Source organism: Meriones unguiculatus, chromosome 4 (genome assembly GCF_030254825.1).
Source record: "Meriones unguiculatus strain TT.TT164.6M chromosome 4, Bangor_MerUng_6.1, whole genome shotgun sequence".
NCBI lineage: Eukaryota > Metazoa > Chordata > Mammalia > Rodentia > Muridae > Meriones > Meriones unguiculatus.
Genome location: NC_083352.1, coordinates 50,263,599 through 50,551,956, shown reverse-complemented (window position 1 = coordinate 50,551,956; position 288,358 = coordinate 50,263,599). Strand labels below are relative to the sequence as shown.

Here is a 288,358-nt window from a genome sequence, read left to right as displayed (position 1 = left end):
AACCGTGCACATGTGACACACTATACAAGAAAATACTTCCTTCCCGGCCTCATGAAATTACAACACCAACCCTTAAGGAGAAAATGCAAGCTGAAGAAGAAGAAGAAGAAGAAGAAGAAGAAGAAGAAGAAGAAGAAGAAGAAGAAGAAGAAGAAGAAGAAGAAGAAGAAGAAGAAGAAGAAGAAGAAAATTATGTTTCTAAGGATTCAAATTCTTATGTAAATTGTTTTATATTCTTGGTTTTACACAGAGTAAATTCAAACTGGCAAAGCTTTTTAATCTTCAAAGGCAAGGGGAGAGGGCAAGAATACATTTCCACTCTAGCAGAAACAGAGCAGAGTGGGGCACATGTGGCTGAACACAAAAGTGGTTTGGTTTGGTTTGGTTTGGTTTGGTTTGGTTTGGTTTGGTTTGGTTTGGTTTGGTTTGGTTTGGTTTGGTTTGCAGTGAATTCCATAGGTCAGGATAAGATCAGTGTTACTCTGCCTGATCCATCTTTATATTCAGGAAGGGCATTTTCAATTAAAAAGAAAAAAGAGGGTTCAAAAGATAGACTCATGCAAAGCTAGAAACAGTTTTGTGTGTGTGTGTGTGTCTGTGTGTCTGTGTGTCTGTGTGTCTCTTTGTATGTGTCTCACTTTCTCTGAGTGAATCTCTGTTTCTGTCTATGTCTCTGTCTCTCTCTTCCCCTTCCCCTTCCCTCTCCCTCCCTCCTTATTTCCCTCCCTCTCTAGATTTTTCCTCCCAATCTTGTCTCTCTCAAGATACCTGCTTTTCTCATCATTCAGTTGTCACTTATTCATGAGTAACCAAATATTCTCTGTGAGTCTTGGAGCTCAGTGAACTGACTGTCACCTCTCTACCCCTCAGAGTCCCCCTAAGTGTCCGAGATTTATTTCTGTCTCTGCTTTAGTGTCTCAGATTCTGATGCAAATATTGACAAAGTACTTCTTTATGAAACCCAAGGACCCATAGCCTTTATTAATCCCCATCTATTCTTGCAGGCTCAGGAAGCCATTTGCCACAATTTGTCAGCCCAAAAGGAGACTTTTCTAGTCAATGAGTTATAACTATTACCATCTGGGATATCAAGAGCACAGGCCTAGAAACCAAAGCCATGAGTACAAGCCTCGCCTGTCACCCATTTGCTATATAATCTTGTGCAAATCACTTGCTTTCTCGAAGCTGCAGATGCGAATGTAAGTGAATGCACCACACAGCATGGTGGTGAAGCTGAGCTGACAGCGGGTGGAAAGGGATCCAGTGCAGCGTAAAATGGGTGGGAAGGCTGTAATAATTTACCTGCCTTTTGTCAGAGAAGAGTTACTTATCTTAATCTTCAAAGAAGTCTCTTATTTATACAACTTTCCTTTTTTTTAACTTTTTTTGAGGCATGGGGGTAGGGGGGGAATGGAATCGTTTTTGACAAATGATCCGTAACTTTAAAAGTTCATATTTTGAGGCTATACATGATTTTCTAATAACATAACACTTAACTTTAAGTAGCAAGACCTGGTTTCAGTAAAAGACTAGTTGGAGCACAGTATATATGAATCTGAGCTCCCCCCCAGGCAGTCTTTATGCCGTGGGCTCACGGGCTCGTGTTTCTCTTGCATAATGTAAGCCAGCCTTCTGAAATGAGCAGTTCTAGTAAGACCCAGGGCAAGAGAGCGATGCCAAAGCAATCACATTCATAGTGAATTCAGAGGAGAATGTGTACAAGATAGGAGGAAAATCTCTGCGGGCATCATTTTGAGGAAAGGCAATAGTTGCTCTCTGCCAACAGCCATTGGATGCCACCAGCATGGAGCAATTACAGACAGAATGGATCTGCTGAAGCGAAAATGGCGCAGTGGCTGTAAGGCAAAACTTTAAACAGCAAGAAGTCCAGTCAGGAGGGTTAATGCACTAGTGTTGCTTTGTGTTTATAGACTGTAATTTCCAAAAGTGCTTCATTATTTTTCTAAGCCTCAAATCAATTATGGCACAGCGTATGTATATTTCTAGCCTCAAGTCCCTGAATCCCAAAAATAACTGTGTCAGTTTTAATTCGGTTATTGCTTTGTATGTATCTCTCCCATCATGACCCAGCTTGTAGAAAGAGAAGCTGCCAGGAGTTGACCATAAGTTTTACCCCTCCCCCCAGTTCGTTTCAATCCAGTGGGCAATCTGTGTGCTCTCTCCATTCACGCCGTAAAAACTATTCTCTGAAAGGTCACTTATGGCTTCTGAACACGTTTGCACCATCGTTCTGTCCACCTCCTGCAGAATTGGACACTATTGACTTCCCGGTGTCTTCTCCGTGCTCTTCTTCCTGCGCTTCTCTGATTTCCCGCTCATCTTCCCTCACTTTTCTTAACTACTTGCCTTTGCCCTCTTCTAGAAGAGGTCATTCCCTACAATCCATCCAGGCTCTTCTTTGCTTCACACTCTTTGCTTACCTGTAGGCACCTGCCTCACTGGCAGTCTAGTCAGGAAACAGAAATCATGCCAACCAGTATTTGGAACAAGGAAATTTCAGTATTTAACAATGTGCTGTATAGTAAAGGGATCAATTAGGGCTCTTAAAAAGTACAGGAGCATCAACTCAAAAATAAATAAGTAAATAAATACCCTTTAGGTTCTAGGGAATGTGAGCAAGACAGGAATTGAGGAACTTAGGGGGCCTCTCCAGTCATTCCTCCACCGAGACTGACCTTCCCTGAAGTGGATGGCTGCCAGAGACAATGGTGAAGAAGTGTGCAGAGCGTAACGCATAGCAGCTTGCATCTGAGAGACACTTCACTCACTAATATGTGGGCAATCGCACGAAAAACCAGGACACAGAGAGAAACAAGGAAAAGTCTGTCTTCCACCGTTTCCTGAATGTGGCACTATTATTAACAAAGCTCAAAATTGCATCCATTTCCATTAACAACAGTGAAATATCTACAAGGGTCCATCTCAAGAAACACAAAGTAAAATGAGGAGTCTGGACCTGAGAAGGCATATCTTAATGAATAGGCATGGTGGATATTTTTAAACATATGATCTCTTGTCCAAATTTCAAGTTTCTGGGATATAGATCTATGTCACAAAAATGGCACATCTCAAACTCAGCATACCTTTCTCATGATCCATACGCAAATGATTGTTAAGCCCTGTAATTTCAATATAGAAAAAATGTCCCTGAGAGAGGTCTCTTCCTTTGATTCATGTTTTCTTTGGATATACATCCAGCATTGCTGCCAGCACAGCTCAGAGAGTTTTATCAATTAAAACCAGCGCCTGTCTTTACACCTTCACAACTCTCCGTGATTTAACACCTACAAAGTTTCACTCTTGAAACCATCTAATAATCTCCTTTATATCATGCTCAATCCCATTATTGCTGATGCTGCTATGAAAGTTTAACATTTATTGAGCACTTAATACTTAATATGAGCTGGATATACCCATACCATATACATATATACATATACATATACATACCATACATATGTATGTGTGTGTGTGTGTATTCACCTTAATACAACAAATGTATGAAGGATTATTATCTTTGTTTGCAGAAAATTAAGCTGAAAAAGGTAGAGAAACTTGTGTGAGCTCTCAAAGCTAAAAAGTTGTCAAACCACATTCTCACCATGGACCTGCTAGCTAGAGAATTTGTGCTTCTAACTACATCATCATCCCCCCCCAAAAAAAAATAAAATAAAAATAAGGATTAAATTAGTCCCTGAGGTCTGGGACTTGTACACTAAAACTATAAAACACTGCAAAGTGAATTGAGGATCTACATAAATGGAGATACCCCAGTTTTATAGCTCTAGAGAAACAATATAGTTAAGTGTCAATGCTTACTAAAGGGAGTTACAGATTTAATGCAATCTCTATCAAAATTCCAAATGCAGAGGTTTTTGTGTTTTGTTTTTCTCTGTTTATTGGTTGGTTGGTTTTCCCTTTTATTGTTGTTGCTTTGGTTTGGTTTTTTTGAGACAGGGTTTCTCTGTGAAACCTTGGCTGTCCTGGAACTCAGTCTGTAAACCCAGATGGCCTCAAACTCAGAGATCTGCTTGACTCTTGAGCACTGGGATTGAAGGTATGAGCCACCACTGCCTAGTAATTCATACTTTCTTATTTCAAAACTTAACATAAAACACAGTAATTTTTAAATTGTACTTCAGGGATGAGAAAAGACAAGTGGCACAGCAGAATAGACTAGACTCTCAAGAAGTGAACTCTCATGTGAACAAGCGACTGTGTTCAAACACCTGGATATCCATCTTCAAAACTTAATCTTTTGAAGGGCTCGTCACTCATCCACCAGGACGTAGCCTTATTTGAAAAGAATGTTGTTTCGGATGTAATTGGTTATGATGACTTCATGCTTGCCGCTCTAACAGGCCCATATGGTGGCTTACAGCCATCTAAAACTCCAGTTACAGGGGATCTGGTATCCTCTTGTGGCTTCCACGGGCAACAGGTCATACATAATGTACATCCATACACGTGGGCAAAACACATAATAAAATAAAATAAATTTAAGAATAAAGCATAGAGGGAAACTTTATGGCACTTGATTGGCCACAATTTCTTAACTATGACACACCCTCACACTCACAAATACAGGCAGGAAGACCTAGGCATACTGGACTTTATCAAAATCGGAGCTTTCATTTATCAAGCGCACTCTCACTAATGTAAAAGGGTAACTCTCTAAACAGAAAAAAAAATGCAAATCGTATCCAGTATGAGACTGATATCCATAACACAGAAAAATACTCAACAATAAAAATGTAAGCTACTGTATTCAAAAGTGAGCAAAAGACCAGAGCAGTTTATTTTATTTATTTTTTTTTTTAGATTTATTTATTATGTATACACTGTTCTGTCTGTGTGTATACCTGCACGCCAGCAGAGGGCACCAGGTCTCATTATAGATGGTTGTGAGCCACCATGTGGTTGCTGGGAATTTAATTCAGGACCTTTGGAAGAGCAGCCAGTGCTCTTAACATCTGAGCCATCTCTCAGCCCCCCAGAGTGGGTTTTTTATGAAGAAGATTCACAAATAATCATAAAATGGCATTTAAAATCACTAGCCACAAGGCAAATACAAGTCAAAACCACAGTGAGATACTGCCTCATCCCTACTAAGGGCACTTACTGAAGAACCGGTGTTGGCAAGATGTGTGGAAATTGGGAACTGCTGTACGAATACAATACTATTTGTTAGAATATAATATGCAGCCTCTATGGAGAACTGTTCAGCAATCCTTCAAAAAGTAAAGCTCAGATCGGTCACTTGCCATAGAGGTATCGATTCTAGTCCTAAGTGGGTAACCAGAAGAACTCAAAAAGGGGATCTGTATGCTAAGGTTTATTGCAGCATTATTTGCAGGAGCCACGGGGTAGAAAAAAATAAAACTAAAATAATCCATCAAAATATGAATGAACAAAGATGGCATATGTGTGTGTGTAAATATCATTCAGCTCTAAGGAGTAAAGTTTTTGTATGTGCCACAACAGGGCACATATCTACTGTGCTAAGTTAAATAATCCAGGCACAAAAAAACACAGATAGTGTGATCCACTGATATGAAATGCATAGAACACAGAAATTCATATCATCAATGGAACAGACATTAACACGAGCAGAGAACTACAGCTTAATGGTTAATGGTTTCTGTTTTTGAATAATTAGAACACCTTGGTAATACATAATAATGATAATTATGAAGCATTTGAATATATTAATATTGCCAAATCGAACATTTTAAAATACTAAAATGTTAAACTTTGTGTTGTGCATATTTTACTACATTTTTTGAAGCCTGTAAGCAGATACAAGAAACCTGTGAAACGGAGAAGGAGAAGGAAGTAAAAGTACATGCAGCAGCTAGACCTAAAAGTGACAGGCAGGAGTTGACTAGGGGAAAGGGAGGAGAGAGGTGGGCATATATGATATGGTGTTGCCTGAGATCTTGAGCAACTGGAAGTAATATTTCCAATATTAACTGGGACACACACAAAGGGGCCTGTTCAGCTGTAATTGCCTTGTATTTGAAATGCTCAAAGCATAACGCAGATGTGATTTGACTGTACTATCATCCCCATTTCATAAAAAAATAAGTGGCAGCCAACATCCCCTGGCCACTTAGAATGTACAAGACACTTGCCTAAGCATGCGTGTATTCAAACCTTACATGCCCTTTCATACAATTTACTTATTTATTTATCTTTCTTTCATACAATTTTTGTGATGTGACATTTTACTGATTCCTGCCCATTATATCACTTGCCATTCCCTAAAAAGCACATTCCAGTGGACACCAAAAAGGCACCCAAAACAAATCAGGGTGCTCCACCTCCTCCCAACTCAGAGTTGAGTCAAAGGCTTTGAAGGCGAGCAGGAAAGGTGTCCATAGCCACCAAAACAAAAATGTTCACATCCCCCACCTTCTGGCACTGTCTGCACTGAGAATCCAAAACCAGAGTCTTCAGACAAGCACCCCAAGGGGTGGCATCTTGACCACTGTGTCAAAGTTCCCCGATCCCCAAGCCATATGGGAGACTGAAAGAAGACAAGACATTTGTGGTTATTGTGGAACTCCACAAGCACCAAATCAAGCAGCTATGAAGAGAGTCCGAGACACTGATGTGGTCACGGTCAGCCTTGATGGAAAGCAGCAGCTCTGTGTTCGACTGCCTCCTGGTTATGATGCTGTGGAATGGACCAAAAACTGGGACCACGGCCAAGGGCCTCCAGCTGAGTAATTATAAATGAACATTTCCTTTCACCATAAAAACAAAACTTTAAAGTCTGGGGTGGGACTCAAGGATAGGGTATGGGCTGAGCATTTGTGAGGCCCTGGGTTCAAGCACACACACACACACACACACACACACACACACGCACACGCACACGCACACACATACACACACACTCCTTTTACTTTCGATTCTCAATGTTTGTTTTACTTCTGATCCCTATGGCTACGGGCTCCTTCTGTCACCTCACTTCACTCTCTAGATTGAAAACTTTTCGTCCTCTAGAGTTCTTTCCAATGGCATGGGTTCCACTAAGCACGCCAATCTGTCTTCCTCAGAATTGGTCATTTCCTCTTCCATCCTCTTCTAGCATTGCTCTGCTTTGCTTCTCCGTTGTGTTGCTATGATAAAATGTTCTGTCTGGAAGCAACTTGGGGGGAAGGGGGATTCATTTCAGCTTACACTTCCAGGTAACACTCCATTGCTGATGGAAGCCTGGACAGGAACTCAGAGCAGGAACAAAAGCAGAGACCTTGGAGGAGTGCTGCTTTCTGGCCTGCTCTCTGTGTCCTGCTTTCCTCGCTTTCTTATACAGTCCAAGCCTTCTTGCCTGGACATGGTGCCTGCCCCAGTGAGCTGCCTCCTTCCACAGCAATCATCTGTCAAATACGACACTATACGATATAGCCACAGGCTAGTCATATTAATGTAATCCTTCTGCTGAGGTTCCCTCTTCTCAGATGATGTGAGATCATGTCAAGTTGACAATAAAACTAGCCCAGGACAAACATGTTGTCTCCAGAAAAGATGGCTTTAGTGATGGCTAAAGTGGGGCTTTAGTGACCCCAATAGGAATGTTGGTTCCTGGTGAGAAGAACGTTTCTTCTCTTAGTCTTTGGATTTTCATTCATACTTCTTAAAGCATCTTTCATAGAAAAGTACTTCTTGGATATAGGGGTTTTTCTATTTTTTTATTGAAAACTTTTTCATGTGTAGATTTTTTTAAATAAATGGACAAGCTGAACTGTATAATGGAAGTTGTAGAGAAACTCCTTTGTATCTCATAAGCAGAACCTATACCTGCTGTGTCTCTGTTCAATTTTCTCTCCATCCTACACTCCTGTCTTTTCTGTCTAGCTCACAAAAAAAAAAATTACCTTGCTGACTCAGTTAGGGGTACTATTGCTATGGTAGAATATCATGACCAAAAACAAGTTGAGAAGGAAAGGTTTTATTTGGCTTATACTTCCATATCACTATTTATCACAGAAGGGAGTCAGGACAGAAACTCAGACAGGGCCATAACCTGGAGGCAGGAGGTGATGCAGAGGCCATGGAAGAAAGTTGTTCTTCATGGCTTGTTCAGCCTACTTTCCTATAGAACCCAGGACCACCAGCCCAGAAATGTCACCACCCACAATGGGTTGGGCTGTCCCTCATCAATCGCTAATTAAGAAAATGCCTCCCAGCTAGCCAGTATGTTTGCTCCACGAAGAGGAGCATCTTGATACCTTTTGTCGTATTTAAGCTTTTCAGCTAGAAGTGCTGGGAGATCCAGATCTCCCTTGCTTTCATGTGCTCTCCAACATCCTGACTACGCTGTGGGCTGCACTGTGGAGGAGATGGATTCCTTTTCTGTCTTCTCTCTGACCAGTCTCTAGCACAATGCCTGGACACAGCAGACACTTAATAGTTGAGTGAGTGATGAATCTACTACTTCATTTAGAAGGCCCCAAAGCTATTAGGAGTAATTAACAAACCATGGCTAGTGTTTGTTGAGCCTAGCATTTTTGTCTACCTAACATCCAATTGAGTGGCTTATTATCTAGGCAAAAATGAATAAATACATACATACAATTTTAAAATGAGTGATCTGTCAATGACCTTAATGCTTGATACATATTCTATTCCTCCTTTCTAATTCGCTTCTCCCTTCTCTTCTTTTCTCTTTCTCCTTTTCTTCCTCTCTCTCTCTCTCCCTCTCTCCCTTCCTCCTCCTCCATCATAAGGACTCACCATGTCCTCACTATGTAGCCCTGGCTGGCCTCAAATTCACAGAAATCTGTTTGCCTCTGACTCTGGAATTAAAGACACATACCACGGTGCACAGCTCCCTCTTATATCTCTTCTTCTCTTTAGTTTGTGTTGGTTTGGAGACAAGATTTCAGGTATTCAACAATGTTGCTGCAACCCAATAACAAAGCAGCTGAGGACAACCTCACCCTAATTATCTTCCTACTTCTATCCCTAAATGCTGGAATGCAGAGATGCCTCTGGAGTTCTGGATTACAGGCTTTGCTACCATACCTGGTCCCATGATGGAACCTGGGCATTGTGCGTGAGAGGGAATCACTGTACCAACTGAGATCCCTAAAAGCTTCCTGAGCAGAAGAATAAATGTTTGTTGAACTTGAGCCTTCTTGTAAACCTACCAAAAGCCTTTACTCTCTGTCTTTTGCTAACCCTTGCCCAAAAGGATTCTATTTTTGCAATCCTGTGATCCATCATGATTTCCTTCTTCCTGATTTTTTTACCTTCTTCCTGCTCATGCCGAGTCAAGCACTACTTCTCTTTCTAATCCTCCTTAGCCTTCCTCCAGATCCCTTGATGCAATTTAATAATGCCCTGAAGCTGAACATCAAAGGACTGAAGCCTAAAAATGATGTCCTCTATCACAGATTTATGTAATAGTCTGTGTCCTAGATTTGAGGTGTGTGTGTGTGTGTGTGTGTGTGTGTGTGTGTGTAAAATGCCTTACTTTCAGACACAGTGCAGAGCCCAGACCAAATAAAATCATTTGTACATACTATTACCTATAGTCTTTAAACCCTGATTCTGTTTCAATTCATCTTTTTATTTTAATGAAGCTGTGTTTGTGAAGAAAAGAAGAGATTCAGAATACATGCTTCTAGAGATGTGGATATGAATACAAAGGGGAAAGAAGGAAGTGAAAATGGCTGGGTGTTAGTGTTGTCCCAGCTGTCTACCTTGTCCTGTACTGAACTCTGAGCATTTCCTCTCTGGCACAACTTTGTGCTGAAATTTACACAGATGTAGACAATTATGCCTTTGAAACTTGAAATTTGGCTTGCAAAGTGGCTTATTCTGTTGTCTACACAGCTGCCATCTGAGTAAGAACTTAGAAAATTCAAGAGTTTAGAAAATGTTGTCCTCTATCGCTTCCAGAGACCCTTTGGCCTCCTAACATTGGGAAACAAAGTGAGGCTCTCCAGGAGGGTTGGTCCTAGCCACAGGCTGAGGAGGCAGAGCCACCGCTCACATCCCTAGACTGGGATGCTCTCTCCTTTGTCCTTTTCTAAGAGCAGAGACCTACACACGGGCAAGTTTGAATGCCAGCCCTGTGGAACAGCCTCTCCTTCTGTGCCAAGTGGCAACAAATATAAAAAAAGAGCTGCTTCTCCATCGTAAATGTGGATTGAAGCTCCTAGATTACCTTAGAGAGAAGAGCGGAGGCATAAAGATGACGGCAGCGTGTGCATCGAACACTCTAACGAGGCCGTGCTAGGGGATTGTAGGGTCCAGAGGTGTAAAGACAGCCCTTCCCAGAGTGCTATTAGGCGGTTATTCAGGTGACAGACAGCCTCAGAAAAGCGACACACTGGACCCAGAGGAGGAGATAAAGCCCAGGCTTTACAGAGTGAGCCAGGGCCCAGGGCAGTAATAGCTCAACTGACATAGTAGAGATGGCTGAAGCAAGAGGATCATGAGTTCCAGGGTGGTCTGGTATACAAAGCAAATGCCTTCACACACACACACACACACACACACACACACACACACACACACACAACAGTGGTATCGAAACTAACTCTGCGTTTCTATTTTACTAAAAAAGCGCTTGTGTGCTTTTCCACGCACACGGTGTAAAGCACTTTTACAAAAGCCTTTTCTTCTTTCTTGCCCCTCTCCATGTCTGACTTTCCCGCCCTCCTCCAACATCCCAAAGGAATGTTTCCCCTTAGTTCTTGTTTAGGAAAGATGAAGCCAAGTTTTTTTTTTTCTTTTTTTTTTTTTTTTTAAGTGATGATCAGTCATACTCAGATGAGCAGTCAGATTCACGCTTGTGAACTGCTGGATCTCCCCTGCTACCAAGAAGAGGCTGCAATTGACTTGCTAGGGATGGTAGCATGCAATGCCCCTAATTCGAGGTCTAAGCGAGGAGCTGATGGGTTTCAGGAGAGGGAAAGCAAGTGTGCTTGAACATAACCCCTTGCAAGTGGTAGGCCGGTGTTTGTTTTGGAGTTGAGGGATCCATAGTTGTCCCCGGATGCTATGCTGGACAAATCAAATTTTGCTTATTTCGCATACCCGTAACATCGGAGACAGAGAACTTCCCAGAGGTCCCGAAGCCGTTGGCAGACCTCTCGGCTCCTTCTCTGAATGAGAACCGAGCTGCAGTTCTGTCATCTCCTGCAGGACATTCAACCCCCCACTGCTCCCAGAATCCACGAAACCTGAGCTAGCTCCATCTGCATTATCTCCATCCCAGCGTTGATGGCGCCTTTCACAATTCCCCGAGTTTTCACAACCTTTGCTCTGTATTGCTGCCAATACGAGCGGGCCTGGCTGGACATTCTTCTTACTTACCTACTCCTTCCAGGCAAAAGAATCAGCTCAAAAGCTATCAGCTGGGTGCATTCTATTCTTTCCCCATCTTTAAGCATAGCAAGGGATAATAACTCAGGACTAATACAGGAATATGAAGGGCTGAGATAGCAGGGTTTATGGAACACAGGCACTCACATCACAAACTGCATCTAATACCCAGCCCTGTGGCAGGCTGTGCTGCTGATGCCAGCAGAGGATTGGTGGGCCATCCAGGCAGGAGAACACTGCAAAGGACCCGTTCCTGACCAGATGCCACTTCTGCTCTTTCAGTTCTTGATTTTTTTTTTCATTATTAACCTTTTACTTACCCCTAAACTATTTAGTACTAACTTAATCCTCAGGCCTTATAGCTAATCCTCTAGGACCACCTTTAACTCACCACCCAGGAGAAATGCTATCCTGTGACAACAGCCAATTGTAACCAAACTAGAGCCTGAGGTCACTGTAACCTGCCCAGAGTTGTACAATACTAAAGGACCCTTTTCCTTAACGGAGTGTTTCACCCACCGGAGAGTCTGTCCCCATTGGGATGGCAATGACAGAGGTGCTTGAAGTGGAATAACAAATTCCGTGGTAAGCACTTCCTGAACAAGAGAATGCTCTCGTTACAGAGGTCAAGGCTCTGTACCACTCCCTCCGCCAAATTATCAATGACTAATTTGGCTGCAAGGAGCTAGCTGTAATTTTGTCCTTCGACTATGTCGTGTTCTTTCACAAATATGTTATATTTTCATGTCCTCATTTTTTTTTTTTTGGTCGACAAGCCGCATATAAAGTCAAGGTGTTGATTGAGTAAATCAAAGAGGATGAGCTAATGGCGAGACAAAGCTGCATTAAATAAATGCAGGTTTATTGGGAGCAGCAAGGGAGGGGGAAGGGGATGGAGAGCGCAAGCTGAAGTGGAGTAAGGGAGAGACCCTTGGAAAGGTGGAAAGGAGAGAAAGGGTGGAGAAGGGGGATGGAACCAGGAAGTCTGGTTTTATAGTGAAGGGCCTCTGGGAGAGAAGCCCTACCCCTAGGTGGAGGGCATGCTCTGGCAGCCACACCCTGCAGCAGTGACTTTAACATCCCAGCCTTTTGTTGATAACAAATGGATAATGGGCAAAGAATCTTTTCTGGCTACTTCTGGTTAACTTTGGGGGCATTGATTTGGGGGAGTGGGACAAAAAGCTGGAATGTTGCCAAGTCCCAAGAGCAGGCTGTTCTGTTTGCTGTCCAGGATCCCATGAGACCATCTGCAGCTAAGAACTGAGGTCCAGCTGATGCAGTCTGTGAGGTTTAGGGCCGGAGCATCTGAGTTCTGGATGCAGCTCTTGAGGAAATGGGATGCTGGAACATATATGTGTTGGACGCAGAAGATAAAGTCAAGGAGTTTAACTTTTAGGTCCATGGACTTTAAGGCCCACAGTCTTGGTAGCTGGGAGAAGGGGAGTCCCAAAACCAGGGGAGAAATTCCACCATCAGGAACAAAGAAGCTAAGAAAGAGGCTCCAGGGCTTATTTGGAGTGTGACCTGTGGATTCTAATGGATCTCCTGAACCTTTTAAGTTGACAAAAGGAGACAAATCGGCTTGGGAGACAATTTAAAATGTGATTAATGTCAAAGCTCTGAACAGTCTTAATACAATAGGTGCCTTTCTAGTCGTGTCATCAAAAAGATAGACCAAGGAAGCCCCTTATCAGTCTCAGGTGGCCAGGTATGGTGACATGCTTGATGTGTTCTTCTTGGTACAGATTCGAAACGTGGCGGCAAACCTCTGTGTGGATAGCAAGCACGGAGCCACAGGGACCGAGCTGAGGCTGGACATCTGTGTCAAGGATGGTTCCGAGAGGACATGGTCTCATGAACAGGTGAGTCAGAAATCATGGCAGTAGAGGCTGTTTGGGGGGGGGGGGATCTGAGGGGGTTAGTATGGAGGCAAAGAATGAAAGAAGTTTCCCATTGCATTTGGGACTTGGATGAAGTCATGTTCTGTCAACAACCAGGACTGAGTCATTGTCTGCCTCTGCCTCTGCCTCTGCCTCTGATTCTGTTTCTCGTCAGAGGAATTGTGATTGTCAATCGAGATAACGGGTAAAAAAAAAAAAAAAGTATTTCAGCATATAGAACAAGGATTGGTGTGAGAGCTCAGCCACTGAAGTGCTTGCCTTGCACATATCAGAACTTGAGTTTGATCTTCTAAAACCCATATTTTCAAGCTGAGCAAGTTGGTATGTGCTTACAATCCCAGGCCTCGTGAGGCAGAGACAGACAGAGCAATGAGGATCGCTAGCCAACCAGCCTAGCCCACACAGTGAGTTCCAGGCCAGTAAAAGCCCTCCAAAGGAGAGGCAGACAGCAGCTGAGGAATGATACCCAGGTTGTCTTCTGACCTCAACACTAATGTGTGTGCTTGTCAGCGTGCACACACACTCACATTCACCCCTACAAAGGGAAAATTATACCCTTAGTATGAGAGTTGAATATGACATGAAAGCAAAACGGGAGCTATTGCAAGGACAGGGCTGACCATTAATAAGGGGCTAAAGCCACGAGAGAGTGGATAAGTAGGAACTAAGCATGTTCAGAAATAGCATAACGAAGGCCGTTGTTTTGGATGCTAACCTTTATTCGTTTGTATGTGCCGGTGTGTGGGCTGCACATCTGTGCACACGCTCAGAGGCCAGAAAACGGTGCGTTTCCTCCTCCAGCACTCTGCACCTGTTCCTCTGAGGCTCTCTCCCTGGTTCTGGGGTTTGCATTTTCTTCCCAGGCTGGAAGCCAGCAAGCTCTAGCATTCTTCTGTCTCTATCCCACTTCCTCAGGGCTGTGGTCTCAGGCCCAGGCCTGTGCAGGACTCTGCGATCCAAACTCTGGTCCTCACGATGTTTGAGCAATCCAGCTCCTAACCACTGAGACTTCTCTCCAGACCCTTGAGTACTAACCCAAAACACTAATTTTTCCAGAAAGGCGGTAGAAGAATTGAGGGTATGACATAATCTTACTGTCTTACAAACAACAGCAGTTTTTAAAACAATGAGCCTCAAGAGTGTGAAGGAACTTGTCCAACAAAGTCACATAGCTTTTTTTAATTAATTTTTTATCTTTTATATTATTTACAGTTTATTCACTTTGTATCCCAACTATAGCCCCCCTCCCTCATTCTCTGCCTCTTTCATCTCCTCCCATGCCCCTCACCAAGTTCATGGATAGAGGAGGTCCTCCTCCCCTTCCATCTGACCCTAGCTTGTCAGGTCTCATCAGAGCTGGCTGCAATGTCCTCCTCTGTGGCCTGGCAAGCCTCCCCCCCCCCCATCAGGGGAAGGTGGTCAAAGGGCCAGCCACTGAGTAGTGTATGAAAGCAAATGCTGAGACTCATAACCAAGTTTTGGGCAGGATGCAAGGAATCTTAGCAAAGAAGGGGAGATAGTAAGACCTGGAGAGGACAGGAGCTCCACATGGAGAGCAATAGTACCAAAATATCTGGGCACAGGGCTCTTTTCTGGAACTGATACTCCAACCAAGAACCATTCATGGATACAACCTAGAACCCCTGCTCAGATGTAGCCCATGGCAGCTCAGTCTCCAAGTGGGTTCCCTTACTAGGGATTGTCTCTGACATGAATCAGTGGCTAGCTCTTTAATCACACAGTTTTAACAAAAGACTCTGTTTTGTGCTTGAGGCTTCATGAAACCTTAACCTTCCCTGCTGGCTGAGTTTTAAAAGTAGTGCGTGGGCCTCTTGTTACAGTAGTGATTTTAATCATGCACATGAAGGACAGCTGAGGCAGCGGCACCCCAACATACACGTCACAGGCTGCTTTCAGAGGGTGCATTGCTTTGATTGAAAGGCTTTGCAGTACAGCTTCATTGAAGGAAAGTGCGGTTTCTCATCCAACTCAAGACTTGAAAGCCTTTGTAAAAAGGGTCTCTCCTTCAACTGTATTACCCATGAAAGAGAAACAATAGTATTCAGGACTGCAGGCCCCTTTGGTGTTTCCATTTTGAAGAATGAAATAGTTCAATTAGAAAGATATAGGAGGTATATCACGCAGGTTTAATGAGAATCAATAGCTAATGTCAGAGCTACAAGGAAAAACAGCTGACAAGTACAGCTAACACCTTTCTCCATCACACCTCCCTCTGCAGGAGGGGAAATCCCTCCGTCAGGTACCATGCCCTGACAGCGTTTTCAGTTTCTCAGAATGGGCCACGATAGCTGTCTTATAAAAACAACAAAAAGTGAGCAAGCCCTTTCCCTGTTGGCATAACTTCGCTACTCTAGCTATGTTCTTCAAGTGTCTTTCTTGCACTCTGGGCAGAAGTTGGCTCAGGTAGAGCATTCTTGAGCTTTGGAGAGATTCTTTATCTCAAGTGCATATTCCGGACAAAACAGTCCTGACCAAAATGAACAACTGAGCAATGACCCTACCCATCCCGAGGCCCTTAAAGAGCTGCTGAAGTATACTCTCCTCTCCGCATTCTCTCTTCCTGCCCTTCCCATCCTGGGTTACAAGCAAAGCAGCAAGTTCAAAAAACCAGCCGGGGCCTAATCCATCAGATCACCAACACCCTCTAACATTCTCTAACTAGTCATCTGGCCGGTGTATTGCAGAAACACCGAGGGCCATAGAGTCAGACTTCACTTTAAACCAAGCAACCTTGTGAAACTCCTCAACTCTTCTAAGCCAGAGGTTCCTCATCATTAAATAAGCTCAAGAAGCCTATCAGTAGGACTAGCATTTGGAGCGCTTAGAAAGAATAATCACTAAAATTAAAGAGAGAACCTATAACAACAACAACAACAAAACTTTGTCTTTTGAGCTAAATTCACCTCTTCTTTTCAGCCCAAACAGAAAACAAATTTAGATAGCTTATCGGGATACAAGTCTGAATATCTAAACTATGTTTAATATTCCTAAACAAGAAAATTCTATAATGGAGTATGCTCTGACCTGAGATTTTTGTTTGGCAGCTAAAAATGAACACAAACAAACTGAAGGATATTGCATACTTGCATTGATTGTTCATTTACCTCAGGCTAAACTGCAAAAGTCTTACATGTAATGTAAGAAATGGCCACCAGAGGGCAGCACTAGACAAGCTTCTACACAGGCAAGGAGAAAAAAAAAATTCCTGCAGTTACTACAGCTCTTTACAAAGATTTTTTCAGTCTCTGGAGAGCCTAAAGATGGAGCTTCGAGAACATTAAAAGTTGCGGGAAGAAAGACTTGAAACCTGCTTGAAACGTGTCATCGTATACTGACTTGGTACAGGCAAATTCATTTTACAGTGATTAATGTAAGCCGTATTCAATATTTTTTTGTTAAAGAAGACTTGTAAGTTACGATTCAAGTTAAGTTAAATCTTTTACATTTGGATTAAATTTCCTGAATGAGAAGTATATCAGGCCAGGGAAATTATAGACATCCGTTTTAGTTCTAAAGCAGTCAAACTGATGAAATGAACACACAAACTTGCTACAAAGGCGACAAAGCAGCTCACCACCGTTATAAAGAAAACCTTTGGCTGCAAGCTAGTCAGGATGCAAGCTTATCCGGCTTCTGTGAGGGAGGCGGGCACAGGATTCATTCTTCCAGGGTCATCTGCTGAGCTGTTTGATAGCTAACATTGTGTGCTGGCTCCCACTTCCCTCTAGGGATCAAGAAAGGAGAAGAAAAATAGAGCTAAATATGAGTGTGAGAAGGCAACTCCCCAGCCCCAGGCTGAGTATAAGGGGGGGGGGCGGGGATGCGGAAGAGAGGGGGCGTGCTCCGCCTGGCCTAGTTTCTCTCCGCAGGCCGAGCCGCAGGCGCTGGGCTCTTGCAGGGAGGAAGGGAAGCCTGCTGAGGAAGCTGGCAGATTTTCTCCTTTCGAAACCTGGAGGGGGACGTAAGCAAACAGAAATCCACACAGGTCGATAGGTGCGGAGAAAGAACACACGCCTTTCTTTGGGGGGATAAACAATCCTGCTACCGGAACACAGCATTCTGATAAGTACAAACTGCAGGAAGAAACTGCAGATTCCTGCAAACGACATAACAATGAAACAAAATATAACTACCCACAGAGAGGGAAAGAAATGTTCTTCAATTGTCTCATCAGGATGCCAGATTAAGATAAGTGTATTTGCAAGCTCCAATGTAGCGTTTATTTGTGTAATATAATATAATACAAAGCAGACCCCGGCCTTGTTACACACACCACATGCACATGAAAGCAAGAAAACGGGCCATGACTCAAAATCTATATTTTAAAGTATCACTCAAAAGAAGAAAGGGGAGAAATTGGCATCCATTTACTTCTAAACTATTGATTTGAGTCTGAAAGGCAAACAAAAACACGAGAGGCTTTTGTTAAGGAAACCTAGATGCTTCTGGCTAGTGAGAACTGTTCAGGGGTGGGAGGCAGACTGTGAATGTCACGGTAATTTCCAAAATATTTGAGATCCTTTCACGATGTCTGCTTGTTTCTACTCTGGCAAAAATCAGTTTGACGTAACTGTTGGCTAAGATAAATGGCAACTGGGAGCATTTCAAAGACATAAAAGAGAAAAATAGTCATTGAAAGGCACAGAAAAAATAAAGCAGTTGCTATAATTTGAAGATTTATCACCTGGACCCAGGATTACGAGCATCAGGTACAAAATTCCCTTCTAGCAGTCAATCTACAGATAGAAGGAAGATCATTACCCTGTAATAACAAACCTAGGAACAGGAAACAAAAGTTGCCTAAGTTTGCCCAGATATAATTATAACAGTAGATGGAGCCTTAGAGACAAACTTGCTGTCAACTCGCGTGTTCTCTTGAGGTTTAACTGATCCATATGAAAAGGAGGAGAAAATGGAGCAAAAGAAGCCTGGATACTTGAGATGGAAGTCCCATCTCTCAGGGGAAGGTCTGCTCTGGGTGAGGACTACAAACCCTTTCCTCTTTAGGCTTCTGAGGCCCACGCCGTGGAGAATGACATCTTTCTCTAAGAGCACAGCCCCTGGTAAACCAATCATTCTCGCTCTCCGGTACACTATTTGAGTGTGTCAGGAGGGAAGGAGGGTCTTGGGAGAGTTGGGGGAGGGGTGACTATGGTTGAAACACATTTCGTGAAACTGTCAAAGACCTAAGAAGAGGAAGAAGAGGACGAGGAAGAGAAAAAGGAGAAAGAACATGAGAGAGAAGAAGGTGGAAGAATATGAGCCAGAAGCAGGGGCACAAGCAGTGCTCCTCCTCCATCGTCTCTACTTCCGGCTCCCACCTCCGAGCTCCTGCTTAATCCTCCCTTGACAAAGACCTGTGACCTAAGAGCCTAATGAACCCTTTCCTCCCTAAAACCAAACAAGTAAATAAAGGTTTTGAAAAGCCTGGTTGACATCTTTGATGATTACTTGCTGTTTCTATTATTTGCGTTGGGAATCACCCAGGGGACACACCTGAGATTATGGCTCTGTGGCTTTTCCTGAGAAGTTTGCCTGAGAAGGGAAGTCCTGAGAGACAGGCAGTGCGCTCTGGCTGGGCTGACTGGCGTGTGAGGCAGTTAGCCATGCTGCATCTACAGCATGCATCTGCATGCTGTCAGGAAGTGGAAAGAGACAGACACTGACCTCTGCTATCTTCTTCCCTTTTTCCTTTTTATAGCCTAGGTCCCTGGGCCCATACAATGGTAGGACCCACAATTGCTCCTCAGCCCCAGTCCTCAAACCTTCTCTACAATAGTTCTTTCCTCCGACATGAGCCAAAATAAAATCTTCCCTCAAAACAGACAAACAAATAAACAAACCCCAAAAGACATGCATAGAGCAATAAAAACAGAAGAGAAACAGATAAATCAATCAAGACTTCTTGACTCAAACAAGGCAGAGGGGCGCATGCCTATGACCTCAGCACTCAGAAAGCTAAGGCCAGCCTTGGCTATGTAGTCAATCTAAGGCCAGTAGGACTCAGTTTATAAAAAAAAAAAAAAAAAGCCTAGAACTAATTCATTTACCTCATTTACCTTCACAGGTATTTCAAGCTTCTGTTGCAATAACTAGTGCACATTACACATATTGACAGAAATTTTAGCAAGCATCAGTGCTCATCATGAGCGTTTCTGGGTGCTGAAAAAGTCCGTTTTAAAAGAACATAACGTGCCATCAGAGAGCTCACCACCTAGTGAGGGGTATGGAAACACAGTGGACAGTCTTAATGGAGTGAGACAAAAGAAGAGGTGGATGAAGTAATTCAGAAAGGAAGGCTACAACAGTAATAAACACTGCATGGTATTGGCATAGAAACAGAAAGAAGGATCAATGGAACCGAACAGAAGACCCAGAAATAAACCCACACACCTATGAATACTCGATTTTTGACAAAGAAGACAAAACCATTCACTGGAAAAAAGACAGCATCTTCAACAAATGGTGCTGGTCCAACTGGATGTCTACATGCAGAAAAATGAAAATAGATCCATATTTATCACCCTGCACAAAACTTGGACTTTAGTTTTGTGCAGGTGGATCAAAGACCTCATCATAAAACCAGATATTCTAAATAGGTTAGAAGAAAAAGTGGGGAAGAGCCTAGAACTCATTGGTACAGGAGACAACTTCCTGAACAGAACACCAACAGCACAGGCTCTAAGAGCAACAATCAATATATGGGACCTCATGAAACTGAAAAGCTTCTGTAAAGCAAAGGACACTGTCATCAAAACAAAACGACAGCCTACAGATTGGGAAAGAATCTTCACTAACCCTTTATCTGACAGAGGGCTAATATCCAGTATATATAAAGAACTAAAGAAGCTGAAAAGCAGCAAACCAAGTAATCCACTTAAAAAATGGGGAACAGAGCTAAACAGAGAATTCTCGATAGAGGAATATCGAATGGCAGAGAAACACTTAAAGAAATGCTCAACCTCATTAGCCATCAGGGAAATGCAAATCAAAACGACCCTGAGATTTCACCTCACACCCATCAGAATGGCTAAGATGAAAAACTCAAGTGACGACACATGCTGGAGAGGTTGTGGAGAAAGGGGAACCCTCCTTCATTGCTGGTGGGAATGTAAACTGGTACAACCACTTTGGAAGTCAATCTGGCTCTTTCTCAGACAATTAGGAATAGTGCTTCCTCAAGACGCAGCTTTACCACTGCTAGGTATATACCCAAAATTTGCTCAAGTACACAACAAGGACATTTGTTCAACCATGTTTGTAGCAGCTTTATTTGTAATAGCCAGAACCTGGAAACAACCCAGATGTCCCTCAACGGAGGAATGGATACAGAAATTGTGGTATTTTTACACAATGGAATACTACTCAACAATCAAAAACAAAGAAATCATGAAATTTGCAGGCAAATGGTAGGATCTAGAAAAGATCATTCTGAGTGAAATATCCCAGAAGGAGAAAGACAAACAAGGTATATACTCACTTATATAGACCTATAAGATATGATAAACATAATGAAATCTATACACCTAAAGAAGATAAAAAAGAAAGAGGACACAGTGTAAGATGATCAATCCTCACTTAGAAAGACAAATGGGATGTTCATTGGACGTATGACAGTAGTCTACCACAGAAGGCATCTGAAAGACTCTACCTATCAGTGTTTCAAAACCGAAACCAAGACTCATAACCAAAGCTGCAATAGAAGGGGAGTTAGTATGACATGGAAAGGATAGGAGCTCCACAAGGACCAAATATATCTGGGCACACGGGTCTTTTCTGAGACTGACACTCCACCAAGGACCATGTATGGATATAACCTAGAACCTTTACTCAGATGAAGCCTGTGGTAGCTCAGTAACCATTTGGTTTCCCATAATAATGGGAACAGGGACTATTTCTGACAGGAACTCAATGGCAGGCTCTTTGACCTCGCCCCACCCACCCAAGGGAGGAGCAGTCCTGCTAGACCACAGAGGAGGACTTTGCAGCCAGTCCTGAAGATACCTGATAAAACAGGGCCAGATGAAAGGGGAGGAGGTCCTCTCCAATCAGTGGACTTGGAAAGGGGCAGGGAGGAGATGAGAGAGGGAGGGTGGGATTGGGAGGGAATGAGGGAGCGGGATACAGCTGGGATACCGAGTTAATAAAATGTAACTAATAATAAAAAAAATAATTTAAAAAATTTTAAAAAAAAGAAAGAAATGAAGGCTACTGGGCTGACTGGACATCTCCAATGAGGAGTGAAAGCATTGTAGGGTTGTAGGTGGACAGACCTAATTAGACAGGATCCCAGTCAGATTTCTTTGTTGGTTAGGAGGTACAGGAGTGTGGGCAATGAGAACAGTAAGGTTGGGCTGACTGGACATCTCCAATGAGGAGTGAAAGCATTGTAGAGTTGTAGGTGGACAGACCTAATTAGACAGGATCCCAGTCAGATTTCTTTGTTGGTTAGGAGGTACAGGAGTGTGGGCAATGAGAACAGTAAGGTTGGCAGGAGCTAGGGACACAGTTCCCAGACTCTGCTCTATTTGTTTGTTTGTTTGTTTATTTATTTATTGCAAGCACAAGGACCTGGGTTCAAGCCCCAGAATACATTTCAAAACCCAGGTTGGCACACACACTTTTAATCCCAGCACTGGAGAGGTGAACAACACAAGAAATTGCCTAGAGCTCACTGGCCACCAGCCTAGCCTACGTGGCAAGTTCCAGCCAGCAAGGCACCTTGTCTTTAACACAAAAGCGTACAGTGCCTGAAGAGCTACACCTATGGTCTCTACCCATCTTGAACATACACATGCATGCCCATGGGAGAAATGTGGGAAAGGAAGCAGGCTACAGCCATAATCTAGAGAAGGGATGTTGAGAACAATGTGAAGATGGGGAAGGTGAAACTAATTCCAGAGATGCTTATAAAACAAAAGTGACAGAAGATGTGCTACAACAGTGTGTGTGTGTGTGTGTGTGTGTGTGTGTGTGTGTGTGCGCGTACTCATGTGCACACGCTATACTGGGCTTGGTCCCAGGCACCACCAAAGATGAGAGACAGTGGCAAGACTTGACAATTAGATGAGAAAAGTAAAGAAGGCAAAAGGTCAAAGACTTCATGACTGACAAGATGAATGACATTACCACCAACTAAAACAAATACAAGGAGACAGGCTATCCAAGAAATGAGAATCCAGTGAGTGAAGGTTATGTTAAAATGGAGTCATCTGGGAGACACCCAATCAGAAAATCCTGCCAGAGGCTAGATACAACATGGTTGCTGGGTTTTGACCATATTGGTGAAAACTGGTCTGTGAGAATTTAAGACCAACCAGGACAGAGAGAAAACCCTGCGAAGCACCTATGATGAAGAGACAAATGAAAGAGAGCAACAGAAAGATGATCACAACAGAGGAGCACAGTACATAAAAAGCAAGCCACGGGTATAGCACATTCCACTTAGAAGAGAGGTCAAACTCAGGATCATCCCAAATAGGTTCTGTGAGAAGAACCTAAGAGAATTTGGAAATTCCTTAGTCCACAAGCATGTTAAAAAAAATATTCTCTGGAAAAAGAGATTACACAACTGTTGTTCATGACTTCATCACAAAGGCCTAACCTTGGCTAAGAGATGGCTCAACCATTAAGAGCACTGGCTGCTCTTCCAGAGAACCCAGGTTCAATTCCCAGCACCCACATGGCAGCTCACACTGCCTGTAACTCCAGTTCCAAGGAATCTGGCACCCTTCTACAAATATACATGCAGGCAAAACAATAATGTACTTAAAAAGTAAATAGATAGACAGACAGATAGATGATAGATAGACAGACAGACAGACAGACAGACAGATAGATAGATAGATAGATAGATAGATAGATAGATAGATAATTTGTCTAACCTGGCACCTCTTCTTCTTCCGTCTTGGACTGTCTCTTGTCCTGCCTTTCAGGGGAACACAACATAGACACTCACCTTTGCTCAGACAATCTTCTTGCATGTGTTGGATTTAAATAGTTTCTTTTTCTAGTTAAGACCTCTTAACCTAGTCCTTTCTGTTGTTTACAGATTTCCACCTTGTAACTGTTTCCTTAGTCATGTCTAGGCCTGCCCAGATTCTCTAGGGAGGATCTGAAAACCCGAGTGTGTGGGAGACCAGGTCATGTGGTGAGGTGTATTAGGGTTATACAGTTCTGCACTGTGCTTCCTCTCTGCCAAGAAGGCATTGTCCCCGACAGCAGTCTTCACACAGCTGTCTGCCACCTAGAGTCATCCTCTAAGAAATACATAACCTACTGAGCCAGAACTGGAAGAGATCACAAGGCTTCACAAGTCCATCATCTCCTTTAATTAAGGACTTTTTTTCTGATGGACCCTACAAATGTGGTTCACCTCAAGTAACTTAAGAAAAGGCTCTTTCTCAACAGGAATGCCTTCTGTTAGTTTAACATGTTGTAAGGTTGATAGGACATCATAAGTAGCATCTGTAATCTAACAGAGTAAGATGGAAAGCACAGGCGAGGATAGGAAACAACGGATGGCATATTGAAGTATTAATTGGAATCGAAATATCTTTCTCCGCAAACCTTCTGTGTGAGGCTGAGGTCAGGGGTCTCTAAGTGCGAAATGTACTTCTTACTGTGAGTTGCAATCTAAAACTGTCTATATTGTCCCACAGAATTGCTCTTACCTTCCTAGAAAATTAATTTGCCTGTTCTTTACTTCATTGAGCTTGACTTTTTCTTTAAATTGGATTTTTCAAGCTGCGAGCATCAATCCAGCTCAACTTTAAGCCTTGTCCTTTGGCAGTTAATCTGCTCATTAGGCTAACTCTGCAGTCCTTGATCCAGGAACATTTTATCTACATGACAAATGCTAAGAGTTTTATTAAAGGCTTTTCTCCTCCTCCTCTTCCTTCCTTCCACAGCCCCTCCTTCTCCTTCTCATCTCTCATTACTCATCCTTCCCTTTCCAATTCCTCCACCTTCAAAATATCTTTCTCTTTCTGTCCCTTCCACCCTTCCCTTCTTTCCCTCCTTACTCGTTCCTCACTGAAAACTTCTCATTTACGTTTTTACCAGTCTGGGCTCGGGAGCAGCAGTCACAGGAATTGGAAGCATGCCTTTTCAATGCCTCTGTTATGATGAGATCTGCTTCTTCCTTGGACTCACAAAATGGGAGCTCTACGTCACAGTTAAGACATCTTTCCCCACGCCCTGGAATCTTTTCCCTGATTTGAGCTCACTGAAGTCTTTCTGCTACTGATGTTTTTCTAGCTCTTTACTTTCGGGTGGAGAGAAGATATTAGACCCGGTGAGCCTCTGCACACCCGGAAATTCTGCTTTGATGCAATCTCACACAGCAGCCCTGTCACCCTCTACGACTGCCATGGCATGAAAGGGAACCAGCTCTGGGGATACCGGGAGGTAAGAGTCAGATATGCCGATTCTCAAATTGTCATGATTTCAGACTGTCTCAGGAAGTCTGTTAAAACCATGTTGTTTTGATTCAGTGTCACCTGGACATATGTATACACACTCAGCTCACAGAGGTAGAGGACAAAGATGCAGTAAAAGATGCAGTAGAAAGAGTGTGCTTTTGCCTTCACTTGTCGTATATGCCTCTTCCCAAGCAGTGATAACTGAAAGATGACTCCAAATACTAGCACCACAAGGAAGAGGTCTAGACTCAGCTCAACCAACTTGGGAAAAAAATCAGCCACATGTTAATTAAGCAAATATTCTTACGCATAATTCTTAAAAACCCTAACTCGCAACAAACATAGATTAATACATCTATTCATTTTCTGTATACCCCAGAACCTTGCTTGGAAGCTCTATAGTTAAAACAATTGCACTAATACATGCATGCATGCATACATACATACATACATATATACATACATATTTGCATGTGCTCGCACATACACACACACACATATTCATGTAGATGTAATTGTAACAATTGGACAAAAAGTGACCTACCTGTGACTTGGCTGAAAATTTTTCCTAATATATCAAAGAAAAACTTATTTGTAGAGCCTAAAATAAATTAAACTGTAAATTAAACTAAATTAATACTTAATGACTAAAAAATAGTTTTAAAACCAATATACTTAATGATAGAAAATAATTTTACAAATCATGTTTATTAAGTTAATTAAGCAATTATATTATTTTTAGGTATTTTCATTCTGGTTGCCCTTCAGACCCACAAAGCATCCAGGCTTTCCCAACCTCGGAGCTGATGCCTTTTGCTTAACATTTGGCACTCTGGCAAAACCCAAACCTATTCAGGCTATCAGAAAAAAAAAACAAACAAAAAAATGGACCTAATGCTTTAACCAGAAGCATGACTCTCCTGTGACAGAGGCCGGCCAATGTGCCCTTAAGTTACAGAAAGGGCAGGGAAGAGGGATAAATAGAGGGGTAGGCAAAGGCTATGAAGTGGACGTGTCTCCTCATTTTATGAAATCTCCTGTTTCTACCTCTCAAGGTGGGCACCCCAGAACGGCTTCACTCAGAGCAGACCTGGTTGGGCCATTTGTTCCACATGTCAATATCTCCCCCAGATTCATCAGATTTGTGCTACGTTTACAGAAAAAGTCATAAGATATCAATTTAAAATCAAGTCAATTTAAAATCTAAACAGCTAATGAATAGATGGCCTCACACATACAAGGGAAGGGAGTTGCTCCATGGGCAGGCCTAACTGTTTTCTTTATGAAGTGTGTAATTGACTGGTCTTGTCAACCCTCACCGTTCAATACGATTTTGTCCACGTGGAATCAAGTCAGGTAGGCTTTTCTTCTCCAATAATTATGGTCTGACCTTTAGGATGATATTTTCTGTACACGTCAATAAAACACCCGATCTGCCTCGCATGCTGGCAGTCTCTAATGAACAGAACATTTCTCATCAGTGTACATTTATAGAAATGAGAGAGAGACCACTCAATAATATGCAATTAAGCCTCAAAATCGCAGTTGTTTTCATTAGGGAGCTCACAAAAGCTTACAGATGGATAAGACCAACTAATGCATGTGCTCACAGAGCTCCTGGAGAGGAAAAAAAATAGGATAAAACAGGCTTCAGTGATTTCAAAATGCAGCTCATAGGCGCTTTAATGATGCAGACCTTTGTTGTTCCTGAACGGATTGCCGGAAGATAACCGCTAGCTGTGACTGTGCCCCGGATCACTCCTCGGATCAGTGGCAGGGCTCACCTATGAGCCCTGAGTGTTCACGAAGCAAACGAGGCATTTTTCTCAATCAGGAGCACGCAAACAGCTTAAAATGGAAAGTTTCTGAAATATCTCATCTTGGTCGATGACTCAGGCCTATGTAACACACCTGTTTTGGGAAAATCCAAAGGCTGCTCAGCACCTAGAGGAAAAAGATTCCGATAGCTCTCTGGAATGCTGCCTTTCCTTTCAGCTGCACTGCTTGGCCTTGGGCAAATGGGGTGGTCTATCAGCTCACTAACAGGAGGCTGTTGTAGAGTAACCCCTTTTATTACCATATTGTTATTCATGAATTTATTAAATTTGCTATTTATGAATAGTTATAAATCAGCCCCAAAGGTCATCTCCTGAGCTCCTAAGAGGGTCATCAGGACCAACCCCAACTGTTAATGAAGAGGAGGTCTTAAGTAAGTGATTCACACCCATCCGCTGAGTCCCCAGAGCGGCACAGGTGCTATTATAGCATGTACGTAGGAAGATGCTGAGGTAATGCTGGCAGAATTGTGGCCAAGCCAGCATTCAGACTCAGATGAGGCCAGCTTCAAAGCCTCTACTCACTCCGCTGCCGTGCTCTTAAGAAACAAGATCAATATCCCAGCAGAGTTCCCCAGTGTTTGCTGGATTTCCTTCAACTCCGGCTAATCTTCTCCAGCTATGTGGAGACTTCTTGGAAAAAGAAGTTGGCCGGGATCTGCCTCATTCAGACAGGTCAAGACTGTGGTCAGACACCACTTCCTGGCCCATTAGCAACAACTAGCTCTCAGCTATTCTTGGATAGGTCTCTTTGATACCCCGAAGGATAATGGCAACCTTATTTTATGATATTGTAACTGTTTGTACAAATGTGTCCCAGAATAGCAGGTGTCCTTCTTGGTTCTCTTTTGCCACCAGGGGGAACCCTGTTACAAGAGCAGCGACCTCAGTGAAAAAAAATCAATCAACGAGAAACTCTTTTCTTCTGTTCAATCCCCACATCTACTCAGCCACCACCACCTGTTTCGTCCCCTTTGCCCAGACATTGTCCTCAAAACTGGCTTGTATGGGTGCACACACCCACCTTTGCCACTGCTATAGCTTGTGCTCTGGCTGCAACCCTTCCCATATTACCATTGGATCGTTACAATGGCTTCCTAAAGGATCTCCCTTCCGGTTCCACACTTGCCTCTGTTTTATAACGCCACTTGCTTTCCCACTGAGTAAAAGATAAACTCATTTCACCTCTCAATTTTCATCCCAAACCTTCAGAATCTGGTCAACATAAATGTCAGCCTTAGTCTCAGTCAAATTTATTATAGCCTGGCCAGAGTGCTAGTAATAACCTGAAATTCCAATACTCAGGACGAGGCAGAGGCCCTAGGACTCCACCAGAGCACCACCAGTGCCAAGCTAGCCTGGACAGAGTGTCCCAGGCGATACACTGAGAGCCAGGACTGCTCAGGGAGAGCCTGTCTCAAAGCAACAAAGGACAGCTTAAGGTTATTTCACCTTCACTTTCAAATCTGTCTCCCTAGAAAAGGTATAATACTGAACTGATAGACCACCCAAAGTTTGGAGCCGGATTCCTGACTGTAGAACCATCCATCCATGTGGGTGAAAACTGCACTCTGTACATTGAAAACAGCGTTGAAGTGTAATCAGACACTGTACATCCCGAAGCAGTCTCTGCTGTGTAACACTAACTGCTGTTCTCCGAAAGCTATTTCCCACATCCGGCTCCTTTTAGGCAAACATTTTGTTAGATAGCCTATGGTGTATATCTTAAGAGTCCCAAAATGTATAACCAAAATAAAAATTCTGAGCACATGTATTTGAGAGGTGGATGTAAAAACAGAAAAATTTTAAGTATGAGGATGCTCAGGAGTGTGCGTGTGCATGCGTGTGTGTATGTGTATGTGTGTAATACTAAAACTTCCACTATCTCACCAAAGAGCGAAATAGAAGACAAACACTATCACTCTTGTTGCTACCAAAACTTTCTGCCAGCTGGAACACACCTATGATCCTCGCATGAGGCAAAAGCACCAGAATCGCCATAAGATTTTTGTTTGTTTTAATTTGTTTTAGGTTTGGTTTTGTTGTTTTGTTTTGATGTGTGTGTGTGTGTGTGTGTGTGTGTGTGTATGTTTGTGTGTGTGTGTGTGTGTGTAGACCAGGCTGGCCTTGAACTCACAGAGATCCACCTGCCTCTGCCTCCCAAGGGCTGGAACTAAAGGCGTCTGCCACCACCGCCCTGCTAGGATTGCATAAGTTTAAGCTCAGCTTGGTCTACTTAGCAAGTTACAGGCTAGACAACCTAAAACACAGAGAGGACTCTTTGAAAAGGGGAAGATGGGAGTAGAAGGAGGAGGAGGAGGGGAGGGAGGAGGGGGAAGGAGAGACCAGAGAGAGAGAGAAACTTACCCTGAGGGACTGAATATAAAATAAAATGTGGACTGTAATCACCCCTATTCAAACTTGTACAGAATATCTTATTGAGTGTAATTAGATAGACTAAAGAAATTTAAAGGCATCAAGATTAGAGACGAAGAAGATAAATGACTATTCACAGATGATGCATTTGAATATTTTGAAAATCCAAATGACCGGGCAACTAAACTATTGAAATTGAATTAGTACATTTAGCATGGTTTCAACATGATGAGAACAATTGTCTATACTTGAGCAACAAAAACTAGAAAATGAAATTAAAGGGCAGTTCTAAGTAATTAGCATAAAATGCTTAAGATAACTAGTGAATTCAAGGCTGGGGATGGGGAGACATGCAAGGGCACTACAGGGAAAGCTGCAGAACAGGGCTCCGGCTGTCATAGGTGGGAAGGTTCTTGCTTAGCATTTGTGACAGGAAACTCTGGTTTCGAGCTACAGCACAATGTGAGGAGGGGTGGGAGTGGGGGAGAAAAAGAAAACCTATCTCAATAGCCGAGAAAATCTGGAAGCAGAAGTTAATAGAATTTAACATTGCAAAAACATCAGTTATCAAAATGCATTTTATTAAGGTGCTACACTATAACCTAACTAAAGCTCTCTAGATAGTGAGGTTTGGAAAATTTTTGAAATCCCCCAAGGGGTTCTAATATGCAGTTAGATGAAGACCTGATTTTCCAGCTCAGGTCTTACCTGCTGTCTTTAACCTGCTGTCCTTCTGCCTCCGTGTGGAGTTCAGGGTCACTTTTCAGGATCACAGTCCCTTCTTTGTAGCTTAAACATTGATCAAGTGTGGTCAGTCACTTGTCACACCTTAACTACCCAAGATCAGGAACCTTTTACTACCCTTTCCCCTATCCCCTTCTGATTTTTTGAGACAAGGTTTCATGTAGACCAGGATAGCCTCAAATTCTCCATGTAACCATGGATGACCTAGATTTCCCAATTCTCTCGCCTCCACTTCAAGTGCTTAGGCACTAGGCTTGAGCCACCATACCTAGCTCCTCTTATTTCACATGCCTTCATGTCTTCCCTAGTCGATAATAGTGAACTTCCTAAATAAAATATTCAGTGACTGACTTAAAGATCTGAGGACTTTGGTTATGGGTATAGGACCCTCTCCATCAGGCAGCTCAGCTATACTGGATAAGCCCAAGATATTCCTTCATTACAAATACTCTCCCCCAATGACCAAACAGTAAACATTTAGAATTACTTTTTGTAGTTTTTTCTCCAGGATGTTCTTAAACGTTCAGTTCCGTTATAGACAAACAAACAAACAAACAAAAGACTTCTAAGTTTCATTAATCAGGGAGTATAGATAAGAAAGTACCTAACAAGTTAAACTGATACGTATTAGTTTAAAGTGACTGAGTGGGTGAAATTCTTGATCTTCGCCAACATTTGTCTATTTATTTTAATTTACGTGCTAGGCTTTGGTCTCTACGTCATAAGATCATGGCGGTCCGCAAAGATGCCTGGTAAAGACCATGGACCTGTTATTTTAAAGTGTTCTGGTTAGATAGTGACTTTGCCCCCACCCCCCAAAAAATATAGCATACACAATTAAGTTAGCAAAAAAGGAATGCTGTTCTACTCTGATTCTGATTTATGAAGCATTTACAAAATCCTAAAATGTGTGGTCATAGTTGAACAGTCTTCCCAATCAGCCCTTCCATTTCTAACAGTCTCCAGTGTTGTAAAGGTCTTCACTGACTTTTAGTAGTCTAGAGATTAACTTTAAGCCATTTTGCTCAAGATAAATTAAAATATTTGCTAATGTTCGCCTGGTCATTAGTCTTAACTTTTGATGCAATGGCCCATTTTCCAGATTCTACCCTTCACGTGGCTTCATTTGGTACTAACTCAATCTCCTGGACATTCCAGCTAGAGGAACATTAACCTGTGACCCCTTTGAGGGTGGAACAACCCTTTCAAAGGGTTCACCCAAGACCAGCAGAAAACATTTATGTACATTATGATTTATAACAGTAACAAAATTACAGTTATAAAGTAGCAATAAAAATAATTGTATGGTCGGGGAGTCACCACAGCATGAGTCACTGTATTAAAGGGTTGAAGCATCTCTGCTCCACCCTGTTCCAGAGACAGCTGCATCTTCTCAGTGCCATCCTCATCCCTTCAACATGATAAAGAAGGTAGGAGTGAACAAATTTGGCTCTGTTGGGTGCACTTCACCAGCTCATCTGGCAAAGTGGAGATTGCTGTCATCAGTGACCCCTTCATCAACCTCTACAAGTTCCAGTATGACTCTACCCATGGCAAGTTCAATGGCACAGTCAAGGCTGAGAACGAGAAGCTTGTCATCAATTGGAAGCCATCACCATCTTCCAGGAGCACTATCCCACTAACACCAAATAGGGCGATGCTCATGCCAAATATACTGTGGAGTCTACTGGTGTCTTCACCACCATGGAGAATGCCAGGACTCACTTGAAAGGTGTGGCCAAAAGAGTTATCATCTCCGCTCTTTCTGCCGATGTCCCTATGTTTGTGATGGGTGTGAACCACGAGAAGTATGACAGCTCACTCAAGATTGTCAGCAATGCTTCCTGCATTAACAACTACTTAGCCCTTCTGTCCAAGGTCATCTGTGACAACTTTGGCATTGTGAAAGGACTAATGACCACAGTCCATGCCATCACTGCTATCCAGAAGACTGTGGATGGCTCCTCTGGAAAGCCGTGGCTTGATGGCCGTGGGGCTGCCCAAAATATCTACTCTGCATTCACTGAAGTTGCCAATACTGTGGGCAAGGTTATCCCAGAGCTGAACGGGAAGCTCACTAGCATGGCCTTGTGTGTTCCTATCCACAGTGTATCTGTTGTGAGTCTGGCATGCTGACTAGAGAAATCTGCCAACTATGATGACATCAAGAAGGTGGTGAAGCAGGTATCCGAGGGCCCATAAAGAGCATCCTGGGCTACACTGAGGACTAGGTTGTCTCCTGCAACTTAAACAGGGACTCCCACTCTTCTATCTTTGATGCTGGTTCTGGCATTGCTTACAATGACAACCTTGTAAAGTTCATTTCCTAGTATGACAATGAATATGGCTACGGGAACAAGATGGTGGACCTCATGGCCTGCATGGCCTCCAAGAAGGAAGAAGTCCTGGACCCAACAACCCAGCAAGCACATGAGAGCAAGAAATGGGGTGTCCTTGGCTACTGAGGAGTCCCTGTCCTGACTCAGCCCTCAACACTGAACATCTCCCTCATTTTCCATCCCAGACCCCCAGAATAATAGGGGTTGTTTCCTGGGGAGCCCTACTTTCTTGAATACCATCAATAAAGTTCACTTCACCCACCAAAAAAGGGGGATCTCAGCATTAGGGAAGTTGAGAATCATTATTGTAAAGAGTTCTAGCAGATAACGTATAACCCAGAAAAGAGCATAAAAGTGCAAGTCTGATTTAATCATGGAAAACAGGATGAGTGACTGGCACCCTTTGTTTAAGCTTCTATATTCTTTTTTTAATTTATTTTTTTACTAATTACAGTTTATTCACTTTGTATCCCAGCTGTAGCCCCTTCCCTCATCCCCTCCCATTCCCACCCTCCCTCCTTCATCTCCTCCCATGCCCCTCCCCAAGTCCACTGATAGGGAAGGTCCTCCTCCCATTCCCTCTAACCCTAGCCTATCGATTGCCTGCACAACTTCTATATTCTTTTGCTATAACCAATGTTAACTTAGCCTGAGTTGAATTTCTTGCTTAATTCATACACTTAGCTTTCTAATTAGCTCTTAACATTTAAGAATAATAACATTTTCCCCATAGCTACCTCTCTCATCTTCTACTTGTCTAATTTATCTTTTATATTTGTGTGGCTAGCCATTTGTTTCTACTGAATTCTGTCTCATGGGCTGGGAGGTATAACTCAGTTAACAGAGCAGAGTCATTCAATATACAAGGCCTCAAGTTAATTACCAGTGTAACCTAAAAAACAGTAATAAAAAAATGTAAAATTCAAATTTTACCTCAATCCAGATTTTGGTTCTTTGACCCAACTTAATGGCAATAGAATTAATTTATTATGCTTTCATTCACTGTTGAATCAGCACAGGTGCAATATGAGTTAATTTACCCCCATGTACAAATTTACTAACTGAGCCCTCTATGATAAATCAAAAGTGTCACTGAATGACTAATGAGCACCATTTGAAGGAATTTCCTTAACAACATGCAAACTTTCCTAATGCTAATAATAACATCTAGGCCACTGTCCTCCAGCTTGACCTTCGGAAAACCAAGACTCTCAAAACACCTTGTCAAAAAACACAATGCCTGCCTCAGCCACTTACATGGAATAGAGTGATTGGGTGCCAGTGAGAGTCACCCTAAGACGACAACGTAGGTACCTTATCAGAACGGGGCAAGGCCAACTCCCCAGAGGGCCATAAATTCACTAAGCAATGAAACGATACTGTCGTGAGAATACGACATCCACAAGTACACCCTGTGCCAGCAGGAAGTGGCACGGTAGAGAGGTTGGCTCTATTTTTCAACAATCAATCTGGTATAAGAGGATTAGCCACTGGGAAAGCATATATTTACTTGGCTAGTGCTCTTACAGTGAAATCTGTTTTAAGAGTGTTCTGCTTAAGTTTTTTTGTGTTTTTTTTTCCTCCAAACTAAAGATAAATCCTGGTCACCTGAAAGGACCCTTGCAAACCAACTAAGGGTGTTGCTGGAAGCAGAAAGGAGAACTATCCAAATCCTGTTCTGGTTTTGCCTACATGTCTCATCTGCCTGAAGCCAGTGTTCTAATGTCTACCATTTCAACTTAGGGACAACACCATTGCTTAACATTTTCCCTAATGTGCTTAACTGCCACTCTGTGTCACTCTGAATTAAAAAGACTCTATCACTATCACAGGGTCTTTCTGCTCTTATGTAAGGCTGAGCCAAAAGCTTGCCAGGACAGAGACAGCCAAATGGAAACAGCTTGGTAATAGGAGCTCTGAAAGACTCATGATATTGTTGAAGAGGACACTGCTTCTGGTCTGAACAGACACGAAGATGGAGCTGGACTGCTAGTTACCTCAGCCACAAAGAGAAATGCTTTGCCACTTAGGACATGAAGGACATAGGCTCCGGGTTCTGGAGTGGAAGTGGGGCTACCATTTGCATCGTGAGCTCCATTGTGCATCTTGGCTCGGTGGAGCTTTGGAGAGCTTCCTATGTATCTCTATTTTCTTGTCATAAAATGAAAATAATAATAATATCAGTCACCTTCAATAGATATTGCAATAATTAAAACTCCACTTCTCTTGGAGTGTAGCACGTAAGAGTTTCATCAGTCTCAGCTATGAGCATCCATGTGTTCAGCTAGCTATCTTCTGACTTGATTTTAATACCTCAGATAAAGAGAGAGGCATATTTTCTACACCAAACATTTCCATACTATTTCAACTGTCCCTAGGTAAATATTAGGATATGAATTTCACAAAAGGACTGATTTTTTTGTGCTTTCTTTATGCTCACCAAAAATACATTTTGGCACATCATGGGGCTTAATTTATATTTGCCGAGTGGATAATTGAATCTAGTTCCTGTTTCTCCACATTCTAGTTTCTCAAGGAGTGGTTAAGGGAGGAGAAATGAGAGCTGGACAGAGCAGTAGTACCATATGACTCACAGGTATTCAGTAAACAAGTGTTAAGTTCACGAGACTCTAGGCAGGTTGATTGAGAGTGCATAAGAGATATGGACAGAAGCGTAAGAGGAATACACATAAAAATACATACATACATACATTTCAAAGCATGTACTGCCTAGTTTTATGTCAACTTGACACAAGCTAGTGTTATCAGGGAGGAGAGTCTCCATTGAAACAATGTCCCCTATAAGATGGGGCTGTAGGCTTTTTAAATCAAACTGATGGGGGAAGGCCCAGCCTATTGTGGATGGGGGCACCCCTGGCCAAGCAGCCCGGGGTTCTATAAGAAAGCAGGCTCTTCAAGCAATGAGAGAAAGCCAGTAAGCAGCATTCTTCTGTGGCCTCTGCCTCCTCTGTTCCCACCCTGCTTACGTTTCTGTCCTAACTTCCAGTTATGATGAACAGACTGCGAGGTGGAAGCATAAGCCGAATAAACCCTTTCTCCTCCAAGTTACTGTGGTCATGGTATTTCATCATAGCAATTGAAACCCAAACTAAGACACTACACAATATAACAGCATAAAGTACTGAGCACTGCACAGGCCAGGGGTGATGGGAAGGCTTCTCCAAATGATTTTTGAAAGAAAACTGAAAGAAAGAGTAAAAGTTAGATAATGATGAAAGTGGTACAAAAAGAGATTATATATATATATATATATATATATATATATATATATATATATATATATTCCAACCCTGAGGTAGACAAGATCTTGGTTTTCTACTGATATCTGTGTGGTGCCATATTTGTACAGGAAAATGTAGGTCATGTTAAGAATTTAACCAAACAGGAAGACATTGAATGTGCACTGAAGAGCAGGGATCCAACACATCGGAATTTTCTGGATGCTCTGAGAGGAACTGAGCATATGCCCTGCACATCACTGTGCATGGCCCAGTGAATACAGTATGAGCAAGAAAGAACCCTCTGAGAGTCAGCTCTAGCCATCACTCTCGCATACACTAAGAGCACCCAGAGATATCACTTATGATAGGCCAAACTAAGCAATAATGCACAAGAACAGCTTTCTCCAGAGAGACATCTGACTTGCTAAAGAAAACATAGAACATGGTAAGCAATATAGCCCTTGTCACTTTTATATCTGTATAGAAGTTATCTGTGTTTTCTCAGAAGCCAACAGTAACACTAAAAACTGATCTCTCTCCCTTCAAGAATTCAAAGGATGGTCATGTGTCAACCTTGTTTTTCTCCACAACCTTGAAAGGTGTCCCTTCCTCCTTTCTACTGAACTCACTTTACAGATTAAAAGGAAATGAATCACTGACATAATAAATGACCATCAAAAAGTCATTGCCACGGACAAACTTGAATTAAAAATTCACACCATATCTGGATTAAAAATTCACACCGTAAAGCTTTCAGTCCCTCCATATCAGACCCCAGAGACATTGACTATGAAGGAGTTCTCTCTTATAAAAGAATCCACTTGCAACATATGTTGTTCTAACATTCAAGTTTTCAATCACATGCAAATTTATTCAACTCACGAATTGCCTCTTTTTTATATAGATAAACTACACTGACATACCCTGACATCTTGTCTAACCAAATGCTTATTGGATATAGACACCTGGATGATATCCTACAGACATGTACAACTTAATATGTCTAAAACAGAAACCACTATCATTCCCACTCCTCGTCGGATTCATTTTTTATTTTCCCAGTTCAGTATTGTTTTTATTTCGGTCGCTCACCTCCTCCATCTACCACAGCCCCCATATCCCATTCATGATAACACTGTGCATTTAGCTTCTCAGATTCCTCAAATAACCCTCAGATCATAGCCTGGTTACCCCCAGCTTGCTCCTGTATAGCTCAAACTTAGATTCTTGCTGTAGCCTTCATCTGTTCAGTCATGATGGAATCCAATGCCCTCTTCCATGGTATCCTATGTACAAATCCTCCAGTGACTGCTCCCCAGTGCCTACATGAAGAATCAGAGAATTGCTCCCAAGTGTCTTTAGATAGATAGATAATAGATAGATAGATAGGCAGCTAGATGATAAATGATTCATGTATAGGTAGTAGACATGGATTATAGGCCATTGCTTACCTCTAAGATATAACTATCTGAAGCCCTGTGTTCTGGTGATGCCAAAGACTTTCTGGTTACCATGAACTGATATAGCTAGCACTCCATCACCTTGACCATCCCCTCTATCGTCTGGTTTCCTTAGACTTTTGACCCATGATAAGGCATTCTTAGTAACTCTGCACTGACCCTTTTCTCCCTATGGAAACTGCTTCACTCAGGCACTCACGTAGATAATTCTCTTTCCTTCTGGCCCCACCTTTGTGAACTCAGGTCCTCCTGATTTCCCCCATTTTCAGATAATATCAAATTTATTATTTTCATTGTTTATTGTCTATGCTCCTACCTTACATTTAGAATTTAAGACTTTATGTAACATAAGACCTGAAACTTTGCAATGCTTAGACCAGGGTATAGGAAAAACACTTGACAATTTAGGTATAGGCAATGGTTTTCTGAACAGGACTCCAATAGCTAGGACAAAATAACAAGAACTGACAGATGGGTTGCATCAAATTAGAAAGTTTCTACACAGTTGAAAAAAAAAGGCAGTTATCAGTGTAAAGAGACATTCTACAGAGTAAAAGAGTGAGAGAAAATCTGCTAGCTATTCATGTATAAGAGATTAATATCTAGAAAATATGAAGAACTCAAGAAGTAAAAATCCAGGGAAAACAAGTAGACAAATACCAAACAAGCAAATTAATTGAGCAGATTCTCTCAAAGTACAAATCCCAATAAATGTACAAGACAATGTTTATAAATGATTATCCTTAGTCACCAGAGAAATGCAATGAGAACTGCATTGAGAGTCTCTCTGATCCCAGTCAGCATGGCTACCATCAGGAAAACAAACACTGGTGAGGACAAGGGTAACAACTTAATACTGTTTGTAGGGATGCAAATTAGCCCGTCTGCTGTGGAAACACATGTGGAGGTGCCTTGTCAAACTAAAAACAAAACTACTACTTTAGCTAGCTGTATTGCTCCAGTTATATACCCAAAGAGTTTTAAGTGAGCATACCACCATATTATGGCCCTATTCACAATAACCAAGAGATAGAATCACCTAAGTATCTGCCAAAAGATAGAAATAAATTGTGATATAGATAGATAGATAGATAGATAGATGAAAGACAGATTGATAGGTGATTGATGAATATATAAATAATAGATAGATAGATAGATAGATAGATAGATAGGCAGATGGATGATAGATGATTCATGTATAGGTAGATAGATGATAGATTAGATAGACGATAAATAGATGATGGGTTAGATAGATAAACACATGACAGATAGATAGGTAAATAGATGATTGATATATAGGTAATAGATAGATATAGATGATAGATAGATAGATAGATACATACATACATACATACATACATACATACATAGATCAATACATAGATAGAGGAGTACCTGGCAAACAGAATCTTCCTATTAATTTTTTAAATTAATCAAATGCATAAATACATTATTTCATATTTGCCTTTGTTTACATTACATTTCTCTGACTTTTTTTTTTACTTCACTTATTATGTACCTGTTGATCTCTTTATTTGTTGAATTAGAGGACACAACTTAGATTATCTTCCTGCGCATGCCACTTTCCTAACATTAACCAAAATATAAAGGGCACTTTATAAATATCTGTTAAACTTAGTACCCTGTCTGAATAATATATTCAAAAGACTGTGTATCTGATTGTTCTCTGTTCTAGAAAGCTCAAAACCTAAAAGGATGGTAATATCTCAAGCTTAAAGACACAGATCAGCCAAAACTCTGATCTGGTTGTTACCCAAACAACAGATTCAATCACCCTAGATTCTCTTTGTTGCCTTTTGCTTAAAATAGGAGGTACTATTGTACAATGTGGATAACTGACTGAGTCAAGTTCAAGTTCTGTTTGCCAGGATTCAGAAACTAAACTTTAGTGTTGAATAGCTAGCTGGTCTCAGACCAGATGGTTAGTACATTCTGATTTTTAGAGCTAGGAATGCTTTCTGACTAAAAATAAATTAGGGGAAGGGGAAGCTATTACACAGTTACTCATATGTGGGACACAGAGCCAGCAATTCTACATTTTATCCTTCCATGACAAACTCGGGTATGTTATGTACATTCCCAAGTAAGTGAGCTACAGTTCATAGAATTTAGTACCTTCTCCAAAGGCAGACAGCAAGCAAGTGGCTGCACAGGAAGCTCACTCAGGCCTTTTCCCAGGACTGCACGGACCCTCCAACTGTGTCATATTGTGTTCCAGGAATCTATTTTGTGATGCATGTACTTCCTGTGGTGCATGCACTTCCACTGATTTGTGCACTTCCTGTGGTGCATGCACTCTCATGTCTATCTTACTGCCTTTGTGTCTTTGGCGTTTGGTTCTTTCACGACCCCAAGCCCTGGCTGGAATGTTTGGTGCAGCTCATTTATTCCTTTAAATCTCAGACGCTGTAAATCTGGAAGTTAATAAAGTGCAGTGTTGTACAGATGTGGAAACACAAGGTATCAAATAGATGCCCGTCAGGTCTGTGGCCAGCTTTGAAGCAGTGTGGCTTTCAGTGAACTACCCAAAAAGTCCCACTCATGCTCATTTGCATGCACTGATTGCCTGGCACCCGGAACTGATTCTGAAGGGCAGTTCAGTAACCCTTAGGCATCACCTTTTCCATGATTTCTAGTTTTCTTAGACAAGGTAAAGTAAAGGAGACATTAAGAGCCAGGGTTATACCTTGCCTTTTGTCAGCACTGGACCAAACAAAGCAGACACAGAACATCGGTCATCACTGACAGAAGATTGTCGTGGAGCATCCCACTTTCCAAAGTACCCACAAGTCTATTCCATGAAGGGAAAACAAAACAAAACAAAACAAAAAACTGTTCTGTTAACAGCCATGACTGATGAGATGAAGGAAAAGGAGAAGAGGGTTGTCACGGTAGAAAAGACATATTCAGAGGAAGATTACTCACTCCACTGACTTAATTTCAGCTATCAAATGTATCGATAAAGACATTTAGTAATCCAAGAGCCTGGCCCGGTAGAAACTTACAGATAGCAACTATGTTACCCCCAAGGTCAAAAGGGACAAAGGTACACTGTGTTGAAGGTTGAAAGTGTTCCCAGAAGTTTCATCTCTGTGGCCTTTCTGGGCACTCCAAAGACAAGGTTGAAAGGTGAACTGAGTTCAGTCTATAGCCAGAGAACAATCACTTGGTCAACTGGATATTAGGAACACTAACACCCTGCCATTCATCTCTGTCACGGATGAACTTTCAAACAAAGTGCTCATTCAATTTTATGACGGAGAAAGACTTTGGGATGTGTCAATTTCCACCTTTAATTTTACATCAGCTTCCCTGGTGTACATAGATACAAAGAATACCAGTTTTCAACTCCTATAAGGACACAAGGTAAAAGCACACACACACACACACACACACACACACAAAACATATTCTGGATTGTTCTGGCCCCAGTAAATGTGTATGTCCAGCCTGGCTGTACCTGTCAGTACACCTGTATTTGTCAGAACATGGGTTTCCATGAGGGGTTTGGAAACTATGATCAACTTATGACTCATAAATGAATGTTCAGAAAAACAGGGTGCCTAGGAAATCTGGTTTGGTTTCTGTCTACATGCTGGTACACATGCACAGAGGAGGATAAAAACCAGAGAGTGCTCTTTTTTTTATTATTGAATTTAAGTTTCATGGAAATTCATGGTATTTTAAAGGGGAAACTCAGGTCTCTGGGGCTCTGCCTGAGCTATTAGTAAAGGCAATAGGAGGAAATGAAGGTATTAAAGACTGGAAGGAGGCTCTTGGACATGGAGCAGAGTAAGTTAGAATTTAGCAAGTCATACAGGATTTTCCTGAATGTTATAGTTTAAGAATAGTCTTTGAGGGGGACCATGAAAAGGCTCAGTTTGAGTAAAGGTGCTTGCCCTTAAACTTGACAACTTGAGTTTCATCCATGGGACCCACATGGTGGAAGAGGAAAACTGAATCCTGCCCATTGTCCTCTGACCTCCATACCTACACTGTGGCATGCACACACATACATACTACACACTCAATAAATGTAAAAGATTGAAGGATGCTACCTGAAGGGATTTGAAATATGATTCAGTGGTAGAACACTTGCCTAGAATGCCTACAATTTGAATGGGTTTGATTTCCAGCACTATATAAAAAGTGAAACCACAAAAGTTGTTTGAAAATCTAATAAAAAAAAATATTAGATCCATGTAGCTAAGCTGCTGGAAATTGAGGGTGAAGGATGATGGGAAATGCCAGAGGGAAAAAGAAAAGACAAGGAAGGAAAGCACTGCCCAAGGAGTCACAGTGACTGTGGGAGTCAGTATGTCAGGAGCCCACGAAGCCTTGAAGGCTGTGATGAGGAGCTTAGCGCAGCTCCATCCTACTTGAATGTGTCATCAGACCCACAAAGGAGGACAGTGTCCCAGAACCTTCCCCTGGGGTCAGACTGCAGAGGAGTTAGTTGAAAATAATTGTAAAAAGGCCTCAGGAGACTTCTGAATTCAAGTTCAGAAAGCAAAACCCACAGCAAACTTTGGCTTTAAAGAGTAGAATAAAAAAAAAAAAAACACCTTTGTGATAGGAACAGTCCTCTGTTTACACTAAAAATAGAAAAGCATTTAAATTGCCACGCATTGCCTTTCTCCTTCCTTATTTCTCCTCTCCCTTCATACAAATATCCGGATCCTTCAAGTACATTAAATATTGGCTTGACTGAGTGTTAAAATCCAGGAACCCATAAATGTTTACAAAGGGTGGCTGAGAAACTCTTAATTCTAAAAGCACTGTACATTTCCCTTGAAGAAAAGCAACCAAAACAACCAGAACCCCCAAACACTAACAAATATAACCATGAATCGATGCTAAAGTTTACACGGTGATTCGGGGACCTTTTTCTCCAATTATCAACACTCTTTGAAAAATCATGAACACAGAATGAGTGAGTGTTAACTAAGGGAGGGCCTTTCCCTTTCAGCTTCACCCTCTCTTCCTAGGTGCACAATAGAAAGGGGTGTGTTCGGGAGATGAGCTTGCTTAGGATTCCCACCTTGTGCCCTTGAAGTGAGCACCTTTTATCCACTGAGCTGTGAACTGTCTCAAGCACTTAGGCTATTGCTGATTGATTGATTGATTGATCGATTAGCTGTTAAGAACATGAGACAGCCTCCATTTTACAAAAAGTCATCAGAACCATGTTATCTTAACTGCAGCATCCATTGGTATTGGGTTGGAGGGGTTGAAAACACTGACTCTTAAGCACTAACAAATCTGACCTTTTCCTCTCAGCTATTGTGGGGACAGGTGTCGCTTGTCCCCTCCCCCTCATTCATGTTCCAAAGACAACAGCTGAGCACCTGCCATTTCAACATGGATTTCTTTTGTCCTTTGCAATAGACAATCAGTTTGAGATATGGAAAATTTCATTCTTGTAGTTGTGTGTGTGTGTGTTATTAATTTTTTGTGCACTCAGTTACAGTGTGTGTGTGTGTGTGTGTGTATACATGTCATATATTATCCAAATGGCTAGAAGCCCTTTAAACTAGTCAGCAGTTAAACATGCAGCAAAATACTCACTACAAAACAAGAAATGAGTGAATTCCCCTTTAAAAAAAAAAATGGATGAATGAATTTTTTTTGTCTCAAGTTGTCTTAGGAGTTATGAATCCTTTGAAATCTGATATTCTTTGACTTGGGAGCTTGGTTAATTAGACTCTGAGTATATACTCAAATATAAACAAATATTTTACATGCATATACTTTGGCCTATAGCATTCACTACGTATTATATCAGCCTTTTCTTTCTAATCCATCTAGGACAGAACATTATTTCATTCTGTGAGCAACAGCTGTATGGACTGCAACCCCGCAGAGAAGAAGATTTTCATGGCCAGATGTGACCCTCTGTCTGAGACTCAGCAATGGATTTTTGAACATATCAACATGACTATTTTAGAAAAAAATAGCCACCATGACAGCTCCTAGAAAGGAAAGAAGAGTGATTACCTACAGATTGAGAACTGTGTTGTCGCAGGTGTCTGGGTCAAAGGAGTCAGGAATAACATTTCCTAGATCCAGGGAGCCTGCTTGAAAGATGTGGAAATGCCACATGGACGTAGGCTATCCAGGAGAAGTTCCTACACGTGAAGGACTTGGCTGAGGACCTCACCAGCTGCTTCTGAGAACCGAGACTAGCAGTCCCCTTGCTGGCCAAGGGTAAAGATTATTTAGGGACTTTCACCACAACTGCTGAGTTAATCAATCCTAGCCTTTCTCAGGTCAAATCCTGCAGTAGTGAGTAGCTATGAATGGATCCTATAAATTGGGTGGGAGGGGGGTGGAGGCAGAGCGCATGACTGCTCTGGAAACCTGAGGCGACCACAGCTCTAGAACTAGCCACGCTTAAGGGGTGAGCTCTACTCTTCGGTGCCATTCTCTGAGAATGGGTTAAGCAGGTTTAACCCTTTAAAGTGCTGCAGATGATTTCAGAGTGCTCATACCATTGTTCTATTTTCTTTTGTCTTCTCTTTAAACAAGGATACATGGTATCTAAGACTTACATTACATGCTCTCATTTACATTTGCCATTCTCTTTTCAGGGCCTATATTATCTGTCATGGTTCATAAGAGTTTGTTTTCCACTGATCAGCTGAAGTTCTAATTCAGTGTCCTTGGATGAATCCAATTAAAAACAAAAAACAAACAAACAAACAAAAATTTTATGCTACACAGTTACTCCAAAGAAAGATCTCACAGAAGCAACAAAATAACACACACAAACATACACACAGGAGTCAGGAAAGAAATTTCCCTAGGAAATCTATTTTTACCTTTCTATTATTTTAAAATAAAAAAAATCTGCTGTTTGTCCAGTCCTAATTTTTATTAAAGAAGGCAATGGAGTGGGGTCCATGTAATTGTTTAGTCTTTCTTAAATAAACCTTCACTCCAAGTTATGTGGAAAGAGCCTCATTCACTTCAATTCTGTTTAATCTGGGAATGTTAAAAGTGCTGTTATGTAATTATTAGTTTTGAAGCCCACCCCCATTGTTGAAAATAATGATGTTGTTGTTTTATTTGGAAGCCCATAAAAAGAAATTACCGTTAATAAAGCATTTCTGATACCATTATCTGTTAGTGGGCAGTATTTCAGGAGTATGAAAAAAGGAAGTAACTCCAAAACTAACTACTCTGGATATTTAATCTTTAAAATAATTTTTCACTTTTCAGTACTGATAGAGTGGAGAAAAATGTGTAGGCCTGAAAATGGGTCTTGAGCCGGGGGAAATCACCTATGTTATACATTCTCTATTTGTTTTGGGTACGTTGCTTTTACGATTTTTTAATATAGTTTATATATACACCAATATGATCTATACGTTCTAGACATAGACTGAAGTTGAGGACAGAAAGATTCAGAAGAGTCAGTTTGTTTGGTTGTCATTTGTTTATTTTTGTCTTGCTTGGTTTTGTTTTCTAAGATAAATAACAAAAGCCCAGAGATGCCAGCTCCTGCCGAGGCTTTTCATCTGGACTTTTCAGTCACTGCTAAAGAATCCTGTATTTCCCTCAAGATGTCCAAACATTCTAAAGCCTGATATATGCCTCCTCTTCTTGAAGACGTGCACAAGTTTTTGTTTTTGTTTTTGGTTTTTTTTTTTTTTTTTTTTTTTTTTTTTCTGTTCTCTAAGCCCAATCACAATATGCAGTTAAACTTCCTTGCTAAGAATCAGGGAAGTGTTACTTCGGCATCTGTACTGGTTTTCTTTTCTTTTCTTTCTTTTTTTTTTTTTTTTTTTTTTTTTTGGCAAGCATTTTTTTTTGGAAAGCTGTTCTTTTCAAACTGACTGTCACCGAGCGAGATCTTTTGTATAGGTCAAGTGATCTGGAAACAGTCAAGATGCACAGTGGAGAAAATCAATAGTGAGAAATTAACCTGTGTGTTGAATATTTCTAAGGAGTGAGGGAAGATTTATCTCAAATGTTCAGAGAGCAATCTAGCTGGAGAACTAGATGAGCCTATAAAAATTCACATTATGTCATTAAGCAGTTGATTGCTATTTACAATTGTACCAAAGAGACAACCTTGGGTTGTGCACCCTGGAAAGCCCAGACATGTAATAATCTCTTAGGATGCTGTAGTCGTGGATGCCTAGCCAGGCCCTAGCTTAAGTATTGCAGGATTTTAGTGGAATACACAATGATCAATCAAGATTGGTCTCTTACTCTCTGAATAAAAAATTATCTTCACAAAGACTATCTTTTTTTTTTTCTTTAAAAATAGAAAGAAGGCTTGGGACATTAAATACAAAATTAAAACTTCCACCAATGGACCAGTCATTAATTGTGTGCACACATAAAGCATAGAAATGAAGTGGAGCCTGAAGAGTCTTCCCCTAAGCACTAGGCACAGCACTGCTGAAAAAGCACATTGAAGGAGGTATTTCCTGTGTCATTGAAGGTCAGGAGTCTACTTGCTTAAAATGCAATCTGAAAAAGCATAAAACCACGTATCTTTGCACTTTTAATTAGCAAAAGGGACTGAGCAGTCCTTGGAACGACTATTGTTCCTGGAAGTAAAATTCTTTGAGAATTTGATAGTAGAGTACTCAACAATCTTTTTATCAGAATGAGGGTGATATAAAGTTTCTGTAGTCAACAGAAGTTGCTATTTCTCCATCATAAGAAGTCGTTCTGAGTGAAGAAAGAAAATAATTAATTTTTTAAACCCCTTTTATGTATTTACAGGAAAAAATTCTGCTGTAAAACAATTGGGAACTAACTGTGTGATTCATACTTTTTCAAGACTGAATGAGTACCTTGGCAATAATAATGTACTGGCTTCTATGTCTACTGTTATTTACTTATATGAATATGATCACATGACTGTTTTTAAATGTATTCATTCTATCAGAAGCCTCAGTGAATAATGCAAGTTCCGGGACTATTTTGTGAATTGATAACATAGAACTTTATACAATAAATGAATAACATATAATGCAAATGGACTCACAGTCAATGAAAGAGAAGTGTTAGGCCCATTATTGCTACATTTCTTAAAAAACATGAAACCGATGTCAACTTGACACCATTTCTCTCAGTGGCAATTATATATTTTAAAATAAAATAGCTGTCAAAATATAAGTATGCTTCTTAGGGTCACATGAAAAACTTTCATTTTTTTTCCTTCAGTGTTTGAAATTGAACCTAGGGGGTCGAGCATGTGAGGCAAACGCTCTGAACTGTATTCCCAGCCCTATTTTATCCTTCTAGAACTATCTACAAGAAAGGAGCAAAAGGGAATCTTATACTTGAAAGACCAGCTCTCTAAAGACAGCAGATCCATCAAAAGAACCAGTGCCACTTTGATTCTACGGGCAGCTGGCCATCAGTCACAGAGGGCCACTCCTGCCACTGGGGACATCCTCCCCCAGTTCTTCACACTCCTCCAGGCTCAGAAAGGGAGCGCTAGCAAGGATGCCTGTTCTGCTCTGAGCACCCTGCCTCAGTCTTTCCTAGAGTCAGCAGTTCTACCGCCCTTGCCTGCAGAAGAATGCTGGCTTTTTTTTTTTTTTGTCCCCCTTTCAGAATTTAGGATCATCCTTAAAAATACGACTTTTTGGCTGTAAATTTATGTCCAGAAAGCTGCTTACTAAAACCTCTTTAGCTTTCTTACCCTGCTGGGAATATAAGACTGCCATGCACATAGCCAGGTGCAGGAAATATGCTAAAATCAAGGCCTTCGATATAAATCATGTAAGGAACACCTCAAAGGGAAATTTTTAAGTGGTTCCCTATAATCCTGTGAGTGAACATACGTGGGGAGAAGTGCATCATCCTATCTCTAGATGTGTGAGTGTGCAGCCCTCCCCAATCAATGCCTGCGAACACTGTACCCTCGCCAGCATCACTCACAGACAGCAGGGCTAACAGTAATTATTCTCCATGTGTGAAGCTCTGGTGGAGGACACTGAAGCGTGACACGTGGCCGGTTGTTTTCACGCTGCCAGTGTTGGAAGAGCGCCCTTTGATTTATGTCTGTAGCCTTTGCTTCCAGAACTCGAAGCTCTTTGCAACTCCATTTGGTAGACTTGACGCTGGCCTGAAGCTTTTATTCACAGCCACTCATCTCCGCACTTGACATTCCAGGCTGGTCTGTCTGGTTCTGTAGCCTGTCAGCAAAAGACAGCTCAAGCACACGTTTGATGCTTCTCTTCAGAGAAATCTGGAGAGTTCTCCTGTATCCCTCCCACCTGCTGTTGTCCCCCGCTTCAGCTCGATGCTCACTAGCTTCCCGGGGTTTCTGTGTTCTCCACTATTCATAGCTATCTGCTCAGTGTAACAAAGTGGAAAGATTGGCCCAGTACAGAAAGGCTGTTTAGATGTCCAAATCCTGTTGCTAATCATTTCACTCTCACATCACTCATGTTGGGATGGGAGCCAGTCATAACCAAGAAGCGTCTGTCCTGGCTTTTCAGGAACAGCTTTGGTTTATGTCTCCTTACCTGTGCAATTACTCAGAGGGCCCCCCTTCGCTTTAAAGGAGACCTGAATTGCCTAACAAACTAAGGTCACCTTATCTATAATCCAGTTGGCTGCTTATGGTTCCTCTGTGGGAATTGCTAAGAAGTTTTTTGCTTCTTGATGTCTGCAAGAAATCAACTAGCCTTTCCTTCGAATGGGACCAGACTACAGGCACTCTACTGATGATTTTCTATCTCATTTACATGATAGTTTACGGGTTGTTTAATGGAAGAGTTATCATCAAGACTTCTTATATTTGCCTAGATCGTTTTGCTGAGTTAACACAATTCTAACTTAAATGGATTTTTAAATACATTTTAAAATTTTTCCTTGAAACTTGAAACCAAAACATTTCAGACTTCTCCAAGTACAAACAGTGAATACCCAGAATTTTCTAATTTCTAATATGGTGGCATTACAGGATAAATGCCATTTCTTTATTGCTTTTGCTTTGCAAAGCCATCTTATATTTATTATCACATTCTTCCAAATATATTGAGTCTTGCAACAGATGACACTATCCATCTGCAGAAACAGCAAGACTCCAGAGTGAAGGATTTTGAAGAGTCATGTATCATGTTAGTTATTAAAAAGCACAAGGTTGGTGAACCGATATTCTCTGCAAGAGGTTTATTAGAAGGGTATGGAGGGAGGGGGGAGCAGGACATGAAGAGAGAGAGAGAGAAAAGGGAAGGGGCGCCCTGAGAGAGAGAGAGAGAGAGAGAGAGAGAGAGAGAGAGAAAGTAAGAGAGGAGAGTACAAGTGTAAGAGTAAGAGAGAGACCATGTGTCAGGGTTGGCCCTTTAAGGGGCAAGGTAACCATGCCTTCCAGGTGTGGTCACCTGGCCGGTGACGCATGATGACATCATAAGTTGCTGGGTAACCCAGGAGCAGGTTGTGTTCCAAAATACTAACATATCAAACAAGCAAAGTCTGGATTAGCATCCAGGCCTTTGGTACTCTGCATCTTTCATCCTCCACGGCACCTCATATCTTCCAGCAGTGTGATCACTTATTCCTCCAGGAATTGGGGTTTAGCCCCCCTGTTGTGTTTGATCTTCTTTGTACCTGTGTGTTTTTATTGGTTTTCCTACAAGCTTATTAAAGTAAGAACACCAAACAGAATCCAGGATTAATCCCCCTTAATGAGATTTCCAGGGTACTTTGAAGAAAAGAAGTAACCAACTCAAGCTATTTGTATAGCTGTTGATGATAAATCCTAAAGCAAACACTGTGCTTTGGGATGGTTAATGAGCTCAGTCCTCAGGGGTGGAAATCAGCCACCAAACAGAGACTTTGCATTTACTCCCTCAGCAAAACCCTAAACTGACCTGTATTTTGCAGAGCTTTGTGGTTCACACTTGCAATCCAGGCATTCAAGAGGGAAGAAAGCTCAGAGAGGAAAATGGCCATGAATTCTGGGCTAACCTGGAGTACAGAGGGAGATTTGCCTCAAAATGGTATGAGTAAGCTGTGAGGCACTTGTGTGGCAGAGACAGGTGGAGCTCTTTAAGTTCAAAGTTAACCTGGACTACACAGTGAGTACCAGGCCAGAGCTAGTCAGACCTTGTCTAAGGAAGGGAGGGATGGAAAGAAGGTAGGAAGGAAGGAAGGAAGGAAGGAAGGAAGGAAGGAAGGAAGGAAGAGAGGAGGGAGGGAGGGAAGGAGAGAGGGAGGGAGGGAGGGAGGAAGGAGGGGAGAGAGAAATGGAGGGAAGGAGGGAAGGAGAGAGAGAAGAAGGGCAGGGCGGGAGAGAGAGAAGGGGGAGAGAAACTTTTGAAACTATATCTATGGCTCTTTTGATGTTCTTACGAACATCAATGGATTCTTTCAAGTTCCATCTCTTACACATTAGAGACACTGTGGACACCAATGTGTTCTGTTGGTGGAAGTCTTTTTCTTCTGGGAGTTTTGGTTAGACAGACAATCAGATATCCTCACATATTCTCATTACCAGACAAATACCATAACCTAGGTGGGGATAGACAATAGAAATGTGTTTCTCACAGTTCTAAAAAGTGGTGGAGTCCAAGATAAGAGTGCATCTAGATCCAGCATCCCATGAGAGCCCAACTTTTAGCTGACAGACAGCTTGCTCTCTTTTCACTAGTGATTTAACTCCGGGGATAAGAGCACCAATACCGATCTTGCTGACTCTGCTCTCCATGACCCAATAAATTCCCAAAGGCCCACATCCACATCCTACCATGACGGCCTTGGAGACCATGATTTCAATATATCAAGTGAGAGGGTATACACAGCTCCAGATCATAGCACGCAAAATGGTATGAATTAGCTGCGTGGTAACTCGTCATTTTAATACCACCCTTTGTGAGGCAGAGACAGGTGGGTCTCTGTGAGTTCGAGGTCAATCTGAAATACACAGTGAGTACCAGGCCAGCCAGGGCTAGTCTAAGGAAGAAAGGGATGGAAGAAAAGAAGGAGGGGAGAGAGAGTGTAAGGAAGGAAGGAAAGGAGGGAAGGAGAGAGGGAAGAAGGGAGGGAGAGTAAACTTAGCTTTACCCCAAGTCTACTAAGTCAGAATATTCTGGGGAAAAGTGTCAAACACAGATACATTTCTACGATCAAACAAAACATCACTCTGTACCTTAGCTCTTAATGCCTCACCACCAGTAAATGCATCTTAATTCTGACACAACTGTCTTCCTCACAGATGTAGACTGCAGGTGTCCAGAAGAATGGTTAGTTGTAAGGTAAAACTAAATTCACCTGGAAAATAAAAACAGAAGTTCCAGAATGTTTTATTTCCAACTCCTCTAGCTTATTGGGTCAGTGGTTATTAAAGTTGCCTTTAAAACACTTGGAGGAATTGTCAAAACAGATGGTTAGGCTGAAACCTTTTGTGTTTCTGGGTCTTTTCGGTCTGAAAGGAGGCCCGGGATCTTACATTTTAAACACATTTCTAAGTAATGCTGATGGTGGGAGCACATGCTATTGGTCAGCTTGGACCAACAGTCAACATCTTGGAAACATCTTTCTAAAGATGTTTCTCTTAATGTTGGATGTGTTTGGGGAGTGTTGCTCTTATGCACAATTTCTGAGAAGTGATGCAACCCCCAGGATGCAATTCAAAGGAGCACAGCAACCCAGGAAGTGCAGCCAGAAGAAACCGTGTCATAAAGCCTGGTAAAGCAGGGTTACAGTGCTGGAATACCAAGAATGGGCAGCATCGCATCATCTAATTCTCTCTTTAAAAGCATCGTATTTTTACTTTTAGTGTGGATGTGTGGGTATGTTGGCAGGGGGATGGGCATTTGGGGAAGGCAGTGTTTACAGAGGCCAGAAGAAGGTACCGGATCACCTGGAGCTAGAGTTGCAGGTGGTTGTAAGCCACCAAAGATGAGTTCTGGGAATTGAACTCAGGTCCTCTGCAATAGCAGTGCTTAACTTTGACCCCTGGGCCACCTCTATAGCCCTCACTATAAATCTCCAATTTAAATCTCCAATTAAAGTGTAATAAATAAGAGATCAAGACCCTTACCATGAGCACCTCACATGGAGTACTGATAATTGGATTATTATTGTCTCTTCCTCTGAACTGCCAGTGACCTTCATAAAAGAGTACTGAGAATGAAAATAAGATATAGCTTGCATGGACAATTCTCTTAAGTCATTTTCTAGTATATACGACAGACTGTGCTCACCCACCCTCAAGTGAATTTCTGGTGGCCAATACCTGGTCAAACTCTTTTTAAATGTATCGTGTAGATATGGCTAAATTGTGTGTGGTTTTTCCATCTTTGAGAAAGGCTGTGTGTGCTATGTTCAACGCAGTTTAATGACATCATAAGGACGAGTTGCAGAAGAAAAACAAGAGCTTAGAACTCTGTGGCCTTAGAACCGTGGGTTTTGTGGATTTTTAAACTTCTCCTTATTGGAAAGAAATACAGAGGTTGAGGTGTGTGGCTCAGGAAGGACAGTGTTTCTTTACTATGCCCTAGTTAAACCCCAGGACCACAGAGATCCTGATGTGATGGCACCCACCTGCTACCCCAGGACTGGGGAGGAAGAGGTAAGGGGAACAGATGTTCAAGACCAGACACACAGTATCGTCCTCAGCAGCATGGTAACTCAAAGGCCAGCCTGGGCTACATGAAACTCACTGTGAAGAAATAAACATATACTTAGGTATTTTTCTTTTTAAGCTAGTTCTAACACATTCTGTCTCCAAAAATAATAAAATTTTTATTTTAAAATACTTTTTTTTCAGTTTTATTTCTCTTTTTACTTTATTTAAGTGTTGGTCACTAGCAGCACACCGAATAAGGGCTTCTCATTATCTTTTTTGAATATTTTTGGATTGTTTTATATACTACAGATAAATGAAAATGAATGCATAAGAAGCCCGTTCCACATTTGCTGTTCAAATTTCTACCACCCAGCAAACTGACATGGAATTTATGAAGTGCTTCTGTACCGGTAATCCGAGCCACGTAGATTTAGATTTTATGATAGAAGACACTGGGCTAGGACAATGCCTTCCCTGGCAAAGCGTTTACCAAACATGAGTGCTTGAGTTTGACCCCTAGAACCTACATAAGATGCTATTTGTGGTGGCTTGCTTGTATGTACAGTGTTCAGAAGGCAGACACAGGCAGATCCCTGGGGCCTGACCCACCACCCTAGCCTACTGCAGGAGCTCCCAGATGATGAGACACTCTGCTTTAAAAAGAAGCAGGGGGCTGAAAAGACGGGGCAGAGGTTAAAAGCACTTACTGTTCTCACAGAGGACTTGAGTCCCATTCCCAGGACCTATACTGGGCAGCTCACAAGGGATCCAAAACTCTCTTCTAGCCTCCAGGGGAACCTGTACAAGTGCACACACACACACACACACACACACACACACACACACACACTCAGATATAAACAATGAAACAGAATTTTTAACTGTTTTACAAAGAACAAGAGATATGATTTTCCTCTGGCTTCCACATGCATTTGCCCATTAACACAAGCACAGGAATTTAGATGCACACAAATACACACACACACACACACACACACACACACACACACAGAGAGAGAGAGAGAGAGAGAGAGAGAGAGAGAGAGAGAGAGAGATGCTGCAGATCTGAAAGCTCCCCCTTAAAAATCTTAAAATCAAAAGGTTAAGTACTGCATCTGGAAATCAAAATGATAAAGTTCTGTGACTAGAATTCTCAATTCCTGTAAGACAGTAAGAAGCAAAGTCTAAAAGTCCTAGCTAACACACACTATCCTTATGAAACAGGGACTAAAGGAGATGGGAAAGTATCAGGACTGAGGGTGAGGGAGACAGAAAGAAAGAAAAAAGAACAGCCAAGCTTCAATTTTCCTAAAAACAATCTTTTAATGTCTCCGTGAAGCAGCAGGGAAGTGCCTGAGTGACTGAGATGTCAAAGAAATAACCTCACCAAAGAAATGCTGTGCTTGGAGGAAGGAACCACTCTCATTAATGTCTACCCGCCAGCAAATGGTGAGGGTCAGAGCACACGCTTTCCAAACACGCTTTCAGTCGAAGATGGGATTTCTGAAGAAGAGAAGCTCAAAGGAGTACTGACGATGCAGAGTCAGTCACTGAAATGCTTAAAATAAAACCATCTCTGTGGCGATTCATCTGGATAATAAATGCCTCCACTTGAGAAAGGACTCGGAGATGAGGTCCTTTGACTGGGAGTGACAGAAGGAGAGCTAATGGCCTTGTTTCTCCATGCCTCGGGCATTAGACCTCTGCCAGAAACCTGCCCATGGGGTCCGGGGTTTAAATCTGTCAAGGAAAAAAGCTATAGGGAGAAAGGAGCTGCAGCTTCTGGGGACAGGATGGATCTCTGTATTGACAGCACTATCTCATTTGCTCTCTATACTCATCCCCCACCCCAGAGGCAAGCCACTGACCAAGATGGAAGGCCTCGGCAAAAATCACATTGCTCCTCTTTTCTAAATTATCCTTTATTTCTTTCAACCTCGAATCGCCTTCCAAGAAGAAAGCGAAAGCATCAGTTGAGTGTCACTCCTTTGGTCATGTGAAGGAGTTAGAGGCTTTCTCAGCCACATCCTGACTCCACTGGTCCTCCTTGCATCATCTGTCAGTCTCTTCCCCTGTGCATGGCGAACTGTCTACAGTTGGTGTTTTTCTTGGAGGACCCAACACCTTCACTAAATTTAATTTTTTTATTTATTTTTCTTTATTTTATATGCATTGGTGTTTTGCCTGCATGTATATTCTATGTGAGAGTGTAAGATCTTCGAGTTACAGACAGTTGTGAGCTGTCATGTGGGGTTCTGGGATTTGAAGTCGGGTCTTTTGGAAGATCAGTCAATGCCACTAACCACTTAGCCATCTCTCCAGCCCCTGTAAATTTGACTCAATACACGTTTGTTGAGTATTAAAAGGAGTGAGGCATAATAGATGTCTGCTTAGTTGTAAAAGCAGTGGCTGCGACCTCTCATTCCCATTTGAGATTGGGCCAATTCCCCATTCCTCTAACTGTTTTTCTCAGGACTTTAGCAATGATGAAGCATGATAATGAACATGAAATTGCTTTGTAACTTACAAGCCAAAATGTAAATGAAGGCAGTTAATATTTAACAGGACCCTATCCTACCACTGAAAACCTAGCAAAGTGATCCTCAGATAGACTGAAGACTTTATTGTGCCAACCTTACACAATTTGTGAAAGTGGAATGGTGTTCTTGATCAGGAACACTGGAAGGACTTAATAGGAAGAGAGCTAATGACATGTTTCTATACTCCTAAGACATCAGTCAGCTAAGAGTGTGGAAAAAACAAGACAGGAAACCAGGATGTACAGTCATCCTTACAGACATTGGACAAAAGATGTGTAGACAAAATGCATGATTAAAACAGAATGCATGCAGTCAGTTTTTAAGGGGACACGAAAGTATACCTGGGTCTGGATGCTGAGACTCTTATTGGGAAGGGTCTTTGAAATCAAGAGTGTGGCTTACAGCTTACTGTGGAAAGGCCCTTTCCCTCCCTCAAGCTTGATAAATTCAGTTCAGTGCCTGAGGTCTTGTGCTGGCTACTTTTACGTCAACTTGACATAAGCCAGGGTCCGTTTAGAAGAGGAAACCTCAACTGGAAAACTGCCCCCACCAGATTAGCCTGTGGTCAAGCCTATAGCATGTTTTCTTGGTTGATCATTGATGTGGGAGGGCCCAGCTCACTGGGGTGCCACATCTGAGCTGGTGGCAGTCTGGGAAAGTCTCAAGGAACAAGCCATTAGCAGCAATCCTCCCAACCCTCTGCATCAGGAACTGCCCCAACTTCCCGGGATGCTGGACTACAGGTGTAAAATAAAACAATCCCTTTCCCACACAAGTTGCATTTGGTCATGGTATTTTATTACAAAAAAAGAAAAGTAACTAAGACAAACCAAAGAAAACTAACTCCCGCAAGCTGTCTTCTGACCTCCACACACATACACACATAAACATATGTGTTACGTTTTTAAAAGAATTTGGTTCTTTTCTTTTCTTTTCTTTTCTTTTCTTTTTTTGCTGTTTCTGTGCTTGCTCATGAAGTTTTGTATAAAACAGAGTTGTGTTATGTTTTCAAAATTAATTTATAATATGTAAGCCACTCACTGCTTGAAAATATCTTTGTTCATCACATCAGGGCTATTAATATTATCCACAGTTTAATTTAGAATATATAAATAAAAAAGCAGGCTTTGAATGTAGCTCAGCTGGAAGAGTGCATGTCTCAGATGGTTAGGGCTCTGTGTTTGGGTTCCTAGAACTGCACTGGGAGATGGGGGTAGGAGGATTGGAAGTTCAAGGTCATTTCACTTACATAGAGAATTTCAGACTGGCTTGAGCTACTTAACACTCAACGCAAACAAAATAACTTATTTCATTTTAAAAGGTAATTTTAAAAGGTGATAACCTTCCTCTCTTTCTACATTCAATTATATAACCTAATCAAAATGTACAGAAAGTGAAAGTCAAGCTTATTACACAATTGAATTCTGATATACTTTGTACAATATTGAAATTATTTTATTTGTTTTAAATATATTGCCAATAAAATTACAGTTCACTGAAAGAATGAAGATTTTCAAAGGAGGTTTCTGTCAGGGAATTTAGCAATAAAACAAAATAGTACAGAAAACATTGGGTTTTATTGCTAATTTAGTTCCTTGGGTTTGAACATTGTACCAAAGGCACCTCCTTTATCAAAGCATGGCAGCGATGGTATGTAGACTTTGCTGATAAGTGTGTCTCATGTTCAGACTATGGGGTGAGCTACATCTGTTCAGTTTCACTCCATTCTGAAACAAATGAAATCGAGGAGAGTCTGCTATGAAATGAAGCTGTTTTCTACAGTCTGTTCCTGACAAAGTATATTGAAGCCCTAACAAAAAAAAATAAGGAAACAATTAATCATCTTGTTTATAACCAATCAAACCAACGAGAACAAGATAAACAAATAAACACAATGTAAGGCATTAAAACACTTTCTAACAATGGGTCCTTAGAGGCAGAAAATCAGCTCATCCAAAACACATTAGCTAATGTTTGATGCCTGTAATTGTTGAATGCATTATGAGGGTAATGCCTACTCTCTTGTACTACGCTGCACGTTTCCTGTGACTTCTCCTTGAAAATGGAGAGCAGAAACAAAGACACAGAGAGAAGGGAGACTAAGAAAAAAATGAAAGAGGGATAAAATAATATGACTGCAACCCACACTCTCAAGCTTAAGGAAATGCATCTTAACCGGATATTTATAATTCTGTGGTCTTATCTGTTTATCCTTGTGCTTCAGGAGAAAAACAAAAACAGGGGCTATGCGAAATGTGTACCCATTGCCAAGTAACAAAAATAAAAGTCTGTATAAAATAACTCTAATTAACGTCTACTTTGAACTCTTGACAACTCTGGGTTCCTGTATCCATTTAACGCTTGCTCTCTCCCCATTTGGAAGAAACAGGGTTCATCAAAGGGCTAGCCTCTCCCACTCAGGCTGACCTTTCACCCTATTCTAAATGTACACAACAACAATATTCACTAGAGATGGTCAATGCACAAAGGAATCTAAGAAAGGGAGAGGGCACTGAAGGTAAGAATAGAAATACATGGTGGGTTTCCATTTAGCTGATGGAAATGGCAAGTGTAGGCTTGTTATATGGAGTCACTTGGGGGAGATAGACATCTTTTATAGCTGAGACTTCAGTACAGCAAGGCAGGAGGGACCCATTGTGTGGTGGTTTTAGGACTCTTCAGCGCTAATGGAATGAGCTCTAATCCTTCCAAGAGCGCCTCAGGGTACCAGAAGCTTGGGGAGACAAAGAAATGGTGAAAGCTGTGTAAGTATGTTTATCCACTATTTTCATATTATCCATTTGTAAGCAGGAGTCTGGGATTTGAGAGCCTTGCAGGGCAGTGATATTGATTTCCAAACCTAATTAAGAAACAAGAAATGCATGAAACTGAGAAAGGAGGCATGTCAAAGGCAAACATTAGGTTCTCACAGTCATAAAAATTCTCCAGAAGTAACTGAGGAAGTTAGTGACTGGCCTATAAACTGTCCTTCATCTTGCTCATTCTGCTGAATGGAAACTAAGCAAAAGCCATGGTTGTCATTAATCTCCTAACGCAGCTATTTTAATTTAATTTAATTTAATTTTTTATTATTAGTTACATTTTATTAACTCTGTATCTCAGCTGTATCCCGCTTCCTGGCTGGGTTTCTATTGCTGTGATGAGACACCATGACCACAGCAAGGAAAACATTTAATTGGAGATGGCTTTACAGTTTCAGAGGGTAAGTCCATTATCATCATGGTGGAAAGCATGGCAGTAGACATGCAGACATGGTGCTGGAGAAGTAGCTACATCCAGACTGTCAGGCAGCAGGAAGAGAGAAAGATACTGGGCCTGGCTTGAACATTTGAAACCTCAAAGTTCCAGTGACATATTCCCTCCAACAAGGCCACACCTTGAATAGTGCCACTTTCTGGTGACCAAGCATTCAAATCTATTAGCCTATAGGGGGGTCATTATTATTCAAACCACAGCAGTACCACCAGGCAAATCTTTGGTTTCCTCCTTCTCACCCACCACCAAGGGCTAGATTTACAGGTGCACATGACCACAGTGACTTTTAGGAGGGTTCTAGGGATCAAATTTGACTCATCAGGCTTGTACAACTCTCACTGTTATTCACTGAGCTGTTGCCCAGATACAATAACTTTAATTTGGGATTTTTTTGTTCTTAAATTGTACAGTACTCTAACATCCTTCCCAAATGAAAACAATACGCTGTGGAGTCAGGCAGCCATGCAACAGGGGGAGCTGACCTGGAGCAAGAGTGAGACTGAGCTATGTCCAAACCCCAAAAATCTCATATTGAGACCATCAGGGATAGAACCATTCCCTTCTTGCCCTGGGCCTGAATGTTCCAGGGCACAGAGCCTTACAGCCCTCTGCCAACTTGGAGGTAGTCATATAGCCTGGAAGCTAGGTTAAAGGCTGAACTTCCTCCCTCCTTATAAGGTCATGTCCAGCAAGCACCTGGAATTCCTCTTCCTGCAAATAAGGCATTCACAGTACCTTAGCCCTGGCCAATGATGTCTACTCACTCTCAAAGCCTGTAGCCTTTCCCCAAAGGTTTAAATAGCCTTTGTTCCCACCATCCCTAAACAAACTCTACCACTGAAGCTGTCTCCCAAGAAAGTTGTTTCTTGAGCAGTCACCACTAACCAAGACCCTGCGTTGCACCCACCCACCCCTAGTAAACTTCCCTCCCTCCAGTCCAATGTAGAGCAGAGCAAAATAGGCCTGGATACCCTTAGCAGGGAAACAGACACAGGGAGGCAATATGTAACTTTAAGATAATAAAAAGTCAAAAAGAGTAACTATCTTTAAATGTTAGAATTAAACTGAAAGATAGAAAACATGGTGGTCTCATTTGCAAGGGTGGGGTAAGAGAATTTAGTAATAGTATCAGACAAAACAAAGTAACTCTACTGCCTACCAGTAAAAACGTGAGATAGCCTGCAGTCTACTCTTTAAGTTATTGATTGATTCGTTAGCCAAGCACTTATTGAGTAACTGGGAGACACTAGTTCACAAGATTTTATAAAAGTTTATAATACTGCTTCATGGCAAAGCTTTCTCCTGTGAAGCTGGTCACAGAATCAAATTTATAGCATAAATGGTCAAATTCTTTACACACCTTGCCAGGGGCTGAAAATCCTCTTCATGGATTAAAAAAACCACGGCCAGATATAATGTTTAAAGAAAAGTTATTCTTTATAGTAGCATCACACAATAGTTACTATTGTTTATAAAATATGAGTTAAAAAATTTAAAGCAACTGAAGATGACTCAGAAAATAAGAAACTATTGTGTACTCTCAAAGTCTTCAGCCTTTATAGAATAAAAATATTCATTTATCTTCACTACAGAAAAAACACTAGGAATAGACAGCCTTGGGAGTAGAAGACACTGACTCCCTTACTCCTAAATATTCCCTCCTGGCCAGCTAGCACTGAACGCACAATGTTCCACAAGGGTTGTTTCACCTTCTGAATTCTTGAAGGTACTACCCACATTCTTTTGATCAGTCACTAGATGTTTCACAATTAATTTATTGATTAACATAGAAAATCCAAGTTTTCTGCACTTTTATTGAGATAAAGGAACCTGAAACTTTTCATGAAATAATGTCTCCTTTCTAGCATGTAAAGATGAACAGTTTATTGCTGAACTTTGGAGATAAATTTAATTGTAACTGCAAGCAAGACATTAGCCATGTGAAAACCGTCTGTCTTGTGTTTGTTGTGACAAAATACTTGAGACTGGGAGATTTATAAAGATAAGTTTCTATAGCTCATAGTTTTAGGGTTAAAAGCCAAGGTCAAGCCTTCCTGTAGGGAAATAAGCAAATATCTACCCTACCCAGATAGGCAACCAACAATAGTTCAAAGTGTCTATACTATGCTTCAGTATTTCACATTGGTAAACCAGTGGGTTTTATTGGGGTTACATACAGGAATACAGGGAAAGGCCTACAACATGAATAAACATGACATCTACATCAGCAAAGCACATCCCAGCATGAGTGACAGCTCACAAAGGCTGGAAACTAGTGAGAATTAAACAACAGCTCAACAGGTTGGAGAGTGTTCTTTCCTAATTGCCTGAGAAAGTGGTTGTACAAGTTTACATTCCCACCAACAATGAATTAAGGTTCCTCTTTCTTCACATCCTCTCTAGCATGTGTTGTCACTTGAGTTTTTAATCTTAGCCATTCTGATGGGTGTACGGTGAAATCTCAGGATTTTTTTGATTTGCATTTCTTTGATAACTAAGGATGTTCAGCATTTTTTATGTGTTTCTTTGCCATTCAATGTTCCTCTGTTGAGAATTCTCTGTTTAGCTCTGTTCCCCATTTTTTTAATTGGATTACTTGATTTGTTGCTATTTAACTTCTTAAGTTCCTCATATATTCTGGATATTAGTCCTCTGTCAGATACAGGGATGATAAAGATCCTTTCCCAGTCTGTAGGCTGTCATTTTGTTCTGATGACAGTGTACTTTGCTTTACAGAAGCTTTTCAGTTTCATGAGGTCCCATATATTGATTGTTGCTCTTAGAGCCTGTGCTGATGGTGTTCTGTTCAGGAAGTTGTCTCCTGTGCCAATGAGTTCTAGGGTCTTCCCCACTTTATCTTCTAACCGATTTAGTGTATCTGGTTTTATATTGAGGTCTTTGATCCACCTGGACTTTAGTTTTGGGCAGGGTGATGAGTATGGATCTATTTGCATTTTTCTGCATGTAGACATCCACTGAGATCAGCACCATTTATTGAAGATGCTATCTTTTCTCCATTGTATGGTTTTGGCTTCTTTGTCAAAAATCAGGTGTCCCTAAGTGTGTGGGTTTATTTCTGGGTCTTCTATTTGATTCCATTGATCCACCAGCCAGTTTCTATGCCAATACCATGCAGCTTTTATTACTGTTGCTCAATAGTACAGCTTGAGACCAGGAATGGAGATACCTCCAGACGATCTGTTGTACAGGATTGTTTTGGCAATTCTGGGTTTTTTGTTTTTCCATATGAATTTGAGAATTTTTCTTTCAGGATCTGCAAAGAATTGTGCTGGTATTTTCACAGTCCTACTTTTAAAAGCCCCACAGTCTTAAAAAAAAATGTCAGCACTTTAATAGTTCAGTATCTTAAATGTACCCAAAGTCCTAAATGTGGACTCCTATAAAACACAAACTAAATTACATATTTTCTTATTTCGAAAGAAAAGAATCAAGGTATAATTACAGTCATACGAAAAGAAAATCAAAATCAGTGTAACTAGTTCAGAGTCTGATGTGTAGGACTTGTTCTTGGTCGTCTGTGCCCCAGAGAGTGTCAGCAAACCCAGCTCTCTAGCTCTCTAATCCCAAAGTACACACAGGTTGTCGTTTAGGCTTCTGGCTGTTCCACTCCATATCTGCTGCTGTTCTTATTAGTCATCGCATGGGCCTATCGTCTCTGGTAACATAGGTCTCTGCTGTAACTGAGACTTCACTTCAACTCATGTCACTATGACTTGTCTTTATGGACTCTTTAGGGCCAGGAGGTACCAAGCCTCAACTTCTCTCCATGACCCCTTTGTGCCTGGAGTTTTCACTGCAGCTGAGGCTGAATCTTCACCATGGCTTTCTGGCATCTCTTTAGGGACTATGAGCTTGCCACCTGGTGTCATGCATCTCTCCATGACCCCTTCTTCCCTGCAGCTCTCATGCCACTGCAACCATTTCCTCTAGCAACACTCAGAAGGCTCCTGTTTTCTCACTCACTGACTTCAGTTTTCCTTTAAAAGAGATATATTTAACAGTTCACGAATATATTTTTTAACCTGGCAAGACATGTGCCACTTGTACCAGCCACTGGAAAAAGAAGACTATTATTCCAAGTGCCAATTCTTACCAATCCAATAGGCAAATAGTCAGAGCTAATATTTATAGGCAGTTAAATGGTGCAGCGCTTGATAAACACTCCTGTGCGGCTGTGCTGAAGTAAAGGGCACTGTTGGCTAACAAAAGAGCTGCCAAAGTTAACTTTAGATGCTATGGGAGATACCAATTTCAGGGTCACAGAGACCATCCTACCACAAGTGATACCTGCTTCAGAAGAAGGGTGGTTATTAAAGTAACAGGAAGCCATTGAAGATACATTAAAAGCATTCCACAATCAATTTCAAGGTAAGTAACATTGCCTGAAGTTAGGTACAACAAGATAACTGAAAATTAGGGTTCTACTTTATCATTAGACGTGAACAGCCTAGGGGAAAGGACTGCATAAAACAGAAACCCCGCCCAATCAAAGCCTTGCAATTAACTTCACATTCTGAGAAGCAAAACTAGTGTAAAGAGGATTTTGAAAAAGGATTAATGGTCCAGAGAATGATGAAGTTTATTAGATTCTATCTCAGCGCTCTCAAAAAAAAGTTCAGTGTCCTAAAAAAAAAAAAAAAAAAAAAAAAAAAAAAAAAAAAAACCTTGTCAGAAACAGGGGGGAAATCTATATGCTAATTATATTTCCATTTGGGCTGAAATTGAAGGGAGCTAAGATGGCAGTACAAATCAGACTCGGGGGCAAGGGAACTGACATGAGAATAGAAATGATTAAAAGAGTCTAAACTGGCCTGCTCTGCTGAGTAACAAGCAAGAAAGATGTGCTTGTCATTGGAAAATGTTCATAGAGTAAACAGCAGCCAGAGTCATTACTGAACTGAATAGAAGAAATAAATTGGGGTGAAATTAAGGACAGAGAAATGTGAACTAAATAGCTGAGATGAGAAGAGCAGCCAGACAGCAAGACATCTCCCCCGGGGAAATGAGAGACATCTTCTCAGGGGCTTTGAAAGGTCACATTTCGCCATGTCTTCAATAAGCACTTTTCCCATCCTGTGGATTGTGTGTGTGTGTGTGTGTGTGTGTGTGTGTGTGTTCTAAAATTCCTTCCTGAGAATGCCGAGTCTAGGTAGAAGTCAACACAGGGAGCTTGTGTGATAGAAAATAAATTAGTAAATAGGAACTACGAGAAAGAGACAAGCCACTGGCAAGCAGGGAAGGGGTAGGAAATAGGAAACACACCCTGTCTAGGATCTTAGAGAAAGAATCAAGACCTCCCACGACCAGTAACAGTAGCTGTGTGCTGGAATTTATGCACAGATGTCTGCCTAGCTCATCACCCCAACTTGGTTTCTCTGCAGTAGCCTCACAGTTTAACAATTTAACATGTGTGTTCTTTGTATCCTTAATCAATAAAATAATGCTCCAGAAATACTTTGTGATAATTTCTTTGTTTGACTAACTACTTACAGTCCTAGCAGCTCAGAATATAGACTCAGCATCAAACACATCTGAAATCAAATTTTAGTTCTAATATTGAATATGTGACTATTAGCCCATTAACATACCAATCAGTGATCTAAATTTTCAGCTGAAAGTGAGGTGATACTATAAACCATTACTCATCAGTGCTCTTGTTTGAAAAAAAAAATCACAATGAAAAATGTAAACTTAAAAGATCAATGTGTTGGCCTGCAGAGACTGATGCACCAACCAAGGACCATGCATGGAGAGGACCTAGACCCACTGCTCAGATGCAGCTGATAAGCAGCTCAGTCTCCGTGTAGGAGCCCTAGTAAGGGGAGCAGGGGCTATCTCTGACATGGACTCTGTTGCCCACTCTTTGATCATTCCCCTGATGGAGTGGCATTTCCAGGCCATAGAGAAAAAGAATGCAGGCAGTCCTGATGAGACTTGATAGACTAGGGTCAGATGGTAGGAGAGGAGTGCTCCTGCTTTCTGAGCACTAGGGGAAGGGGAGGAGGGAAAAGAAAGGGGGGGTGGGACCAGAAGGAGAAGAGGGAGGGGGCTACAGTCAGGATGTAAAGTGAATAAATATTTTTTTTATTTAGTTAACCTAGAACACAATGTTGGGCAATAATTACTCCACACTAAACCTCCAACCCCTCATAGTTTCCTAACATTTAGATTTCCCACATTATACTTGCTTTTAGTGATATCTTAGGTCCAGTCCATCTCTCCACATAGTTCCAAGATCTGTCCTCTAGCTCCTTCTTCAAGCTCTCCTCTCGCCCCTTCTCCCACTCATTTCCTGACCTCTGGCTCCTCCCTGCTCAACATTGTGTCTAGTTGCTTTATTTTGTCCTATTTACACAAAAGTTGAGACAGGATGCTTATGAGTATCACAATGCAATATCCGGATTGAAACCAGAGAGTGGTTGGTAGAAATCAGCACAATCCTCAGAATATAATTATCAAATCAGAAAAAAAAAAAAAAAAGAAGATACACTGTTGGTATAATGTTCTTTTAAAATGTATATTTTTTTAAATGATGAAAGAGAAAGAAAGGAAGAAAGAAAGAAAGAAAGAAAGAAAGAAAGAAAGAAAGAAAGAAAGAAAGAAAGGAAGGAAGGAAGGAAGGAAGGACGGAAGAAAGAAAGAAAGAAAGAAAGAAAGAAAGAAAGAAAGAAAAGAAAAGAAAAGAAAAACAATGTGTTGGAAAGCTGTTAGAGCATTCAGAGAATTAGCATTAGAATCAAGTGAAATGTATAGGCACTAAAGAAGGTGAATCACACCAAGCCTTGGGCAGGGTGATACCTCCAAGTAATGCCTGTCACTGGGCCATAAACTAGACCCTTCTGCTACAGGACAGTGGGTGCTACAAGTGTCTAAAGGATCTCTGCATCTTTTTTCTTTCATAAAATTCTGGTTCCCCACTAGGAGCACCTGCTTGGCCATCATGGTGGAGAATGAGGTATATTTGATCTTTGTCTTAGTTTGGGTTTCATTGCTGTGAAGAGACACCATGACCCCAGTAACTCTTATAAAGAAGAACATTTAATAGGGGCTGGCTTACAGTTCAGAAGTTTAGTCCATTGCCATTGTAGCAGAAAGGTATCATGGCTTGCAGGCAGACATGATGCTATAGAGGTAGCTGTGAGTTCTACATCTGGATATGCAGGCAGCAGGAAGAGACTGTGAGCCACTAGCCTGACTTGAGCATCTGAGACCTTAAAGCCCACCCCATAGTCACATACTTTCTCCAACAAAGTCACACCTACTCCAACAAGGCCATCTCCCAACAATTCTAGTCTCTATGAGCCTATTGGCCTATTGCCATTTTCATTCAAACCATTACAATCTTCATCTTCTTTAACAGAAGGCAGGACTCAACCTCATGGAAGTTCACACCATAGAAGAATTCCTCCAGGTTAAGAACTGGCTACTTCAATTCCATCCCTGGCCTACAATCGTCTAACTAATTTTGCTGAAACCACTGTTTCCTAACAAAATGGATATATTTCTTTTTTTAATTTTAATTTAATTTTATTTTTAATTACACTTTATTTACTTTGTATCCCCCCTTTAGTTCCCTCCCTCCTCCCTTCCCAATCCCTCCCTTCTTCCCCCTTCTCCATGCATGCCCCTCCCCAAGTCCACTGGTAGGGGAGGGTTTCTTTTCTTCCTTCTAATCCTCGTCTATCAGGTCTCATCAGGAGTGTCTTCCTCTGTGGCCTGGTAAGACTGTTCCACCATCAGGGGGAGGTGATCAAAGAGCAGGCCAATCAGTTCATGTCAGAAGCAGTCCCTATTTCCATTACTATGGAGGCCACTTGGACACTGAACTGCCATGGGCTACATCTGTGCATGGATTCTAGGTTATCTCATGCATGGTATTTGGTTGGAGTGTGAGTCTCAGGAAAAACCCTTGTGTTCAATTTTTTTAGTTTTGTTGCTCTCCTTGTGGACCTCCTGTTCTCTCCAGATCTTACTATTTCCCACTTCTTTCATAAGATTCCCTGCATTCTGCCCAAAGTTTGGCCATAAGTCTCAATATCTGCTTTGATAGTCTGCAGGGCACTGGAAACAACACAGATGCCCCTCAACTGAAGAATGGATACAGAAATTGTAGTACATCTACACAATGGAATATTACTCAGCAATGAAAAACAAGGAAATCATGAAATTTGCAGGTAAATGGTGGGAACTGGAAAGGATCATCCTGAGTGAGCTATCCTAGAAGCAGAAAGACACACACGGTATATACTCACTCATATAGATATATAATATAGGATAAACCTACCAAAATCTGTACATTTAAAGAAATTAATCTAGAAGGAGGACTCTGGGTAAAATGCTCAATCCCCGTTGTGAAAGGCAAAGAGGATGGACATCAGAAGAAGAAGAAGAAAACAAGAAACAAATACAGCTATTTCATCCAGTCAAATTACACATGAATCTTCTCCCCAAAAGAAGATATCAATTCTTACAGCAACTCTATTTAAGAATCTCTGAATGATGGTGAGTCTTCTAAAATGCATGGCTATTGCATCTCATTATCCAGCAAACAATGGACCAAATTGTAAGATGATCAACTTGGCCTCTACAGTGTTGAAAAGATAGAAGAATGAAAAAGGGTATTAACAAACATTCACATACCTTTCTAATCTAAAACCATTAAATTCTAAGTTCAGTTAGTAAGCGGTCAGATAGCAGAAGCTGTTATGTAGAAATATAGTAAAGAAGAAAACAGAAGAAAGGAAATTTTTTATCATTATATCTGTATGTAGTCAGTTGGCCATAGCTAAAATTTTCTTCCTTCGAATAGTCTTTTTCCATAGTGAGGTCACCCAAATCTCCATTTCTGATACATTCAAAGATAGTATGTTGTATTCAGTATCCTCTCTGGGGACAGTAGAATGAGAAGGTACCCCGAACCATTCTAGGATGTCACAATAGCAGCTTGTTTTCTTATCTTTTGTTTTGTTCAGTGTTAGAGATTGTAGCCAGGATCTCATGAACATTGGGCAGCCACCCTACCATTGAGCAGAATCCCAACATACCATTGTCTCATTTGCACTCAAATCAATGGCTTAGTAAACAACCCCTTCTATTAGGACAACATGAAGAGACCCAAGTGGACAGATGATAGCCTCGTTTTTCAACTCATTGTGCTTGTTTTTCTTTTAGCAGATGTATTCGTCCCTTGAGTACTTAAGGTCCAATCCGTTAGCAAGCAGGCTAAGAATAGAAGCAAAACATTTTAATTGGCCATTAGGTATAATTGGTTCTATTCCTTGATTCCAGAGAATTTAAGACAAGTTTATATAGAGCTAATATCAGCCTATAGACAGCCCCTTGCTAGATGTTACATTTTGTCTGACACAGTAAATCTTCATTGTTCTTGTCAATAAAGCTAGCTGATCTTCATGAAGGAAATCCATACAAATACCTGAGAATGAACGCATTTCCTTTCTTAATTTACTATAAGGGAGCCATTGGTCAGACAGAATGCTGTGTGGAGTCTGTGTAAGAGGTCTCCAGGAAATCCATGATTACTGGGCATCTTCACATCTGCCAAACTATTAGCCATGAGTGCTGCTCCATGCTTCATGCTGCTTCCCACAGTTCTGACACAGCAGAAACTGATGCCCAGAGTCTCCCTTACGGAACTCCTCACCACTCATTCAAGGACAAGTTGAATGGGGATGTCAGCTCTCTGCATTCCACTCCCGCCTCACAGCTACGGTGGTTCATGCTCAGAATCCCAAGCTTTGGAGGTAGAAACAGAAAGATCAGAAGTTCAAGGCCGGCTTTGGCTGCAAAGTGAGTTTGAAGCAAACTTGTGCTACATGAGACCCTGTCTCGATAAGAAACAAAAGCCAACTCTACAAGAAAGTAGTTGAGGTCAAAGGAAATAGGTAACTGAAGGAAACACTTAAATCAGAGTCTGACATAAAATAAAAACCTCGTAGTGCAGGTCATTATTGGTGACAAAGCCTGTGTTTAGAGGTGAGTCAGTGTTCACGTAAGGAAACGCAATCAAACAGACTTCTTTGGCATAAGAAATGAATAAGCACACAGCCGATACATCAGTGGGAATGCACTTACCTTGTTACTATTGAATTTCCATATTTTGAGCCTGATTTATGAACACATACATACACATTTTTCAATGAATTACCAGGGGAAAATACCACAGTCTGTGATATCAAATCAAATGAACGATGCTAAGCATCTCTGATTCCTTTGAGACCTACATAGCACATTTTTTAGTCATACCAGGACACTATAATCTGAAAATAATTTGTTTAGTTTTGTTTTTGCTTGACACCATGTCTCACTGGCCTCAACTCCCAATTCTCTTGTCTCAACATCCAGAGGGTGGGGGCTACTGGTGTGCCACTGTCTGCCACAACTTAAATTTAGTCACATAAAACACCACACGTTTTACTGCGCATGCACATTCACCATCACTGCAAATACAGTTTTAAAGTTTCATTTTATAATTTGTGTGTGTGTGTGTGTGTGTGTGATATGTGTATGAATGCAGGCACACATGGGTGATGAGATGCATGCTGAAGTCAGAGGACAATTTTGGAAGTCAGTCCTCTCCTTCGACTGTGGGTTTTGGGAATCAAAATCAGATTTACACAGCTTTTAACAGCAAGCACATCTCGCCGGCCCAACATTTTATACTTTAATCTCCTGGTTTATCTGTTTTTATATTGCGTATACTATGTTTGCTTCCCCTAAAACTCAAATACTTGTTCTTTTAGTGTTATCACACAAATCACACACGCTTTCTTCCTTTTTTATTTCCCTCTGTCGCTTTGAAATAATTGGTTTTAGAGTTAAGAAACTCTTCCTCCTACTTGATTAATTCTGTTTATGCTCCTTATCTTCCATTTCATTAATTTTATTTTCCAGATCCAGGATTTCTGCAAATATATTAATATTTTATATTTAAAATAAATATTTTGAATTTCTCAGTCTAGTTGCTTATTCCTGGTTTTACTGAAACAATTCTGTATTTTAAAAAAATTGCTGAGCTGGAGAGATGGCTCAGTAGTTAAGAGTGCTGTTTGCTCTTCTAAAGGACCTGGGTTCAATTCCCAGCACTCACATGGCAGCTCACAACTGTCTGTAATGCCAATTCCAAGGGATCTGATAACCTTACACTAATGCACAAAAAAAATAAAAAATTAAAAAAAATACTGATATCCTTAAGACAGTAGTCTTTTATTTTTTTCACCAAGTAGCTCATATGTTTCCACTTATTTGTGACTGACATTTTGGTTTTTCTTTTAATGATATCTCGGCTCACTGATTGCTCCAGATCCTGTTCCTATACCACAGCACTTTTAGAGAAGTAGGGACTTATCCTTGAAAGAACTGTAGACCGGCTTTATCTAGAAAAAACATCCAGCAGGTGACCTGAGGCCCTGCGCATTCTGTCTGGTAGATCAGCTTTCTGCATCAGTTTTCAGGCCGCTTGGCCTGTCGGGGTCAGCAGGCAGACAGACTTGCCTTGCATCCACACAGTTGCTCCTGGACCCAGGTACCCCTGTACCTGAATATGCTGAACAGCTAAGATCTGAGCCCAGAGGTTGGCCAAGTTATAAAAGAGGCCTGAAGCTGGGGTCCCAGGATTAGTCTAAGGTTCTTAAGACTGGCTTAGAGCCTCAGTCCACAGGTACAAGTTTGGTGCTGGGATCTACCAAGTTCAGTCATGACCCTAGGTCTACAAGACCAAGCCCAAACTCCGTGGTCACTGAAGCCATAGGAACCACTTTGGAATCTAGAACTATAATAGTGTTCAGGCATGTTTGGGACCTGAATCCATGAAAAACAGCTCGAGATCTGGGTGCACAAATGCTGACGTGGAAGTCAGGACGATAAGGGCTGTTCTGAAACCTGAGTTTGAGAGCTGCCTTGGAGTTTGGGTCTGAAAAGGCCATGGCAACACTAAGATCTACTGGGATAACCTTAGTCTCCTAAAACAGTGGGGCTGCTGGTGCCATCCTGGGTGGCAGAGCCACAGAGATGGGCCTAGCACAGCGAAGGACTAGATTTTAAAGTTCAAGAAACTGACCAGTTACTCAATAAGCTTGAAACCTGGGATTTGTGAATCTCCCTGACTCTAAGATCTTCTGCAGCTTAGAATGGGCTTAGAGCCTGGGGTACAGGGGTTGGCCTACCACATGAAAGGCTAGGAGCCTGTGTCCACAGAAGGTTTCCAAGAGAGTGGGTCTATGAGTGCTGCCTGAAAACTAGGTTATAGGGACCAGACTTGTGCAGAGATGACCCTGGTGCTTGGGAGTATTTGGGCCTTCCTAAAGGAGAAAGCTGACTGGAAGCTGGAACTACAGGGTATGACTTAGATATTGAGTCTGTAAGAACTGAGCTGCTACTGTGGTGAGCCAAAACACAGGCTTGCACTGATTGGTCAGTCACGAGTATAGGCCTAGTGCCTGAGTCCAACAGGCAAGCCTGGAACCTGAGACTAGGACTTAAAGGTCCCAGTATGGTACTGCCCCAGTGTCTGGGACTAAAGAAGTCTGCCAAAGCGGGATATAGATTTATTTGTGTATATATGGTGTGTGCATGCATGCACCCGTGTGTAGGTGTGGGCACTCACATGCCATGCATGCATGTGGAATCAGAGGACCGATTCTGATGTTTGCTCTCACTTTCTATCTTGTTTGAGACAGGATCTCTTCATTGTTGCCACTGGGTATGTCAGGCTAGCTGGTCCATGAGCTTCTGAGAGTTCTATCTCAGTCATCCATCTTGTCTTCTGAGCACTAGCATTACAGGCAGGAACTAGTAGCTCTTCATGAGCTCTGGGGATCTTAGCTTAGTTCCTCATGTTGTGTGGCAAGCACCCTATCCAATGAACTATCTCCTCACCACCCAGTGCTGGGTTTTATTGGAGCAGAGCCAATATTGGGGTCACTCCCCAACACACACAGAGCATCTGGATCCATGCTCTGATGCCTGGGTCAGATAACTCTAAGATGTAAAGCCTCCCTTCCTACCCTCTTCAGTGTGCCATATTTGTATGGTACCCTCGTGTGATTACACACTTGATGGAATTTGCTCTTTAGCAAGTCCTTCCATTGGTGAACAGTTGTTTACATCAATGTTTATGTGAGGAACAATATTGAAAAGTTTTGTTCTACTACCTTGCTGGTATCCAACTCTAAGCATCATTGCCCAAAAAGTTTCTGTATAGAATATTCCTGTAGAAAAAACACATCAAACTAAGACTAATAGGTTATCAGGATTCTACTTCTTCCCATAAACCTTTACCCTGAACACACATTCCAACTGTATCCAATTAGCAGATCGAAACTATCACATTGGGGAAGGAAGTCATAAACAGGGGTCACAGAAAGAGCCACATTGAAATCTTGTCACTGATGGCTCCACACCATGACAGTGTCCTCAGGATGCCTACAGTTCTAGATTTTCTCCACCAGATCGTCTCTTCCCAAACATTGATGTAATCACAAGGGGAAAAAATGAGGACAGGAGACATCTGGAGAGACTCAGAAACCCGAAGGTGAGAGACTGCTTGTTACACCCCCTCCTACGCGATGGATTCTAGACCTAAGTTTGAGAGTGTCTTCTGCAGCAAAAGTGTCTTGTAATCACAATTTGCCCTTCAACTTTTTAAAAATAACTGAATATCTAATTAATTCTCCAGAGAGAAGAAAAATATTCAGTTTCTGAACTGATTAATGAGTAAAGACTTTACAGCTTTTCTATAACTCTAACCTCATTAAAAATCAAGTGACATGCCCCAAATGCTTGTGGCTACACAACCTAAGAGATATTTGAAGGCTGGAGTCGAGCCAACTGAACAGCCTCTGTTCTGGCTTCAAAACTGTATGGTCCCTGGATGGAAAGGAGATGAGACCAAGAACAGCCTATAATTTTGTGACACTATATAAGCATGTCTAAGTGATCACAGTAAAAAAATTATTTAAAACTATATGGTAGGTATTCTTAAGGAATACTTAGTTAATTTCACATGATAAATTAAAATTTCCACAATAGAAAAATCATTACACACTGATACCCACCTAGACACATAATTCATGAAACCACTATGTTGGTTATACAATTGAGCAACACAAGGTGATTACCCATAAAGCCAGGATGATAACTCATAGAATATTTCAAAATAATGTTGAGAACATTTCAAGTACCACAAAGCAGTAAAATGACTACTAATTGCGTACATTTTGCCCTTGCTACAAGAATGTGTCAAACAATCTCAGCTCTGAGACAGCGTCATGGTTCTGGAACTGATGAACAAAATGGTGGCAGTAGGTCCAGCATGATGGCTCTAATTCCAGCACACAGGAGGCAGAGGCAGGCCGTCCTCCATGAGTTCAAGGCCAGCCTGGTCTACATAGTGAATTTCAGGTGAATGAGGGGTACATAGTGAGACCTTGTCTCACCATGACAGCAGAAAGGTGGCAAGTGGTAAAATCGGGAAAAGAACCTTCGCTTCCCACACATGAATCAGAACAGGAGCAGGGGAAGAGAATGACAGAGCAAGGGCATTAGCAAGTGAGTTAGAGTGAATACACTTTGGGAATTTCATCAATAAGGTGATCACTTCAATTCTCACAGTAATTTAAGTACTGTGTTATTGTTAGGAAGACAGAGGCCTGAGGTCAGCAGAATACACAATCGCCCAAACAAGTCCTCACAAGGATCCTGTTTGCTAAGCAAAAGCCATCTTGTGCATCTGATGTGTGCATGTCTAAGTGTGATATGGAAGAGTACCTTGGGGGATCAGAGCCAAGGAATGCTGCAGAGGTTTCACCACACAATAGATCTCACTCGAAAGATTTGTTGGGATTGGGGAGCGAAAGGTGACCTCTGAGTGGAAACGAGAAAAAAAAGACAGAAACAGAGACAGAGCAGGCTATGATGGTGGAAACTTTTTAAAGGGAGTATAACGCATGCTCACAGGGAGAATTCACAACTGTGGTGACAGCAAAAATGTGTTGCATTTGGCAGTGGATAATAAAGTGACTGCAGGCTCTGAGTCAATGAAGGTAGGCTGGGTGCAGCACTTAGTTCCTAATAGTTATCTACTTACCTAAAGAATAAGCAAAAAATCTTCCTTCAAGATATAATGCTGTGTAAATGCTTAAACAGGAAGCACTGTGGTTTGGATATAAAAACAGTCCCCCAAAGGCTCATGGGTTAAAGGCTTAGCTGAGAGCTGATGGCTCTTGAAAGGTGACAGGACCGTGAAGGCTCTAACTGCACAGGAGAGTTTACCAATTAGTGAGTTTATAGCTGAATGGAGTGTTAGGACATAATACATGGCTGGAAGCAGTAGGTCACTAAAGACATGTTTTTGAAGGACATAGCTTCTCCCTAGATACTTCCACTCTATCATTTTGTCTTCCTGGTCGCCTTGAGGTCATCAGTCCTTCTGCCAACTGACCGCTGACCAAAACCTCTGAAACTGTGAACCAAAATGAATCCTTCTTTGCACAGGTCATTTTCCCAGGGATTCTATCATGGTGATGAATAGCAACTAGCACATGCAGACTGTGATCTATAATGTTGGATTTACTGGTTCAAAACTGAAATCGCAAAAGGCCTGTCACACATTGCTAGATCCTGCAGTTTCACTAAGGAATTAAAGTGTCACACAGTGTTCTAAAGAGAAAATTTTCTGTTAAAAAAGTCAGATGCATTATACACACAAATACACACACATATCTCTCTGTGTGTATGCATCTACACATACATCATACACATCTAAACATGCATGCATGTTCATTTACATATATCCAGCCGAGATGGTGCATGCTTGAAACCTTAGAATCTAGAAGGGAAAGGCAGGAGACTCAAGAATTCAATGTCTCATACAGAAAAACAAAAACAAAAACCCAGAATAGCTAAAACAATCCTGTACAATAAAAGAGCTTCTGGAGGTTGCTCCATACCTGATCTCAAGCTGTGCTACAGAGCAACAGTAATAAAAACTGACTGCATGGTACTGGCATGGAAACAAAGTGGTGAATCAATGAAATATAATATCGAAGACCCAGAAATAAACCCACATACTTATAGACACTAGATTTTAAACAAAGAAGCCAAAACCATACAATTGGAAAATGATACCATCTTCAACAAATGGTGCTGGTCTAACTGGATGTCTACATGTATAAAAATATAAACAGATCCATATTTACCACCCTGCACAAAACTAAAGTCTACGTGGATCAAAGACCTTAACATAAAACTAGACACACTAAATCTACTTGAAGAAAAAGTGAACTCATTGGTACAGGAGACAATCTCCTGAAGAGAACACCAACAGCACAGGCTCTAAAAGCAACAATTAATAAATGGGACCTCATGAAACCAAAAAGCTTTTGTAAGGCAAAGGACACTGTCAAAAGGACAAAATAGCAGCCTACAAATTGGGAAAATATCTTTACCAACCCTACATCTGAGTGAGGGCTAATGTCCAGAATATATAAAGAACTCAAGAAATTAAACATCAACAAACCAAATAATCCAATTAAAAATGGAATATGGAGCTGAACAGAGAATTGTCAACAGAAGAATGGTGAATATCTGAGAAGCACTGAAAGAAATGCTCAATATCCTTAGTAATTAGAGAAATGAAAACCAAAATGACTCTGAGATTCCATCCTATACTTATCAGAATGACCAAGATAAAAAACTCAAGAGACTGCACAGGCTGGCAAGGTTGTAGAAAAAGGGGAACACTCCTTTATTGCTGGGGGGAATATAAACTTGTACAACCACTTTGGAAACCAATTTGGTGCTTTCTCAGAAAATCAGAAACAGCTCCACCTCAAGATCTAGCTATACCACTCCTGGGTATATACTCAAAAGATGTTCCACCATACAACAAGAACATTTGCTCAATTATGTCCATGGCAGCTTTATTTGTAATAGACAGAAACTGGAAAAAAAAACCCAGATGTCCTTCAACTATAGAATGGATAAGGAAATTGTGATATATCTACACAACGGAATACTATTCAGCTATTAAAAATAAGGACATCATGAAATTTGCAGGCAAATGAGTGGATCTGGAAAAGATCATCTTGAGTGAATTAACACAGACCCAAAAAGACAAGCAATGGTATATACTCACTTATAAGTGGATATTAACCATACAATACAATCTATATATTCTACAATCCACAGACCTAAAGAAACTAAGTAACAAGGAGAGCTCTATGGAGGATGCTTAATTCTTATTCAGAAGGACAAATAGAATAGACAACGGTAGTGGTTGAAGAGAGGGAACAGGATGGGAGCCTTCCATAGATGTCCTCTGTAAAACTCCACGTAGCAGGGCATCAAAACAGATGCTGAAACTCACAGCCAAACTCTGGCCAGAGCACAGGGAGTCTTATGGAAGAGGAGGAAGTTGGGGGATAAAAAGACCCAGAGGGGACAGACAGGAGATCCATAAGAAGACCAACAGAGCCAACAAATCTGGGCCCAGGGAGCCCTGTAAAGACTGATACATCAAGGAAGTACCATACATGGAGAGGGCCCAGGCCCTTGCTCAGAGGTAGCTGATAGGCAGCTCAGTCTCCATGTGAGTCACCTAGTAAGGGGGCCAGAGGTTGTTTCTGACATGGATCACCTCTCCCTAGTGGGGCGGGCTTGCCAGGCCACAGAGGAAGAGAATGCAGGCAGTCCTGAAAAGACTTGATAGTCTAGCATCAGGTGGTAAGGAAGGAGGGCTCCCCATTTCTGAGGACTAGAAGATTGGACTGGGGGGAAGTGGGAGGTAGGTTAAGATCAGGAGGAGACAAGGGAAGGGCCTAGATCAGGATGTAAAGTGAATGTATTAAAAAATAATAATAATTCAATGTCCTTCTTAACTGCATAGTGAGTTTGAGGTCAGCCTTGGCTACATGTAGCCCAATCTTGATAGAACTAAAAATAAAATAAAGTATATATGTATAGGGGACCAAATAGATAGCTCAGTGGTAAAGGATACTTGCTACTGTCAAGGAGAATGCACACTACAGCTCACAACTATTTGTAACTCCAGTTTCAAGAGACCTGACACCCTCGTCTGGCTTCCAAATGCATTAGGCATGTGCATGGGACACATGCACACATGTATGCATGCAGACAATATGCTCATGCCCACAAACCAAAACGCATATATAACAAAATCCAGAACAGTTAAAGAACGAATTAATCAAACCCGAATGGTGACTACTCGTTCTCCTTCACAGTAACAGCTTACATTTATTCACACATGGAAACTTGTTCGTTTCAAATAGTTTACCAACAGGGCAGCTCTATCTTGTTCAAAAATTTCAAAACTAGTTTGACCTAGCCTCTCTCTGGGTCATCTTGGTTAAAGGGACTGAATGGAACCAAGTAGAGAGAAAAATTAATCACCACCCCGAGGTAATGACAACAGAGTAAACAAAAGAGAAGAGAACCTTTCAAAGTGGGATCCTAAGTTCTTATTCTAAGAATAAAAAAAAAATAAAAATAAAAATAAAAAAAAAAAACAAGTGTGTCAAAAGAAAAAAAAAATGTTGTGAGGAATAAAGCCAGGAATTGTGCACATTGAAGCAGCCATTGAAGCACAATTTAAAACTAGCAGGGGTAAATTTTCTACGATGTAGGTGCAGGATAAATTGCATGGTTACAAGGCTGGACCGGGTGATATGAAAACTCATTAAATTAATTGTCTGTTAGAATGCACTGGGAGGAATTACTGAGTTAAGTTAATACGCTGCAAAATTTCCAGTCATTTTGTTGACTCCCAAAGTGCGCTTTAGGAATTCAAGGTCAAGTTTAAATTTGCACTTTGCAGATGAAGGGCAAGGTGTCAGGCACGGGCCTGGAAGGCCGAGTGTTCAGAAGCCCCGCTGTCATGCTTAAAGTGGCCCAGTTTTTCAGAAGTGGCCAGCTGAGTCGGCATTTGTCACGCAGAGAGCCCAGAGAGCAGAAACAGAACAAGATCCACAGAAGGAACATTGAAGGCACGAAACCAGGCCATGTGGCGATCACCGTGTCCTGCTGTGCAGCAATGACAGCACCTGGGCTCATCGTGTAGGAGGGATGCTGTGGAGGAATGAGTGTAATTAAAAAAAAAAAAAAAAAGAGGGGGGGAGAGGGCAGAAAAAGGCAGGTTTGCAAACAGTGACCAAAGCCGACACCAGGCCATCCATAGTACAAATCGTTTCTGAAAAAATCTCCATGAAAAATTCACTCTGTGTGTAGACATTGTGTGCCCCCGCCCACACATAGTCCCATACTCTCACTGTGAGTACCTCTGACACAAAGAAACGAATTAAAGATGAAAGGCACATTGTAAACCGTTATGCTTCATAGCCACAATGTCAATGAAATTATCTCTATTTTAGCAAGAACCATTTCCTCCTTTTGGATGTTTTCCTAGGTTTCTTCAAATATTGGCTTAAAAAAAATTAAGTCTAAATCAGTGTTTCTCAAGAATTAGAATAGGACCTTGAAGTGCCAGATCTGTGTTTCTAAGACCAACTGCGCTGATAACGAGCAAACACTTTCCTGTTCTTCCGTTCATTCACACACCTCTTCGCTCAACCAGTGTCTACCTCACCTCCAGTGTAAGCCAACACTGCCATCCTCCAGGGTTACAAAAGAGACTGTGTAGAGATGCCCCTGCCCTCTCCAGACTGGCACTCTGGCAGAAAAAAATGAGAAAAGGACTTTGATGCAAAGCTACCAAGAATCATGCCCGATCTCAACAGGGATGGAGGGATGGAGCTAGTCCATGAATAAACATGCATACCGCAGCACCTGTGTGGAGGACAGAGGACAGCACGCAGGAGAGCAGGAGCTTCTTCTCTCCTTCCACCTCATAGGTCTTTGGATTAAAATCCAGGTCCTCGGGCAAGCACCTTTACCCACTGAACCATCTCACCAGCCTTCTTCCTCTAATTTTGGTATTCAAAACATATAATGTGATCAAAGTATCCAGGCATAGAGAGAGATGAACACAAATGTTACTTTTTTTCCTTTCTACCATAGCAAATAAAAATAACGTTTCCCTCACTGCTTCTGGCTTTTTTGTCTGTAGGGTGAGATTGTCTTTCAACATCATGAAGATTCTGGATGTCACTGCAAAGCCCTGGTCTTTCTGAATTACTGGTGAGCTGCTGTTCACAACAAGCAATGGGACAGTGTTCTGATTTTTATTGCCATCCCTAAGGGCCCAAACCACCAACCTCTGGTGAGTATAAATATCCTGTTACCTCATTCATGGGGCTGAAAAACAAATATATATGAAAAGGCAAACAAGTACAATCTCTCAGCATAAAGAAAGAAAAAGGCCTTAGGCTAGACATTCTAGAGATATTAAATTTTCTCTTATGAGGAAGAGAATCTTGGATCTTGATATAACTTGCTTAAGAATTACAGATGATGTACCCAAACTTTTAACTCCCTACATTTTCCACAAGAAGAAAACATTTTCATAGCAAACTGAAGAAGGGCTTTGGGTTTATAAAAGGCCTATTCTTGGAGATTTCTGACAAGAATGAGGCTTTTTTTAAAGAAGCTAATGAGGAACGGAGTACACTATGCCAGGAACAGGAAATGTGTGCATGTCATATACTAAAGAACCAGAGAGCACAGGAGCTAAGGTGTGGGGAATGATCATTAAAGGGGAAGTGGCAAGAGGTTACTTAAAACAACAGAGAGTATCTGGAGCTGCTGTCCCTTGCCTTTAATCCTAATAATCAGGCAGATCTCTTTGAATTACAGACCAGCCTGGTCTACAGAGTAAGACTGTCTCAAAATATGTTAGAAGAAAGAGAGGAGGAATGTTTGCATTAAAGCGACAACAGAAGTGTCTCTTTAAAAGACCATATTTTCTACATCTTGCAGAAGGGAGAGAGAAGGTGGGTGTAGGAAGAAGGCAAGGAGCTATAGTATCAGCTCAGGAGGAAGATAATCACAGCTTAGTCTAAGGTAGTGGCAACAAAGATGGATGAAATGAACAGGACTTGATCATGAATTATGTTATAGCCAACAAAGACAATGCAATTATCATGGGTAAGCTATGAGCATATTTCCTTATATAAATGGATGGGTTATAATGTCATTCACTAAGCAAGAAAAGGCCATATTCCAAAATTCTTGTTAAGGTGGTTTGGGTAGGAGACGCGAAACTGTATCTGAGATGCTGTGAGGGTATCCAGGCGCATATGCTAATTGGAAAGCTGCATATCAAAGTATGCAACTTGGGAAATAGGAGGAATATGAAATAAAGAAGTTAAATTGCCTGGGTTAATGTCCTGAAAGTTATTTTTTACCATTAAAAAAAAAAAAAGTCATCCAGTATCAAAGAACAGAAACTGAGTCAGATTGTATGAATGAAGGGTAAGGAGAAAAGTAAAGTGTAGGTAACAAATTGTTAAGAAGAAGGCTGGAAGAGGAAGTAGACAGCAAGAATTGGCACTTTTGAGAGGAGAGTGGAGCTGGGCTGGGGTCTCTAACATTTTTAATGACTGAGACTCGAACATGTGTCAGGGCTGCCCAGAAAGATCCACTAAGGAACAGAAAGTTGAAAGCAAAAGAAGTACAAATTACTGAAAACATCTTTCTGCAAACAGCAAAGGGAGAGATCCTAGTCACACATATAAGAACTGGGTTTTAGGTACAGGAAGAAGAGGAGAAGGAGGAGGCAGTGGTGGAGGAGGAGGACAGAAAAAAGGTTGAGCACATTCCCTCACTGACTTCTTTTTCCTAGTAAAGCAAAAGCAAAGTTGCCCATGAGCATGAAAAAAGCAAGGGGGAATAAGTACTAGAAAATCCAGAAGGGTAATGGCTTCAAACAGTCATTGTAAAACACAAGTAGACTGAGCAATCAGGGTAGAATCAATGGAATTCCAAAGAATGTCAAAAGTTTAACTGAAATTCCTGCTTATAAATGTGTGGCAGTTAACATCTGTCCCACTGCAAACATTTTTCAGTAGTCGTGCGGTTACCTGGGAATAACAGCTAGAGAAAGCAGACAGCCAGAATTGATACATACATTGATGAAAATGACCACAGACAGTGTGAAGCTCTTTGGGGTCTTAGAAAATGGTATGTTGAAACCATAGATCATACAATCTAAGTTTGAAATGGAAGACACTAAAAGATGAACAGGCTACAGAGCATTGAAAAGGCAGAGATATTCATAGTCAATGCCCTGTGAAATATGATAGGATGCATAACTCAGTAAGAAATCTAGACAGATAGAAAGCTATACTCAGAGAGTAAGATATGGCCGAGTTTGAGTATTAAGAAACAGAGATGTTGCATATTTTCTTTCCCATGGTATAACTCAGGCAGTAGGTGGCTTTGGTGGTATGAAGGAGAGAGTAAGTACAACAGGAGCCAGAAGGTGACATGGCCATGCATTAAAATATGATTAATAGGAATCTGGGTGAAAGAATCGCTATCAAACCAGCATCAAAGTCATGAATTAGTGAAGGGAGAGGGGAGTATAAGGGCAATGATAATGGACAGCAATAGAAGTTACAAGGAAATAATGCATTCTTCAACAGCACTGTGGGACTTTCCCAGAAACAACATGGAGGAGCACAGACCTTGCCTCTCTCAAAAGCACATGAGCTATGAGAAAACCAGCAACTTTATTTTCTCCTGCAAAACCCCAGAGAGCAGTATCTCCACTGACAACCTCCAGATCTTAGATTGGACCTATCCATACTAGCAGTCCTGTCCTTCTAATGCTATTCCTTCTCTCCATCAAAACTTTCTGATGGCCTTGAGTTCACTGTGTAGCTGGATGACCTTGAACTTCCAATCCTCCTGCCTCTATCTCTCAAGTGCTGAAGTTACTGGAGTGCACCACCCAGGTGGATTTTGTACAGTACCGAGGTTCAAACCCAGCGCTTTGTGCATGCTAGACAAGCCTAGTACCAACTAGGACACATCTTGAGCCCTCACTATCTTTTTTTAATGAAAAGAAGTTACAAATCCATAAGAACAACAGCTGTAACCTCAGAAATTCTAATCATTGCTTCTGCAACTGCTAATGAAGTCTAATGAAGTCATTGAACTGGGTTGAATATAATAAAATAGTATTACACTTAAAAGAATCCCAATTAAACACTCAGCCTTTCTCAAAGATGTAGAAACCAAAGTTCAATTATATACATATAGACACACACACACACATACACACACGCACACGCACACGCACATACCAACAGATATATATAAATATGTGTGTATAATGAAACTGAAGTAGAGTTGGCCATATATTTGCCACCAGAAAAATTAATGTGCTATATGTGTGTTAGGCAAGCACTTTACTGAACTACCCCCTCAGCCTGAATCAAACATTTCCTTAAAAGTATAAACTTTGAATGCAGTACCTCATACACATTAGCTTTATAGTCCACCAACAAGCTAGCCCAGAGCTCATAACCACACTTGAATGCTTGTTTGAAAGATGGCATTTTTGGTTTAACTAGTTGAACTCTGAATATACTTAACGTAGCTCTTACGCACCCAAAAGATAGTCTCTGAAGCTCTTTTGGATACTGTTCCACTCATTTAAAAAGTCTAGACATGTGTTTAAATGTTAGCGTTTGCTTTGTTTTGCCCGGTTTTGTTTCTGTAACAAGGTCTCACTATGTGACCCTGAGTATACTGAACAGGCAAGCCTCTTTATAGTAATCCTCCTGCCTCTGAATTGTGACTTATGGGATTACAAGAGCGTGCCACCATGCTTTTTAAAGTAAGGCCTTAAAAGATGTTCATCAGGAACTGGTATTCATAATCCATTCTTTTGGCATATTTGCATCTTCAGCTCAGTATGTCTATAATAGCATATTTTCACACCACCACATCTCCACAGTTACAGGTCTTAATCATAATGAGTCACAGCGAAGTCTTCTTTGGTAAGTGAGATTAGCATTCTCCACGTGAACTTGAGATACTAAATTATTAATAGCTTCTCGAGGCTTTTGATTTTTTACTATGATTCCAGCAAGGCTTTCATAAAAGTTTAAAAGCATTATAATAAAATGTAGTCTCAAAATATTAAGACTTTTAAAGCTAGTCTTCCTACATTTTCAACATTCTTCAAGAGAAAGGGGGAAAAAAAGAAAAAGAAAATGGAAAAAACCCAAAAGGCCACAAAGAGCTTCTTATGATACAGATATTAAGAAACGTGATGGACTTGGTGAATTAAATGTTACTGCATTATTCTGAAATATCAAGAAACTCTCAATATTTCTTTTTACTGTGTGACATTTATGGTTCACCAGTACGCTTTCTATAACAAATTGTGTCGCCATCAAACCAGTATTTGTTGATAAAAAGTGAAAAATTGAAGCAATCATGAAACTGCCCTCAGAAGACTAGCGTATTTGGAATCTGTGTGTTTGTTGTTACGAGGTTTATGGAGGAAATATGAGAATCTATTCATGAAAAATTTGGATTACAAAAAGTATGTCCCTGTGCAAAACATTGAGGAACTTATTAATAGAAAGGTGAGGAAGAAGAAAAGAGGAAATCACCCACGGTAATGCTGTCTTCAAAGGGGGAGTCTAAAAGGGTTCCATAGTAGAGAAGGCCTGAAAAAGAATTTCTAGAAGAGATGTAAATTATTTAGTTTTTAAATGTACTGGAGGTGGTAAGAAAGTGAGAAGAAATAAGCACCATATTTATCAAACAAAGTCACCAAAACGAAAGCAGTAGCTTGGTAATCATAAGAAGAGGGCAGGCGTGAAATGAGGACATTCAGAGGAGGTGGCAAGAAAATCAAAATTAAGAAAATGAAGGATCCTAGTCCTGCAGTGGAGAAAGAAAAGGGAATGTCACAGGGCATGAGCTGCCGATAGAAATCAAAATACGAGATAAGATGGAAAAGCTCATGCTGTGAAGTGAAAATGAAAAAGAGGGGTATAGTGTGTAGGAAGCTAGAAGTCATAGCCCAGTCATCCAATTCCAGAGAAAGCAAATTCCCAGGAGGCCAGAGTAGAGTGCAAAGCACTAACAGGAATAAAGGTTGTAAGAGGCAGTGTCTCAGTCAAGTTTACATGTGCTGTGATGAGACCCCATGACCTAAGCAACTTGGGGAGGAAAGGGTTTATTCAGCTTATGCTTCCACATCATAGTTTATCATCAAATGAAGTTAGGAGAGGAACTCAAGCAGGCCAGGAACCTGGAGTCAGGAGCAGATGCAGAGGCCATGGAGGAGTGCTGCTCACTGGCTTGGCTCAGCCTGCTTTCTCCTAGAACTATGGACCACCAGCTGAAATGCTAGTTAAGAAAATTTTTTTTTTCAAAAGCTGGATTTTTTAAATTTTTTTGCTTACTTACTTATTTATTTATTTTTCACATCCCAGCTAAAGTTTCCCCTCCCGCTTCTCCTCCCAGTCCCCCCATCTCTGAGCTTCTCTTCCACTTCCCCATTCACTCTTCCTCCCTTTCTCTTCAGAAAAGGGGAGGAGGCCTCCCATGGATATCAACCAGCCCTGGCATATGAAATTGCTGTAAGACTAGGCACCTCCTCTCTTATTAAGGCTAGATGAGGCCCAGTAGGAAGAAAGGGTCCTAAAGGCAGGCAGCAGCCCATGCTCCGACTGTTAGGAGTCCCGCAGGAAGACCAAGCTCAACATCTGGAACATATGTGCGGAGGGACCAGGACAGTCCTATGCAGGCTCCCCGGTTGGCAGTTCAGTCTCCGTGAGTCCCTGTGGGCTCAGGTTGGTTGATGCTGTGGGTTTTAAAAGCTGGCTCTTTAAAAGGCATTTTCTCCTTTCAAATGACTCTAGCTTGTAAATGAGCTCAAAGATTATATCAAACTAACTTTTAAAATGATAGACTATGACGGGGCTGAAAAGATGGCTCAGAGGTTAAGAGCACTGACTGCTCTTCCAAATGGACTCGGGTTCAGTTCCCAGCACCCGTATGGCAGCTCATAGCTGTCTACTTTCTGCGTGAAGGCACAATGTGCCCAGCAATCCCAAGCACATATCTTTCGTGCCATAATGGGCTGTACCCAGGACTGTGAGCCACAGTAAACATTTCATTTCTTAAGCTGTTTTTATCAGGGATTTTGTCACAACATTGTGAAAATTAACTAAGTTATAGGCTAAAGTTGCTGCCTGCAAATCTTCAAGGAAATGTTTTTCACTATGTTGTGTTTTCCCCGAGGTGGAGTTTAGTCCCTGCGAGAAGAGAAGAGAGAGAGAGAGAGAGAGAGAGAACTACTCCCCTACTCTACCCACCCCTCCTCCAATCACATCTGCCACCTTGGCCACTTGTACATATCAAAGTAACATTTTTTTTTCATGACAGCTCTTGCCATTTCCTTCCAAGCCCCTCTCTCCATTAAGACTCATCCATGTGGTCTGAAGAGATGCTAAGATAATTAAGCTTTTGCCGTGCAAGTATGAGGGCCTAAGTAAGGAACCCATGTAAAGCTGGATGTTAGGTTTCAAATCCAAATGGGCTGAGGTACCTATTTAACACATCACAATGTCTGGATTATGTAGGGAAGAGTGTCTGGGGGAAGGACAGCTGAGAGCCTAGGTTAGAGAGGTGGGGGTGGGGGTGGGGGAGAGGGCAGGACATGCCATCCATACCCTGTAACACGTAGGGACTGAAAGATGCTGGGAGAACCCGGCCAGCCAGGCCCCATTTGTTGTGTTAAGTAGGCACCTCAGCCATTTGTCCCAGGGTTTGAGACTTAAGGCTTGGAAGCAGTCATTCCCATTTGTGAGCATCAAAACACCCTGTCTTGGACAAGGTGGAAGAGAAGACTGACGCCTGAGGCTGTCCTCTGGCACACACATGCACACTATGGCACATATCTACTCATGAACATACATGCTTACAATACACACACAGCACACACACACTCACACATACACGCACATACATGGGCACATACACATGTGTGTGCACGCGCGCACACACACACACATGCACACACACACAGGAGTCATTCAGGGATGGAATCTTTAGTCAATGCTACAACCATGCCACTCTCTGCAGTTCTTCCTTCCTTTATTCAGATTATTTTGTAAATTCATGCAAATAACAAGCTATTCATGCAGATAAACTTCTCACAAATGTCCCCTTCAGTTCAGACTTTCCTAAATCCCCAGGTTTACTCCAGGAGAGATCTCTATTATGTTTGATTAATCAACATTCTAAAATGCAAAAATGCACAGTTCAGGTTCAGCAATCATAAGCAGGAGAGTTCCTATAAGTATTGAAATTGGAAATACTCTGTGAGTCTCTGTCCTTACAATGTGTCAGGAAAGGCACCACCTATTACAATATGACACAGGGGGAGCTAATCAGAAAGCACCACACCAATGATTTTAAAGAACAAAGCAAACATTCCCAACTGCTAGTATTTCATCATGTACATGTTCGAAAAGGCAAAGCTAAAATACCGGAGTGAAATATCAAAAGACAATATCCGACAGACAATTCTGTCAACAGAGTCCAGAGTGATCAGGAAGAAAAGAAGCTCAGCAAGATTAAAGACATTTCTCATAGTCATTTTACATATGCAAGAAAAAGCATAAAGGATGAAAGTGGGCTTAGGTACTAAAAATAGATTAAAGTTTAGCCGGAAGAAAAGAAAAGGCTCCATGAAAGGAGCATTGCATGTGGCCAGCTGAGCCCAGAAAGACAGATGCCTCGTAGTCACTCATGTGTGGATCCAAGCTTCAAATTGTGATTAGTATGTTCAGTTTGGAATGTCTGTAGAGGTCAGGAAACACATTGGAAAGAGGGAAAGAAGGGGGCCTTACGGGTGGGAAGCAGGATATGAAAGTAGAAGAGGATACTGAGCATCTAAGGTTTAAGCAGGTTTGGGGGTGAGGAGATTAGAGGGGAAGTGAAGGTGAAGAATGGGCTGAACCCAAATTAAGAAAGAGCCTCATGGGAATCCACTGCTCTGTAAGTTAATTTTACGCTTTTCAAAAGGGAAGAGTTTGGGCGGAGGCGCTCTGCGTAGGTGGACAATGCTTCCCCTGAGAGAAGGACCTGGGCTGTTGAATGACAACCAAATGTGGGACATGCTCATACAACATACAACCCAGAGGCCTCCCGAACAACACGGGCTATTCCCGCCGGTCTTGGCTGCTCACCATGGCTGAGTGGTAAGACACAATACACTTCCATTGCAGGCCATACAGAAACCAAATTAGGAATTACCGGGATACCACCTCCCCGACCGCTGATTTTCATCATCAGTGTACTCATGCAGCAGCAGACCCTGCGTGCTGCAACACTGACCTGCCTGGCCACATGTGCCCACTGGTACAATAATGGAACCACCGTTAGGAGGTCACCAACTGCTTTCTGACTAGATGAAATAACTCATACCTGATACTGTAAAATTGGTCGAAGCCTAGGGCTGGGGAGACCAGAGGGAATTGGGACGAAAGTACAACCGCTGTTAAGCGGCCATCTTGTCAAATACCTTCTAAATATTTCTGTTTACGCCAATCAGTTACTGCTGTTCTGTCTCGGTTAGAGAAGCTTCTTTTGGCAGTGGGCAACAGTCAGTGAAAAGATTCATAAACTGGTCAAAGCACTGGGAATAAGTGACTGTCGAGCTCTTAGCCCCAAAAAGTACCTTTAATGCTCAGGGAACATCACAAAAGGGGGGGCAGAAAGAATGTAATGCCCATTGTGAATCTAGCGTTACATAGCTTACATAACATACTATGTTACATAGGTGCTACTCGACATACATATTTATCTTATATACGTAGAGGTTAACATAGCAGTCTTTCCAAACTATAAGGGCTGGAGAAAGGGCATAAGTGCAATGAAATGCTGTCTTCTGGCCAACACATAGTGTTTGTACTCATGCATTTTATAGCTGCTGTGGTCATCTGCACAGGACCTACACAACATCTAGCCCACCAACATTCCAGCATTGGTGGGAGAAGTTCTGATGAGGCTCCATGTCAGCTGAGGCTTCATTCCTGTACATGTCAGCTGCAGGGAAAGGAGGGGACATTTTTCTTTAAGGGTGCCCCTACTAGCAGGTTCTCCACTGGATGAGCCCCAGAGGAGTGATAGGAAGGATTTGGCTTAGATGTGATCACTATATATTGTCAAAGAATAAATCAAAAATATTTTTTTAAGAAAGAAGCATTGCTTATAATTGTTTCCAGAATAAAGTATAAGAAGAAAAACTTCCAAAGGAGGTGTGGTGGGCACCTTGATGGGCTCAGCTGCTGGGCGCTGCCAGCCTTCTGTTGGCAGCTCCTTTGGGAACTGTGTCAGTGAGATAAAGCTCTGCCCAAGATTCCTCCCCTTCCCAGAGAAGCTCCCAGCCAGGAACTGTCCATTAGAAACATTATCTTCTCACTTTGACTTAGTTCAGAACAACTCCCTAGCATTATTCTCTTTCCAGGGTACCCTAAATCTTTGTGGTCAGCTTGGGCTGACCTCTGGACTGCATCACAGCTGGTCTTCCTCATCTATCCTGTTCTCTCCTTTCTGTACGCACTGATACCCAGGGCATCCCATGATAACATCTTGACCACTAAGCTGCTGTTCAGAATGTGCTTTCCTGCATGCCTGCCTTGTGAGGGAAGATGAGACAACAGAGGAGTTTACACAAGACCTGACAAATGAGTATGAAAGGGGAATATGTTCAATGAGCAAAAGCACATGTATTAAAATCTTACATAGTAGCACCATGTGCAACAAATATTCTCCTACGGGAAAAAATGGAACAGGAATCGATACAAAGCAGAGGGAAAATTCTTCTGTTTATAACCCAGCTGTTTTGCTTTTTTTAGACTCTCGGAAAGGATTGCTAGAGGAAACTTTTGGTTTCATGTCCGATGTGTAAAAAGTTGATATTAATAATGTAAAATAATAAATATATTGCCAATAATGTGGTAAAGAGAAATGGGAAAGGAAATTAGCACTTGAGGCTCCTAGCACCACTGACAAATTCCTTGTGTGAATTTTATCACAAAGACTGAGGGGGGTTGATAGAAAGACAGATGCTGTACAGGACCTGGGACTTAGCTTACTGGTGGAGAACTGGTCTGGCATGCATAAGACCCCGAGTCTCATCCTTGACATTGCCAAAAAAGAAAGAGAAAGAAGTAGGGAATACACAACGCTGTGCCGTAAGGAGAGAAGGCTTAGCAGCCTTGTGATGTAGCGCTAAGCGAGACAGGGACAGGTATAAGCCCTATGCTGGAAGAGTTACTAAACACAGGCACTTGGCGACTGTGGTTCACACTTAACAAAAGGGCGTGTGTGGCCTGATGACATCCGGGTGCCTGACTCCATTTTTTCTAAAGCCTGTGTGAAGGAATCTCTCTTCTCTGTTGGTCTAGGAGGACTGGAAGGCTTCCTAGAAGAGCTCACTCTCCAGACAATCTGAAGACTCAAGTAACAATTGCTAAACTTAAGACTAGAGAAGCAGATTTGGGGACAACTGTTCTTCCTGCCATTGAAAATGTGCTGTATCAAAGGCAAATTAAGCCTCTGTCTGATAGGTCTGGTATAAGACTGCTTTACATTAATTATCACATAAGAAGTTAACAATCAATTAGCCAGTAAATGATTTTGGCATGGTGTACTTTGGGTTTTATTTGTTTTGTTTTTGCGTTATTTGGAGACAGTTCTCACTATGCAGCTCTGGCTGGCATGGAACTCATTGCACAGGCCAGATTGGTCTCAAACTCATGGGGATCCACTGGTACCAGAGTGCTGAGATTAAAGAAGTATGCATTAATATTTGATTATATAATGAAACCAGACATAATGATGAAAAAAATCACCCTAAAGGTAAAAATGGTTTATCTATACACATATGTGTGTATGTATATGTATATACATATATGAAAGCTTATTGGGTTAAAAGGAGAGGAAATTTTATTTAAAATAGTAACATATAAAAAGAAAGAAAAGGTAAAATAAATAAATAAACAAAACTTGGTTTTTCTTGTTGTTTTGAGACAGGACCTCACACAACACTATATTTGCTTTGTCCAGAAAGGTTCAAGAGAGAGAAATGATGTAACCAAATCCAAAGCTGAAGGCCTGTAAGTTCCCTGGAGGCTTTTGTGTGGGCATGCATCTAAAAGCTAAAGAATCTGGGGTGAGATGTTCATGGCAATGACAGCCACAAATACAGCTGTTCAAGGAGAATTGAGCTTGTGCTTAAAGGACAAGCCAAGTCCCCCACACCTTTCACTTTTTGTTCCATCCCACCCCCAGCCTATTGGACAGTGATTATAAAGCCAGTTCTGAGAAAATTCACCACTATTGCTTAAATGAACACTAAGAGGGAGCTCTAAAGAAGTCCAAGTTTCTTCACTGACTTAAGATGCCAATGCTTATCAAGTCCAGACATGCCATCAAGTCCAGACATGCCTCCACACAAACAGTCACCCAGAAGTGGCATTTACCCATTTCCTAGACATCGCTCAATTCTGTCAAGTCAAGGATCAAGTAACGCAGATAAAGCCTTCTGTTGCCAAAGACTTTTGCTTACATTCCAGGACAGTGAGAAGTCTCTCCAAAGGGCAGAAGACAAGCCAAAAGCCTGATGAGCTCAGAGTCCACTAGTCAGGAGGTCCCTTTCCTGTGATGCATGGTGCTGTATTACCTAGGTGACATCTGGCCCCTTCCCATCATCATGTGGACGTTGTAGGAACTGAGACTTAGTGCTGCTTTGGCTGTTCGTTCTTCTATAAAGGGTAAAAGATATTTCCCTTCATAGGTCTTGTGTCCACCCATTACATGTTTATAAAACAGAGCAAGGATTTCAAGAGTGCATCTTAGATCCTTTGCACTTTTGACCATACCAGAAACAATGTGAAAATTTTGTTGGTTGCTTTTGGTGTTTAGAAAGGAGCTGATATTTCCAATTTGATAAGCGCAAAACAATCAAATGTAAGTCCTTCAATTCTAAATCTTATGCAGACAAAAGGAAACAGGTAATTCATGTGACCTAAAAATTAATAGTAATGGAGATTGGCAGTGTTGCATCCTACAGGGATAGTATCCATCATTCAGGGTGGTACCTCACCCATAACTTACAGGTAGTATGCCCATTGCAGCATGGCTGCTCAAGAGTTGGCAAATGTAAGGCATCCGTGATGGTTCATCTTTGCCAATCTGATTAGATTTGGAACCAACAAAGAGCCCCACTCTGGACAGATCCATGAGAATATTTCCAAGAATAATTAGCTGAGAGGAAGTGACTCTCCCAGATCAAGAAGCACCTTCTCCTGGTAGGGGTGTGTACCAACCCTGTTGTTGGGGCTGTCAACAGAACCCAGTTGTGTAGGTGTGGTGGTTTGAATAAGAATGGCCCCCATAGGCTCATATATTTGAATGCTTAGTCACCAGGGAGAGGAAGTGTAAGAAGGATTAAGAGGAATGGCCTTATTGGAGGAAGTGTGTCACTGGGGGTGGGTTTTTGAGGTTTCAAAAGCCCAGTCAGACCCAGTCTCTCTCCCTTTCTCCCTCTTTCTTCCCCTCCCCACTTTTCTTTCTGCTGCATGCAGATCAGGATATAGAACTCTCAGCTACTTGTCCAGCACCATGCCTTCCCGTCACCATGCTCCCCTGCCATGATGACAATAAACTAAGCCTCTGAAATTATATGCAAGCTCCTAATTAAATGTGTTCTTTCATAAGAGTTGACTTGGTCTGTGTCTCTCCACAGCAACAGAACAGTGGCTAAGACAATTGGCACTTCAGTGTGGACTGGGGCCCGACAGCTCTCCAGGAATCCTCCAGGCCTTTGAGACCAGATTGGAACTGATGATGTAGCCAGCCTTGTGAACAGAGCAGCTACCAGGTTTTCAGCATCTCCAATGTGAAGAGCTATCCAGCTTGGATTGGGTAAACCAATTAAATAAATCATCTTTGGTAACACATATTCATCCTGTTGGTTAATGGTAATGCAGTATTAGAGCAAAATTCGAAATTGAATGTTGGTTGGGAGTTAGGAAAGCACCAGAAGGGTGAGTGAGGGTGACAGTCAATTGGATTCTAGATGACACACATGGGAACTTCAAGCAAGATTAGGATGTAGGGACTAGTCCTGATTTTTTTCTTGGGCAAGAATAGAGGATGAGCATGTAATCCAAGGTGATTGTGTGAAGCCTGGGTTGAGATGAGATCTGTTTGGATCTCACAGTGGGAAGAACGTTACATTCACTTACAGATGGGGACAGCCATCTGTGGACACTGTAAAGAGGAGCAGGACATGTGGGTGTTTTTGTTCTCCTTTGATGTAACAGTTTCTCTGACTTCATTTTTTCTACTGTGTCCACTCACGTGTTCCTTTATCTCCTATTTGCACATGATATTTCTTCCACCGTTTCGTATTTCCCTTTCTGCCAAGAGCTTGCCCACCATCTCTTCACTGTATTGCAACTGTTGTGTCAGCAATTTTTGATATATTTCCTGCAGCTGAGGGTGTTGAGCTGTTCAGTGTAGGCTTTTTTCCCCTATAATTTACACTTTTTCGATGCCTGTAGCTTATCTGTTTTACTCTGCTCCTGCAAAGACAAATAATAGCCACCAACCACCACTGGCTGCCTTTGTCTGACATCCAAGGATCCCCTTTTCAGTCTTCTAAAGTGACTCACTCCAGAGATGATCTGAACATTCCAAATTTCTCCCAAGCACATCCAGAGACAGGCACAGGTAAGGAACATGAATTAAATGTCAAGAACAGTCCTCTGACAGTGCTCCGAAAATGTTTCAGATAGCTGGCAAGGAAAGCAAGGAGCAAAAATTCTTACCTTCTTTAGTCAAGCTGTTTACTCTCGATTGCTAGCTTTCTTCAAGTAGCAATCTTATTGTCCTTTGTCATAACAAACAGTTCTGATTGCTTTATTCAAAGGGTCTACATCAAAATGTGCCATAAAGCCAGTTCCGGGAAAATTGGCTATTGTTGCTAAATGCATACTTACCAGAGAGCCCCGAGGAACTCCTAGTACATCTCTGCATTTACATAAGATTAATTTGCTTTGCAATTTTTCAAGTTTCAATGCCTTTATTATTTCTTTTCTTTTTAAGTACTCGCTAACTTAACTTTTCTTCACGCCCTTCCTCAGCACCCTTCCTCCAGGGACAGTATATAGGATGTTCAGCAGATAACATTGCATTGTTTCTAGGACTGAGGTGGGTGCTCTTGTTTGCAGGAATCTCTTCATTACTGATTCTAAATCTACCCACATCTACCCACATTCTAAAATAGTGTCCCTTCCCCTGCTTTGCCATTTAGCTGATGTCTGTCCTGCACAATAAGGGAGAGGTGTCAGGGAGGAAAGAAGAAGGGAACAGTAGTGAGTCACTGGCTCGAAAGCACAAGGTGTTCACAAAAGATGGTGCCTGTAGGAGGATAACTAAGGGTGCCTTGGTCCGCAGACACCTTTGCATCTGGCCGGTCTGTCTGCATCTCACCCAGGGGTCCAATCATAAGTTCCATCTAATGCTCTACACAGAAGAGGCAAGGGAGGTAACAATCTTGTGCTCCAAGGTTGGAGGTTAGGAAAGGTGAGTTAGGGTGACAGTCAATTGGATTCTAGATGACACACATGGGAACTTTAAGCAAGATTAGGATGTAGGGACTAGTCCTGATTTTTTTTTTCTTGGGGAATAATGGAGGATGAGAATGTAATCCAAGGTGATTCTGTGTAGCCTGGGTTGAAATGAGATCTATCTGGATCTTACAGTGGGAAGAACGTTGCATTCACATACAGATGGAGACATCCAATGTAGACATTGTAAAGAAGAGCAGGACATGTGGGTGCTTTTGTTCTCCTTTGAGGCTGTAACAATTTCTCTGACTTCATTTTTTCTAGTGTGTCCACTCACATGTGTTCTTTCAGTAAATATGTGCATAGCATGTGAACTCTGCAGAACATTGTACTGATGGCATGAAAATTATGTAAGCCAGTGTACCTGTCTTAATAATTATCCTATTTTCAGAGAGTATAGCCTAGGCTGATATTTCCTAAGCTATTTTTAAAGACTCACTACTGTTCCTGTGAGCTGTAAAATGTTTCCTGACATTTTCTTTCTATAGTCAGAAGTTTAGGAAACACTTTGTCATCTAGCACTCTTCCATGTCACTGTATGTATTAGCGTGGCAAGGTCCTGACATACCTGAGATGCAAGACCTATAGAAGTCATTATCCAAATCAAATCACCTGATTTGCTCATAGATCTCTATGTTATTTTTAATAATTCATAATGGCCCAGATGAAAAATATTTTGAAAGGAGAACATGTCTGCTCGCATGCGGAAGTGTATGCTCATGTTAGCAAACATATAGAGGGAGAGGTTACTCGTGGGTGTTGCTCCTTAGGGAGGGTTCGCATTGCTTTTTGAGACAGGGTCTCCCACTGAGACCTGAGGCTTACCAGGGATCCTCTGGGGATCAAACTCAGATGCTGATACTTCTGAATCAAGCACTCTGCTGACTGAGCTATGGCGTCGATACCCCAAAACAGTCATTGAAAATAATTGTAATGGGAACATCAAAGTCCTGTAAGTTCAGCGTTGGGGTTTCTACAGGGACAGTTTCTATGAGCTGTTTTTGTTTTTGTTTTCTCATCCTATTAATGAGTTGCATTACCTTGCAAGTATGACCCTTCATGCAGAAGGATTTGGTCAGATAAAGACAAATCCTGAGAAGAGATCCTCTTGATGAGCTGTCAGTCAAGTCAAACGGGGACAGCTCTCTGAGGATGGAACTTGTTCAAAACTGCTCTACCCTAGTGGGGGCTAGGATGTTTTGTGTGTCCAGGGACCATTGACCATGGTCATAAAGCTATTCCTTTTTCAAGGCTATGCCAATCTCATGATGAAGGATAGGAGAACCAGAGCAAGTCAAAAATGATACAACATGTTTTGTTTTGAGATTTTGCTATTTTTCTTCAAAAGTCATCCGTAAGCTTTTGGTTAAATCCTGGGGTTTTTAAAAAGTTAATTGTATAGTGTTCTCAGTCCCTCTTGGGGATGGTTAGCTCTTTGGAGTTCCTTACTCAAGCCTTCCTTCCATTTTGTTTGCTTGTTTGTTTGTTTTTTATGCCACTTTATATTTTGTGCCATTTTATGTCTGTGGAAAGGGGTGGATTCCATTCCCCATGCTTGGAATACCCATGTCCTTTCTCTATTTTGGATGAAAAATCCCCACCCATACAGCAAATGTCTCATCTTCACTGAATTCCATTTGCTTTTTCCTCTTGCACATAGAATTAACCATGCCCTATACAGTTTTGTTCATACATCTTATAGCATGAAATACATGGCTTTATGCTCAACCTCTTCAGGGCTTCACACTGGTTACAAATGTATACTCCGGCCCCTGTGGGCATCTGTCCTTGTATGAGCATGCCTACACTCGGGGCCCCACACATACAATAATTAAAAATGAATGAACATTTTTAAAATTAACAAATAGAATATACTCTCCCTATCCTTGTATGTAATAGGCCAACAGCAAGAGCCCCTGAAGAAAAAAATACATACTACAGAGTCTTAAGAAGAAATGAAAATAACTGAGCTAAATAGAGACATACAACTGCTGCAGATTACAAGTAAAATTCTCATAATTTCCAGAGAACAGTGAGCAAACTCATGAATTAATCTTTTGCTTATGACTGGATTTCATCTTAATTCGGGTTTTAGGCCTTCATTATACATGTTTCCATACGTCTTATTAAAGAATTCTTAGGCTGCAGGGAATAGAATCTGCCTACAGACAGCTAAATAAAGAGAAACTTTTATAAACAGTCAAGGGTATTTCATGGAAATCAAGCACACGACTTGAACAGGTCTTCTCAAGAGACTGAAAGTCAGAACTAGAAAATGCATACCCATAAGACCTCCATCTTAGATTTTTCATCTTTCCCCTCTGTACATATGACCATTTAATTTATTCTTTTCCTCTCAAAAGACCTGCTTTGCCTAGGTCAGTATGCACAGCTCAGATTTCAAATAGTGCTTCTGTTCATGTGTCTTACCCAAATTAGGTTGAAGTTCTGCGTCTTTTCCCTTGAGAGGGAATCTGTCAATCAGGCTTGACTGAGTAGAACATCAGGGATGGCTCTGCACAGGGGGAAGGTTACATAGGTTGCTTGTTACCAGTTAGCCAGATCAATGGAGCTCGCTCAGTAGCCACACTAGGTTGTGAAAAGACACTTAACAAGACTGCTTTAGTCTCCTTGGGATGTTATAACAGGGCTTTACAGACTGCTATTTATTATATATTTTACATGTTTATAATATATAGAATTGCTTATAGCCAACAGAATGTAACAAATGTGACTGGAAGTTAGTGCCCTGAGTAGGTTAAATTAAACAGAGATCCATTGCAAACCCATTGAATTTCTGGCTACGTGCTCTCACTTAGCAAGATTACATCCTGGAAAACAATAGAAGCCTCTCCAAAGGAGCCCGTTCCAAACTAAATAATGCTTAACACAATATTGTGTTGCTGTCCATTTTTAACTGTGCTTAGAATTCCAGCCAGCCACCTGCTACTGAGGTCCCCGTCCAGCAACCTCGGAAGAATTTGAATATTGAATGAGTTGGGAAGTGAAATAGTTCCCTAGCCAAGGCTCTACATTATACTTCAATACTGAGTTATAGATTTAATTGAAGATTGAAGCCAGGAGAATACTAAGCCATATTCAGATCCCCAGTTAAAAACTGAGACATCCTACATGTTTGTTGTTTTACGATGGTGTATTTTGTGCTGCTTTACAGTGCTAAATGTCTAGTACACTTAAATAGTTAACATTATCATCCAAATAAGTACTAATTTCCATCCACAGATACATTTTAATGCAATTTTGTCTAAAGACAAGTCCTTAAAGCACCGTCTGTCCTGACCTAACACATGCATGAGATGTCATATCACATTGTTCACTGTAACCCAAGCTTGATGTGTATCTCTTTTGTTGATAATCTTCTGTTTTCCTTCCTCTGTTTCTCTCTCTCTCTCTCTCTCTCTCCAAAAGATTTTGTTATGTAGCCCAAACTAAACTGGCCTGAAGCAATCTTCTAAGCCTTGGGACTACACCATGCCCAGCTTCTTTCGTTCTTTTACTAGACTGTTCAAATGCACTAAACACCATTCAGTGTGTCTTTGCATATCAGTATTGCCACTCACACAATGTTCATCATACAGGGCAGTGACATGCACTCAGGGGCCAGCGTTAGGGTCCATCTTCATACAGAGCTGTATCTAAACAGCCTTAGATAATAACCTCAATAGCACAGTCAGGCCAAATGCTATTATCATAGGAAAGCAAAGACGCTTCCAAAATATTGTACATGCATACGTGTGTGTTTGTGTGTGTGTGAGAGAGAGAGACTAAGAAACAGAGTGGGGATTTATACCTACCAATATCAAGTTCAAAATTATGGTCCTCATGACAGTCCTAACTTACCCTCAAGCACACAGGTAGCATTTTTAGATGTTAGGTTGTAGTACGTATGAATGTTGCAGCCTAAAACTTATGTGTGATGTGCTCAGATTACAGTGAATACAAGGTTGGCTAATTTAGATTTCCTTCACTCTAAGCTTGCTTTACATTTATGCACAAGTTGAGTCACTCGAGTGTGATTTTTTGCACTTGAAGGGATATGCATTTCAAATTCAAGGGGTAATAATTACTTAAAAATTTAAATTGAAGTACTTAGAGCTTAAAATAGTCAGTGTTTGAGCTCAGCACCTAATGACAGGTGATAGGAATAAGATAACTTCAGAGTACATTCAAATATTTAAGGTAAGAAGACTCATGGGAAGGCAGGCCTGTCTTATTTATAAGTTACAAAAGAACCCTCAAGGTTAAAAAAAAACCTTATCAGCTAATGACTACATTTCCTGATGTATTTCATGTCCCAATGATCCTGATACATGCACACAATTCCTATAAATGGCCCATGCATGAAATCGTTTTCTAAAAGTGTACTGTAAAGCAAATAGGAAGACAATTTTAGAAAACAAGGTGCAGACATTCTCCTGGGCCTGAAAACACAGTCTTGAGAAGAAAAGAGAAACAACAGAATACAAGAGGCAAGGGTGTAGAGTTAGCGTCCCCTGTCCATTTGGATTCCATGGGCACTAACGGGTACTTTGGGATGATCACAAGGAGACTGGCTTCACTGGCCATTAAATCATCTGAGTCAAACTCGGGCAATGCCGCAGAAATGAACAGCATTAAAAACAACACAAAACCAAAACCCCACCATGACCTCAAGCGCTGACTAACTCTGCTGCCACCCTGTTTCTGACCCAATGCTTTGAGTCAGTCCACCATAACATCTTCTCCATCTACTAGCTGCTAGAGTGAGTGGAGGAGCCCGTCTGGCGGAACTACATGTCATTACTGAGTGGGACCAGTCCTAGGCCCGCCAGCCAGACCCCAGCACGGAGCCTCTGTGGCTACAGCCCAACTTACTTGCCCTGCTGGGAGAGGAGAACACACAACAGCGGTGCTGCCTGGGCCCTGCAGCCTGCAAGCACAAAGGTCGAGCCCCGTGAGCTGGCGTAGCTCATGGGGAGGTACGCAGCAGCCTGGAGCTGGAGCAACAGAAATTGCACCTAGACACAACACATTGCATAGCTACAGATCACCCCGATTGTGGTCAGCAGCAGGATACCCAAGACCAGTCTCAGCGATGGTCCAGAACCACAGGACCAAGGACCCATTGCAATGACTGTTTGCACGTAAAGCTGCTGGTACAAAAATAAAATATACTGCGTGACACACTGCAGTTTCTAACGCCACTGTGACAAGCGGATATGACATGGAGAGGTGAGAAAGATGGAGGAGTGCAGGCCTGAGTGAGCAGTGGAGAGGCAGAACTGTACACGCGATGACAGTGGTGGGTGTGAGGGAGAGCTTTAGGAGAGAAATGTGTTGTTGTTGGGCGGGGCCGACAAGATGGTGTGGGAAGCAGCCTGGAGCTTGCACTGTGACCTAGTCCCCAGACATGCTGCCTGGACACAAAGTTGCCCTGGTTCTGCGCAGTGACGGGATTTCCAGAAGAAAGAATGGTTCTTTATGGGACCATTCTCTGGACTGAACATCCTCAGAAGACTTCTGTGGTCCTACCTGCCTCTGGAGGGCACTTTGGTACAAATGATCCACTGCCCCAGGTCTGTAACAAGTTACCACTGAAGGCCATACAGGATGTCTGTGGTCTATGCTGCCACCCAAAGCCATGTTGATGTCCTAATGTTCATGGGCGGCGCTGCCGCTGGGGGCTGTGTTGATGTGAGTGGCCTGCGCCGCCTGAGGGCATAGTGATGTCCCCGGCCTGTGCTGCCGCCAAGGGCTGTGATGATGTCGGTAGCCCACGCAGTGACAGAGGGCCTTGTTGATGTCTGTGATTTATTTTTTTTATTTTTTATTTTTTTTTTATCAGTTACATTTTATTAACTCTGTATCCCAGCTGTGTCCCGATCCCTTATTCCCTCCCAGTCCCTCCCTCCCTCCCTCATCTCCACCGTGCCCCTTTCCAAGTCCACTGATAGGGGGGACCTCCTCCCCATTCATCTGATCATGTTTTATCAGGTATCTTCAGGACTGGCTGCAAAGCCCTCCTCTGTGGCCTAGCAGGACTGCTCCTCCCTTCGGGGGTGGGGAGACCAAAGAGCCAGTCATTGAGTTCCTGTTAGAAATAGTCCCTGTTCCCCTCACTTTGGGAAACCAATTGGTTACTGAGCTACCACAGGCTACATCTGAGTGGAGGTTCTAGGTTATATCCATACATGGTCCTTGGTTGAATGTCAGTCTCAGAAAAGACCCTGTGCCCAGATATATTTGGTCCTTGTGGAGCTCCTATCCTTTCCCCATCAGACTAACTCCCCTTCTTTCTTATGATTCCCTGTACTCTGCCAAAGGTTTGGTCATGAGTCTTTGCTTTGAAAACACTGCTAGTTAGAGATGTCTGTGGTTTATATTGCCACCGTAGACCATGCTCAGATCCATGATTACTGCTGACAGGAGACCATGTAGATGCCTGTGGTCCGTGCTGTCTCCAGAAACCAGGTGTGCAAGCCCATGATCTTTGCTATCGCTGACTGTAAAGGACAAAGATGCTAATTTTGCCATGTTATTAGTGACTGCCGTCTCACAGTTGAGAAAGAGGGACACAGAAGGCTTCGGTGACGACCCATACCCTCACCACCCTTCCCCCATCCCCAAAAGAAACAGCGTACCAGGAAGCCATTAAAGAGAACACTTGAAAACGTGTTGTAGATCCTGAAGGGTTACTCTCCACAACTGATGGCTTCTGGAGGGGCAGTGGGTGAGGAAGGACTCAGTTTTCTTTAAAGGACTAGCCACTGTGAGTTTGACCATGCTCCAGTGAGTATACGGGCAACACAAGCTGTCCTCCTCCTCCACCTCCTCCTTCTCCTTAGGCTCTTTTCTTGGGAGATGGGGTTCCAAGGGTGAGGGAGCAGAACTGGGAGGACTGGGAGGTGAGGGTGCTCAAAGTTCATCATGTGAAATTCCCAAACAATCAATAAAAATATTATGAAAAAACTCACAGAAAGAGTTCTGAAATAATTCTTAAATATCTAAGTTACCACATATTTAGATATGCAAAGATATTAAGCTAGGCTTTCACATTCTCATACTACACACACACACACACACACACACACACACACACACCAAGATTTTTTTCTTCACTCAAAATTTGTCTATTGATAACTAAAATCATTGTTCTTAGAAGACAAGAAATAAGTTAATTCAATAAATTATCAGAATAAAATTTAAATAGGTTGGAAACATGGAAGATATTTATTTGTAACTTGGAGCTAATATTTGTTTGGTTTTCCACCTAGCTTGAATTACCAATACCAAGGTCTTAGATTTTGAAAACTAAGGAAGTATATTAAATATAAACAAAAGTTATGAGCATGAATCAGAATGGCAAAATGATCCATTAAGCAGCATGCATGATATATTTTTTTAAAGTGACTCCCATGTATGCTGTCACAGACCAGCAGCATCGGCCCCTAATGGGAGTGGATAAATGTCCGTTTCTCCAGGCCACCCTTCTGTCCTATTATCTCCTGAAATATTGGAGGGCAGTCTACAAAGTCTGTGTTTTAATGTGATCCACCAAGGAATTTACATCCAAAGACCATCAAATTGGGTATCTGGGATTGGAGGTAATTTAGTTCAAAGCACCATTATCTTATATGGGTACTGCACAAAACTGAAAATAAGAAGATGGGTACTTTGAAGCATATTATGTTACTTCTTTTATTGCAATCAAACAGCAAAACTAGGCAGGCATAGTAGTGTACACCTTTATTTTCTGGGGAGGCAGAGACAGAGACAGGCAGACCTCTGTGAGTTCAAGAACAGCCTGGTCTATGTAATAAGTTCCAGGCCAGCCAGGGCTGGATGGCTGCATAGTGAGTCTTCTTCTTCTTCTTCTTCTTCTTCTTCTTCTTCTTCTTCTTCTTCTTCTTCTTCTTCTTCTTCTTCTTCTTCTTCTTCTTCTTCCTCCTCCTCCTCCTCCTCCTCCTCCTCCTCCTCCTTCTTCCTCTTCCTCTTCCTCTTCCTCTTCCTCTTCCTCTTCCTCTTCTTCTTCTTCTTCTTCTTCTTCTTCTTCTTCTTCTTCTTCTTCTTCTTCTCACTAATCTTCCCCAAAACAAATCTTCCTCAATAAAACTAATGTTTTGGGAATGCCAATACAGAAAACAGATTTGATAAGAAAAAATAATATACAGAGATACACAAGCAACAGGACTAGAAATTAGGCTAAAGTGTGCCTTGGGGTTAGACAAGATTTATTTATTTTTTTATTGTAAAAGAAAATCAAAATAATTTTGTAGTAGAAAAGTCAAATCTCAATCACAATAAGTTATTTCCAGGAAGCAGAAGTACTGACTCAAAAAATAAGTAAAAAAATTAATAATGCAATAATCATAAATGATTCTTTAAAAATAAATGAAAAACAGAATTAAAAGAATAGCAGGCCAAGGACGTTTTAAGCCAAGCTCACTAAATAAAGACCAGATTGTCTCTGTTGCACCTCAACCTGGGAAAGGTCCAGAAAAATAACAAAAACTTGGGAATTACTTTTCATTCCGAAGCTTAAAAGATAATACAAATTAAAAAGGCAAACCTCTGCTTTATATAAGTACAGATTCCAAAATCATAAATAATGATTAGCATATAAAATCCACTTCTCTGCACCAATCCAAGTAATTCTTAGACAGGAAATAAAAAATGTCTTAGTACACCACAAGGGAATTTGAGGAAAATTACTACATTCAGAGCCAGAAGACCTTTGTTATTCCTAAAACATGCAGGTCACTCAGCCTGTCTAAAAGGTAGCATATTATGTTGAAACTCACTCCTGACTTTGAAAATTAAATTTTAAAAATGTGATTTTTAAAGACTGGAAAAATGCTGATATGAAATGCTGTCAGAATGATCACAGAAGGATCAGAAAGCACCTCCTAATCCAAGTTTATCACACCCCTGCTAATCCCTGAAGGAAGCAACAAGATGTATAGCAGAGGAGCAAAGCTCAAACAGTACAAATATCTGCTTACCTAAAAAGCTAGTAACAGAAACTATAAAAAAAAAAAAAAAAGGTTTGGGATTTTTTTTTTTTAAACAGTGTTTCTCTGTGTAGCCTTGGTAGTCGTGGACTCGCTTTGTAGGTCAGGCTGGCCTAGAACTCCGCTTGCCTCTGCCTCCCAGAGTGCTGGGATTACAGGCCTGTGAGGGGAAGCAGCCTTACCAATCCACAGAGGGAGACAAAGAAGCCAGTCCTGATGAGACCTGATAGGTTAGGGTTAGATGGAATGGGAGGAGGACCTCCCCTATCATTGGACTCGGGGAGGGGCATAGGAGAAGAACAGGGAGAGAAGGTGGGATTGGGAGGGGAGAGGGGAGGAGCTACAGCTGCGATACAAAGTGAATAAACTGTAGTTAATAAAAAAAATAAAAAGGGTGAATATATAAATGAACAAGAGCTATACAAACACATTCATCTCAAAAGTGAAGAAAGCAAAGATAAAAAGCCAAATAATTCTGAGAACCACCAAGTCAGGCAAGTGAGATCAAGACTTTCTAGGCTTGGAGAAAGCTGTCTTCCCTTTGACACTCTGAAATGCTTGCAGAGTATCCCTCTGCGGCCGACCTCCATGAGATTTTGGTGATGAAGTGTTTCTGTATGACCTTAGAAAACATCATGAAGACATCCATGGATAGATTACATGATCAATATAACTAAAAGATGGCCTAGTGAATAAAGATGCTGCCCATCAAGCCTGATGACCTGAATCCATCCTTAAGACTCACGTGGTGGAAGAAGAGAACCAACTGCTGCAAGTGGCCTCTCTCCTACACACACACACACACACACACACACACTTAATTAAAGAAAAAACTCATGACATATAACCTTAGGTCCTCAATGTCACCATCATCTGGACTCATTCTGTCACTATAGTGCAGACTAACCCCAGCAGCCTTCTCCATTATCCACTATTGTGCATACACATATCTCTCTTCTGGCCTCACTTCTGTAAGGGTGGACCCCCCTCCCCTGACCGCACCATCCCTGACAGAAGGCCAGAAGGCTGCTAGTACCAAAAAAAAAAAAAAAAAAAAAAAAAAAAAAAAAAAAAACACTTACGAAAAGCTGAGTGCCACAGACAACCCCTAGAGCACATTTAGGAAACTACCCGCCACTGTGTAGACTAGATGACCTGTCCCTGCTGTGTATTGAAGCCACTGGAAAGCTGAAAAGATTAGAGCAGTGTGGTGCCACACCCACAGTCAATGAAGGGGATAGATACTATGCCTAAAAGTCACACCCAGTATATGCGAGCAAGTCAGCAAGAGATTAAAAACTGAGTTCAATGCCTCCAGCCCACATTATATCCTAAAATAAAGTTGCAGCAGGTGCTAGAATTTGGACCCCTACGTGTGTGCATCAAAGATCTGTCCTACAGAGTAGCAGTTGGAAGGTGACAGACTCTTCAGAAGGCGGGGCTTAGTGAGCACTCTTCAGGTTGCTGGCAGCAAACCCTCAAGGGGACTGTGGGATCTTAGCTGGGCTCTTCTTTGGCTTCCTGACCATGAGGCGTGGGGTTCTCCTCTGTGGTGTGCTTCCATCATGATGTGCTGCCTCACCATGAGCCAAAGGCAACGAAATAGGTCCCAGCTGGCATTTCCAAAATGGTGAGCCAAAAGAATCCTTCTCTTTTCATCAGTTGTGTGTCTGGGGTAGTAGTTTTTCTGACAAACAGAACACAGAACATTTCTTGTACAAAGTGATAGCACTGAGGATTAATATTAACAAAACTGAACATTGTTAAAATCTTGGCATAGGCAAGGAAATTGGCGAAAAACATTAAGAGGAAGACTGAAGTCTTTGAAAGAGCTAGAAAGTCTACTCCCAAAATGTGGCCCAAAAGACGTAACTAGATAAGACAAACACTTAAAATAATTCCTCCAGCTAAAGTGTAGTTCAGTAGGGAAATGCTTGCCTAGTTTGCATCAAGTCCTAAACTCAGTCCTAAGTGATACACACACATACACGTACACGCACACATACACAGAAGATATTTGAGTTATAGGGCTTGTAAGATCTAAATATTTGAACTAGCTTCAGTATTCACCAGAAGGTTTTAAATAAATTATGAAACTTCCTTATAATAGAAGAGAATGCTTCGATTAAGAAAGACAGATGTGCATGCTTATTAATGCAGAAAGATATAAAAATGTTAATAAATAGAGTGACAGTTGCAAAATAGCATGTAGTTTATGAGGTTTTGTTTTTAATGTCTGTTATACAAGCAAAGTCGAAGTTCTTCCCTCTTCATCCTCTGGCTCCATATTCACTGATACTGTTTAGCAAGCCACCCAAAGTTCTGTACGTGAACATCCCTTTCCTCATCCGAGACAGTGTGCTGATACAAACAAGTCTGTCTCCATCCCAACAGAGCATGTGTGTTCTCATGTTTTCCAGGGGTTCCAGAACATGTGTGTTCTCATGTTTTCCAGGGGTTCAAGCTGTTTTCTCAGCTACACAATGACAGCACTATTTTGTTGCCACTGTCCCTCCATTTATTAACAGTTTTATGTCTTTCTGTGTTGATTAAAGTTCACACATATCCTTTTTAATTGCAATGTAGTATTGAATTCCAAGAGGAGGGATTGGATCTCCTATGTTTGCGTCTTATGGAGTTGTTTCTTATGCCCTCAACCTTTGCACAGTGTTACCTGACACTGGAAGCCATCAAGTGTCTTCCTTAGATTTTCATAGCAGAGTATTTTTACTTATTTTAGACATAAAAATATTTACAAACAGCTCTGCATTCACTATTGAGTTTGTATTTATAGTAGATGCTCCAGTGTTGGCTTAAAAATAGGTATACAACACTAATTATTTTAGAAGCTACAACAAAGGGGAAAATAGGTAAGTGTGTAGTTTTCTGGGAGTTTACTAATTTGAGCTAGGCATGGGAGCTTATACCTGTAATTCTAGAACTTCAGAAGCGAAGGCCAGAAGGTTCTGTGAATATGAGGATATATGAGGATAGCACAGGCTGCATAGTGTGTTCAAGGCCAGCCTGTGCTATAAAGTGAGCTCTCTCTCTCTCTCTCTCTCTCCCTACATACAATTTTTTATTTAAAGGGTGAAAAGAATTACTAGACATAGACAATAGTAAGAAAATGTGCCTCACAATTCCATGGACAGGACAATTTATGCTAAGAGTTGCTGAGATGTAGCTTAGAGAATGTAGAACAGAAAAAAAAATCTGTATGTTCAATGTTTCCCAATTTGCTATGGTCATATACAGTTTCCTACCATAGTGGCATCATACCATCAGATTAATGAAGTTCTTTAAGGAAAAAGGAAATTAATTGCTTTTCTTTAGTAATCTTACTGCCTCTCTCCCAGATAGAACAGGGCATTTGCTTTTTATTTTCCTTAGCCCCACCCACATTTGATTTGCCAGGAGCTTTCATGATACGGAGGCAATAATTCATGGCTGGTTTGTCGGGACCTGTTTCTCTGCCTCATGCTTTCCATTCAGACTTGTCGGGGCTGATTTCAGATCTTCTCAATCCTGGGCATAGGTATTGCTGAGGTGTACACAGAAATCACAAGTAACTGCCACTCTCTGCTTTAGGACTGTGAGCGAATAGATCCCTTACCTGTGTGGAGTGGCCATCATCCTTCAATGCTTGAGCATTTCTTATACACCTAATACTCACTAAATGACAGGATGCTATAATTGAAGTGTTCTAGCTCTGACTTTCAAGAGGGGTGGGGAAGGGCAGAGGGGCAGCAAAGACAGTGGGAATAAAGGGATTAGAGGATAGCCTGGGGAAATGACAAAGAAGAGATTTTTCCATCCCCCTGAAAGTCTAAAAATATGCAGTTTGATGAAAGAAAACTGCTTCTTTTTCATGATTTCAGAGGCTGTGTATTTCCTCCCGAGAGTATTGAAAATACATGAATAAAGATCGGTAACGTGGATTACCCTGTACCTTCCCCAAATGTTCTTGCCATGACGGTCTAAAATTGTCACCCACAGGCAGCTGAGTCAGCATGCCGTCTCTAGTATCTGGCACATGAGAAGGCCCAATGAGTTCTTGGCAAATTGAATAACTAATGTCTAACAGGCATCCAAGGCCATAGCAGAACTAACTTTCTGCAGTCCCACCGCACCCCCCATGGATTCAACAAAGGCTGTAACATAGAGAAAATGTGACTGTGCAAACAAGGGCAGAATATGAAATTCATGCCTTAGGACACAAACGTGGGCTAGACAGTTGACCATCTTCCGATTTCCAAAACCGATTTGCTAACAATGGTGATGGTGGTGGCCTACAGATTTGGTCACTGACAGACCCGAGAGCTGCAGATGAGTGCTTTGGCTCATAACAAAGTAAACGCTCTCAAATGTGGGATAATGCCACAAAATGTCATTTTAAGGTGAAAATATTGCGACTTGAACATGTATTCTCTGCATCTACAGGATCCCATAGCTCTGCAGCTGTGATATGAAGAGAACCTGAGAACGCCAGCCCAAGAAATGGTGGGCATGGAAAATCAGAAGAGCCATTCCTACTGAACGCGAGTAGCTTATGCACTATTTATGCACCTTTATATTTATGCACTATTGCAAAGCGCAAAGGTCAGAAGTGGGACTGCCATAGCTCTGTCACCATCTGCTTTTCTTAATGACTAAACAGTAATATCAGGGGCCTCAATTTCAGTAAGGAAATTATACCTTTGTAAGTTGTTTACAAATGCCTGCAACGATTCACGAGTGTGTAGAGAGGCATTATGACCACATTTTCTGCCGTGCGCATCACCTGACGTGGTCTGGCTTGTGACATTCTCAACTTCTGGGTGCAGCTGTGCTGCAGGGAAGCACTCCAGCAGGGGAGGGCTGCTGGCAGGTGTCTGGGGAACAGAGGCGGAGAACAGCTGTTTGGCTCTGAAGGCAGCAGAGAGGAAGAACACTTCTGCCTGCCACAGGAATCAGCTGGCGTATCTGCTATGCTTGCAGATTTGTCTATAGTGTGTAATTTGGGGACCAAAAAAAAAAAAAAAAAAAAAGGTAAAATGATACTGTGGTCTCCGGAAGAGCTTTCCAGCACTCCAGTCACAGTACCCTTCTTTTCACGCAGCCAGTCACTTTCTGGGGCTGAAAAGAAATTTCTTCCCAGCAGACAAGTCTGAAGAGCTCCGTGCTTCAAAGATCCTTGAAGGGAATTCATCTGCTAGGCAGGAAAGGAAGTTCAAGATGCCTTGGAGACTACACATATACAAAAGTCAAGGTGAGGGGAGGGTATCTTAAACAGTGTGTGAGAATGCAGGATCAAGTTAAGAATCCTACTCAGGAGCCAAAAAAGCAAGAGAACTTTTGAAGGTACACCCTTTAAAGCAAAGACGCAGAGCACATGCTGGAGGTGTGCATGACACATGACTTGTGTACCTTAAGAATCCATCATCTGTGTGTGTGTGTGTGTGTGTGTGTGTGCAAGTGACTATATGTGAATGCAGGCACTCATACAGCACAGCACACATGGAGAGGGCAGAGGACAACTTCAGGTGTACATGCCCACTCCACCCCATTTCAAACCAGTCTCAAATGTGGTTTGCTGCTGTGTAAGCCTGGCTAGCTAGCCCAAGCACTTCTGGAGACAGTCCTGTCTCTGCCTCTTCCCTTGATGTACAAATGCTAGGAGTGCAGACAGGTGTTGTCATAGCTTTATGTGTGTTCTAGGGATCTGAACTCAGACTCTTGGGCTTTCATGGTAAGCATTTCGCCCACTGAGCCATTTCTGCAGCCTGGTACCATAACATATCAATGGAGGAAAGACATTTAAAATGTTTAACAGCTGTTTGAGTAGCAGACAGTGACTACTGCCCTGGCATGTATTTATGCAAAAAAAATGCAAAACAAACCACAACAACAAAAACTATAGTTGTCTTCTCAGTGAGAATGAGATAGTTTATTCCGGAGCAAAAGGAAATTCAGAGCTATATTACATAGGCTCCATGTTCCAATATGGAACTTTTTTGGTGGTGGTCTTGGTGGTTTTGTTCTTGTAGTGATAGACACAGACATTCACAAATCAAGGCAATTTTAAAATACATCAGTGGAAACAAAGTCAGTTATAGCAAGATGAGGGAATGTTCTCCTACAGGCCTCATGTGCTACCTGGCAGTACTCTTGTCTTTTGAGTTGGTGGAAGCTAGCGGTCTGTAAAAATTAAGACCTTCCAAAGTTGTTTAGGTATTAGTCACGGGATGTTAGCTCCAACACAGAAGTGGGCAAGGAATGGTTATTTGGGGTGCTAAAGCTAGGTAGTTAGTCTCCAGACCTGCAACATCCCAATCTCTCCACTCCACTGCAGTTCTACTCAGTCAATGAGCCTTTGCAGATGCACATTCTTTCCAGGAATTCTTGTTCACATTACTCAGCAGCTTAGGAGATTGCTGAAACCTGTGTTAAGTTGAAAGCATCCTGGCAAGTAAGCAGTTGCTCATCCTATGTACAGTCACCAACTACCCACACCCATATGGCCTTAATGACACACCTGGATTCGCAATGCTGTCATCCCAGGATACTTGAATAGGGTAAAGCCTGGGAGAGAACAAACATGTTTTCTCCTACGTATAACTTTCCCAAAATGTTTTCTCCACCAGAAAAAAACCTATTTTTGACCTGACCAGCAACTGTCATTTCTTTCAAGTGAACTTTGGGATAGTTCACAAACTCAATTAGTACTTCACTAAAGCCCATGTCTAGGAAACCATGATCTCTGTATCGGGGAAGTGAAGTAAAATGTCAATTTCAAAGAAGCAAAATGAATAATCCCAATTTTCTTGTGAATAAAGATAGATGGATGGACATGCCTCAAATCTAAGTCAAAGGAATTTAATTACAGTTGGTGACATTCTCCAGGGAACTGCTAAAGTCACTAGGGCCTTTGGCTTACACTTCCAGACTCCCTGGTAAAGGAGAAAAGAACCTACATCCAATGATTCCAGACACAATAAACAAAACTTGTCTGTGTAGATGTGGGCCGAAGCCTGCTAATAAGAAGCCTAAAGAAAAGCAAGAAAAAAAAAAGGACCGAAAGACTTTAGGTCAATTTATGTTGTCTTTGAGAAAATAATTACTGTACATCCTGGATTGCTGTAATGAGCTTTAAAAGGTACCAGTAAACTCACATGCCTGCTATTATTGAACCAGAACCAGAGACTCATAATCCTGTTCTTGCTAGGTCCACCAAACTGAGCAAAGTCTCACTTGAAATAACAGGATTCAGAAATAGAAACAACAAATTCCTTTCCTGTGGAAGAGGATATGGTTTGTCCAGCCACTGGATCCAGCAAGGGTATAAACTGAATGAGAACCACGACAGGAATGGGGGAATTCCCAAAGGGACTACATCAAGCAGGACAAAAGGCACACTCAAAACAGAAAAAGTCAGTGCTTATTTATAAAGATCCAGGCAAAGAAGAGAGAAAGCACAAACAGTTTTTGTAATCTCTGCGGCTGGTAGAGCAAGTATTACTACCATTCAGTCCAGGTGGTAAAGGCAAGAAGTGATCACCAGACCACAGAGACAGGGAAGGCTGCATGGGTGGGGTAGTGCCACAGGGCAGGAGCTGGACACCTGGAGGTAACAGCCAGCAGTCAGAGAAATGAACAAAGAGGCTGGCTTGCAATACCTCACTCCCTCCAAGCTACAGACTTCCTATCCTTGGACCAGTGGGTGATATAATTACTTGATATAATCGAAGTTATCATCCTGGTTCCCAAAGCAGAAAGGAGCAATGTAGAGGGATTCTGCAAAACCAACAGAAACTGCCCAACTAATGGGTACTACAAATGTAAAAGTTCACGTCATCTATGGTCATTTCTTCAGATAAACAAAGAAAATTCAATTTATTTAGAATTTGGGTGCAGTGACAAATTAAATAATTAATGACAATTGCTAGCTTAAAAACCCTTCCTTCACCATTAGATAGCCAAAGAATTGGCCGTGGTTTAAGCACATGTGCAGAAATGGATGACATTCAAATGTCCCCTGTGTTTGGAAGGCTGGGATTTTCTCCTCTCTATCCTACAATTCTTTCTAACAAAAATTCCTGTTTTGACACGAGCCATAGCTAAGTTAAAGCTGAAAATTAGTATCAGCAAGTTAACAGAATGATGTGGATCCATGAGTCACTTGGTGCAGCATCAGACAAGAATACAGAAACAGACTGCAGAGCACAATTTCTGCCAGGGGAATAAGAATGAATTGAGGGCAATCACAGGCGACATGTATGGCATAATCCCTGGACTTAACATTTTAATGTTTGATCCTCTTGCCTATTTTGATGCAGGAAAGTTGACAGACAATGGTTAATTGTGGGAGATTTTTTTTTCTCTTTTATTTTTCTGTTGTTGTGATAACATATCAGGACAAAGTAGAGTTTAAAAAGGAATGTTTTTTTGTTTTTTTGTTTTTTTGTGATTGACAGCTGGAGGTAGAGCACACCACGGTGGGGAAATCAAGGCAGCAGAAGCTTAAAGCAGTTTCTTGCAACCACAGTCTACAAGAAGAGAGCAGCGAATGCTTGTGTTCATCTCACTTCTCCTTTTCACACAGACCAGGCTCCCACCCCAGCAAATGGTGCTACAGGTCTTCCTGCCTCAGTGAGTATAATCAAGAAAACCCTCCACAGACCCATCTCCTGAGTGATTCTAGATCCCATCAACTTGACAACTGAGATGAAGCATCACAGTGGTTTGGACTTTTATCCTTTAAAAACAAGAATAGCTGAGCTGGCGGAGCGCATCTGCAATCTCATCAGTGAAGACTGAAGCAGAAGGATCTGAAGTACCAGGACAACCCCAGCTATATAGTGAGACCCTATTTCAAAATACAAAACAAATGCACAGCTTTAGTGATGTATGATTTATTCACCTAAAATATGTATGTGGTGGTTGCCTTAGTTACTTTTCTATTGCTGGGATACAACAGCATGGCCAAGGCAACTTATAACAGAAGGTGTCTAGTTGGTTTACAGCTTCAGAGTGTTAGAGACCGTGGTGGTGGGGCAAAGGCATCGAGGCAACAATGTCTGAGAACTCACATCCTGACCCAAACATAGGAGACAGAAAGAGAGCATACTGGGAATGGGATGGTGACATACCTCTCCCAACAAGGCCACATCTCCTAGTCCTATCTAAATCATTCCATCACCTGAGGAACAAGCATTCAAATAGTTCAGCCTAGGGGAGCCATTCTCACTCAGATAAGAGCAACGGATTCCAGAATCCCACAAATCTGCCCAACCACACCACACTCAGTTTGGAAATATTTTTGTTACCCCAGCAGGAAATCCTGTGTCTTCTGTATCAGCTTTTTTGCTCCATCTTCCTCTTGCCCCTGTTTCTTGACAAATACTAATTTATTTCCTTTTCTGAATTTGCTTAAGCCATTTTATATCAATAGAATGGTATGAGGTCTTTTGTGACTGTTTCTTTTACTTAACACAATACTTTCAGGGGTTATCCCTCTTATAGTATGTACCATCGCTTCATTTAGTTTTTGAGACAAGGTCTTGCAGTTTAGCCCATGATAACCTGGAATTCACTATGTTGTCCAGGATGGCCCAGAATTCCCAGTCTTTCTGTCTCTCCCACCTGAGTGCTGAGATTATAAATGTGGGCTAATATCCTCAGGTATTTATTATTTGGGGGGGAGAATACTATTCCTTTGAATGGAATACCATATATTGCTTTAATTACTCATCAGTAATTTGGGTTCTTTTCCCCTTTTGGCTAAGAACAACAATACAACTAAACATTCAAGTATAATGTATGTGCATACATTTTCATTTCTCTCAGGGTGGATAAATGTGAGTAGAATTGATGGCTTCTATGCTTGCTAATGCTATGCTTAAGTATTTAAGGAATGACCCAGTGTTTTCCGAAGTGGCTTATAGTTTTACACTTTGCAACCACTTCAGGGTTTCCTTTTTTTCTTACAATTCTTACAATAGTAATTCAGTTTAATATCTAAGTTGAAAACATAAAATACTGGGTTGGTACTTACATCAGTAATAACCACAAATAACTCCAGGAGAGAGATTCTGGTTTCACTTCCCCTTCCATTCCCAGGTATATTAGAATGACTGCCACTTTGTAGACAATCATAATGGATCCCATGTATGTGCTTCTAAACAATAACTATGTGGTTCTTTGTAGTACTTTTGTGAAGCTCACCTTAATTATTTTCTTTCCACTAACATGTGAGGAAAATGGGAAAGACATTTGACACATGAGGAAACAAAACAAAAAAAGATTATGTCTTGCCCTAAGACACATATAGATGGTTTTAGTCGGGATAGCATTACATGTGCTAATCATTACCCTCAAGGAAGTTGTAATCTGGAGGAATGATAAGATTTCAACATAAATGATAGCAATGTAACATGCGTGTGCTATGAGTCAAGTGGCTGATGAACCACAAAGCACACTGTGACAGCGTGGCAAACAGTGAAAGGAGATGGGAATGAGGACAGTGGAGAGAAAGAAGCGACAGTAGTAGGTGGCTTCCTGAAGGTAGTGGCACCACAGCTGGGCCTTAGGAGAAGCGCAAGAGAGGCAGTTTTCTAAGCAGAGTTGAAAAGAGACTATGTGAATAGAGATGAATAAGACCAGCGGCTGGGAAAGCATAAGCCAGGTAGCCCACTTAGAGTAGACCACGGTCCTTCATTTAGCTGAGTAGCAATAGGTTATGGGCTGGCTTATAAGCACCAGATTAAAGAATCTGGTCTTTATTGAGGAAGCAGTGGGAGGAAGTTGGCAGAAATTTTACCAAGTTATTTTGGTAATCGGTGAGGTACTTCAAGGAGACTGTTTTGGCAGTGTGTTGTAGAAAATAGAAGAATAAGAATATGAGTAGAAACAGTGTTTCAAGTCCAACAGAACTCTCTAAGTATAAAATAACAAATGTGTAGATTAAAGCTTCTAGGACAGAAGTACTTTACCCATGCTATACATGTGCAGATTCTAGAGTTTTCCTGGGCTGGGACACAGGGGAGAATGCTGCAGGATCCATTAGGTAGAGACCAGAGGTACAGCTAACCATCCATAAAGCATAGGGGAATGCCAGTAATGCCAAGGCTGAAAAAAAATCCGATCTAAATCAAGGTGGATGCACCGAAAAGAAAAGCAAATGACAGTTATTACAGCCACCTTCAAGGGAAAAGTGACAGAGCTTGGTGAACTAATTGGGTCTGAAGGCAAGAGCTCTGGATTATATGGATTATAACTCACCCAAATGACAAAATTATCATAGCAAAGTCTTTTTAAAAGGGGAAGGGGGAGTTAGTGAGTATAATAATGAGTATATAGCATTTTGTTTGCTTTTGTTTATTTAATCCTCTCTTAAAAGCAACCTTCTAGTCAAATTCTAATGTGATTTGAGTGGGGAAGGCAGCATTGTTAGCCCCACCCTAAGCTGCATTCTTTCTGAGACTGTCCATTCAAAATCCACCTCTGAGGAGGCTTTAGTGAATGCAGCTATAGATAAGCATTGATCCATGCAAACCATTCAGAGCTCTGCTTGGAGTATTTCCTTGAGTAGGACTTTAAAGATAGGTAGACAGAACAGACTAACAATGAAAGGGAGAGTGAGAGAGGATGGGGAACAGAAACAGTATTTAACTGATAGAGTTTAAGTCTCAGATCCACCTATACCAGAAAAACAAGATTTAGACTTATTCTGGGTGTGGTGGCACACACCTGCAACCCTAGTGTTGAAGAAGCTGAGGAGAGAGAACAAGCTCAGCCTGTATTAAAATACATACCAAGACCCTGTCTTAAAACAAATACACACACACACACACACACACAGGAAAAAAATGGTTCTAGACTTGAGTATTCCAGTTAGGTTAAGCCAACACATTATGTATTTTGCCATAGCAAGTTTGTTTGGGTTTACGAAGAAGGAAGGGAAAAAAATGGAGATAGTTCTACCCCGTGGTAAACCTTTGAACCACAGTGACCAGCATGACAAGGTATCCCTAAAGGTGCAATGGAAGCTCTCACATCTTGGTGGGAGCCAACAGCTGTCTATTTCGACTTAAAACCTACTCAACAGGCAGAAAACATTTCTGGTACCAAGTACTTAGCCAACTCCCCTGGGCCAGTGAAGTCCTGAATCTTAGGGAAGAAACTACTACTGCCTCTTTACTTGACCAGCATAATTTCTAACTGCATTATAAAACATATCTGTATACACACAGGTAAGTGTACCTTTCACCCTTATCAAAGAAGCTTCTCTCTGCAGCCAACACAGACCAGTAAACCACAACTGGTCACAACACAGCAATCAACTGATTATGGGTGTCTAGATCCAGTGGGTATCTATATAACATGACACCTGCACCTAAATCTCAGGGATGAGGAAGCATGATTATAAGAGCCCGAGAGCCAGAAAGTCTGCTGTGACATGTTTCCTAAAAATGACATAGAAACTACACCCATGACACCTCAACAATATAGCTGCCTAAATGAAATCTGAATAATGATAACATCAGTAGATATTAATATGGAAGGCGAGAATCTCATGGGGCCCTACCCTTAGGCAAACAACAGGAAGTTGATGACTAGTGAGAAAAGGAGAATAATTAGTCTTTCCCAGGGATCAGTACCCTACTTGGCTATCCAATACCAAGTTGTCTGCCTTAAAATCATTTAGATACAAACAACATTAAACAGATTCAGCACATATATATTTCTACATATCATATATATTTCATATATAAGTATAAATATATATTTATAAGTAATACATAGATATATATGTACATCATGTATAAATATATAACTCAAGCTTCAACAACTTGAGTTAAGTCCCCAAAACCCATGCTAAACAAAAACAAAACAAAAACAAAAAACTGAGCATGGTGGCTCATCCTAGCACTGGGAAGGCAGAGACAGGCAGATCCCTAGAGCTTACTGGCCCAGTGTAGGCTACTGGGTAAGTTTCAGGACAATGAGAGAACCTATCCACAAAAAAATAATAATAATAAATAAATAAATAAATAAACAAAAGACCAAGGTGGAATGTGAAATAATGCCTGAGACTGTTCTCTGGCTTCCAGTGCACAAACGTGAGTTTGTGTACCACACCCCACATAAACAAACATGTGACTTAACTGCACCAACACACATACATGAAATCTTAACTAATGGGTAAAGTATGCCCTTAGTTCTGTTAGGTATGTAAGGTGTGGAATCCACACAGAATTTAAAAGATTAGATAAAATACAGAGATGTATTTTATAAGTTCTTTCTTAGATGTGAAAGTTAGATACCAGAATAGCTGCAAACCTTTAAAACAGGCCAAGGACACAAAAAGACTTAGTAGATTTTCAAAATAAAAGGAACCATAAACTACTATTTAAGAAATCTAAATTGTTAAGCTGAGGTCATTTGGAATTAGTGGTCCCAATAAAGCGATAGGAAACAAGCTACTTGTGAGTTCTTCTGAGCTGTTTGCAGTTTTTTCACGTGTAGAATAGCTTGGATTTTGTTCAGGGCTGCCTATCCACATGGCAGTTGTTTGCACAACAACTTTTCTGTTTCCCCCGTCTTGCTCTGCACACAGAAGGTTGATCTCTACAAAACATTGCCCAGGTCCTTTGCCAGTTGGTCTTTGTTTAGTTTGGCCACAGAGAATCATTGTCAGGAGTATGGAAAGGGACTTGGGTAAACCCAAGTATCTCTCCTTTAGTCCTTCATCTGCTGGTAATTCCGGCAGTGGTGTATCTTCTCAACACTCCTCCAGATGCTGGGTAAGTCCTGCTCTTACTGAATAACTTCAGCTCTCAGCTCTGAATCCTGGAAGACTGTCTCCCTGCTTGGCCCTCTAGTCCTCCTGGCAACTTCCTGGATTTGCTAATCCTCAGCTTCAGAACTTGGTGTTTTCCCCTTTTCTGCTCTTCCAACTTTGTAAACAGTTCTGCATGCTAAATCCTTTCTGTTAATAACCTGGTTTGAGTGCTGGGCTTTATTGTTGTTGTTGTCGTTTTCCCAGTTTGTAGTCTGACTTACTCATTTAGTTGTCTTCAGTGTAAATCATCAGATCTAGGATGACAGACAAAGAAATAAAAGGAGTACCTCAATAATTTTTACCTCTTCAATCTAAAAATGAATTTAAGTAAGACAGACAAAAGTATTATTTACCAATAGTAGAGATGCATGAAATGTAGCCCATAAGGAATATGTGATGTAAAGACATACGTATATAAAATGAAAATACAAATGATATAGAAGTCAAGGGCCAAAAATTTTGCAAGCTTCCGGCACGCCACCCTTTCCCTACCAAAGCCAAAGTTCTGCAAACAGTCATCCTCTGGGCAGATTAGCTTGGGCAAGAGTACCATGGACCAGAGTACATCCAGTACATCCAGAGATGCCTCCGGCATCTCCCCAGTAGCCGTTTCTTCCAGGAGAACCTTAAGGCCAACACTAAAGTTGATGATGATGTGGCAAATTGGTACCTAGAGAAAGGCCTTTTAGTTCTAGACCATGTGATCACACAGCTGTCAGAGCTGTCAGAGCTGGAGAGCTCCATTGGCCAACAGTGGCTACTAGATGGCTCCCCAAGGACCTTAGTACAGGCTGAAGCCCTGGACAAGTCTGTACTAGTCTGTGATGTGAAGCTAGTGACCAGTTTAAACATCCCTCTGAGACACTTAAAAGTCATCTGAGTGGACGATCCTGTTGGTATCACTATGATGATAAGTGATCTTACACTAATTGCACTCAGTCATTGTCACTTCTCTCCAGTGACTATGTCTGACTCCTTCCCAGACATTCTGCTTTCTATTGGCTTTGTATTTGCTCATCTGTTCCTTCTCTTCATAAACTATTTAATAATTCCAGTAGTTTCTGCATTTATCCCTCTAAATTCCTCTGTGAACTGAGAACTCAGGACAGGATTGAGTCTCTTCACAGGCTGGAAACAGCTGAGCAGAAAGGCTTACTTTAAATGGTTGGCTCTGACTCCACTGGGGCCACTCTATACTTTTTACTGTGGAAAAACAATAAGATTCCTATAAGTCTTTGATAATTCTCAAAAAACAAAGGTAATGCTCACCTGTGGAAATGCTGGGTGATCATGTCTTCTATATAAAAGTAATAACCAGGCCATAAGACATCACTGGACTAATGAAATGGTTAGACTGCTTTATTCATGTCAACATGATTATTGAACATGCTCCTAAATATTAATGTGACAGAGTTTTTCTCCAGTGAGTGATTCAAGCAGATGCTAAACAGTCAGGAAAGGGAACAGAGCCTGTGGGCTTAAGAAATATGTTCCACTAGATGCATATTGCACTAGCACTGACTATGACAGCTTTGCCATTATGGAAACACAAATCTTTATTTTTTTTCTTCCTGTTTTAAAGAAGCAGTCTATAAAGGTGGCCATAAAGTCCAAAAATGAAGATACTAATATTTTATCAATCATTATATATTAAGAAAGCATTTGTTAAGAGAGAAGAGTATAGATATAATTTAAATAGCTCAAAGAGAGAGAGAGAGAGAGAGAGAGAGAGAGAGAGAGAAACTGATATAACAGTAGGCATCAAGAGAAGACTGAATGGGAAAGTCAAGACCGGGGCTGGAACATACAGGAAAGATCATAATGGAAAACCAGGAAGTAGAGAACAGAATAGCAAGGTCCTGCACAAGCACGGGGGCAAGGATGAACAGTGTGTTCCTCCTGGGTGGTCTGGCTGGAGTAAAGGCATCAATGGATCAATTGCCTTAAAGAATTAAGGGAACGAAAGGCTGGAAGCAGAACTCCGTGGTGGAGCCTAGCATATCCGGTCCCTAGGTTCAGGCCTCTGTTTCAGGAAAAAAAAAGAGTGAACAAATAACTAATTAACTAATTAAAACTTTTGAAGAGGTCACACTGCAGAGTCACATGGCAACAGTACGAAGAGCATGTGAAGTCTGTGGAACTCAGAAACTCTGAAGGAAGGAAATTCTTTCTTTCATAAGGAACATAAGGACTGTAGCCTCCTCTTTATTACGCTAATGAAACAGCAAACGTGGAGTCCAGAAGCTGCCATTTGTATCCCTTCCCTTATCTACTTTACATTTGTAAAATTATGCTTTCAAATGATCTAATTGCAGAGGAATTAACACCAAGAGTCATCTAAAAATACGATTTTTGTTACTTTTCAATTTGCTAAGTGTTTTTAGATTATTTTCTATATATCTGATCTCACGCTAAGCCTAAGATTAGAATGTCAATCTTTTTTTTCAATGTCCAGTTATGCCATAATAATGTGACTATAAGTTCCTTAAGAGTAGTCAAAAATCAGGTGTTTGTTTTTTTTTTAACCAGCAATTAGTTCTAGGACATGCTGAATTGACTTGAGAAAACCAGAGCACAGGAAATGAAGCAATACTCCTGACATAATGTATTAATTGCTTTTAAAGAGCTAAAGCACACATAAACTCAAGAAAGAGGCTGTCATTTGATGTTTGATATGATTGTTGAGGATAAAAATGAAAAGAAACATTAACCTAAAGGTTATAAATTATTTCAGGACTTCTAAGTGGGATGGTTTGACAAGTGGTTGATGAAATAAAACTCTACATCCCATTTTATATTAAAGTGAATTTGTTTGGTCATAGTAGTCACTCTACTGTTGCCTCTTATTTTATTGTGGGAAGAACCTGGAAAGGCAGTGGTCAAGCTCTTATCCAAGGCCAGGAATGAATTACAGTTGGAACAAACGAAAGACATATAGTCCTTGGGTACAAGCTGGAATAGTGCCCATGGAACTGAAATCTTATCCAGGTCAAATTTTGAAGGAAAAGAATACAAGAAGTGAAGCTGGATGGAACTTTGATATTTGGAAAAAAAAAAAAAGTAAGCTTTTACCCATCTATAAAATGATCATTGTAAAAACTGGGTCAACATATTTGGAAAATACTTAGAACTGATGTGATCTTGCTAGTCTCAGCACTGACAATGCAAAGTATTTCAATAGGTATTGTTCCACATCATTTTATGAAATAAACACTTGTGACTTAAGCATAGTTTACAGAATGTGTGATTTGATGTGTGGCTTACGCTGAGGGTAAGGGACATTGAACGGAAAGCACATAAAAATCAATCTTTTCTTCGAAGGTGGGTCCGAAGTTAGCAGAGTCACATAATCATGTCATTTGGTAAAATGAGCAGGCCAGGAGACAGCGGCACATTAATCCAAAGGGCGTTGTTCAGCACTGAGCACCAGTGTGGCAGAGAAGCCAGCTTAATTGTTGCACTTCTATGCCATGGTGATGCTGAGCAGTCTCCTGACGATAACGAGATTTTTCAGCTAACCCTTAATTGTTAAGTCATTATAACAACTACGTTTGTGTCATGCCTGCTATAATTGCTATAGGCGCTTCTCAACACCTGCTTTGCATTTACTGTTAGCATTAAAAGACTTAACACGAATGTAAAATGAGACTATCATTTGTCAACTGCATGTGTACATTTGTTTCAAGGCGTTTTTTGGACACACACACAACGATGGGGATACGCACCATCTTAGTGTTGGCCTCACGTATAGGTCTCTTTGTGGGTTTTTTGCAGAAGCAAAAAGAACAACAAAGAAAATCATGCAGTCAAACCCAGAGTCACTTCCTTTAACAATTCTTGGAAAGAGAAGAAAGCAGCTATTTCTGAAAGGTCATTTTTGTTAGCAAAGAGGATTTCTTTACTTGGTACCACCCTTTCCCAAGGAGCCTAACGCCAACTGTTACTTATACAGCCAAAGCTGTTTTCACTTCAACTTCAGAATCTGTGAACAGGTAGAGGAATCACAGAGAGTGTGTGGAGTCCTCGGATGCGGAAGGGAGCCACACCAAAGCTCACCTCTCCTTCTCTCATCCCACCCTGTGTACCAGGCTAGAAACCTGAAGAAGGAAGGCTTGGAAAGCGCTTTCCTGTTCCTGTGATCTCTCTAATCATATAATGTTGGCTTTCATCTAAAGGGGTTTAAATCAAACCTATAAAGAGAGTTTATACAGACCTTTCGCTCTCTTCTGACAAAAGTAGAGCTGTACAGCACCTGACTTTCTGAGCCTTATTGGTAGCGTCAGAGTAATTTATTACCACCAGAGTCTTAGAAGTACACGTATCAGGATGTGGCCATGAGGACCATGTGTTTTCCATCATCTCATCTAATCTGTCTATGGGAGGAACAAGGATGGGTCTTCACTCTGACTACCAGGCCGTTGTAGTATGCACCCTGAGGCTCAAGCCAGCATTTGTGTGAAGTCACTGTTACACTTTCGCTGGAGTGACCCACAGGACATGCAGAAAGTTACATCAGCCCTACCTTGGTTGCCACCTTCGTGCGGGTAAATAACACATTCTCTTTGGAGAGAAGGTCTGGGAATCCATTTAATATCCAAACTAGCCAGTGGCTGGCTGGCCGGCTCAGACTCCAGAGCTGAGCTGAAGCTGTCATGTCTTCTATCTGTTGTTTCAATTCTCTCTAACTGTGTGGATTGATGGCAGTTCTGGGTCGGCCTGCAGACAGATGTACCAGCTAGTCCACGTTATCATCTCTCAAGAAGAGCTGAGAAGATATGCTTTGCACCATTAACAATCTAGAAAAAGAAGATGTTAAAATGAACAGCTTTATAGAGGAATTACCTTAAAGAAAGACATACCTATTTTCAGTGGCTATTTAGCATCTTTGAATTTTTTGATATTGGTAAAAATAATAATGATATAGCATCAGTCATTAAAATAAAAGATACACAGACACAGAAAATGAAGCCAAACAGAGATGTCTGAAAGCAAATAACATGGGAATGTTAGGACATATACTTGATATGAACATAAAATGCTCATTTCTCTAATTTTTTTGTCTGTTCCTACTATAGTAGATAAATGGTAGGATATATTTTACAGAGAAATGAAGTCACAGGATAACAAGGAAATAAGAGTACTGTCAGAAAACTACATAGCAAGGTCACTTTTAGTTTTTCTAGCCATATTACTGCAAGGTTATTCTAGAGGTCATTTTACATGAAAGTGTGTGTCGTCCCCCCCCCCCCCATATGCTACTCCTTATGCTCCTAGAAGAAGAGGAAGAGGAAGAAGAAGAAGAGGAAGAGGAAGAAGAAGACGTTGTTTAAAGAATTCCACTAGGTACACTAGACTAGGTTTCAGTGCATGGGGGTTGGGTAGGAAAGGGGGGGGAGGAGTGCTTGTTGCTGGCTCTGGTTGACTGAACGCCCTATGGTTTTGCTCCCTTAATGCTACAAGCCAGTAGAACAGTTTACTCTGCACACCCTCAGAGCCCAGTTGGAAGCAGATGGTTTTACAATGGCCTCCATAGGTGCTTTTTCTGATCTCTTAACTTTGTGACAGATAAAGTATGATTTCTAAAGCAGGAATTTTATGGCAGGCTCAGGTGAGAAGAGAGAAACAGGTGTTGAGTGAAAGAAAGAAAGCAGAGATCAAGCTAGACTTGAAACATCCTTTCATTTTTTCCCCTAAATTGAAAGCCAAGAAAGGGGCTTACTCCCTACAGAGAAGAGCTTAGAAGACAGAAATGCAAAATCATGGGTTTCAGACTAAAATTCTTTTTCCTTTCTAGAAAAAGCTTAATTTTACAGCTTTTGGGAGAATCTTAAAGGAGAGACAGGTCTTTGAGAAGAGTCCTGTGAAGGATACGGATTGTTAGGACAGAAGAGTGTGGCAAATTCTTTTCCTCTCTGTGAGGAGCATGGAAAGAGCTATATAATTCTAGATGCGGACTTAAAGGGCATCTAGAGATTTATGACTTAGGATGCATGTAAAATATGAGTCTAACAATGTCTGCCTTTTGCAGCTACTACGGGGTCGGATTTGCAAAATGCATTTGGTTGGGGGAAACAGCGCTTTGTAATTTATCCCCTAGCATAACAGATTATCTGCCTTCCTGTTCGGTCAATTTCCCATACTGCTAACAAAATGCATTATGCTTTATTCATTGACTTGTATATGGGGGCAGAAGAAGGTTCGTGGGCTGGGGAGATTAGAGGTGAGGAAGGTTTACAGTACCGAACAGCGTCTTTTAGGAAACAATACTGCCATAGGGCATTATAAAATGGGCAACTAGAGAAGACAGTTACAGCTATCCCTGTTTGGTTTGTTCAGCCAAGTCCAGCAATACTTGATGGCTGGCATTATCAGTACACACACATAACCATATTTCATTTCTCTTGGTTTTGCTTTGATCTTATTTAATATTCCTTCATAACTTTCCCCTTAAAACACAGCACAGAAATGCTGAAATAAAATCATATGAGTGCATAAATAATTCATATGTACCTGAAGGCATGAAAAATCACACAAGACAAAAAACAAGTGGTAAGATAGGTGAACAAGAAGTTAAATTTAAATGTTATTGAGGAGCAAAAATAAAACAGTGGAAATCTAACTGAAAGCATCTGAAAACTAATAAAAAATGACACCATTCTCTCAATGAAGATGTTTGTAGCCCCACTCTTTGGCCCACATCATGGTGATTGAACTAATTCATCAGGGGTTGGCTTGAACATGAATAAAGTAAGTGTCTGGGAGATTGTTAATGTTAAGAGATACAGAACTGTCAGCTCAATACAAAGAGGTTTCCAACTCTATTTACACGATGCCCTTCTTCTGTATTCTGCACTATGCTTGAGATTTTAGTAGCATTCACCAACCCACCTGCAAACCTCAGCTAGTGGAGACGTTAGCACCAAATCAAAGATAGTGAATGCACCCTTGTAAAAGAGAGTGTGGGTGCTTCAAAGGCTGTAAGTATTTCGAAGGAGAAAATTTTAATCATATTAATTAATCATCTTTAGCTTAGGGCATAAAAAATGAAAGGGATGGTATTTATAGATTCAGACTCATGTCAGATTCCTGTCAGGGTTAGATGGTGTCTTAGCTAGGGTTTCCATTGCTGTGAAGAGACACTGTGACCAAAACAACTCTTATAAAGGACAAGGTTTAATTGGGGCTGGCTTACAGTTTCAGAGGTTTAGTCTGTTATATTCATGGAGGGGAAACATAGCATCACGCTTGCAGACATGGTGCGGGAGGAACAGAGACTCCTACGTCTTGATCCAAAGGCAGCCAGGGAGAGGCCCACATGAGGAAACCTCAAAGCCCACCTCCACAGTGACACACTTCCTCCAACAAAGCCACACCTCCAAATAGCGCTACTCCCTGTGGGCCAAGCCTTTAAATGCATGGTATGGTCTATGGGGACCATACTTATTCAAACCACCACAGATGATGACTGTGGTACTACAGCCTTGGCTTAAAGGAAGTAAGGAAGAGACAAAGGCAGAAAAGAGAGTGGTGGAGGTGACAGCAGTCACTTCCCAGCTCTATAATTGCTTACCACTGTGCAGCGGCCACCACTGCATTGTCCTCTCTTAAGTCAGCCAAGGATGGAAATATTCTCAGAGTAGCCTAGATTTGTAGCTGGTATTCTATGGCAGAATGTCAAAGTGTACATAGGAAAAGGTAGTAAAACACGGGAATCTGGAAACAAAGTCATTTTCTTATATACACACTAAAATCTTACTAGGGTTAGTCCACTCTCCAAAGCTGTATTCTAAAGTAGTTCGGTTAACTGGTGTGCTTTCTCTTCATTGGGAAGGTCGGAGCAGTGCCTGGCCCTGCTGCAGATGGATGGTCAAGGGTTATATTATGAATTTTTTTGTTTGTTTGTTTGTTTGTTTGAGTGTATTTCTGACCAGGTCTGGAAATGCTAGTGTCTAAGCCCGTTTCTTTAACGAACAAACAAGAAATTTCACCCCACCAATAGAGTCATTAAAGAGATTAAACTAGTTAATATGTGCAGAATGTCTTACATTAAAGGCAGTAGATTGACCTAATTGCTTGCACTGTAGCTTTAAGCCCCCTCTTCAGTTGTTTTTCCCTGGATGCAGCAGTTTCTCAGTATGTCACAGGCAAACGGTTTTGTTTTCTGTGGAGGTAATGACCTTTGTGAATGTGTGCATTGAGTGCATTTCTCTGTTCTCTCCTGAGCACCGCACCTCTTACAGAATAAAAACGGCTCTTTCTCTGTGCATTGTCATATATATCACATTTCTTCATTATCAGCATTTAAACATCAACTTGTGTTGAAAATAAAGGATTATCTAAGGGAGGTTTGCCAGTCTCTTTAAAAAGTTGTATGTGTGTGTGTGTGTGTGTGTGTGTGTACCATGGGGAGCATGTGGGTGTCAGAAGACAACATCTGGGAATCAGTTCTCTTCTTCCACTCTGTGGATCCCAGGAATTGAGTTATGTCAGTAGACTTGGCAGCAAGTGTCTTTACCTAATGAGCTATCATGTTGCCATCATGGTAAGATCCTCTCCTAAAGTGTAGCCAGAAACTTTTTTTCATTCCTTTTATATTTTACTCATTTTTGTCTTATAAATATTATTCATTTTTAAGGCTACACTATTTTTAAAAAATAGAAACACAATACAATAGAACTTAGTAATTGTGTGGGCTGTATGTGCCCATGTATGGGCAAAGGCTGCACAGAAGGGCTTATTGGGTTACAGTCATTTGTCCTAAGCCTTATGTTTTTATTACTATAACCTAATATGGCATTTGGATTTTGGAGAAGCCACATGAAACTGGTAACTGGTTTTGACCTTGTATGTAATGAAAACCGTTAGCAAAAATACAGGTGTAACTGTTTTTTTAAAATGTTCATTTTGCTCTACATAGTATATGTACCATTCTAAGTTCTAGGGATATATAGCTTTAGTTAAAAAAGTAAAAGCAATGCAACTTTAAATAGAATCAGTGGACTCTATATTTTTATTTGAAATTTTTTTAATGATAAAAATAACTCCTATATTCCTGTCTTGGCTCATATCAGAGCTGAATGAGATAGTAATACATTGCTTTAAACACTAAACTGGTATTTGTCTTGTTAATCTCAACACAAGCAAGGGCAGAAGACCACATGCCGTGGCTAGCACTCATCTGCTGTGTGTTCTAACACTGTAACGTCTGCCCTCCATTTCACCTGCCTTATCTCTGCAAATACTCAGTTAATTGGCGTGATTTGGTGATGTTTTTCTCATAGCAACAACTAGAGTTCCTTTTGAAAAGCAAGAGAAAGGAGACAGGGGACCTGTCTTTGTGTCACTATCAATTGTGATGTTCAGGATTGATCCTCACGTATTCCTGGCTACAGTATTGTGACAGGACAGGCTAGGTTGTGACACCAGCAAACTCCAAAATCTCAGTGGCATAATGTGCAGATTTTATTTATTTCTTGCTATGCTTTATTTCTGTAGCAGGTTAGAAGCAAGACTCTGCCTCTAGTAATCACTCAGGCATCCAGCTTAGTGGAGCAAGCTGCCATCTTATATATTGTCAATCATGGAGTCGGAGTGGAAGATGGATGTGGTGAGAGGGAGACAGGTCTATAGCCGAAGAAATCACCTGCTACATCTAATTTCAAGTGCACAGGGAAGAGTAATCTTACCATGTGCTGAGGAGGAGACAATGTGGGATTTTCAAGCCATCACACTGATTACCACAGGAGCCCTCTCTACTAATTACATCCTTTCCCAGAGTAACATTCCTCTAAGGTACTCAGCATCTCCCTTTGACAATTATGCTAATATGATCCATTGTGTAATTTATAATAGTGTATTAAATTTAGGAAGTTCTTGGAGTATCTGTCATGTGTCATCATAAATCTGGAATATATTCTCTAATTAGATACTTCACTTTCTTAATGTCAAAGAAGTAAATCATTTTGTACTTATAATAGAGAAATTTGATAGAAAATACCTTCTGGGTAAGTCCAAAATTATGTTTTGTTTTTTTTTTTCCACCCAGGGTTCAGAGAGTAAGATGGCATTAATTAATATCAATATTGATTACTAGACAACCTTTGGAATTTCTCTAATAGGCTTTCATATGTACCCCACTTCCCCCATATTTTGTGGAGAAAGTTGTGAGACAGTGTGGTTGGTAAATACATCGGAATTTAGTAACTTGTTGATGGGAAGTGACTTTCATTGAACTGAACAGACACAACTGCAGAACTTTTGTGAACTCTCACGTTTCGTGCTATATATGGCATTTCTGGGAGTCTTGTAAATTGGACCAGTGTCTTATTAAATCTTAATAAATAGCTGTCTGGCCAAATCTAGTCATTCTGTCATTCATAAGCATTCTGTTACAAACACCACTTCCTTTGTACTCTACACATGCGAAGAACCTAATTTTGGTCCTCCTCCCCTGGACTCCTACAGGCCTTCCGGTGTGCACCTGCTTTGTTTGTATTGACACTCTACTGGGTGCACATCAGAAAGGAGTGGGATTTTTCTGCTGTTCTTTGTTTAATGCAGAAGACTGCACTGTGCACTCTCCTGTTCCTTGAATGCATTTCAAACAGTCTCTCAGAACTCCCACGTGAGGACAATGAAAGCAGTCAGCAATTGTTGATGAAAGCTTTGTAACTTCTACATCATATGAGAAAACAGAATTAGAATTGTTGAGAACAAAAGCTGGTCCTTCATTTCGCTTTGTGTTCTGAGGAGGTTTATAGGGAACTCGGGTACAGTTGAGTATGCTATTCTTCCAACTTAGTAAACACAATTTAAGATAAAACATAATACAAATTAACATGATGATCTGAAAAACCAAGTCTTCAGGTGATGGCTGGGAGAAGGTGTCTCCTAGAGATGAGCCCCTTTGTAGGGTGCCCAATGCAGTGTAGTCAGTCTTGAAACCACATGCACACACACACAAAACCCAGACTCAACAGGTTGTATTTTTATGTATTTGTGTAAATATATAAACACACAAAAACAATGATGTATACTGTGTAACAATAATAATCAAAGAAAAAGATGCTATCAGACAGAGGTGGGAGGACATTAGGCGTTTGAGGAAGAGGTTGAAGGGAAGAAAAAGGAAAAGGGGCAAGGAAAGTGATGTAATTCTATTTCAGTTAAAAAAACATATTTTTATCCTGAAGATACCTGATAAAACAGGGTCAGATGAAAGGGGAAGAGGATTTGGGATTGGGAGGGAATGAGGGAGTGGGATACAGCTGGGATACAGAGGTAATAAAATGTAACTAATAATAAAAACATAAAAAGAGTAAATCAGGTAAAAACAAACAAACAAACAAACAAACAAACATATTTTTAGCTGGGTGGCAGTAGCACATGCCTTTAGTCCCAGCACTGGAGAAGCTGAGGCAGGCTGATCTCTGAATTCAAGGTCAGATTGTTTTACAGAGTGAGTTCCAGGACAGCCAGGGTTACACAGAAAAAATAAAAGAACAAATTTTTAGTTTAGAGAGAGAGAGAGAGAGAATATTATACCACTGCTAGAGTTTTGCTGCTGAGAATATAGTGTTCGGACATTCCAGAGCTACTGAATTGGTGAAAGGAGACTTGGGCCATCTTTGTATTAAGTGCTGTCACGTAGTCTCCATAAACTTTCTATTGCTAACATAGATATATGTTTGTATTTCTGAAGGTAATTCATTGAAAAAATACACAAATCTTGTGGTTTATATGTTTATTTTCTGTTCCATCCACCCATTTTTGTGTCACTTACATAAATTCTATATCACACACAGTAAACAGTAACTAATGCAATTTAGGACATAAGAAAGATATGAATGAGAATAATAAGGCTATGACTTAAGGCTACCATCAGACTTAAAATCACACAGACATCTCAGAGCTGAATAGCAATTCTGAACTACTAAGTTTTATAGGTAGAGTACTCTACCACTGGGCTATGGCCCTTGTGCCTCCAAACCTGCATTTGGACAAACAGAGAAAGGACTGGATTGTGCTGTGTACTGCAAATTACTCAGTGAGGCTGTGGAGTTACTAAAATCACCTATAATCTAACCTTGGAGCTTGTAATAAATTCAAGTCAAGGTAACCCTATAAAGTAGAGATATACACAGTCAGAATATATAGTTTTTTAAATGTCTGCTTGTATCAGGCAGATGTGGATTCTCATTCACAGCACCTTCCATCTCTACGAGCAACCTTTCAAAAACCCATCAAGTAAAACAACCCGTGATTCAAGGTTTATATACATAACACCATGAATCAAATATGCTGTCATTTAAAACCATCTGAAGAAAAGAGACATGTAATGCAGCATCGTGATTTGTGATGCTGAGATATCGAAATTAAAGAAGCAAAAGAAATATAAAATCTTAAAATCAACTGATTAGCTCTCCTGGCTCCCCCTTGATTGACTTGTTATTGAGCATTAAATGATTTGTGAAATCAGACATCATAGATTGCTTTGCAATCATCTACTTGACTTTTTCTTTGGAAATAGGGATATTTCTAGGCACTTGGTAGATAAAATGACTAAAATGTTACTAATGATGAACTAAAGAAAATTCAATAAACTTGACAACATATCTGATTCAGGATGTTCACAGTTCTTGGGCTGCGTGATTATTTTTTTCCAGGTTGCATTGACTGATTGTTAATCTCTTATTTTCCCCAAACTTGGTTGAAAATAAATTCTGATTAGTTTTATAAATCTATCTATACTCCCCCACTTCCTTCTTCCTGAATGTCTGAAGTGTTCTTCAAAACTTCTACTTCTTTTTCTCTTTTCTCATTATAGATTGTCCACAAAGAACTTCAGGCATATTTATACAAGCTGCCCCCAATCCCATTCTTTTCTAAACAGAAGAATTTACTACAGTAAATCTCAACATTGACAGTTTAAGCACAATTCACGCTGGGAGGCAGCATAAAACTGTGTGAAATATACCCAGAAAAAAAGTCATACAATTCTACTTCTTAAAAAGTGATAGTTGAAAATACTAATAAAATGTGACCTCTATATGTTAAAACAAAAGATGAGAAAAATGACAAAGAAAAAATTTTAAGTTAATAATATTAATCATCCCATGCAGTTCTTCAGGCTATGAAACACCTTAGTGTATGATTTAATTCACAGTTGGGCAAACTAGTCAATGTTTGTAGAATAATTCCATTACTAAAATCAAGTATGAATGATTAAAGTTATGATAATGTCTCATTTTAAATAAAACTGGGAACCTTTTCATGTTGGAATATGAAAATTAGTGCTCCATTTAAGAAGCTGTACAAGTGCTCTTAGTATGAAGAATAAAAAGCAACTGGAGATTATCAAAGTCTTCTGAAATTTACCGATTTTCTGAAATGTGCTTGATTTTTCTTAACCAGTGCTGACAGACAACTGTCAAATCACATTAAAAATGCCTCTCTTTGACTAAAAGTTTGGTTTTCTGGAATGCAATTTGCTGTGGTTTTTTTGTTTTTTGTTTTGTTTTGTTTTGTTTTTGACCAAAAGCTTAATTCCCCAAACAGGGAGTGGCTCTTAATGCTCATATCTTTACTAGACACACTACTCTAGAAATTCTAGAAGAAAACAAGAGTCTTTTGGATTTCAGCTATGTTATTTTAATTTGTGTCATTAGAGCAGGGGACACTGTCATCTCAGCATTTGGGAAGCTGGAGGCAGGATGAGTAGGTAGTCATGGCGACAACGTAACAAGTTCAAGAACAGCCTAGGCTGCATGAGACCTCTTCTCAAAAACAAGACTGACAAGCAAAGAGAAACAAACGTGTCATTAGAAAAAAAGAGACAAGCCAGGAGGCTTTATGGAGCTGTGTACATTCACACCCTTTCTTCATCCCCGTCACCATCAACCACTGTATCTTCCCAGTCTGACTGCAGGAGAGGATGTGTAAAGAATGGACTGTACCAGAGCTAGTGCCAGGGGCCCTCTCTGCTCACATCAGGTTTGGAAGGATGGATGGCTGTCAAGCACACTAGCTTGGGGGCTGATCTCCTTCCTCCCCCAGAGTTTTGTTTCCACTCCTCAAAGGGGAGGAAGAAGGTTTTTAGAGTTGAGTAGCCTAGAAGTGGGGTTTTAGAACCAGGGCTAGCGCTTTGTGCTGGGAGGAGGTATGGGGTTACCATATCATGGGAAACCTCAGCAGTTTGGAGGCTCAAGGCCACTGAAGGTAGATGTCTAATCTTTACAGGGAATCTTGGGGCACATGTGAGAGGAGGGCTGGTGAATCCCACTGGAAGTTGGATTAACTTCATTTCTCTATCACATTCTGCTACAATGGATGTCCTTTTGTATATGTAGTTACTTCGTTTGTAAGCCTCTCAGAGGCCAAGAACAGTGAGTGCCTTCAATTTACATCCACAGTACAATGCCTGAATTATGATATGCACAGTTTTAAGCAAAAAGCAATTTGTCAACATGAAATTGACACTATTTCTGAATCTTTATCACACAACTTAAAAACAAACCAAGCTCTCTCTTATCTTGGGATATAACACCAGATCAATTTGGCAGTTTATTAAAACAGTGCAAAATACCTAGTTGTTGACAGTCCCAGTTGCATTAATTTGTTTTGTCCTGTATTCCTGCCAGATCACTGTAAACAAGACCTTCTACCTCCTCTCATGGTCACAAGTCTGTGTAATGTGCAAGTAATCAGTCAATACACTGAACGTAGATTCGATCATGCCTAGTGCAATGTAATACATACCTATAAACATAGAAATTGAATAAAGGAATTTTGAATAAATTGAAGGAGAGTGTCATATGAGCAATCATGAGCTTTTCTTCTCTTTCAGTCTACCTGCAGGAAAAATATGTGTTTTCTTAACAATATCAGCTACAATGAGGACAGGGGATGCAACTGGACCCACATATATTCTGGAATGTTTAGTGCCAATGTTCTCTGCAGCTCTTTTGTTTTTGTTTTTTTGAGACAGGGTTTCTCTGTGTATTCCTGACTCTCCAGGACTTGCTTTGTAGACCAGGCGAGCCTTGAACTCACAATGATCCTTCTGACTCTTCCTCCCCAACTGCTGGGATTAGAAGCATGCGCCACCATGCCTGGCTCTCTGTGACTCTTCACACAGAGGAACTGATCCCCTGAGAAAATTGCTATTGTCCCAAGGATTAAGTTATTTGGATACAAAGTAAGCCTCCACAGGGTTCATCTACTGAAAGCTGATCTCCAGCTAGGGTGGTAAATGAGAGGATTTTGTAAATTTCTGGAAGTGCAGCCTAGCAGGGAGCTGTTACCTACCTTTTCTTCTTCTTGTCTCTCTTGAGATGAGGAGACTCTACTACATGCTCCTGACATCATGCTATTCCACCTTATTACCTTGGCCCAGGATCAACAGAGCCAAGGACTATGGGCTAAATCTATGAAATAGTGAGCCAAAGTAAATTACTCTTCGTATGATGGGCTTTTTATATTATTGCTGGGTGTGCATTGTGGGTCGGGGCAAGGCACATATGAAGGTCAGAGGACAACCTGGTCTAGTTGGTTCTCCTCCCTTTTTATGGTAGATTAGGGGATTCAACTAAGGCTGTCAGATTTGCTGAGCAAGCACCTTTACCCACTGGGCCATCTCACCAGCACCTCTAATCTTGTTTATTTCATATCTTTGTCATAATGACACAAAGTCTGACTAATAGAGATATCTTCCAAAATCTTTGGCTTAATCCAGGCATGATGGAGCATGACTATCATCCAAGCACCTGGAGTAAGAAGCGGGAATATCAGAGTTAAAGGTCATCCCTGACTGCATAGAATACATACGTAAGTTTGAGGCAAGTCTGAGCTCAGAGAGGCCTTATCTTATCAAAGAAAAACAAGCACAAATAAATAAAATACTCGACCCAGACCTTGCCCACTACAGAACTCTCTCCGGCCATATATATTTCTATTTCTTTATTCTTCTCAAACATTTTCCATGTTCTTTTCAACCCTATCTCCTTTCATGGCCAGTTCCCACCTACTCATTTTGGCAGTGTCTTCTTGAACACTGCTTTTTCCAAATGGGTTGTTTTTGGTTCCCATCAACAGATTAGGTTTCACTAAGTACCTCTAGACTGAAATAATAAACCTCTTTTAATATAATGTTGACTTTATAAATCAATATATGCCCTATCTCTAGGCTTATAAAACTTAATGCAAAAATGGATTTTTTTTTTTGTTTTATCCATCACTGAATTCCTAGTACTCGTATCCAGCTTCTAATTAAACAAACTAACCATGTCTTCACTTTGAAATTGATGACTCAGTAAAGTTACCCTTAGATCAGGAGTCTATAGAAATGACTTTAAATCCTATTACCAGCCTGGTGTAATTATTTCTTTTGAGTCTGTCTCCTTCTTCAAAAGCTCAAGTTAAATACTGTGACTTCATTTGCTCACACCACAGCTAGTGAGGCAAAGAGACACTTGCACCATCATAGAATGCAGAGAGACATTTTGGTCCTAGTGACTGCTATTTCCATAACAAGGCTGAAAATATCGACACCAGACTAATGCTCTTTTCCACAGAGTTGGGTGAGGCCTGTCACTGGGGACACAGTTGACAATGCCCAAATGTAATGGGGCCAGGTCTGTCAGTCTGCCTCTGGGGTAATTTCTCCACATCACTGACTGGAAGGGGCCAAGAGGCACAACTGTCTTGTCGTTTTTCTTGCAAGACAGAATCATTTCTGTTGTTTTATTTATGAACTCTAAGCATTACACTTCAGTGCCAAAACAACTGAATTGTACATTTGTGGCTCTCTGTGGTTCTAGTCTAATGAGGTCGTTCAAAATTGAGGCCAAATTCACCGCCTATTATTTATAATTTATATCTAACTTCAAAACAGATGGGCCACTGTAGGATAAAACACACAGGACTCAGACTGCTTAAAGCATTATTAAGACAGTGTTAGGGAGAATGGCACAGTAGGCCCTTTAATCCATGAAACTCGGTATGGTGAGGACAGGTCATATTCTGGTGAGGAGAGGTCACATGTTTCAAACATGTGAAACTTGGGGTAAATGTGACATTTACTGAGGTCCTCACTCTTACCCCTTTATGTTGTAGAAGTAAAAAAAAAATTAAAGAAAATTTTTCTGATATCAAAGGAGAAGAAAATAAATTCATACTTTGTGACTAGTATAAAGCAAAATACTAAAGTTTCTTCTTGGGCGTCCTCCCTTCCAATTCCTCTTGGTTTTGTTCCAGTAATTAAAACACACCCAAAGACAAAAATCGTATGATGGAATGACTACACATAGTAGAAACTCAGTTACACCTCACTTGAAATAAGAGTTTAGTCAATGTATTCAAGGTTACCAATTTTCAGGAAAGGGCCCATTCCAAAAAGTTGTGCCCAAATGGATGGTGAGTGTTCACCGTTTGCCTGCTGTTTTATGAGATCACTTTGTTAATGGGGTTCACTCATATTTTTCACTTGTTTAAAAAATGTAAGAAAAACAAATATTACTGACTAACCTACCTAGTGAACTCATTAAGTCATTTGGTTTAATAAATTCTAAGTTATCACAATTATTAAGTGTGGGCTTTACCCTGTTCTACGTGGTTTCCATCTTTTTCTTACTACTTGCCCATAAGAACAAGACTTAATCATAGTAACCACAAAGCCAGAAATAACCTAAAAACCACATCCACACTCTGAGACAACCCATAAATCATCTCAAACAAGCCTGTGTCCTAAGCTTTTTACCAGACTTTGAAATTTCCTCTTCTTTCTAAACGCTTCAGAATCCGAAGCTTTCTTTGTCTTTGTCAACCACAAAGAAATCTTCATCTAAAGTATAAAATAAATGTTTTCTGTAGGATCAGGGTTATGATCTCAAGCATGAGCAGTTACATCATTGACATGACTCATCTAGACTATGTAGAAAGCCAAGAATTCTGAAATTACTTTAAAAATAATGTTTCTGGGCCTAGAGAGGTAGCTCAATAGTTAAGAATGCTTTCTGCTTACTCTTCCAGAGGCCCAGGTTCCCAGCACCTGTTATCAAGTGGCCCCAAACCACCTGTAACTCCCATTCCAGATCTGACATCCTCTGGTCTTGGTCACCAGCACACACATGGTGCACATAAACTTATGCTGTCACACTGTCACACACACACACTCACAAACATAAATAATTTTTAACTATTCCAGGGAGTTGAGGAGATAGCTTAGTTGGTAAAGTGCTAGCTGGACAAGGGTAGGGATGTGAGTTTGAAGCTAGAGCACTGCTAGATGTCATGATGCATGCATGTAATCCATGCACTGGGGTCGGGGATTGCTGGAGAGCTAGCCCAGAATTGATAAGATTGAAGGTGAGTGAAAAAAATTAAAATGTCATATCAACAAACAAGATGGGGAGAGATTTAAAAAGACCCCGGTGTGGAGAACTGACTTCCACACAAACAAGCATACGCCACACAATCATACATGCACACACACACACACCTTTTTCATATATTATTGAAATTACCAAGTTTTGCAGAAGAGAAATAGAGCTATTCAACATTTTATTAGTGAACTTCTATTGTAAGTGGGTGGTTGGAGAGAGACAGAGTATTGATTTTCTAAGAAAAGGCAGGCCACTCTATAGCAGCCATGAAAAAATTCATTCTTGGACCTTATATAAAGAGACAAATCCATGAAATTAGGCCATAAGTAATAAAACTAGATGACAGAGGACAAGAGGTGTGACTCAGAGATAGAAGGTTTGCCTAGCATCCATAATGCTTAGGGCTTAATCTGAAACATCTCTAAATAAACAAATAGAGAGCAAACAAAAACCTAGACACAAAAAGAGACATCGTTTGTAATCCCTAAACTGTACAGGCTTAACTGAGCTCCACAATAAACAAATAAATGCTATGTGTTATATTTCAGTTACTCTGAAGCTGTGATAAAGTTGGGGGTAAAAAGATGATTTTTAAGAACCCCAAAATACAAACAGCTTTAATTATAACTATTTGTATTTATTTTAATATATGTAAAAAATAATAGAAAAATTCATTGCTATTTAGCTTCACTAAATATAAGTTAATACTGTTAGGTTATTGAAGTTAAAAAACAAAGAAAAAAAAACCTTCAATCTTGACTGAGAATGCTATGAACAGTCCCAGATGAGGAACACTCAGGAAATACTGCCACTGTGATGCCCCAGCCTCTCTGTCACATTTACAGTGTGCCTGGAGAGTTATAAGACTGAAGTTAAGGTCATCATGTAAAGAAAGTGTGGTCCTTTCGTTTGCCAGTTATGACCTTTTAGATGCTGTCACCAGGGAAAGCACCATTCCATAACGCTTTCGATTTTATACTTGATTGTTCTAGTCTGTAGCAGATTGATTAAACCAGGGATGTGTATTAGCTATTTACTGTGCATAATGCTCCTTCATTTGGAGGAATATGAAAATCTATTCTTTGAACTACTTACTCTATTGTCTTTCTTTAAAAAAGATCATTTGGGGTGGGGGGATGCTGGAGAAATGGCTGTGTATAGTTAAGAATATAGTTACAAATAGTTAAGTGTATTGGCTGCTTTTCCAGGAAACCGGAGTTCACTTCCATCATCCATATGTCTTATGTAAACCCAGCTCCAGGTGATCCAGTGCCCTGCTGCAGCTTCTGCGGGTACCAAGGATGAGTGGTGCAGACATACATGGAGGCAAAACACCTATAAAATAAAATGAATGTTTATTTTTGTTTTTCAAGACAAGGTTTCTCTGTGTAACAGCCTTGGCTGCCTTGGACTCATTTTGTAAACCAGGCTGGCCTCAAAATCACAGAAATTCACCTACCTCTGCCTCCCAATTGCTGGGATTAAAGACACGAACCACTGTGCCTGGCTACTAAATGAATTTTTAAAACCCCATCAAAACCTATTATCTCATAGATGTAATTAACCAGGGCAGTAACACTATATACTAGTGCTTTGAGATTGTACCTCCTGGAATGTGATGAATTGCCCTTAAGGGTAAACCAATAAAGAAAAGTTTTTTTCCTGCAGAAATGTGACAGAACTTAAGGTTTAGAAAAATTCTGGTAGCACTAGAAATTATGGCTTTAAGAAACGAAAGAAATGGGTGTAGTGGTACACACCTTTAATCCCTGCACTTGGGAGGAAGAGGCAGGGGGATTTCTGTGAATTCCTGGCCAGCCTAGTCTACATAATTCTGGACAACCAGAGCTGCAAAGTTGAGACCTTGCCTTTGGGTGGGGGATGGGACGTGGGGGGAAGAGAAGAAAAGGAAAAGAAAAAGAAGTTAGAATGTGGAAACATGATGAAATTGGCAAGGGACCCTGAATTACAGCAGTGGGAACAGCAAACTAAGTGTCAATGTCCAGACTTTATGGCACCAGAATGTGGGAGGGAAGAAACTATGAGAAGGTGTCTGAGAACCTTCTTGTGTAAGCGTCAAAGACTGGGCCAGAAGTCTGGGAAGAAAATAACAGGAAATGTTGACTTCAAAACACCCAAGAGGCTTCCAAATGTCCCATGGGCACTTAATGCTCAAAAACTGTGCTGAAATTTGGGTGTGCAATGATTAACCAAGGTGAACCACATGTTAATCCAGGAAAAAGATTTAAAACCGAGGAAACAAATTCAGACTAAACTTTAATGAGTTCTTCCTTTTAGAGATAAGAGAATTGGTGAAGAAGTCTGAAACTGACTTTGCAAGACAGAAAACAAAATGAACTCCCCAAAACAGGACTCCAGAGACCAACTGAAGAGGTTTATATAATAACTGGAATCTACAGTTCAGCCTATCCATAATCTCTGCAATTATTTTTCTTTTCTAGATTCTGAGAATATTCTCAGTTTTACTTGTATTTTCAGAGTTCTTTCATTTCTTAAAATGTCTTAAACATGGTTTCTATTGTGTATATATAACTGGTATTTCTAAATCACCGTATCTTCTTCCTGCTTTTTACCTCACAGGTCAGGTTTCAGTGATTTATCAAATGTGACTTTAAAGAGACAAGAACAGTATCTCTTTTCAAAGCATGAATTGATAGAGGTTCTCTTATTTGGATGTTTGTCCGCATATATGTATGTGTGCCACCTGTATGCCTGGTGACCTGGTGAGTTCAGAGGCCATAAGGTGTCAGAGGCCTTCGACCTGGAGTTGTAGATGATTGTGAGCTGCCATGTGGGTGCTGGGAAGCACACCTAGGTCCTCTGGAAGAGCAGCCAGTGTTCTTTACTGCTAAGCCATCTCTCTAAACCACACCCCGTGATGTGGGTTCTTTAAACATAGATTTTAATTGGGGGTGGGGCACACACCTTTAACCTCAGCACTTGGGAGGCAGAGGCATGCAGATTTGTGAATGTGGAGTGGGTCTAAATAGGTAGGCATGCAAGAAATACATAGAGGCAGTCTCAAGAAAACACAGTTTAATTTAGGCCTTTGAGATGGCTCAGTGGCACTTGTCACAAGCCTGACTTGAGGTCAATTCCTGGAACTCAGAGAGAAGCAAATCCAAGTTGACCTCTGTTTACCACAGAAATGCACATACACATGCACAACCCCATTCAACCCCAACTGGGACATCTTTACTATCCCCTGCCCAAGGCTCAGAGATCTAAGTGGAAGAGGAAGTGGAAAGATTCTAAGAGCTGGAGGTGAATCCAAAATATACTTTCTATACACAAAACAGCTGGTAGATAAAGACTGAGACAAGCCTGAAAAAGCTCAAGCCAGACAAAATCCCAGCACAGAAAAACAGAAGAAGCAGAAAGTCCACACCTAAGCCAAGAAGCTACTTGTAATTGATAGCTACAGGGAGAGGGAAAATCTGTTTTCTTCCCATGAAGTGATATCGGGTATATCATCTACACTCTAGGGCAGGCCTCACACTTACGTGTACCTTACTGCTTATATGTGCTTTTATTTATTTAAGAAACTGGAGCAGGTCGCAGTGGCACATACCTGTAATCCCAGCACTCAGGAAGGCAGAGGCAGGCAGAGCTCTGTGAGTTTGAGGCCAGCCTGGTCCAGAGCAGCCAAGGTTAAACAAAGAAACCCTGTGTTGAAAAAAACAAAAGTTGGGAGACAGTGAAAATACATCAAAATATATATGAAAAAATGTAACTAAAAAAGCATAGGAAACTAGATTAACTTTTGAGATGACGGCTAACACTTGCCTGGGATCATTTTTAACTAGATGATTGCTTTCAAGGTTTTTCAAGCTATCAAGTTGGCACGTGTTTTAACTGCAAAACGTGTAAGGAGCGATGTGTGATTATAACTCCTAAAATCAGTGTAGGTAAGTCTCTCTTACCTACAGGAGAATAGGTTTTCTCTCACCTTGGAACTCTCCATAGCGTTTTTCGGACCTATTAGGCTTTCCATTCAGTGGTGAGCTTGGAAATTGTGTTGTTCCTAAATTTGTAAATATAAAATGTATGATATGCAGGTTAACTCATGCTTCCTCACAGCACTTAATGTAAAAGCAGGGGTGTTCCCGTTTGTTCAGTCTGCAACCTTTTTGTTGTCTTATCATCTCATGGGTGCATTTTTTTTTTCAATTTAAAAACATTTTGCTGATATTTTCAGTTGCTTTCGTCAGATCCGTTGAGCCTGGCATCTAACCTGCTATTGTTGCATGGGAGATTTAATTAAATTGTTGAGTAATTGCTTACATGGTTTCTTTAAATAATGTGTTTGCCAGAGTATTTAAAAAGTTGCTTTAGAGGTTATTAATTTAAGTGCTTACAGTCTAGGAGCAAAACAATAAACTAAATTATTTGGAACCAGAATAGTCCAGAAATCTACCCATGGTCTGTTCTAGCACAATTAGTGCTGTTATAATCAGAGTTCATGCTTCTACAGTCTTTCACTGAGATTGTTGGAGGAACCTCCTAACTATATAATCTTTTAGCTTTGCTGCTTTGTATGCCAAACCCAGAAGCCAGAGGTTGTGGTCTGATTTAGATAAATCTTGCAACCTCTGCAGTAAACCTCCCTGGCTTCCCATCTCACCCGCACTGTGGGGGGAAACATTCCTGCCCTAGGGCCTTTGCATTTGCTGTTTCTTGTGCTTGGTGCTATCTCCTATTTAGCTTAGTCCTAAATCCCCATCCAGGGCTTATCCAAATGTTATCTTCTCCATGAGACCTTCTCTGTTTAAAACGGAAACCTTTCTTCATACCCACCCAGCATTCCCTTCTCTGCTTCAGTATCCTCTAAAATACTCTCTAAGTCTGTGAGTTAATCCTCATAGACTCCTGTAACAGCGGTCGGCACACCAGTGAGGCAGCAGTTTATTTGGTTACAATATATAATGATTTATACATGCAGTTTATTAGCTGACTCCATGGATTGTAGCTCTTTTAGTTTATCACTGCATCCCCAGTGTCTAGTATGATGGCTAGCACAATATATGCACAAAAAATTGCTTTGAACAAATAAAAATAGCTATTAATATACAACAAAAGATCACAGAAAAGGATTCAGTTTGTTAAAAATTGTTTTCTATGGTTTGAGAAACAGAAGCCATCCCAAAAGGCCAAGTCCTCAAAGACTGCTCTCCATAAAAGAAATGTAATTAAAATTTAAATTTTGCAATTTTTTGCAATGTGCCAAAAGATACCTTTATCTGAATGACAGTATTTTGAATTCCCTGGAAAAGCAGTACTTTCAAGTCCCTGGTGTGACTCTCCAAATAGTCACTTAATACAGAGCCATGTGTTCAAATAAAAGAGAACACATACTTGTTCATTGTTCAGTTGCTAGAAAATAGCTGGAGAAGAGAGATTTCTGTACACCAGTGACATGGAACACAGCATACGAAAGCAGAAGGGTTGAGTCAACAGATAATGAGTTCCTGTCCAGCCTCTAATTCCTGGATTTGGGATAATCTTCCTGCAGAATCTCACTGCAGCCTGGCTTTGGATTTCTTTATTTGTATTCAGCTCTATTTATCTCCTCTGAAATGTCTAAAAAGGCTTATAGGAATAGTTCATTACTAAGAGTGCCCCATTCTTGTTAAAACTAATCAAAAACATTCAAAACATCAGAGCCAGTTCTCTGTTGTTCCCATCAGCTCTTGTAGAAGAGCACAGAATTGACCCTCCCTTCTCTCCCGATCTTAGAAGCCTTCCTCTGGAGATCTTGAATATCAGACTCTGCCCAAAATGGCCTAGCTATAGCTCTCATTTTACAAATTGCAAATGCAGAGTCTCTGCCCCTTTTACTGACATAGTTTCTTTCCATTCCACTCTGTGTCTAAGAGATTATCAATATTAGCAACACAGAGGTTAGCTTCTCTTGTAGGGATCAGATTTTGCCCCTTAAAGGCAGAGAGGTTCTGGCCATAGCTGAATAAGCAACATCTCCGGAGAGGTATGATAATAAACTGACAGCGGTTTGGAGCTGTTTGTCTGCTCACCCATGAAGCTGTTTCTATGTACACACTGTAAGGAGGTACAGTAGTACCTCAACAAAGTTTAGCAGTGAAGACTTTCTGGTCACTTAACCATTCTGCTGAGAACCTAAGTCTTTAGTGAATCTGTAAAAGGGTATTAGAAATTTGTCTAGTCAAACCTTAGCTCTAAATGGCAGGGTAGGTTCTCTAGCCCTTTACTGCAAGTTTCTTTCCATTTCACCTATTTCGTAAAAACAAAACTATGATCACTGGTATCAGTAAAAGGCAGGATACTTTTCCATTTCGTAGATACCAGGTTCTCAATTAAAGACCATAATGTTCTAGGCAGCGTATATTCGTTTCAGGAAGCAGATAGTTAGTCTGAAAGAACTTATCAGTTCATCTAGGAGTACACATGTTGGTTGGATAAGGTAGAGAACCGTGTACTCTTCCTCCCCAACTCTTCAAATAAGAGGGAAAAAATGACTTAACATTTTTCTGCAAACATTCAGGTATAATTGTCTTTTAAGATATTGGCCTATAATATCTTACAGGATGTGTCCAAAATTTTCAGTGCTTACGAGTGAGTGCACCCACTCTCACACACTGCGAGTGTCCTCTGTGCAGGCACTGTCAACATCCTAGGAACACAGTGCTAAATGACAGCACAGTCCTTGCCCTTAAAAACATCGTCTAATGGACGTGACAGATGAACAAATACAAAAGCTGGGCTCTGTTCTGAGAGGGGCCTTCCAGCAGGAATTCCCAACCTAGCAGGGAAGAGAAGGGCCTATGAGAGTCAAGTTTCTGAAAAAAAGTTGATGTATAAACTGAAATTTGAATAATTAGAGTTTACAGGGGCAGTTGGTGTAAAAACTACCATGAATGTTTTAGAAAGATGAATAATATGCACAAAGGTCTAGAAGTGAGAGGGAACTTGAGCCGTTTTGGAAACAGAAAATGTCGTGGCTGTTGTTTAAACTAGAAAAGTGGAGGTGAGCTATGCAGGCTCAGAGAAGTCCTCTCTGACAAACTGAGGTGGTCAGGATTAATTCTAACAGGGATGAAAAGCTGGTGATAGGGTTTCAAAGATGAGACAAAATGTATTTCAATTACCTCTTTAAAAAAATGGCTAAGTCAGAAGAGCCCTCTGTGTGACAGGTGCTCCAAATAGTACCCAGCTATGAAGAAACAGTATTCTACAGTATGAAATCAAAGAGAGCTTGAAATTAGCATTTTGGCCTTCAAAACACTGTAGGAGACCATTAATCTCATTAAATGGCAGCCCTCGACAAATTTTCATTCCAGAAGAGTACAACACAGGAATTATCCATTAAGCTTATGATAGAAATAGCTATCTAATCTTAGAGGGAAAATCTGAATTTAAGTTGAAACTATGACTTTAGTTAGAGTAGACTATCAGCGAAGTAGGAGGCAAGCAACAGCTTACCAGCGGATAGCAACAACTTTAAAATAATCACTCATCTTATGGAATAAAGCCTTCAATATTTTGTTCTTGGAAGGCAGGTAAAGAACAATCAAAGCTGAAGTGCTCCTAAGCCCTCTTCTAAGCTTTATTTCCCCTTTGTATTTTTAATCCAATTATTTACTTCATGTTCCACCAAAAATATTAAATAAACCCTTTCTACACGTCACAGGAATGCAATAAAGTCCATAGGCGAGTCTCCAGCATCATGTAACTTTTTATTTTTTACTTGCAAGTGGAGATTAAGCAACCACAGCACAGCAGTAATCATTAGGGAAGAAATGCCGTGGAAGGTAGGGTACTGCCAATACCTTAGTGAAGAAGAACACAAGTCTAGAAAAAGCTTTTGTAACTGACAATGAAGCTTAATGTTAAGGTTTCGAAAGATACTGCAGGTGAAAAGACATCTCTGTACAAAGGCCTGAAGGCAGTGACACTTAGAACTGCAGCTTGGGTCCAGGATGGGGGTCACTCTGAGAGCCCGAGGGGAGTGTAGCCCAAAGGAGGACTTAGTCTAGTCCCTTGTGTGTGTGGGGTCCCTCTTTAGCAGAGTTCATGGGGGGCTGAATTTTAAAATCCACCAAGCCTTTGTAAAGGTTCTGACCTGTGGAATCCTGGAAGTATTTTATAATAAACATGAGGTGATTATACTGTTCGGTGCATGTGTTGGCAAGATGAGAAAACCTGCTCTGAATTTGAACAGCAAACACCAGTTTCAGGCAGTATAAAGCTTAAACGACAAATGTGAAGTATCCTGCATATACTGCCTGCTTGGGAATTTTATTCCCTTGCAGTTTTGCTTCTGAGGCCCCAGATGGCCTGGGAGGTGAAGGCACAATGTCACCAACATTCACATGTGACCTCATAGCTTGTCAGCGACCACTGCTTCTCTTGTTCATACTGTCTAACTCTCACATTAGGTTCTAGTCTTTATTCTCTTCTTCAATGAATGCTACCCAAGGATCAACATGTCAGAAACAGCTCCGAGGAACAATCCCTACATGCAGTAATAGCACTGGCGTTCACAAGAATTATACTCATAATCACCAAGACTTACCCCATCATATTATCTGTGCTTTATGTTTGCACATGCACTTGGCCTCAGTTATTCCTTTTGACAATATTGTGAAGTACTATAATCATGATTTTGGCAGATAAGGGCCCTAGGCTCAGAGAGGCTAAGTGTGACTTTTCCTGACCCAACCACTTAATGAAGCTTCTCATTTTCTAAAGGGTTCTCTACAAAGGCTGCCTGCCAGCAAATGTGGTGAAAGCGTTTATCTTAAGGTATACTTTCAGTTTCTCTTTAACAACGTTAAGAACTTAGAGGAACACAGGTTTTACAACCGAAGACCTGTTCATCAATCTCTAACTTTTTGGCCTTTCATATTTCAAGATGCGGTGGCAGGGTCTTAGAATACTGACAGCAGCGGGGCGGTTCCCATCACTTCAGTGATGAGGACTTCTCAGCTGTGTATCTGCCCAGCTAAGCTCACAATCATAAAGAGTCAGCTTTCCATCTTCCCAATAATGGAAAAGCATCTCCGACTCCATGAGAGTACATGGAATAATGCTGATCACTTGGGTGGACTTAATAACCTAGTTTCACTTGTTTTAAATCAAAATACACGCAGACAAGGCATTATTAGGATTAAAAAGGTCAAATTACACCATCCTCAAACCTGTTATAAAAAAAAGCATTTGTTCAACAAATTGAGTAATTTAGGAGTATGGCACACACTCCTATGATATCAAGTGATTGACATCTTTGGCACAATGTACCGGGAGAGGCATGTAGCTAAACATTTGCCAATATCCTTTCCTGGAAAAATCAGCTGTGAGAGAAGCAATGGTGCGTGTGTTTTAAAAACCCGAAATCCGCTTTCCCCAGAGCAGAAACTTACAAGTCCATCAACAAGGACGGTTTTGCGTTTTATCTAGTAGACTTGGCTTTCTAATTAGCTCAAGAGAAAAGGTAATACTGTCTTTCCAAGTGAGCCCTCTTCAGTTCTGTGGTATTTGCACATCTCACCTGGGCCTTTCGGTTACAAATCCACCTCCTTAAGGAGCCCTGTGAAAAAATGAGATCAATAAAAAAAAAAAAAAAAAATCCAGCTATAAATCAGCCACGTGGAGCCACCGCTGCAGCAGCGATAGCTGACTTCCTGGTTTGCTTCCTGCAAGCCTCTGGCAGGGGAGACTGGGCAGTGGGCGTCAGAAAGGGAAGGGCAGCCTAGGGCGGCTGCAGGTCCACCTGAGGGGCGGGCGGCAGCATCGTGGGAGGGCACGGGCGTCAAGGACAGAGTTTTGGTCCATAATTACTCTAAAAGTTTGGGGGATCTGGAAGCGTTAGGAAGCTGAGCCCCAGGGCAAAGGCTAAGATCAGTCCTGGGGGAAAGTGTTGAGTTAGTTCCAAGGTTACTAGGGACTCGCAGCGGGTTCCCGCGGTCACGAGTAGAGAGAGGCGGGTACTACGGGGCTAGAGAGGGCAGGTAGAGAGAAACCCAGCGGGGAGAGCGCGGAGCTCCGGCCGGTCGGAGCCCTGCGGAGGCCGCCAGAGGGGAGGGGGCACGGCGCTCGAAGGCGGCGCGGGGAGGGGGCGGAGGGCAGCGCCCGGGGAAGGTAAAGCCGAGGGGAGTTCCGGATCTGGAGCCGGAGAGGGCAGGCGGTGGGGAGGGCGGCAGGCGCAGCGATCCGGGAGGGGGGGAGAGGAGGAGGAGGAGGCCCGGGGGAGGGGGAAGAGGGAGGGGAGAGCGGTGGCGGCGGCTGCGCCGGGCTGTGTGTCTCTCGCCGCTGGAGGAAGATGAGGCTGAAGATCGGGTTCATCTTACGCAGTTTGCTGGTGGTGGGGAGCTTCCTGGGGCTCGTGGTCCTCTGGTCTTCCCTGTCCTCGCGGCCCGACGACCCGAGCCCGCGGAGCAGGATGAGGGTGAGTGACCCGCCCGGCCCCCTCCGGCGGCGGCGACCTGCAACTTGTTTTGTTTGCGCGCGCGCGCGTGTGTGTGTGTGTGTGTGTGTGTGTGTGGCGGGAGCGAGGGGCGGCGGGGTCGCGGCCGCGTGGGCAGCTCCGCAGGTGGTGCTGGCCCGGCGCCGGCCGATCGGGGGCGCCCGGCCCCACGCCGCGGGTACCCCCGGTGTGGCCGCCGGCGGCCCGCCCCCCGGCCGCCCCTTCCTCCCGCGCGTCCCCGCCCCGGCTTCAGCGCCGTCACCCGCGCTGCGGCGGCGGCGGGGCGGACGCTCGGACGCCGGGACTGCCGGGGCGGGATTGCGGGACGGAGCCGGGTCTCCTGGAGCCCAGGCTGCCGGGGGACGGACCCGGGGCTGCGACCCCCGCCGTGGCGGCGGCCGCGGGCGGGCGCCCGGCTTGGTCCCAGCTGCGGCCTGTGGCGCGTGCAGGCCTGAAAGAGGCGAGATGCCGGCGTCGCCGCCGCGGTCCGGTGGAGCAGGCCCTGCGGTCCAGCCTCCCCTTCGGTCCCCGCCCAACCCGGGTGCTCGCTGCGGGGGAGCCCCCAGCCTGCCCGCCTCGGGCTCCTGCCCGTGGCACCGCCTCCCCGTAACTCCAGTAGCCGGGTGCCGGGTGCGATGTTCCGCTAAGGCCTCCCCTCTCCATCCCCCGGCACCGGCTGCCCCTCCGGTTCCCGGACACGGAGGGGGACGTGTCCCCACCCGGATCGGCGTCCCCGCACCCGGATCCCCGGGAACACTCCCTGCTTCCCCCCCTCCTCCGTTCTCCAGCTGCGCCCCGTGCTGTCCTGCGGATCCGGAGCGAGCTCCTCTCCGCCGGGCCCTGGCTGGGCTCGCTCCGGCCGAGGACCTAACTTGTGCCGCCCCTCGCTGCCTCCTCCAGCAGCCTGACGCCGAGAGGCGCACTCCGCTGGGACGCATCCGTCTGCCGCCCTCGGCGCGGGTGTTAGCCTTGACAGTGCCTGGATTTGAGGGTTTAGTCAGGCTGCTCGGAACTTTAGTTACCGCGAAACGGCCACTGCTCTAACACTCACCCAGCAGTTGGCTGCGCGAACTGCTCTGCTCCCACCTCTCAGGCTTGAGCCCACCCCCCACCTCCCCAGCATGGTGAACCGTTACAGCCCCCTCGAGTTCCTCCTCCCCGAGCCCTCCATGCCCACAGCCGAGTCCAGGTCAGACTCAGAAGGGAGCGAAAGACTTTAGGAGTTCCGGGACCAGAAGCTGAGCAGCCGTGGGAGGAGTCTGTAGGAAAGTGCCTTTTGCAAAATCAGCGTTGCATCTTCATGCTCTACTTTATTAACTTTACTTTTGGAGAGTTGGCGTCTAGAAGTTAAGGGAAAAGATGGTGGCGACCTTCCAACAGCGAGAATCCTAGAAGAGATCGTCTCCCCCTATCAGTTGTTGCTTATGTCACAACTTAATCGGAAGTGGAGTCTTGCCTAAGTCATCTAAATTGATAAATTGTCCTTTTCAGTGTGTTTGGAGTGCTTTTTAAAAATCATTTTTGCTCTCAGAGTGATTTAATGAGATGAATATTGAAATTGATTTTTTTCAAGTCATCAAATGCCCTTTTATATAAAAGCTCTATATAAATGCTGGAAATCCCAAGCCCCGATTTTCTGAGAAGGAATCTGGAAACCTGCCAAAACTAGTTATGTTCAAAGTGTCCTGTACTTCTGATCCTTTTAAAGCCATGATTAGGCCCAGGAAGGTGAAGCCTAGCTGTAACCCAAGCATTTGGGAGGCTGAAGAAGGATATTATATACATACATAATTTTATATGTATGTTATATATATATATATATATTTCAAGGCTAGCTGGGGATACATGAGACTCTAGTCTCAAAAAACTGGAAAAAGACATGGGGAAAGTACCATAATACCTTTTACATAGCTTATTAGTGTTAATGTGTAATAAAAGAGTTCCTCCTTTAATGAGTATGAGGTGAGAGGATAGCTTAATATTTTTGTCCAATTTATTTGATAAGTTTGTCAGTGCACCTCGTATAACTTGTCATTTCTATAATTTGCCAAAGGTAGACTAAGTTTTTTTTTCAAGATTTACCAGCACAGTATTAAGTAGAATGCTTATGTGCCAGAAGATATTAATAACCTGCCAGCAAATAGTGATCTAAAGCAATTTAAGGTGTCAGATGACATAAGAGTGTAGTAAATCAGGGACTGTTACTTTCCTCCAATAAAAGTGAACCTGAGGAGGGTTCTTGAGACCCGGTGCTGGGGAGCAGTTAGGCAGATACAGTTAGGGAAGACTCAGATGCTTAATCCTGGGTTTCCCTCTGCCTCATGGTACTTTTGTGACTGCAGATCTATTATGAGAGCATGCTTTTCCCTCGTAGATGTGAGTCTAAGCGTGGCCTCTTTTGATCTTCCCAGAAGGCCTGAGCTAGGCCAGAACAATCCACTTCAACAAATAAAAGTTTGTTTCTGCTCCCACAAGCTGTGCCTGTGGCTATGTCCAGCCAGGGCCAGTTCTGTCTTGTTCCTTTGTTTTTTACTAGGACTAAAGAGTCCTGTGAAGTTCTCTGCTTGAATTTTGTGAACAGTGAGATGAAGACAAAATTCCCTCTTCTGAGTCTCTTGCTATTTCTCTAGAGTGAATAATATTTAAAATGATGTTACCATTTCAATCTGATTATTTTTGTTTTGTTTTGAGAAAAGATCTCTTATAACTCAGGTTGGCCTTGTACTCTGTATGTAGCTGAAGATGACCTTGAACTTTTAATCCTTTTGCCTATACCTCCTAAATGCTGGGATTATAGTCACATATCACCATGTTGGTTTTATGGTGTGCTAGGGAATCTTTGTTCACACTAGGCAAACATTTTGTCAACTGATATATACCCACAACTCTATTTCATGATTATCTTTGTTGACACATTCAAACATTTGTGAATGCCTGCTGTATGCTAAGAATGGTGCTATTTATTAAGGAAACACTTCTTGCTTTAGTATCATGGGTCTTGCAACCTAGTGAGAAAAACACATGTTAGTCAAGCCTTCACAACTGTAGAAATATCACTGTGTTATGAAAGAAACAAATGAGTATACTTGTATTATGAAGGAAAAGCCTTAGGATATAAGAAAATGGGAGATTTGAGCATGCAAATCTTATTTAAATAACTGAAATCTAAAGATTTGAACAAGAGTAGTTGTTGAATTGGGGGTGGGATAGGGCAGCCCTGAAAGTAGTGGAATGTACAAAGGCTTTGGGACACAAAGTAGCAAGGATAGGTGAGAAACTGGAAGGTCAATGGGGGAACATGGAGAGTGAGGCTGGACAGAATAATACTACAAACTGGCTAGATCCTGTGGACCATGCTGAGAGTTTACATTTTAAGTGTAGGAAGTCACTGAAGGATGCCAATATGAAAGATGTGACATTATTCATGTTTTGGAAAGGTCACTATAGCTCCCTGTAGGATGTATGCACATGTTGGTTTGTAGAGAAATAGCGGGTCTCATAGTTGATAGTCACATGTGACATTGTTTTGCCAGATGGTTGTTGGGATGATATAAATTGATTCAAGTGCAGCTGAAGATGTAAAGGCACCAAGATTTGGTGACTGGATGTGGAAGGGAAGATGTCAAGAAGCCTAGGGCGATAACTATTTGTTAAATTAGGACAAGTTCGGAAGGCAAGATTTGTACATTCTATTTGTAGTTTATAAGAAAGTTTATTTTTTAAATAGTTTAAGGTCCTCATAAAGATCATTTGTTTAGTGCAGACCATTCTTCTAATTAAATAAAACTAGTGTGTTTCAGAGTGAAACCATTTTCCCCAGGCATTACCCCTGTTTAATGTTGAATCATAAACTCAAAAAAGAAAGGCTTGTAGTGGAAATGTTGACAGACCTTTAGTTTTTAGAGTTTCTGTTCAAATGTGCGGTATTGGAGAGGCCTGGGTGCAAACTGATACCTTTCTGTGCAAATACCACCTAAGTTCAGGGCATTCGTAATAGGACTAATTCAGCAGCTATTCCTATGCAAGAGGATTTGTGTGATAAATGTGGGGAGAAGATGGAAGGAGTCTAGCCTAATGCAGTATTCCTGGATGGGCTGACTAATCTCTGGCAGGTGACAGTGTAACAGTCATTTCATCTCAGTGATGATGGTTTCTTCACTGTTTCAAATGTAAATGCCATTTGTTTGAGACTGTCACTTAGCAGGGGCACAGAGCCTTCAGTGGCCTTCACCCAGTTACCTAGACCACAGGTCTTCGTTTTCTTAGCTGCTTTCAATCTTCCACTCTCCAGCTCCCATGTGGAAATAGACCCCCAGGTTATTAAGTCTAAGAAACCAAACCAAGTTTTCCCCCTCCCAGTGGTGTGTGTGTGTGTGTGTGTATGAGAGAGAGAGAGAGAGAGAGAGAGAGAGAGAGAGAGAGAGACTATGATAAGGGAATAAGAATTCTGCCAAGAAGTGGGCAGTGTTCTGAAGGTTCACAAAAAGCCTCGCTTTCTTTCTCCCACCCTCCCTTCCTCTCCTTCCCTCCGTCCATTTCTCTCTCTTTGCCTCCTTCCCTTCTACTTTCCTTCCCCCTTCCCTGGTGCTGACTTTACGGAAGATACTGATTAATTTTGTTTCTTTTTTTGTCATCAAGTAAGGTAGTGCATTTGTTCATGGTTCCTCTATAAGTCTAAGCTCTGAAAAAATTTGGTAGATTCTCCAAATTGCTGTATTTGTTCGTTTCTGTTTTCTGTTGAGTAAGACCAGGTAGCACCCAGCTTTCAGATGTCTCCCCTCCCCGCCCCCCGCCTTAGGCAGGCTCCATAGAGGCTGCTCATACTGTACCAGGTGCAACTCCATGTTCTCCTACCTCCAGCACCTAGATAAGGAAATGGCGTGAGGGCATCTCGAAAAACTGTGCCTTAGTCTGTTTTCTATGGCTGTGATAAACACCACACCCAAAAGCAGTTTGGGTAGGAGAGGGTATTTTACACGACATAGTCCACCAGTGAAGGAAGTCCATAAGGGAAGTCCATCAGTAAAGCAAGAACCTCAAGGCCAAAGCTGAAACAATCTTGGAGAAAGAAAGCTCGCTGGCTTCTTCTCCAGGTTCACAATCACCTGCTTATCTTATTCCTCCTTGGATAGGGAGTGGCACAGCTCACAGTGGACTGGGCACACCCTTACCATGTTAATCCCTTATCAACAAAACACTCCATAAACTTGCCTATAAGACAACTGATAGAACATTTTCTCAGTTGAAGTTCAAGTAAGCAAAAAAACAAAACAAAAACCGAACAAGCGCCAAAAGTTTTGTTAGTAACAATTGGCAGAGAAGGCTTAAAAACAGCCATTTATAGAGTACAGAATTTTTAGTAAAGAGGGAACAAGAACTGTTGAACAGCAGTTGGATTTGAATCACTACTTTTGTCTGGTAGGCCAGCCATGTGGAATGGGAGATAAGAGAGGGGTAGTGTGGATTTCTGTATAAGTTGTATGGTGCCAGGCTGTAGTAAATTGGAGAGAAAGGATTGCATCAGGAATGGAAAGCAAAATTTTCCGTTTGCACCCCTAGTGAACGAACTGTTTGCAAATTCTAACTTAGTAGTTATAAAAAAAAAAATAGTTGGTCAGCAAGATGTGAACAGCTGAGCGCAAGGAAATTACGATCATTCAGCCAGCGTCAAAGTAGATAATTGCTTTTGTTCATATTTTGAATGCTAATTCTCACTCCTGAAGATGGAATGTACAGTCAGACAAAAGTAGCAAAATAAAGAATAGATTTTTAGTGTGCAGTTTATGGAGGCCATGAATGGAACAATCTTATAATTTTTTAATATAGAGTACAAGAGGGGAAAGGTGGAAAAGTGGTATATCTGTTAACACTGAGATTATTTTAGTAGGAATTGGGAGGCGTTGATACTGCAATAAGTGGGGACGAGAGAATGATGTGTGTCCACTGATATGTCCAGGTTATTATATTCCGGGAAAATGAATCGGGGAAACGTGAGTAAGGATAGAAGTTGGGAGTTAATTAAGAAAAAGAAAAGGCACTTCCAGAAGTTGGAATGGGCTAATGAGCTGGGACAGACCCTTAGAAGCCCTGTCCCAGGTTAGCTCTGACCCTTTTCATGATCTACACAGCAAACACCTCCTAAGGATGTGCTTTCTCCTAGGGGTAGGCCTCTCTCCCACTTGCTGCTCATTGCCTGTAGCTCAGGTGGGGAAAATTTTCCAGTTTTTCTCTTGTCAACTGACTTTTCTCATGTCAGTCTTGATACCTCTCTTTCCACCCAGAGTCTCTTGTTACAATATAATAAACATGATACTTATCCAACAGTTGTTTCTTCGAGTTTTGAGTGTTTTTAAATGTTGTCTGTTGCTGTAAGATTTGGGGATGGCATATAACAAAGAAGGTAGTGAGTTATGACATGGTATAGATGTCTGAATAATAACAACTGTATGTGTGTGTGTGAGAGAGAGAAACAGACAGATACGGGCATACACGAGGGAGAAGGAGGGAGAGGCTGAGAGAGATGAGAGAGATACTAAGAGATCTAGATCTCTTAACATCTCCCAAACCCCAACTTCCATTTGTTCAACATAATGTGTTGATGCCTTTCTACGTGCCCCTGGGCTGTACTCTGGATACTCTGGAGAGACAGAAATGTTAAGGACCTTAAATCTCTTCTATGAAAGGTGAGCTGTTGCAAAAAGGAGGTCTTTAAAGAGCTGTAGTGGTTAGGTAAAAGTTGAGAGGGAAAACAAAAAGAGCATAGCCTAGATAGTTGTGGAATGTCAGTGGGATTAGGCCAGGTAGAGAGTCAAGAAAGAACTTTCCTGACTAAACAAATATGGTGAGACCAGAAAAGCAATTTATCTTTTATTGGTGAATAGTGGTGAAATATGATTGGAGGAGTGAGTTCTGACCACATTTTGAAGGGAATTAAATGAGAGGTGAAGGAACTGAATGGGATTTTATTGATTTAGCATTTAGAGTAGCTTTTTGGAGTTTTTTGAAGTGAGACTGAAGAGATGGTGACAGTTACATATTAACTCTTACTCGTCATTTACTCTATGGGTATTTCAGATATTTACTAAATGTCTGTGTTCTTTCCAGTGGCCTAAGTGTTGGTCATACTATACAGTATTAAGTAGTATCAGCAATAGTGGCAAACGTGTATTGGATTCTTACTATGGATCAGGCAGATAGTCTGTATATTGTGTTCAGTGTGACAACCTTTAAATGCTAATTTGATCTAACCCAGCTTTATAGATAAAGCTGCTGAATAAAGAAGATTGTTCTCTTAGCAAGCAGTAGAGCCAGGCTCCCCTCTCAGGGGTTCTAACTTGAGAGTTGTGATCTCTGAGTTGGTTAGTGTTTTCATCACTGTGGCAAAAATACTTAAGCAAAATGAAAAAGGAGGATTCCTTTTGGTTTACAATTTCAGAGGCTTCAGTATCATGGGAGGGAAAACAGGCAGAGAGGACCAGCTCACACTGTGTGTCAAGGAAGCAGGAGGTGGGTGGCAGTGCAGGCAGGGCTAGGGCAAGATAGGGTCCTGAAGGGCATGCCCTCACTGCTCTGCAGACCACACAGCATAGTGTGAATAGTCAGAGAGGATCCTTTAGGGATGGATGGTTGGGGAAGAAGATTCAGAGCCGACGCCTAAGGAGTGAATTTCAGCTTGCCTTGTGGATCAGAGACAAGTGTGTTCCAGGAAGCGGGAACAAGAAGTTCACAATCCCCAAGTCTGGAGTGAAGCTGGAGTATTTTGAGAAACAGAAAGGAGCTCAGAGCAGCTGTAGTGACTCCCTTTGAGGGAGGATAGTACTTGATGAATTTAGAGAGGCAGTCAGAGCTCTTGCCTCAAGTGTAGGTTGCGTGGTCCGCTGCTAGAGTGATTGTTTATTTCGGCCTATGTTCTTTGTCCTTTAGCCATTATTACCCTTTCACTTTCACGTGTCCTGGCTTGCAGGACAAATAGATGACTATCTCAGTTACTAGACAGGGCCTTAGATACAGAATGACACATACACCCTTGCGACAGATCTGCCATACAGATGTAAACAGCTGCCGTGCTGAGATAAGAACTGTATTAGCTGACCACAGTAGGGCTTGTGGGATCACAGAGAGCCAGCATGCAGATTAGTTGGGGCTCCGTGTCAACACAGTGCTTGTTTTAAAAGGGGACAAGTTGGGTATGCCATGACAGGGACACACAACAGGGTGTGTAAAAGCCTGAAAGACCATGACCAGTCATGAAGGACTGATGACCTGTGTGGTTAGAGATGAGCGGTAAGGAAGAATCTGGAAACAGTGCAGGCTAACAACTAGTAGATCTCATCTCTATGGGCTTGGATGAGGTTGCCTAGGAGAGGGCCACGGTGACTGAACACAAGGTGAAATTATGAGAGAAGAACTGCTGGAGAGGAGAGGACACATGCTTGATGGAATGAAAAGAGGGTGCTGGTGAGTTTAAGATTACAGCTAGTAGTGCTCTTACGGAAGTGTGGAAAAGATAATTTAAGGGCCGTCAGCAGGTTCACAGGCCACAGTTTTGACATGACGCTGGTTAAGAAAAACATGGCAGTGGCCACGAAAAACACGTCACCTCTCAGGAAACCAGCCTGTAGTGCTTCAGCGAAGGCGGACAGCCCGTGTGACATCTTCAGCAGATATTAGTAAATAGGACGGCATGAGAACAGGCTTATGTGAGGAGCTCAAGCGCCAAGCAGTTCACCCTGGGAAATACATAGAGGAGATGGTATATTGCTAGAAAACTGTCACTTACGATCACAGAGGAACACAATGGTTGTCTCTAATAAAGCGCCTGTCTCCCTCCTGCATACTGTTATGTATGTATAGACATGCATATGTATTTTAAGTTGATGTGTAGTCTGTAGTTGTGATAATATGATAATGCATATACTAGATATTATGATATTATATCGGGGGTTTTGTGCTTTTCAGTCAGAACTCCTATGATTTTAAAGCTGTCTAAAAAAAACAATTTTAATTTTTAAGTTAGAAAAGAAATTTGATGCCAAAAATACTGGATCAATTGTTAGTTCCTCATGCATTTGTCTGGCCGGTGTATATTTAAAGGTATGTGTTGAGGGGAAAAGAATAAAAAACTGGGCTCAGCATTTCAGCGGTCTGGATTTTTTTTGGGGGAAGGGAATTATAGCATTTTGTTTTTAAATACGAGTTTTACCATTTCATTTTAATTTAGTCCTGTGAGCTTGAGAGTAGCAGATAACTTGCGCTGCAGCTGCCCAGGGCTTAATAAGTCCTTCCGAAGAACGAAAAACTAACTTGCCATTACTTCATTTGCTAAGAATCCTGAATATTCAAAATGAAAAATGTTCTCCTTTCTGCCCCATTATACATTCCCTCGTGAGCTCCCCAGCCTTCGCAGAGCTTTCATGCATCACCCAGAGAAGCATTTGACATGCCAACAGGGAAACCTGCTTCAGTTCACTAAGTACAAGAACCAGCACACTGAAACTTGAAGGGGAAAAATTAACTTTGCATTATCTAATTAGGTTTATGGGATTGCTGCAGAGTAGCCTTGCTTCTCAAATCTAGAAGGTACAATTAACTGCAGTATTATATCAATACCAGCTAGCCTGCTAATCGGCTCCTAAGCAAAGCAATTGGAATTTGTGATTACCAAGAATTTTTTTTTTTAAACTGGTGCATTAAAATTAAGTCACACACTACTGGGAACCATTCTGTAAGAAAATAGATGTTCTATTTTTTTTTCATCTTTTAATTTTTATTGATTCTTTGGGTTTCAGGATATATTTGGCCTCAAGAGGTATGATACTCTCTTCAATAGCAAACTTACATGTTTAATAATTGTCTGGCTTAGATGTAATTTCAGCATTTGTAGAATTTTTCAAGGATGTGTGTGTGTCTGTGTGTATACATCTTCTCTGGTACCTGAATGTATTTATGTGCATGCATGTGTGATCAGTTGCCTAGAGGTTAAAAGAGGACATCAGATCCCCTGGAACTGGAGTTACATGTGGTCGGTTGTTGGGAAGTGAACTCTGGTCCTCTGCAAGAAAAGCAAGTGTTCTTTACTGGGCAGTGCCTCTAGGCCCCCATTTGTATTGCTTTTACAAAATCATTTTATAGTATGCTGTAGTGTTTCCATACTTACACACTATGTATGCCTTATGTGGGGGCTTATATTAAGTAGGTGTTTACGGAGAAGCTGACTGCTATAGTTTCGTCAACTAGACCAGCCAGTCTCAATGAGGGATTGTCTAGATCAGGTTGACATATGGGCTTTTCTGTGGGGAGTATCTTAATCGTCTTAATCAGCAGCTCTCAACCTGTGGGTTATCGACCCCTACAGGGATTGCATGTCAGATATCCTGCACATCAGATATATATTCCTACTACGATTCATAACAGTAGCAAAATTACAGTATGAAATAACGGCAAAATAATTTTATGGTTGGGGGTCACCACAATATTAGGAACTGTATTAAAGGGTTATCAGGAAGATTGAGAACCACTTGTCTTAGTTGATATGGAAGGACCCAGCATGAAAAAGCAGGACTTCTCCTTCCCTGGGTTTGGTTTCTGATTTGTATGAGAGTGGAGAAAGCCAGCTGAGCAGTAGGCATTCATGAGTTCATTCTCTCTGCTCTGGACTTGGCTGTGATGAGACTGTTTTAAGTTCCTGCTGCCTTGATTTCTCTACTATGATGGACTGTTCCCTGGGATTGTGAGCTAAAATTAGCCTTTCCTGCCTTGGGTGAGGGAGGGCACTATCTTTACAGTTGTCTTAGAATTTCAATTTTTATATATTCACTCAAAAGGCTAAGTAATTTGTTAAAAGTATAAACTGGTAAGGTACAGTACATATTATAAAAACTAGTCCTAAGACATGTTTGGAGTACTCTGGAAAGTCTTTGCCCATCAATATTTACATTAAAAAAATTTCTGTTGAGTTTGAGGTGAATATCTCTTGCACATCTTAAGGAGGTTTTACTGTGTGTGTGTGTGTGTGTGTGTGTATGTGTGTGTATGTGTGTGTGTGTGTGTGTGTGTGTGTGAGAGAGAGAGAGAGAGAGAGAGAGAGAAATTCTGTGCATGTGTGTACACAGGGTTATGTGGGGGCCCTAGGAGACAGAAGAGAGTATCGGATACTGCGAAGCTGGAGATAAAGGCTGTTGTGAGCTGTCCAGATTAGGTAGCAAGAACTAATTAATCTTCAGGCCTCTGAAAGAGCAGCCAGTGCTCTTAATCACTGAGTCACCTCTCCAGCCCCCCATGTACATTTTTACTGGTGTCTACTGTGTGACAGACAATTCCTCCCGCAACTCTGGGATGTACTGTCAGCACAAGCACTAGAGTACACTGAAGTGGCTCGGGCAGGTGTTTGTGTGTCTGCAGCTGCCTGTGGGAACGCTCAAGTGTAGGACATGTCAAGGGGAGAACACTGAATGTATCCTAATTGTTTTAGGTTTGTTATTCTTTTAATTTGTAGTTAGTTTCACAAACATTGTACAATCCAGTGAGGTTAAGTCAATTAAGAAATTTTATTTCTTTGACGCTAGCAAGAAGTACCATGCACTTGTGAGTGATTTTTTTTTTTCTCCTAGAAAAATGTACCCTAGAATATATTTATTGTACTGAATTCTTTGTCAACAGCAGCCTGTACACATATGAAAGGTACACTTTGTGTGGCCATTTGATAACTTGTCTGAGATACGGTGCATTGGACTTGTTGGTATAGTTTTTCAAGACAGGGTTTCTCTGTGTAGCCTTGGCTGTCTTGGACTTGATTTGTAGACCAGGCTGGCCTTGCACTCACATAGATCCACCTGCCTCTGCCTCCCTAATGCTGAGATTAAAGGCGTGTACCCCCCACCCCACCCGCATGCCTGGTGTACTTTCCTGATTTTCAGGCAGGATCTCAAACTGGTCTGTGCACTGATGATGGTCTTGAATGGTGGACTTGCTGCCGGTAACTTTTGAGTGCTGAACTTACAGACATGCCCCTTCCTGGTTTATAAGTACTGGGGACTGAACTCGGGACGTCATGCAGGCTCGGCAACCACTGCACCAACTCAGCCCCAGGAGATGGGTTTTCTTGTGCTGATTTGCAATGGCTGAAATACCTATAACCTCTGCAATTTTTTTTCTTGTAGCAAACTCAGCATTTTGCTATGCATCTCTTGTTAGATAATTTGATTATTATGCTTCTTAAAATTCAACTAATCCCACAGAATTAATCTTTTAATCTCTAATAAGCAAGGTAAGCTCTGTAAGTCTTAGTGTTTGTTTCTTTACAATCTTTTTGAAAGGTTTTACATCTTTCCTTTTGAAAGAATTCATTTAAACTCCCCTGTTCCAACATCTAATAATTCTTGCCAGGATGATTTAAAATGAATGAAAAGTCCATTAGATTTTTTGGCAAATATGTTCTCAATTAGGAGGTAGAATAAATGACTACAGAGTGCTTTTTGGAGGAGTGGAATAGAAATGACTGAAATGTTATTACTTTGTACATTACAAGTTTTCTACTGTGATAGATGGTTATTTAGTGTTTTAAAATAAAACATCACCAAGACTGGGGACTTTGATAAGTTGAAATTTTTTTTTTAGCATTTAAACTATGGATTACTAAAATATGGAAATGCAAGTATGTAGTTTACTTAGCTATGGTTTCTTGTATGATGGTCTTAGAGAAAATTCTAAGTTCATTTTTGTCTAAGAAGGTTGAGGAAGATTTCTATTATCTCTGGCAATTAAATTTGTCTATAGTCCAGAGAAATGATGGTGGTAAAAAAGATATGTTTAGCAAATAACTTTCTAAAATTTTCTCTTCTAAAAGAAGATGGTTTCTATATACTAGTTTTTTAGAAGAATACATTTTCTGGGTGAATTGGAAAGTCCTATTCTTCTTGTGGCCCACATTTAGACCCAAAGCATAGCGCATGTATAACATTTATATCTTAAAATCAATGTAGGGTACCTGAAAGCAGAGTACTGTTTGAAGGGTAGTATCAATCTGCAGAGACAAAAATACCACACCCTTCTACAAACCTTGATTCATTCTTAGCTTGAGAAAAGAATGATAGCACCATGAAATATCAAGCTTTAATACTAATAATGCTATATGGTTATTCTCAGGTTGTTTTTTTCCCCCAATGTTACACTTGAAAATTGGAAGAGATTTCAATAAACACGGGTTCATTTTGTTCTCTATTAATTACTATCACAGAAACAATGCAGGCTATTCCCCTGACTCCACTGAAGAAAATCCCAGCCAGAGTCTAATGAATAGATTCACTGTAGTACAATCACGCGTCAAAAGATACCGTTATGTTATCCGTCACTTCTATTCAATTAACCGGTCATGCTAAGCGAAAAGTGAATGTTCAAATCTCCCTTCTAGGGCTGGGGAAATGGCTCATTGGGGGAAGGTGCTCACTGTGAAGTCTTGAGGTTCTTTGTTTGAATCCCAGTCCCCTTAGGGTGAGCTGGGGAGCAAACAGAAGCCCTGTGAAGCCTGAGCCAGCTAGCAGGGGATTGTCTCAAACCTGATACTGTGCCCTGACCTCCACATGCACTCTGTGATGTATTCACTGAGACAAGCTCTAACTTTCTCTCTCCCTCCTCCTCCTCTGACACACACACACACACACACACCCCTTATACATTGGCAGTAGTCACGTTCTAAAGATCAAGTAAATGGCTTGAAATATTCATTCTGATTTATGTTCACTTTGAACTTGCATAACAGGTACTTCTATTTAAAAGGAAGTTTGTCTCCTGTATGTTAAAAGATCTGATAAAATACAGAAAGCGCAATAAGCTTTTATAATTGATAAGGCATAAATCCTTTTTGAGATATAACAAAGATAATATGTATTCAGTGCAGTTTTGTTTTCTTTTTTTAATTCATTTTGATTTTATGTGCATTGGCTTTTTTGCCCTCATGGGTGTGGGTGTAAGATTTTGGAATTACAGATAGTTGTAAGCTGCCATGTGGATGCTGGGAATTGAACCCCGGTCCTCTGGAAGAGCATTCAGTGTTCTTAACCACTGATCCCACTCTCCAGTCACAGTTTTTGTTTTCTAATGGATCGACACCTCTTGTATTGGTCCCTCACTCTCCTATTGGTCCCTCAGTATTCAGGAAAAGAAATGCCACTTGTGTGGCTAGTTCTTTGTTTCCTTCCTTATACAGAGTATTTCTCTCTTTGATTATGAGGCCTCTGTTCAGTGGTTGGTCAGTTTCTTTGGGTCCCAGTGAGTGCTAAATGTCAGAAGGATTCCTTCAGGGTCAGGCATGTGGTGGAGGTATGTAGTCTCTGTGGTAGACCGTCAGATCTGCACTGGGGCACAACGTGCCTCAATGCTCAGTGCAGAGCCTGGGGCATGACTTAAAATTGCCAAACACAGGCTCGGAGAAGTTACATTTCCTGCCTATATCCAGTTCTTTCTCCTTTTTTACCTGATTCACTTTTAATTAAAGATAACTGAACCTTATAACTCTGGTCATGAGCCAGTGATAATGAGAGAATGAAATTTCATTTTTTGAAATTAAGGATAATGAGCCTTTTAAGGTTTGTTTCCATTAATTTATTTATTCACTTGACGTCCCGTTCTCAGCCCCCACAACTTCCTCTTCTCTCAGTCCCACCATCACACCCCCTCCCCCTTCTTCCCTCCCCTTCTCCTCAGAGAAAGAGAGCCCCCCCCCCCCCGTACCAACCCAACCTGGCTTATCAAGTCTCAACAGGACTAGGAGCATCCTCCCCTGCCAGCCAAGGCAGCTCAGCTATGTGAAAGGGGTCCAAAGGCAGGCAGCAGAGTCAGACAGCCTCCACTTTAATTGTTAGGGGACCCACATGAAGACCTAGCTGCACATCTGCTACATATGTGTAGGTGGTCTAGGTCCAATCCATGCATGTTCTTTGGTCGGTGAGGCCCCATGGGCACAGGTTAGTTCACTCTGTAGTAGTCTTCTTGTGGTGTCCTTGACCCCTCTGGCTCCCTCAATCCTTTCCCCACTCTTCCATAAAACGCTCTAAGCTCCGTCTAATATTTGGCTGTGGATCTCTGCATCTGTTTCATCAGCTGCTGGATGAAGCCTCTCAGAGGACAGTTATGCTAGGCTTGTGTCTGCAAGCATAGCAGAGTGTCATTAATAGTGTCAGCTGTTGGCTCTCTCCCATGGAATGGATCTTGAGTTTTGCATCATTGGTTGGTCATTTTCTCAAACTCTGTTCCTTTTTTAACCCTACATTTGTAGGCAGGAAGGTTTTATGGGTGGGTTGGTGTTCCCCTCCCTTCAGTAGAAATCCCAACTGGCTACAGGAGGTGGCCACTTGAGGTTCCATATTTCCTGCTGCTAAGAGTCTTAGCTAGGGTCTCCTGCATAGACTCCCACGAGGCTCCACATCCCAGGTCTCCAGCTCATCCCAGAGATGGCTCCTCTCCCACACCCCTGTCCCCTGATCTTTCTACATCTGATCCCCAGCCCTGTTCCCCTCCCAACCAGCTCTCCCACCCAGTTCTTTACTTCCATTTACTTCAGATGTCTATTTTATTTCCCCTTGAGTGAGATTCAGGATTCAGGCATCCTCCCTTGGACCCTCCTTGTTACTTACTTTCTTTGGATCTGTGGATTGTAGCATGGTTATCCTGTACTTTATGTCTAATATCCACTTATACATACCTTGTGTGTCTTTCCGGTTATGGGCTACCTCACTCAGGATGTTATTTTCTAGTTCCATCCATTTGCCTGTGAATATCATGATGTTCTTGTTTTTAATGGCTGAGTAGTATTCAATGTACCACAGTTTCTTTATCCATTCTTCAGTTGAGGGACATCTATGTTGTTTCCAATTTCTGGCTATTTCAGATAAAGCTGCTATGAATATAATTGAGCAAGTGTCCTTGTTGTATGGTGGAACATCTTTTGAGTATATGCCCAAGAGTGATATATCTGGGTCTTGAGGTAGAACTATTCCCAGTTTTCTGAGACACCACCAGATTTATTTCCAATGTGGTTGTACAACTTTGCACCCCCGCTATCAAGAACCAGAAGAGTGTTCCCCTTTCTCCACATCCTTGCCAGCATGTCACTTGAGTTTTTGATCTTAGCCATTCTGATGGAATTGCAGAGTCATTTTGATTTGCATTTCCCTAACGCTAAGGACTTTGAACATTTCTTTAAGTGCTTCTCAGTCGTTCGAAACTCCTGTGTTGAGAATTCTCTATTTAGCTCTGTACTCCAATTCTTTAAACATTTTTATTTACTATTTATTGTAATTTATTCACTTTGTATTCTGGCTGTAGCCCCCTCCCTCATCTCCTCCCCATCCCACCCTCCCTCCCTCTTCTCCCTCTATGCTTATCCTCTAGTCCACTGATAGGGGTGGTCCTCCTCTCCTCCTGTCTGAGCCTATCCTATCAGATCTCATCAGGACTGGCTGCATTGTCTTCCTCTGTCCCTGCTCAGATGTAGCCCATAGACTCAGTCTCCAAGTGTGTTCCCTAGTAAGGGGAGCAGGAGCTGTCTCTGACATGAACTCAGTGGCCTGCTCTTTGATTACCTCCCTCTGGGAGGTGCAGCCTTGCCAGGCCAGAGAGGAAGACAATGCAGCCAGTCCAATTTTTAATTGGGTTATTTGGTTTGTTAGTGTCTAATTTCTTGAGTTCTTTATATATATATATATATTTTTTTTCAATGCAGTTTATTCAGGAACATTGAACAATCCTCGGACCCCGGGGAAAGCCAGCCCACAGCTTAAATAGCCTCTGGGTAGCCAACCCAGGCGTGCCACGGGGACAATGCAGATAGGTCCACATACATGGAAGCAAGCCAGATCCTCGGCCTTAGCCAAATGTGGAGTTGTTCGTGACAGAGAGCACTCACCATCGGGAAGGTGGAAGGCGGAAACCAGCTCCATCTTTAAGGCATAGCATTCTGCAGCTCTCTACAGTTCCCCCTTTTTGTTTTAGACGCATCAGGCAAGAGTAGAGGTCTGATCTCTGATATTAGAAATAAATTGGGACTTTGTACAGATGTTCATTTAGGTGTCATCCACCCAAAGAGCATCAGACCCGTCCGATACCTTTTTCTCAGAGGCGGGACCTGGGGCATCAACCCGCATGCAATCAGACATGCTCTTCTCTGGGTCCAAAGCGGCTGACCCTGAGTGCAGTGCTTAGCCTCGCATCCTGAGCGTATCATTTTAGCTTTTTATGGTATCCAACCATGCTTGGGGATAATGTCCTGCTTCAATGGCTGTAAAGGCCTGAATGATCATGGCTGCATCACACTGTTGTGAGACTCTAATCTTGCATATATACCACAGGCAAACCAAGGAGACCAACACCAGAAGGCCTGCTAACACTCCCATGCCCGCCCATTCCTTCAGATGATTCATGGCTGCAGCAATCCATGTTGATAATCCTGTGGCTAGTCCTGCGTCCACTGTTGATAATCCTGTGGCTAGTCCTGCGTCCACTCCGGTAGAATTTACTGTGACAATGGCCACTCTCAGCTGCTCCATCGTAGTATCGAATTCTCCAGTCCAATTACCTAAAATATAGCTCGACAATTGTTTAGACAGATTTGCAGCGCAGGAAAAATTCTCATGTTGTATGCTAGTGACACAAAGTCCAGCATACTTTCATTGACAGCCAGGTTGAGCGATTTGCCATAGGGTATCAATTTGCTCCTGCAAGAGGTCAATCCTCTGATTGAACACCATCAAGCTTCCTTTTAGTTGAGCATTAATTCCTTTATGTACAACTAAGGCATGAGCTACATTGGCTAAATGATTATTCAGGGTCTGAGCAGTCTGCCCAGTATGACTCATGGCTAATGCCCTGGTGGTAGCTCCAACAGCCATCAATGAGATGGTAGTAACAATGGTGGCTGTAGTTCCAAGATCCCTTTTCTGTCTGAAGAGAGGATACAAATTGGAAAGGAAGAAGTCAAATTATCACTATTTGCAGATGATATGATAGTATACGTGAGTGACCCCAAAAACTCTACCAGGGAACTCCTACAGCTGATAAACACCTTCAGCAAAGTGGCAGGATACAAAATTAACTCAAAAAAATCAGTAGCCCTCCTGTATACAAAAGACAAAAGGGCTGAGAAAGAAATTAAGGAAACAACACCCTTCACAATAGCCACAAATGACATAAGGTACCTCGGAGTAACCCTAACCAAGGAAGTCAAAGACTTGTATGAAAAAAATTTCAAATCTCTGAAGAAAGAACTAGAAGAAGATATGAGAAGATGGAAAGATCTCCCATGCTCATGGCTTGGTAGGATTAACATAGTAAAAATGGCCATCTTACCAAAAGCAATCTACAGATTCAATGCAATGCCCATCAAATTACCAACACAATTCTTTACAGACCTGGAAAGGAAAATTCTCAACTTCATATGGAATAACAAGAAACCCAGAATTGCTAAAGCAAGCCTCTACAGTAAAAGATCTTCTGGAGGTATCTCCATCCCTGATCTTAAGTTGTACTATAGAGCAACAGTTTTAAAAACTGCATGGTACTGGCATAGAAACAGAATGGTGGATCAATGGAACCGAACAGAGGACCCAGAAATAAACCCACACACTTATGGACACCTGATCTTTGACAAAGACGCCAAAACCATACAATGGAAAAAAGATAGCATCTTCAACAAATGGTGCTGGTCTAACTGGATGTCTACATGTAGAAAAATGAAAATAGATCCATACTTGTCACCCTGCACAAAACTGAAGTCCAAGTGGATCAAAGACCTCAACATAAAACCAGACACATTAAATCGGCTTGAAAAAAAAGTGGGAAATACCCTAGAACTCATTGGTACAGGGGGAAACTTCCTGAACAGAACACCAACAGCACAGGCTCTAAGAGCAACAACCAATAAATGGGACCTCATGAAACTGAAAAGCTTCTGTAAAGCAAAGGACACCGTCATCAAAACAAAGCGACCACCTACAGATTGGGAAAGAATCTTCACCAACCCTTTATCTGACAGAGTATATATAAAGAACTAAAGAAGCTGAAAAGCAGCAAACCAAGTAATCCACTTAAAAAATGGGGAACAGAGCTAAACAGAGAATTCTCTGTAGAGGAATACCGAATGGCAGAGAAGCACTTAAAGAAATGCTCAACCGAGTTCTTTATATATTTTGAATATTAGCCCTCTGTCAGATGTAGGGTTGGTCAAGATCTTTTTCCATTCTGTAGGCTGCCATTTTGTCCTGTTGACAGTGTCCTTTGCTTTACAGAAGGTTTTCAGTTTCATGAAGTCCCGTTTATTAATTGTTCGTCTTAGAGCCTGAGCTGTTGGTGTTCTGTCTGGAAAGTTGTCTCCTCTACCAGTGAGTTCAAGGCTATTCCCCACTTTCTCTTTTATTATATTTAGTGTATCTGGTTTTATGTTGAGGTCTTTGATCCACTTGGACTTTAGTTTTGTGTGGGGTGATAAATAAGGATCTATTTGCATTCTGCTACATGTAGGCATCCAGTTAGACCACCACTATTTGTTGAAGATGCTATCTTTTTTTGATTGTTTTGGCCTCTTTGTCAAAAATCAAATGTCTGTAGATGTGTGGGTTTATTTCTGGGTCTTCTATTCAATCCCATTGATCCTCCAGTCTATTTCTATGCCAAAACCATGCAGTTTTTATTACTGTTGCTCTATAGTACAGCTTAAAATCAGGGATAGAGATACCTCCAGTTGTTCTTCTGTTGTACTGGATTGTTTTCGCTCTCCAAGGTTTTTTGCTTTTCCATTTGAAATTGAGAATTATTCTTTCAAGGTCTGTAAAGAATTGTGTTGGTAATTTGACAGGGATTGCATTGAATCTGTAGATTGCTTTTGGTAGGATGGCCATTTTCACTGTTAATCCATCAGTAGTTCCATGAGCTGGGAGATCTTTCCATCTTCTGATATCTTCTTCAGTGACTTGAAGTTCTTGTCATACAGGTCTTTCACCAGAATTACACCAAGATATTTTATATTATTTGTGGCTATTGTAAAGGGCATTGATTCCCTAACTTGTTTTTTAGCTTAGTGTATAAAGCAGGGCTACAAAAATCCATCAATGTAATCCACTATAAACAAATATTAAACAAACAAACAAACAAACAAACAAACAAACATGTATCATGTCATTAGGTGCTGAACAAGCCTTTGACAAAATCTCACACCCCTTCATGTTAAAAGTCTTGGAGATCAGGGATACAAGGAGCATACCTAAACACAATAAAGGCAATATAAAGCAAGCCAATAGCCAACATCAAATTAAAAGGAGAGAAATTTAAAGCAGCCCCACTAAAATCAGGGACAAGACAAAGCTGCCCACTCTCTTTGTATTTCTTCAATATAGTACTTGAAGTTCTAGCAAGAACAATAAGACAAAGGAGATCAAGGGAATGGAAATTGGAAAAGAAGTCAAAGTATCACTATTAAAAGTTGATATGATAGTATACATGAGTGATGCTCAAGATTCTACCAGAGAACTCTTAGAGCTGATAAATACTTTCAACAAAGTGGCTGGATACAAAATTAACTCAAAAAAATCAGTAGCCTTTTAAAGTTTTACTGTGTGTAATCTGTACATTCCCTCTCCACTCAATTCCCCTTACCTGCCCCACTTTATAAAATAAAAAAAGACGCAAAACCCAGTAGTTCTCAGAGGCCTTTTCTTTCTGTGAAATACCAATGATTTGCAAGGGACAAGTGATAGAGTCCAGCATTGACTGTGAACGGGGAAAAGATCACAGGTGCATTCCCCCCCCCAAATCCTTGTGAAAGAATTGTGACAAGGGTATAATTTTAAACTGCCTCACATATGCAGCAATGAAAATCAAATCAAATTAAAATTTCTAAATAGACTCTCTTCCTGATAATATTTTTAAAAAGTGACTTAGAATAGTCCTGTTGGAACTTTAAAGTCTTTGCATTCTGGAAGCTGATCACTGCTCTTGATCTGCCTTCTCTACTCCTGGCAGCCTCTTCCCATCTCTCTATAAGCACAGGTCCACTTGCCTCAGTTTCACTTAGCTACTTTTTCTTAAAGAGTGTGGAGAGATGGGAAAACAAATGTCTTATTGAGTCAAATGCCTGATTTCTTTCTAGTGTTTTTATTTGAGATGTTTATCTGAGCTAGTTATTTCCAGGCCCGTCGGTCAGTGCTGATATTCAGTCTTTATTTAGGATATTGTACATGTACAGTTAAACCCTATTGGCTATAGACACTCAGGAACTACTAACCAAAAGAAAACCAAAGCACAAGAGGAATTCCCTGCCCTCAACCAAAGCCACTCTTGTCTTATCTGTTCTGAGTAGATGGGTCTGTTAGATTTTTCTTGTTGCCCTGTGAAAGTTTGTGGCCATATGCACAGCCCTCTTTCCTTGTGTGTGGATAGTCAGTGGCATCTGGGATCCTGAAGGACAGCCTCTTGGATGGTTAACTTACTATTAAGGGTACAGATCAGCATCTCCAAAGAAAAGTAGAGCAGTTAATTTGGGGGAGTGTAAGCATTTTGGACAGTGTGATTTAGGATTTTTGATTGATTGCTATCGTTAGTTCGTTGATAGAAATCCATGATCTTATAAGAACTTGTTCTATGTTCATTTGATTTTTCTACTACTGCTAAATGCTTCCAGTCCCAGCCAGTCTCAGTGATTTAAATGTGTTGATATTCAACCAAAGCAACCTAAAGCTAGGAATACTAAATTTATAATGGTTCCAGGGTGGTGGAAATTCGATCTTTGCTGCTGGGCAGGTTCCTTGTTCCCTTGGGTTAGCCTTCCAACTGACTGGTCTCGTGGTTCTGCTGCTCAGTGAAGGTATTAGTTTTTCATATGGGAACTGTATGCGATTCGATGAAGAGATACGAGCTCTGTTTAGGTTCAGGAGTCATAGCAAGATCATCATTTGTGGGTCTCGAGACATTCTAGTAGCTTCCTTGGCTTTGCTGAGATTTTGAAAAACTCAAAGATGTCTGCAATTAAATCAAACCATTGATTCGTCCAGTGCTTACATACAGCTTGATCAGGGATTTAGGGTAAGGCTGGGGAAATGAGCTGTCATTTGTAGGCAGAAGGAGCAAGTGTGCCACTCCAAAGTGGAAGGGGCATGCCTCCACAGCACCCAGTGCCAGTTCAGGGCAATCTTTTTCTCCTCTGTGGTTTTTTGCTTTCTTGTTTCTTGCAGTGGGGCTTGACTATGTAGGTAAAGCTGGCCTCCTGCCTCAACCTCCCAAGCATATACTAAGATTTCAAGGCTGTCTTGTCATACTCATCCATAAGCCAGTCATTTGAATGGGAGTTGTATTGGAGGGAGATAAGGGGACATCTACTCTGCATGCATGGTTTTTTTTTTTTCTTGAAAAATAATGGAGTCAGTAACTAGGAAGATAAACCGCCAAGAATAATCAATGTCTTGACAAAATTATTTGTATTTAATTTCCCTTACAGAGTGACAGCAGGTGGATTAAAAACATGAAGGCATGTCGTGTAGTTAACGCATACATGGACTCTTACAGAGTTAAAATGGGACACAGTCGGTTTTAATAACTTTATCAGCTTACCCCAGTTCTTTATCTTCTCTGAGCTTGCTCTTCCCATCTACCAAGAAGATGAAAAATTCGCTTTGTAACAAGGTCCTGATGTTTTATTAGGCGAGTTTCCCAGACCCTCCCAGACAGGATTTATAGGACTTAGCATACAATATTACACATAGTGTTTTCCCTTTCAGCAGCTTTTTCTCATTCTCTTATTTCTTCAACTCTTCTTTATTCTTCGCTTCCTTCCTTTTTTTTTTTTAAGTGGGCTTTCCTGGAACCCAGGTTGTTCTCCCCATGCAGGAGATACTGGCCTTGAACCCGTGATCCTCCTGCCTCTATCTCCTAGGATTAGAGACCACCAAGCCCACTAGGCTGGATTCTCCCTTTCCTTTTGCTCACTTCTATTGTAAGAATAATAATTTGTACATACTTAAGTTTCAAATTTATGATAAAGTCTTTCTTTTAAATCTTAAGTACAAAGGAGTTGAGTGTTGTCTTTTTTGCCAGACCTTTGCCTTAAAAGTAGTTACGTCTTTCAGTAGTTCAGTGTTCTAAAATGGGAGAAAGAGAAAAAGTACTTTTTAATTTTAAAATACATGATTTTCAGAATGTAAATTTTGTTTATTGCTGAAAGCAAACAAGAAGCTAAAAGTCACCTGTGTAACTATCCAAAGATAGTTGTCATTGACTGACTATGTGGGGCATTCCATTCCTTGCACAAAGTTATTTCCATATCAGCATATATAGCAGATATAAACTACTTTATGGATTGCCTTGTAGAGAATTTTGAGGTAAGAAAGTTTTAATTTAGGATGTGTGTTCTTTCTTAAACTAACCTTTTTTAAATACCAGTTTAGCATTGAGGTGCTTTACAGGGAAGAGGACATTTTTAAAAAGAGAAAGAAGGGAAGAAGGGAGGGGGGGAAAGGAAGGAAGAAAGAGAAGTGAAATGCCTTTGTTTTGGGAACCACATACTAAACTGTCATGTACATACCACATTTGCAAAGTTATTTTCATCAGTCCCTTTAAAAACGCTTAGGCATGACTCCAAATTTTATAGGACCTAAAAGATTTTAAGACTTTCTAGAACTTGGTGCTTCCTGGCAAGCCAGCAGTCTACCAAGAAAAGAGAAGGGATATGAGGGAGAACTGGCTAAGCAAGTGCTGTGTGGAAGTGACTGACTCCTGTTCTCTTCTTCCTGTCTCCTCCAGTCATGGACCATACTGAACTGTGACTTGGGGTTCTTGTAACTCTCTAAAGCTGTTAAACCTCTGCATAGTGATTTAGTGCTGAGATCAGAGTCACTGAAGTGGGTTCAGCTATGAAGCTAAGTACAAACTGTTTAGTCTATTTAATCTGATTCCCATCCTTCCTTTCTATCAAATTAACTTTAGCTATTAGGATTTTATGAAACATTTTTCTCCATAGTGTGAATATTCAGAATCAAAACTCATGCCATGGTGTAGCCTGCTACACTGATTCCACTACACAGCAACAGGGCTCTGTTTTAAAAGTCTATCTGTCTCTCTTACCTGTTATCTATCTGTCTGTCTGTCTGTCTGTCTGTCTGTCTACCTACCATTTGTGGTACCAGGAATTGAGCCCAAGGTCTCATGTATGTTAAGCAGTTCTCTACAACAAGGCCATCTCACTGGCTCTTTCTACAGCTATACCTCTCATTTTAAAAACATATAGTCAGCACACTTTCTATTTACTGCTGTATCCCAGGTTAGCATAGTCACTTCCCACTCAAGCCCAGAGCCAGGCTGTAGCCTGAAAATCCAGGAGCATCAGTCCTACTGCTGTATCTTTTATTTCTTAATACCATCTGCTAGACATGTTTGGATTCTCAGTGTTTCATTCTAACATTTTATCGATGCAGGAATTTGTATTTAAGGAGGTAAAATGACACTGCCCAAGCTCCCTCGGCCCTACAATGATGGGATTAGAATTCAATGGCAGATTCCACCTTCTCAGGAAAGATTCAGTACCACCAGGTAGCACTTCCTGAACCATTTTCTGTGGGCCAAGATTTGTTAGCATGTCAGCATGTGCTTCTTTATTTTGAAGAGAGTCCTTGAGCTGCTAAGGTTGCAAAGCGCTGCACATCACATTACGCCATCATACTCATAGTGCACATAGACTGGTGTGTTAGCAGCTACAGAGAGTCATACAGAGAAGGACCTTCAGCAGTGGAACTCAGCTGTCTGCCCTTTGCAGAATACTGTGTTTTCATTAAAGAAGCTATGTCTCAATGCAGACAGTCCTGATGAGACCTGATAGGCTAGGGTCAGATGGAAGGGAAGGACCTCCCCTATTAGTGGATTGGGGGAGGGGCATGGAGGAGAAGAGGGAGAGTGAGATTGGGAGGGGCTGAGGGAGGGAACTACAGCTGGGATACAAAGTGAATAAACTGTAATAAATTTAAAAAAAAATTAAAGTTCACTGTAAGGCAAACAAACAAACAAAACAACAACAATAACCAAAAAAAAACCCTCATGGAAGGATACTTTGCTGGTACCCAGACTAGTTGCAAGTTGCCTGAGTGACGTTAGCAGCTGGTACTGTGGATAGACAGATCCTCCACGGGAAGAATCCAGCCTCATTGGATGAGGAGTTAGGTGGTTTTTGAGCTCTTTTATGTCCCTCATCTAACTGGGACTCTTACCAGCTCTCTCAGTCCACTTGGGGTCTACCTCTTTCCTGAAGCCCTGCCTATTTACTGTACTCCACATGCATCTGATCTCAAAAAGGATCCCATGTGGTCTGTGATGGTAAGTAACTGTAATGTTAGCATTGGTGCGTTTCCAGACTTGTCCCTGTGCTCCCGGAGAGCAGACAGGTGCTGTTCTTAAGCTACCCTCCTGGTCCTCTACTGACTACTCCCTGGCAGAGGGCACTTGAAGCCTTGCCCGTGGCTTTTGTCTACTTAATAGATATTCATTGTCTCCTAGGTCATAAGTCTTCAGGGAGACCTGTGGCTCATCCTTTTAAATGTTTGTTTGTTTGCTTGCTTGCTTGTTTGTTTGCTTTTGTGTGTGTGAGGGAAAGTCACACTGAGCTTCTGGAATGCTGGGCAAGTGCACTATGAGCTATACCTATGGCTGCTGAATTTTGAGGTTTTTTTTTTTTTAGGCTGCTATCCTTGCTATTCTCTATATACGTGAATTTTGAGTTTTTAAGAGAAGTAACTGTGTGTGTGTGTGTGTGTGTGTGTGTGTGTGTGTGTGTGTGTGTGTATGTGTGTGCCTGCCTGCCTGTCTGTCAGTCTTTGGGCTTCGTTGGAAGTGAATGCTTCTTCAAGCTCCAAGAACTCATATAATCATTTTATACTGCTGTCAGCAGTTACTTCCCCTGTATTGTATTTCATTTGAATATAACTCACTTATTTAGCTCCATCATTTATTTTTAAATAATTTTAGTTTAGTTGTGTATACCAACTTACAAAAAAGTATTTCACAGTTGTGGAAATAATCCTCTCCGTGGGTCACCTTGGTCTTGCCCTATTGCCACCACAGTTGATGAGTGCTTTGTGTTTATATTCAGGAGTTTTTTTGTATAAGGAACATCAACAAAGTCTGGTTCCTTGACTTTGGTTGGAGATCAAGTGGTTTTAAGTATGACCCATATTAGATTTCTGTTTATATAAAAGTGGGTAAATGTCTATTTCAAAACATGGGGATAAAATAGGCCCCCAAACCAACTGAAGCATTTACAAGCTTTGCCAGGCATGTAAAATTGAAGCCCTGCAGGTGCATATTACATGGAAAAAGTTTTCTGCCTTGGCAAGATTGAAGTATTAGTCTAATAACATTTGTTCTGAAAACGCCACCTTTTCTTTTGGAAGTTCCTTGCAATAATCACGGATGCTTCTTCCTCGTGGACAAAATTAACATCATTTGTCTTTGTTGCCTTGCGTGGTGTTCCGCGCGTATGCATGCCTCTGGAAGTCTGAATGCTGCCTGATGGGAAACATTAGTTCCACCAGCAGCCTCTCCTTTCCTGTGGAAATAGATTCAGTTCTCAATTGGTGTAGTTGATGTGCTAATGTTAAGGAATGGTAACTAACTGTTCGAGGCCTGTATAAATTAGAATATAGACCTGCATATGCTATTAAAGAAATTCAAAACATTAGCTTTTATGAAATTTATCTAAGATTCAAATTGATAACTGCTCTCTCCACAGTCCTATATGGTATCACAAGGACCCATGCCCTTTCTCTTATTCTGACCTTCCTGCAGTTGTGCTCATGTAATGATCCAAGATTTCACTTTTGTTTTAGTTAGTTTTCTATTGTGATCATGTCGCACCATGATAAAGGCAACTTATATAAAAAAGGATTTATTTAGGGTTTATAGTTCCATAGAGATAGGAACCCATTACCGTCATGCCAGAAGCATGGGAGCAGCAGACAAGGATAGCATTAGAACAGCAGCTGACAACTCACATCCTGATCCACAAACAGGAAGCAGAGAACACACTGGGGATGGCAGAAGATGTTTAAAGCTTCAAAGTGAAGCCAATGATACATGTTCTCGCAGGCCACCCACACCTCTTAATCCTTTCCAAACAGTTTCACCAAGTGGGGACCAAGTATTTGAGCCTATGGGAGCCATGTCACTTAAACCACCATAACTGCTTTGTTCCTTCCCCCCGCCCCCATAAGTGGGAAGGAATCAGAAAGGGAAGCTTGCTTCTTCACCTGTACATGTCACTTTTAACTAGATCTCATTAATGAAAATGTTGTCACTGGGGGAAATTGGGACTAGATTTTTATTCTGGAGACCATGCACCTAACTAAAGTTTAGAGGCTAGGGGCTTAGAAATTAGTGAGATGGAAGGGTGCAAATGATACTGAAGTAGCTGTTAGAAAATAATAGCATGAAGTTAAAGAACTCTTTGTTTGCATACACTGTGTGTGTGTGTGTGTGTGTGTGTGTGTGTGTGTGTGTGTGTGTAACAGAGAGAACACAGCATAAATTTATGGAGTTGGCTCTCTCCTTTCCCCTTGTTTTGAGGCAGAGACTCTCATGTTTCTGCAGCTGTGCTGCCATAAGCAAGCTTCCAAACACTTCTCATGTCTCTGTCTCCATTTGCCATACTAGTGTTTGGAATTATAGGTGTGTGCTAATACATCCAGCTTCTTACATGGTTCTGGGCACTGGACTTAGGTCATCTGGTTTACATAGCCAGCATTATAAACTCCTGAGTCATCTTCCGGCTGCTAACTTTTTTTCTTTTTTTAAGTGATAAAGTTGTTAAAAGAAAAAAAAATTAGCAAAATTCCCTTGTTGAGTTGGGGGGCCTTAGTTTAATTCTCAGCACCCATGTTTTTAAAAAATGCAGTATGTTAAGGGCTGCAAGATGGCTCAGTGGTTAAGAGCGCTGGCTGCTCTTCCAGAGGACCGGGGTTCAGTTCTCAGCACCTGCATGGCAGCTCATAACTATCCAACACTCCACTTCAAGGGGATCAAACGGCCTCTTCTGGCTTCCAGAGCATCAGGCACACATGTGATACATATACATACATATAAGCAAGACAGCCTTATACATAAAAGGGAGGGGAGGGGCTGATGCAGTGAGGTGTGCTTATAATTCAGTGCTTGGGAGGCAAAGACAGGCAGATCTTTGCGGCCTACAGGCCAGGCAGCCTCGCCTACTTGGTGAGCTCAAATGTGTGACTGCATATGCAGACACACACACCCACACAGGCACACGTCCCTTGTTCCTCAGCTTTTATTGTCACCAAATTCTCCTTGACTAGACAGGGTTTTATATCTAATATCAATCTTATTACCCAAACATAGAACGTGTTACATATTATGTTACTAGATAGCTGTTGATTCTGTCCCTTTCCATACCTTTCTCCAAAGCTCACACAAACAAGTTTTAAGTGATTTGTAGGAATCATTAGTGCCTTGCAATTCTTTGTAATATGGTTGTTCCATAAATTTATATCACATTGAATTTTGCTGGTTTGTTAAAATTCTACCCAACTGCCCAACTGGGGCATCCAATACTTTATCCATTATCAGAAATGTAGAATTGAGCCAGGTGGTGGTGCACACCTTTAATCCCAGCACTTGGGAGGCAGGTGGATCTCTGTGAGTTTGAGGCTAGCCTGGTCTACAGAGCTAGTATTCGGATAGCCAAGGTTACATAGAGAAACCCTGTCTCAAAAAACAAAACAAACGAACTGTAGAATTGGTAAAATTCTATCCTACAAAGACCGTCAAAGCTCTCTGTTATTGAGAAGTGAGGGATCCCGGAAATTGTCATTGGAGGTATAAGCAATAGTGTGTGGACTTGCATAGCAGCAAGTCCAAGCCATACAAAATTCAGCATGGAGAGGAGAAGTAGGCACAAAGTCCAATTCCTGTTGGAGGACTGATTAGCAATTGATAGCTTCTGGGCAAGTGAGAGTCAGTTTCCTTTAAGGGTGTGTCCTCTGATAGTGAGACCACACTTCAGGAGATGTACACACACCCAAGAGTATAGGGGAGGCACAAATCAGACACTGGGGCCGTAAGGCTACATGACCCAGGACATGCAGGCCCGGGTCCTACTTCTGTCAGTCTGAAGACAAGACTTTTGGGGTTTGGACATACACTCTTTCTCCAGGCTGACTCTCCCAAGGCTCCCTGGTCCCACAAAAGCCTCCTGCTCCTGGTGTCTAACTGGGAGACATTGGCAAAGGAAGAAAGACTCCAGAGGTTCTAGAACCAGTTTCACAAAGCAGAATCTGGAAAGCTTTAGTAGGTGGTGCAATACTGGGTTCATGTTTTCCTTGGAAGGTTTGTGATAGTTTGTTGTTTTGTTTTTCGTTGAACGGTACTGTAAGAGAAATTTGAGGGGTAGATTTGAACTAGAGTAATGGGAACAGGATGAAGTCCTTTGTATAGACAGGAGTAGACTGCCATTTCTGAGGGTCATTTCTTTGCATCTGATAGAATGGTAGTCCATTCAATCTTGTATTACATCTGCAGCTGATTGTAAGCCTTTCCATGGAGGAAAGCAAGTCTTCCATCCTTCTCTAGTGGTGTGAGGACACAGCCTAGCGTTTCCTCCTTCCGTGAGAAATTTCCAGGAAATTTACTGTTTTAAAACATTTTTAGCTGACTGTTTGTGGAACAGGCTTTTAAGCTTAGCACTCAGGGTTAGCAGCAAAGGCAGGGCAATCTTTAAGGAACTCTGAGTTCAAGGCCAGCCTGGACTGCAGATAGAGTTTCAGGACTGACAGAGCTACACAGAGAACCCCTGTCTGGACAAAACAAACAAACAAACAAGCTTTATTTTTATTGATGTATGTGAGTGTTTTGCCTGGATATGTGTATGTCCACTTACTTATTTTCGTGCTGTGTTAAAATCTTGAGGATACAAAAGTGATTACCTTGCCCCCGGAAAGCGACAATCTGGTTTTTACTACAAGAAGGATGTAAAGGTTACAACACTATCTTATGTGAGATTAAAATAGAAGTTTCCACTGGGAAGTAGAAAAGGGAAGGTCCCTGGAAGAGACTCAACCTGTAAGCTCATCTGCTGAGGTAGGGCATGGCCAGGCTGACAGAGAAGTGTCGGTAGGTGGGTTTGCATGAAGGATGGTGTGGGGAGAAAAACCAGAATCTGGAAGTGTAATGCAAAATGAGAAATAATTGCTAAAAGGGCATGCTGTGCATTAACAGTTCCTAAGTAAGTACTGTTCATTCATCCTAAAAATCTATGTTGTTTCGACTTTAAGGGGTTCACATTTCAGAACTATGAGCATTGTACTTGCATCTGTGAGACATGTGGCATTGTCCATCATTGATGTCACCTTTGGCGTATAGATGTGACATCACTGTCAGCTGTTTAACCACCAAACTCCCATACAAGGTACAGTTATGAGAGAAGAAACCCTCTAAATCCTGCTAGGGAACCCGGGATCCAGAGGAGGTGAGAAGAAGACTTTCTAGGAGAGACAAAAGATGATGGTGAGGGTTCAACTGAAACAGACAAACAAAAAAGACTCTGCAGGACCTTCTCATCCCATCACGTGCTACTGATTGGTATTGTACCACTTGTATGAGTTCACGCACTGAATGCCATTTTTATTAAGCTAGCTTACATGGGTTCTATAGCACAAGCAAATTGTTCTGAATAACACATATCCTGCATGGAAATAAGCTCCTATATTAACCTAAGGGAATTCAGTATTATGGATACCTCACGTTTTAGACAAAAAGGGAGAATTCTGAGCTGGACCCTCAAAACTGTATATAATATTGTTATACAGCCTTGTTGTCTCCCGTGCCTGCATCTGTTTCTTATTTATTTTATTTTTGAGGTATGGCAGTAAAGGAAGATGAAGCATGCTTGTATGCCAGAGTAAAATCTATTTTTCTGTAATTTTTGTTACCATATCTGAGTTCTTACTCATCTTTTTTTTTTTTTTTTGACAGAAAAGGAGTCTTTATGATGTGTATTAGGAGAGAAGTTTCTGTGTAGATGAATAAGCCAGAAGGCAAAGAAGAGGAAGGGGAATGATGAATGTCTCAGATTGTTGCTCTTCAACTAATATAGTTAATGACTAGTACAGTTGCTTTTGCCCAAACCCCCGAACTTTAATTTTTTCCAAGTACAGTCAAGTTTTCAAGTTTTAGCCACCTTTCTAAGGGATGTGCACCTAATACATTGATTAAGTCTTTCATTTAACACAGAGGTATTTAAGTAGCTTATACATTAGGAAAATAGACTGTCTGGGAGGGTTAACTGTTCAGTGGCTGACAGTTCTAGTGGTTTATCAGGTTGGTTGTTTTTTTTTTTTCTGTCAGTTTTCAGTATACATTTGTTCATACACTGTGTAGTTACAGATAGTGAAAACAATTAGACTTTAGTTTTCTCATTTTCTGTTTATAAATAGATTGAAAGTCCTTCCGATAGTCTAGAAACCAATTAAATATTTCTTTAATGGTTCAACTAATTGCTTCATGACTATTATTTATTTCACTGTGCTTGCTTAAAGTACAGAGAAGAAAAAGCACTAAGAGATAATAGAGCATTAAGGAGATTAATGGTGTAAACTAATTGGTGTTCTTATTGTCGGGTTTAATGTAACATGTTATATAAAGCACTTACAGCAGGCATGTTCTGAACATGCCTTGGGTTGTTTAAAGGGCCAATTTAATCTTAAATAGACACTTCACTTATCAACTTGGAAAGTCTGTCTCATACCCTGAGGGCTAATATATAACCACATTGCAACTTTTAAAAAATGTTTGGAAAGCTGTTTGGAACTATTTTTGCTAATGACTCTGCATTTGTAGAAACACTTTGTGGGTTTGAATGTAAATTGGAGAACTGATCATTTTTAGAACAAGGGAAAGATGTTCATTGGTAATAAGTGAAATTCTTAGCTACCTTCAGTCCAATCCCTTGTATTGAGAAGTGGTTTGATGCAAGTCTTTGACTACCATTTTGTCTTATAGGAAGTCAATTTAATGTAGTTTTCAGCTATAGGAGCATTCAAGTCTGAGTTTTGGAAGTGTCACACCTCTGTAACTTTTATTGCTATTCAAAAAAATCAATAAAAGGATTTGTAAAACTGGGATCTTTTGGCTTGGATTTCTTTAGCTAAATTTCCATGTGAAATCAGGTAAGTGGCAGGTGTTAATTTCCAGTGCTGGTTTAATGATAACTCAGTTTGTTCATGAGATTTCATTATATTTCATTGACATAAAGTATTTCTAAAGTACTTTATTTTCTTTAATTTCAAGAAAAAAAAAGTACAAAATCTGCCTGTGGAATTTAGAATCAATGCTGAGGAGTGTCAGGATTCATGACCTGGCCCTAAATATCTGTCATGGCTGTTATACTTCTCATTATTTTACTTCTTCATCCTCTTCCCTAAGCTTTTGTGATAACTTCCCATGCTACTAAATTTAATCAGTTCTTAAAAGATACAGAGCCTATCCATAAAAATAATATAATCCTTTGAAAGTTGAAGGGGCTAACTCTAATGTATTTCACAATTAGAACAGTTCTCTGTACCTAATCTCTCCCTATGCCTTTAAATGCCTGAGTGATAATTTAACATCTCCAGGATCTTGGGCCCATTATGTAAAGGAACAATAGTGGCACTGAATTTAGTCTTGCCCCTGATGTCTTCAGTATCTGAATGTAACCCACAAATATATTTTCTCCTCTAGGACAGTAGATCCTTTTAGTTAGTTAGCTTCAGCTGTCAACTTTGACACAGGCCAGAGTTATTCGAGGAAGTCTCAATTAGAGGGTTGCTTGTGAGTGTGACTAAGCATTCTCTTGATTGATTGGTAATTGACTTAGGAGGACCCAGTAGATGGCACCAACCCTTGGCAGATGGGCCTGAGAGGGATAGCTGAAGTTGAGCCTGGGAGAGAACCAGTACGCAGCATTCCTCCATGGCTTCCTGCTTCAAGCCCCTGCCCTGGAGTTCTTACCCTGATGTCTCTCAAGGATAGACTGGAATCTGCCATGTGCAATAAATTCTTTCCTCCCTAAATTACTTTGGATCATGATGTTTTTCCATAACAACAGATACTTTAATTTCTTAAAATTATGTTTATGTATGTGGTAGTTTGGGTTTGTGCATGTTAAAGCAATGCCTGAGAGGACCAGAAGAGGCTATTGGGTTCTCCTCCCCCTTGAGTTGGAGTTACAGGCAGCTGTAATGCCTTCTAACATGGGTTGATGGGATCTGAACTCAGGTCCTCTGCAAGAGCAGGATGTACTTTCAGCCACTGAGCCATCTCTCCAGCCCATCAAAAAATAATGAGGAAATGTTGGGGCCTTTTCTGTTACCTTCCCTAGCTCCCAAATAATGACACAGGCACCTATTAGAGTTATTCAATAAGCTTAAAAGCACTATAACTGGGCAGATATTCATCTATTCTAACCCAATTATGCTAGTCTGTGTGCAGCCATGTGCCCTTTTACCTGCTATCTCAGTCTTGCCTGTTTTTTCTGCTGTATCTCTCTGTCCTCATGGTGAACTCCTCCTCCTCCTGGCGACTTCTCTTTCTCTCCACTTCTTTTTTCTACCTGAGATCCCCCTCTTCCCCAAGACTGGGAATGGAAGTCCTGCCTTCTGTCTCCTATAAATTAGCTTCTCTATTAACCAATCAGAGATGATTAGGTAGCATTGTTTACACAACATTGCTACAGGAGATTCTTCATAGAAATGATAATGACCACATCCAGACTGCAACCACATCTTGAGGCACAGAAATCAGCATCTAAATACACAGTGCATGAGACCATCGTGATGTGGCGTTGATTGATTGATTCTTTAAAGCCCAAAACTCAAATGTGCCTCATAGTGATATAAGCCCTATGGTCAAGAATAGCCACCTTTAAGTTAATAGGAACATAACAACCCCATATGCTGACTTCGTTGTTCTTTTTTGTTTTTGTTTTTGTTTTCCAGATGTGGTAAATTAAAGTTATTTGAGAGTTCCCCAACTAACATGTAGACAGTGGGGAACCATTGGTTTCCTTGTTCAGATTTTAATAGTGAAAGGATTCTTATGTTGAAATGTATTTAAGTTGTTTAAAATGGAAAACATTTCATATGTTTTTTAAGGCCTGTAGAAAGAGATTGGAATTGGATCCGTGATCATTTGGTAATATGAAGATTATTGATGTTTGGGATTTGGCATTAATGGTGCTGTGGTGCAGTAACTGGCCTAACCCTAGAGCCACTTCCTTAGCTGCAGTTTGCTTTGGTCCATAAATGCTTTCTTTATTAACTTCTGTTGTTTAACTGGCAGTTTTTTTTCACGTAGTAGTGTGTTCTTTGCCCAAACATTTAAAGGTTTGTTTAAAACTTATATGTACAACCAAGGACCATGCATGGAGGTAACCTAGGACCCCTGCACAGATGTAGCCCATGGCAGTTCAGTGTCCAAGTGGCCTCCATAGTATTGGGAACAGGGACTGTTTCTGACATGAACTGATTGGTCTGCTCTTTGATTACCTCCCCCTGAGGGGGGAGCAGCCTTACCAGGCCACAGAAGAAGATAATGCAGCCACTCCTGATGAGACCTAATAGACTAGGATCAGAATGAAGGAAAAGAAGACCTCCCCTATCAGTGGACTTGGGGAGGGGCATGCCTGCATAAGGGAGAAGAAGGGAGGAATTGGGAAGGGAGGAGGGAACCACAGGGGGGATACAAAGTAAATAAAGTGTAATTAATAAAGAATTAAAAAAAATAAAAATATAAAGAAGGACACATGAAGTTGAGATAGGAACATGGGGTCTCTGTAAGTAGTAAAAATTTTGGATATGGGGGTTGGGGATTGATATAATCAAAATGTATTGTGTCTGTGTTTGAAAAACCCAATGAATAAATTTAAAATGTTTACAAAAAAATGTTCTATGTATTTCAGCAAAGATGTTTTTAGATCTTTTTATTATTCTTCCCTCCCTCCCTTTCTCTTTCTCTTTCTTTTCTTCCCTTTTTGTGTTTTTCCTGGTAGGGAAACAGAATGACCAAACATTTGAGCCTGGGAGAATGCAGATGGCAGAGCTCCAACTGCACCCAAGCTTTTCTCTAAGAACATTCTGGAAAGTGGCTGTTTAAGTCTTGCCACTAAGCTGTACCCCCTCCCCCTTTTTAAGAAAGAGCTGCTCTACAGGGTTTCTGTAACTCAGGTCTCCTAAAAATAAATTTCTGTTTCATCAAGGTGATGTCTAGAGCTTTTGAAATATGTCCTATTTAAGAATTAGGAAGAAGTCCATATCTATGAAGGCAAAGGAAATATGAATTTGATAAACTGAAGCAAACGTTCATGGTAAAATTGATTCATCCTTTAATTAATTCAGCAATAAGGAGAAAAACGAAGTTTTCCTCAGTGTGTGTTGTGAGTTTTTGGTGGCCCAGCTTACTAGCTTAGTAGGTGATTCCTCAAAGCCTGACAGCCTGAGTTTCTAACTCTCGCTTACCTCAGGTACCCCTCCAGCACGCACAAAATCAGTAAATAAAATGCAATTCAAAGTTTTTCCTTGCTCTCAAATCTCATACAAGAAAGAGATTTAAAATGGTGTTGTTGGTGAGAATCAGAGGTGTTTCTACTGTGCTAGGTATTTAGGTTCCATTGTACCTAATATTGACTGACATTAGACAAGCTGCCCCCATAGCTCATTGTCTAGGGATTGTTCAAGCCATGTGTAGGGGGCAAAGAAAGAAATGTTATCCTCATCTCTGGTCCAATTTGGCTGTCTAAACCCCACTCAACATCTTCCCCAAGTCGAGACCTGGGATGCTTAGGCTCAGATTAGAGAGAAGTGAAGGGATAGAGAGGAAAGTGAGAGGAAGATGACATTGGGCCCAGGCAGTTGCCAATTTGATTCTGCTGTTTCTTTGAGCATACTCTATCATTGTTCAGAACCTCACATTATCTGTACGGTGGAGACTGCTACCATCCCAGGTTGCCTGGGAAGCTAGAGAGGGCAGAAACTACAATACACAAGCCATACATGTATCATATTCGGTCCTCGTGTCATCCTGTGTCTTAGTTACTTTTTTGTTGCTGTGATAAACACCACAACTAAGGCAACTTCCACAGAAGGAAGAGTTTCTTTGGAGCATACAGTTCCAGAAGGATAGAATATGGCAGGAAGCATGACGGCAGGCAGGAGGGTGGGTGGATGGGCAGGCAGGCATGGTGCTGGAACAGCAGCTGAGAGCTCAGAAAGGAAGCAGAGCGTCTTTTGACACCTCAGAGCTGACCCTCTAGTGATGTGCTTCCTCCAGCAAGGCCACACCTTCTAATGTTACACAGACAGCCACCCATAGAAAACCAGATTTTTTTCAAATGCTAAGACTTACAGGGGGACATCTCATTCAAGCTACCAGAGCCTGGGAGTGTGATTCAGCCTGCTTTTACCTTACTTAAAACCATTTCTTAAGTGAGAAAAGATGGGGGAGAAGGACATGTCTTAAAGCAATATGCAGGATCTCATGGTAGTTCAAGCACTTCTTCGTGGGCTTAACCAGATTCAGAGTATTTCTGTGAAATCCATTCAAAATTGAAACTAAATCCTCATGGCTGCCTAGCTAGTATTACCATTTAAGTTTGGCAGAAGTTGTTTGTTACACTGACATGATGATTCACAAGCCTGAACACTCTAAAGGAAATGTCTTTCCTTTTTTTAATCCAGTGTTGCACAAACATATAAAAACAAAATCCTTATTAGTACAATAACCTTTGAACAGTTAATGTCAATCAAACACAGCATAGCAAGTTGCAGTAAGACTAGGCACAAACCCTAGTAGAAGTAAAGGGGTCTCAAGAGCAGCAAAAGAGCCAAAGACAACCCTCACCCCCAACTCCCACAGTGAGGAATCCCACAAAAACCCCAGGCTAACAACCATAGTGTATGTGCAGAGGACTGAGCACAGACCCACACAGGCTTTGTGATTGTCACTTCAGTTTCTGTGAGCACTGATTCTGTGGGCCATGTTCTCTGCTCCTCTGGATCCTACAATCCTTCCCTCCGACCCCTCTTCTGAGGAGTTCTCTGAGCTCCGCATAATGTTTGGCTGTGGATCTCTGCATGTACTCCCGTCAGTTGCTGGTTGAAGCTTCTCTGATGACAATTGACAGTTGGGCTAGCCTCTGATCTATGGGTATAGCTTCAATAGGAATCATTTCATTGACTTTTCTCTTCTTTCTTTTTTCTTTTTCTCTTTTGACAGTCGTATTTAGGTCTATCCTAGGTTTCTGAGCTATCTAGCCTCTGGTTCCTGGCCATCCAGGCAGTGTCAGTTGTGGGCTCCCTCTCATAGGGTAGGCTCAGGTTGAACCAGACTTTGGTTAGTCACTCCCACAAGTTCTGAGCCACCATTACCCCAGCACATCTAGCAGGCAGAACAAATGAGACATTGGAATTTTTATTGAGCATCAAGTGCTAGATATTGTATCCTGTAGGCACAAAGTGCCATAGGCACAGGCACATTTAGATTAGACTAAGTCAGAGAAGACAGAGTCAACGTATAGGGGCCTGGGTAGTACAGTGTGTAGTGTTTGAAGTTAAGGCAGTCTATTTAAGTTCAAATCTCAAGTCTGCCACTTACTTGTTTTATTATAACTTGAGGCAAATTGTTTAACCTTGTGTTTGTACATTAGGCAACATTGTTGGATTGTTAATATATGCTTAGTTCTTAGAATAGTACTTAGACATGAAAGTCATTGTTAAAAATGTGGTGGTGATCATGGTTGTAATAATTCCTGTCATATTCCTTATAGTTGTTAAAGTGCTCTCCATTGTAAATTTTTTTACCTAGTGCCAAAGTTCACTCTGGAGACCTCAGTGTCTTCAGTTGTTGCAAATGGCACTGGAGCCTGCTGGCAGCACTCCTCATAATGGCATCATGTTGGCAACGTCCCTACCGCAAAGAAAAGACTGAAACATGCTTCATCTCTTTTCTACCCATTAACTTTGACTGTCCCTCAACACCCTAGCCCCCAAGGGAAAAAAAGGGTTCTTGAGGATTAAAAAGCCTGGTCACTTTTTCTGCTGGTGGTGATGGTGGTAGCAGTAGAATTGAATGCAGGATAGTGTTAATTCAAATCTGCAGTGCATGTTTGCTGGGTTCAGGTAGATGAGAGCCACAGACTTTTGCTGGTACTGGAATATCTTAGCAGTGCCCCTAGTTTCACCGCATTCCTTAACAAAAGGCGCGGTCATCTGACACTGTTTCCAGATATTGTTGGCTTCTCGTTCTCAGAGAACTACCAGTCTGGGTAGAGAACAGGATGATATCACTTGGTACAAACGCTCTTGAAGAATCCATTCCTCATTCAACCTTTAGACAAAGGGGAGTTTATAAAGTCAAAGCAATTAGTAACATGATGTCAGTGCATTGGAGAAGCCAGTTAGCTAGGCAATTACACACATAGCCTCTGCAGCAGCCCTCTGGAATCAACCTAATTGCGTTCTTTTGAAAGCCAGTCACCTTTTGCACATGACAATTTTATGCCAACAGAATGAAAATGTCAGGTCTTTCTGTTACAGAGAACCACTTTTCCTCTAGACTGTCTTGAAGCAGGAAGAAGGCTACTCAGATGACGACTCCATTTAGACCCATCGTCAATCATCTGCTGATGTCCCTCCTGATGCCATGTTTTCCTCAGACACTGCTTTCTGAAACCTATGGGATCCCTCTTCAGAAGTAAATGAGTATCCAATTAGTAAACTAATACCAGAGAACTGACTGCCTCCTACAAAGTATTTTAGGGTGCTCTGTGTGCAAAACTGTGTTATTTTGGTTAGCTGACGAGCACATGTTCTCCACAGCTTGCTAATGGCCATTTTATTTGTCTTTCTTAAACTCTTGTGCCTCTCTGGTCTCCGAGCTATGCTAAGGAATAGAAAGTGGTTCTGACAAAGACTGTGGCAACAAATATATTTTGCAAGATTTAGTTCTTTCCAATTTTTTAGTACTAAGATTCTGTAGTCCTGGAATTCTGTGTCAGATTGTGTTATGTTGCTTTTTATTTCAGTAAGACCAGAGTAGTAACCTGAATGAAGCAGGGTTAGAACAGCAGTTCTCAAATACCCCTTTTGAACTCCAGCTTAAAATAAACGGGAAGGAAAGAAAGCACATTATGAAGCAGGTACTGTGTACTCCAGGGATTGGGCTGGGTGTTTCTTCACATGGATGTGCTTGGGTGGTAGTGTTTTTCACTCATAATTTTATTCAGATTAGATTTGTGGTGGCTCTGTAAATTATTGTTTGGTTTTTACCTTGTTTCACCATCTAGGAAGTTCAAATTTTCACCTGTCTTTAGCAATGTGTGAGAACCTTTAGGATGCTTTCCACCCCCTGGACTTGCAATTGGACCTGGGGCTTTGTGCAAGCCGGGCAAGTACGCTACCACGGAGCTGTGACCTCAGCCTCTAGAAGACATTTTCTGGCTACCTCCCCATGATTCTTTTCAGCACAACATTTTGAATTTGTATTTATACTACACGTTTGTAGGTACAGTCACCTCATACCCTTCTCAGCATAATCAGATATTAAGTTAATAAACTGAGTACTTACAACCTTGGCCAAAGTTTGTAATGGCATGCAGGTAGGAAATTTAAAAAAAAGCCAGATATGAATATAAATTCAAGTTTCACCATACTTGCTGATCCCATTGCATTTGGCTGTCTATAGAAAATAAAAATGAAAACTTTTATGTGCTTTGAAAGGGTTCACAGCTATGTGTATAACTAGGATTTGCTTTATTATTTGCGTGACTCTTTTAAGCAAAGAGAACTAGGTTATATGGTATCTCTCCATTGAGCCAAATCTGAATGTTTTCTTCTGTAGGCTTCAATTCAATTCTGTATATTAACATTAATGATAACGCCAGCTCCCATTTAGAGCACTGACCAACACGTGAAATCAGAGGGGACAGTTTATAGGGGGAAAAAGACATCTTTATTCTAGTAACTGCTGATTGTGTCCTGCAACTTCCCGTGCTAATCAGCTTGAAGCAACTAATAATGTGTTGACCAGATTGTCTAGAACCCACCAGTAGCCAGAGATTACCTCTCATTGGGGTTTTCTTGTGACAATTCTTTGTAGAAAGGCATAGAGCTTTCAGCCTCTGTGCTGCCTATTAGATTTTGAAGTTTGAGAACAGTGACAGCTCTTATAAGTACATGCTTGTATTATCTATATATTATTTTTTATTTTTTTGAGATGGGGTTTCTCTGTGTAGTCCTGGCTGTCCTGGAATTCACTTCCAGATCAGGTTGTCCTTGAACTCAGAGATCCACCTGTGCTTTCCTCTGGAACACTAGAATCAAAAGACATGCAACGTTGCCAACACCACCATCCCTACCTCATAGCTATATTGTACTTTTGATTACAGAAAAATCTCCAATGAAAGCCTGGCAGAGTCTGTGTCTGAATCAGGTAGCTGAAGTCTGGTTTGTATGGAAGTAGCCATGCTGAATTAGAAAAGTGGTAACTGACTCCCTCCTCCTCCTCCTCCTCCTCCTCCTCCTCCTCCTCCTCCTCCTTCTCCTCCTCCTCTTTCTCCTCCTCCTCCTCCTCCTCCTCCTCCTCCTCCTCCTCCTTCTCCTCCTCCTCTTTCTCCTCCTCTTTCTCCTCCTCCTCCTCCTCCTCCTCCCTCTCTTCCTCTTTTTCTTCTGGTCACTATTGCTGTTTCAGAGCAATCTTGATACTGTATATTATTTTTATTTCGCCAAAGGGACAGATGTGTATTTTTGGAAACTGGGAACACAACCAGTATTTGAATTGCTTTCTCTGGACCTTGCCCAGTGTCGAGCCTCTGTCTTAAAGAAAGTAATGCTCAAAGAAGAGTAAGTGAAACTTCTCAGAAGAGAAGTGTGTGTTACCCAGGGTTCAGTTGTACACCCGGCTTTGTAGAAGGCAGAAACCTGGATTGATAAGAAGTTAGTGAAGTTAGAAGTTCTTAAACTTGGAGGACACTGGAAGGAGGAAAGCTAATGAAGTTAGCTTCTGTTAAGGCTCTAAAAGACCACAGAACTGAACAGCAACTCAAGGAAAAGGTAGAGCACCAACCTCATCCTAATGTGGCTTATATTGTTGCCTCTCTTGGTTGACTGAATTTACTCTTCTCTGCTTTTCCTTATCTAGTTAAGGTTCTACTTCCACTAGGAAGCTTTGCAGTCCAGGTGAAGTGGATTTTTTTTCTTAGCTATTTATAGCATTTGTTTGCCCGTAGAGCCTGACCCTGAGTTGGGCTGCTGTTTGATAATGAATAGCGTTTGTGATTCACGGTGTTGCCTGTTGCACCCTAGTTCTTCATTTCATGGAGTGAGAACATGTGCTTGTTTCCATTCTGTGGCAGCCTCGTGAGGTACTTTGCTGTCTCAGACAGATATGTTTCCTATCACTTTAAGACAAGACGTTATTTTGGCTCATGGTTTTAGAGGTTCATAGTTTTGGCTTCTTTGGGCAGAGGAGGTACAGAGAAATGTAGACCAACAGGAAGCAAGGCTGAGCCCTGCCTGCGGAGGCAGGTTCCCGGTGACATGGATGGCTAGCTCCCACCTCCTTAGGGCTTGGTGCCTCCAAAGCAATGGGCTCAGGTAAGGAACAAATCAGGAGAAAGTAGTCAGATTTTGAGCCTGTTTTGGACACTTCTGATTTAAAGCATAATGCCATCATTGCTGCAGCTTCATCTTTTACTCTATAACTCTGCAAATCTATTATTTGCTTTATTACATAGGTGCATGCACATTTATAATTATAGCCTCTTTATGAATTGATATCACTATATGGTGACTCTGTCTCATTCTTCAGATTTTTGCTTACATTTTATTTATCAGATTTAAATATAAATACCCTTACTATCTTTTGGGTTTCCATACGCACAAGAGTATCTTCTTCCAGCTCTTTGCTTTCAATGTATCTGTGTTCTCAAAGCAAAGTGAGTCTTTCATAGGTGGCACTCTACTTTAACATGGTAGATTTCAGAGTTCAATTTGCTATTTGAAAGTCAGGTTTCCTTCCCCTATCATTGTTCTTCTGTCTCAAAATATTCTCAGCTGATGTTGTGATTGTTCACTTCCCTGCTTTAAGAAGAAAAGTTGCTGAAGCGTGCAGTAGCCAATTGATTCTCAACCTTCCTGATGTTATGACCCTTTAATGCCGTTCCTTCATGTTGTGGTGACCCCCCAACCATAAATTTTCATTGTAACTTCATAACTGTAATTTTCCTACTGTTATGAATCATAATGTTAATATCTGATATATAGGATATCTGATAGTGTGACCCCTGTGAAAGGGTTGCTTGGCCAACCAGAGGGTCGTGACCCACAGGTTGAGAAACACTGCAGTAAGGTTCTTGTATGCTTCCCCATCTAGCCACTAGGAATAAACATTTATGTTAATGTTAACTACCCCTTGCACCCAGGTTTTATTCTCATGTGTTTCCAGATCCAGATTTGAAAAATGAAATCCGTGCTGATTCTGGGAATGTGCATCTTCACTGGCTATTGTGTATACTTACTTGGAGGCAAAAGAAACTAATCTCTTAGCTAGATTTCACTCTCAATATCCCAGTCAGGCTGCCACTATGAGGCACCTGCCAAATACCAGCCAGTGCCTCCAAGTCACCCAAGCTCAATCTCCATATCTCTGGCAATCTGATCCAGCCTCCATCACTGCCTCCATTCATGTGTAACTGGCCTTAGGGCCATTTTTCACACTGTGTTCCCTCTCTCTTATCAGCACAGAAGGTTTCTGCCCTCTGTTGACTCTGGCTCAGACCTGAGATAGGGACCTAGCAATTGAAGACATATTTATTTAATTATGCTTATGTAGAAACATTGAAGCTCATTTATGACAGGCTCAAGCTGGAAGAATGAGAACTTGTTTTCTGTCAGGAACCATGCCAGGAAACCCATGCTTTGGATTCTCTGTGGACATAGAGCCAACATTTGAGGTAGATAGAATTTCAGTTCTCAGAAACTCACCTTCATTAGCTGTTCCATAAACATACTTAGAGCATGAAAAATGATCACCTTTTACACAACTTCTAGTAGCAGCCATCTGCGTGGAAATTGTATGTATGTATGTATGTATGTAAGTATATATGTATGTATTTTCAGATATAGGCTATATTAGTTTCATCCTTTTTATCAACAAAAATTTTAGATGTTAAATATTAAATAGTTTCTGTAGAAGACACTTCATTGTAATTCTATTTCAGTATTTTTTTAGCAAAAAATAAATAAATTCTGGTCATAAGTGTAATTTTACTTTTACTAGCATCCACATTTGGATTTTAAAAGCCAGGTAAAAAAAAATTAACATTTTACTAAACTCACTGTGTTCATTAATACATCACTATATAGTCAATAGTTTTTAAATGAATGATTTTTACATTCTTCTCTTTGAAATCTGATGTGCATTGACACTGACAGTGCATCCAGTTGCACTAGCCACAGGTGAGATCACCTTACTTCTAGACTTTATATCACCTCTTCTACTGTGTCCTAATTTGAACCTCCATTAAATTCACTGGAGTAAAAATCTCTGTAGGAGCGTAGGCATGCTTTTTTTTTTTTTTTTTTTTTTTGAGAAAAGTCATTCAGATAAGCATCTCTTAATTAAAAACCACTGAGATCACACAGTTTCTTCATCTTTAATATGACTAAACACCTCGAGCTTTCATACCATTACCCAGAGAGTAAGAGTTCAAAGTTTGGCCTTCAATGGACAAGCCTGCTGTTATTTTTACTGTGCCACGGTTGTTTATAACACAGAAAGAAAGCCAGACTAAGAATTTGTGCAACTGTTTCTAGAATTAGGGTTAGGAACAGGGGTGTTTTCCAGGTTAGTCCTTAAAATCTGAGGAAATGTGTCAACACATGGGTCCCAGCACAGGAGCAGAGCATACCTTGTGATGATCATGGCTAGGTAGACGTTTTGGGGTACTTCCATATGTGTATATATATATATACATACATATATACATATATATATACACATACACACACATACATGTATACACACATATAAATACGCATTGCATATATTATATATATAAAGAAGATAGCTAACTCTCTGAATAAAAATCCCATACGTTGTTTTAGAAACCTAAAAAAAAAAAAAGTAGCAATTAAGGGCTGTTGATGTCATTTTACTGGCTCTCTGGACATCAGAAGCTAGCACAAGTTCTTCAGCCTATCATATTTTTAAGGTGTCGGCTCTATGAGGTTAACCTTTCATCCTTAAAGTAATGGCAAAACTTCTGGTATGCAACAGGCAGCGTGGCTGCCTACTCTGTGATTTCTAAGGGAATTCTTTACAGGGTGAGTCACAATAGCTGCTCTTTCCCATGGAGCTGAGAAAGACAACATACCTTCTCCCTGAAAGACAGTAAACCTCAGAAAGGTCATCCAAAGGTCATTCAAGGATTGTCCTGGACAAATTGAAAATATGGAGGAAAGGGTTTGTTTTTAACATTAATTTTGTGACAGGGAAGAATACTCATGCCTGTACCAACAAAATAGATATTTATTACTAATTTTGTATGATGTGATTAAAGTTCAGTTATCCAGTTTATTCAAGTGCATATAACAATTGAATATTTCATGATTCTTTATACCCATGTTTATGAAATACAAATTAAGTCTACAGAAGTGTCAAGTAAAGCATTTTCACCAGTAATTGGGATGAATATTTAGATTTATTATTCACTTAATGTAGATGAGTGCTCTATCTGCATGTACACCTGCATGGCAGAAGATGGCATCAGTTCATTTATAGATGGTTGTCAGCCACCATGTGGTTCCTAGGAACTGAACTCAGGACTTCTGGAAGAGCAGTCAGTGTTCTTAACTACTGAGCCATCTCTCCAGCCCCAGATAGGTAGCTTCTATTTAAAGGAAGTTCTGATTTGTATGATGTAGATCAGTGGGTTGATGATCTAACCTGTTGGGGGTCGAATGACCCTTTCACAGGGGTCACCTAAAACCATTAAAAAACATAGACATGTACATTATGATTAATTTTTAAAATTTTATTTATTAATTACATTTTATTCACTTTGTATCCCAGCTGTAAGCCCCTCCCAATCCCACCTTCCCTCCCTCTTTTTCTCCTATGCCCCTTCCCCAGTCCATCTGACCCTGGCCTATCAGGTCTCATCAGGCCTGGCTGCATTGTCTTCCTCTGTGGTCTGGTAAGGATGCTCCTGCCTCAGGGGGAGGTGATCAAAGAGCCAGCCACTGAGTTCATGTCAGAGACAGACCCTGTTCTCATTCCTAGGGAACCCACTTGTACACTGAGCTGCCTTGGTTACATCTGTGCAGGAGTTCTAGGTTATCTCATGAATGGTCCTTGGGAGTATCAGTCTCACAAAAAAACCCTGTGCCCATATTTTTTGGTTCTGTTGCTCTCCTTGTGGAGCTTCTGTCCCTTCCAGGTCTTTCTATCTCCCCCTTCTTTCATAAGATTCCCTGCACTTTGCCCAAAGTTTGGCTGTGAGTCTCAGCATCTGTTTTGATACCCTACAGGGTAGAGTCTTTCAGAGTCCCTCTGTGGTAGACTCCTGTCCTAACAGTAGCAACATTACAGGTATGAAGTAGCAACAAAAACACTTATGGTTGGGATCACCACAACATGAGGAACTGTATTAAAGGATTGCAGCATTAGGAAGGCTGAGAACCACTGGTCGAGACTGACTTCCTTGAAAATGGAGAATTCTTACTGAAGTATGAAGAGATGAAAGGCCTGGCTTGGGTAGTCTCAGTCCCTTCGGTGCTGGCCCACCACTGTCTCTGATTCACTTTGTCATCCTCTCTGCCTTCAGCTGCAATGACTTTAGAACGTAGTTATGTGATACAGTGAGATAGTCTGCTGTGATAAAATGAGTGTAGTATTTTGACTCTTATCTACTGGCTTTATCAATACAAAGGAACAAAAGCAATACAAATAGCCATTGGTGTTTCCTTGTGCTGTGTGAACCAAGGGGCATTAACTAGAGAATAATTATCTCTTCAGAAACAGGATTCTAATGTCTTTTATGGCAAATATTAATACTTGTAACCACTTTCACTTATATGTGGTCAGTTTAGAAAGATGATTTTGAGAAAGGGCTCATAATGGAATACATAGTTCACAGATGCTGACTGAATTCTAGTTTACTAAATACCTGAGGAAAATGGGCATGTTCATATTTTGTCAGTAGGGTCATGGTGACTAGATGACTAAAAGGGAACTAAAGTTTCCACATAGCATTCAATGTCTTTAATTTAAACGAGAAAAATAAATATCCTCTTTTTACATTCTCCTGCCTAGTGTTTTCTCTTTTCACATGGGACAGTGTTTTCATTGTAGAATTAAAACTGATGGACCTGATCCTCAGTTCTGTGTGCTACCCAGGTTGCCCTAGTGAAGGCCAGCTCCCCTTGAGCCTGAGCTTCTTAAAAAGTCCTTTCCCTGCACTCTGCCCAAAGTTTGGCTATGAGGCTCAGCATTTGCTTTGATACATTGCTGGGTAGAGTCTTTCAGAGGCTCTCTGTGGTAGGCTCCTGTCCTGTTCCTTGTTCTCTCCCTCTTCTGATGTCCATCCCTTTTGTCTTTCTGAGTGAGGATTGATCATCTTATCCAGGGTTCTCCTTCTTGCTTAGCATCTTTAAGTGTATAGATGTTAGTATGTTTACCCTGTATTATGTGACTAATATCTACTTATGAGTGAGTATATACCATGTGTGTCTTTCTGCTTCTGGGATACCTTCCTCGGGATGATCTTTTCTAGTTCCCACCATTTGCCTGCAAATTTCATGATTTCCTTGTTTTTAATAGCTGAGAAGTACTCATAGCCAAACTTTGGGCAGAGTGCATGGAATTTTATGAAAGAAAAGGGAGATAGAAAGACCTAGAGGGGACAAGAGCTCCAAAAGGAGACCATCAGAACCAAAACAAACAAACAAACAAACAAACAAACAAAAACAAAAAACAAACAAAAAAACTGGGCCCTAGGGTCCCTGCAGAGACTGATACCCCAATCAAGGACCATACATGGAGAGGACCTAAAACCCCTGCTTAGATATAAGCCCATAGACTTAGTCTCCAAGTGGGCTGGGAGCAGGGGCTATCTCTGGCATGAACTCAGTGGCAGGCTCTCTGATCATCTCCCCCTGGGGGGTACAGCCTTACCAGGCCACAGAGGAAGACAATGCAGCTAGTCCTGATGAGACCTGATAGGCTAGGGTCAGGTCTAGCCTAGTGATAAGACCTCCCCTATCACTTGATTAGGGGAGGAACATTGGAGGAGAAGAGGGAGGGAAAGAAGGAGGAATTTGGGGGAGACAAAAGGAGGGGCCCACAGCCTTATTAATAAATAATAAATTTATTATTAATAAATAATATTATTAATTAATAAATTAATATTAATTATTATTAAAATTAATATTATTATTAATAAATAATAAATTTATTGAAATTTATAGTATTACAATTACTATAAATTGTAATAAATAATAAAAAAATTTTAAGTGCTGGGGGAAAAAAGGTACTTTGATCAGGTCGTTGTTGGGTTTAGGTAATTGCTACTCAGGAAAGAGAAGTAGGCTAGAAGTACGAAAGAAAAAAGGATTTCTTTCTGTATTAATGTTTGTGAAACTGCTCAGGCAACAAGGTGATGATCCTTAAGGACTCTGAGCTGTGGCTGATCATATTACACATTTTGTATAAGAGTCCCAGAGAGATATCTTTATTTTGTACTGTGCTTTATTCTGTACTTGCTATTAAGGGAGGCCGTTTGCACATATCCTGAAAACTGTAATTTGATGACTACATGGTGATTATTTCTGAGTAATTTTGAAGGCCTGTGAATTAAAAATACTATAAAAAAATTCAGTCTTATGAAATTAATGATTAAATTACTGCAGATAAATATCGAAAAACTGGCAAGCATACAGGATAACATATTTATTCATTTGCTGTTCACTATGCTTGTACCAACTTTAGTTTTAAAAGTCTTATTTTTTTTCTCCTAGAGTAAATTATTACTTGAAAGGATTCCGTGTAACTTTTCTAGCACATTTCATTTTAGACTAAGCATTTTTTAGATAAACTTAAATGGACTTTCACACCATGACTGTTTGAAAAGATTCCTGCAACCTACTGCATGTTTCACTTTCTAAAGTTAATAGGGACTTTTCTGATGATCTAGACAAACTTAGTAAACTCCAGACAATTTCTGCTTTAGATAACAAGGGACAGTATGTCTCTCAATTTGGTTTCTTGAAACAGGATGTCACATAAGCCAGGCTGTCCTTAATTTTTCTTTATAGCCGAGGCTGGCCTTGACCCCTTCATCATCCTGATCCCACTTCCCAAGTATTTGGATTACAGATGTGCTCTAAAACTCTTCAAAATCAGGAGTCTGTAGTGTGATAGGTATTTCAGCCTTTGGATTCTGATAGCCCTGGCTTTGTTTTGAGAAGTCATTAACTTGTGGTTTAGTGGAGATCACTTTGTTAAGGTCACAGTAGCTTCCAGTCTCTTATCTCTAACTTGCCTGCCTCTTGGGACACAAAGTGTGTTCAAGAAGAAAGGTCAGAATGTCAGTGTGATTAAATCAAGCCTGTAGAGACTAAGAGTCCTAAGAGAACACTGAATTTTAAGAAGTGTTTGTGTAGAAGAGGGATTTCGCCCTAGGGAAAAGTTAAGGCCTGCACACAGTGGACACCAGCAGAGCCTTTCCACCCACTGGTCTAAATCTCAGTTCCCAAGCTTGGGACAGTCAGTTTACTGACGTTTGGCACAGAGACTTTGTAGAATGCTTTGATGGAAAACCTGCTTTGTAGAATGCTTTGATGGAAAACCTGTCACCCTAGTCTTCATTTTGTTCTCAGGCTTAACAGCTTTATGGATTTCTTTTTTAAATTGGACTCTTTGTAACCCCAGTAGCTGGACAGCATTTTCCATAGTGTTATTCAATACCTCTCAAATAGCAGAGGTGGTACCAACCCGGCCTGGCACACAGCCCGTGGTTGTATTTCAGGAATACACCCACTGCCTTGGTGATGGCCATGTGCCAGTGTGTGTAGCCAAGTTGTGGTTTGGGCGTGTGGACCCATTCCTTTCTGTGACCCTATCATAATCTGACTCCTTTCACCCCCCTGGAATCCAAGCTGAGGGCAGGTGCTATGGCTTTGAATGCTTCTAATGCCAGGGCCAGCAATGCTTGAAAATGTGTGCACGCAGAGAGGAAGTTGAAGGGGCAAATCCAACCACTCAAAAGGTTCTGAATGAATCCCTTGCCTCTGCTTTACTCCCTTTCACCCTTTCAAGTCCTAGGAGCAACTGGACTAACTCAAAATTGTCCATTGCTGACCCAGAGACCTGAGTTCAGGATACAGAGCCTCATCTGACTCAAAGAGGCTTTTCAAGATTCATATAAAAACTACTGTTGTTTTGAAGCTGTTCCAGTAGCTAGGATTGGACTGGTTGATATCAGCATCATTTTTACAAACCAGCTATAAAGGGAACTATCATGCTATCTACACAGTGTGTCCACTCCTCTTAATATTGTTCCAACCACTAATTGACTTAAAAGACACTTTCTTCCTAAGGAGAGCAAAGCTAAATTTAAATCCTCCAGATCTTAAGCATTTCAAAGTAGAAATGAAATGTTTTATACAACAACCCAGATGCTTAACATTCTCAAGTCCATTACTCTTAACTTGTGGAGATTTCAGGAAGGCTTTCAATACCAAAGATGTCTGTGTCTGAACTTATGTCCTATTTATGAATTACATTGACCTAGAAAAATTATTTCATCTGTCAAGCCCCGCTGCTTTCATGTATGAAAAGTATAGTTCTCGATAAGATTTTGGTGAGATAATTATATATGAAAATGCCCACTAGCAAAGGTTCACTGGTAAGCTCTTGGTATTTGGGTCCTCTGTTTGACAAGTCTGTGATGAGTGCTTTTCTCACGGGTTTAATGTGAGGGTTTCTGAATTAAGGTTACTATGCCTCCTGGTTTTGTTAATTATGTTCTTGTATACTGTTTGTATTGTGAATTTGCATGTGGTTTAGCTAATCTATGGAAAATCTGATTCTCATCTTTGACCACATTTTCATCTGTTAGCTACTTACTCTGAGAATGCTAAAAGAAAGACATGGCCAGTTAGCCCAGCTAACAGAATTGTGCCATTACTGGCGGGTGGGGGGGAAGCCATAGAAATGGTGTAGGGGACACTCTCATGGATGAGTTTTGTAGGTGCCACAGTCATAGGTAAATCCTAGAGTCATTGCACTTTTTACATATGTGACTCTTGTAGCAGGACAAGTGTGTCGGTGAGGATGGCTTTATCCTAAACTGTTACGACCGTGAGAAAATGTCCAAAACAGAAATTATGTATCTGTTATGATTTGAATATGAAAAGTACCTCACAACGTCCTGTGCTTACACTTGGTGCCTAGTTGGTACCACTGTTTGGGGAGGTTGTGAGACTCTTAGGACCATAACCAAGTTAGCAGAAAGAGTCAGTGTAGGTGTGTCTTGAAAGTGGTGTCTGCTATGGTCCCTGCTTGAGATCTCTGCTTCCATGGAGAGGTAAAGGGCCACTGCTGAATGTTGCTGTTGCCGTGGGCCAACCTCTGGGAACATACTTGCCACATCATGCTATACCCTGAAATCCTCAGCCTGAAGAATTCCTCTTCCATATAAGTTTCTTCTGTTAGGAATTTGGTCATAGCTATGAAAGTAAAGGCATCTTAGCCTCCTTTGTCAGACAATGTGACTTCCACTTCACGTGGTAAAAGCCATTAATTTATCCTGTTAGTACCTCATACATTTTTAATATCTATGGGAGACAGAGCTGATGTGAAAAGCATATTTTAGTTTGCACATTTTTAATTGGCCCAGGATGGCCTGGGACCTGTGACATTGTCCCACCTAAGCCTCCCCAAGTGTTGGCTTTAGAAGAGTTATCACACACAGCCTCAGATAACTCTGTAAGAACACAAATTGCTCTTCCTTACATTGGGCTTAGTGGCTGTGTTTTTTCAAAGAACTAGCAGTCTGATTTTCTCGCTTCTTTGACCATAAGGGGTGGCTTTGCCATTTATGATGTTTCTTAAACATACTTTAAGACACACAGGAGTATGAAATTGAGCACGTAGCAACTTCTGTGCAGATTTGAAGGGGCCAAGATACTTTCTGTTCGTGCCACCGCTCTGCAGTATTAGATGGTGGCTTGGTAAACTTAACTTGTAGATGATGCTTTTGTAAGATACTCTCAAAGGAAAATAAAAACCCTGAGGGTCCTGACAGGTGTTTATAAAATACTGTCATAAACTGTCAGACACCAAAGAGTTCTCGGATTGGACTTCTTAATAACTTTAATTTTTGTAACCATAGTCCCCTCATTAAATTTCCTCTTGGCTTCTGGAGACAGGCTAGATGGATTAAATTTCAGTATCTTTTGCTGTTCATTACATGAGTGGAGTTGCTTTAAACGGTAGTACAAAAATTCTACTCTGCTTCAGTCTTACACGGCTACTTCCTGTAAGGCAAAAGCCATTTCACTAGGGAGTGACACCCAGCTTCTGAAGCTCAACTTCCCCAGGTTTGTTTTGAAAAAAATGTTTTTGAGTTTGAGGGCTGAATGGGTGGTTTTATTCTAATGACTGTTCTAATGGAATAAAGGTGAGAGGGGATGGGATCTAATGGAATAAAGGTCTCTGAAAAGCAAAAACTTTCTAAAAATTATTTTAGAAATTGTTTTATTTGTGAAAACAAGCTAGTACCCCACCTAAAATTCTCCCTCGTTATTTTGTATGCTTTGCCATGGAAACAGCATCTAGCAGTGGCTACCAAGAAGGATGTGTGTGAGCTCTTTAAAGTATCCCATCTGTATACCCTAGAAAGAACAGTTATTCTAAGTGCACTAGGAAGAACAACTGGGCAGCTTTTCAACGCTTTTGAGATTTCTGCAGTTTGACCATTACTAGGCACATTATCTTAAGTATAGAGAAATTAGCTGCGTTGTGTAAATAACAACAGGGAAATACACTTTCTACTCAGCTAAGTTTAGAACAAATATTAAAATGTCTTAGAGACAAGTGTATGATGTGTTCTTTTCAGTGTGCACAGTTGCCCAGTGCTACCAGCTCTTCATTCACTCCAACAGCATTTACACCCACCCTCACACATGCACGCACGCACGCACGCACGCTTCTGTGGTTCCCAGTGTCTCAACTGGACCAGGGCTAATACAGTTTGTGCCGTATACAGTTTGCCATGATATGTGAGTCTCGGCTGTCTCCAACCGTCCAATATTGCTGATGAATGCTTGTACTTGGCCATTTCAGTTGTTTTCTGTTTTATTTATTTTCAATAATATTCTGTCTGCTAGGTGCTCAAGATAATAACAAAAAAATAGACAGGGATAGCGTTTTCTCTTATAACATTATTCTCTGGCTCCAGAAAAGTTAGCATGAATAGAATAATTAGCCAGTCTAAGATAAAGTTTTCAAGTAGAACAGAGCTATTAAATCATATTACTACTGAGAACAATAATTGGTCCTTTGATAGGAAACTCATTATATGTTTAAATAAATGAATAATAAAAATATGAAATAAAGTAAAAGTTTTTTTTTCTTTAAGACTAATGGATTAACCATCAGTAGAAAACTACATTCTTTGATTATTTAGTGGTAGGCTTGAGTTCTTTTTTCATTTTGTTCCAGGTATGTAACCCAGAGTCTCCAGCAAGCTAAGCATGTGCATTGTCCCTGAGCTAAACCCTTTACACTTGGAAAATGCTCTGTGATTTACTGGGAACGTCAACATTTCAGTGTCAGTTATATAAGATAGTTAATAAATTTTTAAACTGTGTATAAAAAGTAGTAGATTTGACCAGTTTTTAAGTTCCACTCTGACTTAAGTGTGAAGTTGCTGTGATGTGTAGTGCATAACACAGGCAAAGATTTAAAGTAATTACAGCTGCCTCAGTACTGTGTAATTCAGTTTTATTCAGCCTCTCCCATGCTTTAATTCCTCCTGTTCAGAGGGAATGATCTAAAGAGAGATGTAATTACATTTTAGTGTGACTTATAAAAGGAGCCAGAAAATTTGTTCTCATGTCTTTATTCTACAGTGGTTTCCTCCATGGCAGTAAAAGCACCGTGTTTGGTGTGTGTGTGTGTGTGCGCGCGCTGTTTTTTACCTCCCTTGAGTCACAAGCTAATATCTTTACATGATACAATAAAGATGAATTAATAGGAAAATAAAAGCACACAAAACATAAATCTGAGTTAGAACCAGAAGAGGTACCACAAGCTCTCAGGGGCACCCCAGGCTGTCAGTGCTGACTCTGGTTTCCGGTGCTCCTGCACTCGGTGAATCGGTGACTTTTAGGTAAGATTATCTCACTGGATCCTCTTTGATGGCTCTGCAGAGCTGGACACATTATTGCGTCACTTAGCAAAGGGTTAATTGCTACTTATCTGAGATGACATAGCTAAACAGTGGAAGAAGGGTTATGACAGTCCCCTTCTGTCATCCATTCTCACCATTGTTTCAAATAACATTGCTGCTAAGGCCACTGCAGTACTTTGTTACTGGTGAAAATCTGCTACTTTCAGCCCCTGAATCTATTTTGAAAACGGTATAGTTGTTTGTTTGTTTTTCTACAGGATTATTCTTTTAAAGCCAAATCCCAAATCCTAACCTTAGCACTTTTCCAAGTCAGTTCTCAGAATGACCCCTGCTTAGTTTCCTAAGAATAGCAATCATTGAGCTTTAATAAAAGATGAGCCCTTTAAAAGCTCATGAGCAACTTTGAGAATTACTGCTACTAATACTGACAATAGTCAGCAAACACTCAGACCGCAGCACCTGTCTTCTGCACAGAGCCCATTTGCTACGTTTTAAATACTTAAGACTTGCCACTCCTTTTAAATACTATATTCTGCCTTGTTCATGTTTTTAAAGCTTCATTTTAGTTTTAATTGTGTGTTAGTGTCTGTGATTGGGTATGTGCACCTGAGTGCAGGTGCCAGGCAAGGCCAGAAGAGGGCGTCCAATCCCCTGAAGCTGGAGTACAGGCAGTTGTGACCCACCTCACAAGGGTGTTGAGAACTGAATTCAGGTCCTGCAAAAGCAGTGCTCTGTAAACCATTGAGCCATCTCTGCCACCTCCCTGCTTTATTCTATCATATTAGATGTTCAATAAATTTTATGAACAAGTAGTATTTTATAAATAATATTTTTGTAAGTAAAGTTTGAGTTATATATACATCTTTCTCGTAAAACCACTCTATAACTATAATGTAACTGTCTAGTAATTAAAATGCTGTTGTTTTTTTTATTTAAAATAGCTGGATAGCACATTTTTTTGTTTGTATGTTTTCTTTAGGAATACTTTTATTTCACATTTGGAATAAACCTGTCTGTCATAAAGAAAAACCCTTGCAGTCAAAAATTTGACAGGCTAATTGGTCATCACAATCATCTGGAAAGCGAGTTCCAATTATTATTATTATTATTATTATTATTATTATTATTATTATTTGGTAAGCTTTTTAAAGAAAAATTTTCTTGAGTTCCCATCATACCGTATTGTTCTGATTACCTCAGTCAGCTGACCTTTTGTAAAGGGCAGTGTTCCCTCATCAAATATAAACGAGTTATAATTACTTCTGGAAAGTCACAGTAAATACTTAACTCTTCCCTTTAACTACCACATTTCCTCTAGATCTCCCCATCAGAGTTTTCGGTGTCATTTTCTTTCCAATACCCAGATCCTCTTTACCTTGTGATTTTCTGCCTCTGACTAAAATCTCCCAAAGGAGACTCAGTTCCATTGAGTGGGAGACAGTATTTAGTAACTGAGATCTGAGTGTTGAACATGCCTGTCCTATCTGAGTCGTTGCTTCTGGACCCTTCCGGTGTACAGAGCAAGGAAATGTGTTTAGTTCCTTTTCTTAGGAATTCATACTGAGATTTCTAACTGAAACATAACATTAATTTTTAATCATGTTTGCATCTCATTGACAATTTTACTTCTAATTAATGAATTCTTCATTTGCTTTAAAAGTATAATGTTGGTATTATCAGTGCTAAGAAATAAAACAATGAATAAAGCTTTAATGTTTCTGTACAGTTTTGTTTAAAAAACAAAAACCGTGTATCCAGGCTGCGCACGCAGCTGAGCTGGCACACTGCGCACCTTCCAGCACTGCAAGGCTAGTCAGTAGAGATGAAGTTTCCAGCTCGGCACCTGCTTGATTTCTTCATATTCTGGGATCAAGTGTGTGATGTCTTCAACAATGGGATCTTACCATCAAATTCTAGTGGATGACCAAGAGCACAGGCAAAAGCCTGTGATGGCTGTGTGAGAAGGTCCATGGGACCTAAGAAGGGATTGTAGGCTCAGGACCACCCAAGACCAAGTTCTCAGCACAAAGGAGATTTATTTGCTCCAGAGTGACAAAGGTCACTGATAAGAGACAAAGACTGGGATAGAGAACAAAGGAGAAAGGGAAGGAAACAAGGGAGAAGGGAGAGAATAAAGGATTGCCTCTGGAGAGAGAAGGGACAGATGTGGCCCATAGAAAAATGGCAGTTTTCCTATAAAGGTAAAGAGGGAAACCCCACGTCAGGATGAGCTGTTTAACTTTAATTGGGCACATTAGTTAGTTAGGTGAGCCAAAGGGATCTTTTACGTGCTTGACTTCAATACTTTGGTGACTGGAACTTTGCAGGAAGGAAGTGACCAAAATAAGGGAATAGACCTTGTTGGGTAGTTTTAGGAATGTGGATGGTTCCTAGCAAGTCTTAGGGAGTGGCGAGGGGGTAAGACCTGCCAGAGCCGGGTTTGCTATCCTGGACAGGCCAGAGTCCCTTCAACCTCCCCCCCCACAAGGCTTTTACTGTTTTAACTTTACCTCCTTTTAAAGAAGTGTCTTGAGGTATGGAACACTGTGCAGCATACTACAGATATAAAGCAAGAGAGAACTCAGTAAAGACCCAAGATTTTACCTTCTTGCAAAACAAAATTTAAGACCCTGCACTGTGTACCTGAGATTTCTGGCTTCCAGGCGCCTCAAGCTGAAGGTATCACACACTGTAGCTCTCTCTTTCTGTGACTGATATGTTTCAGTTACTTGACAACATCCTTCTAGTTGCAAAACTTCAAACCACCTTTGGGGAAAAAAATGCTTGAGAAGACAAGAGATGAAGGCAGGAGGATCAGGAGTTCAAGGTTATCCTCAGCTATATATCTCGTCAGGGCTAACCTGGACTACAAAAAATTTTGTTGGTAAAAAGTGAAATGCATGAGGATGTTTTTGTTTTAAGTTTAATTGTTGTTTTGTTGTAGTGATTGCTGTTTTTAGTGCCGTTTAATCTTGTGATCTTAAACTTAAGAAGAAAGGGAATGGGGAGGAAAGGAGGAAAAAAGAAAAAAAAAATCTAAGTATGCCTTGTGTGCTAACTTTAAGCTAATGCTTTCATGCTGGACCCTTGAGCCCTTACCTAATTGCTCATAGATTTGCTTTGTGCTTGGTCCTTGTCTTCTATAGAATGATCTTTTGGGCAGTCAATAAATTTTACAGTCTGCTCTGCAAAGAACTTCCTCATGGCAGGGGCACCTTAGATTGTTATATAAGCTTTCTAATAGGCCAGTTTTCATCTGGATAAACAATTTTTAAAGCAAACTGAACAAGAAGCTTAGTAATTTAAGAGTGTTGTATAAGTGTATTCAGTATAGAAAATAAAGAAAGCTGAGATTAAAAAACTATAATAATAAATACTTGTAATCTTACCACTGGAAAAAGCTCCAAACTTTGCTTTCTTCTCTTGACTGATTATTATTTGTTGTGTGTTTGGGGCTGTATGGTGTCAACATTATGTTTAGCCAACATATGTATCGTACCCTTAAAATTAAAGTTTTTAACAAAAATGTTTTGCTTTCATTTTTTTAAAGTTACATAGTCTTCAGCTGTATTAATTTAGCATAATCTCTTGACTGTTCCGTTCTTTTAGTGAACATTTGTGCATAATATTATTTCTGACATATGAATTACCTTCCCAAAATATATTTCTAGGTCTAAGATTTTATAGTCAAGAAAGTAGAAGAGTTAAGAACATGAGCCCTTTAATCTCAGCACTCAGGAGGCAGGAGCAGGTAGATCTATATGAGTTCAAGGCCAGCCTGGTCTACAGAACTAGGTCCAGGACAGCCAAAGCTACAGAGAGAAACCATGTCTATAAATAAATAAATAAATAAATAAATAAATAAATAAAGATCCACCACTTGACCCAAGAGCTACATGCTCACAGTCACTGAACAGCCAGGACAGGGAATCAACACAAGTGTAGAACAATGGGTGAACAAATAAAGGAAATATAACAAATTCACACACATACATACACATACTATAGAGTACTATGCAAGGAAGAAAAGTCTGTCATCCATGACAATATGGCTAACTCCAGGGAACATTACATTAAATGAAATAAACTAGGGGCAGAAAGACAAACATCATATGATCTCATGTCTGTAGGGAATCTAAACCAGTCAAATTTGTAGAAGAGTAGAGTAGAGTAGTGGTCATCAGAGGCTGGAGAGATGCTGGATGGGAAGTGAGTTCAGATCCGTACTCAACACAGCCACTGTGGCTAATAATTATGCATGATACACCAACCCACCATGGTTTATATATGTTTGTGTGCATGTCCCTCATCAAGGGTTCATATGGTGACCTTTAATCCCCATTCTATGATTGTAGGAGGATTAAAATCCAACTCTGGTGTTACAGTCTGGGTCTTCGGGAAGCAACTAGTACCAGATAAGATCTAGAGTCCCCATGGCTGAGTTTCTGGTGGATTTGTAAAAAGAGAGACCTGAACACACAGACATCTGCCTTGGGACTTCCCCTCTAAGAAGGTTATGGCCAAATTGGTTCCTCACCCTTGGACTAGAATGGGGCTCAAAAATAAATCTTTCTTCTGAATAACTTAAAAAAAAAAAAAAGAACATGAGCAAGCTGGTGACCTTCCATTTTACTCCAGTATTTACTGCCTCTTGATAAGCCTTCCTTATCTGTAACCTGAAGATCCATGGTATCTCAGTGAAGGCGTTCCAGGCCAGGATCGAAAGAGATAAGTGTTGGCTCTGAGATGTAGGTCGGTGGTAGAGCACTTGAGTAGCATGACCAGGGTCCTGGGTTTTAGCAGGTGTGCATACACATGCAGCGCTCTGAGGGGCGGATGACGTCCACGGAACAGTGCTTGTTACATTGCCTCTGCTTCGCCCTGTTGGGGTTGGAACTGGCCTGTTTCCAGTAATGGGTGGAGTCGTTCCTCTTGCTCCGCAGCTCCAGTGCCTCTCTTAAAAGGCCCAGAGTTTCCTGAAATGACCACTCCAGTCGTTTTGTAAGGTGTTCTAAAAAGAAGTGTAAGTGTTTTGAACAGCATTAGGATAAACTCGAGACAGCATAAACATTATAGGGGGAAAATAAACAGAACTCCAGTCTTGAGCACCTTTAGAAACAGCAAGTTCTTCAGGGTGGTGTAATGTTCTTTTACCATCTTGATGGAACCATGTGTTTGAGAAGTTTTTTGATACAGTAGAATATGAATGAATCTATAGTCTTAGGTGTATTCTTAGCGTCAGCAATCCTGTCGTTCATGAAAAGGCTTGGACACTCTTGAGCTGTGGTTGGACAGCGCAAAATTCAGTGTTTCAGAACAGCCAGCTTAACATAGCACAAAAACACTTTAGTCTTTAATTCTGAGAAAGACTGATTTACTTCTTCGTGAAAATTTGTTGGCAATGTTCCCCCCTCCCCTTATTTCACAGGCTGTCAAGAGAAATTATAACCTAACACACTGGAGGAGCAACGAATCCTTTGACGAGGCAGATTTCATTGCAGTGTCACAGTTGGCTATGTCTCTGGTGTGAGCGGATGCCAAAGCCAGACTTTATAGTGTAATGTAAAAACATCAGTGGATATACTAATTGGGTTTTTAAAGGCTTGGAAAATTAATTACTTGTGTAAATTTCTCAGCTCCTAGAAAGTGTAAGTCATTCTCAGTAGTCTTTGAAATGTCTTGACATTGTTGTTAAATGCGTATAAAAATGAGGGTCCAAATCTGATCAGGCACTTGTACTGTGAAAAGAGGCTGTAAGGCTTTTCTCAAATCAAGCTGTTGTTCTGGTTGGGGAAGAAAAAACTAAGGACAGTTTGGGAGTTGGAAAGGGGTGGGGGGGAATGAGGGCATTAAGAGGGCAGCAGCCAGGGCAGGTGAGAGGTACAGATCTGTGTAGATGACGCTGAAACTAAACCAGAAGAGAAGGGGAGGAAAGTGCTGGCTGAGGTTGGTCTGAGAGTCAGGCAGAAGCAATCATCTGGGGTGTTTGTTTGTTTATTTGTTTGCCTTCGTTTTTCGAGGCAGGGTTTCTCTAAGTAGCCCTGGCTGTCCTGGAACTTGCTCAGTGTAGACCAGGCTGGCCTCGCATTCACAGAGATCGCCTGCCTCTGCCTCCTGAGTGCCGGGATTACAAGAGGACTGAGTTTAGCTGAAGCTCCTGGGAAAGCTCAGATTCTCTGCCTGCCGGACCCTGGATGGTCAGATGACAGGTGATGGTGGCCATCCTTCATTGTGGTAGGCATCCTGTTTCTCATTGAGTGAGGCCATTGTGTTCTTTTCTGTGTGTTCAGTTAGTTCTCCAGCCTGTTTTTTTCTGGAGCGGTCTTAATATGCCCTTGTGTCCATATGGTTCCAACTGGCCTTTTGCTTAAGCTCTTTGTTTGTCTGTGACTGCTGGGTGGTACTGAAACAGAGGTGTTGTCTACTTAAACAAGGTGTGGAGTTGGCTTGTGTTTGTGTTCAAGATGAAGTTAAATGTTGCTTCTAAAATGTAGTGCTCCAGGGCGAGGCGCAGCCTGGGCACCTCTGTTTCACACAGTGTGGAGTAACAGAGCAGGGTACAACATGACAGCCATAATCATGCCCACACTTGTTAGGCCCTATGACCACTCCTTTCTTGAAATTCTCACTTCTCTAGCTTTTTTTTTTTTTTCTTCTCTTGTCTCTCCAAAAACATTTTAGTTACTCTCCCCTTTCTGGTTCATTGGCTCCACTAGAGTGGTCATTCTAACCCTTTGCTTTTATCTGCCATGTGCCGCTCTCTGGTTTCAGTATCTAAAGATGAATGAAGTCCAGCCCCCTGGCAGGCAGTTCCTGGGAGGGGGGGGAGCAGTGCTGACCTTATTTCTGTCTCCTTATCCAGGGACCCACCCTTCCATCCTGTGACAGGGAGCCTCAGGCCACAGCTCTCCCTGTCGTAAGCCCTCCCTTCCCCAGGTAATGACTCCTCCAAGTAGCATATCTGCATATTGGGGAAATGAAATACATACAGCTTAGGAGAAGTGAAAAGACAGTCTGTGTGTGTATACTTACTTGAAGGCCACAGGACACCCTGGACAAACTAGACAATAGCTGGCTAAACATTCTCTCCTGAGACCAGGCCTTTTGAGATTTGAAAAGAAGAAACTGTCAAAACATTTATGACGTAAACAATCTGATCTACATTCAGACATGTTTCTGCCTCTTGTCCTACTCCCCTAAGACAGATCCTTGTCATAGCACAATAGTAAAGTTTCAGAATGATACATCTGCCCTACACAATGAAGTATTTTCTTCCTTGGAGTGATACTTTTCTTCCAAGATTTGCAAGATGAGATTACTTTACACCAGTCGAAATGTATGTGTTCGTAAGTTCCCGTTGCGGAGCTCTGTTCTTTTTTTTTTTTTAATTTTTATTAATTACACTTTATTCACTTTGTATTCCCCCATAAGCCCCTCCCTCCTCCCCTTCTAATCCCACCTTCCCTCCCCCTTCTTCACACATGCCTCTCCCCAAGTCCACTGATAAGGGAGGTCCTCCTCTCCTTCCTTCTGATCTTACTCTATCAGATCTCATCAGGAGTGGCTGCATTGTCGTCTTCTGTGGCCTGGTAAGGCTGCTCCACCCTCAGGAAGAAGTGATCAAAGAGCAGGCCAATCAGTCTATGTCAGAGGCAGTCTCTCTTCCCATTACTATGGAACCCACTTGGACACTAAACTGCCATGGGCTACATCTGTGCAGGGGTTCTAGGTTATCTCCATGCATGGTACTTGGTTGGAGTATGAGTCTCTGGGAAGACCCCTGTGTTCAAATTTTCTGATTCTTTTGCTCTCCTTCTGGAGTTCCTGTCCTCTCCAGATCTTACTGTTTCCTACCTCTTACATAACTTACATGCACTCTGTCTAACAGTTGGCCTTAAGTCTCAGCGTCTGCTTTGATAGTCTGCAGGGCAGAGCCTTTCAGAGGCCCTCTGTGGCAGGTTCCTAACTTGTTTCCTGTTTTCTTCTACTTCTGATGTCCATCCTCTTTGCCTTTCACAATGGGGATTGAGCATTTTAGTCAGGGTCTTCCCTCTTGATTAGTTTCTTTAGATGTACAGATTTTAGTAAGTTTATCCTATTTTGCATGTCTATATGAGTGAGTATATACCGTGTGTGTCTTTCTGCTTCTGGGACAGCTCACTCAGGATGACCCTTTCCAGTTTCCACCATTTACCTGCAAATTTCATGATTTCCTTATTTTTCATTGCTGAGTAATATTCCATTGTGTAGGTGTACCACAATTTCTGCATCCATTCTTCAGTTGAGGGGCATCTGGGTTGTTTCCAGCTTCTGGTTATTACAAACATGGTTGAACAAATGTCCTTATTGTGTACTTGAGCCTCTTTTGGATATATGCTTAGGAGTGGTACGGCTGGATCTTGAGGAAGCATTATTCCTATTTGTCTGAGAAAGCGCCAGATTGATTTCCAGAGTGGTTGTACAAGTTTACATTCCCATCAGCAGTGGAGGAGGGTTCCCCTTTCTCCACAACCTCTCCAGCATGTGCTGTCACTTGAGTTTTTTATCTTGGCCATTCTGATGGGTGTAAGGTGAAATCTCAGGGTCGTTTTGATTTACATTTCCCTAATGGCTAATGAGGTTGAGCATTTCTTTAAGTGTTTCTCTGCCATTCGATATTCCTCTACAGAGAATTCTCTGTTTAGCTCTGTTCCCCATTTTTTAATTGGATTACTTGATTTGTTGCTTTTCAGCTTCTTTAGTTCTTTATATATACTGGATATGAGCCCTGTGTCACATAAAAGGTTGGTGAAGATTCTTTCCCAATCTGTAGGCTGTCATTTTGTTTTGATGACAGTGTCCTTTGCTTTACAGAAGCTTTTCAGTTTCATGAGGTCCCATTTATTGATTGTTGCTCTTAGAGCCTGTGCTGTTGGTGTTCTGTTCAGGAAGTTGTCTCCTGTTCCAATGAGTTCTAGGTTCTTCCCCACTTTTTCTTCTAACCGATTTAATGTGTCTGGTTTTATGTTTAGGTCTTTGATCCACTTGGACTTTAGTTTTGTGCAGGGTGATAAATATGGATCTATTTGCATTTTTCTACATGTAGATATCCAGTTAGACCAGCACCATTTGTTGAAGATGCTATCTTTTTTCCATTGTAGGGTTTAGCATCTTTGTGGGTTTACTGTTCGGTTCCATTGATCCACCATTCTGTTTCTATGCCGGTACCCTGCAGTTTTTATTACTGTTGCTCTATACTACAGCTTAAGATCAGGGATGGAGATACCTCCAGAAGATCTTTTATTGTAGAGGATTGTTTTAGCAATTCTGGGTTTCTTGTTATTCCATATAAAGTTGAGAATTCGAACTCTGTTCTTGATCTGTCCTGAAGAGGTTTCAGGGTAGAGTCAGGGAGTGCTAAGCCAAGGCTGCTTTATCCAGCCCCAGCTTGGGAGCACTCTGTTCTGTTCTTGAATTTCTTCCCAGAGGGACAATAGGACACTGCTCTTCTTGCTCTTCTAGTTTTCAAGAGGACATTCAATATTCTCTCCCAACACAAACTGCTACTTTTGACTTCATTCTACTCTCCCTTGGTAAAATGTTGTCCATAATGTTGTAAGAAGCACAGAGGGTTCTATTGTGGTCATAATTTTTCTGTGACGCTTTCAGGGAGATTGGAAATCATTATGTGGCTTCACTGGACTTGCCACGTGAAGAGGACTAAGAACTAAACTGTCTGCCTCCCTTTGGGTGATTCTAAATTATAAAATCGAGTGTTTGTTGGAAATAATCAAAGGGACGAGGACACACACGCACACGAGTATGGTCCCCAGTGATTAACGCTGGCAATAGGCTTTGAGAAGATGAATCAGGCACAAAGGGGTAATCCTTGGGAGCAATTCTAAGTAAGAAAAGAGCTGATTGGCACAAGCTGATCAAAGTTCTAACACAGGTTGTGAGCACACTGAGAGGCACAGACGTGACCTCAACTCAATCAATTCAGCCTTGAGTACTTCCTCCTTTCTGTACCTGATGAAATGCCCTGATTGTTCTCATGGAGGGTCCATTCAGCAGGGTTAATTTCTCTTCTTTCAAAACCATTTGCTCTTAAAATGTGTATTTCTTCTTCTTGTATGCATACATAATATATATTCATGCATACATTATTCATATGTTTTAAAATCTTCACAGATTTTATCTTAAAATCCCATTGCTTTCTTTTAATCCCCCTAGTCACTCCACTTTTTCCAAGCATCTTTTTTTTTAACTTTTCAGACAGCTCATTCTGTAGAAATAATCTGACAAGATTTGCTGTAAAATATAGGCAACCTTATTAAAATATTCTATGTAGTTAACATGTCATCTAGAAAATGAAAAAATCTATTTAGGAGCTTTCCTTTTAAGGTTCAAACCTGCCTTCTGAATAGAGAGTTAAGAATCCACACTACAGCCTTCAGCGTTTCTAAAAAGCATTATGATTCACTGTCACTGCCTCAGGAGAATTGTATGCCTTGTATCTATAGCTTTACCTTATGATCCTGTGCTTTTTGGCACTAAAACGTCCAGAGAAACTGGCAAATATAAATTATTAAACCCTTTAGAAATGTACTATGAAATGATTTATTGATCAGTTATTTAATACTTGTATTTGTTTGGCTTCTAAAAATCATTTAAGATCAGCTAACAAGTTAATATTAAATATTCACAATATTTTTCAATGTGTGTATTCATGGCTCATCTTCCAAATTAAAGTATGAATTTTCATAAACTCCCTGAAGGTAAAACTTATTTGGATTTTGTAAATATTTTTAAATTGTTTGTGTTTTATAAGCTTCTTAAGTTTTATTTTGTTTTTTTTTGTTTTTGTTTTTGTTTTTGTTTGTTTTTGTTTTTGCAGCTTTCTCTTTGTAGCCTTGGCAGTCCTGTAACTCACAGAGATCCCGGCCTCTGCTTCCTGAGTGCTGAGGTTAAACACATGTACCTCCATCACCCAGTCAGTTTCTTTTTGTTTGTTTGTTTGGTTAGTTTTTTGTTTGTTTCAAGACAAGGTTTCTCTGTGTAGTCTTGACTGTCCTAGACTCACTTTTGTAGACCAGGCTGGCCCCAGATTCACAGAGATCCACCTGCCTCTGCCTCCCAAACTGGGATTATAGATGTGGGCCACCACGCCTAGCTCCCAGTTAGCTTCTTGATTAAGTTTCTATGATAATAACTTTGATCTTAGTCAGTAAATAGTCTTTCAAGGAATGGTGGTACATGCTCTTAATCATAGCACTCAGGAGGCTGAGGCCAGGCCCATTTGATCTACATATTGAGTTCCAATAGGAAAAAAAAAGTCCATAGTATTATGAATAAAAGGTGGAGGGTTTTTTGGTTGTTGTTGTTGTTAAGATATCAATGTGTTGCTTGTGGTTTTCTTATTATAAAAATTAACCATTTTTTAGTAGTTTGTTTTCTAAATTCTTTTTAAATTTTGTTCTTTCTTGACTATTATCTCAGATTTTTTCAGGTCTAATTTAGAATCTCTGTCTGATTACTGTTTGCAAATATAAAATTTATCAGGGTGCTGCTTGTGGATAAGTTGGTCTGGGGAACTGAGACTGACATTAGTATTTACTTCCTTGATGTTTAAATAAAGTACTCATTTTTTTTTGTGAAGCACCAAGATTTCCCTTGAGGAGATTTATCCAAAGCTGAACAAAAGAAGAAAGTTTAAAAGGGATTATTCAAATTTTAGATGTGTAGGGAAGTAACATTTGCAGTTATCTCATTTAGATTCCCAGAGCACCAGCTTAACCCGAGCCAGCATATGATAAATGTATCCAAGGTCAGTTAATATTCCAGGAAGTGCTCCATAGCTATATGGTTTTCTTATACTCAGCCCATGAGCAAGTATGCCCTGGGAACCTGCTGTCTGCCAAGTGCTTGGGGCTCACTGTCCTCTGCCTGACTAGGAAGAAGCATGTGAATAGATACTAAGGCAGTGCAGGACCAGAATGACTCAAGTAAGCACAGGTCCGTGGGAGGAGCTGGGAGAACGGTTTCTGCCAGAATATTCCTTAGTTTAAGTTGCAGTTTGAACTACTGTGTTCTTACTGGAAAGTTCACCTTTACAGAACAGAACATTGCAGATTACAGAGTTAGTGCATCAGGTTTTGGGTGAATCTTTTCCACTCAAGCTGGAATTTTAATGTTGAAAATTGAAAGGTTATATTATCAAGAACTACTCAACTTGATGCTTTAAACATATAACTTCTTTTAAAGCATAATTTTAGTTGGACACAGAGGTATACGCCTTTAATTCCAGAACCCAGGAGGCAGAGGCAGGTGGATCTCTATGAGTTCTACAGTGTATGTTTTAGGTCAGCCAAGGCTACGTACTAAAACCAGGTTTGTTTTGTTTTTGTTTTTGTTTTTAAACATAACCTTCATAAATTTAAACTACTTTGGTTTTCATATGGGTATACTCAATTTTGCTCCATAACTGTGCTGTATACCTCTGAATAAATGTAATGCTAACAGTACTTCAGAGATAAGCAATACCCAATCACTGGAATAATCTAAAGTTCCAAAAGATCAAGCTTAAAAAGGTCGATTGAAAAAAAAAAAAAAAGAAAAGAAAAAGTATGCTGTAGTGGCACATGCCTGTAATCCCAGCACTTGGATGTAGGAGGATCTAAGTTCAAGATTATCCTTAACTACATAGCAAGTTCAAGGCCAGCCTGAACCACATCTCAAAAATTACAAGGAGCTACAAAAACACACAGTAATATTTTTATGTTTCTAAGGGATTTGCTGTTGTTGACATAAACTCTTATTCTGAAATATTTCAAGCAAATATGTGTTCTGTAAAGGAGTTTGTATCTGTCTACTAGATTGGCTTCTGATAAAATAAAAATAATTAATCCTTGCCAGTTGCAAAGTAGTTTTCCTAAAACCCGAGGGAAGAAATGCTTCCACACACAGAGTGTGTACGCAGTGTTCAACGTGAGGGAGAGTGTCAAACCCCTACTAAGGTGTCTCGTCAAACAGAGATGGCTCTGAGAATTGAGCATCGACTGCTTTAAAACTGGAGCACAGTCGTGGATGGCATGAATGTTATCAAAATATAGAACATACAGAAATGATGTCAGTAATTGTGTGTGTGCCTGGTCACATGTATGTTGCGCTCGTGTTGTTTGCACCTGTTGATGTGTGCTTGTGCACATGTACGAGTACATGTATGCACTTGAGTGTGGGGTCTCCACACTCAGGGTCCATGTCAAGGCTCTTCCTTGATTGTTCTCTGCTTGTGTTTTGTTAAGATTCGTGTATTTGTGTTTGTGTTTTATGTGTATGAGTGTCTGCCAGGAGCGTTGCGTTATACTGGCTCTAGCTACAGTACAGGCTATTGTAAGCTGTCTTGTGAGTGCTAGGAACTGACTCACGTCTTCTGCAAGAGCAGGAAGTATTCTCAACCTCTAAGCCGAGCCACCTGTCCAGCTCCCCGACTTCATGTCTTTAGGACAAGGCCTCACATTGTTTTTTTGGCTAGGGTGGCTGGCCATTGAGTCTCAGGGACCCAGCTGTCTCCACCCTTGCCTCTCACAAGAGGCAGGTTACACCTGATTTTTTGACAGGGGTGCCAGGGATATGAACTGAGGCCTTTATACTTATGAGGTAAGCATTTTATCCACTGAGCTGTCTCCCAGGCCCAACATCAGACCTGGTGGTTTTTTGCTTGTTTGCTTTTGTACCAAATTGAATAGTAGGAAAAAACTTGCTTAACCCCTGTTTAGATTTCTAGATGATGTTAAGGGCTTGTGGCACCATCAGAGCTTTTCACTCAGCGTCCAGGACTCATTATTTTCTAGAAGAAAGGCCTTGGATGGATTAGAAGCTCCTGGATGACTATGTGCATCTTTGTCATCTGTTAATAGGGAATCTAGTGTCCAGAAGCAGTAGCTAAAAAGATGTTTGGACCAGATCCTAGAAAATGGAGATAATTTTAGATATCTTCAAGGAGTTTGTCATTGCTCGACCAGCTGATTACCAAAAATTAGTGGGCATTTTCCTACTGAGTATATAGTATTTTCAGTACATTTAGTTTTCTCATGAAGTCAGCAAAAATCACGAAATTATCTCATCCTAACAGCGGAAAAGAAACTGTTAAAGCGAGTGCAAAGATCCAAAGTCTTCCGATGTGCCCTGTTGGACTGTTTTGTTGTTTAGGTGGGATTCATTTAGGTTTAGGTTACCTGTTGGAAGTTGGTCTAATGCTTGTATTTTGATGATAATTACTGGCCCTCAAGATCTGGTTACTGCTTGGCTACACCTATCCTTGTTTGTGTAAACCTGCCTAAGACATCATACCCGATTGGTTGATTAAAGGCCTAAAACCTGGACAGGGCAAAATGGGGTAGATGTGGCTAAAGTTCCCAGGCTCTTAGTTCAGGAGAATCAGGGGAAACAGACAGACTGATGGGAAGAGAGGAGGAAAGAGCATGCCACGATGGGTTAGCATGGAGAAGGAACCACGTGGACTGGAAGGAAGGACTCTGAAGATGGCATGGATGGAAAAAACACCAAGATGAAAAATATAAGCAAGTATTTATGAGATTATGTCTGGAAGGTAACCAGATAAGGATGGTTAAGTTGGATAGCATTGGATGGGGGCTGGGAGGTGGATGGTGAAGTTATTGAAATAATGTAGATGGAATCATCTGCCCAGCCCAAGGTGTTCTAAGGCAGTTATAAGATCTAATAGGTGTCTGTGTTTTATTTGATTGTGTAGCAGGTTAAATAATACCTCCATAATAATCGTAGGGCTAAAAATAAACACTGTACAGCCCAACACCCGCCGTTTTATTTCCAACAACTTGAGGAAATGATTCAGTCAGTGCAGGTGGCGATACCTCTTACGAACAAGTGAGTCTAGGTTAGTCACACAGGCCTGTAATTTCAGGGACTGTAGAGACTGAGGGAAAGGACACAAATTCAAGGCCTTCTTTGGTCTCCAAAATGAGCTCTGATCCTGGTTGAGCGGCTTAGCGAGTTCTCTAGCTCAGAAGAACAGGATGTCCGCGGTAGAGAACACACCTAGCATGTGCGGTGCCCTAGGTTTAGTCCCTGCGTCTTTTAAACAAAAGGAAAAGGGAGGAGTACCAAGAGATATTCAGAAAAAAGCCCACAAGTGGCTGGGCCAGCTGCACAACCGTGAACCATATTGGAGTGTTCTTATGTCACAAAAGTCTCTGTCCTAACACCTAAATGTTCAAAACATATGATTCGGCCAAGCTTTTAGGAGAATACCTATTTGTGTGTGTTTGCCACATGGTACAGGATAGAGCTGCACCGTTGAATGTATTATTTTCCTCGGTGTGTCTGGGAACTAGGTAAAAACCTCCAGTGCTTAAACTGGCAGTACTAACTTGGCTCACCTGTGACTGATTCCCCTAGTGTGGGGAAGTCTGGAGAGAAAAGGAGTAATCACTAGCCCTGTAACCTAACTGAAGGCTTCTCCGGAGTAAAGACCGTAACACTTGCATCTCCAGGTTGCACGTGAGGAAGTGGCGTGTGGTATGGCACTGCTACCTGGCTGCCCTCCCCGAGTCTACCACTCACTGTTCAAGTCTTCACGTTGGTTTTATTTGTGTGAGGTGATCACTGTGATATCAAATACAGACTCGATTCCAGTCTATTAAGTCTGGTACTTAAAAAAAAAAAAAGGTACGCTCTTCTAAGGAAGGTAATTCTTCCGGAAGATAATTCTTGTCATAATGTCAAGAATTATCTAGGTCATTCCCAAAGGCTATATGGGAGTTTTATGTTCACATAAGTGTACTGAGCCTAGAAGCACACCTCAGTTCTGCCCTAGCCCCTCATGTAGACATTGCCATAGCAAAGCGACCTTCAGTCTCTTCCTACTTCAAGAGTCTTAAAATACATTTGGAAATATAGTCGTTTCTTACAGGGATCCTAATGCTTCGACCCTTATAATACAGTTCCTATGTTGTGGTGACGCTCCCCCCATCTGTAGGATTATTTTTGGTGGTACTTAGTAACTGTAAATTTGCTACTGTCATGAATTATACTGATAGGCAGCCCCCAAGGTTGAGAACTGTTGCCTTAGATTTTCAAGGGCTGGTAGGATCTTTGTCTACTCTTGAATTTATTGATTTAAGCCCTGATTAAGCACAAATTATCTCCTATGCACACACATGTAACCATACCCAACATCTACCCACCCAACCAGGTGGGCCACAACTCCTCAGTACCAATATCTTTCAGCGCTCTGAAAGGAGAAACACTTGAAGGTCTGGTCAGCTTAATATCAGATGCGTTAGTTTAGAGTTCAGCTATAGTTAAACAGAGCACCAGGCACCAAGGCCTGAGCATCCTGTGTTTTCATGCACATCCTGCCATGGGTGGACTAGAGGCTGAGGGACCCTTGCCTAATGTTTTCTGTAAACTGGTGGCATCTAGTGAATTTTGACAGCCTCCCTTCCAGTTCTTTGCTTGTTTCTTTTGTTGGACTTAGGGCAGTCCAAGAAATGATGTGAGTTTTTCAGTTAAAGTGTTGTTTCCCATGCCCCATTGGTGCACATGTTTGTTTTAAGAGCATTTTAAATCATTAAATAAAGCTTATTGTGTGATACTTTTAAATTCTATGGCTCATGAAGAATGATGCTCTTCGCCAGTGGTCATTTTCTCTAAGCTGCTGTTTACCAAGGGGCAATGTGACAACATAAGCTCATCCTTAGGACCTGTGATTTCCCACCCACTCTAGAGTACTGTCATTTGCTCTAAAGACCATTTTTATAGTCCTTTTAGATCAGTGTTATCTCTACCAAGGCATGATCATCCTGGGAAAATGGCACACATAAAAAGAATTTGGGGGTTCAAGGCAGTGAGTATTTTATAAGTTGTAGGGTAGTGACTCGTCTGACCTTACCTTTCACATTACCATTTGATAATAAGTAGTTATATTAGTTTCCTGTCCTTTTCCACCTTTGTGGATGTAACCATCTTGCAAAAGCACCTTCTGCTTCACTTTGCATTCCTAGTCAGTAGTGATTCACTGACTTTGGCTGTGTAGTAAGTCAGCCACTAGGATAGTACCATGAGTCATGGAGACTCTGACTCGCATTTACTCTTTGCAAGGAGGAGTGCACAGCTCTGCTTCTCCAGAGAGTTAAGAACTGCGCTGCTGTAGAGCCTCTCTCTGAATCATACAACTTAAGACTTGACATGATTGTTCTTAACTGATGTGGAGTTTGACAAACAATTCTAATATTTGGTTCTACCTTCACAGCTAATGACATACAGGCTTTGAGAAGTGAGTAGATTCAATTTTTCTTGCACAGTTATGTACCATTAGAGCACAGTGTCATATGGAGAGTATAGTTATGTCCATGGTGAATTCATCAAATGTTGCCAGGAAGGCTCTGTCTGCTGATCCAAGCTTGTTAGTCCCAGTTTCATAGTCTCCCTTCTGTGTCTTTTCCTTTTCATCTGTTTCTCTGACTACAAAAGCACAAATTTTAGGGTTCATTTATTCAGTTCATTTATTCAGTAAATATTTATTGAGGAATTCCATACAGAGACAGATACTGAGGACATGGTAGACATAGCCTTTATCCCTTCACCAAACTTCCAGTCTAATACAGGGGTTAAGGAACCTAATACAGCCTTCCACCTGTATTTGCATATAATGTTTTATTGAACATCATTGTTCCCATCTGTTTACATGGTATTCATGACTACTTCTACACTGTAATAACTGACTTGAATAGCTGTATGACAGACCATGTGGTTTGCAAAGTAAAAAAAAAAAAAAAAATGATGGTACTATTTGACTCTACAAAAACTTACCTAGCCCCTGCCTCTTAGGTAATAATAAAGACATTACATAAAAGCAGCCTGGAGTGTAAAAAATCTTGTCAGTGCCATTAGAGACTATCTACTGAGCAGTGTGACCACAGGTGAAATACAAACCACCAAAGTTACGATCCTCACATTGGAGTCTCGGGAAGCCCTCTGACTGTTGCGAAGGGCAGAGGAGGCCGTAAGTGCATGCAGAAGAGGGGAAACATGAAGTTGCAGCTCCACAGCAGAGTCCTCAGCCAGTCAAGGGCAGGTTTTAATTCCACTCAGTACTGCTTCTGGTCTCAGATAATCTGGTCAGCTCTACACCGGCGCATGTAAAGGAAGCATTTGAAACACAATGTTTACAGTCATCACTAGTGCTAACTACTGTCATAATAATCTTTCCTAAAGGTGATTGGCCAAAATTAAGAAAGGCACGATGAGGATAATGGAAGCATTCAAATTCAAGAGCTACCCAGGTGTCAGAATTGACAGGAAATCATGAGGGACTGATTGCCAGTAGAACAGATAAAAACAAAGCAAGAAGTTGACATGAAACTCGGCTTTGGACTTCATTGGCTGAATAGAGGGTGGGTGACCCAGGGTCTGAAGTGGAAAAGACAGCAGTGAAGTGGCAAATGGCAGGTCCCGTTGGGGTATGTCAAGTAGATAATGGAGATGAATGGGTCTGATTAGGAAATAGCTGTGTATATGATCTGGAAATCAGAAAGCTGTGGCCCGAGGAAGTGAACAGAAGAAACATGGGAAAGCTGGTCACTGAGCTTGGAACAAAGTGAAAGGGAGGTAACCGGGCATGACTATAAAACAGTCTTTTAGAACCCTAAAAACCACTAACAGCTTAAAGCTGGACAAAGAACCATTAAGCCAAAGAACAGATCAAAACACCTTTTAGTGGAAGATGCACCAAAGTTTGAATCCACCTCAAACATTGCTTGTTGAAGTAGGGGAGTTGAGAAGAACTCCCCCACTTACCTGAAATGTGCGGTTTGTATATTAACACAGGACAGGTATCTCACACAGGTGGCTTCATTTCTCGAGCCGTCATTTCATACTCTTCTGATGTGTTTCCTCCTATGAGACATTAGTCAATTTAGTGTGTGGTGTGGCTGTCCAGACCATTCATAAATATCCAGCTCCATTTCCTTTTCCCAGTTCTCACACCAATAATGAGAAATTTTGGAGAGAGAGAGCGTCTTTCTTCTGTGTTACATTTGGATCAATGTCAATAACTTCATTCTCACAGCCTGCAGGGTTTCCTAATGATTTCTGTTTTGATTCACTTTCAACACTGTATGAATCTGGAAAGAGCAAGGGAACAGATTAGAGAAAGTGACACCTCCCATCACACCTTGGCTTCAATGCTTGCCTCTCTGTTGCAGAATTAGTCACATTTATGGTGTGTTTGTTAATCCTGAGGGACTCTCCAGTTCTTCATGAACATTTTTGGCAAGATGACATTCTAATCATTTACTTTTATTGTTTTAAGTGCATATACAGAAGGAGTGGGTTTCACTGTCTTATAGGTTCAGGAATAGCTGCACCCTCACCATTCGAACACCAGACTCAGACTGATGGAAGTTTATTGAACACTGAATAAAGACTGACTGGTCAGGGCCGTAATCTGGGCTCAGAAGCGAGACTATGATGCCAGTCTATTTTAAGGCAGGTTTTTGTTTGTTTGTTTGTTTGTTTGTTTTCTTTTCTTTTGTTTTTTAATACGAAAAATCCTACCTAGGTAACAACCAGGTAACCAGATATAGGAAGTGAAGGGGGACCCCTATATCATATTGACCAGCTAAACATAATCGAATTGATTTTGTTCCAAGTACATTGTATCTTTGTAGATAGACAAAGCATTTTAAGCTGATTGGCTAGGATATAGTCTTTGATTCTCCAGCGTTCTGAGAGAAAGGATCTTAGCAGGATCATTTGTTGTCTTAATTCTAGTAGTGCATACATTTATCCTTAATTCAAACAGAACATGCATTTATCATTTATTGTTTTATTTTTAAGCAGCAAGTATTGAACTATTGAATTGTATCCTGATCTCAGGCATGTAGGGCCTGAGAACTTGAGCATAAGTTCACCTTATGATCAAAATGGAGACTTAAAAACAAAATGGCTTCAGTTATGCTAAAGATGAAAGCAGGTATTAACAGAGGAGATATGGTTATGCTAAAAACTAAAGTAGGTCTCAATGGAGGGCCTATAGAGTTTAAGCATATTAAACAGGTTACAAAAACTGTGGCATTTTTGTGCATCTGTATGTAAAAGAGAAAGTATATTTTATTTTCATTTGTTCCCTTCCCCACAGCCCTTCCCTGTGTCCCTGCCACCCTTTGACTGGCTTTCTCCCCACTTCCCTTATTCTGTTATGTTTGTTTTGTTTTGTTTTCATTGCCTTCTCTTTTTTTAGTTATTTGCCTCTGGCCTTACTAGCGTTCAAAAGTTAAATTCAAGCTAAATCTCTCTTGCACAGCTGTGGGCAGTCAGATGCTTTATCCAAAAGCCTTATTATATTCTGAAGAAAAACAAAATGTTATATCACACTGATATAACTAAGTTGTATTGCATCTTATATTTCATGTTTTTAGGAATGACTGTGTAAAACTTTAAAGTGACCAAATAACCACTGGTGTATTTCACCCAGTTCTCTAATTTTTTACACTTTTGTTATCTTTGGGCCATTTTATATAAACAAAGATTCTTCTCCACTGAAATGAAAATTTAATATAATAGAATACAATTGATTGCTGCCCTGTATTAGCCAATATCCTTGATAGTTATTTCCTTGTTTGTTCTTTGGATTTCTCCTCGAATCCATTGTACCTTGTTATACATTCTTGTTAATGGGGTAACTAATGTCTCATTCTATGTTAAAATCTCTTGTTATATATACAATGAAGACCCTTGCTTGTAAGAATATTCAGTAAGTGCCACTCTCTCTTCAGTTCAGACCGTCAGCTACACAGATCTTTCGATCAAAAATCCTCAGCGCTTTTGCTTCTGAAGTACAATATGTTAACTTTTTGCCAAGCCACTGCTATTCTTTTTCACAAAGTGGTGTTTCTCAACATTAGCACCATCTCGGGACCTTAAAGATTACCAAAGTGCCCGCACTCAGGCACTATGTTTTAATTGGTCTGGGCATGTGGAGTTTTAAAAGAACCCCAGGTTGTACTATGTATTAGTGTGTAGTATGTAACAAGCCACACCTTGTCTTCAGTGCTTGCTCCTCTGTTGCAGAATTAGTCATACTTAGGGTGTTCTTTTTTGTGGTTGGCTAATCCTGAAATACTCTCCAGTTCTTCATAAACATTTTTGGCAAGATGACCTTCTATTCATTTACTTTTATTGTTTTAAGTTAGTATTAAAGAGTAGTGGGTTTCATTGTGGCATTTTGTGCCTCTGTATGTGTCTGTAAGAGAGAAATTATTTTTGGTTTTTTTTTTTTTTGTTTGTTTGTATGTTCCTCCTGAGAAATTCATAAGCCATTGATAGCTGTGATTGCCTCTATAGAAGGAGCAGTAAATCTTCCTTTCACTGTGTGCCTGTTGGAGCTTATTGCATACTATAATATTACTCAAATAAACTGATATTTTTTTAAACTGGATTGGGATTCTCTAAAGTCAGTCCTTAGCATCTGATTGCCATCTGAGATAACTTAAAACAAAAATTTCTATCTCTAATGAATTGTAAGTAGTTAGCAGCCAGTACATCAGTGTTGTACCTGGAGCTCTCACATATTCTTTAAGATGAAGTTCTGAGCTTTAATTCTCAGAGTCATTCAATAGAACATTTTTCTGAGGATTGTGCTAGTTTTGTTACTGACCAGTTAGGGGCTGGTGTGATTGAAGTGTCAGTGACCTGCTTTATAGTTCGCAGGGAGCCTCGCGTCCCCCTGCCCCGCTGGGCTGGCTGTGTACCTCCTGAGCCACTTGCAGCTAATGCTCCCCCGTTAAGCAAGTAACTCTCAGGCTTAGGTGCCTATTACAACCTGGGGTGCTTTCAAAACTCCACATGCCCAGACCAATTAAATCACAGGGCCAGAGAGCAGGGCACTTTAGTAATCTTTAAGGTCCCCTGAGATGGTGCTAATGTTGAGAAACACCGCTTTGTGAAAAAGAATGGCAGCGGCTTGGCAAAAGGTTAACATATTGTACCTCAGAAGCAAAAGCGCTGAGAATTTCTGACTGAAAGATCTGCATAGGTGAGGTCCAAATTGAAGAGAGAGCAGCACTTACCGAATATTCTTACAAGCAGGGTCTTCACTGTATGGCCTAGAATGTGACAAAGTCAAGTACAGAGATTAGTTTAAAAGGCCATGCTGGCCTGGTTACAGTTATCTGAGTTCTGTTTGTTTTTGTAGTTATTCTGCCAAACTCACTGAGTAGAAAACCCTGAATTGGGACCAAATACATAACTTTACTTTGTTCCTCTGCCTTTTGGGGCACAAAGCCAGCTGGCTGATGGGTGACATCCATCTGATATCACTGCTACCATATGGCTGTATTGCTAACAAAAGGTTCTATTTGTCATATTCCAGCTAACTGAAAAACACTGTACCATAAGACCAATTAAGAGTCTGTGTCAATCACTGAGAAGTCTTTTAGAGAGAGTTAAAGTTTATAAAGAGACAAGTGTGTAAAAAATGTGTTCATTTATTTCACAGTAATAAGATGAGAAAATAGCCTGTTTGATCGTACTTCTTTTCCAATCTGAAAGATGTCTTCCAGTGCAGTGTCCTGATTAATGATGTCCTGCTTGCATTTCACATTTTAGAATGTTTTTATCATTGCCACAGCCTTTTTTGACGTGAAAATGTGTATCATGAACTCTGCTGTGGTTGGTATGCTTTCATGTACTCATTATATATCCCCTCCCTTTTGTATAGGAAGACAGAGATGTCAATAATCCCATGCCTAACCGAGGAGGCAATGGACTAGCTCCTGGGGATGACAGATTCAAACCTGTGGTACCATGGCCTCATGTTGAAGGAGTAGAAGTGGACTTAGAGTCTATTAGAAGAAAAAACAAGGCCAAAAATGAACAGGAGCGTCATGTTGGAGGCGATTCCCAAAAAGACATAATGCAGAGGCAGTACCTTACATTTAAGCCTCAGACATTCACCTACCATGATCCTGTGCTACACCCAGGGGTCCTCGGGAACTTTGAACCCAAAGAACCCGAGCCTCACGGAGTGGTCGGAGGCCCTGGAGAGAAAGCCAAGCCATTGGTTCTGGGACCAGAATACAAACAAGCAGTTCAAGCCAGCATTAAGGAGTTTGGATTTAACATGGTGGCAAGTGACATGATCTCACTGGACCGCAGCGTCAATGACTTACGCCAAGAAGAGTAAGCACACATCCTCCTTCTTTCTAAACTTGGGGCAGCTACTGTTTTTTATAGATACATAGGTTTAAGGAAGTTGTTAGGAATGGAGAAAATATTTGTACCTTTGTTTCAGTGAAATACAAGGACCTTTGTTCAGCAAAGTGGTCAGAAGGAGGAGGTCTCAATTTTTGTCATCATATCGAACATATGGTACATTAATTTCTGGGTCTTCTGAACATAGTTCCCTGACTAGCACCAGTCTATGAGTATTTTGTTTCCAATCTGAGATGTATTGATAAGCTGACACCAGAATGAAAATTAACTACACCACTGAATAATTTGTTTATTGACAGGCAGGTTTTTAATGGCAGAGTTTCCTCTGTGTGTTTTCATTCTGGAACGAGAAAGCTCCTCAACTTGGGGAACAGTAGTGAATACTGATGCTGCTAAGGATATCTCATGTCTTGAACTAGGTTTGCTTCCTGTGACTTCTACCCTCCACACTGAAACAGCAATTGAAACAGTAGAGTATGCAGAAGGGATGCTCAGAGAAAACTGTGGCCTACACTTTTAAATTATTTTCCCGTGTTATGATTTTTAAGTGGAGGATTTTTCAGCTCTTAGCTTTTGATAGACAGTGATTATTGAGTGAATTCAATGCTTTCTCTTCCAGTTTATTCAATAATTGGTTCCACTACTGTGGGATCTAAGTAGCTTTCAGGAATATGAATGCAGATTTAATTCACTATGACTAGAAAACTCTTAAAAGGGATTCCTGATGTGCCGTTACTGTAATCTTTATTTTAAAAGGTTAACACAGCAGGTGCACACACCACAGTATCCACCCACAAACATGCATGCACAAACCAGCATTCTTTTATCACTGTGTGGAAAAATGCCCAGGATGGTGCCATTCCTTAGGTTTTGACATTCATATACTTATTGTCTCAACTGAGACGTGATGAATGAAATATGAAAAAAAAACATGGAAATGGAGGCAGAGCACCGTGATGGTGAGAGACATCCATTTAATACAGAGAAGAATTAGCATCTCATAGGGCTATGAAGGAAAAACCCTAAACAGTTTGTTCCTATCAGAGACTTAGTCATAAGATTGCCAGATTTAACAACTCAAAATACAATACACTTCATTTCAGTTTGAACTTTCAATAAATAACAAGTTTAGAATAAGTTGTTGTCAAACACTCATGCACATATCTTAAGATGTTTTGCTCATCTGAAATCCAGATTTAGCTGAGCATCCATATTTTATCTAGCAACACTCCCAGTCAGGTATGAAGATGGGTTGGACCTGCCATGTAAGTGCACCTTAACCCTAGCAGCAGGATCTGTGGGAACCTTGAGTGTGTTCCCAGAGGACAGTGCTCACCTGTGGACTCCTGTACTTTGTTCTGCGTGTTCTTATGCCACTGTTGAAGGAAAAGGGGAGGGGGAGAAGAGGAGGGCCCGCCATCATTTGTTGACTTCCTCCTACTATTCTGGAATTGCTAATACATTTCTCACAACCAACCTATGAGAGAGTTCTGTGTATATAAAGGCTGAGGCTCAAAACTATGACTTCCTTGTATGAACCTTGAAAGTGGCAAAGGTAAGACTTACCAGTAGGCATTTGTGTGAATATATTTTTAAAAAATATATTGTTTAAGACATCAGTGCAAATGTGGTTAATTTCTAATATAAAATTATGGTAATTTTATTGGGTATATTTCATAGGAGAGAGGCCTCTGTTTCTCACCACCAAACACATATCAGGTCAGTCTCAGAACTGTTTTCTGTATTGCCACCAACACTATCTCTGTCCATCCACCGTGTCGTACCTGAAATCTTGCAGAAGCCTCCTAACTGCTCTCTCGGTTTCTTTCCTTGCCTGTTATTGCCTGTTATTCACATAGCAACCCGTGTGATCCTCTAGAAACCCACATAGAGTTATTCTGTGCCTTTCCATTACTCTTGAAAAGGCTCATGCGTCTGACTGGCAGCAGCCCTTGCCTCGTGACCCTGCCTTGCAGCCCTCCTCCTGGCACCATGTCCTTCAGCCAAAGCGCCTAGCTGTGTTGGCCCATCTCCAGACTTTTGTCTATCTTTCCACTTGCCATTTCCCTTTTTACCATGGCTGCATCCTTCCCATCTTTATGTCTTACTTATTTGGACCTCTCTCGCTACCCTTGGCATGCATATGCTTTGTAATGTCTGGTTTTATTCTTTTCATTCTCCATGGCCATTTATAATACTCATCAAATCTTAAATCTAGATACTGGCTAATTTAGTTTATTGGATGATAAACTTACTGGATGATAAACTGATGTTGAGAACGATCCATTTTCTTTACTAGGTGCTTCTAGGTCCACAGTACCAAGCTAGTAAATATCTCTTGAAAAAATGAATGAGTTAGAATGAATAAATGAATGAAGTTTGCCATTGTTTTGCCCCTGGCTTCATTACCAGACACGAGATCTTTGATCTGCCTTTTATGTTTTTTTTTATTAGTTACGTTTTATTAACTCTGTATCCCAGCTGTATCCCGCTCCCTCATTCCCTCCCAATTCCACCTTCCCTCCCTCATCTCCTCCCTGCCCCTTTCCAAGTCCACTGCTTGGAGAGAACCTCCTCCCCATTCATCTGGCCCTGTTTTATCAGGTATCTTCAGGACTGGCTGCAAAGTCTTCCTCTGTGGCCCAGCAGGGCTGCTCCTCCCTTGGGGAGTGGGGAGGTCAAAGAGCCCACCATTGAGTTTCTGTCAGAAATAGTCCCTTACTATGGGAAAAACAATTGGTTACTGAGCTACCACGGGCTACATCCGAGCAGAGGTTCTAGGTTATATCCATACGTGGTCCTTGGTGGAGTGTCAGTCTCAGAAAAGACCCCTGTGCCCAGATATATTTGGTCCTTGTAGAGTTCCTGTACTTTCCATGTCATACTAACTCCCCTTCTTTCATACGGTTCCCTGCACTCTGCTGAAGGTTTGGTTATGAGTCTTAGTATCTGCTTTGATACACTGCTAGGTAGAATCTTTCAGAGGCCCTCTGCGGTAGGCTCCTGTCCTGTTACTTATTTTCTCCTATGTCCAATGTCCATTCCATTTGTTTTTCTAAGTGAGGATTGATTATCTTTAGTTGTTAATTCTGTCCCCACCACCACCTTGAGACAGGGTTTGTCTGTGCATTCTGGACTCCCTTTGTAGACCAGGCTGGCTTCGAACTCACAGAAATCCGACTGCTTTTGCTTTCCAAAGTGCTGGGATTACAGGTGTGCACCGCTGTGCCAGGCTTAGTTATTCTCAACAATAGGTTTGACAGTATTGATCTGTCAGGGGTGGTTTCAGTAAATGGTATAGTAAACCGAAGGTCTTCTCCCACAGTCCTGTGGATTAAAACCTCCAGTGTTCTTGGCTCATGTGACCCTCACACTTGAATGTGCGTAGTTACTAGGTAACTTCCATCTTCTCCATCACTCTTTGAGAGACATTAATTTACCGGTATCTGATCTGTCTTCCCTCTATCTTCTGTGTCCCTTCCTGCCCCTCTTCATGCCTTCCATAGGCCAGTTGTTCCCCATATTCTATTCTCTTGCACAACTGCAACCTAGAAATAAGATGCAGTTTCATTTCGTATCATTCCTATTAAGTGTTATCATCAGCCATTAAATAAAACACTGACACTCTACCTTTACATTTGCCCCTGAGCCTTTCCTAGAATTTTTTATTATTGATACTTTCTTCTTTGACAACATATTTTTAAAAACTCAATATAATCACCATCAGAAACATCTTAACTTAATGCAATTTATTTTTAAGACTGGACTTCTTTTAAACTTAAAAAAAAAAATCTTCCCAGGTCACAGCTGGGGAGATAGTTCTGTCAGGACCAGAATTCAGATCCCTAACATCAGTGTAAAGCCAGGCAAGTGTGGCAGTATGTAGAGGGCAGAGATAGAGCAAGCCAGCTAGCTATCCAGACTAGAATTGGTGAGCTCTGGCTTTAGCAAGAGAGACCTGTTGAATATACAATTGAAGAACAATTGGAGAAGATACTTAGTGAAACTTCTAGCATCCACATAGATACATGCTCACACGCAAGTGAATATCACACACTCATACACAAAACAAAAAGAAAATAATAGGTTTATTCCTCTTTGAACACTTAAATTTCAATGTAAAGTAACAAATAATTTAATAGATTTATTTATGTTAGGTCAAGAATGTTTCAAGCTTTCTATAAATAAAATAAATCAATCCCCTGATTTCACATATGATCTAGTGTACCTATTAGTACTTTTATGCTTTTACTGACAGCATATTAAAACATGCATGCTGCACACAGCAGCCCCGTGAACCCCTCATAGAATGTGTTTCTTAAGCATATCAGAGCCTGCTGGGTGTGGCTGGTCCGTGCGCTGCAGCCCCACCCGTGCCTGTGTTGTTCACATAAGCCAAGCCACCTGCAGAACATAGCAGTCTGCTTTCAGGTTGTGGGTCTAGCTGTGACAGCTACCACTGTGTTTCACTTGCTTGTTCTTGTGGCCGTACCAGCCCTCTCTGATGAATGTTCTGTACCCAGGCAGCCGGAGAGAGCCGCCCAGCTGCCAGCATGACTCATGCCTGTAATCACTTTGAATTGCCTTTGCTGGCTGAGTAATTTACTGGTTGTTGATAGCTTATTAAGAGGCTGACAGTATTTTGAGTGACCTGGAGCCTCCATCTTTTTTGGAAGACTTGAGCCAAGAATGACCCTTCTTGCCTTCAATGTTTGTTTTTGGCAATAAAGTATAATTTAGTGTAATTCAACAGGTTCTAACTGACATATAACTGGTATATCCAGTTAGTCTGCCAGAGAATCTAACAATGAGAAAATATTGTAGCCTCTGTCCCCAAGAGCCTCACCATCGCCCCCAGGAAGGAAGAAAAGAATGTTATAAACTAAAAGAGCTGTAGGCAATTTGTGAACAAAGACAAGGTTCAAAATAGTAAGAGCTCACATGGGGAAGGGGTGGCCAGTAAAGGATTCTAAGAGAGAGGACCCTGGGTAAGAGCCCTGGAGTGGGTGGAATGTTCCTTGGAAGAAGGTACAGTAAAACACGGGAATGAGTGGTCGGGCTTGAGTGAATCAGGAAGTACACGAACAGGTAGCGAGTCCATGATGCCATTCACAGAGCTCATCCTGAGCTTGGTAGTCAGAAAACTGATGAAGAGAACTTTAGGATTGCTAGATCAGTGTCTAGGTGGGTCCGGTGGTTAGGGGCTTTGTGGTAGTAGAATAGTGACTCCGGTAGACGTTACAGAACCAGAGACTCTGAAAAAACAAGACTCATAGGTCTTGGCAGGTGATGAAGTAGAAGGAAGAATTAAAGATAAATTCATGGCTTCCACGCCTCAGAACACAAAGGAACGGTGCCAGGTACAGAATCGACCAGTTGGACAGAACAAGCCTTTCTGCCTGAAGCTCATATGCCTAAGCTAGTTTACTCCTTGGCTTTAGTGAATTCATGCATAGCCAGTCAACAAGAGGAACCCATCTCCCATCTCGGGGAAGAAGTCGAAAATTCTATTTGTGGTTATGATAAATTTTCTTCTTATAAAGTTTGGGATTTTCTTTCCATTACCTTGCAAACACATGAAAAGAATTCTGTCATTTGTCTGATCAAGAAGGCATACACAGTCAGAGGTATAAAATCCAAGCTGGGTTTGTTTCAAATAAATGAATTAAATATTTTGACTTGAGCAAATTCATCTGCTTCTAATATTGAACCTTGCCTCCCACTTATACGCCTTTTGCTTCTCAGTTTATAAAGCTATCTTAGTTGCATTTGCAAAGTGTGATAATAGATGTAAAGTGCTTTGAAAACTCTTAAGAACTATGAAAGTGTTAATATGATTGTTAATAACGTCCTAAACTTTATCTGTAGAACATAGAGGTGCTTTAGAAATACTTACAAATACTTAAAACTATACCCGTACCTTATACAAAAGAATTCTCCTTTTACAAGGTTTCAAAATAAATGTTGATTTTTTTATACTACAATTTTATGTTTAAGGTGACTTGTGATCATGAGATTTTTCTCATTCTCTATCCACATTAAAGGTGCTCTTTGATATCTAGAATACAGTAATCTAATTTTTGAAATGGTTAGATTTGAAAAATGTCAATTAATTAAAATGTTGTAGCTTTCTTTTGAGTTTTAGAGACAGGATCTCATGTAGCCAGACTCCTGCTTCTTCCTTTGTGCTAGTTGTGGGAATATACTCCCATGCCCAGCCTTGTGATGTTCTTTTTAATTTCAGTTTCTATTTAGCATGACTCATCAGTTTTGGTTAGAGCAAAGTAAAACTTTGGAGCCACTCATAAGAAATTAAAGCATATATTTTGAGTAAATATATGTCACATATAGATACATATAAATGGATGGATCGTGTACATGAATGCATATTTCAGTACTTTGCCCCAGTTTCTATGAACAGAATATGTGATGGGTCTCAGAACATCCCAGTTACACTAAGAACAGTTTTAACCCACAGTCCTTTTATCTAATAAACTACAATATACATTTCATTTGCAAATTTTAGATTGGCAATTGAACTACCATAGAATTAATATATCACAAGCTCATGTCAAAGTGGTTTCAGGTAAGCTGTGGAAGATATTACTCCCTTGAATCCAAAAGGTGCTTTCTAACTAGCTTGAAATGTTTCACTCTTGGAAACTTCTTGTATGTTTAGGGATTTTACAGATTAACTGTAAAAATAAGTTCTGCTCCGATGCCCAGCTTCTTCTTTCTCCTGTAAACATGCACGTAGAAAGAGATGCACAGAGACGCACGTTGCCCTAGGGAATTCCCCAGCTGTGACGGCAGATCTGGTTTCTGTTTAAGGTTCTGGCTGACAGCAGGAGATGTGTTTAGGCAAGCTGAAGTTGAAGTTACAGAAATCAGAGGGTGACTTGTATCAAATCACCTTTGTTTCCACAGTGAAGAGGACACGAAATTCACGGACTGAGGCTACAGAGACTGGAAACTGTGCTGATGTGTTGCTCTGAGTATCCATTGCCCCACAGCACCAGTAATCTTAAGGCTCCGTGCCCTTTCTTGGCACTTGGTCCTTTGACACCCTCTGGAATCTCACTTCCTTAAGTGGAGATAACTCTTCTACTGCCATATTTGGTTCATGAGCTTCTTCGCATTTGGTGGTGATTGATTGTCCAAGTTTCTGTTACAGGGGATTTAGCTGTTTCTTCACAGTTCATCCCCACATCCCAGTCCCCTGTCTTAAAAAACATTCAGTGTCTGAGGAAGAGTTAGAGGCTCCCATTGCTTTTATTGTCTTTTTCCAAACCTCTGTTTCCAACCAGGAGCTTAGAATAACTTCCTAGAAAGTAGTTTAAAAAATATTTATGGTAGGCCTGGAGAGGTGGCTCAGCAATTAAGAGCAATTGTTCTTGCAGAGACACTGGTTTGATTCCCAGCACCCTCATGGTGGCTGACATCTGTTGCTCCAGTCCACTCTCTTTTGGTCACCATGGGCAATACACACTTGTGGTGCACGGACATATCTGCAGACAAAACAGAGACACATAAAAAAATTTTAGATCTTTGAAAAGCCATGTGTGGTGGCATTAGTAGCTATCTTTCGCCATCCCGCTGCAGTGGCAGAATCTCAGGTAAACACTGGCTTTTTTCTTTTCTTCTTCCTCTTGTCAGACTAAGTTTCCTGGTCTGGAGAGACAGAGGGTGCTTTGTAACATGAAGACTGAGTCAGAGCCCCAGCACCCATGTAAAAGCTGGATATGAGGACATGTGTCTACAACTGTAGTGCTGGGGTCCGAGAAAAATCCCAGAGGCCTGTTACCCAGTCAGGGGGCTGTAGGTTCAGTGAGAGACCTTGTTTCAAAAAATAAGGTGAAGAACGATAGGAGACGACACCTGATGTTGACCTGTTGCCTCCACAGACACACATGGGTCCTTGGACCTGCAGACACATTTGCGCAATACACACAACTTAGAAAAGAAAACAAAGCATGTTTCCTGCCTATCAGAACCGCCAGCAAGGACACTGCGGGATGCTCTTTGTACGTTCTCTTTCTAAAATGTCTCAGAGTAGGGGGGCTGTTAGTCTCTGCTGTGATTAGTCTTTGCTATCTGGGAAAAGGTCAGTTCTTCAGGAAAGAGAGAACCCCTTCCAACAGAGCCAGACACTGCAGCAGCGTGAGATGCTGCCTTGTGGAAGCTAAAGGCAAATAGCAGAGCATCAGCCTGTCCTCCATGGCTTAGCATGGTTCCCCTGGGAACTCGGTGGCTGAGCCTGCGAGAGGCATCCAGAAGGGTTAACACAGCCTGCTTACCAGCGTGTGATTCTTTAATGTGTTTGGCTCTTGTGTGTTTGGTGAACAGGGAAGTGGCATGGGGTCAGTGCTGAGGACCTCTGTGTTTAGGGGATGGTTCAGGGGTTTGGTGGTGGTCAGGGGCAGGCCCCTCAGAGTTTAAGAGGTAACATGGTGTGTCTGTGACTACCTTAAGGACGAGGTCTTTTCTGTGCTGCCTTGTGGCTTCAAAACTCACTGAATTTGGCATGATGGTAAGCTGTCCGGGAAAACTACAAAGGCATCCGGAAAAGCCAAAAGGGAGTAGTTGATTGATGAGTAATGCTATCCTTGGATTGGGCTTTTAATTTTCCTTAAATGCTCTATGCTAGAACCTAATGTTTCCCAGAGTCTACAGAAAGGAGAATAGAAGTCTGGGTTTTAAGGCTGCAAAGGATGGACTGTAGTATGAAGCACAAACATCTTGAGGTTTTAAGTGCTCTTTGATTTTTGCTTTCCTTCAGGATTTGATCCCACAGTGGGAAAACAAGAGTTTGTAGGAGGTCCAGTCTTAGCCTTCTTGTTTCCCAAACGCCTTTGTTTTGAGCTGTCTGATCTTATACCGGTTTACCTTAAATCTTTTCTTCTCACCTTTTTTCTTTGTTTATGGAAAGCTTCCTGGGAATATGTGCATGCCATTTTATCAGAAGTGCTTGGTTATAAAGACCAGTCGAAGCCAAACCACTGAGTGCAGGGCCATTGATCGTTTGGGAGAGCGGCATTTCTACATCGAAAATCAGTCATTTTTATGGAACTGGATCCCTGTCACTGTATCAAGAATGTGAGGCTGACATCCCCTGGGGGAAGGCAAGCTGTTGAAGAGACCTGGAGGCAGTTTCAGCACCATTTTTCTTCAGGAGGGATTGTGGAAGCAGTTGTACCAAAACTGTGTATATCCCATGTGCGCTTGGACTAAGTTAATTATCTTGGCTCACTGGGAGTTAAATATGTAAAAGATTCATCAGCAGGACTGTTGTTTTGTCATTCCTACAATATATAAAGTGAATGTGCTAAAAGGTTAAAAAAAAAAAACAATTTAGCACGGAAGCAAGGCTAACTACGCAAGTTACAGACGTATAAATAACACACTCTACAGTACCATTTAGTATGTCACGGGAAAATGGCCCATAGCTATTTCGTCTTCACTGAGTCTGTGGGAGAGTCCACCGTCAAAGTGTAGCTAACATGCAGGAAGGGGAAAAATTACATTTTTTAATAACCCAGTAACTCATTTTAGAATGAACATTTTAATCAAGGGGGGCATATCTATACGTGGTGTAGAATAGAAAGTCCCCATGAGCAAATCAAAAAATAAGAGGGGGCTCAGGAAAAAGATTTGAGTGTCTAAAGGCCACGTTTGTAACGCCCTGGAGATAGACAGCTGGCACCGAAAAGGGACCAGCTGTGAGTCCCTGCTGCCTGGAAGAGCAGCCTGGGCGGGCTCATCTTCCTGCGAAGCAGGAATACCCCCACCCCCCCCCACCCCCGAGCCCAGAGCCTCTGAGCTGCAGGCGGGGAGAGCTTTTTGGCTTGTTGTTTTGGGGTTTTTTTTGTTTTGTTTTGTTTTGTTTTTCTGAATGAGAGGGAGCCTGGTGGGGGTGGAGCAAAAAGAAGACAGGCAAGTTGCTGGAAAGCTTTGAGTTGACAAGCACAATGATTAAAGAAAGAACCAATAGATTTCGAAAACCAAGTCAATTTTACTTAGCTCCTCTACGCATTCTAAACTTAGAATAACACAAGATTTCCTTTCCTTGCAAATTTCTGAACACCGGAAAATTTTAATTATCTACTACAATTATTACTTTCTAACCAAACTATCCCAAATCGTATTTATACTTAGCATTTTTAAGATAGTGTCTGTCCTTGTTGCCCCGTGTAGCTTCCAACTTTGGGTCCTCCTGCTTCAGCCTCTTATAATTTATTTATTGATAAAGAGCTTAGTTTTATGTGTTAAAGGTAAGAGGTAATTGGTCTGATTCTGTGAATTCCTGTCTCTCTGCTAATGACGTAGCAGCAGTGGTAGTAGGTAAAGCAACCGCACTAAGTGGCCAGCATTGATAATCTTAGGGCAGTTAAGAATATGCTGTTAAGAATGCTGTTAAGTGGCATAATGAAACCATTTGCATTGTCATAGGAATTAAAACTAAATTCATGAAGGCAGCCAGGGTTCAAACACAGGATTCAAAGCTCAGCCCTTTTTTGGCTGGGTACCTGATCATAATAGTTAATATTTTCTAGTGACTGCTTTTGGAATTCAGGAATTTAACAAGACACTCAAAAGTTGCCCATGTTTCCTGAAGTCTAGAGACAACAGTAGGATAAATAGCAATATGATGTAAGTATTTATATGATGCAGACTTTTTTATGAGACAGTATTTCTGTAACCTAAATTCTAAACTTTTACTTCCTGAGTTCGGGATCCTGTTGTAGCTTAGTGCATACAAGGCTTTCTGTTTTTAGTAAATTAGTGAATATAAAAGGGGGTACATTTTGTCATGGGTAGTATTGCTAGAGACAAAGTAGTTTACGTTTTTTAGTTAATCTTAAAGCCAGATTTTCAACAGGAAAATATAACCTAGTTGCATTGTTTGCCCTTTTCCATCCCAGTAGCATTCTGACTTCAGAAGGAAAACATTTGTTGTACAGTTCCTAAGTAGTAAGTAGGAGGGGCTGTGATCCCAGACAAAATGTAGGACAAAACTAGCCCCACAAGATGATGAAATTGTTCTTCGTTTCCTCACCAGCATCCATCATAGAGCAAGATGTGTGAGTACTTTTCCCCTGGCTGGGCTGCCTGTCAGTCCTCAGTGGGAGAGGATGCACTTAGTCCCATTGAGACTTCAGGTGCCACAGTGGGTTGATATCCGTCGGGGGCCTCGCCTTCTCTGAGAAAAGGGAGGTGGGAGGAGGGCTACATAAGCGTGGGACTGGGAGGAGTGGAGGGGGGCTCTGAGATCAGGCTGTAAAGTGATGAAATAAATTTAAGAAATATGAGGAAAAAAGTGTGGGTAGACACACCAATTGGCGCTGTGGAACAGGTTTGCAAAGGTTGAATGTTTTTCCCCAGTGCTCTTCTCTGAACATCGGTTTCTTTATTTGTAAAAAGAGGAAGTTGTAAGCTTGTTCTGAAATATGTTTCATCCACAGGATCCACCAGTTCCTCTCCATAAAGGTCTTAGACAACTCTGGACTTTTTCGTTCTTTTCCTCTTCTTGTAACCAGTGCTTCTTAAGCCAGTCTAGATTTCCCTGCCCTGGATGATCTTTCAAAATCTCTCCTGTATCCCTTGCAACAAATTTACAGTCCTGGGTTCACACCCTCTGACCTAGTTTTCCCACCGTGGTCCTCTAGATCTGAAGCTGAGTACCAGCAAGCACGCGGCTGCTGCTCAGCATTAATGCCTCAAGGCTGCTGCACTGTCTTCTCTCTTAAGGCTGCTTCTTCCTGTGTTCTCAAAGGTCTGAGGGGGCCTGGATGTAGACAGCCCCTGGGCCACTCCAGGTACCATCGCAGCTCTTTCTGGAGTGCAGCAGGAGCTGCAGCCTCTGCTTGCTAAGCTAGGCAGCCTCTGTGGGGAGGCATGCACTCCACTCCCTTCACTCCAGCACGTCAGCAGTTCATGCTTGTTTCACAGAACTTGCTCTCAGTGTCCAGCTACTCGGCACTGGGTCCCGCCTGGCAGAGAAAGCATCGGTCTGGCAGCAAAACACACCAGGCTCATTCCCCTTTAGTTTCCCCAAGGTAGGCAAGGGATCAGGATGGACCAGCTGAGGAAACAGTCACCAGTTGATATTGGCAAGATCAATTCCGCTCGAGTTTCCCAGCTACAGCCCTGATAGGAAACCGTCTCCTGCTAAGCATTGTGTGTGCCAGCTCCCAGGATGGAGGGCAAGCCCTTACTCTGCAAGTGAGGAAGCGAATGGCTAACTTCTCCATGTCTAGGAGCAGCCACTGTATGCTGAACATGTTCTCTTACCGTGCATTTCTACATCTGTGATTTTTTTGGGGAATAAGAAGTAATTCTGTGGTCTGAGAGATCATCATTGCTTATGTTTCCTTGTGTTTAAACCTCATCAATCTTCCCAATGTGACATGATTTGCAAACTGCCTAGCATACACTGAATGGCAAAATATACCAGCTATTTATAGCAGTGGCAGTGGTGTAAAACTGATTTCGCTCTGTCTCTGTGGCATTTTTTCTCCTCTCAAGCAATGTGATATGGCTGTGATTCCTTCCATGCTCCTAGTCTTAGGGTTTTCTGTTTATTTATTGCTTTTTGTTGTTATTTTGTTTGTTTGTTTGAGACAAGGTTTCTCTGTGTGGTTGTCCTGGAGTTCACTCTGTAGCTCAGGCTGGCCTCAAACTCAGAGGTTCACTTGCCTCTGCCGCCCGAGTGCTGGAATTACTAAAGGCCTGCCTCACACCACCACCCGGTGCATTTTCTATTTTCTACCTCCGAGTCCACATCTTTGCTTTCATCTTGCCTCTCAAATAACCTAGTAATACTAGCTAGACTTTATAAGAATTGTGTAGAAGCTTCCAAGTCACATCATAGCTTTCAGTGGGAATGGATGTGCAAAAGAATATAGCTCATAGTATCTTCCGTACGTCAGAAATTCATAGAAGTTTGGAGGTTAAGGCAGCCTGGAAATCTCTCCATGTTCTTCCGTCATTTTGAGCACAGAGAATCTCCAAGTAACCGTTAAAGTTTAGGCGGCTGCCCAGAGGAAATACAAATCCTCTAGGATCTTTCACATTAGCCACCCATTCCCCACAGAAAAAGGAAAGATAAAGATAAAGGGCTGTTTATGAGAGAAGTGTTATGTGTAGTATTTGTGGCGCGTTTCATAGTATCTTAGTTAGGGTTTATTGCTGTGAAGAGACATCATGACCAAGTCAACTCTTATGAAGGACATTTAATTGGGGCTGGCTTACAGTCCATTATAGACATGGTGGCAAACATGGTAACACGAAGGCAGACATAGTGCTGGAGGTGCCAAGAGTTCTACATCTTGATCCACAGGCATCTGGAAAGAGACTGGATATGTTTCACACTGGGCCTAGCTTCAGCATTTAAGACCTGAAAGCCTCGCCTCCACAGTGACATGCTTTCTCCAACAAGGCCATACCTCCTAATGGTGTCACTCCCTATGGCCAAGCATTCAAACACATGAATCTAAGGAGACCATACCTGTTCAAATCACCACACATAGTAATAAAATAATTAAGAGATGTGGAGGAGCAGTAAAGAAGAGGGAGTCAATGACAAAGAACGTTAAGAGGCGCAGTGGGTTAAAAAGCATGTGCCACCAGGCTTGATGACCTGAGTTTGATTCCTGGGACCACACACACACACATCATACATACACACAATGCAAAGGTAAAATAAATGCAATAAAAGCATTTTAAAAAGCATTACAAAGTGGTATATGAAGTCAGTCATAATGAGCCCAAAGTGTTTCTTGCAGGCAACATTCACCCATTTTGAGTTGTGGGATTTCCCTGCAGCCTTGGTTCTGAACATACAGTATGTATATGTGGCATTGTAGGTGCCATCTTGCAATGTAGGGAGAACAGAGGCTGCCTGGAACACCTCAGTCTGATTGGAGACTATGGTGCATGTTGACAATACATATGATATTTTCTATTTCCATAGAAACACCGTAGTTTAGCTGCAGAAAACAAGGACACTGTTTTTCTATTGTTATTCCTCAATATGTAAGCATCAAATTACTTTTTGGATGGATTTTTGTCCAAATGTTTGATTTTTTTTTTTTTAATGCTGTTTGGTGCTGAGAGAGTGGGGAGGGACTGTGTAGGACTAAGTTCAATTCCTAGGAACAGAAAAGAAAAACTAACTGTTTGAGTCCGAGTTGCTGGCAGGTTTCACAAGAAAAAAAAAATTCTATCGACTTTTGTTTGGGGATTAGGATAGAATTTGCAACATTTTCTGAACAGGCTTCTGCTGTTCTGTACTGCCTGTTTCTGGTAAGCAGAGCTCTCAGCCTTAGCAACTGTAAAAATCAATAGAATAGGTGTGGAGGCATATGCCTCTAACCACAAGCCTGGGGAGGCAGAGGCAGGGAGGTCCCTGGGAATAAAGAACTACATAGTGAGACCCTGTCCTGAACAACAAAATTAGACAGAATCCTGCAGAGCGGTGGCCCTTTGCAGCAGAATACCATCTCAAGGAGCCTGGGCTTGAGAAGAGGTGCTTGGGGTTCACACACTTCCCATGGGAAACTGAAGAGAGCAATCAGCATGACAACTAGCACGTAGAGATCTTTGATCTCCTCTCCTAGCAAATGTGGATCACAAAACGTGGCTCCTAAGGTTCACAAACATGTGGAACAAATGTGGTAAGGGGCTTAGAAGGCATCTATCACAGATACAGGAGTCCCACTGCCCAGAGAGCATGGTGGTTAGGGTCATCTTTTTCCCCTGTGTCACAGACAGGGGCCCCCTCTCCCTCCTCACTGTGTGGCAGTCATCTTTTTCTTCATTGTCTCCTTTTATATGACCATCCTCCCACAGAGGAAGAGTGCTAAAGACAGAGCAAACAGTCCTCTATACCAACCGAGAATAAATAAATGCTTGCTTTTCTTTACTTGAGAGATCAATCTCTAATTTGCATCAAAGGGAGTGAAGAAAAAATGCATCAAGGATGTCGAGTTTAGTGTTCCAGTAATGTTAAATGAACACTTCATAGAGAAGAACACCTTTGTCATTTCTGACACTTGAGCCCCTATAATCTGGTCCTATAATTCTTTTTACTAAGCATCTTTGTAGACTACCATCTGATCGAGAGAGCACATTGTCCTTGCAAAGGTAGGTTGTCATAGAACAGGCTACTTTCCCTCTGTCTGCCTCTTGGTTACCGCTGTTGCTAAGTTGCAAGGATGCCCTCCTCATCTCTTGCTGTTCCTTCGGCAGCTTCAACTTGCCGGGTGTTTTCATATATTATATCCTTAAGTATTTTCCCACACATGTTCTGACTTACCATGACTTCTTTTAAATGAGTCCATTGATTTAAGTTCCGTTCGCTGGCACAGTATTGTTTTTGTCAGAGCACACAGTTAATTTAAGATGTAACTCCATCTCTGTCTTTTACATCTTGCGTGCAGAAGCATTTGCCTGTGGGATGGGAATCCATCGGCCCAGCACACTTCCCCTTATGGTAAGCAGTCTGAGAGTGGCCAATTTCATAACTGACCCCAACTCCCGTTCCTCCCTTAATACAATACTAGGAGTTGAACACAGAGCCTTGTGGACATTAAGAATGTGTCCCCACCTACCAATACATGGTTTTACTAAGTTGCCCAAACTGGCCATCATTTTACTGTGCAGTCAAGTCTTCGACATAAAATCCCTCTGTCCCTCTGCCTCAGCCTCCCAAATATCTGAGATTGCAGGTTTATGCCACCCATTTGGGCTTTATGGCTGACTTTTCAATAGCTGCCTTCATTGATGAAATAAGGCATGGGTCTGCTCTATAGCTACCGAACATCGTCTTCCAATACTGAACTATTGTTCCAGGGGGGAAATGCAGGGTTGGGCTTTACAAGCCCCCAGTCACAACATTTTCCAATATTTAAACTTTATTTTATGTAGCTGCTTTAAAATATCAACACACACATACACACACACTCCTTTGTATACTGTTGAGTATCTGACAGAAACCATGGCTATGGGGCCATAACTCATACACAAAACTTTATGGAACAGGATTTTCTCTATAAGGCACAGCGTGGTGTCCTTGTGCTTAGAAATTCTAGATACCGTTTAGGTATTACACTTGAAACCATTTTAAATAAAAAAATCTTCAACAACAATGTTTAGAAAGGAGAGTGATGCAGCATTAAATACTCTACAGCAAAGATACATTTTCTGTACAAAAGAAACAACAAGAGCATCATCTTGTTGGCTTGTCCAGCAGCTCCAGGTTCCATCTGCATTGTGGGCAAAGACTGAATAATAAAGACCCACTAATATAGTAAATATTTTTACTTGTTAATTTATGCCAAAGTGAAATCTGAGAGTAGCTTGTAGAAATGTCAGGAACAAAAAAATCATGGAATATTAAATTTTCCATACAAAAAAACATAAATAATTGGCCTACTTATTATTGTTATTATTATTAGGCCTATATTTCACCTTTTCCCCTCTGTCCCACCCACCCTTCCTCACTTTATCCCCCGTCTCTTTTTACCAAGGTCTTACTGCTGAAATGGGCTTGGGAAGGAAGCTGGAGTCCTGCCAAGCTGTGCTCCCCAGAGGAGGATGCTGTCCCGGGCATAAGCGATGGAATGCAGGCAACTTTCCATGCTGTTTGGAATATTTATTAGATTTTGTGCTGCAGTGGTCTCTGTTGATTAGCCTACCTAGTCAGAGATCCAGGGCTGCTGAGGACTGTGTAAACGCAGCAGTACCCTCCTCCCAGGTAGCTCCTCTCCTGCTCGAGAGAAATAAATGATTCCCATGAAGCACATAGACAAAGAACATTGTACCCGTGTGTCACTTCAGTCTTGGCCTCAAAGAAATGTTCCACAAAATCCAGCCAATCCATGAAGTCTGGTTCTAGGGAGACAGGCAAAGATTTGCAAGTCTTGAGGCTTTTGTGATTTGGGTAACTCCATTCCTGGGGTAGAACGATTTGGAGGTTAGTACGGGGCTAATGTGCTTGCTGGCTGGCTGGCTGGCTGGCTTGCTGGGTTTTGACCTATGACAATAAGCTTTACAAGTATCTGTGCTTCCAGATGAGAGATTTAACAGATAGACATTAACGTCCAGAAGTGGTACATTCAGAATCGGAAGGATTCAACTAAATTACCCATCACTCAGAGACTTAAAAAAAAAAAAAAAAAAAAAAAAAAAAAAACTACATTGTGTGTTACAGGTGTTTAGGAAAATTATAACTTAGTAGAATTGGTGTTCAACATTGTGATGTCTTCAGAACTGAGGACGCCTCCAAACTGATGTTCTGTCCTGAAGAGTTAGTGTAAACTATGAGCGCAGAGAGCAGTGCCGTGGCACTTGCCCCAGTGGTCTGATGTGCCTGCCACAAGCAAGCTGGCATTTGATGGCTTGAGTATGAGAGGATCATTCAGACAGCAGGGCACTGAGAAGCCAGTTAAATGCGTTTCCGTGAATACAGTTCCCTTAGTTACCACAACAAGATGTCTACCTGCAGCCATTTAAAGAATCCAAACTTCCTTACCCTGAGATACACATGCTTCAACCCATCCATGTGTTGCTTCAGCACATGTAGGCTTTCTGAGGCATCTACACATGCCTCAGAATAATCAAATACAGTTACTTGAGAGTATTTGGAACGTTATACTGGAGTGTGAGTGCTATCCAGTTTGTATTTAGACATCAGCAGAGTTGGGACTAGCCCTAGGAAAGCGTCTCTTCCACCAGAGTTTCTTCTGCCTTTGTCGCCGCCTTGAACATGAGCACATTCATCTTTTTTCTAGCTGCCCCATCCTTAGAGAAACAGCATTCAAGGTGGTTCTGGTCTGCGTGTTAGATCTGTTGAGTTAGTGAGGCTCTCTGCAGGGACTGTAAATTACATGGACTTAGACATTCTGTCAGCTACTATAGGGAAGGAAGAAAACAGGCAGAAACACAGTGTGAACGTAACCCAGGCAGATTTTGCAAATCTTTGAGCTATCTTACTATTAAAATGAGAATGGGCATAGATAACTAATTTTTTTAACATGTTGTTACTTAGAAAAGATGTGTGTTCAGCAGAGCCTCCCACAGAGTTAACATCTGGTCTAACGATGTTCATGTGCTAGGGAAAGTCTTTGTGTGATACGACAGTGTTTGTGAGAATCAAGGTTTTTAGAGCAGACCTCTTCCTAGGGATCTGCTGAGTATGAAGCTGCCAGAGTGACATGGATTTGTCTTCACTTGTAGTTGTTCTTACTGGTGATTTCATTTTTAAACACTGTAAGAAAGAGAAAAAATAATATTTAATAGATAATATAAAAATAAAACAAATCACCTATAGCCCTACAACCCCAATAGTTTTTGTTTGTTTCTGGGTTTTTGAGACAGGGTTTTTGTGTAGCCCAGACTGGCCTTCAGCTCTGTGCTTAGGGGAAAATTACCTTGAACTCTTAATTCTTTAATTCTTCTGTCTCCACCTCCAAAGTGCTGCAATTACAGGTGTACGTCACTTCATCCACTTCTGGATACTGTTTTTTTAAACAGTGAAATTAAATGGCAACTATTATTTCATAAATAAATTACATTACACATTTTATGTGTCTTTAAATGTCTGTCTGTTTGTTTGTTTGTTTGTTTTTCTGAAGCACTGTTTTCTTATCTGTATGCTAGGTATTCCACTCCCTGGATAACTACAATTCATTTTGCTGGTCCTTTATTTTGAAACATTTGGAACCATTTCAAGTTTCTCATGTTTGTAAAAATGCTGTGATGAATGAGACTCAGTCCTTGTGCCCATTATTAGTGATCTCAGGAGGAGGACAAATTTCCATTGCAGTGTCAAGAACTGGTGATCTTGCCTTTCATCTCTGGAGTCTCTCTTCTGTTGTCTATCATGCTCAGGCTCCATGCTGCATCCACATCATACAAAATGGATTTGTTTTGCCTTTCCCCTTATCCTTTCCTTTCTTTTTGATAACCACCTCCTTCACATATTGACTTATCTATAATTCAATTCAAAATTTAGGGGCTTTGAGGAGAAAATTCAAGCCCATGATGCACTGTTTCAGGTAGCAGTGGCTCACTCATAATGGTGACATGTGTTAAGTCCTTGGGTTTCCTCTGAGGTTTTTAGTGAACCAGAATATTTTCCAAAATGAGCTATCCTGGCATCTGCCTTGCTTCAGAGTGAGAATTTACATTTCCTCTCAGTTCGTAGAATTCTGTGCATAGAACAAGCTACTTGATGACTAACATCAACTCAGTCTTGGTGACTTGGCTCAGAGGACATTCTGTAAAATTACTGCAACACTGTACAAGCAAAGTAAAGACAGGAAGTAGAGAAGCACCTCAATAGAGTGCTTACCTGTGCAAGCCCTGGGTCAGTCGCCAGCACCACGTAAATCCTGGTGTGTTGGCACAAGCCATAATCTCAGCACTTTGGTGGTCAGAAGTTCAAGGCCAGCCTGGGCTACATATGACCAGGTCTCAGGGTATATATGGGGATGGGGACAGACAAGTAAAAAAACTCACTTAATACCAGAAAGAGGTAGACTCATGATTTCTTGAAATAGTATTATTAGATTTTTCTCTCCTTTAATATTTACTATCTATTGCATATATGTTACATTGCATGTTAAATGAACTACCTGGATTCTAATACTTTTAATGACATAAATCACTAAACACAGTTGATGTAGTCATATTAGCTGCAGAAGCTGACTGACCTGTGAGTTAATAAATGCTAGCTGTTTTTTGTCTTTGTTGTTTGGTTGTTGTTGTTGTTATTATTGTTTTGTTTTTATCCAGACAAAGTTTCTCTGTGTAGCCTTGGCTCTCCTGGACTCACTTTGTAAACCAGGCTGGCCTCAAACACACAGAAAATCCACCTGCCTCTGCCTCCCTGAGTTGTGAAATTAAAGGCATGCGCCACCATACCAGGGTGCTTTTGTTATGCACTCTTCTCAACTTCTATACCTGAACTCTTACAGTCGGGTCTTCAGAAAATGATGTAGTGCATCCCTCATTTTGCAGTAGACAACATTAGTATGAATCATGAGGTAAGAATCTCTAGCTAGGCATTACACAGCTGCAATATCTAACAGTCCTCTGCCGGGAAATTATCTCCTAACACCAACCTGAAGTTACCATGCTACCTCCTGTAACCATCTATCTCTTTCCCGGTCACTGAGTTGAAATGCGCTTTTGGAAACGCAAGTCCTCCATATGGCCGATGCCATTTCCTCATTGTAATTAGAGCACTAAGAAGGCTCTGAGTGACGAAACATGAAGTGGAAGATGACTCAGTAAACATCTGAAGGAATGTTTGCAAAGTGATCTCCAAATCTGTGCTGAGCTTCAATTCCCAACCTGTTCTCTGCACAACTGTTTTTACAGACTTGCATTTGGTGGGATGCCATTGTCACTCCTGGAGCCTTCACCAAAACATGGCCCAGGGAAACTCATGACTGCATGCACCTATCATAAGGGGACCCCATGTTAAAAAAAAATCAAGAATAGTCTATATCACCTGAACCGTAGGTTTCTTAAACATAGATCTAAGCATGTTTTACTGGTAGAAAATTCTAGCCACACCAGCAGACTCCTAAGAAGTATCTCTTGAGTGAGGGTGCACCCGTTAGCAGAATCAGGGTGGCGCTCTCTGCGGTGTGTTTTTGTGAGCAGTGCCCTAGGAGTATGCTTCTTGGAGCCCTTCACACTCTATGCACTTTATAAACTGCACTCTTGGTTTTCTTTTTAACCTCCTCTCTTTAATGTTTATAATGGTTTTTAATTTTTATAATGGTTCATTCTGTCTTTACATGCTGCCCGAGGTTCTGCAGAGAATGAGGGGAAGCATACATTAATTAGCGAACTGAAAGTTGCGGGCCTTTCTTTGCTCATGCTACTAATGTCCTCGCATTGCTGCATGGTCCACAGTATGTTGACACTTAAGTCCTCTTAGTGGTTGCTGTTTTAGCTCAAATATATTGGTGTTTAATAAGCTGGCATTTTTATAAAATATCATATGTAAGCTCATATGTGAAATGAGAGTCCAATGTAGCCATAAACATATGGCTAACACAGTAAAATGTTCTTTTTTTTTCCCCCTTTCCCAGGGAGTTTTGAAGAAATATACGAGAACATATGTCCTGTCCTAGGACTCACTGCCAGATTTTTTCTAAATTGTGCTTTGAGATTTCAGATCATTAACTGGACACATCTGCCTGAGTATGTTTTTCTTTAAAGAAAAGAGAAAAACTTTGAAAGCAGCTATCCCAAAAGCTATAGTTCAACATTCTTAGTTTTTCGTTTTAAACATAGTTAATGTATATCCTTGACCCTTAAAACAAGGCAAAAAACTTGCATTCTGTGTGCTGTCCTGTTTGCTAGTACCTATGCAATTCCATGCATATGGTTGGAAATACAGAATTCATCTTCCTATTTGCTTTGTAAGCATGTATTTGTAAGTGATGCTTAGTAAATTTGTGTTCTAAGGAAATGAATGTTAAAGCTAGAACTGAAGAAGACATTTTTAAACTCAAGTCTGTTATTAACTCTGACTAGGCAAGTCATACAACCTAACAGCCTCTATACCTGTATGTAGAAAATGAATGATAAAAATATCTCCTCCCTTGCAAGATTAAGATAATGTATAGGAGAAATCTTTGGGAAAAGTGAAAGCTATTAGAAACACGTTTCCCGTCCAGGAATGAGTAAGCAGTATACTTGATAGCAAACCACCGGTTATCTGGCTCAAATGTTTTCCACCATGCAAGACTATTAGCGCCTTCAGATTCTTCGAAATGCATTCTGAGAGCCTCTGGGGACGTGTGCCTGGAAATGGATGCGCTAAGAAAGATTCCTCCTGGGCACTCGTGTTTCTGCTCTGTTCAGTGCAGTGCTGTCCACTCTGCAGCCCATTCGGTTAGTGTCCTTTAAATCTAGCCTCCGTGTCTCTGATGCCACCTGGCTCCTTAGCAGAGAGGCATATGGTTACCACATTTGCCATCAGTCCACTCTACAGGTCTCTGCTGTGTCTCGTTGCACAGTCCTCAAGAACTCCAGGCCATAGCTTCCACTTCATGTTTTGCGTGATGGACACTTTAACAGAGCAGGAGCGCCAGCTGATGCTAAGATGGCACTATTCTCATGCTTGGAGGTCTCCGGCCCAGGTTACTGCAGAGAACACAAGCTGAGTTGTCCGAAAAGGACATCACTTCTGGCCCCTCTGTAAATTGTAGCCATACCATGAGTGTGTTAAGGATCATTGGCTAGGACTCTGGATGGGGAGCTGAGGGAAAGGAAAGGTGACACCATGGCTAATGACTGGACAGCTGTCTCTCACTGTGGGGTAACAGGACACTGACTAACTCACAGAGACAATGGAAATGAATATACACAGAGTTTTTCTGTTCTTCATTTTATTTATTATTGGGGGCTCTGTGTGTGAGAGTGAGAAGGCCATGCATGTTGCATTTGAAGTGTAGAAAACAGAGGGGTAGTGATGTTGGCTCTCTCTCACCTTTGTGTTGCTTCTGGGGATCCCTTGTACCTGCAGCACCATCATGCTACCCCACATGCTGAACAACAGAGGCCACAGTGTTCTAGGCAGGTGACTGCTGCTCTTGGCTGTGTACTCTAGAGAAGGCCCTGGCTGTTACCGCTTCTTCTGTCGTTCTTTGTCCAGGACTCAGCCTGGAAAGGTGCTAGGAAATCTGCTTTGCTGAAACAGTCCCCTGTCCTCCAACCCACTGATCATTTGGCTATAAGTAACTTGTTCAGTTGGCCACAGAACAAGTCCCAGGAATCAGTAGCCCAACTGGAACTGGAGCACCCGTCTTAAACCTTCTACCCAACAGACAACTGTCATTTACTGAGCCTGAGCTGATCCAAGGGGTGGAGCCGAAGCTGTACACTGGCCTCACCTTCATTTTTGCTCTGGTTTCCCATTGTGGTACCACATAGTATGCTCGAGTGATAGTTACTGTTAGCAGGTGTACTTTCTCTGTTACTTAGTTTTGATATGACAGATGAGATACTTGACTCTTTTTTCAGGCACAGCCATTAATTCTGTGTTCATCGATTTGGTTTTCAACCTCCCCAAAGAACGTAAGATTTATTATTCTTCCTGTCAATAATATTTGACTCATTAGCAGAGGAAAATAGATGGTGTTCTTTGACGTCAGGCAACACTGAAAAAGAGTAGACTTATAAACATTCTTGAAATCAAATCAACCTATATGTATTGAGAATTGACTTAATCATGAAATGCTACTTGGGCAGAACCAAGCTTAGCTTTTCTGATATTTTCATTTTGCAGATAATAGGATGAGTGAATTCCATTACTACAGACTGAATTTTGACCTTCAAGGAGGACTGACTAATAAGAACATTAGGGGAAAGTAATTAGTGTCTAACAGTGAAGGAAAAGGGCACAAGGTTTTCATGGATGGAAGTGTAACGAAATGACGAGGATGAAAACAAACTGTAACTCGGTTCCACGTGGCCAGTCAAAAGAAAGATTATATTATTAAGCAGGGTCCAGTATACAGAGAGGCTAGGATACGGGACCAAAGAAAAATGATCATTGCACCTCACCAGCTGTCTTTTAGAGAGTGATCTTGAGTCATCCAGAATGTCTGGTCAGTAGCCTCCGAGGAAGGGTGTGTGCCGCCTTCAGAATTGTGACATCAACCATCCGAATAGATCTGACACTGGTCAAGCAATCTGATTTTAGGAAGTTTTTTAGCAAGTGATGACTAGATTACAGAACTTGAGAGCTTTTTTTTTCTCTCATTATTTCAAATTAGCGTCTTATCTTTTTGATTTATGTAAGATACATAATTTCCTAATGCTATTGTTCATCTATACAAAGTATTTTTAGGACCTGTTAAGTGATATCACCTGGAGAGGCTAGCTCTAGCTCATCTTTCTGTAAGTTCACCAATGACCAGAGAGAAACTCTACAATCTCAAATTGTAAGAGAAAATAAATAGATTGCTTGATTTAATGATTGGCTAGTAAAACTCTCTTAAGTTTCTTTCTATGAACACATATACATAATGAGCAGAAATTTAGTAAAAATATTAAGGTTAACATGCTAGATGTGGTAGTTACTTGAAGACAGATCTTTGCAACTACCAAGGCTAAAACAGGTAGGTGAAGAGGTCCTCTTGGACTGTCTTGTGGAAACCAACACCACGCAGGATGTTTGAGAGTTCCTGGAGATTCAGAACCAAGAGGGGCAAACGAGGAAGCAAAGCAATGTCTCTGTTAAACATTCGTTTCCATCTCCACTTACTTTTCTTTGCATTCCTCTATGGAAAGTGTCTCCCCGGGTCAAACCCTTGCCTCACCATGAAAGTATAAATAGAAACTAACTACTGCCTCACACCCTCTGGGACAAGTGTTCCCTACCAGTCCATTCTGCTGACCCAGAGATGAGGTTATATCGTCTCCTATTCAGAAATCGCTTTTAAGGAGACAGAACCATGTGCTGTGGCTATTACAAGCAGATATTCTAAACATGAATCCCCACGTAATGTTCCCCTCAAATGTAGATTCTGTTTAGAGTATGAACACAAAGAATAAATAATCTGTTGGGTATAATATATGGTTTTAAATTTAAGATTAGGGGGAAATAAACATTATAGGTTTTTGTTTCTTCATTATCAGGAACGAGCTGCATATTAAACTTTTATAATTAACATCTTAAGAGTATATTAGATTTATTAAGGCCTACAAGTTTCTTTTTACTTTTTAATCTGTTACTAGATTAGCTCACTGAATGTGTGTGTGTGTGTGTGTGTGTGTGTGTGTGTGTGTGTGTGTGTGTGTATGCGCTCGCAGCCTTGTGGCCATGTGTACACGTGCGTCCGTGTCCATGTGCATGTCTAATGGTCAGAGGATAGCCTGAGGAAGTTGATTGTGTCCTTCCAGCAGGTGGGTCCTGGGAATCAAACTTATCAAGATTTCCGTCAAGAGCCTCCACTCACTAAGCCAATCCTCCAGCCCCCAGCCTTCACATGCCCCCACAGGACCAGATATTGAGGAACTTCTCAGATGCATTGAAGTGGAAGTATCATGACTCATCCAGAGACACTGGAGAAAAGGGGCAGATCAAGTGTTTTCCAAAAGGAAGAGAGCATTTTGGTTCCAGCACTTGATGCTGATATGAGGAAAGGCCCCAGTGACTTAGACATAAATGCTACCCTTCACTAAATGCCAGCGTGAGTCTATGAAAAAGAACCCAAGCCAAATTCATGTCTTTGAAAGAGACACAAGCTTACCCAACAGACCAGGAGACTGTGCTAGCCAGTCATCTCAGCTTCACAGATTATTTTCTAAAGTCTTCAGGCCTCTGTGGACAAGGCACAGAAAAACAGGTTGAGCGGTAGTGCTGCTAAGTGAAGTACAAATGGAACTTGTCATCCTCTCAGAGACAGCACAGAATGTAGGGGGTTTTCCTCCTGCCTTAAGCTCCAAGACAGTGACTCATGAGACTCAGTTATTATCTACAAACACCTAAGCCATATAGGCTAGGCTCTTCTCTGACTAGCTCATAACTTAACATAACCCATTTATGCTAATTTCTATTCTACCACATGGCTGGGTACCCGAGTTCAGGTACTGTGTTTTGTTATCTTGGCAGCTGGAATCTTGCAGACTTTCCCAGAATCCCTTCTGCCTTCCAGATGTCCCACCTATTTCCTGCCTCAACCATTGGCTATAGGCTTTTTAATTGACAGGTGTTGCATCCATACAATGTACAAGATATTCCTTCTACAACATAACTTAAAGCACAATGCCTGATCTTATGCTTAGCCACAGGAACAGTAGGTGAAGAGATAGTAAGCATACTGAGCCAGTTTCAACATAGAAAGCTGCGAGAGATGCTTACACAGAACAGATGATATAAACTTATCCCAGAGACCAGGACTACTGGAGTCAGGGTCTAAGTCAATATATGAAATGCAATTAAGCATAAACACTGAATGGGAAACACTGGACTTGATACTAATTTAGGGAGGAAACTTCTAGGAATTTGGGAGATAGAATACGATAAAATTACAAAAAAAAAAATGTAGGGCTCTCATAGTTTTGGTTGAACCCATAAAAGATTATGCCTAGATCCAGCTTGAGGCATTTCATCTTTAAATTGACAAAGAATCATCTAATCTTTTCCAGGGACCACACTAGTAAAATGCATATCCAGAGAGTGATAATGAGAAATTGACATTATGGATTTTGGTATTAATTTCTGTGTTTTTTCTGTGTGTGATACATTTGAAGGAGTAGTACCTACCATGTCCTTCCTTAGGTGCTAACTTTGTGCCATTCTACCCGAGGTGCACAGAAACCACACCCTTGGATAAAGGCCACTCCCTCCAGCCTGTTGAGTTTAATGCACTGGATTTAATGGTGGTAACTCCCCTATCATTGAAAATACATGTTTTTGAATGCTGAGTTAAATTTTGTGTCTATATTGCTAACATGTTCAGGAGTTGGATGTGAGTTCCATTTCAAGTAGATTCAAAGCATTTTTATCTTCCTTTAATTATTAAAATAAACAGTATTTTTAGGTGGAGGCAGGAAAAGCTCCATATTTATTTTTAAATGGAAGAAGGTAGTTAATAAAAAGTCAGTGTTTCTCAAATTATGGGCTTGATTCCTGTGCCTAAAAATTCTTCACTGTTAGATTTAGACTTCCTGCAGAATTAACAAAAGAGAGTCTAAAGTTACTCCTCATTAAAATAAAGACTTAGAGAGAACAATCTAGAAATAAGACTCAGCTCTTAAAGGGCACGAGTTGAGTAGCTTCCTCACACACATACACAGGTGCACATGCACAGTCCTGTAGACTAATGATAGCACATGCAAATTACAACAACTTACAACCTAAAACCGTTGGCTTTTTCATAATCTGCTTAACTAGATATCATCCATAGCCTAATTATATCTAAACATATCCTCAATAGTGTAATTATAAGTCTTGAGTTATTTTATTTTAATCGTGTGTATGTGTTTGTGTGTGTGTGTGTGTGTGTGTGTGGTGTATGGTACACGTGTGGGTATGTGGGAAGCCAGGGAGCATTAGGTCCTTTGGAGATGCAGTTACAGGAAGTTGTGAGCCATCCCATGGGGGTACTAGAAACATGACTCCGGCCCTCTGGAAGAACAGCGAGCACTCTTAGGCTCTATGACAAGGTATTATCAAAGTACAGATGCTACCAGAACTATAGACATAGCTCAAGTGAAGTATTAATGCATGTTTAATTTTGGTTTTGAAATATACTTTTGTAAATTACAGAAGTCACTATAAAATGCTGGGGCAGGGGAGTCTGGGGCGTGGCTCTGTAGGTAAGAGTGCTTGCTGCCTTCTTCTGGCTCTGAGTGAGGGGTGCCCTACCTCATTGAGTACATTGAACTCTTCTCATCAGCTTCTGAGACATTGATTTTACTCCCTTTTGTGTTGCTGTAACAGACCGCACAGTGAGTAATTACAAGAAAGAAACTTCTCACGATCCTGAGAGCTGAGAAGGTTTAAGTCTAAGGGACATACTTTGGGTATGGATCTTCTTGCTGCACCTTTTTATGGGTGAAAATTTAAGAGCAGAATCATTCCTGTGCAAATGAGTGAGAGGAAGCAAAAGAAGATGCTGATCTCATGGTTTTGAAAGACCCACTTGTGATGATAACGGAATGAATACATCTTCTTGCCCTCAATGTCTCACCTCTCAACGCTCTTTGCGTTTAGGGATCAGACTTGGAACACTTAAGCTTTGAGGACGTATTCTCACTACAGAGCATCAGTGCTACAGTGACTTCTGTTTCTTGTTCTGATTCTTGCAGCCCTTGTGACTTGTGGCTTCTTCCTTGTCATCCTTACCCTGATGACTCATCTACACCTTGGTCCTCACTGAATTTTCTGAGCCCTACTCATCACCTGGAGCCAAACCATGGCTTAAAGCTTCTGTGCCATAGAGCTCTGTATGCCCCCTTACCTCCTATCACTCTGACACCCAGCAAAAAGCAAGCTGTGAACTCTCAGCTACACTTTCTGTTTCCTGTTGAAATTATGTGGAAACTTCTGACCAGGGCTTGTTCTAGAGCAAAGAGAAACTGCAAGGGAGAGGTAAGAGGGAGACGGTAGCTTTGACTAAATGCATTTCAGTTCTGCATTGCAGACACAATGGGAATTGAGCAGTCTCTTCAAGCTTGGAACAAATTGGAGGTGGCGCAAGCCCATTCCTTCGTCTGCCACTTTTGTTACTACTTTGGTTTGGTTTGAGACAAGATATCTCACTCTGTAGCTCAGGCTGGCCTAGAACTCACTATGTCACTGAAGGAGCCCCAAACTTGATCCTGCTTCCGCCTCTGGGGTAGATTACTTATTTGGAGCAGATTACAAGTCTGAGCCACCATCCTTGGCTCTTCATCTGTTTTTGTTATTTTTGCCCTCTTGTTTTTTCTACTTTTTTCATACTAGAAGCTCTTCTACTCCCTTTTTTCCCCCTCAAAAGGGAAGGGCTCTTCTTTCACAGAGTGTGGACCATCAGGACTTACTGATTCTCAAGGGCATCTCAGAATAGGATTGTATGGGTGAACACACTAAGAGAAGAAAACACGTCAAGTGGCTTTCAAAATGGTCATTCCCAATCATGGAGCAGCTACTCTCTGTCAGCTGCTTGGAGCATGGTGCTAAATGAAACTAATAAAGCTCTGTCCTTAACAGGTTATGGTCTTGAGCATCTGAGAGGATGGATTCCTGTATAAGGACATAGAACATGCCCATCAGTGAGGAAATGGTTAAGTCAGTTATGGAATAGCCCATACTGTAGAGTCTTATACAAGAAGTGGTGTAAAGCTAAGTGTGCATGTTCATGTACTCCGCTCCCCTTCTACCTGGGTCCCAGGGATTTAATCTTGTTTGCTCAGCAAGTGACTTTACCCTCCTGTCTGTCTCACAGGCACAGGCCCAAGATGGAAACTTTCCTACTTCTGTATTCTGAATGTGTCACCCTGAAAGGGTGTGCAGCGCCTCCCAACTTCGGCTGACCCCTTTCAGATGTGCTCATCCAGTCTTCCATAAGACACTGTTCTAAGAGTCCTCCTGTTAGGAAACGCCTCCCAACAGCTTTATTCCTGCTATTCTTGTTTCAAATATATTTTTTGTAGAGTAACAAAAGATCCTTCTTTAGTCAATCGAGTAGGTCCAGACAATTTTAGAACTATACTCATCCGCTAGTAAGTTTTTCGTAGACTTCCATGTGTCCCTGGTTAGCCTGTTTGATTTTTATCTAAATATTTTTTACTGTCGTATTAGACAACAGAATTAATCTCTTGCACTGAAAACTCAAGCTTCAAAAGGGAAAATGAAGTAATATCTGTGTCGCAGAAGACAACAAGCTGACAGCTGTAATGGTATCTTTGGCATCCTCAGCATTGACTCGCAAGCTATTTCTTTTATCACACAATGTGCTGATACCAAGGAGCTTTATCTAAGAGTAACTTTAAACACCAGCGTCTCCCTTTGATCTTGTGTTTCTGCTAAGATCCAAAAGCTTCATACTGTTTCCCTAAATAAGTCAATAATATTTAATCTAATTAGAAAATACAAGCACAGAGACTTTGACGCCAAGCATTACAGATTCCCTCTAAGTACGTGTGCTGAAATTTTCTTTTCAGATGCAAGTATTGGCATTATGATGAAAACCTGCTCACTTCCAGCGTCATCATTGTCTTCCATAATGAAGGATGGTCAACTCTCATGAGGACAGTCCATAGTGTCATCAAAAGAACACCAAGGAAGTATTTAGCGGAAATTGTGTTAATTGATGATTTCAGCAATAAAGGTAATGGCTGTAGACTTGGCATCTTGGCCATAAAGTTTTGGCTAGTAAATCAGTCAATCATAAGTAATTATTCAAATGTGATATCAAAATAATTCAGTTTTAAAAATGAAGGTTATCTACTGATATATTACTATTGTCATGTGCCAAGCACTGCATATGAATCATTCTGTCTTATCCTATCAGTAACCTCTACAATACTATAATTATGTATCCAGGAAACTCAGAGATCCCATGTGACCTACTAACAATCACAGACGTAGTAATTAACTGCTAGATCCAAATCAATGGTTTCAAGACTTTCTTCTAGCATTGTCTGGTGCTGTACCAGTTCTGTGGGGCTTGGAGGTCACATGAGTTGAGTTATAGAAATAACTTACTGAAAGACTGAAAAACAAAGCCATGTATATTTTGCAACACCACCTGAAGCTCCCACCATCATTTGCTTTTGTTTTGTTTTCTCTTCTTGGGTTTTTTTGTTTTTTGTTTTGAGACATGGTTTCTCTGTGTAGCATTGGCTACAGCTTTATGGACCAGGCTGGCCTCAAACTCACAGAGATCAGCCTGCCTTTGCCTCCCTGAGGTGTCAGGATTAAAGGCATGAGCTATGAAGCCCGACTCAGGGATAGTTTTTAAGCTGAAATCCACGTACCTAACTCACAGCCTTTATTCTGCACTCAAACAATGATGCAAATACTGAATTTGGCCTGAAAATGTGAGTGTAGTAGTCACTTTTCTTGTCGCTGTGACAAAGTACCCAACAAAGGAACGTAAGAAAGACGGAGGTTATTTTGGCTCACAGCGTGAGGGTTCATTTAGTCCACGGTGAGAAAAAAGAGGGAGATAAACGCTGTTGCTCAGCAAATCTTATCCTTTTCTCCAGTCAAGGATGTAAGTATGTGGGATGGTGCCTCCTGCATGCAGAGGCCAGATCCTGCCAACTTATCATATTCACCATCATATTGGCTATACTGGGCTATTTTTTTTTCCTTATCAGTTACATTTTATTAACTCTGTATCCCAGCTGTATCCCACTCCCTCATTCCCTCCCATTCCCACCCTCCCTCCCTCATCTCCACCGTGCCCCTTTCCAAGTCCACTGATAGGGGGGGACCTCCTCCCCATTCATCTGATCCTGTTTTATCAGGTATCTTCAGGACTGGCTGCAAAGTCCTCCTCTGTGGCCTAGCAGGACTGCTCCTCCCCTGGGGGGGGGGGTCAAAGAGCCTGCCATTGAGTTCCTGTTAGAAATAGTCCTTGTTCCCCTTACTATGGGAAACCAATTGGTTACTGAGCTACCACAGGCTACATCTGAGTGGAGGTTCTAGGTTATATCCATACATGGTCCTTGGTTGAATGTCAGTCTCAGAAAAGACCCTGTACTGGGCTACTTTTTAAATACAGAACATCTTCTGCAGCTCTTTTATTCTGTACGTGATTTAAAATAGTAAATAAGAATAAGTCATGAGTTTGTGTGTATTTGTGTGTGTTGAGAGGGAGGGAGAGAGCCGCATGTGGAAAGACCGATACCCCAGGCTCACCTTGAACTCTTTGTGTAACTTGGGAAAGCTGTATCCCTAACCACCCGCCTCCACCACCCAGGCGTTGTAACCACAGGCTGGCACCAGGCTCCTTCTTCATTCTTTTAAAGGAGACCATTACAGTATTTAGGCAACTGTTGGGTCATGTTGGTTCAACTTGGCAGGAGACTGATCAAGTGGTGATTTTCTAGAAAAGTGACCTTTAAAACTCATTTTGAATAATTTTTCAATACATTGTTTTAAGTTAAATATATATTCTTCGTTATATAAACGTGGAAATAACATTTTTGCATTTACGTCAACATGCAAATGAAAATGGGATGTTGCTATTTTAATGCAAATCTGCATATTTAGTTATTGTTTATTTTACTTGTCATAAAACAATTGAAGTTTCTGAACTGACTGAGTGTTCAGCTACTCAGTAACAACAGGGTGTTTACACTTTGGCAAACAAGTTTTTCTGTATAAGGCATGACCACCAGATCTGACGGTCGGGTTGAAGGTAGAACATGAGTATCATGAAAATACCTTTCAGAACAGCTTTATACAGCTTCCCTCCTGCAAAACTCAGTTGAGAACTCTCCAAGCCTGGATAAACTTTTGCTGCTTCTGCAAGGACATGTCTAGAATCCTGATCTGTGCACATATGCTTACACTAAAAAAATACAAAGTTATGACTCAGCTCCTCCCCCTCAGTTTTTGCAGCTGATAACTTTTTTCAACTAATTATTTTTAATTACTCTAGATGTATAGCTTTAATTTTTTAGCTAAATTAAATATATTTAACTTGGATGTTTTATCTTGGTTACAGTTTTCTGTGACAAAAGCTTTTATCAAAAATATTTTTTCATATATATATATATATATATATATATATATATATCTTTTTTTTTCCTGGAAGGCAAGCATTTGAATATAAATGTTAGGGAGCTGAAGAGGTGGCTCTGTGGTTGAGTTCTGGCTGCTCTTTCAGGGGACCAGGGTTTGGTTCCCAGCACCTGTATGATAGCTCACCACCATCTGCAATTCCAGCTCCAGCTGATCCCACACCCTCCCCAGGCCTCCAGGGACACAGTACACATGTGGTGCACTTACATGCAGGCAAGCAAACTCTCATACACAGAAAGTAATAGATAAATTTGCTTTTTAAAAAAGAGAGAAGAAAATATGCCTTAGAGTGATACTTACTGATTATCAGAACTTTATTATTAATACTTAAAAATCAGCATTATAAAAAGAATAGGTACTTTACCATTCTAAAATAGCTTTTTGGCCCAAAAAAGGAACAGAACTTGAGGCTTGAGCTGTTTGTGCACCTGACTTCCCTATAACTGTCGTTGCTTCGTGTCACAGCTCTCTACAGTTCCAAGTCTCAAACTCAGGCAGGATCTGCTTACCACACAGTAGGCAGAAACTTTTAGATTCCCCTGGAACACAAGCCCAGAAGCTCTGTAATTAGTGTTTCTGATTTCAAAAAAACATTCAAATCTGTTGCTTCAGGAAAATTGTAGTATTTGGTTAATAAGGCTCAAATAAAAATTTGGTACTTTGCCTTAATAGATTAAGTTATTAAAAAATTTTAGAGACAAAAATATAACATAGAACTTCTTAAGGGATCTACCTAGTCTTCATAACCTTTAGGCTTCTGGAAATGACAGCATTCCCTCTTAGCAAGATTTGGGGCCTTTAAATAGAGCAGGCTCCTCCCTGCCCATGGGTGTCTTCAGCTGAGGCCAAAGTAGCTGCAGGTGGATCAGCCCCATATGCTTAGTGGTTTGCAGCAGCCAGGATTTTCTCAGTCCTACCTTAGGATCTGCAGCAACCGAGGGTCCTACCTTTGGGTCTGCAGCAGCCAGCTTTCTCAGTCCTACCTTAGGGTCTGCAGAAGTCGGGGTTTTCACAGTCCCACTGGATCTCAGTCAAGGCCATCTCTGCTAACTGCTGATAGACCTACAGCAGCCTCAGCTGTGTACTTCCTACACAGAGATGGAGAAAAGAGGGGACCAAAGAACACAAATGAGTGCTTGATGCTTCTTACAAATGGCCCACAGCCTTTCTACATGAGCCTGGGCCACTGACAGCTCCAAGCACAGCCTGACAAACATGGGTTGTAGGAAGGCAATATTAAAGTGGCAGTGGGTATTTTGAGGCCTAAATACAGTCTACTACAGTGTGAGGTCACAGAAAAGCCAAGAGTCTAAATTTGAAAAGTAGGTCACTCACTTGTGTACATTAGTTTGTGTTGAAGTAACATGTCTCAAAGACAGACCTCATGGAATGTAGAAAGACTTTTGAGAATAGTGACATAGGACTGTAAAAAGCTTTGAAAGAAAAGGAGAGGACTTCTATTCAAAAGAGAGACCATGCATGCTCTTCAGTCTCTGTAAGACCCCAAAGGCCTAGGTTAGTTAACTCTGCTGGTCTCTTTGTAGAGTTCTTGTCCCTTCTGGGTCCTTCTGTCCTTACTCCCAATCTTCCACAAGACTCCTTGAGCTCAGCCTAATAATGCTTCACTGTGGGTCTCAGAAGGGGACCATCAGCTGCTAGGTGGAGCCTCTCAGAGGACAGCTCTGCTAGGCCCCTGTGTGCAAGCATAGCAGAGTGTCATTAATAGTGTCAGGGGTTGGCACTTTCCCATGGGGTGGGTCTCAACTGAGGTCAGTCATTGTATGGCCATTCCCTCAATCTCTGCTCCATCTTTAGATCCCTCCACATCTTCTAGGCAGGGTAAATTTGGGGTTGAAGGTTTTATGGGTGGGTTGGTGTCCCTCTCCCTCCACTGGAAGTCCTGCCTGGCTAGAATGTGGCTACTTCAGTCTCCATTGCCAGTAGTTTCAGCTAGAGTCACCCGCATATCCTTATAGGCCCCCAACACGTATATAACTGATGGGCAGGTTGGTCTTCATGTATGTTCCCTCGCAAGTGGAGCAGGAGCTGTCTTTGACATGGACTCTGTTGCCTGCTTCTGGATTACTTTCCCCAGCTGGGCTGCCTTGTCTGGCCTCAGTGGAAGAGAATAAGCTTAGTCCTCATTAGGCTGGATGTGCAGGGGTGGGTTGGGAGGCTCCCTTTTTCTGAGAAGAGGAACAGGAAAAAGGGAAGAGGCTGGGAGGGTGGGACCAGGAGGAGAGGAGGGAGGAGGCTGTGTTCAAGGATGTAAAATGAATAAATAAATAAATAAATAAATAAATTTAATTTTTAAAAAATTAAAAGGAAAAAACAACTAATTTTGAAAGGGAAAACCACTAAAATTCTTAGCAAGAAAATATAATTAAACATGAGAATTCTATTTGTAAGGCTTATTAAAAGTTGGTACCTGGGCAGAATGCAGGGAATCTTATGAAAGAAGAGGGAAATAGTAAGATCTGGAGAGGATAGGAGGTCCACAAGGAGAGTAACAGAACCAAAAAATTTGAACACAGAGGTCTTTCCTGAGACTCATACTCCAACCAAGTACCATGCATGGAGATAACCTAGAACCCCTGCACAGATGTAGCCCATGGCAGTTCAGTGTCCAAGTGGGTTCCATAAGTAATGGGAAGAGGGACTGCTTCTGACATAAACTGATTGGCCTGCTCTTTGATCACCTCCCCCTGAGGGGGGAGCAGGCTTACCAGGCCACAGAAGAAGATAATGCAACCACTCCTGATGAGACCTAACAGACTAGGATCAGAAGGAAGAAAAAGACCTCCCCTATCAGTGGACTTGGGGAAGGGCATTTGTGAAGAAGGGGGAGGAAGGGAGGGATTGGGAGGGGAGGAGGGAGGGAACTAGAGGGGGGATACAAAGTAAATAAAGTGCAATTAAAAATAAAAAAAAAAGTTGGTACCAAGGGGCTGGCGAGATGGCTGAGCAGATAAGAGCACTGGCTACTTTCCTAAAGGACCTGGGTTCACTTTTCAGCACCCACATAGCAGCCCACAGCTGTCTGGAACTCCAGCATCTCAGCCCTTCACACAGACACACGTGCAGGCAAAACACCAGTAGGCTAAAGGCAAATAAATTGGAAAAAAAAGTTAGTACCAAAGTGTGTGTGTGTGAGTGTGTGTGTGTATGTGTGTGTGTGAGAGAGAGAGAGAGAGAGATCTTAATTCTGAAAACACATATAAGTAGGTATCTTGTTGGTAATAAACTGCCTGGTGCTGTTATTCATACCTATAACACTAGTGCTTAGGAGGCGGGGACAGACAGGTCAAAAATCTAAGCCTGGGAGCACTGGCTGCTCTCCTAGAGGACCATAGTTTGAGTCCCAGCACCCATGAACCAGGCACACAGTGATACACAGACATACATACAGGGTAAACACCATACACTGTAATTTTAAAACAATTTTTTAAGAGTTCTGGTCCAGCCTCAGCTACATAGTGAATTTGAGGCCGGCCTTGGCTATATAACATTCTATCCTGCCACCAGCTCAAATCTAGATATAGCAAAAAAAAAAAAAAAAAAGGGAGTTTTTGTACTGGTGAGCCAAATCTTAAACAGTTTTAGGACAATTTCTGTGTCCTCAGGAAGCATCACAGCAGGTTCCAGGAGCTTGTTCTAACTGGTGAGCCAATTTCCTGGGTTCACAGTGATAAACAAAAGCTGTTATTTTACAATAGGAAGCCAAGGTGTGAACTTTGCCAATTGTTCCTGGTTTTCATAACATAGAATTCCCAATACTGAATTACAAACATACATGTATATGTAATTATAATAATTATACCTTAATTATACACACACTTGTAATGCTAAGCTGCAGACAAAAAAAAAAAAGATTGGTCTTTTGATGGTTAGAGGCCGACCTGTTGGCTAGACTTCATCACAGCAAGACTGTAATTTTCCATACCTTTTGTGGTAGGAGAAAGAAGCCCAAAAACAAACTTAAGCAGCCTATGCCCTGTGCAGACCCCAGGAGAGTTGCAGGACATTATCAGTAGATTGTGTATCTTAAAAAATCCTGAACTTCTTTCAACTGCAAAATATTTTTAAATCTGACATTTTTAAGTTTTAATACTCACTTTATGTTCACAGAAATGCTTGATATTTTTTATGCTACCCAATCTTTTGTAGATTTGTTAAGCTTAAAATTTAACATGTCTTCCATCTTTCTTTGGTGTGATGGCAAAGGACCAAACCCAAGGTATCAGAAATGCTTTGTACTTGGTCTACCACTAAACTTCACCTCCAGCCCTTAGCCTCCATCTTACTTGATTTACAGTTGGTCTAACCCATGTACAATTAATGACTGCACAGCACATCTATATTCAGTCTTCGTCTGTTTGTCTGTCTTGGGGGGCTCGAGACAGGGTTCTCTGTGTAGCCTTAGCTGGCCTCAAACTCACAGTGACTTGCCTGCCTCTGCCTCCCTGAGTGCTGGGATTACAAGCCAGCACCACCGCGGACTTGTTTCTTGAGAGGGAGGGGAAATGTTTCTCTGTAAAAGTCTATAATGTTAGTTTTTTTTTTTTTTTTTTTTTTTAATTCACAGAACACTTAAAAGAAAAACTGGATGACTACATAAAGCTGTGGAATGGCCTTGTGAAAGTTTTTCGAAATGAGAGGAGAGAGGGTTTAATCCAGGCTCGAAGCATCGGTGCACAGAAGGCTAAACTCGGACAGGTAGGAAAGTGTGTGCTGTGGGTGTCAGCACTTCCTTTTTGGTGACTAAAAGATCAGATATATTTTGTATTATCCTTTGTTTTTTTTTTGGTTTTTTTTTTTTTTTTTAATGAAATGAGAATGTTGGTTTGAGCAGATAAGTTATATGGCAAAATTGATTAAAATGCTAATTTACATTAGCATCTAATTTTAAATTGTGTGTGATATATGATGTACCGTATGTGAGGAGTATTCTTTCACCCTGCCTCTTTTTTTTAAGGTTTTGATATACCTTGATGCCCACTGTGAGGTGGCAGTTAACTGGTATGCTCCACTTGTAGCTCCCATATCTAAGGACAGGTAACATCACCTTGCTTTTTTTTCTTTCCTAGTTGAAAAGTAAACCTTGTCCTAGAAGGACAAACACTCTTCTCCTCTGTGACCCCCACTCCACCTAGTTTGCCAGATGTTGTGTGAGAAGTGTTTTCCTTGAGCTGTTTGTCTCATGGGTGGAGCCAGGTGGATGCTTTGGACTGATTCAAACGTAGCCAGCCTGTATTTGGAGCCCCTTGCAGAACTGTCTTAGTATTCTGTTGAGCCTTTGTCACGGAGTAATAGCAATTGTTCCCTCTAAGCTGGATAAATGCTCTGAAGACTTAAGGAAGCATTCCTTGAAATGAGCCTTTGTGTTTCTCCTGACCTTTTAAATGATTACTTTAGATGGTAAGGGCCAACTGTCACTTGGGTCAAGTGTTTGGGTTCCTCTGAAAACTTAAAAGTTTAGAAATAGACAAGTGTGCCATGGAAAGCAGTGATAACCATTAAATTGACAGAAATGTCTAAAACACCAGAAGGCAGCATCAGTCCCTAGTTGCAAAAGCTTTTGTTGCTTCCTGTTCAGAATTCTATTTCAGAATCTAGGCAAATGCAGCATATTCTTGTTGCAAACGGCATGGGTCAGGGGAAGAACTTGGGAGACTGTCTCTCCAGATGAAGGGTGAAGGAAGGCCCATCATGAACCCTGAGTGCATGCTGTCTGGCTTAATCCCCACAGCTGCCTGCCAGGTAGACATGGTTAGCCACACTTCACAAAGACAGTACTAGGGCTTGAAGAAACTAATTTACCACGAGTCTGATACTTAATGACCTGTCAGACAGGTCTCTGGGCTTCTTTACATTTCAACATTTATTTTAAGTTGTGAAAAGCACACAGCGAGAGGAAAGATACTTAACCAGATCGCCAGGTCACTATCTCCAGGGCAACGTGGAAGTCTCCCCGATAGCAAGAACGTGGTTTCCAGAGGTTCCGGTGAGAATCATGTGTCACGCAGTGGCCCTCCCTGAGTTTATGTTCAGAAGGGAAGTAAGCTCTCTTCTAGAATCCACTTCTCTCGTATCAAAGCTCTAAGTCCCATAGAGTTCTGTTTTGTTTTGTTTTTCTGTGATCTCCAGTTTTGGAAACCCATTCTCAATCCTTTCTGATATGATGAGCAAGAATCAACAGCATTGTAACGGCAACTCAGCATCCAATTGGTTATTCATCAACTCAGTATCCAAGTGGTCATCTGACAAAACCCAAATGCAAGGAAAAAGTTTTTTCTTTTATCCTCCAAATTCTTAGTTCATTCCTTAAGTTCCTCAACAGATACTGACTGAAGCATCGTTCTTGCTTATTTTTTTTAAATGAAATAAAATGCAGAACCTGAGGTTTTAGTTTTATTTAAGGGAGGAGGGAAGAAAATTAAGTAAAATAAAGAAAGACTCTTCATAATAACTACTTCCAAAGGATCAGAAGGCAACAGAGTTGAAAGGAGCTGTTTCCAGTGTGCTGTCAGTCGTGCATACACAAAAACTTGAAGTCATTTTTTAATGGGGGACACAGAGGGAAAGCAACAGGCAGAATAATCTTATTAACACAACAGAATTACTATGAGCTAGCTTCCAGCATTGCCAAAGAAAGAAGGAGGAAATATCTGATAAGCTCAGTGGCATGGCTCTTTGCCCCAGGTGTTTGGACAGCTAGGATAAACTCCCTTCCGTCCTGTCATTATGCTGATGCTGGCCTTGGCTTTCAGGAGACCTTATTTTACTCTATGCCCACATTAGATCATGGGTTTCCTAATGCAAAATGGAACCAAGTACAAAGGGAGCCAATGTAGTTAGGCATGCGGAACTAGTCAGTTTGGGGTTCTTAAATGCGTTTTCATTTTCTGTAAATGTTTCAGAGCTACATGTACTGTGCCTCTAATAGATTACATAGACGGGAATGATTATTCCATTGAGCCACAGCAAGGTGGGGATGAAGATGGTTTTGCCAGAGGGGCCTGGGACTGGAGTTTGCTATGGAAACGTATTCCACTAAGCCACAAGGAAAAGGCCAAAAGAAAACATAAAACTGAACCTTATCGGTAAAGATTATTACTTTATTTTGTGTGTGTGTTGAATGTTTACCTAAGTCCTTTTTTTTCCTTCCCTATGAACTCGTTTAAATATGTGGGTCCATACATACGTTTCCATTTGATCTTGCTGCATCATCAACACAACACAGAACCATTTGCACTGTGCCGATTATAGATGTCATAAATGGCAACACATATGAAATTGTCCCCCAAGGGGGTGGTGATGAAGATGGGTATGCCCGAGGAGCATGGGATTGGAGTATGCTCTGGAAACGGGTGCCTCTGACCCCTCGCGAGAAGAGACTGAGAAAGACAAAAACTGAACCGTATCGGTAATCACTAAATCACTTACCTACCTCCCTTTTCTCTGGTTGCTGCTAACCTATTAACCTCTCGCCACGTTGAAAACTCGCTGTAAGAGCTGGAGCTGCCGTCTCAAATCTGACAGAGCTTTGCTCCTTGCAGCTTCAGAGCTTTGACGAATTCACATTGGCTCCTGTAACAGCTTTCTCCCTAAATGCAAGCTCCACTAATGTGAATTATACTCTTTCATTGGGGAAGAAGTAATGTGAAAGGCATTATTAACTTGAAGCATAAATAGGAAAGGAGGAAATAGCTCTTTCCTGCTGTCCTAGGAGACCAAACGGCAGAGTATATTCTATAAATTCAAAATGCATAAAGTGCTGACAACTCAAGACTTGCAATTTGCACTTTTAAGTGTGGGTGAAGTGTTGAACAGTGAATAACACCAGCAAGAGATTTTGGGGTTCTCCCTTTTCTTTTATATGCTAAAGCTCTGATACTAATTGTGTATCAGTTCAATGTGATGAATACGAATCCATGACTTTAGACGATGTGTAGAATCCTTTGTTGTTTGGTTCTCAAAAGAATGCTTGGTTAAAAGCTCAATCCCCAAGTCGGCTTTTGTCCCTTCTTGTGGCTCTTCAAACAGAACGACTGATGTTACTATCTTCTTTTGGTCTTTTAATTGGAACATTTTACAGACTTTCAAAAAATGACCCCCAAATGAAATGTTAGTATAACCGTGCCCATAATGTTTTTGTTTTTATTTATTTGTGTGTTCCCATACTGTGGTTCTGCTTTTCTTCTCTTTCTCCTGTCACGCTGCTTATATTGTCAGAGCTCGTTTGCAGAAGTGCTTTCGTGTTGTGAATTTGGGCATGTTGTGATCAGGACACTGAATGGCAAACATGAGGAAATTATAGGACTTCTGTACCGGATGTCTTCCAAATTCTTACTGAAAACTTTTAAGGTTCAGAATAATCTAAGAATCCGTTGCTGGCCTGTCTAAACTCACAAGTCACCTAGGAGAAAAAAGATAAACGGTTCACTGCCTACCTTGGTTTGTCCAGCAGTTCCATAAAAAGGCATATTTTTAAAGTAAACTAGGAAAATGTAAGGAGGATCTCTTTAATTAGCTTACTAGTGAGCGTGTTAAAGCTGCACCTTCAAGTATGTGCTGAGATATGAATATATTTTGAAGAGCAAAAGGGCACAATCCTAATGAAATTATGTTAAATGGCAGCTAAATAAATAGGACATGAAAGCTAACCAAAATGTACAAGCTTAGTGATTTAGGCAGTGTATTTTGAAGGAGAAAAGCATAAGAGAACAACTGTTTTTTGGTGGGATTTTCTGTCAGTATTAAAAATATTAACCCCACTCATTATCTGTTCAACATACATTTGTTGACACTTTACTTAGCACCAGCCACTATTTTAGGGGCACACGACCTTTTAAAAATATCAATAATTAAATATGTTCTCATGGAATGTATAGCACACACACACCCCGCACACCTTTCCAGGGTAGAGTCAGTAGGACTCAGTGATAGACTGACATTAACATGAATGATGAGTAAGGAATTCTAACAGTCCAATTGCCCAAAGTTTAAGACATGTTAATTATTGCTTAATGGTAAGAAGGAAAGCCCAGAATGCGGTGAAATTATTCTGCTACCAGGATATTCAATAATGGGAATGACTTGACTCTAAAAAGTGATAGAATGCTTTTTTCTTTCTCCCAAAATGTTCCGAACTTAAGATCTGTTCAGGGAAGACCACGGGCCACTGTTTGCCCTCTGAACTCTTGCTACAGCAGAAGTCCATGCCACAAGTCCTGTTCCTTAGGTCATTCCTATGCCCCATTTGCAAACTCTGAATGAACCGGGCTGTTCTGTGGTGATTTACACCATTATTTGACAAGGCCTTGAGACTTAAACAATGAGAGTCTACTTCCATGGTGTATAGTTTCATTCATCCCAGAATGACTCAAATCACAAAAGAAGAAGTCAACACTGTCCGATGGATGGGTCTGTGCTTCAGGAGGGAAAGAGAAATTTCTATCTTAATTACAAAGAAATTGCTTAAATCAAAAAAAGAACCAAGGCACCCTCTAGTGGCAAAACAGCAGAGTAGTCTAAAGAATTGTTTAAGAAGTTTTGGTAAATTCAGAGATTTGAGCATTCTTTTATGAAGGATTTACAGTTTCTTAGTGTTTGGCCATCAGTCTTGTCTCTTCTGTGCATTCTTACGCTGTATTCCCAAAGGCTGTCTGTCAGTTGGTAAAGGGATGCCAGGGCTTTGTTTTTAATATTTATTGCATGCAGTGTCTTTTCCTTAGGTCTCCAGCTATGGCTGGTGGATTATTTGCCATTGAAAGAGAGTTCTTCTTCGAACTGGGTCTCTATGATCCTGGTCTCCAAATCTGGGGTGGTGAAAACTTTGAAATATCATACAAGGTAACATTTCACTCTAACAAATGCTGTTTTCTAAGTAGTTTGGGTGTTGTTTGTTCCTTTGGGGGGTGAGTTGTGTCTGTGTCCCTCTGTGCAGTTCTGGCTGTACTGGAACTCACTATATAGACCAAGCTGTCCTTAAGATCTAACCAAGATCCACCTGCCTTTGCCTCCTGGTTGATGGAACTAAAGGCTTGTGCGTCCACACCCTACCTCTAGTACTAACTAGTTACCCAAGTTATAGGACTTTCAATTAAAGCTAAGGGTTGTTTGTTTGCGTGCTTGCTTGTTTGATTTTCAAGACAGGGTTTCTCTGTGTAGCCCTTGATGTCCTGAAACTTTCTTTGTAGATCAGGCTGTCCTCAAAACAAGGATCGGATCCCCTTAAGCCTGCCCCCAACCTTCAACAGGGCATGGTGCACACACCTTTAATCTTAGCACTCGAGGTTGATCTCTGTGAGTTCGAGGCCAGCCTGGTCTACAAAGTGAGTCCAGGACAGCCAGGGCTACACAGAGAAACCCTGTCTCAAAAAACAAAATAAAACAAACAAACAAACAAAAAAGCTGTGCGCCTTCATCACAGCTAGGGTTTTTTTTGATTGTTTGGTTCTTTGGTTGGTTTTTGCTTTTTAAGAAAAAAAATATGGATGTAATGTTTCTCTAAATTACTAGAAATGTCTCAATAAAGCATTGCTCTTAGGATAAATAAAGTAAAATGATTACTTGTCTGTAGAGCTCAACTTAGAAATGTGGCCAACAAGCTTCAGAAACGGAAATGGCCTCTATCCTGCACCCAGGCTTTCTGTGCATTGGAGCCTTGGTTATAGTGGCCCTTTGAAGGGGCTGCATGTTAACTCTGTACTGACATGGGGATCTTCGACCTCTTTGATCACCTTCAGACATGGTGATCAAAGCAGACGCATAGTGACTGGCATCCTCCAGGTGTCATTGGAGCTGCCGTCCTGCTTGGTCTGACTCTGCCTCAGTCCTGCCCCATTTTCAGAGATGCGGGGAGGGAAGAGCTATCAGATGTTCATTGCTTCTTGTCTTAAATATCCTCTGTTTTAGTATTATGAGGGTTAGACTAGGGACAGCTAACCCTTGCTGTCAAAGAACTTAAAGACTCGAAATATTTGTAAACTTCTAATGTAGTAAATTTATAAAAAGGCAAAAACATTCGCTTGATGTGTTGAAGAAAATGCCACCATGATGGAGGCAGAATTTGAGGGAGAAATAAGATTCATGACTTCAGTAAGCAGAGATAAATGGAGAGCAGGTCTCCTTAAGTACATAAAATAAGGGCAGAGGCAAGGACGAGAGTGTGAAGACCGTATTAGCAAGTGCAGGAGCCGTTTGATGGAATCAAGAATCATGATTAAGAAAGGCACTTAAAGTGGACCCTACTAAAGAGTCTTACATGCTGAGTTCAGAGATTCCCCAGCCCTAGTTTGATAAGCAGAAGGCAGCAACCAAACACTAAGCCAGGCAATAACATGACCCAAAGCTACAGTAATCTCTTGCTATAAATAAGGATAGAGTTAAGTAGAAAGGAGTTCAAGGTGAAGCCAGTTAGGAGGTTAGTACAGTAATTGCCGAGGTAGGAAATCAGTTAACATCAGAAGCAACAGGTATTGTTAGGATTAATAATTTATATTATATTGAGGTTATATAGAGAAAGGGCTCCTGGGTCTACAAGTAACATATACATTGCCACTGCCTTTCTTGTTCTTACATGTGTTTCTAACATAATTAATTATTTTAGAATTGGGTTAGTTTAGAATTCAGTGCGGACATTATGTCTAATTTAAAATTTACATAAGAAATATTCTATTTTTTTTTTTTTTTGCATTTCTGATCACTTTTACAATATTTGTTTTTCCTTGTTAGATCTGGCAGTGCGGTGGCAAATTATTATTTGTCCCTTGTTCCCGTGTTGGACACATCTACCGTCTTGAGGGCTGGCAAGGAAATCCTCCACCCCTGTATGTTGGGTCTTCTCCAACTCTTAAGGTGAGGCTTCGTTGTTGTTAAAAGGAGAGAAGGAAAGAGAACTGAAATGTATGTACCGCTTCACTTCACTCTCAGCTCACTGACCGGGAAAAAGCCCTAAGCAGTCATGCAGCTCTTTCTCGTAAGCCAAGGCTAGACTTACTGATGCAATATCTTACTATTCTTTAATATTATTCATTTTAGCCCTGTTGCTTTTCATTTATGCTATGACAAGGAGTGAATGTATTTATACTGTATTTATACTGTATAACAGTATTTGATATTCACACACTGGGGAATGGTTAAAACCTGTTCTGTGTATATACTACATAACATGCTAACCAGTGCTAACATCTACTTAGCTTTCTTGTTCCCCAAACTCTGGTAGCCAGCATGTCACTATACACAGATTTCTCTGACATCCACCTGTGAGGTAGCACATGCGCTCCTCTTTTTTTAAGATTTATTTATTTATTATGTATACAATGTTCTGTCTGCATGTACATCTGCACACCAGAAGAGGGCACCAGATCTCATTATAGATGATTGTGAGCCACCTTGTGGTTGCTGGGAATTGAACTCAGGACCTCTGGAAGAGCAGACAGTGCTCTTAACCTCTGAGCCATGTCTCCAGCCCCTTCCCCCCTTTTTAAGACCGGGCATTCCATTGTGCATATCACATTTTCTTTATCCATTCATCAGTTGGCAGACACTTAGGTTAATTCCAAATATTGGTCATTATGAATAATGCTTGAAAATTCTGCAGAGAAGTGCAGGCATCTCACTGGTACATCAAGTCCACATCCTTAAGGAATATTCCACACTGGGGTTGCTGGACCATAGAGTCTTTCTCTTGTAATTTTAATGGGGGAACTCCCATACTGTTCTCCATATGGTTGTGATAACTTATATTCCTGCTGTTTGGAAGGATTCCACTCTTACCTGTATCCTCACAGGCACTTACCTTTGGTCTCTTTGGTAATAGCTGCTCTAGCAGACGTGACTTGATGCTGCCTTTTGGTTTTAACTTGCTTTCCCTGAGGTGGTTAGTGATGGAGAGCATCTAATCATGTGCCTTTCAGCCACATGTTCGTCAGGTGATTTGCCCATTTAGAAAAAATCAGCTTACCTGTACCCTACTATGAGTTGTTTCGAACTTTTCCTACGTTGTGGATATTAACTTCCTGCCAGGTGTGTGTATCACATATACATTCTCTCCAAAAGGTGTGCCTCTTCACCCAACTCTTTTTCACAGCACCACGGCTTTTAGTTTGCTGTGATCTCATTTGTGTATTTTTGCCTTGCTCACCTATGCAAAGATATCTTTGCACAAACTAATGTCATAAAACTTTTGTTACACCATCCTTCTAAGAGTTTTTGTTCGGGGTCTCACACTCAAGTCTTTAATCTCTTCTGGCTTGGTTTTCATATGTTCTTGAGAAGAAGATTGATTTTAATTTGAGGGTGGATAGTCAGTGTTCTCAACCCGTTATTGAAGGAGACTGTCTTTTTCCTGTTATGTGCTCTTGGCACCTTATAGGAAAATCAGTCAGGTGTGTCTGGGCTCTCGGTATCTATTTTTATTGCTGGGACCATTCTTTGTGACAGATTTTGAAATTAGGGAGTGTAATGCCCCTGGATTTATTATTTTGTTCAATATTACTTGAGTATTCAGGCTCTTTTTTGCTACCATGTGGATTTTAAGTTTGATTTTTCTATTTCTCTATCTTCCACATGTATTTATTTATCTTAGTGGAGGTAGGGGGCACAGGGGCCTTATGGTGCCTATGTGGAGGTCAGAGGTCAGCTTGTGAGACTCAAGTCTCTCTCTGCATTATGTGGACTCCACCAAGTTGGCTCCAAAGACCAAACTTGGGCCATCACGCATGGAGAAAAGAGTCTTTCCCCACTGAGCCATCTCACCAGCCTGTGATTTTTCTGTGTTTATAAAAACTGTAATTGGTGTTTTGTAGATCACTTTGGGGAGTGTGATGCTACCCCAAAAAACTAGTATTCTTGAGGAATTTCCAATATCAGTTCTTCCCGTCCATGAAATGGGATGTTTCCACGTTTCTTTTTTTATTATTCAGTATGCAGATCTTTCATTTCCATTGTTAAGTTTGTTTCTAAAGGCTTTTCTGCGTTTATTTGTTACCTATTTCCACTAAACCCTTCTTTAGCCCAAAAAGAAAATTTAATGTGAACAGTAGTTATCCCTACTCTTGATGTAAAACAGAAGACAGTAACTGTGGTCAGCAAGCCAAATCCAGCCCTCTGGCACCTGGCCACAGCCATCACTGCGAGAACAGACCTGACGAATTTACTAGATACTCATTGGTCCATGAAAGTGGAAATGCTTACTTCAAATTCTTTGTATTATTCCATGTGCCTGTGTATGGTATGTGTATATGTGTGCATGCATGTTCACATGGATGAGGGCACATGTTGGCCCAAGGCTAACATTAGCAGTCTTCTGCCATTGCTTTCCACCGTATTCACTGAGGCAGGGTCTCTCAGTTGAACCTAAAAGTTGCCTGTAAAGCTAGTCTAACTACCCAACTCCCCCCAGGGATCTCTCTCTTGCCTTCCTTCCAAGTGCTAGAATTACAGATAAGCAACCACTCCAGTGTGCCATTTGTGTGGGTTCTAGAGATCCAAACTCTGATCCTCATGCTGGAGTGGCAAGCGCTTTATTCACTGAACCATCCCCCCAGCTTCTCACACATACCTCTCTATAAAGAAAATGCTGGTGTGTGATGTCAAAGATGCAAGGTCAGTGGAAAGAGTAAATACCAGTCCAGTCTCATATTCATGCAAGTAGCCAATAATTTCGTCAAACTCTGCAAGTTCAGTTTTTGTTAGTTATGACAGTGTCAGTAGCTGCTTTTCCTCCATGAAACCCACCTATGGAAGATGTACAGTTAATTTGGGGTAATAGTAAAGTGATTCTATTATAGTCGTGAAAAGAATAAGTTACCTGCAGAGCAATTATTTGTAATGATGGTTTTGAAAGTGAGAGTTTTCCCTATATATGTCAATATATTTTATAATAATATATATATGTCAATATTATAGTTCTAATAGAAAGGAGCAGGAGGAGAAGGAACACCACTGTCCAGCCAGGCTCTCAGAAACCCAGTCTGGGCTTACTTTTTTCATCTGTTACCAGAATAGAATGCGTTATATTTTATCATTTGTCTTATCATTATGACCTTCCAGCTCAGGGTTGGCTGATTTTACGTACATTGTTTATTATTATTATTATTATTTATTACAATTTATTCACTTTGTATCCCAATTGTACCCTTTCCCTCAGCCCCCCCTAATCCCACCCTCCCTCCCTCTTCTCCTCCTATGCCCCTTCCCCAGTCCACTGATAGGGAAGGTCCTCCTCCCCTTCCCTCTGACCTTAGCCTATCAGGTCTCATCAGGACTGGCTGCATCATCTTCTTCTGTGGCCTGATAAGGATGTCCCCCTGGGGGGAGGTGATCAAACAGACAGCCCCAGTTCCCCTTACTAGGGAACCCACTTGGATACTGAGCTGCCATGGGCTACATCTGTGCAGGGGTTCTAGGTTATCTCCATGAATGGTTATTGGTTGGAGTTATCAGTCTCAGAAGACTCCTGGGCCCAGATTTTTTGCTTCTGTTGCTCTCCTTGTGGCATTCCAGTCCCCTTGTACATTACTTTTTAACTGAATATACATACCTGAAATTTTTATACTTGGAAAATGACATATTAATATTATTAGCTCTCTTATTTTCATTGATTAATTAAATGCCAAGTACTGACTGGTTGAGTTCACTGTTAGTTAACTTTATAAAACTGTGTCTGCTTCTCAGTTTCTCTCTTAACCCAGCTATTACACAAATAATTGAGACTCTTTTATATTTTTTAATAATAAGCTTCACAACATAAGAACTGAGCAGTTATTACTCTATTCTTAACCCTCTAAGCTAATCTGGTTTCCTCCCAGCATGCATCCCAGAGATACTTGCACTTTGTAGCTTTTCCACTCCAGCTCTTTCTCACGCCGTCTCTTCTGGTCATCCACCCTTGGCTCAGTTCCCTGGCTGAATCCCTGACTTCCTCATCTAACTTCCCCCCTGGCTAGCAGGAAGTCCAGCCTTCTTCTCTCCCCTGCTTAGTGATTAGCTGTAAGCTGCTTTATTGGCATACCAGGGGACAATTGGGGAGCAGTTTATACAACACTGAGACAGAAGACTCTTGGAACAAGTCTTACAACCAGATATGGGAGGTACAGAAATCAGCATTTAAGTTACTCAATAACCTTGTCTACAGTTCCCTATATTTTCTTTGTATTCTGGACATCTAAAGTAGACTGTTTATGCCATTATAATTATTTCTGCATCACTTAATGACTATAATTTTTCTTTCCCCAGAATTACGTTAGAGTTGTAGAAGTCTGGTGGGATGAATATAAAGAATATTTCTATGCTAGCCGTCCTGAGTCAAAGGCACTGCCCTATGGAGATATATCTGAGCTGAAGAAATTTCGAGAAGATCACAACTGCAAAAGTTTCAAATGGTTTATGGAAGAAATAGCTTATGACATCACTGCCCACTACCCTTTGCCACCCAGAAATGTTGAGTGGGGAGAAGTAAGTATCAGCCAATATTTAGAAATCAAAATGTGGATATTTGGAGTCAGTGTTTGAAAGAAGGCAAAGAAAAAAATGGGAAGGTATTCAGAATACCTTGAGAATTCTTGCAGAAATGTTTGACTAAAAACTGCCTGGCAGCAAGCCCTCTCCTTCACCAAATCATCAGAGTTGCCCCGACCATGACAGCACTCTATCTCCCTCACAGCCTTTACACATGTGGCTGTCAGTAAAACATCCCCCATCTCTCCGTCTCCAGCACCCACCATGCCCTGGCTGTCATTCTGCCTCCTTTTCTTGGTCACTTCCAGTTTCACTAACTGCTCTAATCTTGGAGATCATAAATACTGAAAACTGTTTCTTTATTCTCTATTTCATCAAAGCCATTCAGACCTGTTATCTCTCCATGGGTTCTCACAACACCCCACAATCGCCCACCTTCTAATGTACACACCACTTGTCAAATGAATTGGGCAAAGGCATTAATCTGTATGGTCATTTCCTATTTCTTCTGACTTGCCTCTGGCATCAATTCTGATTGTACTCACACTTCTGCCTTCTGTTGCTGCCCCACAGGTAACTGAACATGCTTTCAGATTTCAAGACCATATGCCTTGGTTAATCTGTGCGTTTAGCAAATATTGATTGAGGGCCTAGTGTGTACCAGTCACTCATCTAGGCATAAAACAGACAAGCCCACTTTCTTCAAGGAACATTTTTGCTGGAGGGGGTGGAAAGAGAACAGAGCAGTCCTGAAAAGCAAAGATCATGACAAGAAGGTTAATGGCTACAAAAGAAATGAGGATGAGATACCATCTTAAGAAGGTAGGGACGAGTAGGGGAGGCTTTTCTGAGGATATGACATTTATCTGTATGATAGCGACCTAGCCAGTCAGAGAGCCAAGAGAAAGTATTACAGAGAAAATGGTGAATTCAAAGTCATGAAATTGCATTAGTTACTTTTCTGTTTCTGTGATAAAATAACATGACTAAAGAAATTCATAAAAGAATTTGGCCATGTGGTTCTAAAGGCAAAGAGTCTGTCAAAATGAACAAGTGGCAGGAATGGTGACAAGCATGGCAGCTGGAGTAGCAAGCTAGGAGCTCTCATCTTTAACCAAGCAGAAAGGGAACTGGAAATGGTGAGAGTCTTCAAACTCTCCAAATTCAGGTCCTGTGACGTACTTCCTCCAGTAAGGCCACACCTCCTAAGCCTCTCCAAACAGTGCCAAACCACTGGGGATAGAGTACCTCTCGGGAACATTCTTATTCAAACCACCACAAAAACACATTGCACATTTGAGAAGCAGAAAAGAAAAACTTTGGTGAAATGGGATGGCTGGGCGGGGTGTTGGGTCGAGTGACTTTCATTCTAAGGATGGTGAGTGGTCCATGGAGAATTTAAAACAGAAAAACAGTGAGGTTTGATGTTTTTTGGTTTTAATCATCTGCTGGGAGTGTTTAGAGTAGAAATAGGGATGGACAGGGACACTCTGGTGAAAATGGTGGTGGCTTAGAGGAAGGTGGTACAAGATATACAAGGTACAAGACATACAAGGCACACACTGTAAGTCACAGATGTCATAAGAATGTGGGGACAGGGTAGGGAAGATCAATATGTGAACGGTTAGGGCTGGGATGTTGTAGTTTTCTAGTTGAGTCGTTGGTTGTGATCGGGAGCACAGTAGAAGGCAAGTGTGGAGGTGTTGAGAAAGAACACTTCCGTCTGTTGCTGTTCGGCACATACAGGACTGCCAGATTCAACTGTCAGCTCCTGGTGACTGAAGATCTTGAGCTGAACCCCAGAAAAGAGGCCTTTCTGGAGATGAACATCTGGAGACTGTTAGCATGTAGTTCAATGACACTGCAGCCATATAAGGAGAAATACAGGCCAACAAGAGAGGTCTGAATCCATTCATAAGACTCTCCAGAGTTTCAGGTTTGGGAATAAGAAGAAACACAGGGGACACTGAAATTACTGCCTTTGTACTTTGTGTTTCAATGCCTTTTTCTTTCCTCTGCTCTCTTATTTCAGCTCTCCTGTTATAACAAGCTAGTAACCCACTAGGAAAAAATTAATTTGGGGGAGTCCAGATCACACTTAGTTACATTTTAATCTCCCAGAAACCCTCTGTGTGGAAGAAATTCTGCTTTGACCTCAGTCAATCCCCTGGTCTAAATACACCTTTGTACAAATGGCTGCTAGATTTGATCTTCAATTCAACTTTCTCTCCCAGAGCCTAGACAAATACATTCAGCCTTATTCTTTTCTTGTTGTTGTTGTTTTGTTTTGATTTTTCAAGATAGGGTTTCTCTGTGTATAACCCTGGCTGTCCTGGAACTCAATTTGTAGACCAGGCTAGCCTCAAACTCACAGAGAGCCACCTGCTTATACCTCCCAAGTGCTGGGATTAAAGGCATTTGCCACCACTCCTGGCTCCCATATTCTTGATGTCTTTACTTGAATATATCAATTCAATCTCAGTGCACTTCAAACTGAGCTCCTGTTCTCCCTCTCCATCCCATCTTGGCTTATTGCTCATCCCAAAAACTTGGGAGTCTTCGTTGAATCCCTTTTTCCCATTCTTGCATCAATTTCAGAATCTAGTTCTTCCGTACCTTGACGAAGTCACCATCATCTCTCCTCAAAACTAACTTGCTCTTACTACAGCCTGTTCTAAACAGCACAAACAGTCAGAGTGGCTTTGGACATGCGAATCAGGTCATGTCACCTCTCTTTAAGAAGACCTGTAGTGACACCTGGTTGGTTGGGGAAAATAGGGTCCTTTCTGGGGAAATAGGTCCTTTCGTTCCTCTCACCTCACCTGCCCCTGCTTGCCTCACTCCACTTCAGCCCTTCTATGCGTCCTCACACTTCCTGCCTCTGCTGTTCCTCAGACAGAATGCCTTCCTTTAGACATCTGCTGGAACAGCGAACAGTTGACTTACACCTCTGTCAAGTTTTTCCACCTGTGTTCTTAATGATCTAGATCTAACACCTTCCTTAACTCCCTAGCCCCTTCCTTAATGTTCTTGTTTTTCTCTAGACCGCTCCCCCGCCCCCACAGCTGGTATTACTAACATGATAGATACTTTATTCATCTATTACAGGTTTTGCTTTTCTGCCTTTCTTTTGCTGTAAACTAGGAGTTCTACTCACTAGAGCCAGTGTGTTTATTTTGTTCACTTACATATCAGAGACTATAATGTGCCTGCCACATGGTAGTTACTTAATATTTCATGGATGAATAAACACATACATGTAGGAATGAATGAATGAGGACTGTTTTCCCTTCTTGTTACCATCTCTGTCCTAAATACATCTTCAGAGGAAGTTGTCCACATTCTGGCATCTATCCCTTGCTTCATTTCCATTATTCATTGCATTCATCTGTTGAACATTCCAGAGTGAAGCCCCATTTAAAAGCTGTCCCCTGAGAAGTCTAAGAGCACCCAGGCAGCGCAGAGGCTGCTTCGTCTGCACATTCTCTCCTCTACGGACAAACACCCCCTTTTGAGCCCCATATTGTGATGGTCCTGAGGACCGTGACATGCTCGTCTTCATGTATTGTAAAGCGCTTATCCTCCTCATCAATATCTATAGAATCACGGACTTTTTCCAAATAGTACAGTGCCCCATAATTGAGATGAGTATAGAGTTCTTCCAAATGTGGTTAGTTTTGCACAAAATTGCATTCCAAACATGGAAGCCTGTGTTTGTCTTTGTCTTGTTTAACTACTCCACGGTAATTAGAGGAGAGCCACGCAGTGTGGTGGGGCCCATGTGCCATTATCCTTGTACTGAGAAGCCTGGAGGCAGCTACTCCAAAAGTGCTCCGTAGCCACCAAAGCAAGGGCTCAGACAGCAGGGTCTGTTCCAGAACCTAGCTGGCGTCGGTGAACTTTTCTCTGTTCACTTCATTCGCGTGGACACTCTCGTCCGGAAATCTTTCTTAGGGGAACTTGTATTTTGTTTCTTCTGTGGCGTTTTCTAGCATAGCATGGGCTAGTGTCCTTAAGTGGAATGAGCTCCCTTCAGTGTTGACTGCACACCATGGTTTCAAAAAAGACGGTGGTGCTGACACACGTAAAGGTTGGTGACACCAGTGACAGCAGGCGCTACAACAGCCCTGCACTCTGTGCCATGGACATTGAGCTTGATAATCTTTCAATCAGGTGCTAGTTGATTATAAACCATACTGTTTCTTGTGTGTTGGTTCGGTTTGTACCCTTAGATACGAGGCCTGGAGACTGCATACTGCATTGATAGCATGGGGAAAAGAAACGGAGGCTTCGTGGAACTCGGACCCTGCCATCGGATGGGCGGGAACCAGGTAAGCCATCTTCCTTCTTCACTGGGCAACACTGAGAACCACAAACTTCCCTGTCCCAGACAGAGAGAGTTTAGTCTGGTCTTCAATTTATTAATTTTGTCTTGATAAGTACATTCAGTAAAGCTGACTGCTCAAACATTTCACTTACATAGGGAATATCATCAGTGTTGGTTTTCACATAAGAATGTAGAAATGTCTCCACATAAGTAATGAAAGTATATATATTCCTGTGGGAACATATATTAATCACAATTGAGTGAGCCTAACTTTTAAGGTTTTACACATGTGGTTTATTAAGCCATACTTTTTCTTAATAGGATTGCTTATTAATATTGCTGCCGGTACCATGTATTTTATGTGTATATTTTCTTGCCTCTTTATATAGGTATTTTTCATTTGTCTAATTTCAGTTGTGAAACACTATTAGGCCTATTTCTAGTTTTTAATTTTTTATTGTTGGTTGATGTTGAATATGTGTTAATTACCCATTCTGTATATTAGAGGCTAAAGAATTAAGGATGTAATTAACTAATTCTTGTCTGTAAACTAATGGTTCCCAACATGCACAAAAATTATAGAATAAGTTAGTTTTTCAATTTAATTTTTTTCTTTTTGTAAAAAATATTGGCAAGAAAGTTATCTCCATTTTGTTTGTTGTTTGTTCAATAGCTTTTCCGAATCAATGAAGCAAATCAGCTCATGCAATATGATCAGTGTTTGACAAAAGGGCCGGATGGATCCAAAGTCATGATTACACACTGTAACCTAAATGAATTTAAGGAATGGCAGTACTTCAAGGTATGCTGAGTCCCAGCTCCTGGGATAATATATGCTGTCACATCACTAACAAATAGCTGGTAGGATTTAAATGGATAAATTTTGAAGATCAACTGTCCATGTTCATGACTTGGATTTTCTGCAGTAGTTATTTGTACAGGTTTACTTGGGCTCTGGGTGAATCACTGCTCTATAATGAGGCATCACTTACTGGAGCAGTGTCATTATTATGAATCGAGACCATCAGGATAGGCATGAAGAGTTAGTGCTAATTTCAGAAACTCAAGATTGCTGGTGTTCCTGGAGACAGCTTGCATTGTTGTTTTGAGATCTAAATCCGATGTTAAAAATGTAAATTAATCACTCACTCATTCACTAAAGGATCAGCAGTATAAAAAGACCGGGAGGGGAGGAGGGAGGGGCGTATGGGGGGATACAAAGTGAATAAAGTGTAATTAATAAAAGTTAAAAAAAAAAAAAGCAAACAAACAAAATATCCAGGAAAAAAAAAAAAAAAAAAGAAAGGTATTGATGCCACATGGTGTCCAGCAGGTGGCGATAGAGAATTAGACACTAGGCCTTCCTGCTTCCTCAACCTTCTCCACAAAGTAAAACAGAAGTTGCTTGTTTAAAAGGTCAAGTCTATTCACATGACCCTTGCTGGCTCTTGGGGCTGCTTTTCTGTTTGTGCTGTGCATATTTTAAAACTTTCTGGAAAGATTCAAACATATTAATGGATTAATACATAATTTTTTCCTTTGATTGAATTTTCTCACATAGATTTTTTTTTCTCATATAATACATCTTAATTATGGTTTCCCCTCCCTCTGCTCTTCCCAGTTCTTTCCCACCTCCCCTCCCATCTGGATCCACTCCCTTTCTGTCTTTCATTAGGAAACAAACAGGCTCCTTAGGAATAATAATAAATTAAAATAAGATTAAAGAAAAAAAAACCTTCAAAACTGGAGAAAACAAACAAACAGAAGGAAAAGAACCTGAGAAGGCACAAGAGTCAGAGACCTACTCATTTGCACACCCAGTAATATATAATTTTCAAAGTGTACATTTGGCTAAAACAAGTTGTTTTGTTACGAATTAAAACATTAGCAAAGCCTTTTTAACCTGAAAGAACCCAGAGAAGCTCTCAGTTCTACTCATTTAATATTTGATATTCCACTGTTGTTGTTAGGCACTGTGCATTCTGTAGTAATATTCCCAGGTGCCTGTCTTTCATGGATTATGAACATGTCAAGTCATCTTTATTTCTTGTTATTGTTTGTAGTGTGTGTGATATAGATGAGGAGAGGGACACTCTCAACCTGTGCTGTGTGTACAGGTCAGAGGACAACTTTGTAGAAGTGGTTCTTTCCTTCCACCTTTATATGGTGCTCAGGGATGGAGCTCGGGTTATGAGGCTTTGAAAGGAGTATCTCTACCCAAAGAGTTAGCTTCCAAGGCCTGATTTATTTCTCTCTCTCTCTCTCTCTCTCTCTCTCTCTGTCTTCTTAATCAGCAGCTGGAAAGGATATTAACAAATCCTGATAGATAAGTAGTGTTTATCTTCATAAATGAAAAAGACGAGTAGGAAATGGTAGAGACCTGTTAGAACAACAATTTTTGAAGTGTAAAAGAGTCTAGCAGACCAAAAGCTTACCATCAAGAAGTCATGAGCGGTTTTGTGGAGGCCGAGGCAGAAGGATTGTGAGTTCAAGGTCAGCCTGGACAACCTAGTGAAACCTGGCTCCAAAAGAGTGGATGTTGTCAGGCGATAGAACTCAGAAGTACAACAAAGCAATAAATGTAATCCTCAGTATCAACTCCCAGATTAAAAAAATAGAATCTATGTGTTTTAGCTATCTTTAAGATACTGGGTACACATTTGTCCATCACCCTCTGGAGCCCAGTTATGTGACATACATTGGGAGTGTGGAAGCTCTCTAAAACATGCTATTCTATAACATAGAGAAGAAAAATAATGCAGTTAAAAATAAGCAAAATGCTATCAGAAAGGAAAACGGGAGAGTGTATGTAAGTAATTACTTCGGATGAGTTTCCTTAGAGAGAAATTAGACGAACAAAGATCCAGCATGAAGATAGGCAGAAAGGTCTTGGGAATTGCATTTGAGTTATCCCTTTTGTGGAAGCTAAGTAATGGTTTCTGATGTCAGAGTCTAAATTTAACACGTACTTTCCTTCCCCATGCTCTCCAGAACCTGCACAGGTTTTCTCACATTCCTTCAGGCAAGTGCTTAGATCGCTCAGAGGTCCTGCATCAAGTGTTCATCTCCAACTGTGACTCTGGTAAAACTACTCAGAAGTGGGAAATGAATAACATTCATAGTGTTTAAAAAGAATCAAAGACGCCAACAATCTACCTACTGACAAGGACACTTAGAGAGGACTGAAAACTGCCTGGAACCTGCTGCAACCAGTATCATCAGTTCTGTCCAGCTCCAAACCTGGAAGCTCTCGATCGGTTGGAAAGATATTGATAAACTGTGATTTTACAATAACATTATCATCTGCAGTTACTGTTTACAAAACTGCTTTTACCTTAAACTCTGTAGATGTTTACATCGTTTGTTTCGTTTTATGATGATGTTGGTAATCTGTGCCTTTAACTCGGTTTCCAGACTGAGTTAAAGCATATGTTGTCTTCTTTGGGAATACACTCAGGGGTCTGAAAGGCAGTTTGGTTTTTTGTTGTTGTTCTTGTTGTTTTTTAACACACTTGAAAAAAAAAAAAAAAAAGGAAAGGTTGGAGTAACCAGACTTTCATATATGACTTGGTGGTTATCAACCTGCTGTGTCTTTATTTAATTTTACATCTTCTGGAAGCACCGCCATGGGCTGTTAGCCACGGCGGCCTTCCTTCCGTCATGCTGCTTGTTTGAAAGGTGAATTTCAACACATTTAGTGCCTCTTTCATTTCTCAGTATATTTTTTGAGAGCTTATAGTGAAATTTATATGATGGTAACAGTGGGTGGACTGTCACCTGTATGAGGAATGCATCTGTTACTCAGACATGGATTTCTGGGCTGCCATTGGCTCCCAAGTGGAATGTTGTATGGCTGCAACAAGAATGACAGTGGGGACCATCTCAAGGCCATTGCATAGGGCTTGAAGATTCTGTGGCATTAACCCCCTTGCCTGCTAGTATTCTCAGTGCCCTTTGTCCACACCAACTTCTAGACTAGCAAAGGGGTCTTCCTGCTAAAGAAAAATTGGCCACCTATATTTTGCATCCACTTTCCCCAGTATCTTTCACTATAGAAAACTAGAAATAATTCTCAGTTTCAAAGTTGAAAAGGGGATTGAGGACAGGGTAACAACACAATAAAGCCCTAGTGTGAACAACTTCAAAGTTGGTTCTGAGGTAAGAATTCCCAAGCCCTTGATAGATAGAAGCCTTAGAAAACTGCAGTGCAGCGAAAGCTGTGAAACCAAGATGAGTTGACACTTCATTTGTCTTCATTCAAATGAAACTCCATGCACATTTTTTTTTAATTTAGGAAAATTAGTATCTAATTTTCTACTCTTAGATCTTATTATCTAAGAATACAGATCATCAACAAATGTGAACTATGGTCTGCTAAGTTAGATGTTAGTTCTGTAGGGCTCCATAATTTCATTTTTAGGGAATGTAATTTTCTTTAATATTCACCAGTAAAAAGAAGATGTAACTCGAACATTTGTTAAAACAATACCTACTTTAAGAACCAAATGTTGCAAACTTTAATAGGAAGTCTATTAACCCCCAAAATTAAAATGTCTACACTGAGTGCCAAAAAGGAAAGAGAAGAAAACACAATGTGATAAGAGGGGGACAAGTAAATTAAGCATTTTTGATCTTGTAATCATGGTATCAATGAAAGAAATTAACAAAATACTGCCAGAAGGAAATTTTTTAATTAAAGCTTAAAAAAGGAAAAGAAAAAAAAAAGCCTACATTTGTTTAGAAGAATAGCTTACAATTTTTCTTCCAACCTTAGTTCTTTAATTTGGACAATAAAAATTAAACATCCTGAAATAGTTTTATTTATAATTTTGAATTATCAGTTTGTATTTTGCTACTGATCTGTGATCAACTATTTAAACTTTCATCTCTAGGGATATTTTAAAAAAAAGAAATGCATTTATATCCTTATATAATTGCAAATAAATCCACTATAAAAAAAGGAAACTAAGAGAATTATTTGTGTTTGAAATTGACACCATTTTTTCCATGTTAAATAGATTTTAACCTTGTATCTATGCATAGGCAAAGAAAGACGGCACACGAACTGTGCATGTAATTTTATGGGTAAATTGTTTTAGTACAGTTTGTTAGGATACTGTATGAACATGATTCTATATATTGAAATCAGAAACCTTACCACACATGACAACATCAGAAGCTGCCGCCATAATAACTATTTTGTACTTCAGGCCGCTTTGGAAAAAATCCCCATATCCTTGCTTTGTAAGTTGATAATATCACTATGCATTTCTACACATTTTATAAATTTGATTTATGCAGATTTTGATACACTGTATGTTTCTGTAGAAATTGTACAAATATTCAGAATTTTATTAGGGTAAACTTGAGAAGCTTATGTATATCTTAATTCTGGGTTGCTTGTTTTTTAGGTGAAAAAAATAAAATATTGTATTTTAATTCATAGATTTTCAGTACTTGTAATTATTTCTGTATATAATTGCACACTTAAAAAATTACATGGGTTTAAAAAAAAGAATGAGAGAGAGAAAAATAAATATCCAGGTTACCCTCAAGGGAAAAAAAAAAACATTACTCCGGCTTTTTATTTACAGGATGTAGGGTTAACAGCTGAAATGATACAAACTATACTCATTAGATGACTGTGTCTGAGTATTGCTTAGAATTCTGCTCTGTGTGCTGCACATAGCTACCTGGAGAATGGAAACATAAAGATTTCTTTTTACAGTCTTTTGGGTTCCTTGTTTCTAGCATTTTGATTACATAACCTATCTAAATGATAAAATATAATCTCAGGAAAGAATATCTTTCTTGGCAGCAACTGCTTTAATAATATTGCTTATCGACAGCAAACATTTTCAAATCAAAATGGCACATCAACAAACGAAAGAATCCAAGGGAGTGAAAGGCTACCAAAACAAAACTAGAAATCGTCCATAGGACTTTGTCTACAAAGCAAACCATATCAAGAGACAACGTGGATACAGACAGTAAAAGTAAGTGACTACTCAGAGATTATCTCACAAGGGATATTTTTCATTTCTAAACAGAATGTGATTGCAGCAGCCTTATATAAAATTGGGGCAGGGTAACACTTAGAACAGAGACAGGTTGTGTCCTGGTTTACATAGAGTTCTGGGCCACCAACGATTAAACACTGAAAAGAAAAGAAAAAGAAATCTTCTATACAAGTCAGTGAAAAACAAGGCTAGTATCTTGTCAGAGTCAAAAGTTTGGGTACATGGAAATTAAAAGTGTTGAGCAGAGAATGAATCTGATTCAAGAACCAGACAGAAGTTTAAATTGTTTGTGAGGGCCCTTATCCCTGGGACTAGAGGTTCAAGAAAGGCCTTTCTAAAGTAGATCAAGAACTGTTTTGTAATTCTCTCTAAGATTTTGGATTGCCTATAATTGAGGTTAGTAAGTTTTGGTTTCTTTAAGTGACTGCCTTTGAGCAGAGTTGCAGCAGGGGCCTTCTTACTTTTTATAGTAGAAGATATTATAATCTGCTCAACTGAATGGTAGCATAACAGTGTTCGAACTTACCTGTTTGAACTTCTGTTCCACTACAGATGCCTTGTGTGTGTGACATAAGCTCTATAGCACAGCTTTCTCATTTACAATGCTTGCTTCATAGGATTTTCAGGGTTAAATGAGCCAGTGTGCCTAAAGTACTTATATACAGTTCTCAGCACATGATCAAGGTCATTAACATAAGTGTTACTAATTTTCTGATTTCTATTGTAGTAAGACTGCTCCTTTGCAGACCCCAATAAAGGCAGCGTGTGAATGGATGGATGTATTATACATTTCAGGTATTATGGCCCATACTTCACAAGGGAAATGAAGCTGGGTGGTTAAAAAAGCTGTACATGAAATGATGATCCCAGAGAAGAAATTGTTCTATCTGCCGCATTCCCATCATGCAACCTGTGTAGCTGTGGCTTTCAGTAGTATTTTAAATGAAGTGTTACATGGGCTTTTGACAATGGTAAACTCTAGCTTTATTAAGGAGTAAGTGCCTTAAATAAAACTTTTAGTAGAAAAGTTGACATAGTCATTGGTATTGGACTTTACCTGCTATCCCTAACCAACCTTAAAATGACAAACACATGGGCAACTGTTGTCAGGGACTGTACAGCAGGCAAAGCAGTGTGCTGCATTTAAGAGAAGAAACAATGGGCCAGAGAGAGAGCTCAGCAGTGAAGAGCGCTTGCTGTTCTTCCAGAGAACCTAGCTTCAGTTCCCAGCACCCACATGGCTGTTCACAACTGTCTGTAACTCCAATTTCAGGGAATCTGGCACCTTCATAGTTATACATGCAGGTAAAACACCACAGCACATAAATGTTAGAGAGAGAGAGGTGAAAGACAAACACAAGCTGAACCCCATGTTTACCATGTTTGTCTACCTGGGAGACAAAGAATGAAGATCAAGAGCCCTAATATTGCTGAGCTGAGAAGACAGTGGGTGTCTGCTGTTGCAGCAGAAAAGAATAAATGGCGAAATGCCTAATGATAGAGTGGATAAAATATGACAATCATATAATGGTTTTGTTTTCGTTTTTTTCAAGTCACTCTCACTATATAGCTCTGGCTATTCTAGAACTCTCTCTGTAGACCAGGCTGACCTCAAACTCAGAGATCCACCTGCTTCTGCCTCCCAAGTGCTGGGTTTAAAAGCATGCGCTACTACACACAGTTGACAATCATAATCAGTAATGGTATACAATGAAGAGCATGGATAAACTAGGGGCAAGGTTTAATGATACCATATTAAGTGAGAAGGCCAAATCCTAAGGGACTTTATTCAGTACTTTTTATAAATACCAAAAGTAACTAAGATATACAGCAAGCTGCACACACATAAAATATAAATTAAATTACTTGTCTGTCTTGAGTTTCCTGTCGGAGTTAAGGATTAAACTCCTGGACAGAAGGCCATGTTATCTGAGACTGGCCTCAAGATTGTTATGTATCCTTCATGATGATGTTGAACTTCTATCTAATCTTTCCACACCCACCTCCCGAGGGCTGGGATTAAGTGAGCACTATGCACCTAGTTTAACATTTTACCAAGAGGATATGTGACTTGTGTACTATTACCAAAACAGTAAAATTGTTCCCAATTGTAAGCTCCTTGCTGCCGCTTTTTAATTCTACAGTCTTGTCCCCCTATCCCCTTTATATTTGTATTTATGGTCGTTAGACTGCTTGTTTTTGTATAAAAACACCTCATCTCTTTTGGTAATATGGAAAGTCAGAGAATGCATATATATGAGTGAATGGATGAATGATTATTATCAGTTTCCTGAGCTACAAATTTAACTAGTTTCTGGGCACACACCTTCAGAGCTTATCACTCAGGAAGAAGTCTCTTGAATTTGGAACTCGGGCTGGTTTACAGTGTCCAGACCAGCCAGGGCAACCTACTGAGACACTGCCTTAGTAAAGGAGACTGGACAGGTGAAAACCATTTCCAGTTCTAAAATTTGGTGAATCGGTTTGAAATTTGGCACTACTGGGAACCTAAGTCATTCCTTACTTTTAATTTTTTTCTAAGTATTATTTCACCAGTTTATATGTATAGGTGTTTTCTATGCATTTATGTTTGTACACTACATGCTCTCCTGGTGCCTGAGGCCATTAGAACTCCTGGAACTGAAAAGTTACAATTGTGAATCACCATGTCCTTTGCAAGAGCAGTCGATGCTCTTAACAGCTGAGCCATTTCTCCAGCCCCTGATTTTTCACTTTTAAAATGAACATTGTAATTGTGCTATTCTACAGGTGTGGTATCGAGGAGGGAAGCTCACCACGAGGTGGTGGAGGCCCAGGAGCAGTGAAGCTCACTGAGCACCCTGGGAAATTTTTCTGTGAACCATCATAGAAGCGGCAACGTTCATGTCATGGATGGACTCTTAACTATGCATGTTTTCTTTGACCCTAACATGATTGTATTGCCAGGAATACAGATTTCAGTGTTTATAAACTTAAGATTTCTGATTCTACTTGAAATTTTGGGAAATCTACAAATTTTATACCATTTCTGCCCAACAAGACAGAGTTAAAAATAATGCTCCTCCCATTTATCTTAACACTCCGGTTTATAAATCCGCGTAGAACATTCTGCCAGTAAGATACAGCAATATGGAACAGCTCATCACTTCCAGCCCTTTCCCATCTAGTGTCTGGGCCTTACACTTATCACCCAACACACAAATCTCTAAAATGGCATTCCCACTGCAAATCTCATGAAAAAATAATTTAAAACAGGCTCATTTCTAGTATTGCTTCACCTTTAACTAAGTCTTAAGAAATGTCCTAATAGTTCCTTTACTTTTTTTTCCTTGCTGAGAAATAAAACATTTCATGTCACAAAGTAATGGGGAGACAGGGTTTCTCTGTGTAGGCCTGGTTGTCCTAGAACTTGCTCTGTGGACCAGGCTGTACACTAACTCAGAAATCCACTTGCCTCTGCCTAGGAATAAAAGCATGCCCCTCCACCGGCAAATGGGAAGTCAAAGATTTAAGATGTTGTACTTATTTACTACTCGTGATACTCTTAGAAATATTCGTGTCGCCAGTGAGGTTGCCCAGCAGGTGAAGGTGCTCACTGCCAACCAAGCCTGACAACCTGAGTTGCCAAGTCCCACATGCTAAAAGAAAACCAACTCCTACAAACTTTCAACATTTACACGTTGTCCCCATGCACACAAGCGTACACGTTTATAATGTCTGTGTGCGAATGACCATGACACACATATAGAGGTCAGACACAGCTTTTTCAGTTTATCTGGGAATTGAATTCCAATCACTAGGCTTGGGCAACAGGTGATGAGCAATCTCCCCAGCCTTGCTTTTTTTTTTTTTTTTTAAAGAAACCAAAGGACAATTGTTTTTGGTCTTTGACGGAGATAGGCTTCCCAAAGCCACAAAAGTTAAACATTTACTACATTCAAATAAATCCGTGCATTAAAAAAGTCAAAGAAAAAAATCAGTTTATATTTTTATATATGTATTCATTTTGTATTTATATATACATATATTCTTACCAAGGGCCACTTTCCTTAATACAAGTCTCCACAAAGACTTAAATGATCACAGCAAACACCCTCAGATGTAAAAAAAATACTAATCGTTTCGGAATGTGATACATGTGAAATATATTAGAATAACTTATGAAATTTAAGAACCACTATACTGATGGAACAGGTACTGCTACTATGAGCAATTTTGTCAGGCTTTGTTGAATTACTAAAGTCCATGAGCAGTCTCTAACAAACTTCAAGTAGAAGTTTGGGAGAAAATAGGCCACTGAAGTTAGCTAAAGTTATTAGTTCATTTGCCTGGCATGTATACAGCCCTGGTTCAAGCTCCAGCACTGCTAAAAACTAAAGTGGGATTACTCTTTTAAGCAGCAAGCTCTATCATCTATGCCTTTTAGCCCTGTTATTCCTTTTTTCTTTTTTCATACTCTTCTTTAATAGGACTTTTCTCACACATAAAGTCACAATATTTGTAAAGTGGGGTAGGAAGCTACAAAATTACTGAAAGCAGCACCTTTTCTCCATGTAGCCTAGGCTGTCTCTGGAACTCACTCTGTAGACCAGGCTGGCCTCGAACAGATCTTCAGGCCTCTGCCTCTGGAATGCTGGATTAACTTAAAAGGGAAAGCCTTTTTAGGGAACTAAATTACAACCTATTCAATGGGATACTATGCAGACATTCTAAAAGACAGCGGCTCCTGTAAAAGTTCTTTTCACTTCTCAGCACTGTTGTGTATGTATATGCATATGCTTACATTCTTGGACTTAAGTCTTGAAAACCCAAGGCTGAAAAAGGTTAACTATCTGATTATCATATATCCTTTCATTTTATGCCACTGAAGCATTTGCTCTTTGGGAAGACGGTGTCCCTGCATATATAGCCACACAGGCCAGAATTCTCAGTTCTCCTCCCAGTCCTTTCTAGCGTTATCTACCTGCCATTCAAGGTCACTTCATCTCCTTTTAGGCCTTGACATTTCGGTACCATGAGCTAAGACCTATCCACCTCAAATAGGTACTAACATTCAGTGACTAAAAAATGCTGTTAAGACCCACATTTGTATATCTAATGCATTATCTAAAACATTCAAGTACACTAAACCACCTAAAGCCTGAAATCTTAAAATCAGGTCCTCCTCCCCCAAATTTGAATGGATAATCGTCAGGCTTATAATTAGCACAATCACAGAACTGTTTGAAAGTCTATTTACTCTGGTAATCAAGCCAGAATTTCCCTAACACTCAGTTTTAACTTGTTGCTGATAATTATGTCCTAGTCTATGATTTTAAAAGAACTTGTCCCTTTTGTCTAAACACAAAAATCAGAGAAATTAATTTAACAGCGAAAATGACTAACATAAAGCTTAACTGTGTAAAAAGACTTAACAAGGCCATGGCTCCACCTATATTTAAGGAAAAACATTAATACAAACACAATGCAATTAATATACATTATTTTATTACAAATTTAAAAAAAAAAAACAAAACAAAAAATTCAACATCCTAAAAAAATTTACTGGTAATACAAATTCCTATGAAGTTTCGCTTTTTTTTTTGCTACCATAAGAAATTAAAGAAACCATTAAATATTTAGGAACATTCAACATCAAAAGCTTTAAATCTAACTGTACTTTGTAGCCCCTGAAAAAGCTACAAACTCCTTTTTATTTTAAAAAAGTATTTTTCTACAAAGAATCTCATCAGCTATACAAAAATCTGTACAGTTTTTATACTGAAGCTAATGTTGAGCTGCACTTGAATTTCACATTCTTAGCAAAATAATTGCCTGAGCACAAACACTCCACACATTTTAGGACAGCCACTTATTCTTCATCCTCATCTTCCTCCTCTTCATCTTCATCATCTTCTTCCTCCTCCTCCTCCTCCTCCTCATCTTCTGGTTCATTCTTCTTCTTTGAGCCTGTTGGCCTACCAGGACCCTTCTTTCCTGCTTCACTTTTACCCTTGGCACGGTATGCAGCAATATCCTGAAATATTGTCAAAGCAAAATCAGCATCCTGTCTCATTACTCAAGTGTGAAAAACTATTTAATTGTAAATAACCTAAAATTGGCCAATAACCTTATTAGCTGGTATTCACATTAACTCAGGTTTGAGAGAACTTGCTCCTTTTACGCTTTGGAAAGCATAATCTGATAAAATGATAGAAGCTGCCTTGGATCAGGCTTTTTACTGACAATTTACTTTGCACACATATAACCCCTTCCAACACATTACATTTTTAGATACAACTACATAAAGTGTAGCTGGCACTTTACCCTCTTCTAATATCGATTTACACAACTACAATGAGTGTGTATAGTTAGGAAATTTAAAGAGGGCCAAACACTAAATGAACAGAAAGGTTAACTGCTTAAGTTTCATTAGGCTTTTTCAAACACTGCCAAATGCTGATGACATAAACTTGCCAACTTTCTGCAGCTCTCATGTATGCAGTGTATGTAAATAGCACTGTACCTTTTCATACTTCTCCTTTAGTTTGGCGGCCTTCTGCTCATACGGCTGTTTATCTTTGGCAGATTGTTCAGACCACATCTCACCCAGCTTCTTTGCAGTATCTCCAATAGACAGGCCCGGGTGTTCACTTTTGATCTTTGGGCGATGTTCAGAGCAAAACAGGAAGAAGGCAGACCTGAAAGGAAACAACAGTTAACAAACAGGAGGGGGTGGGGGGAGAAGCCTCCCAGGAGGTTAGTGATAAACTTACGGTGGTCTTTTCGGAGCATTGGGATCTTTTTTCTTCCCTTTCTTATCCCCTTTGGGAGGAACGTAGTTCTTCATCTCCCTGTCATAACGAGCTTTGTCGCTCTTGGCCAAATCTTCAAACTTCGACTTTTCCTTTGCAGACATGGTCTACGGGACAGAAAACTATCACATCAGCAAAACTTTTACGTTTCTTAGCTGCCCGAGCACGTAAGATATTAAGGGGACACACAAACAAGTCGACTAAACCAGCAGAATATTACGTGCCTAAACAACCAAGTCCTCGGTTTTTTTTTTGTTTTGTTTTTACTAACGGCGCCGTGCTTCGCTGGCCTTTTAAAAAATTCCTGCTTCGTCAGAACATTTTTCCTCAAGTCACTGGAGCGGGCAAGCTCCAACTTCCCCTGCGAGCCGCCCCGCCAAAAAAGAAAAAAAAAAAAAACATGCGCGCACGCACACACACACACAAGAAAAAAAACCACCCGGAAGCCGCCCGCCGAGCGCGGGCCTCCCGCCCCCCTCACCTTCCATCTCTCGGAGCACTTCTTCGAGAACTCGGCGAAGTTGACCGAGGAGTCGGGGTGTTTCTTCTTGTGCTCCTCCCGGCAGGTCTGCACGAAGAAGGCGTACGAGGACATCTTGCCCCGCGGCTTGTTGGGGTCTCCTTTGCCCATGCTGACGGCGCGCGGCGTCCGACCTGCCGAGGGGAGAGGGCCGAGTGGCCGGCGGCCTCGCCACGCCGGGAGGGGGGGACGGGGAGGGGGGGCCGGGGCCCGCTTCCCGCCCAAACCCGCGCCCCTCCTCCCCGGCGCGCGCGGCCCGGCGCGGCCCCGCCCGGCCCCGACCCGCCGCCGCCGCCAAGCCGAGGCCGAGAGCCGCCGCCGCCGAAGCCCGCGCGCCCCCCTGACGGAGAAGCCGCGCGCCCGCCGCGCCGCGCCGCGCCACGCGCGCGAGGCCCCCGGTTTTAAAAAAGGAAAAAAAGCAGAGAGACGCGGCCGGGCCCAGCGGCTTCCCGCCCGACCTCCCCGGCCCTCGCCGGCCCGGACCCCGAGCCCCGTCCTTCCGCCCGCCCGCCCGCCGCGGAGCCCGGAGCCGCCGTGCCGCGGGCCGAAAGCGTCCCCGTCTTAGGCGGAAAGGCCCGGGCGGCGGAGCCCCGGCGGCTCTCGGCCGACTCCTACCTGGCGAGAGCTCTTCCCTCAAGGCCCGACAGAGAGACTTCCTTCCCCAAGCTCCGGCGAGAACTGGCTTATCGCTAACGCAATCCTCAGCCTCTTGTTTTGCAGACTCCTCCGCGCCACGGCAACTTGACCAGACCAGTCTCCGGCCACGCCCCCTCCCCTCTGATTGGCCCCGACGATTATTCAAACCCGGAGAATCCCCGCCCCCCCGCAGACAAAGCTTCTGATTGGTCAGCTCCTGACCAGGCCCGGCCCTCAAGCTTCAGCCTAGCAGGTTCGGTGGGTCTCCCAGGTCGTTAACTCCCAGACCCGTTGGAACCGGTCTAGGGAGGAATGTACTGCTCGACCCTGATTGGCGGCAGGAAAAGCGTTTGAAAAATGGCGGGCCCTCCGCTGATTGGCTGAGGCTGTAAACAGGGGTGTGGCTGGCCCGAGGGGAACTGCCCCCCCCACCAGCCCCCCGCCAGATTTAAAACTGCGACGTAGGGCCGCCGGCGCAAGTTTCCTCAGGTGTAAAAAAACATGGCGTCGGCCTGGCCGGCCCGGAGCGACGCAAGGCGCCAGTCCTGGCGCCTCCCGCGGCCATGTCGCCTCCCGCGGCCATGGCCTGGACGTCGTCACCCAGAGCCGGCCCACGCCCGGCCTCCCGGGAGCGCGATGGGAGTTCATCACAGAATAAAACACGTGGGGAGCGTGCGGTGCGGAGCGGCGGCGCGGCTGCGGCCGAGGGGGCGGGCGGGGGGGGCCCGTCGTCCCGGGGCCAGGCGGAAACACACGAACGCGTCCCCGCCGTCCGCCTCGGCCGGCCCCTGAGACCCCGCTTCGCCACGCCGCGCCCCAGCCCGCCGCCGGCCTCCCTCACCTGGCCGGCCCGGCCGCCTTTCCCGCGGAGGGAGGAGCCCGCCCGCCCCGGCCTGCCTGGTCGGCCTCCGGTTTGGGCTGTTGACTGCTCTCCCTTCCCCCTCGCCGATTGGCCCGAGGGTGGCGGCGCTGTTTTTACGGATTTTAAATCTTTTTTTTTTTTTTTCCCCTCAGCAACTTCGCTTGCGCCTCCTGGGCCGCCCACCTGTTCCGTCTCCATACTGCTCAGAACCAGCAGTCTTTGTTAAAAATTAGACTTGAAAGCTGTTTTCCTTGGAAATGAATGATTGTTCGGCATTGCGAAATATACTTAAAGCCTGCAAACAGTGGTTCACACAGCTTTCATGTTTCACCGCAATGAAAAATAAGGGGTGAGGGGGA

At 41.2% G+C, this 288,358-nt stretch overlaps 3 protein-coding genes and 1 pseudogene across 6 annotated transcripts in view; 3 read left to right on the top strand and 1 right to left on the bottom strand.

Moving 5' to 3' along the window:
* The window catches only part of Galntl6 (polypeptide N-acetylgalactosaminyltransferase like 6), a 1,307,600-nt gene extending 1,262,629 nt beyond the window's left edge, over nucleotides 1-44,971 (top strand). For 2 of the 3 annotated variants that reach the window (XM_060381810.1, XM_060381809.1), the window contains 3 exons: nucleotides 13,110-13,226; nucleotides 24,546-24,695; nucleotides 42,535-44,971. In XM_060381810.1, coding sequence (XP_060237793.1) covers nucleotides 13,110-13,226; nucleotides 24,546-24,695; nucleotides 42,535-42,702 — 435 coding nt within the window. In that variant the 3' untranslated portion in view covers nucleotides 42,703-44,971. Of the gene's footprint in view, nucleotides 1-13,109; nucleotides 13,227-24,545; nucleotides 24,696-33,596; nucleotides 35,069-42,534 lie in introns of those variants that run through there. The other variant, XM_060381811.1, reaches the window with a different exon arrangement.
* LOC132653553 (glyceraldehyde-3-phosphate dehydrogenase-like) lies at nucleotides 26,597-32,506 on the top strand (annotated as a pseudogene).
* A 98,072-nt stretch (nucleotides 44,972-143,043) lies between the features above and the next one.
* Galnt7 (polypeptide N-acetylgalactosaminyltransferase 7) lies at nucleotides 143,044-278,612 on the top strand. Of its 2 annotated transcripts, none has more exons than XM_021648080.2 (12): nucleotides 143,044-143,369; nucleotides 219,608-220,068; nucleotides 249,781-249,947; nucleotides 256,959-257,089; nucleotides 257,349-257,428; nucleotides 259,294-259,476; nucleotides 262,111-262,228; nucleotides 264,113-264,235; nucleotides 268,619-268,837; nucleotides 273,073-273,171; nucleotides 273,841-273,969; nucleotides 276,159-278,612. In XM_021648080.2, exons 1-12 carry the CDS (start codon nucleotides 143,244-143,246, stop codon nucleotides 276,294-276,296), a joined length of 1,974 nt encoding a protein of 657 aa, XP_021503755.1. In that variant the 5' UTR covers nucleotides 143,044-143,243; the 3' UTR covers nucleotides 276,297-278,612. The 2 variants fall into 2 exon arrangements, with proteins under 2 accessions (XP_021503755.1, XP_021503753.1); XM_021648078.2 differs by lacking the exon at nucleotides 259,294-259,476 and adding an exon at nucleotides 259,617-259,799 and having other exon boundaries at nucleotides 143,045-143,369.
* Nucleotides 278,613-284,657: 6,045 nt separating this feature from the next.
* Hmgb2 (high mobility group box 2) lies at nucleotides 284,658-287,250 on the bottom strand. Its single transcript, XM_021648076.2, has 5 exons — nucleotides 287,117-287,250; nucleotides 286,463-286,635; nucleotides 285,943-286,088; nucleotides 285,693-285,867; nucleotides 284,658-285,203 (listed from the first exon to the last, which is right to left on the bottom strand). The coding sequence occupies exons 2-5, from the start codon at nucleotides 286,610-286,612 to the stop codon at nucleotides 285,039-285,041; spliced, it is 636 nt and encodes a 211-aa protein (XP_021503751.1). The 5' UTR covers nucleotides 286,613-286,635; nucleotides 287,117-287,250; the 3' UTR covers nucleotides 284,658-285,038.
* Between the last annotated feature and the right edge of the window lie 1,108 nt (nucleotides 287,251-288,358).

Excerpts from the sequence above, each read along its gene's own strand:
- Galnt7 (XM_021648080.2), top strand. The coding sequence starts at position 143,244 with ATGAGGCTGAAGATCGGGTTCATCTTACGCAGTTTGCTGGTGGTGGGG. Across the intron at positions 143,370-219,607 it reads GCCCGCGGAGCAGGATGAGG|GAAGACAGAGATGTCAATAA; the intron begins GTGAGTGACCCG and ends CCTTTTGTATAG. Across the intron at positions 257,429-259,293 it reads GCTCCCATATCTAAGGACAG|AGCTACATGTACTGTGCCTC; the intron begins GTAACATCACCT and ends TAAATGTTTCAG.
- Hmgb2 (XM_021648076.2), bottom strand. The coding sequence starts at position 286,612 with ATGGGCAAAGGAGACCCCAACAAGCCGCGGGGCAAGATGTCCTCGTAC. Across the intron at positions 285,868-285,942 it reads AATGCTCCGAAAAGACCACC|GTCTGCCTTCTTCCTGTTTT; the intron begins GTAAGTTTATCA and ends GTTTCCTTTCAG. Across the intron at positions 285,204-285,692 it reads TAAAGGAGAAGTATGAAAAG|GATATTGCTGCATACCGTGC; the intron begins GTACAGTGCTAT and ends ACAATATTTCAG.